Source organism: Sinohyriopsis cumingii, chromosome 4, assembly GCF_028554795.1.
Source record: "Sinohyriopsis cumingii isolate HCF-2022 chromosome 4, ASM2855479v2, whole genome shotgun sequence".
NCBI classification, from domain to species: domain Eukaryota; kingdom Metazoa; phylum Mollusca; class Bivalvia; order Unionida; family Unionidae; genus Sinohyriopsis; species Sinohyriopsis cumingii.
Window position 1 is genome coordinate 43916872 of NC_142964.1, and position 205000 is coordinate 44121871.

At 37.7% G+C, this 205000-nt stretch overlaps 2 protein-coding genes across 2 annotated transcripts; one reads left to right on the top strand and one right to left on the bottom strand.

Annotated features, from left to right (window-relative positions):
- Nucleotides 1-3472: 3472 nt before the first annotated feature.
- On the top strand, nt 3473-19622 carry LOC149801064 (uncharacterized). The gene is made up of 4 exons (XM_089954243.1): nt 3473-3590; nt 11852-12382; nt 14178-14358; nt 19265-19622. Exons 2-4 carry the CDS (start codon nt 11892-11894, stop codon nt 19352-19354), a joined length of 762 nt encoding a protein of 253 aa, XP_089810369.1. The 5' UTR covers nt 3473-3590; nt 11852-11891; the 3' UTR covers nt 19355-19622.
- Nucleotides 19623-35880: 16258 nt separating this feature from the next.
- Nucleotides 35881-184731, bottom strand: LOC149801065 (DNA mismatch repair protein Msh2-like). The gene is made up of 27 exons (XM_089955099.1): nt 184672-184731; nt 184533-184582; nt 164022-164057; nt 160820-160907; nt 153043-153188; nt 147975-148085; nt 141166-141252; nt 139575-139698; nt 131893-131979; nt 127294-127352; nt 126132-126252; nt 120134-120247; nt 119165-119301; nt 110370-110486; nt 106669-106783; nt 101655-101710; nt 93509-93598; nt 90919-91090; nt 84382-84507; nt 83167-83262; nt 76192-76256; nt 72735-72902; nt 53222-53313; nt 49865-50019; nt 46160-46227; nt 43656-43769; nt 35881-40392 (listed from the first exon to the last, which is right to left on the bottom strand). The coding sequence occupies exons 1-27, from the start codon at nt 184706-184708 to the stop codon at nt 40231-40233; spliced, it is 2793 nt and encodes a 930-aa protein (XP_089811225.1). The 5' UTR covers nt 184709-184731; the 3' UTR covers nt 35881-40230.
- Nucleotides 184732-205000: the final 20269 nt, after the last annotated feature.

Consider the following 205000-nt stretch of genomic DNA (forward strand, 5'->3'; position numbering starts at 1 on the left):
ATAGATACATAGGTATTTATTCACGATCGTCACAGAAGTTGATATTGTAAGTAGTTACTAATTTTATCCATTTTAGTCTAAACCATTGTAACTTAATTTTCGGGGATATGTTTATTTTCCTTTAAATTCTGGGACAATTTCGTCATTTTAGCGTTACTTTTAGTCACATCCATTTTGTCGTTGAGCATTTCCTTGATTATAGCTATTTATAGCATCATTACAATTATGCAAATTTTTGAACACCCCAGCAAGATTTCAGGTCTTGGTAATGCTTTATATATAAATCTCACGCTTGTACTAGTGTATGTATGTTTCTGTCTCTGTTGTGTTTGACCCTCTACCATCATTGTCCCTAGACAATCCCGCCATGTTCAATTCCCCTTGACGCTATACAGACCCACCATGTTCAATTTCCATATGTTAAATTCCCCTAGTCCCTAGATAGACCCACACTCTATTCCCATGTTCAATTCCCCTTGACGCTCAACAGTCCCACGATTTTTCTCCATGTTAATTTCCCTTGTCGCTAAACAGTCCCACGATTTTTCTCCATGTTAATTTCCCTTGTCGCTATATGTTCCCACGATTTTTCTCCATGTTAAATTTCCATTGTCGCTATATGTTCCCAGGGGGGTCTGTAATGCTAATTCCCATTGTCGCTATAGTATCCCCCTTCACTACTTGTATTGATGTCACATAATTTATTAATGTTTATATAAGAAGTAATTGAGACCGTGCTGTATTATGACGTTTGTTTTACCATACAAAAAGTATGGGTATCTCCAAGTCAATGAATGCGTGACCGAAGCAATTTAATAGCCGTTATCTGATGATAGGCTGTTTGTAGTGTGGATGAGAGGGCTAAAGAAAATAGTGTACCGTCCTTGTGGTTTCACGGGAAGCTTTTTAGAGGACACAAAACATCGTGTTCGATCGAGTCCAGAGTTTTCAAGAGTTGGAGACCGAAGTGAGACTAGCTGAAATAGTCCAAGTCGACGGCAGTCTAGTCGGTGGAGAGCAGGTGGTGGAGGAGGAAAAGGAGTCTGGAGGAGAAAGTGGAGGAGGAGAAAGAGAATAGAAAAGTCGTGGAGGAGAAGGAATTTGGAGAATGTCGGGGAGGAAGAGGAGAAGGAATTGGGAGAAATAGGAGAGAAGAATACCACAGATGAGTAGAATACAAGGATAGGTGGAAATCGATCTCACACTTCTAACCAAGTAATGCAATAGGCTATTAAAGGGTCGAGAGGAAGGAGTGTAATTGGGAATTTGAATCATATGATTTGTGAATTATTATTAAATTGTTATTCATTGAACTTCAGCCTTTTTGTATATTTAACCATCTAACCGTCGGCACTGCTGACCGGGGGGCTCGGAGCTTTACATCTATCTTTCACTAATTTAACTTTTAACCAAAATCGAGACTGAGTGGGACTTCTGTAATGGTTTAAATTAAATATTGGGAGCTCCCCACCCCAACCATAACAACCATCACATGCTCTAAATTTTGATAACAAAGGCTAGGCAGTACGGAACCAGTAAATGTATCACAAAGAAGGGATTGGATGGTGGTGGTGGTGGTGGAGCGATGGGATAGAACTTTGGAAATTTAAAAATTTAAAAATCTAGCAAGTAAAGGAAGAAAATAAAACTGTTTGTATTTATCGTGCCACCCTGAACACTGAAATGAAACATTTTTTTTTAAAGAAAATAAAATGAATCAGCGCGAGAAGAATTTCATATTACAATGATAGAGCGGGAAGATTTTGAAATCAATTTAGAGAAACAATGAAATAACGTAAATCGAAAATTGATTGTATTTAATGTGTCATAAGGTAAATGAACAATGAAAATATATTTGCGAAAAGAAACAAGAAAAAACGAATCGAAGCAAGGACAATTACCACACAAACCTTCTTAACCACTGCGCCACTAAGATTCCGGAATAATGGGCATACGTATATTTAAGCTGATAAATCCACCCTTCACCCGTGATGATATTTATTTTCGGGTAACATATCGTCCATCAATCAGTACGTGTATCAACCCAGATTTGGGTGGTGGTGGGGTGGCTGATTTATCGGACTACCGTATATTCAGTGTGACAGATTTTGGCAATATTTTCGAGGTAGAATGTCCGCAAAATTCATTGAAGCACAATATGAATATGTCCCAGGAAATACAGCCATGTAATATATCCAGGTAAATTTAGATTGAACTTTAGAACGTTTTGCGCTTTTCAGTAAATTTTCCTTCACTAGATGAAATAATGGTACTTTTTGTTTTAGCAACGGCATGCTGTCAAGAAGCAGCTAAATTTCCAGTTAAAATTGTTTAAAATACTGTTCTAAATCCGACGTGAATTCCCATTTAATAAGATTCATAACTATGGAAAATGTATTCAACATGGCTGAAAATATGTAGCAGCATGATGATGATTAGTGTTGTCCTGAAAGCACCGCAACACTATATTTATGTTGTTGTTGTTGTAGGGTTTTAGACCACTCGGCCACTCGGGGCCCCCTACTGTATATTTAAACACGACGTGTTATACGAGATTTGGTTCAGATAGGAGTGTGATCCTTTGAGCGGTTGAAAACGTTGCATACAGTTATCCGTATGGTACAACATTTTGATGAAGAAGAAGAAACGGGAATGGTGGGTAAAGAGGCACACAAGCGAAATACATGCTACCCAATTTGAAGAAGAAAAAAGTTTATTATATAAAAATCTGAAAAGAAATGGCAGTCATGCAAAAATCAGATTGACATCACTATCATATGTGAAACCAGTGACAACATAGTGTGGTGAACTCAAAGTCTGTTGACATAGAAATATCGGGTGCTAAACGCCCACGATTTGTTTTCTAATACCCTTTTCGTCCCCCAGTCCTACAATATCTCAGGTTATTAAACTTGCGCATATCGCATAACTAACACATAGCCATGATAATTCATTTGTGAACCCGTAGCAGAAATTCTGACACAATTTTTACGCCGCCCGGTAATTGAAAGCGACTTTCCATGTGTGAAATCTAATGAAAATTGTATTTAACAACCTTTATTTTGAGAAAACTCCAAACACTCTGTTTGACAGAATGTTCACTGCTTAAAAGCAATAGAGCCTTTTAGTTTTCCTTCTCTATTTTCAATAGTGTTGATATCTCTGAATTATATTAAATATGAGAAAATACGGACCTATGTCAATTTCTATTTTGTGGTATTTGATGTCATGTTATTTATCGTTCCTTTAATAAAGCTTCAAAAACATTCAATATTTCCTTTCCCACAGTACTTGTCATTTTCTACAAAGTAAGAACTAATCCATGAGATTTTTCTTCCAGTTTTATTAAAGTAAATATCAAGAATATACCGTTTACAAGTGAAAAAGCAATGATAAAGCAATGAATTTGACAGTCTCATATAGTTCGAATTACATCATCAATAACGTCACTAGTTAGGGTTTTATGATGACGTCACTATAGCTGACCGTCGTCAAGACATTTGGCTTAAGCCGTATCCGCATCATGTTCGAGCCGCACGCAAATTACTGACACAGGAGAATACAAGGATAGCTTCAGATTTTGCATACAGGTTGTATACAAGTTATCATCTAATAAGTGGGGGGGGGGGTAACTGCCATGAGTGTATAGGTATGAACCCGTTAAAAAATTAGCTTTTTTCAACATTATCTGTCTCAGAAAAACCATCCCAAAAGGAACCTCAAGTGTGCAGCTTGAACCTTTCTTCAGACCACGCCAGAGCTTTCCGGCATACACCAATTTACTTTAGACTCTGGCACCGAGCATAACAGAGCCCAGTTGTTAGTATTTGATTTACAGTCCCACACGAATCTAAAATTCTGGGGCTTAGTCGATTCAAACGAATGTGTCCTTTTATGACCGGTGAGTTTCAGATTTGCTGCGGTTTTAAGTTGCGAAAAAAACAAATCTTTGATGTCTTCCAAGCAATAAGTGTAGTAGGTCTCATCAAAGTTGACTCTCGCAGACATTAAGGAGGGCCAAAAGAGGCCTTAATGTCTATAGACATAAAATAGTTTTGTTCTCAAAAGACGTCTGATAACGGTAGAATATCCAAAAGCGGTTCGTAATTTAAGCCTTTTCTCCTTTATTTTAACATCATTTAAGTTACTGTATTAATAAATAGTGTATCCTACAAATAAGCAATATATAAATATATGAATTGTCTGCTGATATATATCTCGTCGTCTTTATGTTTTATTTTACATTTACTAGTACAACAATTTATCGGGTCCCTTTCGTACCATTTCCATTTAAATGGAAGTGTTTCGTAAAGTTAGCACGAAAACATTCATGGTGTGCCAGTACGGGTGTTAACTGATATGAAAGCCTAAATATCAACGAAAACATTCATGGTGAGCCAGTACGGGTGTTAACTGATATGAAAGCCTAAATATCAACGAAAACATTCATGGTGAGCCAGTACGGGTGTTAACTGATATGAAAGCCTAAATATCAACGAAAACATTCATGGTGTGCCAGTACGGGTGTTAACTGATATGAAAGCCTAAATATCCACGAAAAACACTCATGGTGTGACAGTACGGATGTTAACTGATATGAAAGCCTAAATATCAACGAAAATTAATAGAAATAAAAAAGAATGTTCATCGCAAAAATGTACAGGAATTAACTACTCATTTGCAAAATATACATTTGTATTCATTTTCTTTTATAGTTAATATTCCAGTGTTTATGAACTGCGGTTTAATCTTTGCGTTTGTTAACTTTAGTGCCAAATATCTTGGCATTAGTTAACTTTAGTGCCAAATATCTTGGCATTTCTTAACTTTAGTGCCAAATATCTTGGCATTAGTTAACCTTGGTGCCAAATAGTCAAATACTTATCGGCGCGAAACTTAGGTCTCGGTTTTTAATACGCTTTGTCAACAAATAGGGAGATAAAACAAATTATGCAGACCGGCGCCTCTTTTTATATTTTTTTAACGCAATTTCCTTGGTGTCCGCGGACTTTAAGGAAAAGTAGAAAAGACCCGTCAAGTCCATTTAAATGTTCTTAGTCTGGTTCCCTGCTTGGTATGCATCATAATTTCAGTCGTTAAAAGTATGTTAAAAATGAATTGCCAAATGTATTTTAATTAAGGATGTTAAAGATTCATCATAACTTCACTCATTATTTTCTTGTTATATTTTTAATGATTTAATTATATTTTTAAACAATTAAATTATAGTTAAAGTGATTAAGCAATGGAATCCTACTCTTGACCATTGTTGGACACACGGGAGCACACAACTATATTCAACCATATCTGTTTGGTAGCAGGGCCTGCACCATTTTTTTTAGTGCATAAGGCAAGCTTTGGCTTTGGTGAACCCTCCCCGGAAAAAAAAAACCAATTCCGTCGAACTGGGCGCCCAAAGCCTGGCGCCTATATGGTTGGGTTGGCCCTGTCCTAGAGACGTAGCTTTTATAAATAATTTTATTTCCGACTTCACCACGCATCCTTTTCTTAGAAGATAAATTCATAATAAACTAAACGAAGTTGATAGTTTCAATTGTATAATTAATTGACAATTTCATTTGCATACATTTTCATTCATTTTCGGTGAATAAGCATTTCCTTCTGTGGTAAGGTGCCCATGAGGAACCCCACTATGGCCTATTTTTGGGGAGTAAATCAGCAGTAAGGTTAAGCACACAAAGTCCATTAGGAGCATTGATCTCACCATTTTTCAGATAAATTTAATTTGTCGTAAGTGTTTTAATGTATTTTGAAAATTGAACAAAATTTCAATAAACACCGCATTTAAGTTGTAATGTCATATATGCCAACACTTTTTTTAAATGTAAATCATAGACGAGTTTTCCTTTTCAAAAGGAAGTGGTCTTATCGTCAGAATATAAAGTTTAAGATACGTTTCCAAAAACGACGGGTACATGATACGAACACTTAAATTTTACAGTAAATTGTTAGTGTTTGTTTTAAATTTTTTACAAAATATATTATTTTTTGCCACCTTAGTAACATACATTTAAATGAATGAAATGAACTACTTATACGCAATATTTTCATTTTATTTTGAAATCCATCATTTAGGTGTGAATTTTTTGTGATATGTGCATTTGTTAACATTATTGCAAACTGGTACATTTATACATTATTTGCATTACATTTTGCGAATCCACATAACTTAATCGCGTTTATTTGCAATATTATTGCATATACACAACAAGTATTGTTAATATTCGGAAACATATTGTAAAGATTCGCCTTAGATGTACGGATAAATGTATTATCATAATGACGAGCGCTTGCTTTTCTCTTCTTGAACTAGCATATATATATATAACAAATTTTAACGCTGACACCATCTTCTATATTGTTGCTTGATGTCTTTAGAGAAACACGTGATATATTCACGACTGTCAAGCTAATTGTCAAACAATCTGATAAACCGTGCTTGTTAGGTAAGAAAAAGGTTCATTGATTTAGAAGCTAACAAACTGACTGACAAATAAACCAAGAAGCAAACGAAAAAAAGAAGAAATGGTGACAAACGGGAGTACGATTTATATATGCGCAACTGAGTTGTTTCCCAAACCATTGGTGCAGCGGTTAGCGTGACGGTTTCGCGATTAAAAGGGTGCGGGTTGAATTCTACCATCGAATCAACCCAGGTCGGCTACCGTAGTTTGCCCATGGGAAAGGATCTGTACTCACAATGACTTGGCACTAAATAACTTTGATGTGTTGCTGTGTGGTAGAACAAAAGACACATGCGGAATACATATATTATGTTCAATTTTGTAAAAATTATATTTTAGACATTGTTACGTGTTTAGGCTCTCATAAACAGTAACAAGAAAAACGTGAAGACAAGCTTTGTAAAATTTAACAACCCCCCCCCCCCCCGAAAAACAAGGTAAGAATGATGAAAAGAACTTACAGTTTTAAGAATCAAATCCAAAATTAATCCAAGAATAATCCAAGAAATAAAAATTAGAAGTCCTAGTAGCAAAATAATATATTGAATATCAGTTCGAATCCCGACGAAAATCCAAAATGGAGGGCGATACTGCCGTAGTCAGTATAGTACTGAAGACATGTACTCCCAGTACAGCCTCGATTTCACTCTATAAATCCCAAACTAAGAATGAATTATTTTTTTTTAAAGTTGTTTACTTCCAATCCCGAGATAATGACAGGAACTAGATCAGCTGCTATATAAAAAGTTCTAAGATTACGTTTTCGAAAAACTTAACTGAATTTCTTGAAAATATAAAATCCAGTAAATAAACTTACATTACAATAGCGTGTAACGGAATAATTTTTTTTTAAAACCAACATAGAAACAATTAAATTAAATCAAATATAAATTACATAACCTTCCCTCATAAAGAAAAAGAAAGAGTTATATAATAAGCTTCTTTTTACCATAGCTATATACATGAGGTTTTAAAAAAAAAAACTTAAGAAGAACTCTTATGAATTGTACACAGTGTACATGAAACAATACATCTCTATACACGGGAAAGTGCGTCTGCTTTTAAATTATTTTTTCCCTTGATGTGTCTGATGTCAGTATTATATTCCTGTAACAACAAACTTTATTAGTCTTTGATTTTTATTTTTCGTCTTGCCGATGAAAGTAAGTAGGTTGTGATCACTAAACACAATACTCGAAGAAGGAGCTGAACTAATGTAAACTTTCAAATGTTGTAATGCCACTATCAACGCCACACATTCCTTCACGATTGTTGAGTAATTTCTTAAGTGCTAATTTCATTTATTAGAAACATAGCACACTGGGTGATCAACACCATTTTCGTCTTCTTGAATCAATACTGCTCCAACCCCAGCATCACTTGCATCAACAGACAGTTTACATTATTGGCTGAAATTTGGAGCTCTAAGAACTGGTGCGCTTTTAAGTATGGCTTTTAACTAATCAAAAGCCTCCTGACATTTCTCAGTCCAAATAAACTTGTTTTTCTTGCTCAATATATTTGTCAGGGGTTCAGCATTTATGGAAAAATCGGAACAAAATTTCCGATAGTATCCAGCCATACATAAAAATCGCATCAGTTGCCTTTTACTAACAGGTACAGGGAATTCAGAGATAGCCTTGACCTTAGCATATATAGGTTTAATTTGTCCGTGTCCCATAATATGTCCCAGAAAAGTTAAACTAGCACGACAGAACTCACTTTTGGATAAATTAATTGTCAAACTTGCATCTGTGAGTCTGACAAGGAATTTCCGAATTGTTGTAGATGATCGATGTAAACATCACTATTATCTAGACCACAGGTGATCATTTTCATTAGACGTTGAAAAGTACTTGGCAAACTCATCATTCCAAACGGCATCACTTTATATTGGTAAAGTCCATCTGGAGTCACGAATGCCGAAATTCCTCTTACTCTTTCCGTTAGTGGAATTTGCCAAAATACTCTCAGAAGGTCAAATTTGGTAACATACTTGGCATACTGACCACTCGTCACCAGCAGATACCTTGGGAGGTCTCCATTTTCTCACAATAATTCCATTTTTAATTAAATAGCAGGAACTTCAGTGGTTTCATGTTCACTAAAGGCCTGTTGAAACAAGCAGGAGATCTCGGGCTCTTTTTCCCGTTCGACGACAAGTGATTGTCATTTGTCACCCTGATTAGAATAAAGAGAATGAGTCGTTAAAAGAGGATCACTGTGATCAATACCTTTTGATTGATCCAAACAGTGAGTGAAAGCGACATTATCAAAAGCCTAACCAATACATGTGCCAGTTAAAGGAATTCTTTACTTATCAACGTCATTTTCAAGAGCTTTCTTTGCCATAGCTCTGGTAACTGCACAAGCGGGGTATAAATCAGGGAATTCTTTTTCAATTAGATCGACTTTCTGATCCAAACAAGGCTTCTCAGTTACAAGTGGATTAACCACAATCTTGTCTCCGGCTTGGTCGTTGCCTAGTAATAAATGAATGCCCTCAACGGGTAAAACAGATAATCTTCCGACTATCATGGGTCCTGAGACTAAGTCTGATGACAAAGTTTCACAATGAAGAGGACCATTAACAAAGCGGCACTCTATTCACTGAATAAGAACACTTCCATTAGAAGAAGACTTCTCAGAAAAAGGCCAAGGACCTGACAACAAAATATTCTAAAAGGCTCATGTGTCTCTTAAAATTTTATTAAGAAAGGGATTCGCCAAATCACACAAGAGTGATTTAGAACCCTTCGATATGAATGGTTCATAATGCTCCATAATCAGGTCCGATTGGGGTTTATTAGATCCAACAAATGTACTGCTTTCAAAACATGATTATGACCTTGATCTGTTAGAAAAAAGAGTATTTAGAATAGGTCTGTCTTGATTCTGAGCCTTATTTTTTAATTTGTAGCAATCAGAAATAACGTGTCCTTTCTTCTTGTAATAGGTATACGTAGGACGAGACAATAATCTTTGATCAAGCTTACCTGAAGCTAGAGTTTTAAAAGTTGTGCCATATTGAGATTTAGAAGGGCTTGTATTAGATTGAAATACTTTTCTGCCAGAAGACCGCTGAGTGGAAGACTTGCCTACACAAGGAAATTTATGAGCTAAAGAATACTCGTCAGCAGCACGAGCAGCATTTTTCAAGGGTTCGACTTTATGCTCATGAAGATAAGTCTTATTGTCACTATGGACACAGTTCTTGAACTCTTCAAGTAATACAAGTTGTTTGAGACTTTCATAATCTCGTTCAACGTTCTTGCCTAAGCATCATCTGTCAAATAGCTGCTCTTTTTCTCTTGCAAATTTGACACGAGTTTGTCCAGCTTCTTTTTATTGTTTCTGAATGTTTGCTTATACGCCTCAGGGACTAGATCATAACCCTTTAAGATGCATTCATTAACCATATCATAGTCAGCACTTTGCTGTAGTGACAGTGAATGGTAAATATCACTAGCTTTACCAGTAAGTACACATTGTAATAATGCTCCCTTGGTCATTTAAAATGTTCCGCTATTTTTTCAAAACGAGGAAAATATTTGTCTACTTTTTCTCTGAAAGGGGCACTATCCTAATATTCTTAGTGACATCAGAATTTGAATTTGTATGCAAAGTAGAAATGTGCTTTTCACTTGCTATCTCCATTTCTCTTATTCTACATTGATATTCCCTCTCTTCCTTCTCCGATTGTAAATACATTTGCTCTTTCTGTAACTGTATTTGTTCTTTTTATAACTGCATTTGTCTTTCTCTTTCCTTTTTCTCCGATTGTAAATGCATCTGCCCTTTCTCTTCTTCTAATTGCATTTGTTTTTTCTCTTTCTTCAACTTCATTTCTTATTTCTCTTTCTCCAATTACAACTGCATTTGTTTTTTTCTTTATCTTTCTGAAGTTCCAGCTTCTGTAACTATAATTCCATCTTGTATTCTAAGTTTATTTTCTTTGCTTTTAAGTCAAAGTCTGATACAGACTTATTAATCGAAACCAACGCACTTTTATCAAAAACATTCTTTTATATCAAATACTGGACCAAAATATTTTTATTTCTTGCTTTGTTAAGGAAGCCTTTGACTCAGAAAGATCATTTTTTCTGGCAAGTTGAATCAGTTCATCTTTTTTTCAAAAGGTCTGATTGCTCCTGGGTAGGATATGAAAGAAAGATGCCCACTTTTGATGACATTGTAGAAAAAGCTTGCTGATTTCACTAAAGATTTCAAGATTGTAAAATAATACTTAAGATTTAAAAACTTTCAAAAACTAGGGGAGTTCAATTTTTTTTAAAAACCCAAAGTTTTCTGAAATATTTTAGCCAAAAATTAATATATCCCAGGACGAGCAACCCAATTTCACTGTTACGTGTTTAGGCTCTCATAAATAGTAACAAGAAAAAAGTGACGACAACAAGCTTTGTAAAATTTGACTAAAAATTATTTCCCTAGAAAAGCAAACTAACAATGAGGAAAATAATTTACGGTTCTAAGAATCAAATCCAAAAATAATCCCATAATTAAAAATTAGAAGTCCTAGTTATAAAATGTTCTAATGAATTTGAGTTCGAATCCCGACGAAAATCCAAAATGGAAGGCGATGATGTATGCCGTAATCAGTATAGTACTGAAGTGTCAACAGTTCTTTGAAGAACCACAGAAAATAATATGCCGGTGTTTGAATTCCGAATAAAATTTTAATAAATGTCTTTGTCCAAGAATTCTGTATGAGCACCTAAATATTCACAGGGAAAAGAATTAATAATTCAATAAAATAGAATTTCAACTCAAACTGGTTACAACAAAACAAACACCTTGACGTCTAAATGTTTTAAAGGCCCAACTGAAATTATTTCTCAAAACATCACTATTAAATCTGGCTACTCAGCAATTCCAGTATAATCAGAATGTCAAAATAACAACGTAGAGGCCATTTATATGTCTAAAGTCGCGTACTTCCAGTACAGCCTTGATTTCACTCTATAAATCCAACACTAAGAATGAATAATTGGGAAAAAAAGTTGTTTACTTCCAATCCTAAACTAAGGACAGGAACTAGGTCAGCTTTTCGATACAAAGTTCTAATATTAGGTTTTTGAAAAACTGAACTGAATTTCTGGAAAATATCAAATCCAGTAAATAACATTGCATTACAGCAGCATGTAATGGAATATAAAAAATTAAAATCAACAAACAAATAATTAAATTAAATCAAATATAAATTAAATCTAATATACATAACAACATGTACTGCTTAAATTACATAATTAACTAGCTGACAAACTAAAGAAGATTTAAAAAAAAAATTTTCGAAAAGCTTACAGAATTTCAGAATATAATTATATAATTTGTATGATTACTTTCAGGCCTGGCAGAAATGCCGTAGAGCCCCTTGCATTGGTCACCATGTCTAGCGAAGGTAAACCGTCGAAGAACGAGAATGTCTTCTCCAAATTCTTCCAGAGGATTTGTTTCCCATTCAGAACGAAGAAAACTCGTCATTCCACGGGACAATACAAACCACATCGTTCTCATTCCTCAAAGAATCCCAAATGCTTTGAAACCAACACCTATGAGACTGTACTTGAACAGGAGGGCCTGCTTGCACCATTATTTACTGAGAGTCCTGTATTAAATATATGCCTTGGATTCGAAAATAGTGAATTTGAAAGTGGAAACGAATCATTGGACGAAATTTACGAAAAGTCGTCATTCTGGAAGCCTCTCATGGAGAGCAACGCAATAAGAAGTGCGTTAGCACAACGCGCGAGTGGAATTGAGCCAATGATTGACGATATCCCAGCCTCATTCTGGTTAGAATGCATGGAACCCACCTTAAGTACACTCGTTTCCCTTCAGAACATGAAACGGCGGCGTCTGAACATTAGCAAAGCAAGGTAAGAATTACGTTTGGTCTATTTTTACTACAATTATTACAGATGTCATCTTCAAACAATGACAAAAAATATCTTGAAGAACATACCTGTTTCCACAACACTTCATAGACCATGACACTTAGACGGAAAATCGACTTCTTACAAAACCAATTATTGGTCTCGCAGGCTTTCCTAATTTAAAACTTTGAGTTATGACAGAAGAGACAACGAGAATTTATATGTTTCGATATTATGGAAATTTCGATCGAAGGTGTTTCGGTAAATGTGCATTAACTTTCTTTCAGCCAAATATCGCGGTCAATGAAATGTTGTTTATCATAAGCACTCATGTCCAGGTGTTGTTTTAATGTCTGCGCAAGTAGAGGGAAAAAAGTAGACAGGTGTCCACATGCTTCGAACTTTCAGAGTGAAGGATTATTCTGTTCTCTTCAATAAATCACAAAGTTTCTGTAATCGAGGAAATAATATGCTTTTATTAGAATTAAAACGGGCCTTTCTATTTATTCCCTATATAAGCTTTTAATTTCATTTGAACTATGTTTTAAAATATCTGAAGATCGATAAAAACAACAACAGCATGCAAACAAACAAACAACAACAATTTTGAAAAATCTCCAGTTATGATGGGAAAGTTTAGATGTGTTGTGGATCCCTTGGTTTAATTCAAGCTAACGAGTCTGCGAGGTTCTAGAGTGTCAGCAAACATGGGCCAGACGGAGAGCTTTGCTCATTTAATCGACAGCTGACCAACTTCGATATAAGCGGTGTACTATCAATACGAGACAATGAAAAGAGACACGAGGAAAAATTGAGATTGCTTTATAAAAATAATAAAACAATTCAGATTGCTGTGGCAACTAGAAATGTATCCTTGTGTTTTTTTTATATAGTTTTTTTTAATAAGTCAGTCTTTACAATATAAACTGATGCATGTTCAGGATTATTGTATCAGTATATATTAACTACTTAAGCTATTAATAAACACTCTATGTTATTCATGAACATTGATAATTAGACGACTGATCAGGTTGACCAAATGAAGTGCCATGCTTCCGTCGTACGTTTAAATTCAGTTATACATTGATGGTAGAAAGATATGGAGTTCGTATGACCTAAGTGCTACAGGACACACGGTACTAATGATATAGAGAAATGGAAACCAGCCTGGGAATGGGTGAACATAAAATAGAGTATATATGGGTTTGGCTTGAACAGGATTGGTTAATAATGTAAGTTATGTTTTAGGAAAAAGCAATCTTTTGAGAGCTTATCCTAGTTGTAAGTGAAAAAAGTAGAGACATTGTTTTATTGATGAAAATTCAGTCCTTTAACAGTCTTGAGTTTGGAACACTCATTACTAAAATTAGCACCTGACTGTTTGGTGCGGAACTGAAAGCACATGTTTCAAACAAATGCTGGTCCAGAAAATGCCGCGGCTCATATTCTTTCCTCTGCACAGAAGATGACATCCAGGTTTTATCTATAATGACAAATATAGGTTTGATCATGAGCACTCAAAAAGTTTAAGTTATTGAATTTTTAAAATCATAGTGTTTGCATAGGTTTACTATGGGAACTGAATTAGTACTACGAGCCCTACAAGTACCGCATACTGACATTGCCCCTTTTTTTTGGGGGGGGGGGGGGGGGCAATGTATTATACAAGTGATTTTATCCTGTGTGATAGGCGTAACTATTTTATGCTAAAACGGCGAATAAGAAACAAATATACACATGTGCGCATATTTTTATTTTACGCCGGACGTGACATATTGTCTATTAAATCATTTCACAGGCAATCTCCACCAAGTGCCAACATTGATAGCCGAATCCGGCACGGGGACCAGGAGGAAGTGTGGCAGGTGGGGCCACCGAGACTCCACACCACCCGACGCTTGGGGATCTACGGTTTCCTCTTCCCAAGGAACCAACCCAGTGTTGACAGATACTTTTACGATAATGCACGAGATCTAGGGGTGAGTATCTTTGTGGACCTTCAATGAAAAACAGCTTATTCTGTTACTACTTTTAGTGGGCCGTTATGTCTGCCTCAATAAATAACCTAAAATTGCTCGAAAGGTGAAATTTAGTACTATTATGCCTTTTGATACCAAACTGGACTGTCTCCGTTAACCTGGCAGGTAAGGAATTAACCTGCAAGAGATTCGTGTCCATTGTAAGGAGTTAACCTGCAAGAGACAGGTGTCCATTGTAAGGAGTAGTTATGTACTATCAGTCGCTTCATGCCTTGCAAACCGGACAAGTCAGGGCGATGACATGTGAAACCAAATATTAGTAATGACATGGGCGGGTTGTTCATCCAGCTTATCCCAAATCAAAGCAACCTGAAAACCGATGCAGCTTGATTTGACTTAATTCAAATGTCCTCACAACTAATTCATACTTCAGTTCATAAGAAGTGTCCACTTAAGGCTATTCTTCGTTACATTTAGCTGTAAATGGTAAATTTAGCTGAAAGACGGAGGCGATCCATCCAACATGTGATCTGTTACAAAAGTGTATGACTTAGTGAAGTTCCTGTTGCATAAGAAGACAGTGCCGAGCATTGTTATAAATTCCAAGTGACAACACAATCACTTTACTTCTCCTCAAGACATCAGAATCAACTATTTCCGTCCTTGCTTAACTTGAAAAATGAGTCGAGGTGAAATGTCAGCTGTATGTTCACTGCTACAATAAGACGAATATAAATTTGTGGTTTGTAGCTATTTCGTGCTAAAGTGTTTAAATAAGTTTGCATTAGCTTTATTTAGAGTCATCATGATTAAAACAATATATAAACACAAGCTATAATGAGCTTTGTACTGACATTACAATTACATGCATCTTCCGCATTACACGAGGCACCCTTACTCATACTGGACGTAACAAAATCGCCACTCCCATCACGTGGACCTGATAAAAAAATGTAATAATCTTTCCAAAATGAAACATTGCATACTGGATGGCTTTACCGCACCAGAGAATCAAGGAAATTGATTCATATTCAACCCTGAGCATACATCAATAAAAACAAAATGAACACATATATTCATTCAACAGGGGGTCGGTGGTGTTTATGTTTCCCGCTTTCTCTCTTCATTTCCAAAAACTCTCCTCGAACATTATTTTTGGCATCTCATTGCATCACCACTTTTGGGATCTTTTGTAATTCGGACCACCTCGGTTATTTACGAAACACTGATTGTCCGGCCAGACGGCAATGTATCGAATTAGTTCGCAATCAGTTCTGCGTAAATGCAATCGTAGAAACAGCTAAGGTGGTCTGAAGAGATTTTTGTCTTTCTTTTTGTTATTTTTTTTTTTTAGCGTAGACAATCCGGACGAACGAAATGTTCGATTTTTTGGAAATTACTGCGCCGACATAAATCCGAGGCATATATTGGCATCTCATAAATAGCAGAGATGTTTTGACCGTTGAAGGAGCTCGTTACATATGTTATTTATTAAATATACACCATTCCGGTGGCCTAGTGGTTAGAGCGTTCGCCTCGGATGCGGGAGGTCGTGGGTTCGATCCCTAGCCGAGTCATACCAGAGACTTACAAAAATGATATTAACAGCTGCCTCGCTTGACGTTCAGCATTAAGAGGCTAGTGTTAGGACTGGTCGGCCTGGTGTCAGGATAATGTGACTGGGTGGGACATCATACTACATGTCTGCAGCATGATGCCCCAGTACTAGACATCACTATAAACTGCCACACTGCAGACATCGTAGCGACATGACGGAATTTTTTTTTTAAAGCTACGTTAAAAATCAAAATCACATCACATTTATTAAATACCACGACTTTTATGAAGCCCACATGCACTGCATCGAAAGAAGAAAAAAAAACGTGTGAATGCTATAAAACTAAATTTGGTGTTTCACGGTAAAGCGACAAAAGTAGGTTATTTGTGCCGAGGTTCAAATTCGAAAAACTGACACGCGAAATATGTAGTGGTCTAAAGAGACCGTAAAAATGGTTATGTCCATCATTTAGCTAGGTAAATGTAACGGTCAATCTGATTGGCTTTGTTTCTATCAGCTGCATCGAAACAGATATTGTAGCGGTAAAAATTATGCTATTTCAGATAGTTACATATGCCAAAGGTCGACGACCCATGGTAAGCAAAGATTCGGTAAATACAGCTGGATAATGTATATTACCAACAACGTTAAACAAATGTGACTGTTTATAAAGCGGATCATAACTTCTGATCAGCACATATTCCCGTGCATAAAGAACACTCTAGTTCGAAAGAGTCGACACAGATACGCCGTCACATAATGCACAGGCAGACTACAGTTTACTTTTCGAGTAACTCAAATCGACCGATGCAGCTTTCTGATTGGTCAGAATATTTTCAAATAAGGCTTGGAGTCAAACAAAATTTGACCATGGTCTACGCTGTTTTTGCATGAAATTAATGGTAGAATTAGCAGCGCAAACCCTGATCTTTCAGCGCATACTTCATCTGCAAGTTCTGAGTCGTTGTTCTAAAATAGGACCTAAGCTACAAACTGATATGGGGGCCCCGAGTGGCCGAGTGGTCTAAAGCGCTCACCGTTACAGATCACTGCCATCTAACCTCTGTCTGCGTGGGTTCGAGTCTCGGGCTTGGATTCAGCCAATGTGGGTATTTGAGAAAGCTTGCCGGTAGCTTCTCGTGGGCCATTGGTTCTTTCCGGGGTTTTCCTGGGTTCTTCCTCCACCATTAATACTGGCCGCCATGTATAGCCTATCTTGTGCTGAAAAATGGAGTGAAACCCTATAACAACAACAATAACAACAAACTGATATACGGTATGCATCACATGAGGTTCCTAAAATGTTCGGCATTTTGGTGATAAGTAATTTTCTCGTGGTTTTCATTGGTAGCTTTTGGCAGGCATATGCCATGATTTGTCACGCTAAGCAGAATAATACTTCAACTGGAGTAAAGATTCCGCAAATTAATCAACTTTAAATCAGAATGCGGGATTCGATGTAATGCTTTTTTGTACATATTTTTTTATAAGCTTGCGCTTAGAGAGAGAGAGAGAGAGAGAGGTGTACAGAAATACAGCAGCAAATTTGTTCAACAACGAAATAATTTGAATATTAAATCTTAAGGTAAGCGAGGAAACAAGAAAATCAATATTTATTGTACAGTGTTGTTATTTGTAGGTCGGACAATATAGCCAACATTGAACTTGTTACACCCGACTGTTATCTCAAAATTAACTGTATTTCATAACTTCTTCTTTGCCTACAGCCTTGCGGGTACTGAAAACAAAAAAGGGTTGTTGTTGATGTGGGTATATGAACTTCATATTTTTTAAAAGGGGTAAAAACGAAAAACAAAACACAACTGTGTAATCTCAAACAACGGCAGCTGGATGAATAGAAACTAATCTTAGAACAGTCTTTTAACCATTCTACCTTAAACCAATCTTAGAACAGTCTTTTAACCATTCTACCTTAAACTAATCTTAGAAAAGTCTTTTAACCATTCTACCTTAAACCAATCTTAGAACAGTCTTTTAACCATTCTACCTTAAACTAATCTTAGAACAGTCTTTTAACCATTCTACCTTAAACTAATCTAAGTACAGTTTTTTAACCATTCTACCTTAAACTAATCTTAGAACAGTCTTTTAACCATTCTACCTTAAACTAATCTAAGAACAGTCTTTTAACCATTCTACCTTAAACTAATCTAAGAACAGTCTTTTAACCATTCTACCTTAAACCAATCTTAGAACAGTCTTTTAACCATTCTACCTTAAACTAATCTAAGAACAGTCTTTTAACCATTCTACCTTAAACTAATCTAAGAACAGTCTTTTAACCATTCTATCTTAAACCAATCTTAGAACAGTCTTTTAACCATTCTACCTTAAACTAATCTAAGAACAGTCTTTTGACCATTCTACCTTAAACCAATCTTAGAAGTCTTTTAACCATTCTACCTTAAACTAATCTAAGAACAGTCTTTTAACCATTCTACCTTAAACCAATCTTAGAACAGTCTTTTAACCATTCTACCTTAAACCAATCTTAGAACAGTCTTTTAACCATTCTACCTTAAACTAATCTAAGAACAGTCTTTTAACCATTCTACCTTAAACCAATCTTAGAACAGTCTTTTAACCATTCTACCTTAAACTAATCTAAGAACAGTCTTTTAACCATTCTACCTTAAACCAATCTTAGAACAGTCTTTTAGCCATTCTACCTTAAACCAATCTAAGAACAGTCTTTTAACCATTCTGCCTTAAACTAATCTAAGAACAGTCTTTTAACCATTCTACCTTAAACCAATCTAAGAACAGTCTTTTAACCATTCTACCTTAAACCAATCTAAGAACAGTCTTTTAACCATTCTACCTTAAACCAATCTTAGAACAGTCTTTTAACCATTATACCTTAAACTAATCTTAGAACAGTCTTTTAACCATTCTACCTTAAACTAATCTTAGAACAGTCTTTTAACCATTCTACCTTAAACTAATCTAAGAACAGTCTTTTAACCATTATACATTAAACTAATCTTAGAACAGTCTTTTAACCATTCTACCTTAAACTAATCTTAGAACAGTCTTTTAACCATTCTACCTTAAACTAATCTAAGAACAGTCTTTTAACCATTCTACCTTAAACCAATCTTAGAACAGTCTTTTAACCATTCTACCTGAAACCAATCTTAGAACAGTCTTTTAACCATTCTACCTTATGCACTCGCACTACACTAGACTAAAATATTTTGTTACGGAGTAAACGTTAACATTACATTTCCTTCCAACATGTCCGCTTTATAAATTCTCACTTAAATTACACGGTAATTTGCCCATTAGGTTATTATTATTTATGTTGTTTTTGTGACTTCATTACAGGTACCTTACCACAATCCAAATCGGCTGAGAAACAGACGCCGGCATGGATCGGAGGAACTGAATTCCAAAAGGAGCATATTCTGTCTTTAAATTGGCACTTCTTTTTTTTTTTCTGTGATAAATCACCGAATACTGTAAATCTTGTAAAATGTCTAACCCTGTAAAATTCAAACACGACGAAAATATTTAGGACTAATGATGTTATTTCCCTGTACTTACAGAACGTTGAATGATTAATAAATACAATCATTTTTGGTGTGATTGAAATTACAAAATATTTATAACGTCTTATTAACTGTTTACGCGTTCAATTACCTTCTTTGTTCAGATTAGGAAAAAAGCAGGCTTGATAATGTTTTGTCTCCTTTTATTTCTCCATTTAGTGTTAGAATTTTGACATTCCTGGCAAAAACACACCACACAAAGATAAAAATGGACGAGATCATCCAGTTGGATTTTTTTTCTTCTCGCAAGTAACGTGTTTTTTTTTTCTTTTATAAAAAAAAAAATTCTTTCAAAACACAAACACTTTTCACTTCCACATTTTGAACTATCAAATACCGTACAAAATGTTTCAATAAAGGAAGCAAATATAAATACAATCTGAGCAATGCTGGACAGTTACTTTATGTAGACTAGATGGAAAAGGCTGAGGATGTTCATATTACTTGAGTTCCGTTATTTTTCAAAATCGACCACTTCTGTTTAGTCATTGTGTGATTGCGGACCACTGGAAATTTTTTGAAATTGAATAGATTGACATAGTGCAAAACCACGCACCTCTGAAATTAAAGGCTTGACAACGAAGTGCTCCAATAAATACTGGCAATTTTACTTTGAGCTAAAACACATCTTAACTGTTTTTTCAGGAAAGAATTTTACTTCGTTTAAATTACAATTACAATCAAGATTGGCCTTAGTAAGTGATAAAAATAACAAAACTGGGGCAAAGTGTTTGAAGCATTTTTGTTACTCTAAACATAAAGACATACCCTTAAAGCTGGTGGACGTAGAGATACTAGCCAGAAGGAGATAGTAAATCGCATGATAGCAGGGCCGCTTACAAAGCGGTGATGATGCAGAGTAATTTCCTTTGGTTATTTACTGTTCAAAACGTGCCGACTCGTGTCTGGAATTTCGAGTTGTTTAAAAATCGTCTGTTGCCAACAGTTATAAACATTACTATAACACAGCTCATTTGAGGCTCATTAAAAATTTCGGAGAGAAAGGTTTGGTTTATTTTTGTAAATAACATTGTTTTATGGCACAGCAGCACAGATAGGCTGGGGGGGGGGCGAGTGGACCATTTCTCTGATAAGCATGAATCATTTAGACACAAAAGGTTCCCAAACTGCGCTCAAGAAAACCCCCATGAAGGTCACATATACTCTCTAGCGACCAAACAGACCCTAGATCAGATTTACCCGCTTGCGCGGAAAACCTTGTCGGGGGAGGGGGTCTATCATCACTATCATGTATGTGATAATATGAATTCTGACCTTTTATTTTCAATAATAAAGCAATTAATGCAAACCTTTCATACAAAATAGTATTTTCCTCTAAAATTCACCTAAGTCCTTAAAAGTCCCATTTTCTAGATCGAGATTTTAGATTTTATATGTTGAATTATACAGTGGTGGTTTAATGTTCCATTTCTTATGTCGACGTTTTACAGTGTATATTTTGAATTACACAGCGGTGGTTGAAATTTCAATATCATATGTCGAGAATCCTTAATTCACACGTAGAATGTAACTGTTTGTGATCAAAGTTCCATTTCGTATGGCGAGAATTTAGATTTCATCTGTTGAATTTCACAGCAAGGAGAAGTAGCCTCCTTGTTTAAAAATAACGCGCTAAGATCACGAGAGCGACCCTCAAGCGAAGTAATTCATAGTAATTCTCGATCTGTGAATGGTAACTTTCAAAACTGTAAATGCATGAAATGTGATGACGCCTAATAATTTATTACACGAATGATGTATCTTAATACTCGATATTATTTTGAATTGTTAAAGTGGACATTGTACAATGTTACTTTTAACACCAACACATCATTTCACCATACAAAAATAACAATGTTAAATTGAAACTCTCGACATATGACATAAAAATTTCAACACCGCCTTGTAATTCAGAAGATACAATCTAAAAACTCGACATTGAACATCGAATTTTCAACCAGCGCTGTGTAATTTAAAAGATGAAATCTAAATACTCAACATATGATATGGAACTTTCAACATAAACTCTCTGAACCAATACGTAAATTAGGAATCCTCGACATATGACATTCAAATTTCAACCACCGCCGTGTAATTCAAACGACACAATCTCTAAAACCTCGACATAGAAAATATAGCTTTCAACCACTACTGATTAATTCCACAGATACATGGGGAAGGGTTATCATCGCTGTAAAGGACTCACGGTACTAATTCAGTTCCCATAGTAAACATGTACAAACATTATATTAAAAATTCAATTACATAATTATTTCTGAGTGCTTATAATCAAACCTATATTTATCAATATAGATGAAACATGGATGTCAGCTTCTGTGTAGAGGAAAGGATATGAGCCGCGGCATTTTCTAGATCGTGTTTAAAATACGTGCTTTCAATTCTGCACCAAAGTGGCAGGTCCTAATTTGAGTAATGAGTGTTCCAAATTCAAGACTGGTAGTAAAGGAATTGAAATTCCATCAATAAAACCATGTCTCTATGTTGTTTTTTTTTTAAATCCACTTACAACTAGGATAAGCTCTCAGGAGATTTTAAAACATTATTAACCTATCCTGGTCAGCCAAACCCATATATACTCTATACCCATTTCCAGACTGGTTCCCATTTTTCCATATGATTAGTACCGTGTGTCCTAAAACAGCAGCGTGTTCCTTTCGCGGAAACCTCTAATTTGTTTTGATCGGTGTTTGGCCATCTGTAATACAAGCTCAACGACACAAGTGCATTTTATTTAGGGAACGTCCTCCTCCCCATCCCATCAAGCTGGTGCTTCTATTCCAGATAGAAATACCACGGTAAGTTCTTGCTGGGTTGAACTTTCCGTTACCGGGTTATGCTCTGCATTGTCAGGGGTAATACACATTGGCATCTGTGTTTGAAAAGCGAATATTCCTTTTTAAGTCATACTTCGGATGCTAATCTTTTGCTTTCACCAACAAGAAAATTTTGATACTCCCTGTCATTTATATCTGTTGTATATCCTTCCCATTTAACTATCAGAAAAATCCATTTGAACCAAAGATTATGCCGAAATTTTGTTTAATTATTTCTAGTAATAAATACAATCTCCTATTGTTATATCGAGTTGCAAATTCAACAAGGTCTTTACATGTAGTTTTACACGCTTCTGGACTATAAACTTACTCGGCAACGAATTTCACCACAGGTTGGTGTCAACAGCCGCGTCAAGGCTTTGCTGGCACCTGTCCTATTATTTCTATGGCGACCACTGCTCGACTAGATTTTTCCGCTGTGCCCATCATCAGTTGTTTTAGCGACTTTCATCACTTGTTCCGATGTTTACTTCGCTGGGGTGATCAACGGAGCAAATTTCACAATGAAACCCTTGGTAATCTCTTCAGGGATGTATTGCTGCGTTGACAACATGTCCTTGACGAGGTTGCTAGCGACTATGTAATCATCTATGATTTCTTTTTGTTGCTGTGCCATTTATATTTTTATTTACGCGGAAGCATCAAATAGTTAGCGTGATCCTTGATCTGACTAGAGCAAATAACATAAACGGTCCAGCGCAGTGACAACCAAGCATAATTGTTACATCAAAGATGACAAATCCCTGCGCAGATCCAATAGATCGTGACTGCTTGTTGGAAAATAAATTTGAAACGAATTCCACGTCGTGTCGTAAGCACACAATATCGGGAAGATATTTCTTAACTCTTGCACGCCAACCTCGCTGAATACTATCGACTGTCACTTTAGGAACGTATGTCATAAAAATTACGCCGGTGTTTTTGTGTCTGACATGTGAAAATATCCGTTCGGGGTTTTGTTTGTTTGTTCAATATAACATTGGCGCACACAACTCTTATGTTGTGCTGGACATCTAGGTCGTCACCGACAGGTGCTTGTTCGACTGAAGGAACAATTTTTACTGGATCGTCTGCAAAGTTTGTTTTGTTTACGTAGTTAAAATCGCTAAGTACATCGTAACACGCTTGATCATACGCTGACGGTGCTACGTGTTCCAATTTAATTGGTATGAGTCAATCGGGGATCGAACCCATGACCTCTCGCATCCGAGGCGGACGCTCAAACCACTAGGCCACCGGAGCGGTCGAAGCACTTTCGTGAATGCCATGTTTGTTTATAATATAAGTGAACGATGAATGAATCTGGCACCATACTCTTACGCATGAAGTCCAACCATGGCTTTAACAGAATGATGCGCACCGAGTTAAAAACTGATACAAGGATATGATTTTCCTTTCTAACTGGAACTAATCAGATCAAGCAACATCTGAACGAGTAATGATTTGGATGGATTTTGTTTTAAAACTTAGCTTTAACAAGCGAGGGAGCTGTTATTATCATTTTTGTAAGTCTTTGGTATGACTCGGCCGGGGATCAAACCTATGACCTCTCGCATCCAAGGCGGACGCTCTAATCACTAGGCCACCGGAGCGGTCGAACGAGTAATGAAGAATCAACGTATGGAGCTTGCAAAAGAGCGTGATTGTTGTATGGATCTAGGTCTATGGATGACCAATGCTTACAATTGAACACAAAAATGAACTATGTTTCATTTATCACCAAGGGTATCAAGGTATAGGATTTATACAACTATGTATAAAGTATGAGTCTGTCTCCTAGGGTGATCAAAGTATAGAATTTTACAAAAATGTGACTAATGTTTCATCCACAAATAGGGCATCTACGTGTATATTTTCACTCATATTGTGATACTGAATATTGATTTAACAAAGAACATATCTAACTCGTGGCGTCCATTTGATGCTCACTATTCCGGTTCCACTGCTCTCGTCCAATGCTCCAGGAGCCACCACTCATAGCCCACCTCTCCCAGTCTACCGAAGGATCCTTCAGAAGCTTCCTTATTCCCTGCCGAGTTGTTGGTCCGGAAGCTTTGGTCCCTTGCTGCGAGAAAGCCAATACCGTCCTCTGAGCCATTGTTCCCAACTACAGCAACGTACGGGTTACACGAAACCTCACCAAGTTCTAAGACTCCACATCCAAATACTGCTAAAATATATTGACTAGAGCCGTGTCATACTCGTGACACAATCAAGAACGAATGTAATTATATAAGTTACACAAGCGCTCACATGAATTTGCTTCATTTAATATACAATCGTTTTAATAGAACTATAGTACGAGATTATAATTGTCACAAACTGACTTAAAATTATTCCTTTTTTATTTATGCATTAAATAAGTCTAGATTCTTAGTATAATAAAGACCTGAAAATACATTATCTGAAGTCGACTGTGCTAAAACACATTATCCGAAGTTCACTGTAGAACACAAACCAATGTGAGTAATATGACCGTGATAGTGGCGTAATAGTTCTTACCAGGCGAGAAGCTCGTGCACTTCATGATGCCTGCAATGGGTCTTTGTAAAACTTGGGCAGTCACATATACAATTTCTACGGACATGAGCTAAAACCGGGACATTTAGAGCGGCCAGATTAAGCCGCTTCCAACCCTAGAGATAAGCACGGGTTAAGACTGCTAACAGAAGACTGTGATAGCAAGGGAATCCTGCCACAAGGACGGACAACCCGGGATGTCCTAAGAAAGTCGGGACACGGGAGACCAAAACACAAGTACCCTATAATTTATTACACAGTGGTTAAGTCATAGGAAGGGGCACCTACACAATGAAGGAGCCATTGGAGGGCGTGCATATGCAGTGAATACGCCATTGAAGAGCGTATATTCAGTGAATAATGGTTCAGTGCAGAAGCATGAGTGAACATAAAAGTGTTCGTAAGAACTTTAAGAAAAGACAATTCATCTAATTAAATCAATTAATATTGTGTCCGTGTTGTCTCTGTGTTCTCCGTAAGTAGGATTCCAGTCATCCATTCTATGACTCTCTGTGTTCTCCATAATTAGGATTCCAGTCATCCATTCTATGACTCTCTGTGTTCTCCATAAGTAGGATTCCAGTCATCCATTCTATGACTCTCTGTGTTCTCCATAAGTAGGATTCCAGTCATCCATTCTATGACTCTGTGTTCTCCATAAGTAGGATTCAAAGTCATCCATTCTATGACTCTCTGTGTTCTCCATAAGTAGGATTCAAAATCATCCATTCTATGACTCTCTTTGTTCTCCATAAGTAGGATTCAAAGTCATCTATTCTATGACTCTCTGTGTTCTCCATAAGTAGGATTCCAGTCATTCATTCTATGACAATTACTATAATAAAGTTCGTCCTTGATGATGTTGTTTCTACCTTGAAACCTACGCTCAACTCCGTCAACTCGATTAAATATGTACTGTAGGTTAACAACACACATTCGTAGAAAAGAACAATTTTTCAGCCTAAACATACGAGATCTTCCCAAACCAACCAATTCTGCATGTAGGACCTGTAGGGTCTGAATACCATATCTTGTGAAACTTTGTCAAGATTACCTCAACGATTTAGATTAAACCGACTTATGACGGCATCATTGGAAGTTACGAAACCGGGGCTTTCTCAAGCGTAGCCTTTCAGGGCTTGAAGTAGTCGAATACCCCACCCCAATCTGCGTTGATGATGGAAGATGATATGTGGGTATGATGGTACATGTTCATTAAAATGTGCAACTTTGCTGCATGCAAATTTTTCCAGGATAAACCTGCGTACACTTTAGACACATACCGCTAATTGGTAGCATCCATATCTGGCGCGAAATTTAAAATGACCACAGGACAGAGGGTTGTGCTATTCCACGAGGATTTACAAGTCACCAAACAAAGGATTTGCTCCGGAAATATAATGTACATGTCACCAAAAGAACTCTTCTACCAACGGTAGCTCCACAGACGCAAAAATACCGTTAAGTGTAAAAATGTACAGTGATGTGTTCAGCCAAAATTTTTCTGCATTCTTTTGCAGGTTTTAATGAATAGGTGATATCCGCCACCAAAATGCAATCCATATCATCACAGGCGAGTGACTGATTTATCGGCCTAGGTTTGATGTTGCTAGGGTTCTTCCCGAATATGGAAACGGGTGATTTGCTTTGTTACTCTGACTACGCCTGTGTGTCTTCCACGCCACAATCCCACCTTTGTTTTCCCCTTGTAGACCAGGATGGGCATATGCTAGATGAAGGCAAGGTCACGATGACAATACAACTGTACATCAGAGATCAGTCGACAAATCTGGGATTTTGAGAGGTTCAGTCGATTCTAGATCGACTTCAGCTATTAGTGAATGGAGTACAATAAAGGATGGATATACTATCCACAAGAAGTTAGACTTCCATGAAAAAAACAAAACAATGCCAGGCTCGGACAGTAAATTCATCAGTAAAATCAACGGGTCAATTCAGTACTTGCAAATGTGGTAATGGGAAGTGGATTAAGGATGTTGACTGGGTCTGGACGCAAGTAGCAAAGCCACCACAAAGGTATTAAACGAAAAGAATAATGCAAAAGTAAAAACAATGTCAACTTTCAAAGAAATATCAGATACCGCATTTGACATGAATGTACATGTGACGACAGATCGAAGCAAGAGATTTTCAGCATTATTCGTACTGGCTAAGGATTCTAATAGAATACCGAATAGAATTACAAGTTCATGATTCGTCTCAGTATTTTTTCTGGGTGAGACCCCCTTTTTTACAGAAATGGACGGAAATCTTGTATAAAACGTTCAGGCCAATAATGACTGCGACCATGATGAGGCTAGATTCGTCAACAACGGTACCATGTCACTGTTCAGCAGCGCACATTTCTTTGATCGAAGGAACGGAATCAAAGCATGTTTGAAGACATTAACATTTCCACAATGATTTACGTAATAACGAAATACCGTGACGTTTATGCAAAATTACCTGGTCCCTCTATGATGCTTCATAAAGACTCAAATGAAAATACAGCGCATCTACAATTTATGAACTGTCAGCATGTGGACCGCACAAATCCCACTACCCTTGTAAATGTTGATTACTTAGCATTTAACAATACTAACTACAACAATGGATTTTCAGCAAGCGAGGACAAATTAACAAAACCTTGTCATTTTCGTGTGCGATTCCTCTGTCATATATTCTAATTTGCGGTGTTGTTAGCATGATGTCTATTTTCAGAGCCAAACACAATCACTTTATATTTTTGCTGTTTCTAGCTGAGGACGAATCTATAAACCAAAGGGTGGAATTTAATTTGGTTTCTGGGCATACAATGTTTCCATCAAGGTTTAGTGAACTTAAGGTCCATTTCCACTTTAGAAACATTGGATTACCTGCCTCTAGAAAAGTTATGAAGGCACCTAAAATCTAAGTCAAGGAATTGTGTATCGATCAATCATCTGCAAGTACGTATGTGTGTATGTGATTTGTAACTTCAATGTAGCTCTAATAAAATTTCAGTCATATCGCTACGAGGTCTGCAGTGTGGCCGTTTAATGTGAAGTCTAGCACTGGGACATCTAGACATGTAACATGATGTCCCATCCAGTCACATTTTCCTGACATCAGTCCTAACTCTAACCTATTAATGCTGAGCGCCTAGCGAGGCAGCTATTAGCACCATTTTTATAAGTCTTTGGTATGACTTGGCCGGGGTTCGAACCCGCCACCTTCCGCATCCGAGGTGGACGATGTAACCACTAAGCCACTAGTGCGGTCCATCTGCAAGTAAAGTTTATAAGATGATCAGTATGCTCAAAGCCACGACAAGTATTAGATCTATAGACATTTGTCACCCTGGTATTAAGATATGTGACAGGCTCAGCTAACGTGGGTACGTGAGAAAGCTTGCCAGTAGCTTCTCGTGGGCTAGTGGTTTATCCGGGGGTTTTCTCCACCAATTATACTGGCCGCCACGTATCGCCTATGTTGTGCTGAGAAATGGCTATAAACCATACAACAAAATATATGTGGAAGGAAAGATAGTTTACGTTACACCCCCCCCCCACAACAGGAATGGACGCTTTATGAAAAGATTTCGTGACATCATTGCTTTACATCCACATATCTCCCAAAGGTACAAGTCAACAGTCAAGAAAGAGTTTATCTTAAGCCTATTTCATAACTGACCTTTAGCAGATTAAGGGTCAATTACATATATATATCCCGAGGAAAACTTTCCAATATGGGTTGGACCCACCTCGACTCGGAAATTTCAATCTTTAAAACAATTGGCAGCCCTTAGACCTTGGTTTAATAGGTAATTCTTTATGCCGTAGTTCCATGTTGGGTCTCGAGCTTTCTTAAAGTCAAAAAAGTGGACAACTACATGTTCTTTGATGATCTATTCTGCTTCTGATGTTTTTTAAATATAATTATTTCAGCACATGGCAGGCTGTACATGGTGACCAATATATTTGGTGGAGGAACTCTAAAAGAACCACTGGAAAGCTTACACTGGCCGCACCGAGAATCACCCCCGTCCCGGCTCCGGTGGCCGAGTGATTAGAGCGTCCGCCTCGGGTGCGGGAGGTCGTGGTTTCGATCCCCGGCAAAATCATACCAAAGACTTACAAAAATGGTACTAACAGTTGCCTCGCTTGGCGCTCAGCATTAAGAGGTTAGTGTTAGGACTGGTCGGCCTGGTGTCAGGATAATGTGACTGGGTGGGACACCATACTACATGATGCCCCAGTGCTAGACATCACTATAAAACTGCCACATTGCAGACATCGCAGTGACATGACTGAAAAATTGTTAAAGCTACGTTACAAAACCAAATCACACACACACACACACATACACCCTAAGCGATCTGTAAAAGCAAGCACCAATCAGGCATATGGGGCCCCTTCTGGCGTCTAAATCCACAATTAACATCTAACAGTAGTTTTCTGGGTTTGAAATACGTAAAGAGTCCATTTTTCATCCATTCCAATGTTTTGCAGTTACAGCTTATTTGTGATATGGGCGGACTATTGGATGTGTCTGAATAATCCTTGCCAGGTTTAGGAACTGTTGCTACTCTCTAAAATAGATTCAATTCACGAGCTACCCGAATTTTTATTGAAAATGCTTAGTAGTGTATTTAGAAACTCTTCGGGTGTTTCAAAAGAGGACAGTGGATATCGTCTGGTCCTGCTGAAGACTCATGGGGTTGGTCACAAGTCTTTTCATTTTTAAGAGTGAAAGATCTATTGTGATTGATTGATTGATTGTATTTTAACTGTTAGTCTATTTAGCGCCATACGACATGTTATATGTATAATCTTTTAAAAATTATAAAAAGTCTCAAATCGACCAACGATATCAAAACCAAATAGTTGAAATTAAAACGATAAGATGAAAAATAAAGCTTCCGATCAACGGGGGATGCAAATGGAGTATGTTAATGCAGACAGATGAAAAGCTATTGAAAAACAATGGGACAGTATATACATTACATAAAATTGCTCTAGGTGATGGCAAAAAGTTATAGCTTAGAATAAATGTTTACTTCTTTCAGGAATTTCACAATACAAGTGATGTTTATTGTATCAAAGAGTCCCTTCATGTCATGTACATTGTAATATTGATCTGGCGTAGATTGCAGGTCGAAACACTCCATCATAAAGTGTTTAAAAGTGAATGGTTCATTGCAAGAAATGCACTCTGGTGGGTCTTCACCTTTTAGTACTTGGGAGTGGGTTATGTAAGTATGACCAACTCGGATTTTTGCAATGACTACCTCCTCCCTACGCTTGATTATTTAGGAAGGAGTCCATTCTCCTAGGGTTGGCTTGATGGCGTTAAGTTTATTATTCACTGCATCATTCCATGATGACTGCCACTTCTGACGTAATGTCTCGTTGGTGCTAGGTTTAAAATCAGTGTATGGTATTTTAAAATCAGATGTTTCTAGAGTTAGGGACATTTTAGCAGCGCGATCTGCCTTTTCATTACCAAACACGGTCTCCCTAAACACAGTAATGTACGGTAATGTACAGTAATGGTGGCTAATGGGCTGTAATGGACAGTAATGGACAGTAATGGAGACGAAAATACTATAATGTAAGAGAAATTACAGGAATGGAGTAAATTACTGGAACTAGTTTTATAAGATTTATATGCAGAAATTGATTGCTATTTTTATCATGTATGGCTTAACATAATTATCGTTTAACGACACACTGTGAGATGTAATGGTCAATGAACATTAATAGAATTGAATAGAGGTATCAACAATATTATTTGTTACAGACTTTAATTATTATATGAACAATAGTGCTTGTTACCAACTTTCGCTAATGTTTAAACAGTGATTTTTAATGTAAATAATTGGCATCAAGATGAATAAGAATGAGAAGGCTCCAGTAGACATATGTTCCTTATATAAGAAGGTTGCAGTCAATCAAAAAAAGTTTTCTATTCACCGTGTTAAAATTTTCAATTTTGTGGACGTTTGCGATATCTTGGATATTATCAGAATGGTAAAAGGAAAGAGCAAGAAACAGTTTCCTTGTGGTGACTGTAAGAAAACTTGTGAGTCGGGCTGTCTTGTATGTGAGGTATGTCATCTTTTGAATTGCTTATATATTGTTTAGTTTCCATTTAATGATCTTTAATATATATCATTATCATTATATCATCCCTGCAAATTATTTGAGCTGTCTGTACAATCATTCATTTGAATATGCAAACCTCCTGTTATCTGTGTTTAACATTAAACAGTATCTACATAAAATACATAATTTATCTGTGATTAACATTAAACAGTATCTACATAAAATACATAATTTATCTGTGTTTAACATTAAACAGTATCTATATTAATTACATAATTGCCAATAAAATGTATCAGTTGTTGCCATTTATAATAAAACCAGTGATTTAATAATATGCTTTCAAATGTGAAAAGGAAAGATGAAAAAAGCGATTAGAATTATAAATATGTTCCCAAGCGTACGAACGTCCTGTTTATGTAATGTTAACAACAACACATGTAAAAACTAATTAATAACAGTACATTTCTTAAATTCAGTTAAACTTGGTAAAGTAGATGTTTTTCAATATTAATTGCATTTTATCATTAGCTTTATTATCGGATTGATTATTGCATGTCACTGATCGCAAAATGATTATTTTAGTCTTTAAATTAGCATTCTATCTTTCCGTCTTATAATCGAGTCTTTGATAAGAAAATTTGACCAATTTCGATGTTATTTGTTGCCGACTGCATACCGGTATGTATCTTGAAAATGGTCAATGTAATGCAGTAAAATCAATTTAAAAGAAGAAAATGTACTGAATGTCTGACATGATGTCTGTGCATCGGGCATATAGCAAGAACAAGAACTTACTAAGATACAAGCGACATGTAACTTGGATAGGAAATGGGCCAGACTCTATGACACTATCTAAATGTGTCTCGATTATGGAGTATGTTTGTGTATTTCCCGGGAGGACAATTCATGGAAATACATTAAAACCAGAAGTACACGAAGAACACATAAGAACTGCACAACGCGTAAAAGTTGTGGCTGCTATTATGGTACAACAGGACTCCACAAAAAATGTGTACGACAAAATAAATCAACCAGAAGATGCTTGTGACATTCCCAGAAATATCAAGGTTGTCCAAAACATTAAACACAGACAAAAAAAGACAAGAACTACAACCGGCCAAAGACGTTTGCAACAGAAATCGGGCCGACCACATTCTTAATATAGAAAGTAAAGTGTATTCTGAGCACCCTTTCATTCGAGTTGTCCGACATGTTGATTCCGGTCCGTCCATCATAATGTACACTGACGCAAAAATACAGGATATTAAACGATTCTGTTGTACGCTGGAGGGAGCGGTATTAGGTGTGGACAAAACATTTAACCTTGGAGAAATGTACTTAACATCAACAGTTTTCAAAAACAGAGCACTTTTACGAACCGATACCGGAGAGTCTCCTATTATTTTCGGCCCCTCTTTTCTACATGTAAATCTGACTTTGAAACTTACAATGCTTTCTTCTCACAAACTGCCAGTCATTTCACAGATGAGAAATAGAAAACATGATTGTCGGCTCAGATGACGAAACTGCGATTTGTAAACGTTTAAAGCAGTCATTCCCTGGAGTGACACAGATTGTTTGTACACTTCACTTGAAGAAAAATGTCACTGATTATTTAAAAAATAGGGTCGGCGTCAACGTGCAAGATAGAACATCAATTGTAAACACCCTTTTTGGTGACGAAGGAATTGCACAGGCCGATAATTCTGTAGTATTAGAAGCAAGAATAAAACATGCAACATGTCATTTCGGAAAAAGCGTCGGGTTTCCAGCCATACTTCGAAAAACGAATGCTACCAATGCTGAAAGATCATGTTAACTATCCTGTGAGGGTAAAAAATGTTGATGCCCACTGGACAAATAATAATGCAGAGTCTGCGAATAATATCATGAAGATTGGAACCAACTGGAAGCAAAAAATATATCCGATCTGATATACGTACAACAATCGATTGTCAATTCCCAGAATAAAGACGCCGAAAGATCATTGACTGGAAGAGGCAATTTCAAGCTGGCATCCAATTGTATGCATCACAGAGTTTCTATTGACGTGTGGTGTCAAGAAACAGAAACTGAACGAGAAGCAATATTTAGAAAGTTTCTGAAAGACAAGGGTACAAATAAGTTAACAGTAAGGTCGACAAATGGTAAAATCACTATACCAAAGACACTATCAGGAGGGAAAAAACCTCACCAGAGAAAATGGATGAGAGCTGAGCGGAGTCGGACTAGAACAAAATAATAAAGGTGGACAGTCTTAGTAAAGTATATATATATATATATATATATATATATATATATATATATAGAGAGAGAGAGAGAGAGAGAGAGAGAGAGAGAGTGAGAGAGAGAGAGAGAGTTGTTCAAGTTTTGGCATTTTAATTAAAGCGTATTATGTGCACTAATAAAACAATATCACAACCACATTTGTTATTTATGATTTATGTATTTAAGTCCGTACAATAAAAATTATAATATTTAACGTACATTACTATAATTTCTTTCGCAACATTGTATTTTTGTCCCCATTACTGTGTTTAGGGAGACCCTACCAACATGGCTAGGTAGCCAACAGTATACGATTATGTGGGAGATACTCAGCTTAGTATTTTTGACGAGAACATTAATCAACAATGGATTCTCCAGTTTTCTATTGTGTAGTGACTGAAGTACTGATAGGGAATCGGAGATGATGATGATGTTTAAAATACGCTTGTTTTCGATATATTGTAGAGCAAGATCTATTGCACTGATTTCGGCTGAAAAAAAGAAATGTGCCATTTGGTAAGCGAACGTGTGTTTTCCACAAACAAAGGTTGCAGCAGCCTTTTCCTCATCCTTTGATCCGTCAATATAAATTCTTTTGTAATTTTTAAATTTGGTGAGGAGTTCATGATATAAGTTGTGGAAGATGGAAGGGTTCGTCTCAAATTTGTTTCCATCGTAAAGCGCAAAAAGTACTTTTGGTTGCTTAAGTAGCCAGGGAGTTGTTTCAGAGATGGAGGTTTTCTGAATTTTAGAAAGATCAATTTTTGTACTGTCAAGGCTGGATGATGTTCTAATGCCAAAGGAAGGTATGACGTTTGGTTTATTTTCGTACAACGTTTTGTATCTGGGTTGAAAAACAGCCAAAAAAGCAGGGTTCAGAGTTTTTTTTATCTTAATTTGAGAGTATACTGTGCGAAAAACATTTCTCTATGATGTAATAAAGATGGTTCCTTTGCTTCAGCAAGGAGACTTTCATACGGGAATGTCTTAAATGTTCCCAGAGCAAGTCTTATTCCTTGATGATCCATAAACAACACAACCATAGTCCAGTTTGGAGCGAATAAACGTTCTATATAAATTGAGGATGACTTTTCTATCAGCACCCCAGTCAGTGTGCGCTACTACTTTGAGTAGATCTAGAGATTTCAAGCATTTAGCTTTCAAGTTCTTTAGGGGTGGAATAAAAGTCAGTTTTCTGTCGAAGATAATAACTAAAAACTTTGTTCCTCAACAACCAGAATGTGTGTTGCATCCAGCTTAAGCTTATCATGACATCTTCGTAACTGAAGATCTGTTGTGATCTTCACCATTAGCAAATTTTATATTTAGAGGAACCATTTTTTAAAATTGTTTTTGACATGGTCAACATTTCAGAATATTTTCTTTAAAGTTTTTCTAAAACGTTTCTGACAAAGCATCTCAGTTTCTGGTTAGGTCTTGAAGATTTCATCAGATTCCTTTACGTGTGATACTGTAAGTGTTTGCAGATGATTTCTTTGTACATAAAATAAAAACCATTTGATAAGAACGAGATTTCAACATGCACTGGAGCTCCATACTTTCCTGTTACTGTCCCCTAATGGTAAGATGAGCTATAGTTAGGTATATATAGAATTTATTCAGGTTTCAGATGCTGTCCCCTAATGGTAAGATGAGCTTTAGTTAGGTATATATAGAATTTATTCAGGTTTCAGATGCTGGATCAAAACTAAAATTATAACAGACCGTTTGCTGCTTCCTGATGGCATCTTCGCATGGGTGATCAAATCACAATTTCCTTACACATTTAAAAATTGCATTTTGTTTTCTACTGCACTGCATCAGCAACAAGGTAAACAGAGGTATTGGATCCACAATATTTTTGAAACAATCCACTGTCTAAATTTGATTCACTGGAGGGCCTGAATCATTTCCAATTTCTCTGGTTCAATTCTTTTTTCTGCTATAGCACTCGAGGTTTTGAGTTTTTCATCTGAGGTATACAGGAAACTGGTCATTACTACAGGAGTTATCACCAGCTACCCAAGTGAAGCCACGTATAAGCAACTGACTAGAATAACTGGGCAGAAATACATTGATCAAGGTACAAGTTTTGTATATACATAAATGAACAGCCATACTGTAGCAACAATATTATTTTTTGCTGTGAGACATTTTATTATTAACGACTATGGACAATCCTACTGCCTCACAAGAATTTTTCTCGATAACTCGTAGGTTATTTTTAGACAATTGGTGGTGTTGTTTAAAAAGGTCTCCAGATGGCAGACTGACATTCCATAATAATCTGATGAGACACCCCATGGCAAACAGGCTGCTTCCACTCGACTATCAGAATCATCTCCAATGATGACACATCCCGTGACAACAGGATGCCTCAACTCAACTATCAGAATCATCTCCAATGATGAGACACACCTCATGACAACAGGAAGCCTCCGCTCAGCTGCAGGATGACCATTCAGACCTAGTTTTCTTTCCCAAGTCAGCAGGCGAATTTCAAGTGTCAAGCCAAAACTTACCCTGAATGAGACTATGAGCCAAGTTTATATCAGCTGACTTTCTCAATGCTAGTGAATTGGTGATGAATATGTTTCTAATCAGCTTGTGACTGCTGAAATTTCTGAAAAATTTTCAAGGAAAAATATCACTGAAAAGAACAATTTAAGTCTTTAAAACAACATTTTATTGGACACCTAAAAAAACATTCAACCATGTTATAGGTCTATATAATATACATGAAACTCTCATCCTGATAACGCTAGTATTTGAGGTGTTTCTAAACATCAAACAGACATCATTGCCAAAATCCTAAATTTCATTAGGTTTGCAGCCACCTGATCTGCTTCTATCAACTATGCCCTTTTCTGCCTCCGAATCTGAACTTCTAGTTGTATAAACATGGTGTGGCAGTGGAGGAATATAGTGCTCCTGCAAAAGTAACTAAAAAGACCATGTATGTAATTTACTGAGAAAAAAAAGGAACACATACTGGATTTCCTACTATGACTATAACAAGGGGATGGGTATATCTGAAATATCGAAAATGCCCATGCTTAACTAAACTTAAACAATAAAATCATCAACTACACCGCTTACAATAAAATCATCAACTACACAGTTTACCTCTATGACACTTGTAGTAGATTCTGGCAGCAATTGTAAACAATAATTATCATGAAGAAAATGAATTCAGACTAAAATGATCTTGCCCAAAGAAATGTAGACCCTTGTGACAAGGAATTATACACACACTTGTAAAACAATACAAAGGAATATTCTTTTCTAAGATATTCTACTAAAGGTACTATAATGAAATGTTATAAACCAAATCTACACTCCCCATCATTTATAAATCTGCTTCAGAAGACATTAGGCTAAAAAAAAACAAATGTGTTTCTGGTTGGGCCGGTTTTGCCCAGTACTTGAAGCATGTAGTAAATTATAGATACAGTGGAACCCTGCTATAATGCGATAATTGGGGTCCACAAAATTGGATCGTGTTAATGCGGGGTTTTACAGTATTTTACTTTTTTGAGAGAACAACTCATTGGCACATATACGTGTATTCATATCTACGGTATGTGATGAATAGGGTATCAACACCGTTTACTATCGTGCCATTCAGTTCATCTATAATGCATATAATTCCATTGAAAAATTGCACACAGATTTACAACATTCAATATTTTTTCCCCTGATCATTGTATCTGAATTCAACGTCTAATATATAGTATGAACAGAGTATCAACACCGTTTACTTGCCGTCTTATATCATACTGCCGGGGCTTGAAATTAATCCATAAAATATGTAATTCCATTGCAAAAATTGCATACATATTTAAACTATTCAATAATTTTGTCACACATCATTATATGTCTGAATTCAATAGAAAAAATTAACAGCAAAATTAGGTTAAGACAAAGCACGTGTACGGTTCATTACGTTCCAGTGTCTATGAACGTTGTCTTTACAAATTTCATACTGCTAAAATTTTCTCATATGCGTTTCCGTGTACATTCATTCATTGTAAATTTCCAATAATTAGCGCTTTTACGCCTTTTCTTTTGAACAACTACAACAAGAATAATTACAACTCAACACATGCTTTCAGCGTGCATATAACTCTTACTTCAGATTTTGTGACTATCGAAAGAAACGTGTGAAAACTACTATACTGATCATGGCGCAAAGTGCAGAGAACGATTTGTGTTTGTTAACTTGCTTTTCCATAACGATAAAATATTTTAATAAAAAATAGGAAATTAATAACGAGTTCATAAACAAACACCATACGCATGTAAAACCTGAGAAGTGCAGTAGGCCTGCAATGGTCACAACTCACTTAAAAAAAAGTAAAGCTGAACGCATGTACAATTTCATACCCTTTTAATTTCCAGCTAATATTTACTGGTCAACTGATTGCGTCTAATAACACCGCCAAGCCCAGCGAACATGTTGGCGGCTTTTGTTTTTTGATGTTTATTAAATTGTGAGAATCTTTTATCAACCAAAGCATTGTCTGCTGCTTGTTTGTGCATGCACTTAAAGAAACACATGTTGGCTATTGTTTGAGCAACGATGGTATACAGAATTAATCGAAGACAATCACAAAGACGACTTACTGGCTTTACTCATGGATCAGTAACAAGTAACATTTCCGATGTTTATTTCTGCATAACACTTCAAGAACCTGGTGAAATTGTTAAATTTCAGAAGCCAAGCCATGATCGTATTATATTCAAATTCATACTTGAACTCTTCCCCAAAATGATAACGTTTTACACACTATTTCTCTTACTTTTAACAAGTAATTTTCCAGGTACGAGAAAAATATACGTACATGTATTTAAAATGTCAGGAACCCTGCCACGATCACATTATATAACGTATTATACTCTAATTCATACACGATCTCTTCCTCAAAATGATAATTTTTGTGTGTGTGCAAAGTGCAGAGAACAAATTGCATTTGTGAACTTACCATAACAGTAAATATTTTTAAAACAAAAAGAAAATTAATAACGAGTTCATAAGTAAACCCCATACACATGTAAAACCCGAGAAGTGCAGTAGGCCTGCATGGGTCACAAGTCACTTTTATAAAAAATTTTTTTTTTAAAGCTGGACACATGTACAATTTCATACTATTTCAATTTCCAGGTAATAAAGCGGACATTATTTACTGGTAACATGTCCAATAATGTTTATTTTGGTATAACACTTCAAGAACCGGGTGATATTGTTGAATTTCAGAAGCTACGCCACGATCGTATTATATTAAAATTCATACGCGAACTCTTCCCCAAAATGATAATAAACGTTTTGCACACTATTTCTCAAACTTAAAAAAAATAAAATTTCCCAGTACGAGAAATAAACACATACATGTATTTAAAATTTCAAAACCCACACCATGATCATATTAAATTAGAATTCATACGCGATCTCTTCCCCCATAATGATAATAAATTTGTTATTCACTATTTCATATACTTTTAACAAAAAATATATTTTCATGTGCAGATGAATATACAAAATTTCGGGAGCCATGCCACAACCACGTTATATCTGAATTCGTGTTATAGCGGGGTTGCACTGTACTAATCATTAAAATACATATGTTTAAAAAAATACCTACTCTAATTTAAAAACCACTGCAGCAGGAAACATTTTTGTGTGCTTTATCATTATCCAACCACAGAAAACTGATTTTACTGGGTGGAAGTAACATGTTTTGAATGACCTTAGGCTGACAGCCAGTGTGACCACTATTGCATAGTTCCTGCTTCAGCTGCAATGATTAGCCACTACAGGTGAGGCCCCACATATGCTACATGCAGTTCACTCTTCCAATACTAACTCAACTGTATAATACCCAGTTAACTCCTGCGGAGTAACCCATCAACAATTCTATAATTTAAACACAATGGATACACTTGACATTATTTCTGAAAGGTGAAAACATTTTAATCAGATTTTGCGCCTCATTTTACCTTAAAGTTTCTCACTTCTGCTAGCAATGAATTTCTTAAAATTAATTTTGGAGAATCTTTAGAATATATGACCATGTTATGCGTATTAACTATTAAGTTTCAAAGCAAAATATGGGCTACAAAGATTTTGTTCACTTTTATTGTCAAGGCCTAAAACGGATAAAAACTAAGTCAAACATTTGTTCAAATGTGTCAAGTAATGCCCTTAATACCATTTATGACATAGTAAAATTATGAATACAATATCTACTGGGTGGCTGAGTGGTCTAAGGCACTTGCTATAACAGATTGCTGTCATCTCACCTATGTCTCCATGGGTTCAAGTCTCGGGCTTGGCCAGCTTGGGTATGTAAGAAATCTTGCCTCTAGCTTCAGATGGGTTGGTGGCTCTTCCTGGTATTTTTATGGGTTCTTCCTCTACAAGATATACTGGTCACCATGTAAAGCCTATCCTGTGCTGAAAAAATGGCATTAAACCCCAAACAAGGACTGTACTAATTAATATGTAAAGATTACCACTGAATAAACATGATATTTATTCTGACTGGTCAACAGAGACCTTCTGTGCAGGCTAACAAGCATAGGGCCTGCAATAAATATATGGTCAAGAACCAAACAAAAATACTTTAAAAAGTGATTAAAGCACCAAATGTAGGTGCGAAAACATGATTGCAAGTTAAACGCACAAACTTGATCAAGAATGTACATGTAAAATGGTAGTCCCCATGACTCCCTCCCCAAGGAGCAGGTCCTCTAAAATCACTCAGAATGTTTATTATGTCCCAGGATGAAAGAATGGTTGAGATGCAGTGAGGCTGTACTTATGTTTATGTTTTTATACATGCAGACACCAATACCCAAGGTATTACTACAGTTCTCCTCCGCTTTGCTGTGGCAAGCTAAAGATAAAGCCCAAACTAGTGGTTGCATAATTGCCAATCTTATACAGATGCACACATGACAATTCACCATCAAATCTTGCAGCACTAATTTGATCCCAATAATTATTTACATTTTCATTTGGTTTTTGCTAAAATATCTTTTATGTAAGCATTGTCTTTTGCAAGCAGGTGTGCCTTCAATGTTTCCAGTTCTGCTGAAATTTCTTCACTGCTCAATTTGGATACAGGGATTTGCTTCACTTTGCTGAGAAAATCTTCAATCAACTGCTCTCCCTCCTGAAAAATGAAAATGTGAATGTAAAATCATTAATTTTCAAATATGTATGATTACAAAATTATCAGGAACATGTCAAGAAAACTGAAATCTCTTTGCAAATATTTATCATTAGTGCAGTATACACACTTGGCACATGGCTTGCAAGTCTGCTATGATGCTGCCATGGTTTTATTAAAAGGATGGATATCTGCTCATATCAACAAAATATTGTGAAAGAAAACAACAAAAAAAATGGGGGGGGGGGAACAACGAGTTCAATATTTACCTAACACTTAATATCCGTTTCTTCCTTCTTCCTGCTACACTTGGTTTGGGATCTACTTAAAACAAAATCCTTGTAAGATGTCTCCTCCCCCATCTAGTTGTATAAACAATAATCTGTTCATTGTTTCTGTTCTTAATATGTGACTTATCTGTGTGTGAATACTATTCTGTGCTGAGAATCCCCTTTTACGGTCTCAGTGGGCATAACTAGCTTAGCCTGTTTAAATTGCTATGTAGTTTTGCAGCATAGGATCCCTCAGTGCTGAATAGTAATTTCAAAAAGAAGTAAAAACTGCATCCTACTTTTAAATTGTCTGTATTTCAGTTAGGCTTGGTATTCTCTGATTATGGAGTTGACTGGCATGCTGTCTGTTTTCGTCCAATCAGCATTTACACCAGACTCTTATCCAACATCATCTTCCGGCTCAATATTAATCACTGCCATTTCCAAGAACACTTTCCTAGCTCCAATAACTTGATACTCTTTCAATGATATTATCAGCCAGTATTTGCTTAGTGAAATCACCATCTAAAGTTGAACTATGTTGGTAGTCAGCCATTTTGGGTCTTCTAGGTAGTCTATGCTTTAAACAAGTGTCTGTAAGACTTCCTCGATAAAATGCAAGGTTAAAACTATGACAGAATGGTTGTTCTAGGGAAAACTGTATCAATCAAATTTAGTTTAACAACCAATCATGTCAACCTTAAGTACACATACGTGTAAACAGTTGCCTACCAGAAAAACGAAATGTCGTGAAAAGTGCTACATGAGCCTCTATCAGCAACAAAACTTGTGTCGCAACAAGAATTTTAAGTGTTAAAAGCTAAAAAAAAAATGTAATCTGTGCAGAGTACATTTTTATATGACTGACTAGGAACCAATCTGAAATAGTTCCTGTGCACCACTGTTTTTCACATACATCTACATGTTACTATCTAAAATGATTATTGCATAAATGCTTAAAATCCCCTGAGAGGTATAAGCAAAATTATTGCTATTATAAGTGGCAAAAAAGTGTGATTTGGGTGTAAAAAGTGTAATCTATATATTATATGATGTAATTACAGCACATATGAAAAAGATACATTTTTACTACTAACCTGGTTTTGCTGCTGGTCAAAATTCTTGTCACAAAGGGCAAAATCCATATGGATTAGAACCAAAATACAAACACAAATTATACTGACAAATTATTTATATTCAGCATTCCCTTCAACTAGTCTATGTGTAACTTTCGCTGAATAATCATGGTCAGGTGATCCAAGTGCTGTATTACATTACTCTCTGCGTGGGTTCAAGTCCAAGGCTCGGCTAGCGTGGGTACGTGGGAAAGCCTGCCAGTAGCTTCTCGTGGGTCGGTGGTTCTTTCCTGGGTATTCCAGTGTTCTTCCTCCACCAGTTATACTGGCCGCCATGTATAGCCTATCTTGTGCTGAAAAATGGCGTTAAACCCTAGAACAACAACAACAACAACATTACTCTCTTATTTTTCTTTTAATGTTTGTAAAGCAATGTTGAACTGTCACTTTTTCTGATACGACATGTTTTGAAATTTGAAACTATCCACTTGCTCCAACATTTTCTGTTACATAACATCCACACCTCACACTGTAATGTGTTTCACTTAACATCTGGTGCCATTTTCTTTAACAAATATAGACTGGTTCAACAGCTAACTAGCTTATCACTAAAATGAATCTGTTAGGCAAAGTTCACTTCTGAAGAAACCAGTCTATTTTCTTAGAAATGGGCCCAATGCAGTTGCTATAAATAGCAGATAAGGAAAATTATCTTGTGTTATTCTTATGCCTCAGTCACCTTTTGAAGAATATCGTCAAATTTATACGAGTGGAATGAAAGTGATGATAATAAAAACAAAAACTTACTTTTACTGCTTTATTTTTTTTTACAAATGTAGCAAAAACACGAAATCCATATGCAGTATAGTGGGAAACATAATTTGATGAAAAAAAGCCATAGAATCATGCCAAAAGCACAATGGTTGGCATGTATGTTATTTCAGTAAATTGTTTAGTGACACATGTTGATTGACTGATGGGAAATTGATCAAACAAGGACTACCTTTTTATATATGGGTTGACATGTTTTTGTAGTGGGATGTGACTGATAAATGAATTTTCTAATATGTGATCTATTTATGAATTTATGGATTTTTCATGTGTGGTACAGTTCTTAAATCATTATGAATTGTATCACATATGGGTAACAAAAATGTAAGCTATCAATATACAAGTATCAAACTGATTTATTTTTAGATTTCCATCGTTTATTTTCTAAATTTGTAAATCCTACTCACTGACAACAGGCCTCACAAACAAATTTCAATTGTATGCAAAATTTGATCCCCCACTTATGTTGACAATATTACCTTGTGACGGAGTATGTCGAGATCAGCGGGTAGTACTGTACATCGGAAGTAATTATTACTTCCATGCTATTACAATAATTTCAAAAAAGGTTGTTGAAGAGTATGGATTAGGACGAGTCTAATGGATTAAATCTGAAGTTATATCGGTTTATCTAACACCTGACTCATTCAGATATCACTACGATATCAAATTGTAGCTGAAGTAAAATTTTCAAAGCATATCCAATGGGCCATCTGGAAATCGGCACATTGCTCAAACTACACTATCTACATTGGCATCTTTGAAAAAATGCAAGTGATTATTAAGGACTTCAGCTATACAATATAAAATAATGTTCCTCAAGACAGTGTATCCTCACAGTACTTTACATTACACCTCATCAGGATTCTAATTAATATTTTTTCTTTAAAGACCATCAATTCCTAGATAACTCAGGCACGTGTGGATTCACCCACCATTACCTGCCCCTATCTGTACCCCACACCCAATTCCATATGACCAGCTCCCTTTTGCTCAACCAGCTGTAAATGGAATTACAAATCTGAAACTTTCCAGGTCTAAAGGCAAAACTCTTTTACAGGACTCAAGAAATGGGTTCAATCCTGACCTGTTTTACAAGTTTCCTTTTCTTTACAGCTGGCTCGTCATCACCTTCCAAGTCTGTTCCAGCAAGACTCACTGTCTGATAGTCTTCAAGCTCCCGGGCCTTCTCCTTTGCAAACTGAAAGACAAGTTGGATCAACATAACGGTTATAATGATTAATTGCTATACATGTTGTACTTGTATTCTTCAACTTGGTGGCCATGATACAATATATTGCCGTACTGATGGGCTATACTGGAATTTTTTTGTTGTGATACTGTGAATCGTAGAGAGGGGCTACATTTGTATTTGGTAATATCGTGAAAGATACTGAGGGGCTATAATGGTATTGGGTTATATTGTGAAACGTAGAGGGGCTATACTGGTATTAGGTAATATCATGAATCATACAGAGGGGCTATATTGTATTAGGTAATATCATGAATCGTACAGGAGCTATATTGTATTAGGTAATATCATGAATCGTACAGAGGGGTTATATTGTATTAGGTAATATCATGAATCGTACAGAGGGGCTATATTGCATTAGGTAATATCATGAATCGTACATGAGCTATATTGTATTAGGTAATATCATGAATCGTGCAGAGGGGCTATATTGTATTAGGTAATATCATGAATCGTACAGAAGCTATATTGTATTAGGTAATATCATGAATCGTACAGACAGGTTATATTGCATTAGGTAATATCATGAATTGTACAGAGGGGCTATATTGTATTAGGTAATATCATGAATTGTACAGAGGGGCTATATTGCATTAGGTAATATCATGAATCATACAGAGGGGCTCTATTATTAGGTAATATCATGAATTGTACATTTGAACAAGGGCTCATACAGAATTCTGAATGATAAATTCAAAGACTAATCACAAACTTTCAGAAACCACAAATATAGATTTCCAAGACTTATTTTTGCTCTCATTTTGTATAAAAGTTATGTTATATGAGAATGAATGCAAAATTTTACAATATTGTTTAATGACGAAATGAAACTGAATGGGTCATCAAAAGAAAGAAACCAGGAAAATTCGACTAAATCTGAATCTAAAAACCTTGGACAATTTTATTTGTGATTATGGAAAAAAATTAAAATGTTTGGGTTTATTTCAATTTTCAAAGACTTTTAAAGACCTCAGGGTAATCTGCTTGATTTCCCCAAACTTTCAGGGCCCTGAAAAAGCTACCTCATTTTTCCCAAACTGTCAAAGATCTTCAAAGACCCATGAACCCTGTATATTGGTCTTTTGTGAATCAATTTGGTGTACTCCTATTTGTCAGAATACTCATTTTTCACAAATAATCTATGAAGTAATTCCGGCATGTCATTATTTCTTCTTCTTTATCACAAAGTCATATGGACAACGTTCTTTTGCATACCAGGGCCCGGTAACATGGAACGAATTGCCCACTGAACTTAGACACAAAGATACAGTGATCCCATTCAAGAGTGCTCTTAAAACTCACATATTTCGACTGCAAGAAGAAACTTAAAGACCTAATAATTTCCTACCTTAAATATTTTCAGCATAGTTTATGTTTTCTAATTTCACAGTGTTTGTTTTTTTTAAAGATCATATCATGTTTTAGGTGATGTCTAATGTTTGTAAAGTGTTTAGAGCTTCTAAAAGTTAGGGCCAATACAAAGTCATTATTATTATTATGATCACTTTAAAACAGTTGTATATTTTTCAAAACCAATCTAAAGTTATTTAACCTCTGTCCAGATGGATTCAAGTCTCAGGCTCGGCCAACGTGGGTGTGTGAGAAAGCTGCCAGTAGCTTCCTATGGGTCTGTGGTTCAGAGCAGGGTTTTCCCCCCATTCTTCCTCCACCAGTTATACTGCTTGCCATGTTACCCAATCCCACACTGAGAAATGGCAGTAAACAATGACAATATTAACAAATATCTGAAATACTCCACTATAGCACACTGTTATAACATGAATTCAGATAATACAACTATGGTGTGGCTCCTAAATTTTCATATAAATGTATTTTACCCACTGACTTTTTTTTCTTTCCTTAAAAGTACAAAAAATAAGGTGTAAAAGATTATTTTCAAACTGCAGAAGGGGTGGCGTGTAAAATGGAGACTTCATTCACCAAAGTTTGTTTGGACTTATAACTTTTACTGATCAATGACCATCACATCTGTGTACAGTTCCAAATAAAATGAAGATAAATGTAAATAGTAATTAAGCTGATTTATGAACAGGATATTGAACCCTCCACATATCTGGCTTCCAACCAAAGTTCTTCACTCTACGCTGATAATGTAATTTTTAAAGAAATAAATCAAAATCATCATCTAATTTTATTTTTAAACTGACAAGACATAATGACATTACATCCATATTGTATTACTGACATAACTTAGGAAAGTAAAATGAATACTTAGTAAAATTATTGAAAGCCTCTGTAGATGTTAATGTTTACTTAATCATGAAATCGCTTAATTACAGTTTGATTCTGGGACAGAAAGGAAGGAGATGAACACTTACCTCTACAACATGTTTAGGAAAATGAGCAAGTTCTGCCACATGAATTCCAAAACTCTGGTCACAGACACCTGCAGAATTAATGTTTGTGTTACAGGGTATTGCATATGTACAGAATTCAATGTCATAAAAAAAAGTATTGCATCTCAGACTAGGTTTTCCGAAAATGTTACACCTATTTAAGTTGCCCATGTTATACCTATTTAAGTTGCCCATGTTACTTAATGTTATACCTATTTAAGTTGTCCATCTTACTTAATGTTATACCTATTTAAGTTGTCCATGTTAATGTTATATCTATTTAAGTTGCCCATGTTACTTAATGTTATACCTATTTAAGTTATCCATGTTACTTAATGTTATACCTATTTAAGTTGCCCATGTTAATGTTATACCTATTTAAGTTGTCCATGTTACTTAATGTTATACCTATTTAAGTTATCCATGTTACTTAATGTTATACCTATTTAAGTTGCCCATGTTATACCTATTTAAGCTGCCCATGTTACTTAATGTTATACCTATTTACGTTGCCCACTTTACTTAATATGATACATCAGATTACTGGTAATATATTTCAATATGAAAGGAGATAAAGTTCCTCACTGAGACTGGAAAACATTTGGGATTCAGAAATGAAAGACACCAATGGGATCTCTGTATGCAAAGGCATAGACCACAACGGGAACATGTGATTTCATTGAACTTACACTGAATGAGCGGATCTGTTGACTTTTTGAATTTGCTCAAATATTTTAAGGGTGGGGTGGGAAAGTGTTTGATGTCTACGGTGGTGATTTTGGAATCTATTTGGGAGCATACAATTTTTCAGTATTTGCAACAGTGCTTTTGTTTCTGAGGATGACCTGTATGCCAGAAGGTGGAATGAAATTTGGTTTCTTACCATGCAAAGATTTGCAGTTGGGCCAGGAGACCATATCACATGTGGTATTAAATGGATTAGAAGATAGTTTGGTAGTATAACAAACAGCCAGTTTTGTTTATCTGAAATAAGGTGTTGGTTCATTTGACTAAACAAGGGCTTTCTGAAGGGGTAGTTCTAATTGCACCAAGACAAAAGTCCCAATATTTAACAGAGTTACTGAGTATTCATCATCCCCCTCATTGTAACACTGCCTCATTAGGAAGCTAAGATTGTACCCCGCATTTGTCATGCTCTTGATGCATACATGTACACCACTTCCTCGCTAATTCATGACTGGATAACTAAGTAAATTACTTGCAACATGATATAATCTTTGGATCCAACTTAAAAAAAAAAAAAAGATTGACAAGCAAAAAACAGAACTGACAGTGGAAGACAATTTTTGTGTGCAAAAGTCCAATCATAATGAGCATTCGATATTTGTGAATCTTCAATGTTAAAAAGTCCAATTATCTTTTGATATAAAATCAGATTAAGACAAAAATATTATATATAATATTAAAACATTTGTACTTACACAAGACGGCTAAGTCTCGAGTATACTGACTAGTTATCAAGAACGTTTCAAGTACAAAAGTACCCCCCCCACCCCCAAGACAAAACTAGCAGCTGTAAAATTTGCTTGGTAGGCTAAGCTGGTTTTATTTTGAGAATTGCTAATGACTTAATGGCCCTCTCACACCAAGATGGAAGCTAGTGGACAGATAAATGGTCTCCCGCCATTTATAACAAATTATAAAAGCCAACATCACATTAACAATTAGTCCACCTAATTTCCTGTTAAATTATACACTGTTAAACAAATTGTAAGTTTGTTATTTGTGGACTGGTCTTCAACATTTGCAGTGACATATTTGTAGTGACTTGTAAGTTTTGATTAAATGCATTTGTCTTTTGTCTTCTTTTAATTCTTCATGATCTAACTGAAGTTTTCCTTGACCTATGGACTATTGTGCTCATTAGTAATATCATCATAGATCTGCCATGCGATATCAATGCAATTTATGATAATACTTTATACCTTGAGGATTAGCAATTACAAATTTATTATTTAGTGAGGTTCCATTCCCGTAGTTTAAGAGTAATTTATGATTACATTTTTTTACCTTGAGGATTAGCAATTATAAATGTACTGATGTGCAAGTGTTCTATTTCAGTAGTTTAAGAGCAATTTATGATTACATTTTTTTACCTTGCGGATTAGCAATTATAAATGTATTGATGTGCATTGTTCTATTTCAGTACTTCAACGCTAATTCAAGCTAGTTTCTTTGTGCTTATGCATGTGTGTTGACAATGAAAGGGAGGCAACTCCAACTTTATGCATGATTGATGTCATCTTGATTTATATTAAAAGTCTGTCATGGATTTAATGACTTCAACTAACTTCTTTAGAACTCACATCTATTAACATCAATACCAATTTCACTGATATTTGTGTAGGATGATGTCAACTGTAATTCTCATTTATCATTTACAGTTGCAATCACTCAACTCCAACAGTTAAAGGTCACTGGCCACCTATATTGTACAAACGTGTGATATTATTATAGTCATAAAAAATACGCTTGTATGCACACCATAAAAATGTTTATATCGCTCTGATGTCTGCAATGTGGCAGTGATGTCTATTTTCTGTGATTCAACTAAGAACTGATAACACATACGTCATCGTTTTCCATTCTGGATTTCATCGGAATTCAAACTCAGTTTCATTAGGACTTTTTATTACCAGGATTTTTATTTTTTAATTCTTGGATTATTTTTGGATTTGATTCGTAAGTTCTTTTCTCATTTTTATCTTGTTTTTCTAGGAAAATAAATTATTTGTTAAATTTTACAAAGTTTGTTGTCTTCAGTCTTGTCTTGTTACTGTTCAAAAGAGCATAAATATGTAACAAAAAGTGTAAAATATCTCAATAAAGGATTACAGTACAGTAATGTTACTGCAGATGAAATATATTAATGTTTAAAATAATCATAATACGTTTTGAACATGCAAAGTGTAGACTTTGATCATACTCTTTATTTAGCATTAATATAACCAATATGAACTCGAAAGGATTTAAAAAAAGAAATACGAGGTATTACTCTAGGACGTTTAATATTTATAGGTGTATACACTTGAAAGGATTTAAAAAAAGAAATACGAGGTATTACTCTGGGACGTTTAATATTTATAGGTGTATACACTCGAAAGGATTTAAAAAGAGAAATACTAGGTATTACTTTGGGACGTTTAACATTTATAGGGGTATACATCTGGACATGATAAAATAATATTTTCCCCCCGTCCCAAAACTTATTTTCATCAAGGTATATGTTCCAAAACTTACGGTGAAACTTATTTTCAACAAGGTATATATCCCAAAACTTACGGTGAAACTTATTTTCATCAAGGTATATGTCCCAAAACTTATGGTGAAACTTATTTTCATCAAGGTATATGTCCCATGACTTAAGAAACGAAATAATGTTGTGGTGAATTTGTGCGCTGTGCCCCCCACCCCCACACGGTACAATAAAATAGACAAAACACTTTTTTTTTTAAATATGTAAAAAGAAAAATGTTAGAGTATGGCCGGTGACCTTTAACCAAAGTTTGAATCTCTCTAGCTATCTAACACACTTGCTTATGCTGCAGTCATGAACCCAGCTGAGCACAAATTACTGTGGAGAACTGCTGATAAATTGCTGTATAAGCCTTGTCCTGTAACTAAATCTGTCTGAATACAATTTTAACATTATTGGCATGAACTGACCTGGTTTAACTCTATACAAAAGAGTCAGGGTGTCGTTTGTGGTCAAAGCTGTGACATGTAGGTTATTGACAGTAGAAACAACATCAGCCAGTGCTGTCAATTCATGGAAGTGGGTGGCAAACATACACAAGGCCTTGATCTTAGTTGCTATATGTCTGCAGTGAAAAAAAAACAACACATGTACCACATTTTAAAGATGATGAAGCTGGAATCTTATAAAATGTTGCCATAGTGATGTATCGGTCTCTGTATTTCAATCTATCCATCCATCTATCTACTTACCCTATACAGCCCATATGTCAGCCTGTTTGTCTTTCTGTATCACCATTAATTCATCCAAGTCGAGTCAATACAATGTCATGATAGTTGTATGAAGTACAGAATTTGCAAGAAATCCACAAAGCCTTGGTAAAGATATGTTGCAAAAACCAGTCTGGAGGATTGGCAATGCAATGTCAGGTGGCTGAACAATCAGAACTCCTGTAAATGCTGTTATGAAAGCCTTTCCTGTAAATGCTGTTATGAAAGCCTTTCCAAGTCTCTTCAATGTGGAGCTGCACACAAAATTTGATTGAAGCAAACAATCTTTGGTAAAGGTTAATCTGTGGAAACCAAAGTTAGGGGGATAGACTGTGGTATTCAATATCCGATGTAGTCATGGTGTATGCATGTAAAGTTAATCTGTGGAAACCAAAGTTAGGGGGATAGACTGTAGTATTCAATACCTGATGTAGTCATGGTGTATGCATGTAAAGTTAATCTGTGGAAACCAAAGTTAGGGGGATAGACTGTAGTATTCAATACCTGATGTAGTCATGGTGTATGCATGTAAAGTTAATCTGTGGAAACCAAAGTTAGGGGGATCGACTGTAGTATTCAATATCCGATGTAGTCATGGTGTATGCATGTAAAGTTAGGGGGATAGACTGTAGTATTCAATATAAGATGTAGTCATGGTGTACGCACGTAAAGTTAGGGGGATAGACTGTAGTATTCAATATCTGATGTAGTCATGGTGTATGCATGTAAAGTTAGGGGGATAGACTGTGGTATTCAATACCTGATGTAGTCATGGTGTATGCATGTAAAGTTAATCTTTGGAAACCAAAGTTAGGGGGATAGACTGTAGTATTCAATACCTGATGTAGTCACGGTGTATGCATGTAAAGTTAATCTGTGGAAACCAAAGTTAGGGGGATCGACTGTAGTATTCAATATCCGATGTAGTCATGGTGTATGCATGTAAAGTTAGGGGGATCGACTGTAGTATTCAATATCCGTTGTAGTCATGGTGTATGCATGTAAAGTTAGGGGGATAGACTGTAGTATTCAATATCCGATGTAGTCATGGTGTATGCATGTAAAGTTAGGGGGATAGACTGTAGTATTCAATATCCGATGTAGTCATGGTGTATGCACGTAAAGTTAGGGGGATAGACTGTAGTATTCAATATCCGATGTAGTCATGGTGTATGCATGTAAAGTTAGGGGGATAGACTGTGGTATTCAATACCTGATGTAGTCATGGTGTATGCATGTAAAGTTAGGGGGACAGACTGTAGTATTCAATACCTGATGTAGTCATGGTGTATGCATGTAAAGTTAGGGGGATAGACTGTAGTATTCAGTACCTGATGTAGTCATGGTGAATGCATGTAAAGTTAGGTGGATAGACTAGTATTCAATACCTGATGTAGTCATGGTGTATGCATGTAAAGTTAGGGGGATAAACTGTAGTATTCAATACCAGATGTAGTCATGGTGTATGCATGTAAAGTTAGGGGGACAGACTGTAGTATTCAATACCTGATGTAGCCATGGTGTATGCATGTAAAGTTAGGGGGACAGACTGTGGTATTCAATACCTGATGTAGTCATGGTGAATGCATGTAAAGTTAGGGGGATAGACTGTGGTGTTCAATACCTAATGTAGTCATGGTGAATGCATGTAAAGTTAGGGGGATAGACTGTAGTATTCAATACCCGATGTAGTCATGGTGTATGCATGTAAAGTTAGGGGGATAGACTGTAGTATTCAATACCCAATGTAGTCATGGTGTATGCATGTAAAGTTAGGAGGATAGACTGTAGTATTCAATACCCAATGTAGTCATGGTGTATGCATGTAAAGTTTCATCCATACGTCTCCCAGGATTGCAAAGTTATTGGCTGCCACAAGCAAATGTTACCTGAAGGCTATATGGATGAATGGACAATGTTGTAACATGCTAAGTCTAACTCAAGATGGAAATATAAAAATTAATTGAAGCTCTAACAATAAACAGTAAAATTTGCTTCAGCTTCATTCAATATCATTTATATCCTCATTTTGATTATAAAATATATAACAATCCTAATAATATTTTTTGCATATTACACCTTTAATAAATGACTGATAACAATCCTAATATTTTGCATATTACACCTTTAATAAATGACTGATAACAATCCTAATAATATTTAGCATATTACACCTTTAATAAATGACTGATAACAATCCTAATATTTTGCATATTACACCTTTAATAATGACTGATACCAATCCTAATAATATTTTGCATATTACACCTTTAATAATGACTGATAACAATCCTAATAATATTTTGCATATTACACCTTTAATAATGACTGATAACAATCCTAATAATATTTTGTACACATTTAATAATGACTGATAACAATCCTAATATTTTGCATATCACACCTTTAGTAATGACTGATAACAATCCTAGTAATATTTAGCATATTACACCTTTAATAATGACTGATAACAATCCTAATAATATTTTGCATATTACACCTTTAATAATGACTGATAACAATCCTAATAATATTTTGCATATCATACCTTTAATAATGACTGATTACAATCCTAATAATATTTTGTACACATTTAATAATGACTGATAACAATCCTAATATTTTGCATATCACACCTTTAATAATGACTGATAACAATCCTATTAATATTTTGCATATCATACCTTTAACAATGACTGATAACAATCTTAATATTTTGCATATTACACATTTTAATAAATGACTGATAACAATCCTAATATTTTGCATATCACACCTTTAGTAATGACTGATAACAATCCTAATAATATTTTGCATATTACACCTTTAATAATGACTGATAACAATCCTAATATTTTGCATATCATACCTTTAACAATGACTGATAACAATCCTAATAATATTTTGCATATTACACCTTTAATAATGACTGATAACAATCCTAATATTTTGCATATCATACCTTTAATAATGACTGATAACAATCCTAATAATATTTTGCATATTACACATTTTAATAAATGATAACAATCCTAATAAATATTAGCACTTGCTTACTCTGATATGGCCCATGCCAGGCCAAATCCATCGTAGGTGGAAGTCCCTCTGCCCAGCTCATCAATTATGATCAATGAATCTTCAGTTGCAGACTGAAGTTAAAGTATAAATTAAATTATAATCAACTGGATTAAAAAAGACGGCTTGCTGGACAAATCTGAAATGTTGGCATTTAAGGTGGGAAAAAGGGTCCTGTGGAACGTCATTTTTCACATTCCTATGTTTCACAGTGTTTTCCAGTGTTGAACACTGACGGAGAAGAACATTATCTTTCATCACATGACATCACAATAGTGTTTTGATTGGTGGATCATCACTGTGAATAGTTTGCATGATGTCATGATATACAAGTGTCTGCATTCTTCTATCGTTTTAATTTCACTATTATCTAATCCAAGCATTTACAACATGAGCCAAACAACTATCTGCATTCTTCTATCGTTTTAATTTCGCTATTATCTAATCCAAGCATTTACAACATGAGCCAAACAACTGTCTGCATTCTTCTATCGTTTTAATTTCACTATTATCTAATCCAAGCATTTACAACATGAGCCAGATAGTGATTTTTAAATGTACCAGTATGATGCAAATGTAACAAAATAAAATCAAATCAAAGGCACAAAAACCACAACCTGCAAACTTCTCATCATGAGTCTGGCACACAAACCATAACCTGCAAACTTCTCATCATGAATCTGGCACACAAACCACAACCTGCAAACTACTCATCATGAGTCTGGCACACAAGCCACAACATGCAAACGTCTCATCATGAGTCTGGCACACAAGCCACAACCTGCAAACTCCTCATCACGAGTCTGGCACACAAGAAACAACATGCAAACTTCTCATCATGAGTCTGGCACACAAACCACAACCTGCAAACTTCTCATCATGAGTTTGGCACACAAGCCACAACCTGCAAACTTCTCATCATGAGACTGGCACACAAACCACAACCTGCAAATTTTTCATCATGAGACTGGCACACAAGCCACAATGATCTCCAAACTTCTCATCATGAGTCTGGCACACAAACCACAACCTGCAAACTTCTCATCACAAGTCTGGTACACAAACCACAACCTGCAAACTTCTCATCATCAGTCTGGCACACAAGCCACAATGATCTGCAAACTTCTCATCATGAGGCTGGCACACAAGCCACAACATGCAAACTTCTCATCATGGGTCTGGCGCACAAGCCACAATGATCTGCACGTTTCTCATCATGAGTCTGGCACACAAGCCACAACCTGCAAACTTCTCATCACGAGTCTGGCACACAAGCCACAACATGCAAACTTCTCACCATGGGTCTGGCACATAAACAACAACCTGCAAATGTCTCAGCACGAGTCTGGCATACAAACCACAACCAGCAAACTTCTCATCATGAGTCTGGCACACAAGCCACAACATGCAAACTTCTCATTATGGGTCTGGCACATAAACCACAACCTGCAAATGTCTCATCATGAGTCTGACATACAAGCCACAACATGCAAACTTCTCATCATGAGTCTGGCACACAAGCCACAATGATCTCCAAACTTCTCATCATGAGTCAGGCACACATGCCACAACCTGCAAACTTCTCATCATGAGTCTGGCACACAAGCCACAACCTGCAAACTTCTCATCATGGGTCTGGCACATAAACCACAACCTGCAAATGTCTCATCATGAGTCTGGCATACAAGCCACAACCTGCAAACTTCTCATCATGAGACTGGTACACAAACCACAACCTGCAAATTTCTCATCATGAGTCTGGCATACAAGCCACAGTGATCTCCAAACTTCTCATGAGTCTGGCACACAAGCCACAACCTGTAAAAAACTTCTCATGAGTCTGGCACACAAGCCACAACCTGCAAACTTCTGATCATGAGTCTGGCACACAAGAAACAACATGCAAACTTTTCATCATGGGTCTGGCACATAAACCACAACCTGCAAATTTCTCATCATGAGTCTGGTACACAAACCACAACCTGCAAACTTCTCATCATGAGACTGGCACACAAAGCACAACCTGCAAATTTTTCATCATGAGACTGGCACACGAGCCACAATGATCTCCAAACATCTCATCATGAGTCTGGCACACAAGCCACAATGATCTCCAAACTTCTCATCACGAGTCTGGCACACAAGCCACAATGATCTCCAAACTTCTCATCATGAGTCTGGCATACAAACCACAACCTGCAAACTTCTCATCACAAGTCTGGTACACAAACCTCAACCTGCAAACTTCTCATCATGAGTCTGGCAAACAAGCCACAGTGATCTCCAAACTTCTCATCATGAGTCTGGCACACAAGCCACAATCATCTGGAAACTTCTCATGATGAGTCTGGCATACACCCCACAACCTGCAAACTTCTCATGATGAGTCTGGCACACAAACCACGACCTGCAAACTTCTCATCAGAGTCTGGCATACAACCCACAACCTGAAAAGTTCTCATCATGAGTCTGGCACACAAACCACAACCTGCAAACTTCTCATCATGAGTCTGGCACACAAGCCACAACCTGCAAACTTCTCATCATGAGTCTGGCACACAAGAAACAACATGCAAACTTCTCATCATGAGTCTGGCACACAAACCACAACCTGCAAACTTCTCATCATGAGTTTGGCACACAAGCCACAACCTGCAAACTTCTCATCATGAGACTGGCATACAAACCACAACCTGCAAATTTTTCATCATGAGACTGGCACACAAGCCACAATGATCTCTAAACTTCTCATCATGAGTCTGGCACACAAGCCACAACCTGCAAACTGCTCATCATGAGACTGGCACACAAACCACAAGCTGCAAATTTTTCATCACGAGTCTGACACACAAGCCACAATGATCTCCAAACTTCTCATCATGAGTCTAGCACACAAACCACAACCTTCAAACTTCTCATCACAAGTCTGGTACACAAACCACAACCTGCAAACTTCTCATCATGAGTCTGGCAGACAAGCCACAATGATCTCCAAACTTCTCATCATGAGTCTGGTAAACAAGCCACAACATGCAAACTTCTCATCATGGGTCTGGCACACAAGCCACAATGATCTGCACATTTCTCATCATGAGTCTGGCACACAAGCCACAGCATGCAAACTTCTCATCATGAGTCTGGCACACAAGCCACAATGATCTGCACATTTCTCATCATGAGTCTGGCACACAAGCCACAGCATGCAAACTTCTCATCATGAGTCTGGCACACATGCCACAACCTGCAAACTTCTCATCATGAGTCTGGCACGCAAGCCACAACATGCAAACTTCTCATGATGGGTCTGGCACATAAACCACAACCTGCAAATGTCTCATCATGAGTCTGGCATACAAGCCACAACATGCAAACTTCTCATCATGAGTCTGGCACACAAGCCACAATGATCTGCAAACTTTTCATCATGAGTCTGGCACACATGCCACAACCTGCAAACTTCTCATCATGAGTCTGGCACACAAGCTGCAACATGCAAATGTCTCATCATGAGTCTGGCACACAAACCATAACCTGCAAACATCTCATCATGAGTCTGGCACACAAGCCACAATCATATGCAAGCTTCTCATGATGAGTCTGGCATACAAGCCACAGTGATCTCCAAACTTCTCAGGAGTCTGGCACACAAGCCACAACCTGTAGAAAAACTTCTCATGAGTCTGGCACACAAGCCACAACCTGCAAACTTCTCATCATGAGTCTGGCACACAAGAAACAACATGCAAACTTCTCATCATGAGTCTGGCACACAAACCACAACCTGCAAACTTCTCATCATGAGTTTGGCACACAAGCCGCAACCTGCAAACTTCTCATCATGAGACTGGCATACAAACCACAACCTGCAAATTTTTCATCATGAGACTGGCACACAAGCCACAATGATCTCTAAACTTCTCATCATGAGTCTGGCACACAAGCCACAACCTGCAAATTGCTCATCATGAGACTGGCACACAAACCACAAGCTGCAAATTTTTCATCACGAGTCTGACACACAAGCCACAATGATCTCCAAACTTCTCATCATGAGTCTAGCACACAAACCACAACCTGCAAACTTCTCATCACAAGTCTGGTACACAAACCACAACCTGCAAACTTCTCATCATGAGTCTGGCAGACAAGCCACAATGATCTCCAAACTTCTCATCATGAGTCTGGTAAACAAGCCACAACATGCAAACTTCTCATCATGGGTCTGGCACACAAGCCACAATGATCTGCACATTTCTCATCATGAGTCTGGCACACAAGCCACAGCATGCAAACTTCTCATCATGGGTCTGGCACATAAACAACCTGCAAATGTCTCATCATGAGTCTGGCATACAAGCCACAACCTGCAAACTTCTCATCATGGGTCTGGCACATAAACCACAACCTGCAAATGTCTCATCATGAGTCTGGCATACAAGCCACAACATGCAAACTTCTCATCATGAGTTTGGCACACGAGCCACAATGATCTGCAAACTTCTCATCATGAGTCTGGCACACATGCCACAACCTGCAAACTTCTCATCATGAGTCTGGCACGCAAGCCACAACATGCAAACTTCTCATGATGGGTCTGGCACATAAACCACAACCTGCAAATGTCTCATCATGAGTCTGGCATACAAGCCACAACATGCAAACTTCTCATCATGAGTCTGGCACACAAGCCACAATGATCTGCAAACTTTTCATCATGAGTCTGGCACACATGCCACAACCTGCAAACTTCTCATCATGAGTCTGGCACACAAGCTGCAACATGCAAATGTCTCATCATGAGTCTGGCACACAAACCATAACCTGCAAACATCTCATCATGAGTCTGGCACACAAGCCACAATCATATGCAAGCTTCTCATGATGAGTCTGGCATACAAGCCACAGTGATCTCCAAACTTCTCAGGAGTCTGGCACACAAGCCACAACCTGTAGAAAAACTTCTCATGAGTCTGGCACACAAGCCACAACCTGCAAACTTCTGATCATGAGTCTGGCACACAAGAAACAACATGCAAACTTTTCATCATGGGTCTGGCACATAAACCACAACCTGCAAACTTCTCATCATGAGTCTGGTACACAAACCACAACCTGCAAACTTCTCATCATGAGACTGGCACACAAACCACAACCTGCAAATTTTTCATCATGAGACTGGCACACAAGCCACAATGATCTCCAAACTTCTCATCATGAGTCTGGCACACAAGCCACAATGATCTCCAAACTTCTCATCACGAGTCTGGCACACAAGCCACAATCTGCAAACTTCTCATCATGAGACTGGCACACAAACCACAACCTGCAAATTTTTCATCACGAGTCTGACACACAAGCCACAATGATCTCCAAACTTCTCATCATTAGTCTGGCACACAAACCACAACCTGCAAACTTCTCATCACAAGTCTGGTACACAAACCACAACCTGCAAACGTCTCATCATCAGTCTGGCACACAAGCCACAATGATCTGCAAACTTCTCATCATGAGTCTGGCACACAAGCCACAACATGCAAACTTCTCATCATGGGTCTGGCGCACAAGCCACAATGATCTGCACATTTCTCATCACGAGTCTGGCACACAAGCCACAACATGCAAACTTCTCATCACGAGTCTGGCACACAAGCCACAACATGTAAACTTCTCATCATGGGTCTGGCACATAAACAACAACCTGCAAATGTCTCATCACGAGTCTGGCATACAAGCCACAACATGCAAACTTCTCATCATGAGTCTGACACACAAGCCACAATGATCTCCAAACTTCTCATCATGAGTCTGGCACACAAACCACCACCTGCAAACTTCTCATCACAAGTCTGGTACACAAACCACAACCTGCAAACTTCTCATCATCAGTCTGGCACACAAGCCACAATGATCTGCAAACTTCTCATCATCAGTCTGGCACACAAGCCACAACATGCAAACTTCTCATCATGGGTCTGGCGCACAAGCCACAATGATCTGCACATTTCTCATCATGAGTCTGGCACACAAGCCACAACCTGCAAACTTCTCATCACGAGTCTGGCACACAAGCCACAACATGCAAACTTCTCATCATGGGTCTGGCACATAAACAACAACCTGCAAATGTCTCATCACGAGTCTGGCATACAAGCCACAACCTGCAAACTTCTCATCATGAGTCTGGCACACAAGCCACAACATGCAAACTTCTCATCATGGGTCTGGCACATAAACCACAACCTGCAAATGTCTCATCATGAGTCTGACATACAAGCCACAACATGCAAACTTCTCATCATGAGTCTGGCACACAAGCCACAATGATCTGCAAACTTTTCATCATGGGTCAGGCACACATGCCACAACCTGCAAACTTCTCATCATGAGTCTGGCACACAAGCCACAACATGGAAACTTCTCATCATGCGTCTGGCACATAAACCACAACCTGCAAATGTCTCATCATGAGTCTGTCATACAAGCGACAACCTGCAAACTTCTCATCATGAGTCTGGCACACAAGCCACAACATGCAAACTTCTCATAATGGGTCTGGCACATAAACCACAACCTGCAAATGTCTCATCATGAGTCTGGCACACAAGCCACAACATGCAAACTTCTCATAATGGGTCTGGCACATAAACCACAACCTGCAAATGTCTCATCATGAGTCTGGCATACAAGCCACAACATGCAAACTTCTCATCATGAGTCTGGCACACAAGCCACAATGATCTGCAAACTTTTCATCATGAGTCTGGCACACAAGCCACAACATGCAAACTTCTCATTATGGGTCTGGCACATAAACCACAACCTGCAAATGTCTCATCATGAGTCTGGCACACAAACCATAACCTGCAAACATCTCATCATGAGTCTGGCACACAAGCCACAATCATATGCAAGCTTCTCATGATGAGTCTGGCACACAAGCCACAACCTGCAAACTTCTCATGAGCCTGGCACACAAACCATAACCTGCAAACGTCTCATCATGAGTCTGGCACATAAACTACAACCTGCAAACTTCTCATCATGAGACTGGTACACAAACCACAACCTGCAAATTTCTCATCATGAGTCTGGCATACAAGCCACAGTGATCTCCAAACTTCTCATGAGTCTGGCACACAAGCCACAACCTGTAAAAAACTTCTCATGAGTCTGGCACACAAGCCACAACCTGCAAACTTCTGATCATGAGTCTGGCACACAAGAAACAACATGCAAACTTTTCATCATGGGTCTGGCACATAAACCACAACCTGCAAATTTCTCATCATGAGTCTGGTACACAAACCACAACCTGCAAACTTCTCATCATGAGACTGGCACACAAAGCACAACCTGCAAATTTTTCATCATGAGACTGGCACACAAGCCACAATGATCTCCAAACTTCTCATCATGAGTCTGGCACACAAGCCACAATGATCTCCAAACTTCTCATCACGAGTCTGGCACACAAGCCACAATGATCTCCAAACTTCTCATCATGAGTCTGGCATACAAACCACAACCTGCAAACTTCTCATCACAAGTCTGGTACACAAACCTCAACCTGCAAACTTCTCATCATGAGTCTGGCAAACAAGCCACAGTGATCTCCAAACTTCTCATCATGAGTCTGGCACACAAGCCACAATCATCTGGAAACTTCTCATGATGAGTCTGGTATACACCCCACAACCTGCAAACTTCTCATGATGAGTCTGGCACACAAACCACGACCTGCAAACTTCTCATCAGAGTCTGGCATACAACCCACAACCTGAAAAGTTCTCATCATGAGTCTGACACACAAACCACAACCTGCAAACTTCTCATCATGAGTCTGGCACACAAGCCACAACCTGCAAACTTCTCATCATGAGTCTGGCACACAAGAAACAACATGCAAACTTCTCATCATGAGTCTGGCACACAAACCACAACCTGCAAACTTCTCATCATGAGTTTGGCACACAAGCCACAACCTGCAAACTTCTCATCATGAGACTGGCATACAAACCACAACCTGCAAATTTTACATCATGAGACTGGCACACAAGCCACAATGATCTCCAAACTTCTCATCATGAGTCTGGCACACAAGCCACAACCTGCAAACTGCTCATCATGAGACTGGCACACAAACCACAAGCTGCAAATTTTTCATCACGAGTCTGACACACAAGCCACAATGATCTCCAAACTTCTCATCATGAGTCTAGCACACAAACCACAACCTGCAAACTTCTCATCACAAGTCTGGTACACAAACCACAACCTGCAAACTTCTCATCATGAGTCTGGCAGACAAGCCACAATGATCTCCAAACTTCTCATCATGAGTCTGGTAAACAAGCCACAACATGCAAACTTCTCATCATGGGTCTGGCACACAAGCCACAATGATCTGCACATTTCTCATCATGAGTCTGGCACACAAGCCACAGCATGCAAACTTCTCATCATGGGTCTGGCACATAAACAACCTGCAAATGTCTCATCATGAGTCTGGCATACAAGCCACAACCTGCAAACTTCTCATCATGGGTCTGGCACATAAACCACAACCTGCAAATGTCTCATCATGAGTCTGGCATACAAGCCACAACATGCAAACTTCTCATCATGAGCTTGGCACACGAGCCACAATGATCTGCAAACTTCTCATCATGAGTCTGGCACACATGCCACAACCTGCAAACTTCTCATCATGAGTCTCGCACGCAAGCCACAACATGCAAACTTCTCATCATGGGTCTGGCACATAAACCACAACCTGCAAATGTCTCATCATGAGTCTGGCATACAAGCCACAACATGCAAACTTCTCATCATTAGCATGGCACACAAGCCACAATGATCTGCAAACTTTTCATCATGAGTCTGGCACACAAGCCACAACCTGCAAACTTCTTATGATGAGTCTGGCACACAAGCCACAACATGCAAACTTCTCATCATGGGTCTGGCACATAAACCACAACCTGCAAATGTCTCATCATGAGTCTAGCACACAAACCATAACCTACAAACATCTCATCATGAGTCTGGCACACAAGCCACAATCATATGCAAGCTTCTCATGATGAGTCTGGCACACAAGCCACAACCTGCAAACTTCTCATGAGTCTGGCACACAAACCATGACCTGCAAACGTCTCATCATGAGTCTGCCACATAAACCACAACCTGCAAACTTCTCATCATGAGACTGGCACACAAACCACAACCTGCAAACTTCTCATCATGAGTTTGGCACACAAGCCACAACCTGCAAACTTCTCATCATGAGACTGGCATACAAACCACAACCTGCAAATTTTTCATCATGAGACTGGCACACAAGCCACAATGATCTCTAAACTTCTCATCATGAGTCTGGCACACAAGCCACAACCTGCAAACTGCTCATCATGAGACTGGCACACAAACCACAAGCTGCAAATTTTTCATCACGAGTCTGACACACAAGCCACAATGATCTCCAAACTTCTCATCATGAGTCTAGCACACAAACCACAACCTGCAAACTTCTCATCACAAGTCTGGTACACAAACCACAACCTGCAAACTTCTCATCATGAGTCTGGCAGACAAGCCACAATGATCTCCAAACTTCTCATCATGAGTCTGGTAAACAAGCCACAACATGCAAACTTCTCATCATGGGTCTGGCACACAAGCCACAATGATCTGCACATTTCTCATCATGAGTCTGGCACACAAGCCACAGCATGCAAACTTCTCATCATGAGTCTGGCACACAAGCCACAATGATCTGCACATTTCTCATCATGAGTCTGGCACACAAGCCACAGCATGCAAACTTCTCATCATGAGTCTGGCACACATGCCACAACCTGCAAACTTCTCATCATGAGTCTGGCACGCAAGCCACAACATGCAAACTTCTCATGATGGGTCTGGCACATAAACCACAACCTGCAAATGTCTCATCATGAGTCTGGCATACAAGCCACAACATGCAAACTTCTCATCATGAGTCTGGCACACAAGCCACAATGATCTGCAAACTTTTCATCATGAGTCTGGCACACATGCCACAACCTGCAAACTTCTCATCATGAGTCTGGCACACAAGCTGCAACATGCAAATGTCTCATCATGAGTCTGGCACACAAACCATAACCTGCAAACATCTCATCATGAGTCTGGCACACAAGCCACAATCATATGCAAGCTTCTCATGATGAGTCTGGCATACAAGCCACAGTGATCTCCAAACTTCTCAGGAGTCTGGCACACAAGCCACAACCTGTAGAAAAACTTCTCATGAGTCTGGCACACAAGCCACAACCTGCAAACTTCTCATCATGAGTCTGGCACACAAGAAACAACATGCAAACTTCTCATCATGAGTCTGGCACACAAACCACAACCTGCAAACTTCTCATCATGAGTTTGGCACACAAGCCGCAACCTGCAAACTTCTCATCATGAGACTGGCATACAAACCACAACCTGCAAATTTTTCATCATGAGACTGGCACACAAGCCACAATGATCTCTAAACTTCTCATCATGAGTCTGGCACACAAGCCACAACCTGCAAATTGCTCATCATGAGACTGGCACACAAACCACAACCTGCAAATTTTTCATCACGAGTCTGACACACAAGCCACAATGATCTCCAAACTTCTCATCATGAGTCTAGCACACAAACCACAACCTGCAAACTTCTCATCACAAGTCTGGTACACAAACCACAACCTGCAAACTTCTCATCATGAGTCTGGCAGACAAGCCACAATGATCTCCAAACTTCTCATCATGAGTCTGGTAAACAAGCCACAACATGCAAACTTCTCATCATGGGTCTGGCACACAAGCCACAATGATCTGCACATTTCTCATCATGAGTCTGGCACACAAGCCACAGCATGCAAACTTCTCATCATGGGTCTGGCACATAAACAACCTGCAAATGTCTCATCATGAGTCTGGCATACAAGCCACAACCTGCAAACTTCTCATCATGGGTCTGGCACATAAACCACAACCTGCAAATGTCTCATCATGAGTCTGGCATACAAGCCACAACATGCAAACTTCTCATCATGAGTTTGGCACACGAGCCACAATGATCTGCAAACTTCTCATCATGAGTCTGGCACACATGCCACAACCTGCAAACTTCTCATCATGAGTCTGGCACGCAAGCCACAACATGCAAACTTCTCATGATGGGTCTGGCACATAAACCACAACCTGCAAATGTCTCATCATGAGTCTGGCATACAAGCCACAACATGCAAACTTCTCATCATGAGTCTGGCACACAAGCCACAATGATCTGCAAACTTTTCATCATGAGTCTGGCACACATGCCACAACCTGCAAACTTCTCATCATGAGTCTGGCACACAAGCTGCAACATGCAAATGTCTCATCATGAGTCTGGCACACAAACCATAACCTGCAAACATCTCATCATGAGTCTGGCACACAAGCCACAATCATATGCAAGCTTCTCATGATGAGTCTGGCATACAAGCCACAGTGATCTCCAAACTTCTCAGGAGTCTGGCACACAAGCCACAACCTGTAGAAAAACTTCTCATGAGTCTGGCACACAAGCCACAACCTGCAAACTTCTGATCATGAGTCTGGCACACAAGAAACAACATGCAAACTTTTCATCATGGGTCTGGCACATAAACCACAACCTGCAAACTTCTCATCATGAGTCTGGTACACAAACCACAACCTGCAAACTTCTCATCATGAGACTGGCACACAAACCACAACCTGCAAATTTTTCATCATGAGACTGGCACACAAGCCACAATGATCTCCAAACTTCTCATCATGAGTCTGGCACACAAGCCACAATGATCTCCAAACTTCTCATCACGAGTCTGGCACACAAGCCACAATCTGCAAACTTCTCATCATGAGACTGGCACACAAACCACAACCTGCAAATTTTTCATCACGAGTCTGACACACAAGCCACAATGATCTCCAAACTTCTCATCATTAGTCTGGCACACAAACCACAACCTGCAAACTTCTCATCACAAGTCTGGTACACAAACCACAACCTGCAAACGTCTCATCATCAGTCTGGCACACAAGCCACAATGATCTGCAAACTTCTCATCATGAGTCTGGCACACAAGCCACAACATGCAAACTTCTCATCATGGGTCTGGCGCACAAGCCACAATGATCTGCACATTTCTCATCACGAGTCTGGCACACAAGCCACAACATGCAAACTTCTCATCACGAGTCTGGCACACAAGCCACAACATGTAAACTTCTCATCATGGGTCTGGCACATAAACAACAACCTGCAAATGTCTCATCACGAGTCTGGCATACAAGCCACAACATGCAAACTTCTCATCATGAGTCTGACACACAAGCCACAATGATCTCCAAACTTCTCATCATGAGTCTGGCACACAAACCACCACCTGCAAACTTCTCATCACAAGTCTGGTACACAAACCACAACCTGCAAACTTCTCATCATCAGTCTGGCACACAAGCCACAATGATCTGCAAACTTCTCATCATCAGTCTGGCACACAAGCCACAACATGCAAACTTCTCATCATGGGTCTGGCGCACAAGCCACAATGATCTGCACATTTCTCATCATGAGTCTGGCACACAAGCCACAACCTGCAAACTTCTCATCACGAGTCTGGCACACAAGCCACAACATGCAAACTTCTCATCATGGGTCTGGCACATAAACAACAACCTGCAAATGTCTCATCACGAGTCTGGCATACAAGCCACAACCTGCAAACTTCTCATCATGAGTCTGGCACACAAGCCACAACATGCAAACTTCTCATCATGGGTCTGGCACATAAACCACAACCTGCAAATGTCTCATCATGAGTCTGACATACAAGCCACAACATGCAAACTTCTCATCATGAGTCTGGCACACAAGCCACAATGATCTGCAAACTTTTCATCATGGGTCAGGCACACATGCCACAACCTGCAAACTTCTCATCATGAGTCTGGCACACAAGCCACAACATGGAAACTTCTCATCATGCGTCTGGCACATAAACCACAACCTGCAAATGTCTCATCATGAGTCTGTCATACAAGCGACAACCTGCAAACTTCTCATCATGAGTCTGGCACACAAGCCACAACATGCAAACTTCTCATAATGGGTCTGGCACATAAACCACAACCTGCAAATGTCTCATCATGAGTCTGGCACACAAGCCACAACATGCAAACTTCTCATAATGGGTCTGGCACATAAACCACAACCTGCAAATGTCTCATCATGAGTCTGGCATACAAGCCACAACATGCAAACTTCTCATCATGAGTCTGGCACACAAGCCACAATGATCTGCAAACTTTTCATCATGAGTCTGGCACACAAGCCACAACATGCAAACTTCTCATTATGGGTCTGGCACATAAACCACAACCTGCAAATGTCTCATCATGAGTCTGGCACACAAACCATAACCTGCAAACATCTCATCATGAGTCTGGCACACAAGCCACAATCATATGCAAGCTTCTCATGATGAGTCTGGCACACAAGCCACAACCTGCAAACTTCTCATGAGCCTGGCACACAAACCATAACCTGCAAACGTCTCATCATGAGTCTGGCACATAAACTACAACCTGCAAACTTCTCATCATGAGACTGGTACACAAACCACAACCTGCAAATTTCTCATCATGAGTCTGGCATACAAGCCACAGTGATCTCCAAACTTCTCATGAGTCTGGCACACAAGCCACAACCTGTAAAAAACTTCTCATGAGTCTGGCACACAAGCCACAACCTGCAAACTTCTGATCATGAGTCTGGCACACAAGAAACAACATGCAAACTTTTCATCATGGGTCTGGCACATAAACCACAACCTGCAAATTTCTCATCATGAGTCTGGTACACAAACCACAACCTGCAAACTTCTCATCATGAGACTGGCACACAAAGCACAACCTGCAAATTTTTCATCATGAGACTGGCACACAAGCCACAATGATCTCCAAACTTCTCATCATGAGTCTGGCACACAAGCCACAATGATCTCCAAACTTCTCATCACGAGTCTGGCACACAAGCCACAATGATCTCCAAACTTCTCATCATGAGTCTGGCATACAAACCACAACCTGCAAACTTCTCATCACAAGTCTGGTACACAAACCTCAACCTGCAAACTTCTCATCATGAGTCTGGCAAACAAGCCACAGTGATCTCCAAACTTCTCATCATGAGTCTGGCACACAAGCCACAATCATCTGGAAACTTCTCATGATGAGTCTGGTATACACCCCACAACCTGCAAACTTCTCATGATGAGTCTGGCACACAAACCACGACCTGCAAACTTCTCATCAGAGTCTGGCATACAACCCACAACCTGAAAAGTTCTCATCATGAGTCTGGCACACAAACCACAACCTGCAAACTTCTCATCATGAGTCTGGCACACAAGCCACAACCTGCAAACTTCTCATCATGAGTCTGGCACACAAGAAACAACATGCAAACTTCTCATCATGAGTCTGGCACACAAACCACAACCTGCAAACTTCTCATCATGAGTTTGGCACACAAGCCACAACCTGCAAACTTCTCATCATGAGACTGGCATACAAACCACAACCTGCAAATTTTTCATCATGAGACTGGCACACAAGCCACAATGATCTCCAAACTTCTCATCATGAGTCTGGCACACAAGCCACAACCTGCAAACTGCTCATCATGAGACTGGCACACAAACCACAAGCTGCAAATTTTTCATCACGAGTCTGACACACAAGCCACAATGATCTCCAAACTTCTCATCATGAGTCTAGCACACAAACCACAACCTGCAAACTTCTCATCACAAGTCTGGTACACAAACCACAACCTGCAAACTTCTCATCATGAGTCTGGCAGACAAGCCACAATGATCTCCAAACTTCTCATCATGAGTCTGGTAAACAAGCCACAACATGCAAACTTCTCATCATGGGTCTGGCACACAAGCCACAATGATCTGCACATTTCTCATCATGAGTCTGGCACACAAGCCACAGCATGCAAACTTCTCATCATGGGTCTGGCACATAAACAACCTGCAAATGTCTCATCATGAGTCTGGCATACAAGCCACAACCTGCAAACTTCTCATCATGGGTCTGGCACATAAACCACAACCTGCAAATGTCTCATCATGAGTCTGGCATACAAGCCACAACATGCAAACTTCTCATCATGAGCTTGGCACACGAGCCACAATGATCTGCAAACTTCTCATCATGAGTCTGGCACACATGCCACAACCTGCAAACTTCTCATCATGAGTCTCGCACGCAAGCCACAACATGCAAACTTCTCATCATGGGTCTGGCACATAAACCACAACCTGCAAATGTCTCATCATGAGTCTGGCATACAAGCCACAACATGCAAACTTCTCATCATTAGCATGGCACACAAGCCACAATGATCTGCAAACTTTTCATCATGAGTCTGGCACACAAGCCACAACCTGCAAACTTCTTATGATGAGTCTGGCACACAAGCCACAACATGCAAACTTCTCATCATGGGTCTGGCACATAAACCACAACCTGCAAATGTCTCATCATGAGTCTAGCACACAAACCATAACCTACAAACATCTCATCATGAGTCTGGCACACAAGCCACAATCATATGCAAGCTTCTCATGATGAGTCTGGCACACAAGCCACAACCTGCAAACTTCTCATGAGTCTGGCACACAAACCATGACCTGCAAACGTCTCATCATGAGTCTGGCACATAAACCACAACCTGCAAACTTCTCATCATGAGACTGGCACACAAACCACAACCTGCAAACTTCTCATCATGAGTCTGGCACACAAGCCACAGTGATCTCCAAACTTCTCATCATGAGTCTGGCACACAAACCACAACCTGCAAACGTCTCGTCATGAGGCTGGCACACAAGCCACAACCTGTAAAAAACTTCTCATGAGTCTGACACACAAACCAAATCTGCAAACTTCTCATCATGAGTTTGGTACACAAACCACAACCTGCAAACTTCTCATCAGAGTCTGGCATACAACCCACAACCTGCAAACTTCTCATCATGAGTCTGATTTTTAAATGTACCAGTATGATGCAAATGTAACAAAATAAAATCAAATCACAGGCACACAAGCCACAACCTGCAAACTTCTCATCATGAGTCTGGCACACAAGCCACAATGATCTGGAGGACAATACTCTTTCAGGCAACAGAAATAGTTCCTTGGCACAATATTGCCAACAACCATGTAAAAGTTACTTTTATATCATGTAGTATAAACACTGTACATGAACTGGCTAATATTATGTCTTTACCTCAGAGTGTACGTTTATTTTTTTTACCCGAGTTACCAAAGTTACAGAGTACAGTGTGCTATAAATAGAACACGTTACCTATTTGACTCCATACACATAGGTCTGCCTGTTAACTGTTAAGCAGTGAAGTGTATGTTACGTTTAACCATTTTACACTTTCGGTACACATCTATTATGTTTTGAAAGATTTTAAAGTAAACTCCAATTATTATACCTGTATAATTATTTTTCATGGAAGAATTTTTATGAGAACTCGTTCACCATCAGGCCAGTGAAGCCATGTGACCAATCGTAGCTTCAATTTTTCATACTCAAAAATATTACAAGTTCATTATCTGTGTCTGTATCACTAAATCATCTGAATTTGAAAATTTATAAAATTTTAATTGTTGCCTACATCAATATCAGAACCTTTACCTAAGTTATTGAAGCTTTCAAAGTAGTGCAGACCTGCCAACACTGAAAAAGTCAAAATCAGGAAAATCACCATTAAAAATCAGAAGGCAGGGTACAAAATCAGGAGGTACAAGAGTAAGGTGTATATATCATGATAAAGATGTTTACTTTTGTTATTTCAGTCCATTGTATGTTGCAGATTTGCATTGTGGCAAAAGTTCATTTATTTGTCCTTGGGTGCCAAATTTGCTAACAAGAATGGCTTCCAGGGTTGATGCTGACATGCTGGCTCTTTGGCTAGTTGTGTTTTTTTTTTTTTTCTTCTGACCATTGAGAATGCTCTCTCAGCACTGTTGTTTCTGTGCGGTATTGAAAGCATTGATATCATTACTCTCCCAAGGGTTGGAAACAACGGTTGGCCAGATCCATCCCTTTTTTTCCTGAGAACAACCCACTGATGATCTGCTCTTTCCACATTCAGTTCTGCATCTAAATTGTACTTGTAGATTCAGTAAAGCTGAAGCTTTATGCAGATCATCAGTGTTGAATCTTTTCATTCGGCGGGAGAAAAAGGCCAGGTCCTTCAACGATACAACATTGTTTCGACACATCTGCAATGCTTGCACTGTGTTTATTAATGTCATCTAGACCATCACATCATATTGAGAGATGATGGAAACAACAGTGGCAGAATGCATGATAGGCCCCGTGAGTTGATGGATGAAAGAAAGCAAACTGCTTCTCCCAATCACTCCTGTATTTTTGATCCGATCCCATTTCTTTTTCTTGGCTGGTGAAAATTCATCAGTTACTTCCTTTTTTTTTTTGCTTCCTGCTGAGAAACTTATCCATTATGTTGCTGTGATTTGCTGATGGGGTCAGATAAAGAGAACCACACTGTGAGACAATCTCTTTGTATTAGCGGATGAAAACTGGAAATCAAGCCAGATATGGTAAAGTACTAAGAAACACACCAGACACAGAAACAGGGAAATGAAAAATGTTTTTGTAATAAAAAAATTACGGATTTCTTTCCCTCAAGTTGAAGATTGGGATTTTTTCTAAAAAAATTGGGGAATCGGGATATATGTCACAAAATCGGTATTCTCCCAATTTTGTTAAAGTAGGGTTGGCAGGTCTAGTAGTGATTCTAATTGTGCAAACTCAAGAAAGTACTGAACAAAATCTGCAACCTCCACTTTGGAGAGTGGAGAATACAACCCAGTTACTTTAAATAGCAGATTACAACTAAATCTTAAACAGCGACCACGTGATCTGATGTAATGGTCATTCATATCAATGAATGTGATCTGACGTAATGGTCATTCATATCAATGAATGTGATCTGACGTAATGGTCATTCATATCAATGAATGTGATCTGATGTAATGGTCATTCATATCAATGAATGTGATCTGACGTAATGGTCATTCATATCAATGAATGTGATCTGACGTAATGGTCATTCATATCAATGAATGTGATCTGACATAATGGTCATTCATATCAATGAATGTAGTATCTGAGTTTTCCCTGAAGGTGGTGCAAAGAAAACCCTCTCAAAATGGCTGATATTTATAGCAGACATTGAAAGGTGCTTCCATGAGAATGGTGTAAAGGTGTTAAAAAGTGCTTCCTTGCAAATTGGGGAGAGACATCCAAGGGCACTTATATGAGAATGGAGTAGAGGCATTCAAAGGCACTTCCATGAGAATGGTGTAGAGGTGTCAAAAAGTGCTTACATGAGGTAAAGGGTAAAAAGAGGTATACCAATGCTGTAAAAACCAAGGCCATGCCAGATACTAATACTTATGTCTAGCAGAAGAGACAAAAACAAGCAGTTTGTATAATCCAATTACATAATACTAACTTATGCAATGAAAGAATTCAAAATAGATAACTTACCTGAAGATCCCAAAATTGCTGTGTTTTGCTGGTAAAGTAAGCCTGCAATGCAGGCTGTATCACTCTCCAAACTTCACCACAAAATTTGAAGAAAAAATATACTGGTCCTTCCCAATAAAGACCTCATTATACTGCTGTCTGTTATAATGCATGTATTGTCACAGAATAAATTGGTCTAATTTTTTTATCTTTGCTACTTAATTTATCATAATTCTCTACTCTCAAGAAAACCAATTATAATGCGATTTCAAATCAATAAAAACTGTGTTTTAATGCGTTATCAAGCCATAGCCTTTTTATTACATCCCTCAATATAAGGTTCCTCCCCTTACGACACGTCATTTTTATAGCTTCAATGAACTGAATTATAAAGGGAGAGCACTGTAACAACACTACCTATAATGCTACAGGCAAAATGTGATCACAGCAGCCTGATATTAGTATCTGCATTTTATTTCTGCTGGATTGTGTTACCAAGACAACAGCCACCATCTTTATTTCCAAACAATAGTCATAACGGGAAGTAGCCCTGCCCTCCCATCAGAAATTGGTGCTTTCACATTGTTCAGGGATAATATCCAATAAGGATACATCACTTTAATAAATCATTTCATGCATTAAACACTTTCAATAAATTTTATTGAAAATGCTGCTGAAAATAATGCATTGCTTTAATCAAGTACCTCATTAAAATGAATGGATTCTTTTGCTCACATTGGCCAAAGTGATGCAAAATAATTTTCTTCCAGTATGATTCTACGATAATAAGGCCAAGATAACGCTGTCCATCTTTGTCTTCATATCAAACTTCTTATGTACAGTACATACCCTCAAAATTGATGCTGTTTCAAGCATTTCAGCCATGAAAGTAGATATGCCTTTGAGCTGACTATCGCCTGCACCGACTCTAGCTAGAATGCTGTCCACCAGCGTAATCTCAGCTTCTGTACAAGGCACAAAACATCCAAGCTGTGCCATCAGTACAATGACACCAACCTAGATAGGAAAATAATAAGTGTCAGTACAATGACACCAACCTAGATAGGAAAATAATGAGTCTAGATCAGGAAAATCTGATTTTTAACAACACTATTAAAAATTTTTTTTATATAAAAGTTATTTGTTTACTCTGGTCCTATTCTATATATCCACAAAATAAACAGATCAGAAATAAATCTAAATGTGTTGAAAACAAAATATCTCAAAAGGCAGTTTTGTTGTAAATACTGAAATTCATGTACTCTGTAAATTTATTCTGTTAATGCATTTCATACACATGTTGTGGTTTTATCCTTAATGTGTTTAAGCATGCTTTACTATATTTGTTTTTTAATCTTTCTTTTTTTCTTGTGTTTACAATAGTTTGTTCATCCAGATGGCCTTGATGGAGAATATTATATTATAACCGAGTTACCATCATTAAATAAAGCATTTATTATTATTATTATATTTCATTACTCTGACTATTGGATGAGACTACACAATTTTAAATATTTATTTGGTGTCTAACAGCACACCAACTTAAGAAGTCCATTTAGTACCAAGGTAATAGGAGTATAAAGCCAGAAACGTATTACTGCAGGCAGATGTACCAGGTAGGATATGAACATGCATCCTGTGACTTGACTGTGGCATATCTAGCATGTCCAATACATTATCTCCGTATCACTGGCTACACTGATTTTAAATGACTTGACTGTGGCATATCTAGCATGTCCAATACATTATCTCCGTATCACTGGCTACACTGATTTTAAATGACTTGACTGTGGCATATCTAGCATGTCCAATACATTATCTCCGTATCACTGGCTACACTGATTTTAAATGACTTGCATTGAATTTTTACAACCTATGCCTCATATAACAGCTATAGCACATCTACATGTCAGTGACATATCCAAAATGAGAACAGCATATCTACATGTGTGACATACCCAACTGACAACATTATATATATACATATATATATATATATATGTATTAGATACCCAACTGAGAACAGCATATCTACATGTGTGACATACCCAACTGAGAACAGCGTATCTACATGCGTGACATACCCAACTGAGAACAGCGTATCTAAATGTGTGACATACCCAACTGAGAACAGCGTATCTAAATGTATGACATACCCAACTGAGAACAGTGTATCTAAATGTATGACATACCCAACTGAGAACAGCGTATCTAAATGTATGACATACCCAACTGAGAACAGCGTATCTAAATGTATGACATACCCAACTGAGAACAGCGTATCTAAATGTGTGACATACCCAACTGAGAACAGCGTATCTAAATGTGTGACATACCCAACTGAGAACAGCGTATCTACATGTGACATACCTAACTGAGAACAGTATATCTACATGTGTGACATACCCAACTGAGAACAGTAAATCTACATGTGACATACCCAACTGAGAACAGCGTATCTGTGTGACATACCCAACTGAGAACAGCGTATCTAATGTGTGACATACCCAACTGAGAACAGCATATCTACATGTATGACATACCCAACTTAGAACAGCATATCTACATGTTTGACGTACCCAACTGAGAACAGCATATCTAAATGTGTGACATACCCAACTGAGAACAGCATAGAAACAATGTTGCTAAATGAGCTGCAGATTCATATTTATATTGTTAGATTTCACTGAATGAACAGCACTGACACTCATGTAGGTGCTATATGTGACGTCAGTTTTGGGCCATAATTTTCATAGAAGCAGGACCCAGTTTCTCTAAACAGCTCAAATTGCTTGCTGTGAGATTTCTGAATATTTTTCTTTATGAGTGGTTGGTAACAATGAATTCTTCAAAGAATATTCAGCAGGTGCCTGGGATAAAAATTATGCCACGTCTTAAATTCTCTTGATAACAGACCCACTTAACTTGTCAAGAACTTTTGAGGATTTCCTTAGGAACGCAACTCTTGTTTTCCTTTAATAATACAAAGATTTTTATTCAATTTTAAAACTAGAAAGTGATTTAGCGTCCCTTCACCTATCTCTGCCACTGACAAATATATTGATACATCACAAGTATCACGAGCATGTTAATGCAAAATCCGAGAGAATTTTTAAAAGAATCTTGGTGAATTCAGGCCCATGTCCCACATCAGTAAATATGGAGAGGGATACAAGGAAGTCACAGAAATGAGTCCTGGATAGTGTTATAGTATAGAATTTGGAGCAAAGGCAAAGAAACGAGTCCTGGATAGTGTTATAGTATAGAATTTGGAGCAAAGGCAAAGAAACGAGTCCTGGGTAGTGTTACGGTATAGAATTTGGAGCAAAGGCAAAGAAATGAGTCCTGGGTAGTGTTACGGTATAGAATTTGGAGCAAAGGCAAAGAAATGAGTCCTGGGTAGTGTTACGATATAGAATTTGGAGCAAAGGCAAAGAAATGAGTCCTGGGTAGTGTTACGGTATAGAATTTGGAGCAAAGGCAAAGAAATGAGTCCTGGGTAGTGTTACGGTATAGAATTTGGAGCAAAGGCAAAGAAATGAGTCCTGGGTAGTGTTACGGTATAGAATTTGGAGCAAAGGCAAAGAAATGAGTCCTGGGTAGTGTTACAGTATAGAATTTGGAGCAAAGGCAAAGAAATGAGTCCTGGGTAGTGTTACGGTATAGAATTTGGAGCAAAGGCAAAGAAATGAGTCCTGGGTAGTGTTATAGTATAGAATTTTGAGCAAAGGCACTACCTATTTTAAAATTTTAATTTCTCAGAAGATAATAGATATGTCTGAAATCAGAAAGTTAGATCATTTAGAGCCAATTTCTAAAAAAATCTCTGTTGTTTGAAATAACTTTAATATCTGATATATCAAGCTGTATTCAGTGTAACATCTTAGACTTTCATTATTATCAATGTTTCTGATGGAAATTTATAATATTAAATGATTATACACTGAATGACATGGGAGAGAAAAAGCCAGTAAAAGTTCAAGAAGTATAAAATCTGAGTGACTGAATGTGTTATTCAAGGACAGTATAATGTGACAATGATATTTTAATTCGTGGGTAACACTTCTCGTGTTTGATTCTATGCCAGGATCGGTTTATGTCTGCTGTGGGTTTCTTTTGTTATAGCTCTTTCCTCTATCGATTGATTGGTTGATTAATTCTGTCAAGGATACCATATTTTGATGCAAACTGAAGTAATAAACAATGCTGCAAACTTGTCTCAGTGAGGCATCCCTCCTCAAAACACACACAATTCTTAACATAAGTAGACAAAGTTAAAATGAGAGTTAAATTAGATAATCCTTACTGATCTGATATAGGTTGATTTTCCACCCATGTTTGGTCCTGTGATAATGTGAAACATCTGTTTATCTGAAAGAAAAAGAAAAAAAGCGCTAGTATAAATACTGTAGCGTGCTCACCCCGGTGTTTGATTTTCCAGCGCAAGCTCACTTACATTAGAGAATTACTTCCTTTTCATGACTTTGGTAATCCTTAAATTGAGACCTTGAATTGGTTTCAATATTATAATATATGGTAGTATATAGAATGTCATCTGATAACAGAGAAAATCCCTGTAGAAATAATGTCTCCTTATACTAGCTACTTATCTGTGTGGAAATTATTTTTCTAAGTATAAAAACAACATAAAATCTGAATGAGAAAATTTGAGGATTTAATCGAGTCTTTCAATGTCAATAAATAAATAAATAAATATAATCGAATTCACATATTCTGTTCGTAGTCAATAAATAAATTAATACAACAGAATGTACAAATAACCAACAGTCTCAACAACTTGTATTAAATAATAATATTCATCAAATAGAATTTACTATTTAGATTTAATATTCACTGGGGTAACATTAAAATCCCAATAACAAATGGATTCAAATAAATAGAATTAACAGGCTAAACGGGTGACCATTTCTTTTACGAAAAAAATATAAAGTCACACTGAAATCGCATGATGGAGGCATACAACCCTACGTGAAATGATTCCACACTACTACTTTGGCTTTTTCTTTAGTAATGAATTTTACTAAATATTTATACGGCAGAAATGAATGCATATTTTCTAATTTGATTACTTTCAATCAATTTCTTGACAGAGAATGATAACATTCCCTATCACTGTTGGAAGCCGATTATGGACACTGCATTTGCATACAAACCCGATGCCAGTTGAAGTTAAACTGTCTCGTGTGCACAAACCCCATATTTAAAATCTTCTTTTGCACTACACAGAGTAACACTCAGCCAGAATAGTACATACTGCTAACAGGTATTTAAGACACAATATATATTAGATATATTGTTAAAATAAACAGATTCAAGACAAATATTGAATGCTTATTATATTTTTACACTCTTAATTACAAATGTATGACCAAACACTAAAATCATTGTGTCAGATGTTTAAATAGTAAACATCAGCCTCCAAATGAGTTGGTGGTGCAGGGAAATTATAACATGCATTATCTGAATACATTACCCTTGCAGGAGATGGTAGGTATATTATTTTATTCATGATCATAACTTATTCTACTTAAAAACCAGTTATATCAACGGTTTACTGGCGTTCAATAATACTTGTATACATTGCATAGCGAAAATCAGAGGGCCTCCAATACATAAACTGCCTCCAAAACAAAGATGGCAGACTGTAAAATACTTTGATCATTGTACATAATATAAATCAAAAAGAACATTCTTTGGCAAAACATCTTACTTAACATAGTTTCAAAATACCCATCTGGATGTGAAACTAATATATTTGTATTCATATAAAATTCAAAACAATACATATATCCAGGATTTGTAATGAGGTATGCCAGACAATGATGAAGATGATGATGAAAATTTAATATCAGTACTTCTGCTTTTCATTAATTCTGATGCAATCTGACCATTTTTATGCAATATACATAATGATGTTTTAAAAAAAAATGTTTGGTAACATCCTTATGTGTTCTTTGAAAAGCAATGAACACAATGTAAATTTAAACATACAGTCTTGACATACAATGAAACAGAAAGTGAAACTAGAGTAATGTCAATGTACTCATGAAAATTACACCACATCCTACCCCTATACCATGACAAGGTCAATCTATAGTGAAAACATGAGTTCCTCCAAGGGACTGAGGCTCTAGTGCCTGAAAAGAATTTCCAGAATTCATGATAAAACAATGTCTTCTTTTTAAGCATGAAGTATTTTTATATCAGCTACTGTGGGAGTCATAATGTTTATGTAAGATCAGCACCATATTTATCTAGTACACATCATCGGAGAGGTCTGAGGCGCTTGCCTTTGAAGATCACTGGCAGCTCACCTCTGTCCATGTGAGATTTTTGGGCTCGTCACCATCATCCTAAAATGTCTTTAAAACCCTATGTTCATTTAAGCATCTGTTCAGGAGTAGTGATTACAAGATTTTCATATGTCTGAGCAGCACCATCTTCATTTAGGACCGACTAGACCATGGGACAGATATACGTATAAAGATTCATGGCAATCTTCCAAGTATTTTATAAGTAGTGATAACAACCTTGTGTGACAGACAAGCAACAGACCATCCAATAAACTCTTCCAGTCTTATGACTTGCACACTGTTGAGCTAAAAATTTGGGAAGCAAAGTAATTTATCAACATTTGCATCTTCAGGTGATGAATATAACATTTACAATTTCATTTCAATCAATCAAAAACTGGGACACTAATTGTGCTAACCAGACTGTGTGAGCATTTAGGCAGAGATAAAATAAAAGAATGACGACTTCAGAGAGATCAGGAATCATTCATCCAACTTTTCATTCTTGAAATTTAAATGGAACTAAATATGCATACCTGTGAGACAAATCAAAATGCCCCTACATATAAATATGTACACTCTATACCAGTACCAAGAAAGATCCCGAAGTGTATTTGTAAAGAGAAATACTACTTAATTCATAACAAAATCCTAGGATTGCTCTGGTGGTCATACCAAAGACTTATAAAATTGGTATTAACACATACATGCCAACCTCTGGTGACAAAAAAGTGTAATCCAAGTGGACAAAAAGAGTAATCCATATGTAACATGATACAAATTCAATCAGCACATGTACAAAATGATTTTTTAAAAAACCCTACTGTCTTTTAACATCAATTACTGTTTCAAATTTTCATATGTAGCACTTTTAGATTTAAAAAGCAACAGACTTGTGTTGCATTTCAAAACACTTTGTACCACCTGAGACTATGAATGTTTTGCACACCAGTAGAGCACCAAGTACTGGGTTAATGAGCCTGGATCTGAATTCAGTTTTATTTTTGTTAACAATACTGAACAATCTCTCAGTCAGTCTTAAAATGGTAAAGAACCAATATTCCTTTCATAACCTGACAAAGAAGAGGAAATTTATATCTTCCAGTTATTGGGTCGTTTAGCTGGGAAATACGATGAAAAAAAATCAACTTGATACTTCAGGCTTTCTCCTTCTAATTTATTGGCAACCTTTCGTGCAGCAAGGTGCATCAACTGACAGAGACAACCTGTGATGTACACTGATTTCAAAATACAACTCCTTTTTGAATTCAGCTATCACTGATGCATTATCAGCTGAAAACCCAATACAGTTCTACCAACTTGTACCATGTTTATTCAAAACATTATCAAGCAAATCAAAAATGTTTTCTACAATGGTATTTCCTGTTAATTCTGGTAATGAAATAACATCACTCTGACATTGCCCTTTTCATTGTCCAAGTCTCTTACTCAGACTATAACTTTTTGTCATCATAATTACTACACCTGTCTGTGGCAATACTACACAACCCAATTTTCATGGCATCTACGATTTTAAGTGAAGTATCTTCAGATAAACACAACAATATTCAGTCTTTCCCTTTATGCACGTATATGCGTCAGGGACGCATGCTGGAGAAAATTGACGCACACATTTTGTTGCTGTGCGTTTTTTTGACGCAAAGCATTTTCATAATGTGATCAGGATTTATTGAATACCCAATGCATTGGACGCTGGATGGCATTGTATATACTTCGAGCATATGCAGTGACTGGTTCCCCGCTTTGTTTCTTCCTTGCCTTGCACTCCTCTATTCGTATAGCAGAGTGCAATGCAGGGAACATTCAAAACAATGAACCAGACTAGCACAGGCAATGTTATGACAGAGTTGCTTCCCCATATCTCGTGAGCTCTCACGTGATTTCCATCGAGCTCAGCAAGCCGTCATCTAGATGGTTAATCTCAATGCATGTTGCACTAGAAAGTGATCTCCAGATTAAAATGCCGTGCACTAAAAATCATTAGCGAAGAAAGTGAAAGAAGCAGAACACAAAAGAGTAACTGTGGATCTAACTTTAATGAAAAATGGAGAAAATAAAGCCCTTGACTGGAATATGGTATTCATACATTAGGATAACCGGTGACTTATGATCGCGTGATTGCGAAGACTGCAAAAGTGAATAATCCTTTCTTGACAGGGTTTTAGAATTTTAAACAATCTGCCCTCGTTCGCCACAAGATGTCTGGAGAACACATTATAATCCAAGCCATTCTTTCACAACAAAGAAATCAGTAAACTTGCAGAGACAAATGCATTATTTAGATTACAAAGAAAGCTGGTCATTGCAGATTTTGTTGGTTTTTAACTTTGCTGCAATAAAAGATAGATCTTAAAGTTCAAGTGTAACTTATTAGAAAGAAGATGAATCAGTATAATCCTTGATATTTGGATAAATGTGTTCTACAACAAAGTACAATGAAACCTATGATAGTACACATTTTATGAAAGGCAGTAATTAGACTGCCATTTTGTTAAAAAGATTTATTTGGCTTTTTGTATTGGTTTGTATGCAATGTGTTGGGCTATAATACTGCTTCATATTGATTATAAGGAGAGTGTTAAAAGTACAACTTTAAAAGAAAAATGAACTAATACAATTATTCTTTGAATGGATAATGCATTTGTTTGTTAATTGTGCATGTTGATTTATTTGCATGTTTAGAGAGAGAGAGAGAGAGAGAGAGAGAGTATGTTGTGCAAGTTGCAATATCCTATTTCAAGCTGAAAAAGTACAAGTCATATGAAAATTTGTCAGTACATTTTTGACCCCCACATTTTTTATTTGACCTCCAGTTCTGACACCAAGATTTTTTTTTACCCTCAGTTTTACACCCCTGGGGGATACACTGAATATTAGATGATTTTGCTCTTGCACATGCAATTCTGCAATCAGGAAACATCCGTTTGAACAAAGGACCAATGTAGTCTTCTACCACTAGGGGTAGTCCATGTTCTATTAAGAACTCGGTAAATAACACCTCTGCATTTATAACATTCATGTCCACAATTGAGTTTTGCTGTAAAAAAAAGAAGTTAACTTAGTACTGGAGTTAGTATAATTCAAGATTTCTTTAGTTTTCAAGTGTTGCTCCACATGAAATTTACCACCATGAATAATATTAAAACCATTTCCACACAGCCTGCAATGGGCATGAATCTGCCCTGGAATGGAATGCCGAGTTATATAATTCATGTTTTCATCTCTGAATCAGTTTTTTCGACTTTATTTATTCCATCTGTAAAATTATTTGAAAAACATTTTTGCTCTAGCACACGCATTGACTTGAATAAATCTGACCGACTTTTAGCACCAAATATCCAACAGACTGGTTTTCTGAAACAAATATGAATTAGAACAAAGAATCTGCGAGTAAAGATTAAAAATTAGAAAACCAGTCTGTTCTCTCCTAAATTAAGCCATTCAGCTGCTATAAATAGAATCCAAGGTCAAAAGTTTGAAAGGAGAAACCAGCATGTTTCTTGGAAATAGGACAACCACTATAAATAGAACGTTATAAGGTACTGTTATTTCGTAGTTACAAAGAAGCCATCTTTTCTAGAATATGGTCTTTGGGATTAATGGAATATTAATAAAAACGAGAAAACAAATTATTGATTTTTTTAAAAGTGGGATATACAGAAATTGCATAATACATATACGTTTATACATAAGGCATAATTTAGTGAAAAAAAAGCATAATGATTATGCCAAAAGCATAATGGTTGGCATGTATGCTAACAGCTGCCTCGCCAGGTGCTCAGCATTAAGAGGTTAATGTTAGCATTGGTCAGCCTGGTCTCAAGATGGTGTGACTGGGAGGTACATCATGCTACATGTCTGAAGGCATGATGCCCCAGTGCTAGACATCACTATAAACTGACACACTGCAGACATCATAATGATATGACTGGACAATGGTTAAAGCTACTCTTTCTTTTTTTCAAAAGGCCTAGGAATTGTATCTCTCACATGCTTTAGTATTTGATATAGAGATGCTTTTACTTTCAAATGACCATGATCAAGCTATGGGACCAAGCGGAGAGTGCATGGTGCATGAACATGAAAGGGTAGTATTTACTGAATCAACATGCCAAATATGAAAACCGTCACTCCCATGGTTTGGGACCATAACCATACAGAAAAAAAGTATACAGCCATCCCTCCTAGAGTTTGGGACTCTAGCCATACAGAGAAACTTGAATGAGCTCCCTTATTCTATAGATGGATTATATAGCCATACCTCCCAGTGTTTGTGACTAACTGTACAGAAAAACTTGAATGAGCTCTCCGACTCTAAAGCTATCCTTGACCATACAGATAAAAAGTTTAACTAAAAACTAAACCTAGAATGTCAAAATGAACTTGTATGAGGGCAGAGGAAGGGATGGAGTGTATGGATATCAATGGGCTGATTTTCTACAGTCCAAATATGATGGTTATCCGTGTTTGGGTTTGAGATTATTGGCCATACCAAAAAAACTTGCACCTAAGCAATAACATGTTGATGCTGCTGAAACCGCCACAAGTGGAGTGAATGATACATGGATTTTTTCTATGCTAAAGCTGTCGAGATGAAATTGGAAGAACAAGTTCGAGTTGTTAAAAAAAGAAAGAAGCCAGAAACATTTGCTAAAATGAAATTTCAGCCAAGTATTTTCATCAAATACCAATTATTCTAACGATTTTGACTATTCAGATTTCTAAAACAATGCAAACAAAACCCTGTGGATTTAAGTGAACTAAATGCATGCTACAAATTTTAATTTTTCATTAAAGTATGCATTTATACTTTGTTTAAAATAAAAAATCTATGCATCAGTTGGCATCTCTGACTAATTTTTGCATGCACAGGGCCTAAAAAAGGTGTATTGTATGCATCTGTGTGTACATGTATTTGTAACTCTAAGGTGACAATTTTAACTTACCTTTCTCAAATGTCACATCATTAGGGATAAATGCCACATCATCTTGCATCTCAAGACAAGGATGTCTGGCCTCTTGTAGCTTTAAAATGCCATGTCCTGGTAAATGAAAATGATACACATCATTCTATAGGATCAAGATTCCCTCTCGATTACAACTACTTTTTTTTTTATCTACTTTCCCGTTTTTTGCTTACATTTGACTTGTAATATTAGCAAGAATAATTACACATGTTCTTCTGCATCAAGCGAACCTGATGTTCATTCAGACAAGGTCATCACCTGCAAAAATGTCTTAGTATAGAGCCTGTAAATATGGCCAGTAGTTTCTTTTGGTGTTACATTATTAATACATTAAAAAAAATTATTCCTGTCAGACCCCAAATAAAAACTTCTTACATTTTACAAATGGTGATGTTTTCTCATGCAAATTATGTCCTGGACATGCTTTCAGTTTTCAGATATTACTTGACAGAATGGAATATAACAAAGATATAATAAAGATAAAATTGTAAAAATTCTCAAACTGCTAAACACACTTTTCGAAATACAGACCAGACAAATGAATGATAGATCCTGATCTAATATAAATTCAGCATCCTTTCACATTTGCATACAACAATTATTTAGCCAAGGCCATTATGTCAAGCCACTGATAAAAGCATTGCTGTAAAACATTTGACCGTGAATCCAAGGTCAAAAGGTTGAGCAAGCATTTTGGAGAATGAATTGTCTCAGCTTCATAATGATTCATGCACAGTGTGAAGAAAATCCATTATGGTATTAGGTATTATAAGCCGGGAAAAAAGATCAACTGAAACCATAACACAGATTTACTATAACTGTGACCTTGACCCCAAGGTAAAAGGAGTGAGCAAGTGTCATAGAATGTATTATCTTAGCATCAAAATGATTCCTTCAAACTATGAAGAAAATCCATCATGGAGACTTGTAACAGCAGAACTGTATTTTTAACAACAAACACACTTTAAACCTCCTGGAATAAATAATGAACTTTGTCATCGATGAGTTCAATGTATACATTAATTCTCTGTGATTTCATGCACATCTAATTGCTCCTCTGCCTTCATGAGTAACAAAACAATCATGAATAGTCTTTTGTCTTTTATACACTTTTTAGTTTTGTAAAAAAAAAAAAAAAAAAAAAAAAAAAAAAAAAAAAAAAAAAATTTAAAATTGGTGAACCAACAGACATACCTTTTGGGTAAAGCTTTGGCCGGATATATGGGATAGGAGCACTTGCAGAAACATGTGCGAAACTGACCAAAGCATCCAGCTGCGCTACAATGTCATTGATCATCAGCATGGGTTCCACATAACCAGCTGGAAGGAAAAACATAATATAATCAAATTATAAAAAACACTACTTTCTAAAGACATGGCAGATTTTTGAAACTGTTAATAATGAGTAAAAAAACAAACTGTCACAGAATTAGGCAAAGAAATAACTTGGTTTTGTCTTAAAACAATTCGACTATTTCTCATTGTACATGCGTACAACGTTATCTAGGGTGAATGTGTTTTTCCAGGTAAGTGACTGTATTAACATGTACCTAGCCACAGAGATTACTTGTGACAGGTATCATGACTAACATGATATGCACGGGTATTCTACCCTGACTTGTACTCACTCTCCTATGGATTTAAGTAAGACCAATTTCTAAAAACCGCACTGGTCGTTTTTGGATCATGTCAAGGAGTATACACTCTCCCTTGTTCTCCAGCCATAGAGGTAAGTGTTAAATTTACATTTTTATTTTGAGATGCGAAGCTTATTCAGTTTGTAATGTCTTATCGCGTAATAATGTGTTTATTACAACGCAGATTTAAAGTATTATCATATATCTAGAGATTATACATAAACTATTATTATGTCCAATTTGGTTTTAATGTAGCTGACTGTGTTTGTGGCTGACTGTGTTTGAAGCTGATTCTGACTGTTTGTAGCTGACCATGTTTGTAGCTGTGTTCGAAGCTGATTCTGACTGTTATGGTAGCTGACCGTGTTTGTAGCTGTGATTGTGTCTATGAAATGTGATTGTCAATGTGACTGTGACTACAGCGGTCTGAAGCTGTCCGAAGCCACCTAAAGTTGCGTAGAGCTATCTGGAGTTTCCAGAACATTTAACGCTACATGCTGTCGATACGTATGTATATACGCATGTCTGTGCCACGGATGTAGACGTAACAAGGGGTCTAGCAGCATACGTTTGAATCAATTGTTGTTCCATTGCATTTTTTGTTTATATTCATAAGATTATTTTGAATCTTAGTTGTGTTAAGATAATTCTGAATCTTAGTTGTGTTAAGATTATTTTGAATCTTAATAGAATTTATGTTCGAGATTATGTGAATCTCTTATTGTGTAAAATACTGTTTGAGGTGTATGTGCAGTAAATGAGGGTTCTTGGATCTGTACTTCATTTTGATTTAATATCTTTTTTTGTTTATCTTCGATGTGTGAATGTTGTGTAGAGTGATTTGAGTAAATCATGTTGAGAACGTGAGAGAATCATTGTATTTTTACATCATATATTTATCTTTATTAATTCATTCATAAATTTCCATCTTTCTCACACTGTTTTTGTGTTGTTCATTTAGTCCAAAAACCCACTCGGTTGCAATTCTGCGACACAAACAAACATCAGCAGAAAAGCTGTCCACTACCCCACTCCAATATTACAAATGTAAAGTTAACATAATTTTGCAATTTCAGATCTTGTGACCCTGACAGTCATGCTTTTTAATTGCCTGAGGTGTAACAATTTATTACGTACAGTTATTTCTTTCTGAGGATGCATGTACTGATTAAATCAGTAATTCTGAATTCATCATAGTGCAATACATGGAAGTGAGATGATGATCGTAAGTGAAATGATATTCACTGCACCGCAATACATGGAAGTGAGATGATATTCATGGCACTACAATACATGGAATAGAGATGAAATTCATCAGACTACAATACATGGAAGTGAGATGAAATTTAAGGCACTGCCAGGTATAAATTGAGATAATATTCATCACAATGCAATACAAGTGAGATTATATTGATCACACAGCAATACATGGAGATGATATAAATGGCACTGCAGTACAAGGAAGTGAGATGATATTCATGTCACTGCATTACATAGAAGTGAGATGATATTCATGGCACTGCATTACATGGAAGTGAGATGATATTCATGGCACTGCAGTACATGGAAGTGAGATGATATTCATGGCACTGCAGTACATGGAAGTGAAATAATATTCATACACTGCAATACAAGGAAGCAAGATTATATTGATCACACTGTAAGACATGAAGTGAGATGATATTAATGGCATTGCAATACATGGAAATGAGATGATATTCATGGCACTGCAGTACATGGAAGTGAGATGATATTCATGGCACTGCAGTACATAGAAGTGAGATGATATTCATGGCACTGCATTACATGGAAGTGATGATATTCATGGCACTGCAGTACATGGAAGTGAGATTATATTCATGGCACTGCAGTACATATTCATGGCACAGCAGTACATGGAAGTGAGATGATATTCATGGCACTGCATTACATGGAAGTGAGATGATATTCATGGCACTGCATTACATGGAAGTGAGATGATATTCATGGCACTGCAGTACATGGAAGTGAGATGATACTTATGGCACTGCAATACAGGAAAGTGAGATTATATTCATGGCAATGCAGTACATGGAAGTGAGATGATATTCATGGCACTGCAGTACATGGAAGTGAGATGATATTCATGGCACTGCATTACATGGAAGTGAGATGATATTCATGGCACTGCAGTACATGGAAGTGAGATGATATTCATGGCACTGCAATACAAGGAAGTGAGATTATATTCATGGCAATGCAGTACATGGAAGTGAGATGATATTCATGGCACTGCAGTACATGGAAGTGAGATAATATTCATGGCACTGCAATACAAGGAAGTGAGATTATATTCATGGCAATGCAGTACATGGAAGTGAGATTATATTCATGGCACTGCAGTACATGGAAATGAGATAGTATTCATGGCAGTGCAGTACATGGAAGTGAGATGATATATCATTGCGGCTCAAAAAATACTGATCATCACAATATATATCCACATCAATTAAGAAAAAGACATTGCCTCAACAGTTACATAGCTCACCACTCTTGTCACTAGTTTTCAGTAGACAATGTTTATGCAGATAATAACTTCACAGTGGTGTGATCTTTGCCTCTCTTCTAATGAAACATTTTTTAAAAGTCAGATTTTTATCTTTACATTTGAACTTTTAATTATTTGAAAATGAAAGATGCTTACCTTACAATTGGAATTATATAGCCACTACTGGGCTTAAGAACCATAGAACTACTTACCTACCTGCCCACCAACCTACTGAGGCAGGGCATAAGTCATAAAATAAAACATTCTTTTCTATGATTATGTGTCCACTTCGTGAAGCCAGGAATTTAATTGGAGAAATTCACAGCCTTTGTGAAACATTGGCGCGACAACAAGTACAAAGTCCATAGATCAATTATAACCTAGGAGTGACAGCAAGTCCATATTCCATATATCAATCATAACCTAGGAGTGACAGCAAGAAGTACAAAGTCCATATATCAATTATAGCCTAGGAGTGACAGCAAGTCCATAGTCCATATATCAATCATAACCTAGGAGTGACAGCAAGAAGTACAAAGTCCATATATCAATTATAGCCTAGGAGTGACAGCAAGTACACAGTCCATTTACTAATTATACTCTAGGAGTGACAGCAAGAAGTACATAGTCCATATATCAATTGTAACCTGGGAGTGACAGCAAGGACATAGTCCATATACCAATTATAGCCTAGGAGTGACAGCAAGTACATAGCCCATATATCAATTATAACCTAGGAGTGACAGCAAGAAGTACAAAGTCCATATATCAATTATAACCTAGGAGTGACAGCAAGTAGCACATAGTCCATATATCAATTATAACCTAGGAGTGACAGCAAGAAGTAGATAGTCCATATATAAAAAATAACTTTGATTAGCAACTACTGGTGAGGTCTCAAATGAAAACAATGCAGTCCAGTCATCTAGTTTCTACACTTATTTACAAGTACAATGCAATTAACCTGTTAAGGGTGATGCATTACATTATCCAATGCACAGATATTAATATGGCTGGTTTATCTTTGAATAAAAATATTTACTCCTACTTCCAATTATATTAGGTTAGGCATGGATGTATACAGGTTTAGCAATGTTGAATACATGATTTTAAAGACAATTTTTTAAAAACCCCTATTAATAACCATAACCTTGACCTTCTTTGATTTAAACCCTTAATCATGCAATCAGCAGTGGACCAAAAGAACTTGCTGCAGCATAAGCAGTTTAGACATCTGGGTACTTCAACTTGATTTGAATGGTTCTTAAAAGTGCAGTGGGTCCTGGACCATGTGTTCTGTCACAGTTGTACCATGCTAATGCAATGAAGTTTTTCAAATACTGGCTAAAAAATGTATAATCTGGAAAATTCAAAATGGCGGACTCTTAACACTGTTCATCTTCAGGTGATTTCATTTGGCAATACCGGCTGATGATAGTGACGATGCCAATGATTTGAAAGTATTGAGGTATATCAGGTTACCAGAGCTTGACAAGAATTAATGAAAATAGTGGGCGCTCACCAGTTATTATGTACTTTTGTTGGAGTGACATATGTAACGTGAAGTTGTTTGCATTTAAAACACGCACAATGGAGAGAATGTTGGCATACCTCTATGCTACATTAATGAAATGTGGATGATATTTCCTTGGATATTGTACTTTTGGAATTTGTACATGATCTAAGCACACTGCTAACTAAAATGACTGCTCCTGTGTGCTAAAAAATCAGCCTGAATTAGTCCAAAGTACACTATGCATATCAGCTATTAAAATAGGGAAAATGAATTTTGCCAGACAAGACAATACCAGCTTCTGAAAGTGCAATGAATGATTTACCAAATAAATAAAATGTAAAAACAAGTTATTGGCTCCTTTTTATACAATTTACCTCTTAAGTTCAGGAAGTGAAAATGACCAAATGGAGCTAGCACTTTTTTGAAAGGTGTACATCTGGAGTAAGGCCAAGCTGTATACTCTATAACCCATATTACACCCATCAATCATACACCAAAACAAAGGGAATTAAAGGTTCTTTGAATTATACCTAAGATATGCAAGGTCTTTTTAAAATAGCCAGTATAACCAGTGAGGGAAGCCGGAGAAATTCTTTTTCCTTAAAATTCTAACCCTATGCAAAATGCGAAACTGTAGAGTGCTACCTTACCAATGACTCTGAAGATGAATATCATGTACATGATGATGGCTGGACAAAAATGACATGCCAGTCAACCTTCTATTCAACAGCATTTCAAAATAATAAAATTGTAGAACTGGAGAAGACAAAGTCTATAGAATACTTACAATGACAAGATTTCTTGCATTTGGTCATAGCTCAAATGAATTGTTATGCAGATCAGAGAGTAAATGAAGGAGACTTAATTAACAGCTGCAGGAGTAAATGGAAGCCTGTCACAATAGGAGTTGAAGTCATTGGGTTTGGCGCATAAATCTGATATCAATATTTCCTGGGCAGCTGAATATATATCAACTCCCTACTTCAGATTAAAAACCATTCGTTGTGGATATAGTTCTTAATATTCTAAGTAAATAACACCTGAACAGGTAATGAACTTGAGAGGAGACTATCTGCTTAAGTTTATAAGTAGACATGAGATGGCAGAGGTATACTAGAATTTAAAAAACAAACAACTTTTGTGAACATTACAGACTTTAGTAGGGTGTAAACTTACCTCTGGAATTTGTGCACACTGCATGTTTATTAACTTTTACCTATTCTACACCTGTGATTTTTACAACTTGGATATACATGCATATGGTTTAGCCACTGAAGAACAGTTTTTTTAAAAAGACAAATTTAACTTTTTCATTAAAAAAGAAACAAAGTACATAAGACACACAAAGGTAATTTGCCAGTGCAGATACAATAAGGGTGCATACGTGACTTTAAGCATATAGGAAAGTTTTGACTGCAATGGTATGTTATCATATAGTCTATCTTATAGAGGCAATTTAAAAGTAGAGTGCAATTTTCATTTCTTAAATAGTTGGGCACTGAGGGATTTTGAACTACAAAACTATATAACACTTTAAGGGATAAAGGTATAGTAGTAACAGAGAAGAATCCAATTATCAGGTTTCATAATTGGAACATAAACTGCACCCAATAAAGGAACATGTAACATATTTCAACAAAATCACTGAATCATGAAATAGGTCATAGTGACCTCTTTTAGCAACAAGGATGTATTACTTATCAAGATGCATCCATCCATGAACTTTCATAATTGTAGGGAGCATAGTATCCACTGTGCATGCCCAAAACTCAAGGTCACGAATTAAGTGCAAAAAACCAAGAGCATAGTAAAGATGAAATATTTCAAATTAAAAAAATTGTTGCAAGGGTCCGGTAACAACAGCGATGCTAACCATTATCAACTTCATGCTTCATAGACTGGGTGTTGTTAATACTTTTTAAAAAAATTTGGGAAAAATAGGGAGTGTGACAAAAATATAGGAAGAGTAGGGAAAACATTAAGGACACAGGAAAATTGACAACATATAAACCTGACTTTGTGATGAAATTAAACAAAACCTGCATCCCTACCTGCTACTGATACAATCTCCTCCACAACACTTTTCTGTTGCTCATTGTAGTCCTCTTTGCACTTCAGGTACTCCTCATTGAATTGCCCTAAAGCCTTGTTGTGAAATCGCACTCCATTCTTGTTGGTGTCTATTGTTGTGTAGTTCTTGTTGTTTCTAAGCACTTTTTCTTCCTGTATGAAATAAATAAATACACATATTACCAAATAGATCTTACACATCTCATAAAGATTTAAACAATCAATGAAATCGGAGACCTAAAAAACATTAATGTGTTGATTTTAATAACTAAGGAGAGGCCCAAGTGGGTCGGATAATGCTCACCAGACTTGCATAACTTAAAAGTGAATCATCCAAACAAGCAGGTACATGCAGTTGCAAGAACAGGTTCTTATCTTAACTATTGCCCAAAATTAATATGGTGTCGATTTTACTTAATATACCATAATCTGAAAAAATTCCAAATGTATGTCAAACCTGTCCCAACAGCCACTCTTACACAACAGTCATTCTAATTTCCTCTCCTTGCAAAATTCCAAATTACAAGTCCTGTAAAGGTCACCTGCCTTCCATGGTCAGCTGCTTCCTAACCTAACAGTGATTTCTCCTTGCCTTAAGCAGTCACAGCTCGTATCTATACCGACCACTAAGTCTGCAAACTAAATTTGTTTGATGTGCAATGCATTGCCGAGATGAAGGAATATGTGAATCGATGTACATTTCTTATCTCATTTGTAATCGTACTCCACTCACAATGATGATGTAACTCAAATATATTAATGTCAAATTCAAAGGAAGCCAGTTTTCCTTTTTCTTTTGCCATAAAGCCTGAGATAATTCCAACAATAAAATTTAATGGCCCCCATCATTACAATTGTGAATATTTTATTGTGCAACAAGTAATTTGGCAATTTTTTTATCACAAACGATTATGGTTTCTTACTTTCAATCCATAATTTTTGTTGCTATTTATTTTCTGATGTCGCATTGTAGAAGAATAAAAGTTAATGTTATAAATCAAAATGAGAATTTCAATTTAGTTTTGAAGGAAAATTGCCATTTTAAAGAACAGCAGTAGTAGAAGTTGCAGAGTTCTTGGTATAACCCCACCCTCCCCCAAAAATCCAAGACCTCTTGATATGAAACAAATTAATCTGATTATCCATTCAACATAGCTGCATCATAATAATTCTAATTAAAGGTGTTACTGAGATAAAAAGCACAATGATCACAGGCACAATTACCTTCGCATCAAATTCAAGTTTTGTGTTTACAAGCACAGCAATTTTGCTCGATCTTTTACAAAGCAGACAAATGTTGACAGGCATTGAACCTCACAGCAACACAATTAGGGTATTTAGGGGTGAGGCAACTAACACCCTTTTGGTCACAAATCCAGTACACTAACCACTGAGCCACCACAGCTACTCATCTAACTAGATCACTGGTCACTATTTATAACTATTCTAGTTGCAATTAAAAAGCATAAAAAGAATGTCACAAAAATAATCAGGATTTGGTTCATTAAAAGTAAAGCAATAAAAAAGCCATTTAGCAAATTTGCATTTCATGCTAGACCATGTGACTTCCCAAGCAACTACCCTTGCAGACAAATCTCAGACCATGTGTTGAATTAAAGGAATTCAAATTAAAAAATATTTGCACTGACCATTACAAATATATAAACTATTCCAGATAACTGTTCTAATTAAGGAAGGAATATGTAGTCACCACTATGAAAATTGGGAGCTGTCTCCCAACATGTTTCAGTTTTTAGACAATGCACATATCTGAATACTTAAAGGGTCCACACTAGGTGGCAATTTGGATGAAATAATCACATGTCATTTCACCTCAAATGACTGAAAAAGTGAAGTTCACTTTGCCTTTTGTTCATTTCACCTTAACTCACTCCATTTTGTTCTAGTACAATGCATTATTTTCCCTTCAAACAAAAAGATATCTTATGTTCTGAAGTCTATATTGGTACTAATTTTAAGATGACTGTTAATTTTAAGATGACTGCTAATTTTAAGATGACAAATACCAAAAATATTACATAACAATTTACTAATTCCCACTTAAAATTCATCCTTGAAAAACAAGTGAAAAATTGAATTCCGATGCCCAATCTGAAGCAAAGTACATAATCTAATTCAAAGTACAACTCAACGTGTGTATCCAGCTCCATTACTAATAAAATTATTAATTGTATACAATATTTCATAATACAAACATGAAAAGTGGACTTGTGCTATGATGATGCAAACCTATTTACCAAAATTTGCACACAAAAACAAATCAGAAATTGATTTGCTTACATTTAATAAGCTTGGCCAATCGAATATGGGGTCATCTCAATAACAAATACCCTCTAATAAAAAACAATCAGCTGTTGCTAAACTGTAACTCCTGGCTCCGTATGTCTAAAATCATCTTATTATGAAAGTGAAGAGGGGGGTAAAACACAAAAATCATGTGCTGATGGAAATGTGTAGAGTACACAACACAAATATTGTCTGACTATGAACCTGTGTAGAGAGTGCAACATAAAATCTCTGATGTTCAATTATGTATCTATTACTACTCACCTTTCTTGTCACTCTAAAGTAGTAGCCAAGCTGTGAATTGCTTTCCAATTTCAACGCTTTGTTTGGCTCTAGACCCAACTCTCTAGATACCTGAAATGTACAACTATACTATGACATCAAAGGGTATACTGAACGTAAATGCTAATTAGGCCTTCTTGCTCAAGTGTACAAGTATACTATGACATGGAAGGGTATTTTGAGTGTAAATGCTATTTTAATTAGGCCTTCTTGCTAAAGCAATAACTTTCATTTAAGACGTTTTTCATAGACAAGATACATGTCAATACAAAGTGGATATCCCACCAACAGGATGCATCTGAAAGCCAAAGCTTCTATGTCAAACAGGTGCCATAACTCTGCTCAGTGTTGGGATATTGGGACAATAGAACTTGACCTAAATCGTTTTCATATAAATATTTATAGTGAATTTAGTTTCAATGCATTTAAATTTTTAAAAAATATTTCTGCCATGTCTAGAGAATATAGGGTTACCAGTGTCTGACCATCACCGTATGTCATATCTATCACAAACTTTTTTCCTGCTCACTGTTATTTTAAGCTATGGTCAGACATAGGTAACCCGATATGTTCTAGACATGGCAGAAATATTTTTTAAAAATTATAACAAATATCAAGATCTCCTTGTGTATTGTCATGTTTCTGTACTTGCTAAACAGTGGTAAAAATTCTGTAGTGCAAAATTCTTACATACTAAAAATAAAAGCCATTAGGGTAACCTTCAAAAAGTTAATGGTGCAACAGTGAATTGGTCTCTCACAAAAGCTGTTATTTATCTGTAAGTTTATACTAATGACAGCATTATGCTGGTTTACATACATAATATATAACATATGAGCATGAAAATAAGTCGCCAACAAAAATGTAAAAAGAAACCTGCTATGGGCATATTTCATTTTACACTTCGTGTTTATTTTCTTCATATTTTCAAACATTATTTGACAAATGAATAAAGTTCCTGAATTCCTGTACATTAAAACCCAGAATCCTAAACACCATGAAATGGGTTAATAAAAGTATCTCAAATGTTAGAGAGACAAGAAAATAGGACTAAATGCATAACATGCAAATTTGTGCTTCTGTCCCAAACTCCAAAAAATTGTCTGCATTAGATTGGGAATAATCTCTTCCCTGAATTTCCTAAACTTTCCTGTCTGATGACCAGTTTTCTTGCAAAGCCTAGAGAAAGACATATTTCAAACTTTACGTTGCTTCTTTTGAATTAAAAGACTATAAGGTTATTATTTACTTATGGATGCAGATGTCTAAAAGAATAATGGAACAAACATTGCAATATAAAAGTGTGTGCATGTGTGTGTGGAGGTAACTATTTTTAATTATATAATACTTACCTACAACTTACTGCATTGCTTTCCTTTTTCAGGATTGATAATCCCTGGTTCAAACTAATTATTACGTCATCAATTTCTATTAGAAGGTCAGAATTGAAAGAGAAAAAAAACCATGATACATCTCCGACTCCTAAGCTTACACACAAAATACTACTCTCTTCTGACTCGACCTAGCATGCAGGACATTAGAGCAGGGTGAGATGAATCATTTAATAACAGCAGTTAGCTATTACATATTTAAAATAGCCCTCCATCATAAAAAACATTGTAATATTAGTAATATATTGCTGGCATGTACTGCATTGCCAAATTTATTAGTTAAGACAAAGCGCAATGGTTGATGATCTCCACAAAAATGATACGAAAAACAACTGCATTTACCCTTACAGTTGGAAAGTTCACTACTATAGGCTGGTAGAAGGTTGCACCATAACTATAAAACCCAATGAAAAAATGCCTTCACTCTGGTGCATGAAAGATCAACTATTATTGGAAAGGAACAGAAAGTAGTGTGAAACCGCCTGAAGTTGGCTCTCATAAAATCAATGAAAGAGGAATGATTAAAATAGTCCCAAGATTTGGCAACAGACCTTACTTTATGGGCTTAAATTCTTAAGAAAGAAAAATTCCCTATCTGAGATTGGCTGACAAGCTCTTTGGTAGCAAGGACAATCCACCTGGAAATGGTGCTTGCCAAAATATCAGAGGCATCCTTTAGAGGCAGAAAGGGAAAATTCCAACCCTTCCTTCTCCCTTTAGTAGAATTAAAAAAAACCCCTTAAAGCCTTAAATAGGCAAAGAAGTCAAATATGATCTTCTCCAGTGCAGATATGAAGCAGACTGGGGATCTCATTAGGAAGTTTAGCTACTAAACATATCCGATTCTCAGGCAGAAACCAAGGGTGGCAAAGACAACCTGAATCAAAGTTGCCATTGAACCGTAACGAACCTCTCTCCACTAACAAGCAATGATTTAACCCCCTTCTCCACTCAAAATGTATCAACCAACCCTTCTCCACTAACAAGTCATCAAGCAATCCTTCTCCACTAACAAGGCATCAACCAACCCCTCTACAATAACAAGGCATCAACCATCAACCAACCCCTCTCCACTAACAAGGCATCAACCTACCCCTCTCCTATGATGGTGAAGAATCTGTGGGTTGTTGTGGATGAGAGCCTTTCTGTGTTGTGAAAGCAGGTCCCTGTTCTGGTAATTTCCTGTGCTTATCTACCAACAGGTTGAGTAGATGGTTGAACCATGACCATTGTGGCCACATGGGGCTCCCAGGAGGAGCTGAAAACGGGAGATGCTGACTTAATGAAGCACTGGCAAAAATTATTTTGAAATATGGGAAGGCATATCCATATCAACAATCCTGATTTAGACTGAAAGCATCCACTACCAGGCCCTCTGATTTGACACGGAGATGGTACTGGAGAGATATAAAAGGGGAGGTTGTTGTTCTGTCTAATAGCAAGCAAGTCCACAAAGGTTCTCTCCAACAGTTGGAAAAGTAACTCTGCTACCAAACAGTGATGAGATCATCCTCTTGCTTGGAATCAGAGGGTAATTTTCTATGAGTCTGCCCATCAGATGACATTCCAGACTTCCAAACAAAGAAAAGGAGCATGTGTACTTCTCTTATGCCTGGGGTTCACAAATACCGACATGTTGTCTGAGGCAACCATAACTTACAATGCTGACAAACCCCTTTAAGACTTGGAATACTGATCACATTTTCCATGATGTTTATATGAAGGGTAGCTTCTTCCCAAGACTAAAGTCTCTTAAGAACTACCCAATCTGAAACCATGTCTTCTGAATCTCTTGTGTTAATGTACAGAAAGTGATGGTTTTGAGGTGTGAACTGGGGATGCAGTCAGAAACCAGTCCTTATTTAACCACCTACGAAGGTGATGGCGAAAGTCAGATCCAAACAGAAGTGGGGAAGGTGTAAGTGTCCCTAAGGCAACAAAGTCTGCAGCTGATTGCAACATTTCAAGCAAAGATGGGAAAAGGTAAGCAAATGTGGTAATGCTGAAGTAAGCCAATGTGGTAATGGTGAAGTAAGCCAATGTGGTAACAGTGAAGTAAGCCAATGTGGTAATGCTTAAGTAAGCTAATGTGGTAATGCTGAAGTAAGCCAATGTGGTAATGTTGAAGTAAGCCAATGTGGTAATGCCAAAGTAAGCCAATGTGGTAATAGTGAAGTAAGCCAATGTGGTAATGCTGAAGTAAGCCAATGTGGTAAAGCTGAAGTGGTAATGCTGAAGTAAGAAGTGGTAATGTTGAAGTAAGCCAATGTGGTAATGGTGAAGTAAGCCAATGTGGTAATGTTGAAGTAAGCCAATGTGGTAATGAAGTAAGCCAATGTGGTTATGGTGAAGTAAGCCAATGTGGTAATGTTGAAGTAAGCCAATGTGGTAATGTTGAAGGAAGCCAATGTGGTAATGGTGAAACACAAACCCCATCTAGACTCGTGAGGAAATTCTGTCCCATGCATAGCTGGGGGTAAAACTGAAATGGGTCAATGTCAACCAATCGAGGGACAGATCCTTCAGAAGAGAATATCCAAGGTTGTTGTGTATCCACAAGTCCTTCTAAGCAAAACAGCATATTCCCCCCCCCCTTCACGTTTTCAGTAACAGAATATCTTGTATTGCTATTGTCAAGTTAGAAAGCATACGTTTCAACAGTTCAGAAGTGTACTTAGTAGCCACATCCTGGTCATTAGTAGCCACATCCTGGTCATTAGTAGCCACACCCTGGTCATTAGTAGCCAAATCCTGGTCATTGTTTTTTCTTCTTCTGAACATAAGTTGTCAGAAATTTATATGTTCCCCTTGATCACAAGCAAACCACAAGTATAGGACATTACAGTTATTTCCCTCCATATCTTTACTTATGTTCCCCTTGATCACAAGCAAACCACAAGTATAGGACATTACAGTTATTTCCCTCCATATCTTTACTTATGTTCCCCTTGATCACAAGCAAACCACAAGTATAGGACATTACAGTTATTTCCCTCCATATCTTTGCTTATGTTCCCCTTCATCACAAGCAAATCACAAGTATAGGACATTACAGTTATTTCCCTCCATATCTTTGCTTATGTTCCCCTTCATCACAAGCAAATCACAAGTATAGGACATTACAGTTATTTCCCTCCATATCTTTGCTTATGTTCCCCTTCATCACAAGCAAATTACAAGTATAGGACATTACAGTTATTTCCCTCCATATCTTTGCTTATGTTCCCCTTCATCACAAGCAAATCACAAGTATAGGACATTACAGTTATTTCCCTCCATATCTTTGCTTATGTTCCCCTTCATCACAAGCAAATCACAAGTATAGGACATTACAGTTATTTCCCTCCATATCTTTGCTTATGTTCCCCTTCATCACAAGCAAATCACAAGTATAGGACATTACAGTTATTTCCCTCCATATCTTTGCTTATGTTCCCCTTCATCACAAGCAAATCACAAGTATAGGACATTACAGTTATTTCCCTCCATATCTTTGCTTATGTTCCCCTTCATCACAAGCAAATCACAAGTATAGGACATTACAGTTATTTCCCTCCATATCTTTGCTTATGTTCCCCTTCATCACAAGCAAATCACAAGTATAGGACATTACAGTTATTTCCCTCCATATCTTTGCTTATGTTCCCCTTCATCACAAGCAAATCACAAGTATAGGACATTACAGTTATTTCCCTCCATATCTTTGCTTATGTTCCCCTTCGTCACAAGCAAATCACAAGTATAGGACATTACAGTTATTTCCCTCCATATCTTTACTTATGTTCCCCTTCTAAACAAGCAAATTACAAGTATAGGACATTACAGTTATTTCCCTCCATATCTTTACTTATGTTTCTTTATTTAGACACAACACATGCACACATTCACATACTCTCACAAATACTGTACAAAAAGAACCACTCATTTACAAAAACAGGAGCCATGAGTGGCAGAGTGGTCTAAAGTGCTCACCGTTACAGATCACTGCCATCTCACCTGTCTGTGTCGGTTCAAGTCTCGGATTCGGCTAATGTGGTTATATGAGAAAGCTTGCCAGTAGCTTCTCGTGGGTCGGTGGTTCTTTCTGTCTTCTTCCTCCACCATTAATACTGGCCGCCATGTATAGCTATCTTGTGCTGAAAAATGGTGTTAAACTCTACAGCAACAACAACAAAACCCAATGTGTTTTACATTGCCTGTTTGTTGGTGTGATGTTAAAGTAAAGAAAAACTAAGAAATCAAACCAAAATTTGACAAGAGTCCAATTTTCTTAAACTCACTGCTTCTGTTATTCATTTTAGCTACATATTTTTCCAGCCTTATGTACGATAAAACACAATGTTTATAATTGGTGAGATTTGTGAATTTTGATGCACAACAAGAGTTGTATATAACATATTTTGCAAGCCAGACTAGAAAGTTGATACTCTCAATACAACTTTTTTGTGTAATTTTAAAATATGGGTCATAAGTTTAGATCCATTCCACAAATAATTTCCAAAAATGTTCAGGAACTGATCAGTCACAGGACAATTGCTCAATATATTCTGTTCCCTCATTACGGAAGGTGAATTTATCATCCTCACTTAATCTTTCTGAAAAACTGGTTTTGGCAATATTTTGATGTAGAAATCAGAATTAAAGCTAAATAGTCTTTTGTACAAATGAGTTGGTCCATTAGTTTACACCAGTCGTACACCCTAGCTGCCTGGACCAAATTTCATATTTACCATTTAGCCACTGTATCATGGTTCTTATTAGATCTTTATAAATAAATGTACTCTCTTACCCTAAGGAGCAAACTTTTGATTTCTTTTTCCATTTCAATGATATCTTTGAGATAACATCAGTGTAAAATTATTAGTTTGTGTTGTTTCTTTCCTTACAACTTTATAGAGATCCTTGTGCATCACAGAGGTGTTTAACAACACCACCATTTTTTTCTCCATGTTGTCTATGATTTCAAATTGTCTATAGTTACTAAGAATATCTTGAGACAAGTTTTCTTGAACAGTCAATGGTCAATTGTTCCATTGAGATAAAGCGTAAATAACATCATGCGAAAAGATATTTTTAATTGTTTTAAAAATTTCTTTCAATTTATTTTTTACTAATTTTAATAACAGTATACCTCCAAATTTTCAATATATTTGTTAAGAACCAGTGTTTGCCATCCTCATTCCATGTAAGGTTTATAATTCAGGAAAGTTTTATATAACAAATAAATGAGTGCAAGTGAATCATATTTAATCCACCTTCCTTAAAGGGAGCTATAAGAGTATCTCTTTTTACACTCTTGGTTTTATCGCCCCATCTAAACTTGAAAAATGTATTCACTTCATTTTCTATATGGGGTGGAAGACTTGGTAAAGCAGCAAAAAGATGAATAACTATTGGCAAAATCAATTACTTTATCAAAGTAAATGTTCAACCACCAACAGAGCAATTTCTTTACTTCCTTCAACTTTGTTAAATAATTAAGTTCAAATGCATCCTTGAAATTAAAAAAAGAAATCTACTAGAGTAATCAAACATTGGTGATTGATAACTCAATATCAATATTGAGTCTTATTTAAGGTTGTGGTAAACAGAATTATTTATTCCTATTTAATATCAGTCTGTAGAATCACTTTTAGTCGTGTTCAGTTATAATTTGAGAGGAATTATTTATTTAAATTATTCATTGGAATTACAAAAGTGCTTACTGATATTTTGGATTAACACTATTTTGGGATTATTGAGAATTTATTCAAAGACATTCTGGATTATATCGCTGAAATATGCCAAAGCTGTTGGTACATCAACACATTAAATATTGGAATTCACTTGGAACACTTCTAGACTTGTGATTGACCATTTATGATTATTCCGAATTTAATAAACAATACTTTAGTTCCTTTTAAATTTTCACTTCGTATTCTAGGGAAGTAAATTATTTGTTGAAATTTAAGGAATTTGTTTATTTTGTTTCTTTTTGTTGTTGTTAAAGGGTTTAATGCCATTTTCAGCATAAGATAGTATATACATGGCAATCAGAATAAATGGTGGAGTAATAACCAAGAAAACTCAGGGAACAACAACCAACCCACAAGCTCTGTCAAGCGTTCTCATTTACCCATATTAGCTGAGCCCAAGCCTTGAACCAATGCAGACAGAGGTGAGATATTAGTGATCTGGAACAATTAACATTTTACACCACCTGGCCACTCAGGACCTCAGTTTCTTTCTGTTATATTGTAATAATAAGAAGCTCTGCAAGATAAAAATTGACAGAACACAAAAAAATCTGGAATTTAAAAATGGTAGACAACACTTACCATAGCAAGGCAAATATAAAGTTGGATACAACTACATGAAACAATGCAAGCAAAGCAAGATGCATAACCCCATCAAAATTAAATGAACTGAACTAACACTCAAGTAAGTAAGGACTGGGGAGATAAATACTTGGTTGATATGGCAAAAAGACATTTAAAGATGAAATTGAAAGTGAATTTTGAGGAGTGATTTAGTGCTCATGTACTATGTACATTATCCGAGGAAACAAAAGATAAAGTATTCCATCAAAAGAGTTCAGCTGGGATCAGGGACTCCATTTCTAATTGGAGAAATAATTAGTTTGGACTGGGGACTGAGTTATGTAAAAGGAAAACAATGGAATATTAGCAATAAAGTACCACTACTATTAAAATCAGAAGACCTCTTTTACCTTAAAAGAAATATCATGTAATACTTACTCTGTTAAGCTGTGACTTAATTTCCTCTTCCAATTCATTCATTCTGTTTCTGAGTGCTGGAAAAGTTCACAGAAAAGAACATTATAACAACATTGCTAATTCTACGGGAACAATTAATTATTCTTAAGTATAGTAAAACCTAAACCATGAGACAACTGTATGGGAAGACAACCTGTCAATAATGACAAGGTTCTTAAACACTGGTTACATGTTGTATAGTTAATGCTGCTTTTAGGTTTTAACAAGTAACATTACCCGTTATCAGCTGCATTTGCCACAAAACAGTAGACCTAATAAAGTGAGCTCTAATGACATCTTGCTCAAGGGAATTTCAATTATCTCAATAGTACTAAGTCTGAACTTGGGACCCACTAAGTACAAATCAAATGTGCTGCCAAGCGAGTTATCCCATTCTTCTTGTGTAAAGTAATGATCTGTATTCCAAGTCCACCCATGGTTTCAAGCTATTTCATTATATAATATCCAGGCATGTATTAACCACTCTAAAGGGTTTATACTTAGTGGAAATTGACAAAGATATATCATGCAATCACTCAATTAAAAAACAACCCCAAAGCTTTTTACACAAAAAAAGAGACTAAATCGACCAAAATATACCAATTTAAATGTGAGATCTTTCTTTTTCTGTCTCTGATTGTGTTGATATATTCATCCAACTACACCCCTTTCTGGCCCAAATTTTCCACACTAGATTTTCGATTACTTCAGTGTCTTTATATTACTCTGAAGAAAATTAAGAATTCATCAATATACTGATGTGCAACTAATTACATCAGCACAAACACAGATCTGTGTTTGGGTTTTGAGTCTGAAACCATTAGAAGAATGAAACCCTCAGCCTGGAAAGGAAATTGTTGTTATTATTGTTGTAGGGTTTAACGCCATTTTTCAGAACACGATAGGCTATACATGGCGGCCAGTATTAATGGTGAAGGAAGAACCCGGGAAAACCCCGGAAAAAACCACCGACCCACGAGAAGCTACTGGAAAGCCTTCTCACATACCCACATTAGCCAAATCCGAGAATTGAACCCACGCAATGCAGCAAGGACTATCATGAAACATGTCTTGCAAGATATGCAGCCAAAGACAGGCTCAAACAGGAAAGCTGAATATATTGATGCAGATGGAGTGCATTTAGGGAATAAGTGAGTTAAGTGGTGCCTTGAAGATGGAATCGACAAATCAGACATGTTCTTGTGGTCAACATCTCCCATGGTGTCTGAACATGTCAGAATTCATAGCGTGAGAACTTCTGAGCTGATGAGTGCTAATTTCTTCTTGAAGAGCCAAAGGAATAAGTCAGTCAACTGAGGAACAGCTGCTAGAGGAAGAGTGACATCACTTTACATATACCTGTATACTTAGAAGTGCCACCTTCCTTCGTATGCCTTTAAAGTGGAAGGCCTTCTAGCTCTCAAACTTCTTGTCCAATGAACTCTTTCTTGTGCAAGGCTCCCCAGGGATGAAAAAGGACCTTCTCCAAACTGGGATGGACAACTGGTGACCTTTGCTGCTAAAGCAATGTGGAATTGCCATTATCTTTCTTGGAATGTCTACCACTAAGTTTGAGTGTTGTGAAGTGAGGCAGTTACGAGGGTCTACAAACCTCTGTGTCTGTGAAGACTGTAATCTTTGGTTGTGGAACTTCCCATGGGTTTCTGCTGCTAGCCACATCCTCTTCGGCCACTGGTGCAGAAAGTGGCAGACTTTAGTCAAAATCCTGATCTGACAATCTAAGTGACAAGAGCAAGGGTGCAACTGGGTCAGGAGGTTTTTCTGCAAGTGACACATGAAGAAACATCCAAGATGAAGCAAATTTGCTGCTGCACTGAGAAGACTGTTGAGTTGTGGAAAGTTAAGCAGAGATAAAACTACAACATCAGTCATTATGAGCTTCAAAGTTGTATTAAAAACAGGCCAATTTGTCTTGCAGTGCAGAAGTGCAGACTTATTTGTTTCTGTTGTATCTTTGTTCAAGCTTGGGACAATGATGTAATACGCATCCAAGTAGGACTGGTACATGCAAGGTGAGAATATCAGTAGTTGGCTCACCGGAAAGAATGCTTCGACATTAATGGGGTCCTGAATACTGTCTGAAAGACAACAGGTGATTTTGGGGATTGAGGAAAAATCCTGAATAGTTTATCTTGCTCATCAGTGCAGATCTAGTATGTGGACTTCATGGCAGGTGGGATACAGCGCACAGTCAGTGAAAAATATATGCTTATTACTTCAATTGCAGCCATCAAGTTCCTTTCTATTCCATTGTTAGTGTGCATCAGTACATAAAAATTGGCCCTACCTTTGATTAAGAGGGTTATCCTCATCCTTTATGCCTGCCATATTCCGATAAAACATCCCCAATGAAATCTGCCATATCCTCCACATGCATGGCGAGGAACCTCCCGTGCACGTGAGGCATTAAACTTGGGCCTGCTGTATCGACTAAAGTATGGGACACAGGACCAAAAGCATTCTGCCAGAGTGATGGGCAGGCTGTCAGCAACATGTATAAACCTAGGACGGTTGGCAAGATCTTAAGAGATGGAGTGGCTGCCTGGGTGACTAGCAAGGCATATAGAGCTGAAACAACTGACTGGGTGGCCAGTCCCAATAGTGGTGGAATACTGTAATTGGCCATATTAGATTGAGCTGTAGACATATTTTCAGTAAAACACTTTGAGATCATCAATCTCTGGTCTTATATCTCTGAGAAGAAATGGTAGGATGAGTTGGTTGGCAGCTGAGAAGGCTGGTGTGGGTCTAGTACTGGGTGGATGCCACTGATATTGGCAAATAACCCCCATACACCTCATCTGTGATTAAGGCCAAGCACAAGCATGTGGTGGGATTTATGCCCAGTAGGCTGCCATAAAAAAGGAGAGTCTTCTCTTGTATTCTCAAAATATGAAGAAGAAAAAAAAAATCCTCAATAACAGAACTTGTTTCCTAGACAACCACTGCAAATAGCAACTTGAGCAGCAAGTGTACAGGATTATGCACTGCTGTACCTGTGTTGCCTGAAGTGATGATTGTACATGGTACTGTGTAACAATCTTAACCAGGAGTTAAATTGCCAATTTACGGAATCCCTCATGACACAGCCATGGAATCTGAACATGGATGTACATTCATGTCCTTATTTACACTGCAATTTTATTCTTTGCTTTTCAACTGTTTTTGAAGAATGCTGGACCAAGTCTCATGGTACAGACACTGCAAGGCTTTGAACAATTCCACTTGATATACGGAAGGCACATTTTGTGCGTGGTCTCAGTGACCTTCAGGCATTTACATTTATTACATTTTGGAGTCATTGCTCATTTGAAATGACTGAGAACAAGTTACTGAATGCAAGTAAAAATCACAAATGAGTTACAACTCACTTAGAGAAGACATCTGCAATGAAAATTAAATATACAGCATTGTGTTCTTGTCAAACCACATCATGGTGTACACACCTGACATGTCATATACTGACTGGAGACAAAGTCCACTTAGATTAAAAAAACAACAAGAGGAAATTTTACCAAAATAAACTTAATTATGTTATGAAACACTGTACCCCTCTATATACACCAATGTCACAGACACATGGCTGAAACCAGTTGGAAAATCAAACTGATAAAAGGAAGCATAATGATCTACACAGAAGACCTGATACACACAGAAGGCATATTGATAAACACATGAGACATGATGATTCACACAGAAGGCATAATGACAAACACATGAGACATGATGATTCACACAGAAGGCATATTGATACACACGAGTCATGATGATTCACACAGAAGGCATAATGACAAACACGAGACATAATGATTCACACAGAAGGCATATTGACAAACACATGAGACATGATGATTCACACAGAAGGCATAATGACAAACACATGAGACATGATGATTCACACAGAGGGCATATTGACGAACATGAGACATGATGATTCACACAGAAGGCATATTGACAAACACATGAGACATGATGATTCACACAGAAGGCATAATGACAAACACATGAGACATGATGATTCACACAGAAGGCATATTGATACACACAGAAGGCATAATGATAAACACACGAGATATGACAATACACACTGTAGGCAAATTGATACACAAAAGCTTAAACCATAAAACGTCCAGTTGGGACATCATTATAATAGTATCCAAGAAGAGCTACTTCCCAACAACACTATATTTAGCATCTATATGGTATATAGATAGGAAAGATTATTGTTTTTCTGGGAGGGAGGGAGGGATTCAGGATGTAGTGTTTATTATTGAGATATCTGTATAGCTATTGATTCAGGGGACTTGTCAAATTTTATTACATTTCATACTGCTTGGTTATTTGATGCATTTTTCTATCTGCACCTTTGAGGAAATATTGTGACAGGTCATGACCATCCATCCATCAGGGAAAACACGTCAAAAAGGTCTCATTTTTATCATTTATATGTACTTCCTTGTAACCTGAGTTCTGTCTACAACGAATGAGGAATAGTGATCATATCTACAATGACTACATTGAAATCCTGAATGCTGCTAGGAAAGTTTGGAGTTGGGGGTGGGTGGGGTTCCATCTCTTCTTTATCTCTGTTTTGCATGTCTATGCTTTTGTCACATTCAGATTGAGCTGCCATTAAATAAAAATTTTTGATGTAAATATTTAATTCTTCTGACTTCATTGATAGGTATGCAAAATAACAAATATGAACAAAATTTTACAACACATCTAACCTATCTGCCAGTCTCCCTGTAGGCTTGGTGTGCTCAATACACCCTCCTGAATGTCATAAGACAAAACGTTTGCCCTGGAATGCACCCCAATATGATGTTCCAAGGCCATAAATTATTTAAAGAGTACAGTTTATATTTTAACTTTTTTTATGCTTTGTACCTTAAGGATTTTACCCTCTTACATAGCATTAAAATAGCCAACACTGTGCTGACGTGCCATTAAACCCTATACATACATAACATACCTGCTAGATTTTCATCAAAATCGGCTTTAATTACAAATTCATGGTTTTCTACTTGATCTAAATCCATAGTGGTCTCCACCATCTCTTGGAACTTGGCAAAATCCATCAACAGCTCCTTGAAAAAAAAAAGTAGACTGTCCTCAAAATTCACAGTGGTGAGATATATATGTTTTAGTCATTATTTAGTGGATGCATTTAAATAGTACGTGATTTCTCTCAACCAAGTGTCGATTTCACATCTGATAATAGATGCTAAACAAGAGTAATCATGAGATTAAATCCACCCTCACCAATGTTATAATTCAAACTAAAAGTACCTTAGGATCCAATAAAATGTATTTTTCCTTTTTTAAAAAAAAAAACTAATATTAATTATGTAATACTTAACAGCTACTACTGAATTCATTAGCTTTTCCAGGATGCCATGCTTCTAGTTCAAGCAAAATAGTCCCTACTCCAACTAGTAATTTGATGCCCAAAATTGAAAAGAACATGATCCCAGTCTGATTCCTTAGTCATAGCCAACCTACAGAATACCATCCTCTTTTGACTTGGAATGTGACTACAGGACATCAAAGTGGGGTGGGAGGAGGGAATCTCTGCATTAGTATCAGGTAATATCAAGTAGTTAAAATTAGTTTACCCCTCCCCTTCTATATTTTAATAACAATAATACATTACAAGCTAATAATGCATTGCAAAATTCAGCAGTTAAGGAGGAGGTCGACAGCCCCAAACAAATACTTGTACCTAACCTTACAGAAAGGAGTGTGTTTTCACAAATGATTCCAAGGACTAAAGTTCTTCTCTCTGGTGTGCCAAGATCAAAGTAAAAGGATGAAAAAGTAGTGTGAGACTGCTATCATAATGTCATCCAAAGAGAAGCGATTCAAGTAGGTCCAATATGTATCAATAGCACTAACCTTATGGGCTTGAATTCTAATGAAAGCAAGATCCCTCACAGCATGGGACAGATAAGCATTTTTTATGTAGAGGACAATCGACTTGGAAATGGTGGCTGCTGAAATATCTCAGAAAACCTTGAGATTCCAACCATACCTACTCTCTTTTGATAAAACCACAAAAAACCCTCAAGGTCCTAATTGGCCAAAGAAGCCAATCTTTATCATCTCCAGCACAGATATGATGGAGTATGTGACTTTCAATAGGAACTGGAGCTTCTATGGTAGCTGATTCTTAGCCAGAAACCTTAGTTGGCAAAAAAGAGAAAGGTTCAATCAAGGCATTAATGAGCGAGATACTGGTCTCTGGAGCTCAAATATGTGAGAAGATCAGAAAGATGAGGGACTGTCTCAGTGCAACAGGTCACTCCTCTGTGGTAATGGTCATGCAAGATACACTAAAGTGGGTGGTATTATAGAAAGGTAGACAGATGTAGCTCTACAATATACCAAATAATCTGGAATTTCTAGTTGCACTACAAAATACTGAGGGAAAACCTCTTTTTTTGAACCCGTTTTCTACCCAAAATTCTCCAGGGGTTATTGTGTTAAAAATGATGATGGATTTTGAATAGCAATCTATGTGTATGTGTTATCTGCACAAAGTAAAAAAAGAGGATGGTATTCCATATGATAGCTAACTAAGGAATCAGACTGATCTTTTCCCTTTCAATTTTGGGCCATCAATTACTATCTGAAAGAGGGAATATTTATCTTGGACTGGTGAAATGGCATCCCTGAAAAGGTGAGGGGCCATCCATTTAGTACTAACCCGTAAATCTGGCAAAGTTTGACCTGTCCACCCTTCCTGTACACATGCATACTTTTTACACCCCCCCACCTGTGTACATACGCCTGACCCACTACCCAATTCTACAGAACAGCCTATATTTAATCCATGCAGAAACCGTAAAGGATTAATAATATTAACGGGTTTAATAAAACAGTCCATCGACACTGAATGTCTGGCTGCATAAAAGAAATAAGCTGCGTAACTTTAAAAAGTTTGTCTAGTATCTGCTAAAATTAAAACGCTGACTGAACCGTCAAACAGGTTATGTATTAGACAAATTATTATAGAGGATTCACCCCCCCCCCCATTTCCTGTGCGTATGTACATTATCAGTAGACCCCCCCCCATACGCAAGCGTATGCATTTGGGTTAAACCCATCTCCCCCTCCATGCCCCTAAGCAATGCAACAGTTGCAGGTAATGTATAAATGCTATTAAATTTAATTTATTTACTACTCATTCCAATCTGATCTGATGTAAACAAAAAAAACAATGAATGCAGAAAATTCAATGTATGAAAAGCATGTCTATACAACTTGCTTGATAGACTTATCTAGTCTAGTTTCAATATCTTGAAAGGTCAGAGATTTATGATCAGCAAACACAATATCTTTACAGACAGACATAGCAGCTTTATACCCCTTATTACATAATTTGGCGTGGGGTGGGATAAATGACCTGATAGGTGAATATGGATAGTTTAACATTTCGTAGATTAGTTAGTAATAGTTAAAGAGATTTTAGCACCAGTAAAAGTAACAATCACTTAATGTATCTTCTTTTTAATTTATTAATTATGTCCTATTGTTTTTATGTCTGAATAAAAAATAAACTAAATGTTCTTTTACAAATAAAATGTTTGTAATCATGAATACTGCCCTATGAAATTACTTCATATTTTTGCAACAAAAAAAAGATGTTTACTGTATGTGCAAGCAGATGTGGGTCTATGCAGTTTGTTAGGAGTAATCAGCAGAACAAACAACACAGATTCTGATCTGCAGCACAATGTATGCTGCCAGATCAAGGTCTACGTTGTTTGCAGGAGGACAGGATTCAACATGTCAGCATTCACCATTCAGGAAATTCATCCATGACTTAACTTGAAGACTGATCATAGGTAAATGAGATTTTTCTATGACATCATACAGTCACGTCTGAGAAATGTAGCTTTATCATAGTTTCTATGACAACTTTTCTACATTAAAATGTCACATCTGAGAAATGTAGCTTTATCATAGTTTCTATGACAACTTTTCTATATCAAATAGTCACATCTGAGAAATGTAGCTTTATCATAGTTTCTATGACAACTTTTCTATATCATACAGTCACATCTGAGAAATGTAGCTTTATCATAGTTTCTATGACAACTTTTCTATATCAAAGTCACGTCTGAGAAATGTAGCTTTATCATAGTTTCTATGACAACTTTTCTATATCAAATAGTCACATCTGAGAAATGTAGCTTTGTCAGTTTCTATGACAACTTTTCTATATCAAATAGTCACATCTGAGAAATGTAGCTTTACAAAAGTTGTATGACATTTCTATATCAAATGGTTACATCTGAGAAATGTGGCTTTATAAAAGTTTCTATGACAACTTTTCTATATCAAATAGTCACATCTGAGAAATTTAACTTTATCAAAGTTTCTATGACAACTTTTCTATATCAGTCACATCTGAGAAATGTGGCTTTATAAAAGTTTCTATGACAAGTTTTTCTATATCATACAGTCACATATGAGAAATGTAGCTTGATCAAAGTTTCTATGACAACTTTTCTATATCATACAATCACATCTGAGAAATGTAGCATCATCAAAGCTTGGTGGGCCTTTTGGGATTCATTACAATATTTAGAGACCAAACATCAATTTCTAAAGAAAAACTGCAGGCCAGTACTTTGACTTACTTTGGTGCAGGCCAGTACTTTGACTTACTTTGGCAGGGTTGGTAAACAGCTCCATCAGAAGGCCTCTGTGCTTGCCCTGATGTTTTTCCAGAGTCTCCAGAAGGTATGGCATTTTGTCGATAGCCTGGTAAACTCTATAGCAGTCCTGAAAATTCAATGGTGTTAGGGAATAATGTATTTTCCCCCATGTAATTTGTTCACTGACAATAAGCTCTGTCACTCCACAATTGAGAGTTTATACTATGATAAATGTAAAAAAAAAAAACCACAAACTTTAACTCTTAAATACACCACTCTTCTTGAGTTATGATGGTTACAAGCAACATCCCACCCTGGTAAAGACTTGAAACTGTGAAGGGACATAACTCTGTCAATAATGGGCAGACAGAATCCACAGAAATCACAAGGTTAATCAGACAATGTGCACACCATTACAATATGATATAAGGGATATCAAAAATGGCATGGACAAGACACTCAAATGGGTTTTTGCTAGGTGTGTTGTAGATGGAAAGTTATTTTAAAAAATCTTCATTGGAAAATGTTTCATCATATATTTACTTAAGAATTGCAAATACTGTCCTCTTACTTTATGATTTGCGGAACTTGAGTGGACTATGCATCATGAAAGAAAATAATATGTAACTGGAACCCCAAATGGTTTTCCCCATCCAAATTAAAGAAATCTTACAGAAAGGAATAAAGCCTGGTGATAGCAATTTATTGTATGTAAATTACGTTTCTTCAACAATACTTATCCAATGACATTAAGAATCCAGCCCTCCTGGAATGATGAAAACTTTGTCAATCCATTCTATATACCATGTATCCATTACCTCCTCTTGTCACCACTACGTGGCTACCCATCAACCTGAAGTTTACCAGTTTATGTTGAGCAATACATCAACATGGATTATTGCATCTGCAGGTTGGTGTGGGAGGGTTTAATATTAATGTGATCAGGCAAGTATTCTTGAAGAAACATAAAATTTACTGAAAAAAGTTATTCTTTGTCGAATACATTGCCCAATCACATCAACATTAGGAGAAAGATAACAAGAGGAGAAAAAAAAACATGAGTATCCTACCATTATTGCAGGCACCATTTAAAGAAAGAAGGGCTGGATTGTGTATGTGAAAGATAAACCACTCGCCTAAACTGAAGGCATTATGACCAATGGATATGAGCAAAAGGACCTATCCTCACTCAGCCAAATTCCATGTGAATCCAGCAAAAGGACCTTTCCTCACTCAGCCACATTCCATGTGAATCCAGCAAAAGGACCTTTCCTCACTCAGCCAAATTCCATGTGAATCCAGCAAAAGGACCTTTCCTCACTCAGCCAAATTCCATGTGAATCCAGCAAAAGGACCTTTCCTCACTCAGCCACATTCCATGTGAATCCAGCAAAAGGACCTTTCCTCACTCAGCCAAATTCCATGTGAATCCAGCAAAAGGACCTTTCCTCACTCAGCCAAATTCCATGTGAATCCAGCAAAAGGACCTTTCCTCACTCAGCCAAATTCCATGTGAATCCAGCAAAAGGACCTTTCCTCACTCAGCCAAATTCCATGTGAATCCAGCAAAAGGACCTTTCCTCACTCAGCCACATTCCATGTGAATCCAGCAAAAGGACCTTTCCTCACTCAGCCAAATTCCATGTGAATCCAGCAAAAGGACCTTTTCTCACTCAGCCAAATTCCATGTGAATCCAGCAAAAGGACCTTTCCTCACTCAGCCAAATTCCATGTGAATCCAGCAAAAGGACCTTTCCTCGCTCAGCCAAATTCCATGTGAATCCAGCAAAAGGACCTTTCCTCACTCAGCCAAATTCCATGTGAATCCAGCAAAAGGACCTTTCCTCACTCAGCCAAATTCCATGTGAATCCAGCAAAAGCACTAAACTCAAATTTATAAAGTTGTGCTGATCAACCTGTTCGGATGGTGAACTGGGCTGTAGCTACTTGACTCACCAGGTTCAATTCTTGTCTGTGGATGCTAGGTATCCCAGACAGAACTAAATAAATCAACAGTTTCTATAATGTCTCTGACAGAAATATTGCATTCAAATGACAGGCCCAGGGAGATCACTCTAATCTCATGATGTCTCTGACAGAAATATTGCATTCAAATGCCAGGCCCAGGGAGATACCTCCAATTTCATGATGTCTCTGCTAGAAATATTGCATTCAAATGCCTGGCCCTGTGAGATCACTCTAATCTCATGAGGTCTCTTACAGAAATATTGCATTCAAATGCCAGGCCAAGAGAGATCACTCCAATCTCATGAGGAAAAAGGCATATGTGGTCAAGTCTGATCTTAAAGTACGTTGAGGAAGTTACCCATTTCATCCAAAATGCAGTCTTTATGAAAGAAAGAGACATTGGAGCCCATGACCCTTCTCCATGTATTTCAAGTAGTCCTGAAAGTATGGAATGGACCTTGCATTGCGGCCTCTCTTGACATATCAAGGAATCAGATGAACATTTTCTAGCTACCTGCAGACAGCAACCAATTCATAGCAATGAAACCCAGCGACATCATTATTACCATGGACCATCTAAACTAACAGTTTGGGTCCATAAAAAAAGGCAGGCAACTCACCCAGCATGCCAAAGCAAAGTTTATTAGAAAACATGTTTTACCTAATAGTAGCTTCATCAAGTTTCTGGCAAAAGGACTGAATTTGCATGTACTGAGCCAAGTCAAATTCCACTGAAGATTCCTCTTGGGAAATGAGGAGAGTGATCTGGCCTTATTCACATCAAAATTGTCCAGTTAAGTCTAATGGTATCTTGCTGAAGCCTATATTGTTTCTACCATCGTGATGCCTGAATGTATTGGAAATCATGGAGTTACTGACATATGTTTAAAAAAGCCAACCTTTTTATCTTCAAAAGATGAAAAATATTAACTGAGAGACTGAGCAACTCAAAAGCAGCAATTATGTTGCCTGTGCACAAGTCCTTTGAAACCTGCCACTTTCATTCTGATTCCTAAAATGTGGAGGGTCCTAATGTTTGTCAGAATCTCCATTTCTGATTCCTACAAAGTGGAGGGACTTAATGTTTGTCAGAATCTCCATTACTGATGGTTCAAAACCTCTGTATGCCAGGCTGCCCAAACTGAAGTCAGGTGTGAAGTACACCTTTCCCTTGATAACTCGCGCACAATGGGGTCCACACACATAGACCACAATATAAGGGAGGCGCAAGTTACCGAGGGACCTCCAAAAATTATTTCTCCCAACTTTTTCCTGATAGCGTGGGAACCCTGTTCAAAAGACATAATTAACGTGATAATACAAAGGAGGCCAGCTTTTAATTCTGTGCAACAGTACAAAAAATACTTACAGAAGTTATCAAAACACGGTTGGCACTTAAGTAGGTTCTTAGAGAAACACTCACGGACATAGATGTTACGGTAGATTGACGCATTTTATGTTTAATTACAAGAAGACACATTGCACTTATGCCAATTACACTTAAAAGGAAGTAAAAGATAGAACAAAACACAAAATTCAATTGACAAAAAAAATGATTTAATTTGTATATTTATTAAAGTACTGCTTCCACTCAGAGTGAGTGACATTTTCAGTGATCAAAATTTCCTTACATATTAATTGCAGTGTACTAGGAATGTCGTTTGGAAAGAAAATGAAAAAAAATTGTATGACTTATTTTTAAGTTTGATATTTCATAGCGATGATTAAAATTTAAAAGTCCTATCTACCGTTTTCGACGATAAAATGATTAATACATCAAAGTTTCTGTTACCAATTTTGATCACATTTTTCTTCAAATTCAACAAATAGGGATCAATTTTTGGGGTATTTTCTGGTTTAAAAATATGGAATCCACACCGGACCCTGCATTATAAGTGGGTTCACAAGTTATTATGGCGTGAGTTATCGAGGGAGTGGTGTAGAAGACTGTCCTGGAAAAGATGACATACCTCATGTGAGCAGACTGGGCTTTGCTTGGGTCATCTATCATTAGACTGAGCCGACTGTTCACTCAGAATATCCCACCTGAGAGGGGACAATTTAATCGCTTTGCAGTTGAGAAAAAGGCAGTTTTTGTATTATCATTCTGTAACAACCAGTAGCCTTAAACTCCATTCCAACAGACTGAAAGAGTGTCCATGGTCTGAGACACGAGAGACAAAGACAGGCATTTTATGGTTTCAACTCCTCAGAAAATGTTTATCATTGGATGAATCCAAGTGCACAAATCTGCTGAAAGACTGACAGATGATTGGGTCATTCTGTGTGGAGAGTGTGGCCCCTTCCCAAAATCAAATTAGTTGGGACACTGAATCTGCTGTGAATATGTCTGATCTGAACCACGATCTTTAGCAGTAAAATGAGTTCCAAACCAGAACACATGCATCAGGTTATTTCCCTCCCCAAACACTCCAGGTTTGAGGAGGTATGACACAAACACCAAGTTGTCTAAAATGGTGAGAATTACTTTTCAAAAAAGTTGACTCATCCATAAATGAAATGCCACCAAGGTTTGTCTAAAGTGATATCTTTTCTAGATTATAGATAATGCTGACCAAAGTGAGCACTCCAACTGGTACCTGTACAAACAATAATCTCCAGTTGAGTTACAGCTATAAAACATAGAATGTCTTGTCACTCATCAGGATTTGTTTTACTTAGTTTGAGACTGTGTCACATGATGATCTAGATGGCCAGGATAGAGGTGCCACTGGGCCAGTAGGACCACAGTGAAGGCCTATGAATATGGCAGCAGAAAAGAATAAAATATTAGGCAAGACGAATAGTTACAAAATCTCTCGCTCGACTTTGCTCCATCCCAAGATGGACAAAAAGATGGGATAGGGCAAGACCTGACCTCTCCAGAACTCCTAGGAAAACCCAGCCGAGACAGAAGGGAAAGAAGGTTGTCCCTGCCCTTCATCAAGGAAGAACATACCATGTGTTCTTGACAGAAGACATTCAAATATGCTGCCATCACTGCTGACAGGATTTGACCTGACTATAGTGATAAGAATGCTTATGGTCTCTGAATGCAAAAGGGCCGATACCAAAACTGAATTAGAGTGCATAAAATTGGTATATTGTGCATCATAAGCCAAACCAAAGAACTCAAGTGAAGCAAACCTGATAGTAACATGAAGAAATGCATCACTTAGATGTAAGCTGGTTGCAGATTCATGCTTCTTTATGGGAAACCAGAATGACCGTGCCATTTCCATCTGAACCTCAGAAAAGCTACACACTAGTTGAACTAGCTGATGTCCATGAACTGTACAAGATTTTTCTATTTGTAGGCACAAGAGGAGACTTGGAGTAAAATCCCAGAAGCTCAGCTTCCAACTCTATCCAGCATCCTCTGCAAGATTTTTACTTTCTCTAGACTGTACAGCATGTCCATCATGGGAGAGGAAGACTGTACAGCATGTCCATCATGAAAGAGGAAGACAAAAATGAGAGGTGGCTGGATAAATGAAATCCCATGTCCCTCCAAGACAACCTGAATTGACCATATGTCTGTGTGAGAAAATGTTGATCCAAGAAAAAGAAACCCAGCACCTACAAGAAAGATGTTGGCATGTGACAAGTCTGTCATGACTGATGGGGAAGCTGTGGAAGGAGATACCTTGCTCCATTTTCCATTACTGGTCTGCCTCTGGAATTGAGGGGCCTTTTACCAGATGCAAGGAGCAGGCAGCCAATGCATGATGTAACTTCAGTGAAGATGAATGCTTAGACAGGAGTCTTGTCTCACCAGATCCAATGCCAGATTTTTCAGCAAAACAAAAGATCAAGATCAAGTATCACAGAAACTGCTATATTTTGCACTAATTTGGGGGTGGCATGGACAAGATTCTAATCCACCACATAAAACAGTGTCTAAGGTCAATAACTTGTTGCTATACTAGCCTGAATGTGTGATACCAGTATGGCGTAGAACTATGATGGTAGCTGGCTTTTTGAAAGAGAGCCATAGAGTTCCTCAGAACTCTGGATCTTGCCATACAAACGATTTAAGATCTCTTGGATTTTCACTGACTGCAAAAGTAGATGGAAGAAGGGATGTATGTCCTCATCATCCAACTCTACCAAAGCCTTACCCATACAGGCTTGGCTTGCTCCATGGTGGGGCTGGAATATTCTAACTTATCAAAGTTGCTACCCCGCCCCCATGCCTCCCAATCAAGTCATCATCATAAGGCAGTGTTTCCCAACCTTTTCTTGCTGCAACCCTAACTTGGTGACCAAGAGGACCTCCTGACCCTCAGGCTTATATGTGTGCTGGACAGCTTGCTAAGCAACCACCAGGACACAATATGTAGAGAAATGAACAGACGAACTCACTGGACCCCCATACTACTCCATTCCATGGAGCAACCAGTCTGTTTGCAGACCAGTTTGCTAATGTGACAGTATCTATTAAAAAGATGAATTGCCACCTGTTGAATGGCAGTTGTGAGAGTCGTCTTATTGGTATGGATTTACAGAAAATGTCCTGGACTGTCAGTTTAGTGGCCAGCTGGATGGTTGACTCAGAAAGTGTCTGGAAGGAATGAACAACAAAATGGACAGACTGGCACAATGGGTCTCCATATGACTACTTACCACAGAAGGAGCTCTGGATGGCCAAGAAGCCCAAGACACTCCCCTTTACAGACCATGTATAGCCTATCATGTACTGAAAAATGGCATTAAACCCATCAAACCAAATACATTAAGGAAAGGCCAGTGGAATGGTTTAAGTAGTGATGGCCCTGTGGGCACTAGTTAAAGGTGTAGCCAGTCAGACTTGCTGGTTGGCAGCCATAGAGAGGCAGTACATGGCATGAAATTCAGATAACACTGATAAAAAAATGTCCAAAAATTACTACAGATGCCTGGACTTCAAAGCCATTAGTCACCTTCTGGGCATGTGTAGGGGGAACATACACCCAGGGGCTGCCAAATGTAACGGAGGACATTTCAATCAATTCCAAGCCACTACTTGAGATTTGCTACAAATGCAGGGACAAAAGTTTTCCTGGCCAGGAAATGTGCTCAGCTTATTTTCTCTGTGCTGATGAGGTTCATACTTTTCTGCAAACCCATGAACCAAATCTCTGCCAACTACATCGCACATACTGTGCAGGCAGAAGAAGAACACTTCATGCAAACAAAAAGGGGAAAAGAAGAGAGTGTGCAAGTATAAACCAACAATAATCACAAACAATATCAAAATGTGTGGTTAAAATAACAATCCCACTGTTTTGGCAGATTGGAATCTCTTCCATGCCACCTACAAGATCGTAATTACAAAATTCACAACTGCAAACAAATTCACACACATATTAATAAAAAATAAAAATAATGATAGTAGCTTATAGCAAATACACTAATACACAATAATACAGCTACTTTCTTGCTGGATTGGTTTAAATATAGAAATGTATCCTTGGATGCTGAGGCCAAGTGGTCCAGTGTTGATCTTCCTGAGTAAAAGCATAAACTGGTGAACATCCATTCGATGGGTGGCCACCTGGCAGTTGTAAGGGGAGGTAATGGTTAAGAGTTTCTTCCCTCTGTCAATATAGTATTTAGCCAGGAGTGAAAACGTTTTGTCATGAAGTGCTGGATTTGAGAGGAGGCAGAGTCAAAAGGTAGTGGAGTATGTATCTTAATATACTGATGTAATGGCGGAATGGATCCGACAAAAATGACAAAATCAAACACTGTACATCATTTTTACACATGTAAATTTTAGAATGCTTTCGGACTGGGCACACAAAAAACCTACAAATTTAAAATGCTTTCTGACTGATCCATCATAAAGCCCTTCAATATCAAAATGATTTCTTATGGGTTAAGCATAAAGCCCTGCAGATTCAAAATGATGTGGTTGTTATAGGGTTTAATGCCAGTAACAATGGTGGAGGCAGAACCCAGGAAAACCCCGGAAAGAACCACTGACACATGAGAAGTTACTAGCAAGCTTTCTCCCATACCCACATTGGCCAAATCCGAGACTCGAACCCATGCAGACAGAGGTGAAGTGGCAATGGTCCGTAATGGTGAGCACATTAGACAACTCGGCCACTCAGGGCCCCAAATTTAAAATGATTTCTGATTGGTCAAACATAAAGCCCTGCAAATTTAAAATGATTTACAACTGGTCAAACATAAAGCCCTGCAAATTTAAAAATGATTTACAATTGGTCAAACATAAAGCCCTGCAAATTTAAAATGATTTACAATTGGTCAAACATAAAGCCCTGCAAATTTAAAAATGATTTACAATTGGTCAAACATAAAGCCCTGCAAATTTAAAATGATTTACAATTGGTCAAACATAAAGCCCTGCAAATTTAAAATGATTTACAATTGGTCAAACATAAAGCCCTGCAAATTTAAAAATGATTTCTTCTGATTGGTCAAAGTCCTGCAGAAGTAAAACCACAGAAACAGGCAATTGTGATTTTATGATCTTCAGATGCAGTACCTTGGAGAATAACATAATGGCTTATTATTTGATAAAACTTTCTGAAGTGTGTTACAACTGCACTCATTTCGGTTAATAAATAAAAGAAATATAGTAACAAAAACCACTTTCTTTTTATGCCTCCCAATTATTACAAATAAGGCATACAATTATAAAATAAAATTCATTTTCTTGGGCTCTAACAGAGTTTCTAATTTAATGTTAATCAGCTGACTTAACTGATGAAACACTGCACATCCTAAAAAACCTAACAAGGCTGACAGTGACTAAAATAGAGATGGTATATTTATTGTACTATAAACTGTCCTTCCAAACTTCTTTGTCCATAAAAAATTATATACCTGTAATGTGGCTCTTTTCCTCTGGAACTTTTTGGCCAGTCTCTGAAAGTCTGGAATTTTCCGCAGTTGTTCCTCCTGAAGTGTCTGACGAAGTTCTGTATCCTCTACCAATGCCTCAACCACATTCAACCTTTCCTCTAGAATATTACATATGGACCTTTCTATAATTAGGCAATAAATACGTCAACAATATTAGCCAAAATGTTGCTGAGGAAAGATTGTATAAAGCTCTTCCTTTGCTTAATGTTTCCTAGATTAACAACATATTTAAAACACCAATAAAAAAATGAGGGTTCTTAAATTTTCACTTTTAATTATTTTTATTTTTTGTGGTTTAACAGCAATTTTCACACATGATAGGCCAAACATGGCAACCAGCATATTTCGTAGGGGACAAGACCGGGAAAACCCAGGAAAAAAATGTGACCCAGATGGAAGCAACTGTTAAGCTTTCTCACATATGTACAATTGGGCGAGCCGAGACATGAACCCATGTGGACAGAGATAATATGCTAGTGAACACTTACCACTTGGCTACCCAGTCTTCCAAAATTAAAGGTTGATTTGCTGCTTGGTTTTAATAACAAATGTAACCCACTATAGGCTGTATCGTGCCAATGAAATTGTAGTCAAGTGTTTTTCCCATTGACACATCAACCATGGACACATCAAGACAGCCAATCATGGCCAATCTAAGCAGGTATTGAACCCATGACCTCTGGATTACAAGTTCTATGCTATACCAACTGAATTACCTCAAATTCTTTTAACGGTTGAAAAGACACTATGCATTTATCAGCTAAAAATCTCTGCATCCTGTATTTTAACAGGAACTACAAAAACAAATTCTGATTCACAGAGTATTTTGCAAGCAAATGCAGTTTTGAAAAAATATGAGAAACCCTTCAGAATGACGGATTTTGGGGTGTTAGGGTTATTTTTCTTTTCCTTTTTTATTTTGTACATTACCTATTTTATTGATATCCACCAGTGGCTGTTTGACCCACTGACCTAGTAACCTCTGACCTTGTGGTGTCCGACATTTGTTCAGAAGGCCAAGTACACTCTGGTTTTTGTTTCCTCCTAAAACAAAAGAGCAAATATAAACAACAGCCCAAGTAGATCTGAGATGACTCATCTGGCTTACATCCGCCTAATACTCGACTAATAAATCTGGGTCAACAGGAAGACATTTCTTCCAAAACTGTTGATTATGAATGCTATGAAAATATATGTCTCAAGTTTTTTGTATCTTCATATATATGGCATATTGAAAGGCCCCTAAACCAAGACACTTGTCACATTTGATGGCATATTGAAAGGCCTCTAAACCAAGATCTGATGGCATATTGAAAGGCCTCTAAACCAAGATCTGATGGCATACTGAAAGGCCCCTAAACCAAGACACTTTGTGTCAAAAAATTAGTTAAATTATGTACAGCATCTGCTCGAGTCATTTGAATGTTTGTCTGTTTTTAGCAACTGTCGTTTTGATGAAAGCCCTCCATGCTAGTGCACATTCTGTCCAATCAGCAACATGCAATTTTTGAAAGCAAGTCTTTTAAAAAAGTACTTTATTATTTTAGTAACAAAGGCCATGGTGGATGTTGGATTAGCATCATTTTATAAATTTGAAAGTTTTCATGCAAAGATGTAAAGATGTTTTCTGTCAAGATTGGACAAATTCTATTTAATGGTTCTTAACAATTTAAAAGTTTCCCTACTAGTAATAATAATAGTCATATCTGATAATAGATTGGAATCATTTGAACAAATTTCAAGTCTTCCCTTCAGAATAGTAAATAGTCATATCTGATAATAGATTGGAATCATTTGAACAAATTTCAAGTCTGCCCTTCAGGATTCTTTATGTCAAATATGGTTAACTTCTGTCCACTGTCTTGGAGTTGTTTAAAGATTTTTCTGTTAGTAAAGGTGGACATATTTCAGGGTGGATCAGCAACAGCTGCAAGAAATTGAAAACCCTCTGTGCCAGTATGCTTGCCAAATTTGTGAGAAGTCATAAAGTATGTTTTCTTATTTAGTACCAGTAGCCATATTTGAAATCAGATTGACATCATCATGGCAGGATGCATTCCATGTAATTGGTCAAATTCTTTTCAGTGGTTTTCAAAAATAAGTTGTTTAAAGAATTTTCTTTTTTTTGTAAAGGTGGCCATGCCAGATTGGTGTCATTTTTACTAATCTGAAAGGTCTTAAAATACGATATTTTCTCAAATTTTTTATCCCCAGCAGTTTTGATTAAATATTTTAAAAGTCTTCTGTTTTCAATAATGATCATTAGAAAAGGAATAAAAAACAAAACTTGAAAAATACAATACTTTCAAACGTACAAAGCCGGCAATCAAAGCCAGCCTTCATGGAATTTGTTCTTGAAAGCAAAAACATGATTCCCCTAATTTGCATAAGTAATAAAAGAATGCCATTCCTAGATACTGGTACTTGAAAGACAGAAGGGAAAAATCTAGCAAGGTGAACAAAACTAAATTTTGTTAGGAATGTGATATATAGATAGTCCATAAATCACGCAGATTTCAGTCACACTATTATAAAACTAAACAGTGTGAACAAGAAGTAGCATACAGAAAACTCTGCAAAAATTCAAGTTCGACATTTGTCCAAAAGATTGGCCAGGATGCTAAAATCCTGGAGAAAAAAAAGATGTTTCCAGTTCATGGCAAACCAAACAGTAAAAAGATACCAAAACAAAATGTAGAAATTTTTTAAAATCGCTAAGATCACATGAAATTCCAACTGCATAAGCCTAAAAACATGTGTGTCAATCTACCTCAATGCTGTATTGAGATTTTTGTCAAACATAATTCCAATACTTCAAAAGCCTACACAACTTTACAAGTGTTCATTGAGCAAACTGCCCCTCCAATAGTGGCTGAAAAGAATTTCCAGGAATCCAAGATGACAATTTCTTCTTTTTAAATGCAGAGTATTGAAATGATTTTTCATAGTAGGTTTAACCAAAATTAGGTTTACCCCCCATTTCTTACTCGTCTAAGCTAACATGTGCAAAAGGTACCTGCAGGTGCATGGCAGACGCTTTGGCATGGCCGCTGCCCTTGAACCGGATATCACAAAATAGAAAAACCATTCAATTTTTCTCCATGTCAAGATCAATGTGACCACACAGGATGTAAGACTGGCATCATTCCATTTAGGACAAACTAGACATCAAAAAACGTCTTTTGTTGAAAACTACATGTTGATATTACCATCTACCCAGAAGAAGCACTTACAAGATTTACAAGATGGCTGCCATGGTGGCCATAGTGGAGGTCAGATCAGAATTATTTTCATTAAGAACAAACTAGACACCATATTAAGTCCTCTGGTGAAAGTTCCATAACAAACTAGACACCATATTAAGTCCTCTGGTGAAAGTTCCATAACAAACTAGACACCATATTAAGACCTCTGGTGAAAGTTCCATAACAAACTAGACACTATATTAAGTCCTCTGGTGAATGTTCCATAACAAACTAGACACCATATTAAGTCCTCTGGTGAAAGTTCCATAACAAACTAGACACCATATTAAGACCTCTGGTGAAAGTTCCATAACAAACTAGACACCATATTAAGTCCTCTGGTGAAAGTTCCATAACAAACTAGACACCATATTAGGTCCTCTGGTGAAAGTTCCATAACAAACTAGACACCATATTAAGTCCTCTGGTGAAAGTTCCATAACAAACTAGACACCATATTAAGTCCTCTGGTGAAAGTTCCATATCGACAAGATACCATATTAAGTCCTCTAGTGAAAGTTCCATATTGACAAGACACCACATTAAGTCCTCTGGTGAAGAACAAACTAGACACCATATTAAGTCCTCTGGTTAAAGTTCCATATTGACGTGATCTGTCCTGGATTTACAAGATGACCATTATAGTAGATATAATGAATGTCTAAATCTGCACCGTTTCTCATTTAGGACTGACTAACTTGTGACAATGGATGGATGGATGACAGGCGATACCATTAAGTTCTTCTGGCCTATGGCCAGTTAAACAATATGATGCAATATGGCCTGGAAATCTAACAATACGATGCAATGGCCTGGAAATCTAACAATATGATGCAATGGCCTGGAAATCAAACAATATGATGCAATGGCCTGGAAATCTAACAATATGATGCAATGGCCTGGAAATCAAACAATATGATGCAATGACCTGGAAATCAAACAATATGATGCAATGGCCTGGAAATCTAACAATATGATGCAATGGCCTGGAAATCTAACAATATGATGCAATGGCCTGGAAATCAAACAATATGATGCAATGGCCTGGAAATCTAACAATATGATGCAATGGCCTGGAAATCAAACAATATAATGCAATGGCCTGGAAATCTAACAATATGATGCAATGGCCTGGAAATCTAACAATATGATGCAATATGGCCTGGAAATCTAACAATATGATGCAATGGCCTGGAAATCTAACAATATGATGCAATGGCCTGGAAATCTAACAATATGATGCAATATGGCCTGGAAATCTAACAATATGATGCAATGGCCTGGAAATCTAACAATATGATGCAATGGCCTGGAAATCAAACAATATGATGCAATGGCCTGGAAATCTAACAATATCATGCAATGGCCTGGAAATCTAACAATATCATGCAATGGCCTGGAAATCTAACAATATCATGCAATGGCCTGGAAATCAAACCAGGACATACACATATGAATGCATATATGTTTACAAATTTTGCTTGCATCAGCTTGTTTTATTCTTTATCATGCTAACAAGGTTTTCTGCAGAAAATGTCTATGCATAGTTTTAAAATCAATGTAAAAAGAAACAATGAAGAAATTGCTGAAATGTCCCTAAAATCGAGTCGGACCTATATACTAATATCAAACTTTGTGAAAGTAATCACATAGTCTTGCTTACATCTGTGGCCAAGTTTGGACTCCATAGTTTTCAAGTCATCTAGCTTACTGCTTATAAGGTGCAATAAATGGGCAGGCAAAGGATAAATAAATGGGGCGAAACCATCAGGTCTCCCTCCCTTCTAGTGAAGGGGGCACAATCACCAGTGGGTCACTACTTAGCACTCCATTCTAAAGGTCACGATTCTGACCAAAAGAATGGGGACAAGAATGTCTTAAAATGGAGTAGAGCACAAAAATAAAATGTAAGAAAATTTAGAAAAAATATAAAACTATGAGGAACAGAGGGTATGTGAAAATTTTCAGATAAGCTCCTTTACAATGTAGCCAAATTAATGAAGCTGTACAATGTCAAACAAATAAATCAATAAAGAAATAATCTCTAGTATTGGACCAACGATTGAACATTTAAAAAAAAAACTGTCCAAATTATTCCATGTTTTGAGTTCCTTAACATGTTAAATTGAGAAATTACTAAATCCAACTAGATCTATAAGTACTGGGTGCTTCACAAAGGGCCTTGCCTACTGCAATTCATCCTTCAGAGCCTTGCACAGGACTGCTACAATTTACCCATTAAGGCCTTACACAAGAGCTGTGCAATTTACCCATTATGGCTTTATACAGGAGCTCTGTAATTTACCCATTAAAGCCTTATACAGGAGCTCTGTAATTTACCCATTAAGGCCTTGCACAGGACTGCTGTAATTTACCCATCAAGGCCTTACAGAGGAGCTGTGCAATTTACCCATTAAGGCCTTACAGAGGAGCTGTGCAATTTACCCATTATGGCCTTGCACAGGACTGCTGCAATTTACCGATTAAGGCCTTACAGAGGAGCTGTGCAATTACCCATTATGGCTTTAAACAGGAGCTCTGTAATTTACCCAGAGGCCTTACACAGGAGCTCTGTAATTTACCCATTAAGGCCTTTCACAGGAGCTCCACAATTTACCCATCAGGGCCTTACACAAGACCTCTACAATAACAGAAGAGAGTGCATGTAAAAATAGTTGGCACGATAAAATGATTATTTAAAATTCTGGCAATCAAACTTGTACAAGAGTCCAACAATATTGAGATGCACACATAAATTGCTGAATTTCAATGATTCCTACTATTTAAATATTTCAGCTCGAAAGAAAATTACAGCCCCCCCCCCACAACTGTATGGTCAATATCTTATAGAAGATGATTGTGCCATGTCTTAATTGTTGTGCAAGTTGTAATCTAAAAACTAAAGTAGGACGACTATGTTTACACTATAGCTGCTGCTGTGAAAGACATCAGAGAGTCTACTGATAAAATAGGAAGTGTTGCTACTGAAGCCTAATATTAACTAGATACATTTTTGATATAATAGGAAGGAAAGTTAAGAGTGGGATGCCAATGTCGGGGTAAGATATTTATCAGACTGGGCCAGTAAACATAAAACACACCTGATGAGAAAATATCAAGTGGACTTGACAAATTATGTTCAGACAGAACACTCCTGAAAATCACAGACTGATTTGTAATCTTACAAAGGCATATATATTGATAAGACATTCACATGCACAATAAATTAAGAAATGAACATGTTTATTTTTAGGGATTTTTTGTTTTAATCTGAAATTTTCCAAAAGTTGGATTGGGCTTGAATATCTTTCACAAAATTCCATTTGGCCACCATGTTGGCATATATGATACGTGTCAAACATGTGAGTAAAGGATTATAAATATAATTATATTGGTAATATTCACCATTAAAACAAGTTCTTTAACTAAGGTCACATAAATATAACACTGTATACCAAATTTGGTTGAAACCCAATCTTCCAAGTAAGGTTATCCTGTTGGGAAAAAAACTGTTGGACATGCTGTGATATGACTGCAATAAACATTTACCTTTCTGACAGATGTATTTACGTTCATGTAATACAATTTTGTGAAGTGCAACCTGAATAAATTTCATCTGGACAAATCTGATTAATGATGAGAAAAACCTGCATTTCATACTATCATACAGTATGCAATATTACCTTCTGCTGTACTTGGCAGCAAATTGAGGGCACGCACAGCAGCAGCATCTAGTCTCATAAACTGGCCAAGATCAAATGACCCTAAAGTGTACTGTCCAAAGTTGGCCTCATCAGAGAGAAGCTGAACAAGAGAAATGACCTCATAATGATACCGATCGACTGAATATATCACTAATTCAATAATCTGCAAGAGTGTAAATTATATAGCAACATGTATTTACCATCTTGTTGTGATATGAATGCACTAAACATTTACCATCCTCTTGTGATATGCACGTAATAAGCATTTAACATATTCTTGTGATATGAATGCAATAAACATTTACCACCCTGATGTAATATGAATGCAATAAACATTTATCATCTTGCTGTGAAATGAATGCAGTAAACATTTACCACCCTGTTGTGACATGAATGCAGTCACCATTTACTGCCATATTGTCATATGAATGCAATTAAGATTTACCATCCTGTTGTGATATGAATGCAGTCAACATTTATTATCTTGCTGTGATATGAATGCAGTAAACATTTACCACCCTGTTGTGATATGAATGTGATAAACATTTACCGCCTTGTTGTGATATGAATTCAATAAACATTTACTGTCTTGTTGTGGTATGAATTCAAAAAATATTTACCATACTGCTGTGATATGCATGCAATGAACATCCAATGTTAAAACTATATTTGTGTTTATAAAATATGTATGCCCCCATTTTCTCAGAAAATATTGTTTGCCGAGTCACATATATACCTCTCTGAATTAAAGGTTATGGTGACCTAGTTTTTACTGAAGAATATAAAACACATTAACACATCTTATGTGGCTATGAGTGACAGTGCCCAAGAAAATGATCAAGATGTAAAGCTTAGAACCATGGAAATCATAAATCAATGAAAGAAATACAAGTTCAAGTGGCCTAATTTTCACCCAAGGCTGTATGACTATAACTTTAACTTGATTATATACATAAGCTGACAAGGCAGATAAATGCTTTGCAGTCTAACCATAAAAAGGCTGAGAAACAAGTATATTGGAAATAATTAAATATGTAATGAAAACACCTTTTTAGGATTGTGACATCCTATTTATTCTGGCAAATGTATAATTTGAATAATCTGGGTCTATTCATAGGGTTTTTACTTGTATACTACTTACTTCCAAATATCTAACCAATGCTGATAAAGCAGACATGCTGTGTGCCTTATCAACTTCACCTGAAAAATAAAGAAATAATCATGTTATTTTGCACTTGAGAAAATGTCCATATCAGCAAATTTCCTGGTTCTGTTGTATCTGGTTGTTTGTTCATTCCAAAGTTCACAAAATGCAATCTGCAATAACTATGCTCTCACAGCTTTTTAATGGCTACGTGTCCACAATTTTATTCATGTCATTATATTAAAAAGAACCTTAAACTACCAATAAAAGAAGAAAAAACAAGAAATGGCTGAAGAAGTCTACAATGGAAGAAATGAAACTAAATGAACAAAAACAACAACAGTTTTGACAATTATAAATGATGAAAAAGACTGAAATATCTTCCTAAATAAGAAAAATGTAAAGAGAGCCATTTAAGGTCGATTTTTTTGTTCTGAACTAGTGATACTCTCATGAACTCTGCGTAGTATCATTACATCCCCTATTATTTTTTTTTTACAATATCACTGTGACATTATTAATGGTATTCAGTTATTCTCTACCATGTGACCAGGAGGCCATGCTTACAACTTGGAAAAAATTCCATTATTTTGTTCTCCAAAGATTATTATCTACTGACTGCACATATTTATATCATATATCAATTGAAATGTAATAATTCCATGGACGCCATTGATTATGCTAAATATGCTACTAGGAACTGTTGATCTGTATCAGGAAACTTATTGGGGCCAGGGTACCTAAGACCTGTTCAATATCACAGACCGATATTGTTTGCCAATAATGTCACGCTGAATGTGACAAGATATGGCAATGGTGTCATTATAATAATATCATGTATCAAAATAATATCTGACCCAAGAAGGAAAAGTGGTTCCCTAAATTTGTATCAACATGGCAAGAACGAAAAGTGGTTTCCCTAAATTTGTATCAACATGGCAAGAACAAAAAGTGGTTTTCTTAAATTTGTATCAACATGGCAAGAACGAAAAGTGGTTTCCCTAAATTTATATCAACATGGCAAGAACGAAAAGTGGTTTCCCTAAATTTGTATCAACATGGCAAGAACGAAAAGTGGTTTCCCTAAATTTGTATCAACATGGCAAGAACGAAAAGTGGTTTCCTTAAATTTGTATCAACATGGCCAATCAGATCCACCCATTCTCTAAAGATGTCATTTGCAAAACTGGTGTATTTTTTTTTGCAGTCAGCAATCTGCTCCTGCAATTCAAGTTTTATTTTTGAAGTGTCACACTGCTCCAATTGACATTCTCAGCATATCCCCCAGGGGTGTAAAACTGAGGGTAAAAAAAAAACCTTGGTGTCAAAACTGGGGGTCAAATAAAAAACGTGGGGGTCAAAAATGTACTGACAAATTTTCATATGACTTGTACTTTTTCAGCATGAAATAGGATACTGCAACTTGCACAACATACTCTTTCTCTCTAAACATACAAATAAATCAACAAGCACAATTAACAAACAAATGCACTGTCCATTCAAAGAATAATTTTATTAGTTCATTTTTCTTTTAAAGTCGTACTTTTAACAGTCTCCTTATAATCAATATGAAACAATATTATAGCCCAACACAGTACATACAAGCCAATACAAAAAGCCAAATAAATCTTTTTAACCAAATGGCAGTTAATTTACTGCCTTTCATAAAATGTGTACTATCATTGGTTTCAATGTACTTCGTTCTAGAACATATTTTCCAAATATCAAGGAGGATAATGATTCATCTTCTTTCTAATAAGTTACACTTGAACTTTAAGATCTTTTATTGCATCAAAGTTAAAATCCAACAAAATCTGCAATGACCCGCTGACTTTGTACTCCAAATAATGCATTTGTCTCTGCAAGTTTACTGATTTCTTTGTTATGAAAGAATGTCTTGGGTTAATATGTGTTCTCCAGATATATTGTGGCGAACGAGGGCAGATTTTTTAAAATTCTAAAACCCTGTCAAGATAGGATTATTCAATTTTGCAGTCTTCGCAATCACACGATCATAAGTCACACCGGTAATCCTAATGTATGAATACCGTATTCCAGTTAAGGGCATTATTTTCTCCATTTTTCATGAAAGTTAGATCCACAGTTACTCTTCTGAGTTCTGCTTCTTTCACATTTTTCGCTAATGATTTTTAGTGCACGGCATTTTAATCTGGAGATCACTTTCTAGTGCAACAAGCATTGAGATTAAACATCTAGATGATAGCTTGCTGAGCTCGATGGAAATTGAGTGAGAGCTCGCGAGATTAGGGGACACTACTCCGTCATAACATTGCCTATGTTAGTCTGGTTCATTGTTTCGAATTTTCCATGCGTTGCACTCTGCTACACGAATAGAGGAGCGCAAGGCAAGGAACAAACAAAGCGGCGGAACCAGTGAATGCCTATGCTCGAAGTATATACGATGCCATCCATCGTCCAATGCATTCGGTATTAAATAAACCCTAATCACATTATGAAAATCCTTTGCATCAAAAAAACGCACGGCAACAAAATGTGTGCGTCAAGGGAAACATTGCATTCTATGTTAAACCTGCCTTAGCAGACCACATTCTGATGAAGGACACCTGCTCATAAAGATTTTTTTTTTAAAGTTTAGTTCATGGGTCCATTATGTTAATGTTCGTGCCATCTTAACCTTTATATAAAGAACACCATTCAATGAGGACCTTTAAAGCATCTTAACCTCTAAATAAAGAACAGCAGCCTATAAGGACACATCCATTCCTTAAGTGTGCTATATAGACAGGTTTCAGCATAAATGAATTCAAACTTGACAGTTCTCCATGGAATATGGATCCCCCTGCCCCCAAATCACCTATACACATAACTGAAGCAAGATAATTTCCCGATGGATTGATGGATGGGACATAATAATAGTCCTATGAATGGCACATTACATGCCTGCCATGTTTAACTGTCATCTATTTAGACACCAGTAAGGCATGGTTAACTCTGGAGTTTATTCACCAATGAGTCTCAATCAAAATATGCCAATGATGAAGTCCTGAACTGAATTTTCTGTGCAAAAACATTATTTTCTTATTTGTCCTACCATGGCTTAGACCTCTGCCCTTTTGATAAGAGAACCTTTATCTTCGTATTTCCCTCAATGCAGGCCATACACAAAGTCTAGTCAATGAACCTGTCCTTTGTTATTTTGCAAGACAAGTTTTTCTTGGAGCCACAATTGGCTTAACCCTTGAACCTCCCAACAGTTCTATTCCAAACCTTAAACACATACCCTCCATATACTTTAGTCAAAGTAAGCGGCTGATAAGCAAAGTTATTGTACAAAAATAGTTTTTATTTTTTACTTTCTGTCACAGTAACCATAATCTTTGACCTGTTAACCCCAAAAGTGCTTAGGTTCATCCTTGCCCCAAGTACAACCAGTTCACATGTATGGTCCAGTTCTCTGTTATTATGCAGAAACTAGTCATAGCAACATGACCTTTGACCTGTTGACCCCAAAAGTGCTTAGGTTCATCCTTGCCCCAAGTACAACCAGTTCACATGTATGGTCCAGTTCTCTGATGTTATAATGCAGAACCTAGTCATAGTGACAGTGACCTTTGACCTGTTAACCCCAAAAGTGCTTAGGTTCATCCTTGCCCCAAGTACAACCAATTCACATGTATGGTCCAGTTCTCTGATGTAAAACTAATGTTATTATGCAGAAACTAATTTGTTTTCTTTCAGTCATAGTGACAGTGACCTTTGACCTGTTGACCCCAATAGTGCTTAGGTTCATCCTTACCCAAAGTGCAAGTAGTCCACAAAGCTTGGTAACTGTAGATGATGGATAACTCTAGTTAATGTGTGCAAACAAAATTGGCAACAGATGAAGGCCACCTAAATGAAAACCGAATCCGGGATAGGGTTTGTGCACGTGTGTTTTTGGATTTTTAACATAGCACCCAGCCACATTATCCTGACACTATGCTGACCAGTGCTAACACTAACCTCTTAATGCCGAGTGCCCTGCGAGGCAGTTGTTCGTACCATTTTTGTAAGTCTTTGGTATGACTCGGCTGGGGTTTGAACCCACAACCTCCCGCATCCAAGGCAGACGCTCTAACCATTAGGCCACCGAAATGGTGAGATAGGGTTTTACATGGCAGTTTTGAGGTGAAGAATGACATCATATGTATTGTCTTTATGAATGGAAATTCCTCAGTGTATTCCTTTCTGTAGTGGACTTTCAACTTTTACTAAGGCAAATGTTCGTTGTCCAAGTAAGGGTTTTTATAAAAAAATGTATCCATTAGAATAACCTGAACACAAAGCTAACCAAACATATTTGAAATCAACTTTAAAATGGCAACTGTAGATACCAGAGATAAAGATTATCTAACTACAGGCATTGTCGAATGTATAAAAATACAAGATTTTGAAACAAAATTAATTTTTTTGTGTGCAATTTAATCCAGTATGTTCCTGGATAAATCAGGACAGTTGGGAGTTCCTTCTTGCAGGAATGTTCAAAGATATCAAAAGATAATTGCATATTTGAATGCTGTTATATGAATTCAAACAGTTTATACTGTGATTAAAAAAATCTATAAATGTACATACATAGAGCTGAGGCATTTCCCTGTTCTCCCTTCTTGAACTTTAAAAGACGGTTCAGATCTTGCACTATATCCTTATTAGAAAATTCAGCTGAAAATAAATAAAACATACGAGTGTTAGTGCACAAGTTGGAATGTGACAAAGTAGAAAGTGGTATCAAGTTATATTTTTTATACCATCTGAGTACAGCTGAAAGCTTTCAGAAATCTAATTTGCTGCTGTGGCAAACAAGCTCTTTGCTCAAAAAGTACACAAACTATGTCCAAGTCTGTATGAAACAAATATTCATGCCAATATAGTAAAACTGAAGAAACCCAAGTTCAATGCATGAGAGCAAAGCTAAAAGTTAGTGGTTTATAATTTCCACTTTCATTGAGGTCTTCCGGATATTAATGATAAAAATAACTTTGGCTTCAATCCAACAACTTCTTCAATGATGAATGAAAATTAAATTTGTGACCCCCAGAAGCAAGGAAATGTAAAGCTGTACATGTATGATAAACAAAATGTGCACCAATTTAAACAATACAGAGAAGGGCACAGAAAAACTAGATATGCAAGAAATGGATGTTAAGTTTAAACACAGGCAAATGGATGAATGGACAAGGATAACATTACATGCCACAACTAAATCTGTGGTGGTCATAAAAATACTTATCAATACCTGGGTGGCATGATGACCTGGTGGGTGGAAATAAAAATACCTATCAATACCTGGGTGGCATGATGACCTAGTTGGTGGAAATAAAAATACCTATCAATACCTGGGTGGCATGATGACCTAGTTGGTGGAAATAAAAATACCTATCAATACCTGGGTGGCATGATGACCTAGTTGGTGGAAATAAAAATACCTATCAATACCTGGGTGGCATGATGACCTAGTTGGTGGAAATAAAAATACCTATCAATACCTGGGTGGCATGATGACCTGGTTGGTGGAAATAAAAATACCTATCAATACCTGGGTGGCATGATGACCTAGTTGGTGGAAATAAAAATACCTATCAATACCTGGGTGGCATGATGACCTAGTTGGTGGAAATAAAAATACCTATCAATACCTGGGTGGCATGATGACCTGGTTGGTGGAAATAAAAATACCTATCAATACCTGGGTGGCATGATGACCTGGTTGGTGGAAATAAAAATACCTATCAATACCTGGGTGGCATGATGACCTGGTTGGTGGAAATAAAAATACCTATCAATACCTGGGTGGCATGATGACCTAGTTGGTGGAAATAAAAATACCTATCAATACCTGGGTGGCATGATGACCTGGTTGGTGGAAAAAAAAATACCTATCAATACCTGGGTGGCATGATGACCTGGTTGGTGGAAATAATTAAAAAAACAGCATTAACTCATTCGGCCCCAGAGGTTTTTGTCGTTTTTGCCCGAAATGTGCGTAGGAACGAGATTTAGGGGGCTATTTCTGAATACATCGTAATACAGCGGTTTAGTTGGAGTTCTTTTTTTTTTTTTTTGCTTAATAGACCCATCATTTTCGTATGGAGACCGCAATTTATTCCAAATGCCCACCTTATCCTAGTTTTTGCAAAGGTTCACCTGTCTGTGTGCAGTTGAGACCGGTATGCCTTAGATCTGAGGCCAAAAGGTCTAAAATCCGGACACAAAATCGCATTCCAATCTCGAGCGAATTTTGGGTGGAAAAAAAACGGGTCCAAAAAGTGAGCTTTTTCTAACTGTATTTTGTAGTGCAACTAGAACTTCCAGAGTTTTGGATATCATTTTAGAGCTATATCTGTCTGCTTTTTTTTAATACCACCCACGTTGGTCTATCTTAAATGGCCTTGATGCTGCAGGGCTTTGAAGTAGGGTACAGCCTCATCACGCCTACAGATGGGATTGGGGCCGAATCGGTTAATCAAGTTGATGGAAATTTCTTAGAAATTGTCAAAGAATGGCTCTTTTTGTAACTTATATGCAATACTGATTCACAAATGATGAAATAAATAAGTAATATTCCGATTTAATGATGTCATGAAAATTCACTCATTAACTCATTCGGCCCCAGAGGTTTTTGTCGCTTTTGCCTGAAATGTGCGTAGGAACGAGATTTGGGGGGCTATTTCTGAATACATCGTAATACAGCGGTTTTCTACGGATTATCCATGAGAATAATGCCTAGTTGTATTAGAAACATCAATTTCCATTGGTTATTTTGCTTGCGCATGAGCAGAAGGGTAAAAATTGGAGTTCTTTTTTTTTTTGCTTAATAGACCCATCATTTTTGTATGGAGACCGCAATTTATTCCAAATGCCCACCTTATCCTAGTTTTTGCAAAGGTTCACCTGTCTGTGTGCAGTTGAGACCGGTATGCCTTAGATCTGAGGCCAAAAGGTCTAAAATCCGGACACAAAATCGCATTCCGATCTCAAGCGAATCTTGGGTGGAAAAAAAAACGGGTCCAAAAAGTGAGCTTTTTCTAACTGTATTTTGTAGTGCAACTAGAACTTCCAGATTTGTGGATATCATTTTAGAGCTATATCTGTCTGCTTTTTTTTAATACCACTCACGTTGGTCTATCTTAAATGGCCTTGATGCTGCAGGGCTCTGAAGTAGGGTACAGCCTCATCACGCCTACAGATGGGATCGGGGCCGAATCGGTTAAGATACTGATCTTACTGTTAACCATGGTCAGTGCTGTTGTGCCTATCAACAATGTTGTAAACAACAAGCTGTTTCCACCACTCATCTTTTACAACACTAGTGAGGAAGAGTATCTTTAGGATAAGATTCTCAAAGGAAGCTTCACTCAAAGGTTTAGACATTGATCAAAGACCACACATGAGGTGGACATTAATGAGTAAGAGAATGGTCACTGAAACTCAAAGTATCTAATTACTTCTGAAAGATGTGGGTCTTCACTGAAACTCAAAGTACTTAATGCTGATTGTGAAACTGAAACTGTCACAAGCTAAAGCGAAATTGTCCATAATCTGTTGCATATCAGATTCAGCATTCAGGGTACAGTCATCAGTGAACTGGCTAACATAATCAGTAACTTGCTATAACTTCATCTTCACCCACAGCGTCCTCTGACTGAACGGCTATAACTTCATCCTCACCCACAGCATCCTCTGATTGAACAGCTCTAACTTCATCCTCACTTACAGTATCCTCTAACTGAATGGCTATAACTTCATCCTCACCCACATCCTCCTCTGACTGAATGGCTATAACTTCATCCTCACCCACAGCATCCTCTGACTGAACGGCTATAACTTCATCCTCACCTACAGCATCCTCTGACTGAATGGCTTGCATGTCCAGTATCTAATGTCAATCCAGTGTTATATTCATGGAAGGCATTTGTAAGCATGGCAAAAACATCATACTGAAGAGTGCTGCAACCAAACAGACAATGCTCCCTGACCATAATGATGTCTGGGATTGGTTCAGATGACTAATGCCATCCAGGACATCAGCAGGCATGCCATCATAGAATTGTCATCCAGGACACCAGCAGGCATGCCATCATAGAATTGCCATCCAGGACACCAGCAGGCATGCCATCATAGAATTGCCATCCAGGACATCCAGGACACCAGCAAGCATGCCATCATAGAATTGCCATCCAGGACATCAGCAGGCATGCCATCATAGAACTGCCATCCAGGACATCAGCAGGCATGCCATCATAGAATTGCCATCCAGGACTCCAGCAAGCATGCCATCATAGAATTGCCATCCATGACATCAGCAAGCATGCCATCATAGAATTGCCATCCAGGACATCAGCAAGCATGCCATCATAGAATTGCCATCCAGGACATCAGCAGCCATGCCATCATAGAATTGCCATCCAGGACATCAGCAAGCATGCCATCATAAAATTGCCATCCAGGACATCAGCAGGCATGCCATCATAGAATTGCCATCCAGGACATCAGCAGGCATGCCATCATAGAATTGCCATCCAGGACATCAGCAGCCATGCCATCATAGAATTGCCATCCAGGACATCAGCAAGTATGCCATCATAGAATTGCCATCCAGGACATCAGCAGGCATGCTATCATAGAATTGCCATCCAGGACATCAGCAGGCATGCCATCATTGAATTGCCATCCAGGACACAGCAGCCATGCCATCATAGAATTGCCATCCAGGACATCAGCAAGCATGCCATCATAGAATTGCCATCCAGGACACCAGCAAGAATGCCATCATAGAACTGCCATCCAGGACATCAGCAGGCATGCCATCATAGAATTGCCATCCAGGACATCAAACAGGCATGCGATCATAGAATTGCCAAACCATTACAATGAATTTCTCTGGGTAACCAAACTTTGCCATTATATTCCAGAGGTCTAATAACTGTGTCAAAAGCTCTTGTCACGCAGACAAATGTTGTGTAGATTGTTGTTCTGTTCCTGGCATTTCTCCTGGACTTTACAATGGGGTAGAGACGTACAGAGGCACTTACATGAGGTACTGTACATATAAAATCTTTGGCATAACGGGGGCAAGTCCTGTCACAGCACACTGCACCAGCCTAGCTCTGAATTTGTTCCAAAGGAATACCTCAGGAAGAGAGACTTGTGGGAGTTATTAGGGTTGTGAAGTGTGTCCGACACCTGTATGTGGAGCCGCAAGGGGCTGATACGAGGTAGATAGGGACACTGATAACTGAAACTCAACAAGTCTGATCCTGAGGATGCCATGATAACATCAGCCGATACTCCATACACGCAACGTAGGAAGTGGGTATGAAGTATATATGGGCATTAATAGTTGAGTACAATTAAGTACTGACACAAATTGGGGGTCAAAAGCAAAGTTGTGAATCCAAGACACTTGGCAATGGCCCTTTGTTCCATAGGAATACCTCAGGAAGAGAGACTCTGGGTAGTTTGTAGGGTTCTGAAGAGTGTCTGACACCTGTATGTGGAACCGCAAGGGGCTGATACGAGGTATTTGGGGACAATGATAACCAAAACTTGTTAAGTCTGATCCCGAGGATTGCCATTGATAACAAACATCAGCCAATATGCCATACATGCAACATGGGAAGGCAGGTGGTTTTTCCCTGCAGATAACTTTAAGTTAAATGCAGAGTCGACACTGAAAAGCATGCATCTTTACAGGCACCCGAATTGCTGAATTAATGTCTCAAACAACTGACATAATGTTTGATCACGTGCTCCAACTCGGTCATCTGACTGGTTCAACATGACAACATATCTAAATTTAGTTACTAGCTTATTAACAGATACTGGCTGCAACGACTTCATGTCTGGCAGAGCAACCATAGTAGACAAAGATTGGACCAAGAAGGGGCCAGAGAAGGATGCACTGTGTTACTCGAACTATATTTAATCAATTAAATTACAATTGAAATAACACATAATGCACAGGTTCCAAAGGCACTTTATTGTATTTGTTCTATAGGAATGCCTCAGGAAGAGAGACCTGTGGGAGTATGTAGGGTTGTGAAGTGTCCGACACCTGTATGTGGAGCCGCAAAGGGATGATATGAGGTATACAGGGACACTGATAACTGGAACTCGACCAGTCTGATTCTGAGGATGCCATGATAACATCAGCCGATACTCCATACATGCAACGTAGGAAGTGGGTACGAAGTATATATGGGCATAATAGTTGAGTACATTTAAGTACTGACACAAATTGGGGGTCAAAAGCAAATTTGTGAATGCATGAAACTTGGCAATGGCCCAAACGAAGTGAAGGGAGTGCTGTGACTATGAAACAGTGTGACTGTAACAAAGGCCCCCAATTTAAAGTAAATGTAAGGATACATATGGATGATAATGATTTAAAATGAATGAAATAAGTTTGGAAATGCATGATAAGCCCGATGTGCATAAATGTAGAAATGTTAGATATACGTATTGGAAGAGCAATATATGTGCATGTTATACAAAGTAAACATTTCCTATCACAGTGTGAAAAAAAACCCCCAATGAATGCAAAGTATTAGAATCTTATCTTGTAACAAAAAATGTTTAAACCTGAATTTATGTGTGCCAATAAAATCTAAATCAAGATTTTCAACCAATTTAAACTCCTTAAGACGATTTGGTTATAAATTCCACCATTTAAAGACACTTACAAAAGGGTTGATTTAAATTTCGACAAAAGACCTTCTAAATTATATACTGTTGCATAAACAAGGACTCAATTTTCTGTAAAATCAACTTGTCTTCTTGTAGTTCAACAAAAAGTCCTCAAACCTGTATTGATACATGGGCTCTTATCGTTTCTTAATATAAAAGGGACGACAATTTCCCTTTCTCCTGCATTCTACTTAAGATATGAAACTAATGCTTCAAGCTACATGTCACTGTGTAATAGTTTCGCACAATGTTCAGCTCAAAGATTCGGAAGTTTTCTAATCCTGTTTTCCTCCAATTATTAAAACCCCATTTGGACCTTTAGGATGGAGTGTATGTTCGGAGCAATTACAAATAAAAAATCTGGAATCTGCCACCACCATAAGATAGCTTACCAGAGGGCCTAGCGAATTTGATCTATGTTATATTGATTTATACCTGCCTGAAATCGATAGGAAAATTATTTATTTTCTCAAAATATTGCAAGTATTATAATTGTTATGTCTTTAATCTGCTGACAGACTAGACGAAACTCAGCATAGATGAAACCTGACCTGGTACTCACCATTTGCGTTAACAGTCACATGACTTCACAACTCTCAAATGACACCGTAAGTCCAATAGTCATGTGATATCAACAACAAACTCCTTTTTAATGTTGTTGTACAAAATTTCAATTATATTAAATGAAAGTCTGATACCTTTTGTAAAAACCATAAAGAACTACAATTCTCAACATATTTATTTTGAGAACTACATGAAACTTGGCCAGTCTGATTCATCACGCAGTGTAGTATGGTTCCCTGCTTCGTATGCTCCCTGTGTGAGAGAGCACATGTCAATGTGGTAGTCACATGATACAACAAAACTCCAAAGTATACAACTTTCATTTAATATGTTTTTCTACAATATTTGAACATAATGGTTGTGATATTCTGTGTGCTCGTGAGACTAGCAATCAAAATCGCTAGTACCAGCTCATTTCATCAACGTCTTTGTTTTATCGTCTTTCAGCAGATTAAAGACAACATTTTTAATTTCTGAGAAAATAAATAATTTTCATATCGATTTCATGCAGGTATAACTCAATGTAACAACATTTAAGTTTGCTAGCCCATTCGTTAAGTGACTATGCTCTAATGCCACCATGTTGGCCTCTTGTGACGCTAGAGTGGTTTTCATACCTTCAATGTAAAAAAGATACAGATATTGAGCTGTCTGTGAAACAAAAAGTCTACTAGACAAATCTAATCCACTGAGCATCTGGATTGTCTCAACAAATATATTTAAGGCAAGCACCTAAATGATCCATACTGCAAGTGCCTAATATTCTGGCTAGAACCTGATAAATTTAACTCGCGATCAGTTCAGTTACAACTCAATTACGTAATTGTTTCGGGAGTCAAGTTGTGGGAAAAATTCCTGGTTTTTTCCCCACTTTCGTCAATAGTTACAAAATTCAAAGAGTTTTCATGGCTGGGAAAAAAATGATCGATATAAATGGTAAAACTTTAAGGAAACCATCAACAAACCAAAGCAGACACAATTGCAAGTAATGTAAAGTTAAAACCTACATTTTTTTCTTTCTGTGATTAGAAGACCACTTCTCTCCAGAACCTGCTTCAGCTTCCCAGCATCATTTCCTGTCTCCCCATTAGCAATAACACATTCCTTGGGGCCTAGCTGCACTATCAGTGCCTAAAAATAAAATGGATACATCCACAAATTCTAAACAATTAAACTGTTGTTGTTGTTGTTGTTGTAGGGTTTAACGCCATTTTTCAGCACACAATAGGCTATACATGGCGGCCAGTATTAATGGTGGAGGAAGAACCCGGGAAAATCCCGGAAAGAACCACCGACCCACGAGAAGCTACTGGCAAGCTTTCTCACATACCCACATTGGCTGAATCCAAGACTCAAACCTACGCAGACAGAGGTGAGATGGCAGTGATCCGTAACGGAGAGCGCTTTAGACCACTCGGGGCCCCAAACAAACAATTAAATAATACAGTATCTATGCAAAATATTTTCAGGTCCATGAATGTAACTCTATTTTTAAAATTACTTTGCACTTGTATACCAACAATTTTCATGATTGACAACTGTTACTTGTTTAGGCTCTTTTAAACAGTAACAAGAAAATAGTGAAGACAACAAGCTTTGCAAAATTCAACAAATAATTTATTTCCCTAGAAAAACAAGGTAAAAATGAGAGAAAGCACTTAGGGCTGTTCCAGTAAAATATATACCCCTCGGGGGGAAGGCACTTTCAAATTCAACCGACCCACAACAGAAGCAATTAAAAAAAAAATTATGATCCACTGTCAGATGTGTTTTAATAAAAAAACGCTGCACCCCTACGGAAGCTTATTTTTTTTAAACATAATTTCTGGCTATGGGTTAGTGGGCGGTAGAAGCGATTTTAATATTGGATTGGGGACAAGCGAGTTAAATGACAGCTGGCTGGAGCTAATCTAGTGAATTCGTACAGATCATATGATCTACTGCATATTTTTATTTGTATTCATTCTTTATAATCAATCTTTTGTCCTTTTGTTTGCTTGTATGTCAGCCAAGTATGTCTCTGATACTGTGAAATCACAAATTTTCATGGTGGCTTGTATGGAATGGCTCCAGTCCATTAAAACTGTCTGACTTAACCCATGTTTAACTCAAAGCATATTCTTTAGGAATAACCCAATTTTCAAGATTAACAAGATCCAAGTTTTCATTCAGGACCAACCAGACTATTTCAAGACAATTCTCTATGTAGCGTATTAATGAACCCCTGCTAATTGATTCATGGACAACATAAGAGACAACAGGCCATAGACTTAGCTCTCCTGCTCTATGACCAATAGGTCTAAAAATAGAAAATACTTTCTTTATTCATCAGGCACAAAGATACAAAAGCTCACCAAGCTTCATACAGATATCTCAGGAAATGTAAGTAAACAAACGTGTAATGAACAAACTGACTAAAGTATACCCCCCCCCTTCACCCCAACTCAATTTTGTTTTAAAAAGGCATAATTAACTTGAACTATGCATGCAAAACCGTGTTTGCAAAATGAGGTGAAAGAAGTTTGGGAATGTATTCATTTAACACTGGGCAATGTGAGTTAAAAAAATTACATTCCTGGATTCCATTTATCTCCATACCTCTAGATTGGAGTACTGATCATTATCAGAAAATTCACTGACAAGAAACTTTCTCAATGTTGCATCGGCATAGGCAGCTCCAACAACCTGGAAAACAAAAATGGGATTGCAAACAATTCAATATGAATACTGCAAAGTTTCCATCATATCTGCAATCTACCCTACAGTGGTCCCTTAAAACAGTGTTCCTCAATATATCATCAACTTTTCTTATATCTCTTCTATGGTTCATTTAAGTTGGAAAATTTTTTGTTTTGTTATTGCTGCTTCTTTCACATAAGTTTGGTTCTTTGCTACATGAAACCATTTATAATAAGGCTTCACATAAATAATAATAATGATAATAATAATAATAATAATAATAATAATAACAATAATAATAATAATAATAACAATAATAGTAATGTCGACTTAGGACTTCTTTTAACAGTGGGAACAATGAGAATACAAGTGTTGGAAGAGGACCATAAAATATTAAATTAAAAAAACATGGCTTTTAAAGTGTCGGTATAATGCAAACTGATTTACCAATAATACTGGTATATCAAATTGTGATATCCCCACAGCACAATAATACAAATATATAAACATTCTTTCAATGGCAGGCCTATAGATCAATGATGAATTTCTATTCAGTAATAATTAATGATGTATGAAAATAATGATAAACGGTGGTAATAGTCCATCTTTTAAAATAAATTTAACACAATTTCATCGCAATCCTTTCTTTTTTCCGTTACCTTGTCCCAAAAGGGGCAACACATTCTCAAATAGAGTGAAAGAGAAAAAAATTTGGGTTGGATGAAAACCTTAAAACTGAATTTGCACCAAGTAATCTACAAGAATATGGTTCATCATAATGGTTATGTTTACACTTTCCTTGGGATCCATCTACAGTGTTCATAAAAAACAACGATACAAAGTTGCAATAACCTGTCGACACTGTGACTTAAATTTAACGGTTACAAGGCACACATACTGTAATGTATTAAATGCTTTGTTGTTGTTTCTTAAACCTATTAAACCCCATGCTCTCTCTCGTTCTGGATCATCATTGGAAGATGTGGAAAAAAATCCCAGAAAATAAAAGCATTGGAGATTTTTGCTTGTATCATATGACGATGTCTCTGGACCTATGAATGATGGTTAAGTCATGTCAAACTCTCCAAAGGAGAGAGATAGAGAGAATTTTATGGTCAGTAGTAATGTAAATTAAAGCAGAATAATGTCTTAGATCAACTGTAAATATTACAATATTTTAATTACCTCTTGTTGGTCCATCATTTTGCTTTCATAAAATTAATCTTCCATGTCTAAATCGTAAGTGTGTCTTACATTGATTTAATCAATGTGAATTAAAATTGACACTCAGAAAGAAACCAATCAACTTTTCAATTTGAAAACTGATTGTGAACAACAAGAAAAGGCATAGAACTACATTTTGTAGGTAATACACTTGCAGGGATGTGGAGTTCATTTACTCCGTCAGTACACGGTTGCTTGGAGCACATATTAACTTTGTTCAAAGGGCAAATGTGTAATATATATATATATATATATATATATATTGTACGTATGCTGTATCAATGATGTACCACAAGATGTATACATTTTTCATTAAAAGAAAACGAGGCTCGCTAAGTTTACTTTTAATGAATTTTTTTTACAAAATGTATAAACTTATACTAAGCGTAAGTTTCTGTATGGGGTGTAAACATGGTTTAAGTCAGAGAGTTCTAATGGACTGGAGCAATTCCATACATGCCAACCCCTAGACAGGAAAAAGCGTAATCCAAGTGGATAAAAAGAGTAATCTGACCAGAAAAAGAGTAATCCACATATAACATCATAAAATTCAAAAAGCATATGTACCAAATTATTTATTCACTCCTTCTAGTCTTTTAACATCAATTACTGCTTCAAATTTTCATATAAAGCACTCTGAGCTTAAAAAGCAACAGACTCTCAAATTGCATTTCAAAACATTCTGTACCAGCAGAGATTATGAATGTTTTGTACACCAGTAGAGAACCAAGTGCTGGGTTACAGATCTGAATTCAGTTTTATTTTTGTTAACAATACTAAACAATCTCTCAGTCAGCATTAGAATGGTAAAGAACCAATAATCCTTTCATAACCTGACAAATAAGAGGAAATATATATCTTCCTGTTATTTGATCTCTAAGCTGGGAAATAGGGTGCCACTGCACATCAACTGTCTGCATGAAGTACATCGTCAGGCAGAATGTCAACTTGATACTTCAGGGGTTCTCCTAATTTATCAGCAGCCTTTCCTGCAGCAAGGTGCATCATATGACAGGGACAACCTGATATGTACACAGATGGAGACATTTTTCAAAATATAGAATGCAACTCCTTTATGAATTCCAGTCAGTGGAATCTACTATTATTTCTGATAATCAAAGAAGAGCACTCTAACTTTGCCCTTTTTCATTGTCAAAGTCTCTTACACAGTCTGGATACAACATTGTCATCATAATCACTGTCCCTGTCAGTTGCAATACTAAACAGCCCAATCTTCATGGCTTCTGCAATGTTAAGTAAAGTATCTTCTGCTAAACACCTAACAATATTAGATGATTTTGTTCTTGCAGATGCATATTTTCTGCGATTTTGGAATCAGGAAACATCCATTTGAACAAAGGACCAGCATTGTCTTCTACTGCTCTAGTCAGTGTTCTATTAAGAACTCGGTCAATAATGCCTCTAGTCAGTGTTCTATTAAGAACTCAGTCAATAATGCCTCTAGTCAGTGTTCTATTAAGAACTCCGTCAATAATGCCTCTAGTCAGTGTTCTATTAAGAACTCGGTCAATAATGCCTCTAGTCATTGTTCGATTAAGAACTCAGTCAATAATGCCCCTAGTAAGTGTTCTATTAAGAACTCGGTCAATAATGCCTCTGCCTTCATTAGTTCTGCTTTAAAATAGAAGCTACAAGTTACCTTAGCATTGGAGTTTGTAAAATGAGCTTATTCAAAGTTTTGTTTTACCATCATGACCAATATTAAAATCCTTTCCACACAGCCTGCAGTAGGCGAGAAGCTGCCCTAGAATGGAACACTGTATTGTGTTAATTCATGTACAGTAAAACCTGTCATGAGCGACCTCTGCTATGAGCGACCACCTGTCATTTCCGACCATAATCGTAATGCACGGATTGATTTTACTATATAAACGCTCTGTTATGAACGACCACCTGCTGAACGCGACCAGCGACCGCAATTTCTTGGCAAAATATGCATTTTGACACTGCTATGAACGACCGCATCGCCAAAAAAACAAAACAGATTGACACCACTGACCTTAACTTAATCCTTTGTAAACACTAGAGCTCGGGATAAATGTAGTATGCAAACAAAGTGCACATTAAATAACACTATAGTTGAACAACCATATATCGAGATAAACACCTCTAACCATCATTTAATTCTTTGTAACAAAGACTGCATAAATAGTAAAGATTGCTCTAATAAAGTATTTAAAAAGAATTTGTCTTGCTACAGTACAAGTTTTGTGAAATTTACAACTCCAGCATACGGTGTCATTTGTAAACTGCAGTAAACCAGACTAAAGTACATGTCGCTAACCGCCATTGGAGTGACGAAGTCATGTGAATAGCCAGTAAGAGTGACATCAAAGGGAGTAATGATGGATATACGCAGTCAATTTAGAGGCTTGTATTTTTTCTTTATCTTTATGAAAACTCACAAAACGCTGGTAGTCCTTATGTCCCAGTGAGAAATCGTTTGAAAGGGCTTCAGTGTAGGTTTGAGTACATCGTTTGTCTTTCCAGTTAATCCATAATGCCTGGAGGGGGAATGAGTTCATTGTCTTTAATACTAATAAGTGAGAATCAGTTACTAATTCTTTTACAATTATTTTTTATTTCTTTTGTTAGTGTTTCACCAAGCCACCATCTGTTTACCTGGGTGCAGATGGTCGCACTCTTTGTTTATCGAGCTATAACACTGTTGATTTAAACTTCGTCTCAGAATAAATGTACTGTTTCTTGATGAGTTAATTATGTCTTTTGGTTTCATTCATTGGTACATAATATATATTTATTCCACATTTCCCCAAAACCTGATCAAAACTGATAGTCTTTATAACGTCAACACTAATAACAATGGCAGAACCTCTGCTGAAAAAAAGAAAAATTATAACACTGGAAGAAAGGATTAATGTCATTGAAAGAAATGAAAAAGGGGAGACCGCTTGCAAAATAGCAGTCAGCTTAAGCGTCGGTAAAACGCAAGTTCAAAATGTAATCAAAGACAAGAAGTCCATTAGAAACAAATGGCAGAAAGGTGCACAAGCACAGAGGAAATATGCCATGGCATGACGGACAGTTTACGGAGACCAAACAGCTGAGTAAAACATGTCAACAAAGAAGTATAATGGATTTCTTAAAAAACAAGTGAATAAGTGTATAGAATAAGATATCTAACTGTTCATTTTTTGTACATATTAATGTGATGTTAAAATATAAATTTTATTCTCGTTGTTTGATAGATGTACATCTTTATTATATAAAGATATTTTGAGAGGAATGCATGCAATATTTAACAAGATTCATGAATAAAGGATACAATACATGTACAGTGAGTATGGGTATTATTTATTTTTCAACAATGCTAACTATTGACCCTGAAAACCAGTCCATTTTCACACACCTCTTATGAGAGACCACCTGTCTTGAGAGACCGCTTTTGGTTGGCAGAAGGGGCGGTCTCTCATAACAGGTTTTACTGTATTCATCTTTGAATCAGTTTTTCATCTTTTTCTAATCCATCTGTGAAACTATTTGAAAAACATTTTTGCTCTAACACACGCATCTACTAGAATAAATCTGATGACTTTTAGTGCCAAATACCTAGACTTGTTCTGTATCAGATATGAATTAGAACAAAGAATCTGCAAGCAAAGATTAAAAATGAGAAAACCAGTCTGTTCTCTCTTAACTAAGCCATGCTGCTGCTATAATAAGAAACTGAAGTCAAAAGTTTAAAAATAAAACCAGCACATTTCTTGGAAATAGGGCAGATGCTATAAATAGAACATAACCCTGTTCGGAAAGTGCATGCAAGGTTACGGACAAGCATACTCTTATGTTGCAGTTACATAGCAGCCGTCTTTTCTAGAATATGGTCTGAAAGATTAATGGGATATTAATAAATATAAGAAAACAAATTATTAACTTTTTTTGGCAGGGGGACATATCGAAAATGCGTAATGTGAATACGATTATGCATAATTTAGTGAAAAAAGCGTAATGATTACGCCAAAAGTGTAATGGTTGGCATGTATGCCATTCAACAAAATGTAGCATAGTGAACAGATTTTGAGTGTGATTTTGGATTGATGGTTACAGAGCAGGAAGGTGTATGTCTTCCTGCTCTAAGTATGGTCCAAGCAGTCTTGAACTGTTACAAGTTTCTGTAGCAGATACTGAGACAAACCAGATAGTGATTGTGATTTGGATTTTTATTGTAGCTTTAAAAAATTTTCAGTCATATTGCTACGATGTCTGCAGTGTGGCAGTTTATAGTGATGTCTAGCACTGAGGCATCATGCCGCAGACATGTAGCATAATGTCCTACCCAGTCACATTATGCTGACACCAGCCTGGTCAGTCCTAACACTATCCTCTTAATGCCGAGTGCCAAGCGAGGCAGCTGTTAGTACCATTTTTTGTAAGTCTTTGGTATGAATTGGCCATGGATCAAACCCATGACCTCCCACATCCGAGGTTGACTTTCTAACCACTAGGCCACCAGACCGGTCGACAGATCAGATAGAAGTGAATTACAATAGTCCAGTCCTGAAAGTACTAAGGAACACATGTATTTAAGTGGCATCAACTGAAAAGAAAATTGTGTATGGAGCAGATACTTATCAGCTCCTGATACGTTGCAGCCTGGCATAAGTTTATTACATGTTGGTATAATGAGAGAGTACTGTCAAGAGTGACACATAGGTGTCATACTGTGTGAATTCAATGTTGGTGTAACGAGAGTACTGTCAAGAGTAACAGGTTTCATACTGTGTGAATTCAATGTTGGTGTAACGAGAGTACTGTCAAGAGTAACAGGTTTCATACTGTCAAGAGTGACACATAGGTCTAAATTCAATGATGGTGTTGACACTTATTGCTTAAGGTAAACAATGTAAATGAAAGTCTTAAATTATATATGCTACTTTTTTATACTACTAGTGTTGCATCATGCATAATTACACCATTGATAAATATTATACTGTAGCATTATTATGTATAATTAATTATGCTACTGTTGTGTTATTATGTATATTAATTATGCTATTGTTGTGTTATTATGCTATTTTATGATAGTCTTGTTAAAATATGGCTCAGTAAAAGATACTCTCACTTAAAGCGACGGCAATTGTTTCGCAAAACATAACATAGCTTCTGCCATAGATCCAAGTTCCTACAGCCATGTGCAAGTTATGTACACTCGGTGAAATAATCACCAGGTTGCTTTGACGACTCCCTAATGGCATTATACACCTTCCGAGTCTTAACACTTAAAAACCCATGAATACTGGTATTGTCCCACTCCATTAGAGCTACCATTATTTGACATTCTGTGCCTTGATGCAATTACCATGAATACTGGTATTGTCCCACTTCATTAGAGCTACCATTATTTGACATTCTGTGCCTTGATGCAATTACCATGAGCAACACCTACAGATGTTTAGGTTTTAAAGTGGTATCTGCTGACAAAGACAGGACAACTAATGAAAACAGTGCTAAAACTGCCTTACCCTCTGTCCATTATCGGTAGACAGTTTAACTCCAATCACTCCAACAGAACTTGACATATCCGTGTTCCCAAATAGAATGTCCTCAAATTGGGTCAGGTTGCCAGGGGATGCCTGCAAGTAGCATGCATATACAGCCATTAACAGCATTAAAAAATTCACAGTCTATTTACTTTTGAAAAGTAAAGAAATTGTGTTAAATAAGATTAATTGTGAACACAAATCCCATCAACAGCAAGGGGAGTAATCCATGCTGATATACATATGCTATCTTGCTCCTTTCCAATTAGCTGCTTGCATATTAGACATGTGATATAAGTATCAAATATATTTATGACATCTGCAGACATGTGATATAAGTATCAAATATATTTATGACATCTGCAGACACGTGTTACAAGTATCAAATATATTTATGACATCTGCAGACATGTAATACAAGTATCAAATATATTTATGACATCTGCAGTCCAAGTGGGGAATTAGCTTAATTGTTCTGTTTGTCAAACCACAAGTGACCTTATATTACAACTTTGAGTATCACAGAAGGCAGACAATTTACATACGAGTATCACAGAAGGCGGACAATTTACATACGAGTATCACAGAAGGCAGACAATTTACATAGGAGTATCACAGAAGGCAGACAATTTACATAGGAGTATCACAGAAGGCAGACAATTTACATAGGAGTATCACAGAAGGCAGACAATTTACATGAGTATCACAGAAGGCAGACAATTTACATTTGAGGATCACAGACGGCAGACAATTTACATAGGAGTATCACAGAAGGCAGACAATTTACATATGAGTATCACAGAAGGCAGACAATTTACATAGGAGTATCACAGAAGGCAGACAATTTACATAGGAGTATCACAGAAGGCAGACAATTTACATTGGAGTATCACAGAAGGCAGACAATTTACATGTCAAAATAAATGAATGAGATATAAAAATTTCAATGGATTTTCATCTTCATGAGAAGATGGAGGATATGGAAAAAGGAAAACATGAAGTGACACATACAGAATATAAAAAGGCCAAGCACAAAACAGAACTTCTAACAAGATTAAATACAAGTAGCTATAGTTTGATTAGGAATATCGAGTTTTCTTCACCGATTTTTTATTTTAAAAGATTATAAGAAGTTTATGACTCATTCCTATATTTTTGTTGTCATCCAATACTTCAATTTTTGTTTACAATATTTTCTGATCATCTGCAATTTTATTTCTGTATTGACATTGATGTTGATTCAGATACAATTGTTCCCGATAGGTCGGTTGACTAGATTTGTAAACTTTTGTATTTAAAAAGGTGACTATAATCATGTGTAAATGAAGTTCTGCTGCCAATTCTCTCCCTTGATTTCAACCCAAACCAGGTCAAAACATGTAATCTCATGTCAAGCCCTGATCTCCTTGAGATACGCCCAACAACAATCAAGTTTCTATGAGTGTGGATTAAGTAGAATCCACAATATTAAGGCTGTAACAAATGAACAACTGAATATGCAGGTAACTCAGTCTTGAAAATCTGGTCAAACTGGCCTAGTTTTTATATGGCAGAGTTACTCTTCATGAACAGATAAAATGTATAAGTCAATAAATCAATAAAACTCAACCACAGCAACCTACTTTTGGTTTGGTACTCCTGACATGCATCCACACAACAAATTTCAAGAGTGTAGGTTAAGTTCAAGATACTAAACATGTAATAAAGTCAGAGCTGAAAATACACTGTGGCTAAAGCATGAAAATTGGGTCACATTTGATCTAATGTTTGGTATTGTTGCACTACTCTTCTCTACATACATCAACCTGTCAGCTTTCAGGTGCAGGTGAAATAGGGTCCAAGATATTGATGCAATGAATGAATAGTTGAAATAAAGTCACTCAAGCATTAAACCTAGTTTGACACTAACCTAGTTTTTGTATGCTTGTGTTACCTTTGTTTCTGCTGTAGCCATATATCAATTTCCAGGGCTGTTATGTGAAATAATGCCCAGGACAATACAGGTGGAATAAACAAATAGCTAAACCTACAAAAGGTCACTCAAACCTGAAAACTGGGTTACAATGACATAAATATCTATGATCAAGTTAACTTTCATTAAGCTGTATGGTCCAAGATGTTTTAAATACAAAAGTACACCAAGCTTAATTTAGGTCAGTCTGATCTAATTTTGGTGTTTACCAGTTACTACCCCAGATATGCACCCACACACCACTTTTCCTAAGTAGGATTCAGGAAATTCTGCGCTAAAGAATAAAACATACATGAATAATTTAACACATTAACCCCTGGAATAAAAACATACATGAATAATTTAACACATTAGCCCCTGGAATAAAACATACATAAATAATTTAACACATTAACCCCTGGAGGCTTTTGTCGTTTTTGTCTGAAATTCGAGTAGGAAACACATTTTTTTTGAAAGCTTTTTCTGAATACATCCTAAAACACCAACTTCCAGGTGATCTTCCAATAACATACTGCCTAGTTGTGTTAGAAATATCGTTTTTCATTGGCTATTTGGCTCGCTCATGAGCAGAAGGGTAAAGTTGGAGTTCTTTTTTTTCCTTTTATCCTTAAAGGACCATTATTTTCGTATCAAGACCACTCTTTATTCCAAATACCCATCTTATCCTACTTTTTGTGAAGGTTCATATGTCTGTTTGCAGTTCATACCGGTCTGCCTTAGATCTGAGACCAAAAAGGCTAAAGACTGAACACAAAATCGGATTCTGACCACGGGTGAATTTTGGGTAGAAAAAATATTGGGTAAAAAAAATGAGGTTTTTCCCTCTGTCTTTTGTAGTGCAACTAGAAATTCCAAATTATTTGGTATCATTGTAGAGCTACATCTGTCTACCTTTCTATAATACCACCCACTTTAGTGATTATACATGACCTTGATGCTACAGAGCTTGGCAGTAGGCTACTATCTCCTGCCACGTAAACTCGTCACCAGGGGTTAATGTGTTAACAAAAGTCAATATGCTACATCCCTTTACAGTTTTGCTGGTGAAAGGAGTGTAAACAAGATGAATTTGTTTTATCATGACACAGAAGATATCTTCAACCGAATACAAAAACCTACACGCTGCCTTACCACTGATACGAAACTTTTCTGCTTATAAAGATAAATTTGAGAAAACAGAATAAGAACCAGATTACAAGAACTAAATAGTTACGCAGACCTGTAAATAAGAATTACATAAACTAGGTATTTACTCCCTGATTTGAAACTAATTGCATAATTATAAACTGAATGGAGTGTTATGTGAACAAATACAACACAAAAACTTACAATATACAAGAGTCATAATATGGATTTGGATTTTTTTTAAAAATGTAGCTTTAACAATGTTTCACTTATATCGCTACGATGTCTGCAGTGTGGCAGTTTATAGTGATGTCTAGCAATGGGGCATCATGCCGTAGACATGTAGTATGACGTCCCACCCTTTCACATTATCCTGACACTAGGCTGACCAGTCGTAACACTGACCACTTACTGCTGAGCGCCAAGCGAGGCAGCTGTTAGTACCATTTTTGTAAGTCTTTGGTATGACTCGGCCGGGGATCAAACCCACAATTTCCAGCATCCGAGGCAGATGCTCTAACCACTAGAGCAGTCCAGTCATAGTATGGGAAATGAAGATTACAATCATTCATTTAGAATGTCTGAAATGGCTTAGTGACATTGTTCAGTATGTGTTTTTCACATTAATTAAGTAGTATCACTACAAGCATGCATAAACATATCTAGAACTTGTCCGAACTGCAAAGTTTAGAAGCAATACGCTAGCAGCTTTGGAAAATACTTAAAAATGAATTTCTTTCAGATAGTTTTTGTGTAGTCCAAATTGTTTTTCAGTCAATTTCTTTGTGTAAAATATAAACAGAGCAAAAATGGGTCTATCTACACATTATGGCATAAACTTTAGAGTCATATCATCATTCACTTGAATGCAGTAAGTAATGTAAGATTAAACGTTAGAGTGATATCATCATTCACTTGAATGCAGTAAGTAATGTAAGATTAAACTTTAGTGATATCATTATTCACTTGAATGCAGTAAGTAATGTAAGATTAAACTTTAGAGTGATATCATCATTCACTTGAATGCAGCAAGTAATGTAAGATTAAACTCAAGAGTGATATCATCATTCACTTGAATGCAGCAAGTAATGTAAGATTAAACTTTAGTGATATCATTATTCACTCGAATGCAGTAAGTAATGTAAGATTAAACTTTAGTGATATTATCATTCACTTGAATGCAGTAAGTAATGTAAGATTAAACTCAAGAGTGATATCATCATTCACTTGAATGCAGCAAGTAATGTAAGATTAAACTTTAGAGTGATATCATCATTCACTTGAATGCAGTAAGTAATGTAAGATTAAACTTTAGTGATATCATTATTCACTCGAATGCAGTAAGTAATGTAAGATTAAACTTTAGTGATATCATTATTCACTCGAATGCAGTAAGTAATGTAAGATTAAACTTTAGTGATATCATTATTCACTCGAATGCAGTAAGTAATGTAAGATTAAACTTTAGAGTGATATCATCATTCACTTGAATGCAGCAAGTAATGTAAGATTAAACTCAAGAGTGATATCATCATTCACTTGAATGCAGCAAGTAATGTAAGATTAAACTTTAGAGTGATATCATCATTCACTTGAATGCAGTAAGTAATGTAAGATTAAACTTTAGTGATATTATCATTCACTTGAATGCAGTAAGTAATGTAAGATTAAACTCAAGAGTGATATCATCATTCACTTGAATGCAGCATGCAATGTAAGATTAAACTTTAGAGTGATATCATCATTCACTTGAATGCAGCAAGTAATGTAAGATGCGAGACAAAAAACTTCAATGCCACTGTTTAACACTGCCAATGCCACCTCTGCCAAAATAATAAGTACTATATACCACCATGCTTATGGAGAGGAGACATTAAAAATCAAACACCATATAACAGTGACCTCTATATTATGGCCCGTTATAGCCAACTGTAAAGAAAGTTTATCAATCACCTTATAGGCTTGACTCCAGTCATTGTTCTTGGATCCTCCTTTGTTTTTGTACACCTCAACCCTATATTGCCGAACTAGGAGAAGATCTCGTACCAGTGAGTCAAAATTCATCTTGCTGAGAACCACGGACTCCAGTTTTTTCTCTCCTAAAATGAACAAAGAAATTGAAACCTGTGACAAAACTGCAGATCAACATGCTTTTCTGGTCTATTCTCCTGGTATCCCTTATCTGCCCTAACCCTGCCAAATATGGCATACGCTCCTACTTCTCAATAAGATTGATTGGATACTTATTTTTCCAATGATTTGATTCACATGTATCAACAAAAGAAATTCCTTTTTTAATAGATGCAAGTTCATTTCAGAATATCATAGGTTGACAAGGCTATGGTACTGACAAAGGATAGTAGTGACATGTAACAAGGACTGAGTACTTGTTATTCTTTATTGTTGTTGTTGTTGTAGAGTTTAACGCCATTTTTCAGCACACGATAGGTTATACATGGCGGCCAGTATTAATGGTGGAGGAAGAACCTGAGAAAACCCCGGAAAGAACCACTGACCCATGAGAAGCTAATGGCAAGCTTTCTCACATACCCACATTAGCCGAATCCGAGACTCGAACCCATGCAGACAAAGGTGAGATGGCAGTGATCCGTAACTGAGAGCGCTTTAGACCACTCGGGGCCCCTGTTATTCTTTAAGCATAATGAAAGATAACTAAATGGAAATCTGAAATCTTGTAAATTTAGAAACCTCTTTGATACTATCCTCAGAGATGACCTACTACTTCAGTGGAAATTGGATGAGTTGTTATGCTCTGCACAAGAGCTAATCAAAACTAATCATTTTCTGTCACAAAAATGACTCAGAAATGTTTGTTAAAAAAACACATCCCCACAGTTACATGTTTTCATACCCATAGTGACACCCCAATCAAGGATTGGCTATGAGTTTAGTTTCTTTTACGACCAGCAACTGTGTAAGGGAAGATACAGTAACAGGGTTCGCAGCAGATTTAAAAAATGAAGTCAGTTGACCCTTTACCCCCAAATCTCAAGAGTCAAAACATAAATATCTCTAGTCAGTTCATTTGGACAGTCATGAGCCCATAGCTGTGATTTTTTGTTATCGGTGATAACAAATGATGTTTAAGATTTCTTGTCTCATGCAAAATAGTGAGAAATAGTTGTACAGTATTTTGTAAGAAATCTGATTTTTGTTAAAGTGTTTCTCTTTCTAACAATGTTATTGTGTATATAATTTGTATATGAAACAAACAGAGCATTATTTTATACATTACATTTCCGACTTCTCAACATATTCTATTATCAACTGATCAAATCATTTTATACGTAACTATGAAGGTCATATATTGGTCAAATAACAAGGATGTATATCACAGAATCAGCAGTTCACTGTTCCACACGTTCTTAAATTTTCTGACAAATTTCGGAGATTGACTCTCCTTCTCCTGCTCCTCAGAGCTGACACTATCTTTCTGTTTCTTTGGAGTCTGAGGGTAAGAAAATTCATTTTGTCTAACCGATTATAATTTAAAGAGCAATCAAACAAAAAATCTATATTTTATCAGAAATGATTCCGGTGTTGTTATAAAAGATAACGAATTTTTAAACATTCCACCAAATGAAGCAAATTAGTTACCAATAAAACAATTAGTTGGTCTACTTGACAACCGACTTTGCAAGCTGCAATTAGCTCCAGTTCTGACCAGTTCATTATCAAAAACTTCATATGTAATATCATAATAATCAATCTTAATTCCGTTGCACCTAAGCCATTAAATATATCAGTGAACTGTTAGCTCCACCCAGTTCATATACATATCTTCCATTGGTGCAGTATTATTGGCCATCAAAGGGTAAACTGTTGTCATTCAGATGTCAGTCAGTGCATCCTACAGTAAATTTGTTACAGACAGCATACTCTTAGTGAGAAACAAAGCTGGAGGTGAATCAAGGGTAATTATGATTCTCCAGCCCAAATCTATGGGTGTTAAAATGAAGCACAATTCGGAATTTCTGCATGTCAAAAATGGGTCATATTCAAATTCCATGCATCAAAATCCAAGGGTACGCATTTATTAAAAATCCTGAGTAACTCTCTTGGTACACTGTTGAACTTGCAATCCAAAGGTCACAGACTTGATACTCATAAAGGTCAGACTGAGACAGTGGCCTGTCTCTCTTTGGAAATGGCAGTTAGCTCTCATTTCTTTTGCATCACACGGCCAATTAGAATACGGTCAACCAGAAACGTGTGTGTGTGTGTATGCCAAGTGACTGAAAATAAGTTAATGTCAGGTTGCAACACAGGAACTCAGTCCCTGGAGGTAAGGACATGTATATGTATGGGCTATTACTAATTGCACATCAAAACTTGTCTTTATGCACAGTAGATGTAGATAATGTTATTGGGTGGGGATCTGTAGTTTTTGTCAGACAAATAGCTAGATTTGTCTTGGTCTGAAAAATCTGGTCTATGGTTGTCAATTCATTACACAAAATTTCAACAAAATAAACTGCAAAATCAATAGCCCTTTTTCACAGACCCTGGTCCCACTGCATTGGAGCGTGACACAAAATTAATTTCTCAGAGAGTTCACTGTCAGAGAGAATCTCTTCAGTCATGTCATTGTGAAAAAGTCCGGTTGATTGGTAAACTTTAAGGACAACCAAGTTTCTTGAGTACTACACACTGTGCATCTATGTTGACTGTATCGAAAGCCTTTGTCAGGTCCACAAAGACAGCATACAGATTCATACTCTGCTCAAGGCACTTCTCTTGGACTTGTCTCACTGCGAAGATCATGTCAACAGTGCTGCAGTTTGGGCGAAAACCACACAAGACTCGGGGAGGTTATCTTCTGACACTGCCACAATAAGCCTGTTGAGAATGATGTGAGCAAGTATTTTACCAACTATGGAGAGCAAGGAGATGACTCTGTAGTTACTGCAGTCTGCATGCATGCCTTTATTCTTATAGAGAGTCAACTGATGCGTCACGGAGGTCATCTGGCATCTCCTCTTCTGTCGAGATGCTGATATGCACATCGTGGAATGCCTCCAGAGTCTATTCACTGACAGCCTTGTACACCTCTGCAGGGATACCATCCTTTCCAGGTGCCCTGCCACAATTCATTTGTTTAATGGCCATCCTCAACTGCTCTATCACTGGTAGAACATCCAGTTGGTCATGCGTTGGCTGTTGGGGGTATTTGGTCAAGAACAGATTGACTGACCGATGAGGGCAAGAATAGGAGCTGGCTAAAGTGTTCCTTCCGTCTGTCCTTAATGCCAGCCTTGTCCTTTATTAGTGTGCTGCCATCTGCAGCAAGCAAGGGGGCAGTGCCAGACTTTGAAGGGCTGAAGACTGACTTGATGGCATTGTAGAACTCTTTGGAGTTGTTAGTGTGAGTATATCACTGCACTTCATCAGCTTTCCTTTCCCACAACTGGTCATGCATCTTGGGGAATTCTCCCTGAGCCTCAGCTTAATAAGATTTGAAGCAGTCTTTTATGGGGATGGAGTTTGTGTCATTCTGCCAGTCCATGGATGCTTTGTTTTTTTTCTGGCAAGCAGATCTTCAATGGCACCATTGTTCTTGTTGAACCAGTCTTGATGGGTTCGTTTCTTGGGGCCCAGAGTTACCATAGCTGTTTCTCTTATCATATCCCCAAGCTTGTTCCATTTCTAGGAGGCATTTCCATGTATAGGTCTGTTGGTGGGCAGCTTGTCATCTAGGCTCTTCTGGAAATTGAGTTGGGTGGAAGGCTGCTGGAGTTTGACAATGTTGAAGGCTGTACACAAAAGCTTCGAATGCCTTGGGTGTTGTTGGGCAATGCGCATCGTTAGGGTAGTTCGGACAAGTCTGTCCAGCATTCCACTCCTCTCACAGCCTTGGTGATAAGGACACCATGCTTGCCAAGCACACCTTTCCATCGACCATAATCACAGCCTTGGTGATAAGGACATTATGCTTGCCAAGCACACCTTTCCATTGACCATAATCACGGCCTTGGTGATAAGGACATTATGCTTGCCAAGCACACCTTTCCATCGACCATAATCACAGCCTTGGTGATAAGGACATTATGCTTGCCAAGCACACCTTTCCATTGACCATAATCACGGCCTTGCTGATAAGGACATTATGCTTGCCAAGCACACCTTTCCATCAACCATAATCACAGCCTTGGTGATAAGGACATTATGCTTGCCAAGCACACCTTTCCATTGACCATAATCACGGCCTTGGTGATAAGGACATTATGCTTGCCAAGCACACCTTTCCATTGACCATAATCACGGCCTTGGTGATAAGGACATTATGCTTGCCAAGCACACCTTTCCATCGACCATAATCACAGCCACCACAGGCGTTGAAGTCCCCCAGTAGTATGATTTTGTCGTCAGCTGTAACTGAGCTAAGTACAGAGCTGAGGTTCACATAGAACTGCTCGATGGTTTCCACTGGGCTCAACAGGGTAGGGGCGTAAGCTCTGATTGTTGCATGGCGTTTATGGCTGATAGGGAGTCACAATTTCATTAGCCTATCATTGATAGCAATAGGCAGGTCTGGAAGCAGCTTCAGAAGACTTGATTTGATAGCCAGGCCAACTGCATGGATCCTGTCTTCGTTTTGGTCTTTTTCTTTCCAGAAGAAGGTGTAACTGCTTGCTAGCTCAGTCAGAGAACCCTCCTCTGCAAACCTGATTTCACTCAAGGCTGCAATGTCAATAGTGTAGCTTGAAAGCTCCTTAGCAACTAGGGCTGTTCCCCTGTGAGGTCTTGCAACATTCTTTTTGTCCATGAGAGTACGGATGTTCCATGCTCCAATAAGAAGTTTTTTCTTTGATAGTTTCGACTGCAGATATGGATGATGTTGCCAGCCATGGCAAGCTGGCCAGATTTTGAAGGGCAGGCTATTTTTTTAGGCCACTATCCCTGATATTAAAATGAAAATGCTTGGAAAAACAAATATGTAAATTAAGTTAATAACTGATAAACAAGGAGGGTTGAAAGTGTTTTCATAAAATAAAAAATTTGCAAGTGACCACTAAATAGTATAAAGTTCAATTACTTTTCTGAAATTTGTTTCACTTGTAATTAATATGTGAACTATTGACCTTTCATTTTACATTTATGATCATGTAGATAAAGAAAAAATAATTTCAACAGAACCATATGGTCACTATAGTGTTGATATGCCAGGGGTAAGCAACCTGTTTTACATAGCATGCCACTTTTTTCCGGATTAATTTCAAATGAATGAGCAAGTGCCACCAGTAAGACAGGAAAACAGTTAAAATCAAGATGTTTGGTTTGCTCTTCGCATGCCACACAAAACCCCTTGATGACCACCTTGTGGCATGCGTGCTGTAGGTTGCAACCCCTGCTCTAAAGCATACTGACACAGACATATCTCTATTATCTCCTACTGCATCTGGTGATAAAAAATATGGCCATCCTTGTCTTATCAGTGTATAGTTCAAGCTACAAGGGATACATCTGTTTTGTGATGCTTATTTTATTAGTATGTTTAACACAATATTGGCTATACATACATGCAAACCCCTGACGAGGAAAAAGTGTAATCAGGTGGATAAAAAGAGTAATCCGAGCAGAAAAAGAGTGATCCACATATAACAAGATTCAATGAGCATATGTACAAAATGATTTATTTATCCCTCTGGACTTTTAACATCAAATACTGCTTCAAGTTTTCAGCTTTGAGCTTTAAAAAGCAACAGACTCTCATATTGCATTTGAAAACACTTTGTACCAGCTGAGACTATGAATCTTTCACACATCTGCAGAGCACTAAATGCTTTGTAACAGAGCCTGGATCTGAATTCAGTTTTAATTTTGTTAACAATACTAAACAATCTCTCGCAGTCAGCATTAGAATAGTAAGTAAACAATATTCCTTTCATAACCTGACAAAGAAGAGGAAATTTATAACTTTCAGTTATTGGTTCTTTTGCTGGGAAATAAGATGAAAAAAATCAACTCTGTCCACATGAAGTACATTGTCAGGTAGAGTGCCAACTTGATAGTTCAGGAGTTCTCCTTCTAATTTATCAGCAGCCTTTCCTGCAGCATGGTGCATCATATGACAGAGACAACCTGATATGTACAATGATGGATACATTTTTCAAAATATAGAAAGCAACTCCTTTATGAATTACAGTAATCACTGATGCAGTATCAGATGAAAACCCCCATACAGTTCTGCCAACTTATGTTTATTCAAAGCATTATCAAGCAAGTAAAAGTAAAAATGTTTTCTCCAGTGGAATCTACTGTTAATTCTGGTAATGAAAGAAAAGCACTTGGACTTCACCCTTTTCATTGTCAAAGTCTCTTACACAGATTGGGTACAACTTTTTGTCATAATGCTACTCTTGTCTGTTGCAATACTAAACGGCCCGATTTTCATGGCTTCTGCAATTTTAATTGAAGTATCTTCTGCTAAACACCTAGCAATATTAGATGATTTTGTTCTTGCACATGCATATTTTCTGCAATTATGGAATCAGGAAAAATCCGTTTGAACAAAGGGCCAAGGAATGTAGTTTTCTACCGCTAGGAGTAGTCCATGTTCTATTAAGTACTCGGTTGATAATGCCTCTGCATTTATAAAATACGTGTCCACAATTTAGTTCTGCTGTAAATAAGAAGTTACCTTAGTCTTGGAGTTAGTAAAACAAGCTAATTCAAGGTTTCTTTGTTTTACCACCACGATCAATATTAAAATCCTTGCCACGCAACTGCAAGGGGCGTGAAGCTGCCTGGAATGGAACGCTATATTGTTTAATTCCTGTATTCATCTCTGAATCGGTTTTTCATCTTTTCCTAATCCATCTGTGAAATTATTTTTAAAATATATTTGCTCCAACACAAGCATCAACTAGAATAAATCTGACTTAACTTTCAGCACCAAATACCTAGACTGGTTCTGTACCAAATATAAATTAGATCAAAGAATCTGCGAGTAAAGACTAAAAGTTAGAAAACCAGTCTGTTCTCTCTTAACTAAGCCATACAGCTGCTATAAATAGAAACAGAGATCAAAAATTTAAAGTAGAAATCAGCATGTTTTTTGGAAATAGGGCAACTGCTATAAATTGAACATAATACTGTTAGAAAAGTGCATGCAAGTCTTCGGACAAGTGTACTCTTATGTCGTAGTTACATAGAAGCCGTCTGTTCTAGAATATGGTCTGATGGATAAATGGGATGTTAATAAAAATGAAAAAACAAATTAATTTTTTTTCGGAGGAGATATACCAAAAATGCATAATATGAATAGTTACACGTAAGGGGTAATTTAGTGACAAAGCATAATGATTACGCCAAAAGGGTAATGGTTGGCATGTATGGGCTATATCATACCAAGGAGATGGGAGCAAAGTGCCTTTCCCCATAGACAAACCAAGAGGGCCAACCTAGGAAGGCCTTGACTGGTGTCCATGTACTGGAGTCAAATGTTCTACTATCTGAGGTACCGTAGTTCCCTGATACAAGTTCAAGTAAAAAATTAACATTGAAAATTTGATCTTGGGCTCTCACCCCATCCTCTCCCCAGGTCTAAATCCACTGATCGACCCACGATACACTACACCAGATGTTGACACACTCTCCCCTCCATTGCAGATGGATTTCAAATTACTGGGAGAACAGAACAACAGACAGATGGCCATCATCAATCATGATACATTAGTAAAGAGTGGATACAAGTGTACATTTTTACCTGAGCCCAAATACTTGATGACACCTGTCGTCTTGAAGACTTCTTTTGCCACAAAAAATGCATCACTGCCATGGACTGTGTAATAGTCCTATTGAAAATTACAAAAGAGTCAATTAAAAAGATCTGTGATTTCCATCATACAAAATAATTTAACTTGCATTTAACATCTAATAAGCACCATATTGCCAGTATTATGCTGAAATTGAGGCTGTCATTTCAAATAGTTTTTACACTAAATGACCATCAGAACATAAAATGAGTCAGTCAACGCAAGATTAATGACTCTGGCAATCTGTTCAAATGTGAATTGTTTTCATTAAGGATATAGACAGGAAACGTCATCCTCCTCATAAAGTCAGAAAGTTAGCTCTCTCCATACACGAGGACTATTGATGTTTACCCAAACTTCTGCTCAATATGAGTTCAACATTAGCTGTACATATAGACCAAACGTTACACAACGTGTACTTAATGACTATGCTGTTTAAAAAATGGTACTCCCTCAAGAAACTTACCTCAGAGAAATGATGCAGAAATGTACAAGCAAACAATTACACATATTTTCTTCATTTTCACTTCAATTATTCATAAACAGTTAGCATATAAGGAAGTCAGCATTATTGTCTATGCAAAAATAATATGTTTAGATTTTTTAAAATTTTCACCAGTTTATTAAGTTGCTTTTGTGCCTAGTGGTGGTGTACATAAGTACATCCTAGGATAATAATTTGTGAGGACAGACAAAAATATGAAGCCAATATTGACATTATTTTCTTCTTTGGGGAAAAAACAAAGAAAACTGGCAAGCTAAATGGCTTGTTTTTCATTAAAATTATGGTAGGCTTGATGATCATTTACAGGGCAAACATGAAATGGTGATTAAAGCTGTACCGATGTCACTTTTTTCCGATTATGCAGATACGGTGTATAGCCGATTATTAAAATTGTCGATACCAATTATTTAAAAAACCTGCCTGTTCTACAGTTAGTGAAAGCACTAACATTTGATTGACTAGTAAACTATGCCCTATTTTTGTCATAACTAACAATGCCTAAGATGGGTGTGGATTTATGTTAACAGTTCAAATGTGGTCTCAAGCTACCATACACGTGATAACTATTTGCCACATTTTATATCCCACCATATTTCTTATTGTCAACTCATATATGCAAATAAAACTCTTTACTAAATAACACATTTATTCCGAATTAGTTTTTTGGAGGCACAGGTCAAGATGACTAGTGTAAGTTTCATTGGTGGGAATGGTGACCATAATTTGATTGTCGAGAAAAAATCTACAGCATTCAGTGATCATTCCTGGGATTTAGGAAGCAGTTCACTAACAAGCAAAGTGTGTAAAGCGCAGCAAAAATAAATTTCTGAACTCCTAGTTGATGGAGATATAATTTGTGAAGCTAGCCATAAAAAAAAAAGGGGGGGGGGCATCTAATTCCTGAATGCTCGAAAAATCGACGGTCGCATTATACGTCCCGTATCTTACATTGCAAAGTACGATCATTGGGTTTTAGTATTAAAATGTCATTATTTAAACAAAGTTTCTTACAAAACTATTATTTGGAAAACAATATATATGTAATATAGATTTGCTTAATACCTGATGTTTCTATTAAAAAAAGAGAGACTGTAGGAAAGTAGATATTTTACATTTGATAATGCATTTATTTCAGGTGACAACAGTTAGACCTATGCACTAATGGTGATGCGCAATGCAAAGACCATGGAAGTAGTGCAAAACAGTCATGTAATGATTTATTTTGTAATATTATGGCTGTATTGCTTGTTGTCAATAAAGTAATAGCTATCCCATCATTTTTCAATTTTCATTGCCTTTTACATTAATAGCCTTGGAAAAATATTCACTACTTATTCTGGCGACATTATTTGAAAACTGGCAAACAAATATTGAGATTGGCGATTTTTTCCCCTCAAAATCTTTTTAAAAGCCAGAACCATCCCTTTAATGTGTATGCTGGAAGTTCAACGGCCATACGAGGCCTCATTTGGCTGGTTGGCTGCTGTGATTGGGATGAGTGCATGCATGGTAATGATAATTTGTTGTGAACAGACAATCAGCAGTAGTTTATAGCAAGCATGTTAAAAAGTATTTACATTTAAGAATATGCTTTCTTTCAATTAACCCGCAAATCAGATGTTTATTCCTTAATTTCCACTATTTAATTCTGATTTAAAATTCAAGCCATGTCAAGATGAATATTATGATTAAGTTTATATTTTGGAAATTTGTTTACATCGGCACCGATTATTTCTGCCAATACCGATTATACCAATTGTTCCAATAATCAGCCTGATGAGTATGGCCAATTAATCGGTACAGCTTTAATGGTGATAATTTACAGGGCAAACACAAATGATGATCATTTACAGGGCAAACATGAAATGATGTCGTTTACAGGGCAAACATGAAACGAGGATCATTTACATGGCAAACACAAATGATGATCATTTACAGGGCAAACATGAAATGATGTCGTTTACAGGGCAAACACAAATGATGATCATTTACAGGGCAAACACAAATGATGATCATTTACAAGGCAAACATGAAATGATGATCATTTACAGGGCAAACATGAAATGATGTCATTTTAGATGTAAATATGCAGCCTTGGCAGCCATGCCATAAAAACACATACAGTTATACATACATATATTGAAGATCAGCTGGGCATCAAAAAGCTAGTAATGATTAGGTATTTCTTCCATGATAAGCTGGGGGCGGGGACAGATGAAATGTATCAGCTGGGTTTATAACTGGACAAGTCCTTCCTTGATGAAAATTTGACATAATTTTGTGAAAAGTGGAGACAGATCAAGATGAAGAAAAAACAATGGCAAATTCCTGAATAAGTTGTCTTGAATGTGTAATAAAATAAACTACCATCGATACTTGCAAGTCAAGTGCCCACAGATCTGGGTCTGTACAGTTTGTTAGGAGTAATCATTGGAACAAATAACATATCCTGGTCTGCAAGCACATCATGCTAAGGCAGATCAGGAGCTTTATTGTTTGCATTTGACTTGTAATGAAGTACAGATGCTACACTGTCATTCTTCTTTTGAAAAATGGCTCTACCATTACATGTTTCAAATGACTATTATATAATGTCTTTCTCAACAAATTCATGATACTATTATTAATGTACTAATTTTAAAACTCACAGTTCGGTCAAAAACCCTCAATGTAGTGCTTGATTTCTGGAACAGAAGAAAAGATTCACAATTAATTTACTTTTCCTAAACAGGGATTGACATCAGGCAAAGCGGATAAAAGATTTTCTTAGACCTACCTGACACAGACTTCAAAACCAAGAAGTTTCCTTGTTTTCATCAAAGGATTAACATATACTTCAAAACCAAGAAGTTCCCTTGATTTCATCAAAGGATATTAGACCTACCTGACACAGACTTCAAAACCAAGAAGTTCCCTTGTTTTCATTAAAGGATATTAGACCTACCTGACACAGACTTCAAAACCAAGAAGTTCCCTTGTTTTCATCAAAGGATTAACACAGGCTTCAAAACCAAGAAGTTCCCTTGATTTCATCAAAGGATTAACACAGACTTCAAAACCAAGAAGTTCCCTTGTTTTCATCAAAGGTTTAACACAGACTTCAAAACCAAGAAGTTCCCTTGATTTCATCAAAGGATATTAGACCTACTTGACACAGACTTCAAAACTCGGGAATTTCCCTTGTTTTCATCAAAGGATTAACACAGGCTTCAAAACCAAGAAGTTCCCTTGATTTCATCAAAGGATTAACACAGACTTCAAAACCAAGAAGTTCCCTTGTTTTCATCAAAGGTTTAACACAGACTTCAAAACCAAGAAGTTCCCTTGATTTCATCAAAGGATTAACACAGACTTCAAAACTAAGAAGTTCCCTTGATTTCATCAAAGGATATTAGACCTACCTCACACAGGCTTCAAAACCAAGGAGTTCCATTGATTTCATCAAAAGATTAACACAGACTTCAAAACCAAGAAGCTCCCTTGTTTTCATCAAAGGATTAACACAGACTTCAAAACCAAGAAGTTCCCTTGATTTCATCAAAGGATTAACACATTCTTCTACTTGATGAATCTGGAAAATTTCATACTTGAATTCTAATGAATAGACCATACCAGAGATTTTTTTAAATTATATAAACAAGATGAATATTATAGGCTTACCCACTGTTTAATGGCCATCTATGCAGGAACTCATATTGAATTGTTGGCCTCAAATTCAACTTATTGTGCAGAATCGGGGAGGGGGATAATTTTAATTATGTACAACTGTCCCACATTATAGCAGGCTTCTTTATAATGCCCAGTCTAGATATATCCCAGTAGTGCTATGGAACCAAAAACAAAATTATAAAAATTATAATTTAAAACAATTTCAAATAACTGTTTAAATCTATCATCTGAAACCTTTAGATCAAAAGTTGTTGTTGCTGTCATAGGTTTTTTCAGCACTAGATAGGCTATACATGGAGGCCTGTATTAATGGTTGAGGAAGAACCCAGGAAAACACTGGAAAGAACCACCAACCCCCCGAGAAGCTACCGGCAAGTTTTCTCACACATCCACATTGGCCGAGTCCGAGATTCAAACCCACCCAGACAGAGGTGAGATGGCAGTGATCCATGACAGAGAGCACTTTAGACCACTCGGCCAATGGGTGCCCCTTAGATCAAAAGTACTGTACCTACTTTGGGCATTACCAGAACATGTTTTTTACAATCAAAGTTTTACTCTAACTTAACACTGTTGTATTCAGGTAAGGTAAGATATTGTATTCCTAATTACAGGTCTGTAATAAGGCCAGAACTGTTGAATTTGCCTTTAGCACCAAAGCCACCCACCCCAGATCAGTGAGTTGATCTTGGTGAACAAAGCTAACTGATTATAGAGAAGACCAGCTTACTGTTGACAATTGTCTACTGATGGCTGAACAACAAGCAATCACAGAAAGGTTTAGCGGTATCATGTCGTTTTAACTTGCAGGCTCTTTCTATAATCTGTTGCAGTACAACCCAGAATAAATGTTCATTTACATAATGTAGCTACAATACAAATAAGGTTGAGAAAGGACTAATGTGGCTAGAAAGCCTGGGCATTGAGCCCTTGAAAATTATGCAGCTGAGAAATATCACAGACACTGCTTTAAAACCCCCCACAAACAAACAAAAAAAAAAAACAACAAAGGTCTGGTCTCAAAACAACCTAAAATCACAAAATACATCCAGTAGGAATAGCCCATTAGTGTGAGTAGTGTTCTGGACATCAATGGATTTTAAATGGATCACTGACATGTATACAAGTTAATCATTTTTTTCTTCTTTTATTCCATGTTCTGGAATAGTTCAAAGCATGCTGCACATAATGTGATGTCACTTAGTCACTAATCATCATCAGATGTAACTGACATTTTGAACTGAAAACAAGACATTTTATTGATAATAAAAGAGACGTGACATCACTCACTGCACTTGTTAAGATACCGGTAGATGTTCATTTATTTAACTGCAATATGAGTGTGGCAGTGGTAAATATGTGATTGTGATCTCGTAATAAAAACAGAATGAAGCTTTTAATGTCAGACTGCTTTGGCTTCAAGAGCAAGTGATTCAAACATTTGTAGTCACTTTAAGCTCGATGCAGATGTAGATAGAAATTATAACTGGCAAGTATACTTATTAAAATTATGTGTTTATACCATTGTGTTTAACGTTACTCACGATCTGATATGTATGACAGTATGGGTTGAAAAAAGCATTCTAAAGCCTGTAATATTTTTATTATTACAGAACATAATTAAATGTATAAATACTATGTAGTGAAAATACACAGGCTACATAAACTAAAAGTATTACCATAGATTTGACTGGAGTTTCTTTTACCCCCCCCCACCTAATCCCCAACACAATGACACTTGACATTTTGATAATTTTCACTATACCGCAGTTCAGTACATAATGTGGTCAGCAATTATAGACCCAAACTATCGTGTTATAATGTGGGAGAGTTGCAATACAACACCTGCCACTATTGTTTAACTTACTCCTGACACAATGCAGGGATAGTGCGAGGCAAAATGATGCCCTGTGCAAAACAGACATTAGACACCCGCCACCACCCAATCAGTAAAACACTTACTGATACAAAACCTCGATGTAAGTTATGACCAAGTAAAAAAAATGATCTGATGAAGCAAAAATTTTGTTTCTGTTTTATTTTAGCCCCCCTTGTCCGAGTTTTGCACTTTTGTTCTCCGATTTTTGATGCCCATCTAAAAACAGCTTCATGTGCAAGCATGCTGCTTGCATATAGCTTGTACTGTTCCAGTACCTTTGCTATGCCAGATCCACCTGTTATTGAAATTCTTAAAACACAAGCACCAAACCCAGTCTGACTTTCTGTCACAATAGTTCCTCCTCGTTATTTTCCTTGCCTTTACTAATGATGGGCATCAGGTTGGAAGAAGGGTATGTAATAAAGACAGGTTATGTAATAAAGACAGGTATTAATAACTAAATTTAGTTTTCTAACCCCTCCTCCCCAAAAAATGCATTTTGCATTTCAATATTGTCTAGCTGTCAGTAAGGAGGGTGTTTTTTTTTAAAGCTATGTCAAAAATTCCAACTCACACACATCAGAGTTTGGACTCCAGAGCCACATGAGTGTCCTATTCTTCCTTCTCTCTTTAATGACTGCTAAACAGAACCAATCTGCACAAATAAGTCAATCATGAGAGTTCATAGCTGAGACGGGATTTCCACCTGGTTTTAGAAGTAGTGAGGGAAGCTGTTTTTTTGCAAGAAAACCAGGCTCACATAACAAGAAAACAGAATCATAATTCTCACTGAAGCATCAACAACCCTCTTCAATTGATATAGTGTGAAGTTCACTTCTTCTCTACGATGATGCAACGGATACAAGAAAGATGACTTTAAGACTTTAAATGGTAGCCACACTCAAAGATTCCCATTTTTTCCCCAAGCCTCACTAAACATGAGAAGATCAATCATGGCACCAGGGACATACTCACCTGAGAGGTGAAGAATAATTATAAGTGGAAAGTAGCATAACTTGGGCATAAAAAGTGTAATCTATATTTTACATGCCACAATTACAGCATATATGAAGAAAGATATATTTATTTTTGCTACTAGCCTGGTTCTGTCTAAATTCTCGTCACAAAGGGTAAAATCATATGGATTAGAACTAGAATACAAACAAAAAATACACTGAAAAGTTACTTATATTCAGCACTTGATTTAACTAGTCTACACATGTAACTTTCATTGAATGAGCATGAACTGGAATTCTGCAATAAGTATGATCATGTGTTCTAAGTGCTTATTACATTACTCTCATATTCTTCTTTAAAAGTTTGTAAAGCAGTGCTGACTTGTCCATTTTTCTGATCTGACATAATTTGAAGTTTTGAAGGATCCTTTTGCTTTAACTCACACCATAAATAATTTCACTTATCATCTGGTGCCATATTGTTCAAAAGTACAGACCGGACCACTACCTAACATGCTTATCAATATAATGAATCAATGAGGCAAAGTTTATATGTGAAGAAATCAATGTTTTCTAGGAAATGAGTCATATATAGTTGCTATTAATAGCAAATAAGGAAAGTACTCTTACAATGTTTTTATGCAGGAGCCATCTTTTTATGAATATTCTCAAAGTTATATGAGTGGAATTAAAGAGATGTTAAGAAAAATGGCAAAAACAAACTTTCTATGGATTTTATTTTATGTACCAAAAGAAAGCGTAATCCATTTTACAAGCAAGCATAAAGCTGTTGTGTGGAGCATCAAATTCAATACAAAAGCAGTTATATGCATGAGCTTTAAGAAATGAATAAAGTAGTTATATTTAAATAATGCAGTTTCCTTCTTTATTGATCTGAATAAAAGGTTGCGTAGTCTTAAAGTTTGACTGTCACACGACTCTAAATAAATCCAAGTCAAATCAAACATTATGTTGTTTTAAGGTACACAGTGCTGGACCTGCTGGCTAAATCAAGAAATTTTACACTGGCTGAATGCAACATTTTTCCTGTATCTCAATCATATTTGACCCATGGCCAACTTCCTTTCCAATGTTTTTTAAATGCAAACATGGTGTTCATCAGACTTTGCATTTGATTTGGCTTATTCTTTGCTGGGGGTCCATCTTAATCATTTTTGGGTTTCTGCAACTTTTCAGATTTTCTGATGGATGAAAGTTACATACCATATTTGCCGGCCTATAAGTTGATGCAGAGTATAAGTCGAATCAGCAAATTGGTAAATTTTCTATCCTTCATCCTTAAATAAGTCAATGCTGAGTATAAGATGAGGCAAGATCAATCCCTGGATTGTGTTTTTCACTTAATTCCACACAACATCGTGAATTTTATCCTACATTTAACTCAGTAACCTTTCCAGTCATGATCATTAAATGTAACTAAAAGTACATAATTTATTTCACAAGAAGTATTTTAAATGTATTATGTATTTTTAGCTACATATAATGATGATGACCCAAAAATTTATTGAGTTACAGATAAGATAAAACTTGCGATGCTGGGTGGAATTAAATGATAACTTCCAGTTTCATAAATATTAGAAGTATCACTGTATGCAATTTCTGATTACCATCAATAGGGAAATTGCATCATTAATACTAAAATGCTTTATCGGGGGGGGGGAGGGGAGGGGGGGGGGAGAGAGAAACAGATAGAAGGATGCATATGTATTCCATCACATTTTTTTTTGCACCTTGTGATCAAAATCAAATATGGTCCAATATATGAGAGAGAGAGAGAGAGAGAGAGAGATAGTGTGCGTTTAGCTCCTTGTGGAATTTTTGTTCTTCTTTTTTTACTTATTGCCTCCATGTTGCTGAAGCTTTTGTCAAAAAGAGAAAATATTAATAAATGAATCACGAAAATATGTAACATACTCCTAGGGTTTAAATATTCACATTAATTATATCCATATAGTGTCCATTAGACTAAATCCCAAGAATGACCATTTTGCATGCTGTCTAATTTTCTTTGCAATTATAACGACCTCTCTCCATTTCTAACAATTAAGATTTAAAGTGCATATACTCTTCCTGTACTTAGGCAGCAACTGTTTTTGATCTTTGCTCATGTTCGATACACTATAAATTGTTGTTGGTTCTGTCAGCAAATTCAAAAATGTGATTGGCTAAGAAATTTACAATAGTGACCACCAGGCATTTCCTTTAACTATATGGTACGACATTCATAATACCCTAAGGTGGCCTCATTTCCCTATTAGTAGTCTTGCTAATCTGATCTGGTCTGCATAATCTTGACCTCAAACATGTGTTATCTTGGAATGACTTAATACAGCCATAGCATATTTAATTTGCATGTAAATACCACTACAAAGCCATGTAATTCTTTTAATAATGAAGTGGAAACAAAAATTAGAAGGAATTGCTTAACTAGTGGTATTAATTGATAATGGAATATGGTACTGCACTTGTACACAAGTAAAATCAGTCATCAGGTAAGTGAACAATACAGATTTACAATCGTGAAGACATCTCTCTGCCCATCTCTCTCTCTCTCTCTCTCTCTCTCTCTCTTTACATGGGGCATACAGATTATTTGATCATTAGGTGCAAGAAGAAAATTGTGATGGAATATGTTTTTGTCATGGTAGTTCATCTTCTAACTTGTAAATTCTAACCCACATATATGTAATTAAATTTAAACAACATACATTACTGGTGCATGCTGGTTTAGCGCAATTACATTTGATCTATATTAATTTTTAATACTGACAATCATGTAATCGTTTAAAATACTACTCACTGTGGGAATCGTAAATTTGTTCATACACGATCTCTTCCCCAAAATGAAATATTTTTTGCACATTATATTTCATACTCTTGGAGAATTATTTTCCATACGAAAAATATGATACAGCATTTTGGATGACATAATCCATATATATCGATTTGCAGTATAAGACGAAGCCAAAAGTTTCTGGCAAAAAAGTATCGTCTTATATGCCGGCAAATACTGTAAGCTCTTGACTTGTATTATCATCTGTTATGTTCAATGGAGCAGAACGTGTTGCAGGTCAGTATATGTTTTAGTGTTGTAGTTAGTGGACAATTCAATGTTATGGTATAGCACCAGTCATGCAATATGCATGAACACGTTTCTTTTATCCAGCCTTACATCAGACATCTTATGTCTCGTTGAATGAAGCTTCAAGCTGACGACTTAAAAATTGTCTCTTTCCAAGTAATAAGCTACAGCCCTTTGAACAATATTAGACTTAGGTTTTGGGACTTTAATACTAAGGTGGAAGGGTATTAAAATTTACAGGTAAAATAGCACTGGCTCACATACTTTTCAATATACGTTGTTCCATTCTGTCATGTACAAAAGCAGAAGTGTTACTAGGCTTCAGGTAACATTGCTTGTATGTAATTTTGTACATTTGTTCATAGTTTACACTTTGTGTAAGAAACAATTCTGAGACTGCTGTGGAATACTTTCAATTTTCATGTTTTGGAAAAAGGAGAGGACCAATGGACTTTTTTATTCTCTTGGGTTAGACTGTGAAAACTTCTGGTCCAAGACCTTGATCCACTGCTATTTTCAGGACTTGGAGAAGTCTCGACTTTACATTAAAGACCAGAGATGCAGAATGTCACAGGGCACGAATGATGCAGCTGGCAACCTTGCTTGAGAACTCTGCTTATGGGCAGATCAGCTGAGATGAGTCAAATGTAAATCCGAGGATTGGTATGAAGCAGAACACCTGTGTTGTAAAAGCAGTTTCTTCCACCGAGGTACCACCCTGGTTTGGTTGATCAAAAGTTTCAGGAGGTCCCTGAACCAAGACCTTTTAGGTGACAGAGATGCAGTCAGGTTAATCTGAAATGTAGAAGTCCTGATCTTGTGAAGTATCCATTGAATCAAGGGTGTCAATGTGTAAGTGAACTGAAGACATCCACTGCCCAAGCTCGTAGATCTGGAAGTGGGACAGCATAAAATGCATGCAGATTGCCAAGTTTCACTGCAAACAAGTCCAATTAAGTTTCTGCGAATGAATGAACTGAAAATGTATTTAATGTATATGTTGGGACACAATAGATTATTTTTGAAAGTATTTTTTTTGTGCAGTATATGTTTTGGGACACTGTTTTTTCAAGTTGTAAGTTGTGGGATACCTTTAAAATCATTTGAAAATTACGTGTTGGAAAATGCACTCCAACTGAAATTTTATTTTAAAAATATAAAACTGGAGATAAAACTCTTCAATCCTCTGCAGCATATCATCAACACAACCCTTCTCCTGCACACGTACGATCCATTCTTTTGGTACGTGAATATATTTTTTTAGCTTTCTCATACCGTGAAAAATTGTTAGAGGCAACACATCACCTGAAGCAGAAACTGCAAGGACTAAAATCAGATTTTTCAAATCTACACCAGTCGTGCTAATTATCAAACTACTGACCCCCATCAGTCCATCCAGGAATGGGATCATAGTACACTAGAATTCCATCCATGTTAATGAGCGTATTGTCAGCAAAATCATCTGCTTCTCTTCTGACCTTTACGATTTCATCAAATGATCCAATTTCTCCAAATCTTCTGGGTGATGCTGGGTCATCAAGGTCCGTGCACAAAGTACTATATTGTCACTTAAAAAAAATGTCCACTGTTTAAATTTATTTTCAAAATTCTCATGAATACCAGTGAAAAGGAACCAAAGTCAGCATCCATATCTCAGCCATCTTTCAATATTCCAAAAAAAAAAATTAAAAAAAAAATCGGAACACTTAAAAGAATCCAAAGTTGACTTCCGAGGTCGGCTTAATTAACTGGCATCAAAATATTGAAAGTCAGCTTCTTAGGTCAGTTTGCTTTGTAATAAAAATAACCTTTTTCTTTGATGTCATGTTGGTAAGTTCAAAGAATGAGTTTACTGCTCACTGCCACTTGTGTTTATTCACCACCCAAACTTCTATGTATTTGACATCTGTAGTTATAATTAACACAAACGGGCATTGATGTTTGCATGTAAACAGTATACACATAAATAACTAGATTCAATGATACTCTTGTAACCCCTGCTAGTGAAAAGAATGTCACTTGTGTTACGTGTTTAGGCTCTTCCAACCAGTAACAAGAAAAGAGAGAAGACAACAAGCTTTGTAAAATTATCAAATAATTTATTTCCCTAAAAAAACTAGGTAAAAATGAGAAAAAGAATCTACGGTTCTATGAATAAACTCACTGCTTGAACTTACTGGTAGGATATCAAATACAAAGGTTAATTTAGTACAAAGCAAGCTGATCCCGGAAGAAAAGACCTTGGAATCCTTTTAGCATGTAGATGTTAGAAAAAACTATACGTATGCATACAAAGTCAGCCAACATAGGGAAGCCAACTTTGATTTCTTTCTACTGGTTTTCACTGGGATTTTGAAAATAAATAGAAACAATGGAACACTTTCAAAGCATAACTTCCCACACATTTACACAAAAAGTGATTCCTCACAGTCATTGTTATCGCATACATAGCATATATAAAGGGGAATAAAATTAAAACAAATAATCCACATTATAGATCTCCGCTATTATGGAGAAGTTTGCAGTGTGATACTCAAGGAGTAAAGAGGCCTTGCCTCGTGCATGGAAAGAAAATGCGTTGCCTAAAGCTTCACCTAAGACGCCCACAGGTCAACCAAAAAAGCATGCTAGAGAGGAGTGTGATGTGAAAGAAAATGAATCAGCTGCAAAAAAGCATTAAAATTGGAGACCCGTCAAGAGAGATATGATGCCTACGAAAATGATGATGTCAGATGAGGGCATTACAAGAGGAAGTTGTAAATTACTCAAAATTGCACGGAATTCAAGTAACAGCAAGACATTTCAAAATCCCCAAATCAATCATTGCAAATTGGTCAAAAATGGATTTTTCTCAGCAGCTGAATGGTGACATTTAGCAAGGAGTGGGAGACCAGTATCATATAGCAACGAGTTAGATGGAAAAATTGCAAAGTGGGTTCTTGTCCAGCACAATCTGCAGATCCCCATTAATCTAGACACCATACGCACTTATACCAAGGAATTGGCGTCAAGTGAACATCCAGAAATTGAGTTTCAAGCCAGTAGGAATTGGACAATAGTTTTTATTTAAAGCGACACAACCTCGTGCTTCGTTCACAGACAATGTTGGCCCAGCATCTCCCAGAAGATTTGGAGTAGAAAATAAAATTATTCCACAAATTCATAAAGGCAAGAAGACAATATGATAATTAACATCAATGAAACTCCTATGTACTTTGATCTCATTCCCAGACGAATTGTCTTAAAGAAAGGTGTTAACTCTTTACCTTTGGCAAGTACTTGCTGCCCTGCCTACTAAGCCTGATAAGCAGTCTGCCTTCTAGTAGCTGTTTGTAGGCTGAACCCCAGAGCATCATAATGGCTGCCTGAGTGAGAGCTTCTTGAGCTAGTGCACATGCTGTCTACATTTTCTATATCAATCTTGTCCCATGCAAACCACGTAATTTAATGAAAAATAAAATTTTAAACACTTGTTTTGTGCCACTCATCTCCACCAACAAGTACATATAATCCACAGGAATAATAATAATAATAATAATGACCTTATTTAAAGAGGGTAACACAATTAGCTAAAAACTAATCTACCTTGAGGCCCTCAAATGTTTATATTCACATATTCATATTAAAAAATATACCTCAAGATATCTGTTTGTATTTATAATGTATATTAGCTACTTTTCTCAACACTGTTTTTCACAACAATGTGTCCACTATTTTACTGCAGATTTGGTAATTTCCTGTGATACTGCCTGAAGCAGTCTCTGTCTACACACAATTTAACTTTGCATATTTCACATCCAACAAAGACTTAATGTCTGCTGCCATTCTGCAAACAAAGTTTCCATTTACCCCCCTTGTCAAATTTGACTGGCCAGTGGCAGTTACCTTCACTTTCTATAGTTGATAGTGCTGACAGTTTCCTTGATCCCCTGCAACCTGCAATAAGCTGCTGTCCAAGATTTTTTCGAAAGTCAAGATGACACCGTTTTTTGGTCCTTCCTTTCCGGGTGATAATTAGATGGTTTGGGGATTCTTTCATGGTCAGGAAGGCATTACAAAGGGGATTCTTTCATGATCAGGAAGGCATTACAAAGGGGATTCTTTCATGGTCAGGAAGGCATTACAAAGGGGATTCTTTCATGGTCAGGAAGGCATTACAAAGGGGATTCTTTCATGATCAGGAAGGCATTACAAAGGGGATTCTTTCATGGTCAGGAAGGCATTACAAAGGGGATTCTTTCATGGTCAGGAAGGCATTACAAAGGGGATTCTTTCATGATCAGGAAGGCATTACAAATGGGATTCTTTCATGGTCAGGAAGGCATTACAAAGGGGATTCTTTCATGGTCAGGAAGGCATTACAAAGGGGATTCTTTCATGATCAGGAAGGCATTACAAAGGGGATTCTTTTATGGTCAGGAAGGCATTACAAAGGGCTATATCAAATAAAAACCAGAACAGATACTTCCACCATTTCTTTGCTTTTTGCATGTACCATATTGATCTGGTCAGCCAAGTCAACGCCCATTTTCTTCCTGGAGTACAATGTCACCACACCAGGTTCATTTATCTGCTGGCTAACACCATGTCTCTGCCATTACTGAACTACAGTTTCTTCTCCAAAGCTGATGTTGTTATAAAGAAAATGGACAAATTTTCTATCTTTCCATGCAGTTATTGTCAGTGTTCCCTTCTGCATTGTTCTGAACTGGCCTCTAGAAAGGTTTCTGGGATTTTTTATGGCTTCAGAAATATCTCTTCTATTTGCACGTATGGTTCCACAGCAGTATATTTTGTCAGTTTTCAAAGATTCGAATAGGGCTGGACTTGAAAAATAATTATCCATTTAAACATGGTGGTTCTTGCCAACAAGTATTCTTGTCAAGTCTTTTACAACTCGGGGATCCTAGGCCATGTTCAGTACCTCGACCTTCTTCACGTCCACAGTATATCTGAAATTCATGAACATAGCCATTTGCTAGATAGGCCCTCTCCCATATTTTTATACCAAATTTGGTAGGCTTTGCTGGCAAGTACTGTCTAAAAGATAATCTGCCTTTAAACGCTATCATACTCTCATCAACAGCTTGATCCTTGGGTGGGTTATAATTTTCAAGACACCTTGCAAGGGAAGTGTTTAGAACTGGTCTAATATGACACAACTTGTCATGCCCAGGTTGTCTCCGTGGAAGGTTGTTAGTCACATCGTTAACATGAAAATCTTCTGACAGCTTTTTTCGAATCGTTCTCTTGTCATTACATCTGGAATACCCGGTACTCCATAAAGTTACCTGTGTTCCAAGCGATCTTGTATTCGGGAATTTGCATTATACTAAATACGACATGTATTCCAAGAAATGCCTTCATTTCTGCTACAAAAGTAGATGACCACTTGGGATCAGGCTTCTCTTCAATTTGTTTTCCAGCATATCTGTTTGTTTCATCTACCAATAACTGGAATATTTCTTCCGGAAAAAAATATAAAATGAAATCTGTCTTCCTTGCATTTTCTTCTAAAATAAATGCTGGCCCTGAAACTGCTGTAAAGTCATCCACGTTTACCGGTCTCACATGTTCTGACCAGATTTGATAGTCGCATGTTTCATCCTTGGATTCAGATAAATCTGAAATGTCAGGTGTCGAAACAGAACTTATAGTAAAGTCCAATCCTTCATCTTGAATCTGATTAAAATCAATATCATTTGCAATGTCATCACTTTCAAATCCTTCAAAACTTGCTCAGAATTGTTGTCGGAATAAATGGATGTCGCTATTCTGTTTTACTGTCATAATTGACCTTGTTTTCAATAGAATTTCCTGCTTATATGCTGTAAAACTACTTATAGAATATATTCATCATTTTATGTAGACTATTTTCATTGGCTAATATTTTAAAAAAGAATGGATGTTTGTAATTTCATCCAATACAAAGCTTTAATATAAAACATGTATATGCGTATCTGGGGTTTCCCAACCCTTGGCTGGAAACACATGTATGAGCCAGCCGGGACAGAGAGAGTATTATAAGCAGCTTGTATATGCATCTCTGGGGTTACAAGGTTATTTTTATGGTGGCATATATGCGTCAGCAGAAGGTAAAGAGTTAAAAGTGTAAGAATTCGCACAACTGGTGCCGATATAAAGCATCTAACTGGAATACTTGCAATTTCCACAGCAGGAGATGTGTTGCCGCCAATGATAATTTTTCATGGTGCAAGGAAGCTAAAAGATATCCAGGCACCAAAAGGATGGATCGAACATGTGCAGGAGAAGTGTTAGGTTGGTGAGGGAGTAATGCTGCAGTGGATTAAAGAGATTTATCTCAAGTATACAGGAAAGGAACGATCTCTGTTAGTGATGAATTCATTCTGGGTGCATATTACAGATGCTGTAAAACAGGCTTTGAGAAGGGGTAACAGGGTGCCTGCAGTTATTTCGGGTGGATGCACCTCCAAGCTACAACCATTATATGTCGGTGCAAATAAACCAGTTAAGCCCAACATGAGGAAAAGCTGCACAAATTTTATTTGTAAAACAGCAGAGGGCCTTTCCAAGGAAAATGACAACACATCTTGTATTAAGAGTGCAGATAAACAAACAGTTGTGGACTGGATTGGGAAAGCAGTCGAATCGCTTCGGGACAAGCCAGATCTGATCTGAAAATCAGTTAAAGTTTGTGGTATTAACAATAACTTGAATGGATGTGAGAACAATAACATCAGAGCTCGTGAATTTCATGGCAGCAACAGTGTAGAGGATGAAAAAAGATGGATTTGAGCCGGAGAAGATTGAGTGGGCAATTAAGAATGAAGGATTTAAATTAAATATATTAGTGGCATTCAAGTTTGTTCAGCAGTACATATGTCAGACATCACTGCTATGTAAATAAAAGATGTTCGGTTTTGGAATTAGTACGTTTGTTTATCAATCACTCTGTACCATCACTATCTATCTACTGGTATCTCTTTGTCTCTCTCTCTGTGAATATATTTTTACATTATTACAGCGTATTGTTTCTACTGTGCTCATCCGTAGTTATTTTGCCAAAATAAGTTGTATAATAAGCACGTATGGCAAATAAACCTTGGCATTTAATATAAAAAAACTTGACTGAAGCATAAATTAGAACTGAAAAAGTTGAACTTGTTCTCATATACACAAATGATGCATTCTTTTACATGAGATCTTGTTCTTAGCAAGTTTGCATCTAGGAAGAGAAGTGTAAACAAACAACACTCAAATCATTTTCTTTTTTAAAGTTTTCTTTAATAAAATTTATATTTGAGTATTTTCTGAGATGTAATTTTCAAATGATTTAAAAGGTGTCCCAGAGCATACAGTGCACAAAAATTACGTTTAAAATTTATGTTGTCCCAACATATAAGATAAATATGGGTAATTCCCAAGTGATATTTCCCAAGTGATATTTCCCAAGTTTTCTACCAGTGCACATTGCCCGATAAACCCTTGGCTTGTAAAGGCAGCACTCACTTTGTTTTCCAGCTAACAATCCTTTCTATTCAGCGAACAATACATGTTCCATGCAAAGTAGAGTTCAACCTCTTCCTGTCAAGGTTTAACCATAATCCACTAAGTTGTAAAGGCAACAACCTTTTTGTTTTCTGATGTGTCAACCCTTTGGTTGAGCTACAAATTTGAAACTTGCCATGCATTATATGGTTCCCACACTTTTTACAGATAAATTTCCAGGTCATTTCCAGGAAGAAAACTAATTTTTTTAAAGATAGACCTGAGACCCCTGTATCAAGTAACTCTAAATTATTAAGTATCATGATTTATGCAGTATCTGAAAATTTCTACCCTATGTGAGCAACGGATGGCGAGATATTTAGTTTAAATGTACATGTCATGAATATTCTCCATAAGCCAAGTATAACTTCAGCAGTTTCCGTCATCTCAGACAGTGTGACGTCACAAGAGGAACCCAGCATTGCTAAGAACCACTGTTTTATCATCATCAAGCGTGAAACGTCTCTGGATTGTATTCCAACGTCGTATATAACTCTGTATGGGAAAGAGGTGCATCATTGGTGGATGTAGCAATACAACAAAAGATGGTGTTTTATTGCACTTGTTTCCCTTGGACATTAAATATAAAGGACTTTGGTCCTGGTTTGTGCGACTAACAACAGCAGACTGTAGAGAGCCTTCAAAACATGCAACAATCTATAGTGAGCTATTTCAACCCAAAACTTTTGGGCCCAGTCAGAGTTTGATGGCCATGTTCAGAGTAAAGAAAGCTACTCTTCTCCCTGATGCAGTACCATCCATTATGCCACGAGCAAAGCGTGCTCACAGCCCTGATGTGGATGAAAGCCACCCACCCACCACAAGCAATAGTTCAGACCAGACATCTAAGTGCCCAAGATCGGCATGCAAGAAGAGGGAGAGAACGGGTAATATAGTATTTCTAACATTTGCAAATTGTCTTCTTTTTATTTCACTGCTTTATGAATGATTCTTTTTCATATGAGTTTATATGTGCACGTGTGAGAGAAAGAATCGGCTGTCACACATTAATATGGTCAGGTTTCATTGGTGTAATATTGAGTTGGAAAATATTTTACATAAATATATGTAATAAAGTTTCTTCATGTAAAGCTTCACAAGACCATTTCATTAGTACAATGCATGGCAGTATAAACATCAGCTAAATTTATCTTTCAGACATTACAGGATGTTATGGCTACATGTACACATAGCTGCCAACCTTCCAGGCTCACAATTAGAGAAAATAGGGATAAAATGTCTTGAATTGGGACATGAATTAGTGAAAAATACCATGACAATTACTCCATCCACTCAGACCGTCAATACTACACTACATCAAGTTCACAATATAAAACTAAAACACTACATATATACACAAATATTTATTTATCAAGACATGATACTGTGGCAGACTTGAACTTCTCAACTGCTTGATAGTAAATTTGTTTTCTAAACAGTTCAGACTTCTTGCCTGCTGGTTGATCTTGGTGATTAAAATTGCTAACAAACTTTCTGCAGCTAAGGAGGCCCTAAAGTCTGTCTTATTTTTCCTCACTAGAGAAAATACTCTTTCGCTGTCACTGTTGCTGTGAGGAGCTGCAGCACTTTTGGTTCTTCCAAAGGAAAATTTGCAAGCGATTTTCGAGTCCGGGAACATTTGTCAGAACAAATGTTTAGCATGGTCTCCAGCTGATAAAGGTAGATTGTGTTCAACAAGAAAACTCACAAATAATGCTTCAGCATTGGTAGCCTGCAGGTCTTCCACTGATGGCTTAAAATATTCCAGAGCTGAAATCTGAGAATTCTTAATTTTCCCAACTTCTACGTGTTTTTTGCAACCGACGTGCTTCCTCACATCGGCTCTGCAATGGCACACCGAGTGCAAAAAGCATGATGAATATCAATGTTTAATGGCAGAATGCACGGCCAATTTTTTATATATTCCAAATTAAACTTCACTTTTTGAGTAATACATTTCCTTGGTGGTGAAGACATTTTCAAGATCTTACATGCGATGCTGAACAGTTAACTCAAATCAGTGGGTGACGCATGCGTGGAGCAAAATTCCACTGTACTAATCGACTGTAGATCTACTAATATCGCGACCAGCAGTACCGGACTGTTTCGGCAACTGCGAATATCACGACTAACGCTTAACGGGAAATCGGTTATTTTATTAAAGATTTAAAATAAATGAGGATCGGAGAATTCACGAATTTTTGGCTTGTGGCGTGAATCGCTGAAAAAGTCGTGAAATTCACACCAAATTCGTCAGGGTTGGCAGCTATGTGTACAAGTTCAGTTTACAATGTAGCAGAAGATGAGGCAGAAAGTTGAACGTTTTTTTCTGACCCAGATATGGTAGGTTTCACTAAGCAAGACTGTAAGCACTGCAGAGCATTCAACAGTCAGGATTAAATAGATGTTTGTTAAAATAATTTGGTATTAAATTTTTGAACAATAAATAATATTGAATTTGATTAATACAAATATATGACCAAATTGTCACATACTTCAGTAATGTGTGCTTTTCTATTAAATCAGTATCCCACCCCTGTTATTTGGTACCTTTTTTTTCTACAATGATCTTAAAGCTGACAATCTGTCATGTGAATATTATGTTATTACGGTATTCTCTCCTTAAATACAGTTTTGGGTAAAATGTTGTAAATATATAGAAATATAAAACTTGAAAATATAGTAACTTATTTTGCATTATAAACCCAGTGTCACAGTCTAGCAGTGGTGGAAAGGAGGTTGGGTGGGTGTGCAGGATATCTGCTGGGTTTAAATTAGGTTGTAGTCATCCATGGCAGTTGCTATACTTGATTCTTTTAAAAATTTACCAGAAGTACGATGCCTGTGACTCAAATGTTAACCAGACCAAAGAGAAAATCTGCTAGGACCCAGTACAGTGGACCAAGGAAAGTTGACAAAGGTAATGGAGATGACTGGTCCCAGCAAAGCTGAATCAAACCTTTAGTTGTATGAAAGCCTTACTTTATAGCAACGAGTTGTCACTTCAAGCTCATTGCTCACCGTAATCCAACTTAATGGGTATTCTTTTATAGCTAATTAATTTCCACACATATGCATAACAATTTTATTACTCAATACCAACAGTGTAATATATATATACACACACACAATTCTAGTATAAGTAAATATTTTTATATTTTTCTCAGGTTTACAGGTCCTGTTTAAGCCCAGAGTAAGGAGCTGTGGTACCCAAACTGATAACTGATAACCCTAATAGCACAGATAAATCACGGCACACCAGTTACTGTGGATGACTTGAATACTTCTTCAACGTCCGAGTCCAGTGAAACAGCAGTCAACCTCAGCAATTCAATGGACTTTACCTATGCTGCTACCAGTTCTAGAAATTCATCTTGGCAGAGCAGCTTTAATGAGGATCAGGGGCAAGTACAATGATGTTTAGGTAATACAGTCAGGGGCAAGTACAATGATGCCTATGTAATACAGTCAGGGGCAAGTACATTGATGCCTATGTAATACAGTCACCAAGTACAATGATGCCTATGTAATACAGTCACCAAGTACAATGATGCCTATGTAACACAGCCACCAACCCACCTTCAGTATTGGCTATATCTAGCTATATTATAAAAGTGACCTCTATATTGAGGTTCATTTATATGAAATGTGTCAAGATCAGTCTTGAATAATTTCATTTTACAACAAATGTGGTTTTCTTCTAGAAGGGACTGTTAGACAAAGAGTTTTGTTAAAAATGCTTTGAAGTAACGATACTAATTAATGAATGAAACATTCCAAAAAACAGTATCTTCTAGTGTGAAACATTTTCCTTTTCTTTTAAACCTAACACATCCCAAGTAAGTAAATATCATACTTTATGGTGATGACATCTGTAGTTACAATCAGCTCAAAGATGCAGTTTCTAGTTATTTTTTGCTGGTTTTATCAATTTCAAAATCCTAGAGAGAAAAGGACGCATAGTTCAGCATTTACGTCACACGACTAATTATGAATTGTTAGTATTTATTTAATTTTATTTTCATATTTCCGTTCTGTACATGAAGTCTGTATCATACAATATTTATTTTTCTTACAGACAAATGTCAACTCATCAAGAAAAGAAGTTCTTAGTAGCAGAGAGTGCTCTCCTAAGCCTTCAGTGTTAACTGTGGAAATGAAGCTCAAGGAAATATTAACCACAGAATGGAAGGTTTTATTAATATTGTCCAGAAGTGACTTTTGTAATCACAAGAGATCCTGGAATAGCCAGCCCTTTGTTGAATCCATTCCAGCTGGAAACCTACAGCTTTCAGCTGCTATTTTGTTTGCTGGAGCCATTTCCTCACAAGCCATGAGGATTTCTGAATGCCTGAAAATGGCCCATACCAACACTTTCTATATGCACCATAGGTACTACCTCCAGCCAACAATTACACATTTTTGAAAGCGAAATCAAGAAAGCTACTTTGAGGAAGTGAGTTGTGGTGGTGGTAGTATTGTTGTAGCTGGAGATGGTTGTGCTGACTCACCTGGTCATACTGCCAAGTTTGGGATTTATTCTACTGTGGATGCAAATACTGGAAAAGTAGTCAGTATGGAAATTGTGCAGGTAATCAGCAATACCAATATATTATCATATATGGAGTCTATTTCAACAAGGTAGAAGGTGAATGTTATAATAAAGTAGCCATGCAAGAGTGTAATTGTTCAGTCTTCAAAAGAACTTATTGTTCCTAAACATGTTTTATTTTGGAAGCTGTGGTCGAGTGTCGGACTTGTAATGCCATGGTTGCAGGTTCATTACCAAACAGTGTCAACTGCCTCAGTGTGTCAGTGGTGAAGATAATTACCCCTAGTTTCCAAAAGTTTTACAGTGGCTTTTAAATTAACAAAAAGAATGTCAGGTTTTACTTACAGAGCAATTATGTCCACATCAGTTATCATATGGAGTTAGAGGGCCTTAAGCGCACAAGTCATGTTACAGGAGAACTCAATTCACATCGAGTCCATCATTACAGATAGGCACACAGAAGTCACAAAGTGGGTGAAGGAGAATTTATCAGACTGCACCCACTACTATGAAATTTGACCGAAAGATAAGATCCGAACAACCTCGAGTCCACAGTAAATATCGTTAATGTACAATGTGATGCGTTTTAATTTTGGCGGCAAAAACAAATACTGATTTTGGTAAATATGGTGCTGATTGCTGGTTACATTGTTGCGCAGTGCAATGTTAACTCCTGAAACATGCTTATGGTTAACTACAGACTCAAGGTTGTTGGGATCTTACCTTTCAGTCAATGGTGAAATCCAAGACTATCTGAATGCAAAACAGCACTTCTAGATGGCATTTGTCCAAACCTCCAACTCGACAAACAATTATTGCATTTTCTCCATTACGTCACAAACTGAACGAAGTGTGTCAAGCTATTTTGAAAACTGAACTATTCTTGATTACGACTGGCTCGAGTTGGAAATTAGCAGATGCAATTAAAATAAACTAGCAGCGCTGGAACTACTGAGGGGTGCGGACTGGTGTCTTCCCTTGTGCTATATTGTTATAGGTTAGAACCATCATCCCTTGATTCAAGGACGGATACTCCAAATTTTCTTTGTAATGAACCCGTGTGTACAGGGGGAATCAAGGTGTGACTTTTAATAGTTACCGAGTTAGTAACAAAAACTCCTGTCAAAAATAACAGTCGAAATAGGATTTTGCAATCTTGCTTTCTTTCTTCAATCGTAAAAAAAATGCAAGGGAAAAAAGTTGAATTCGAGCCCTGAAGATCTGTACTGGGTAGACAGCTCTAAAGAAATTTAAAACAAACTTTAGCCTTATGTGTTTCGAGTGTTCCATCTTGGAGACATATTATAAATTAATTTCTTCAACTCGCATAATTAGACGAGTTTTTCTGTTTTGTGGAAGATCAAGATTATGTACATACTTGTATTTAACTCCGTACATTTATTTATTTTTAATACAAGTTGCCCGTGAGCTCTCCAATTTAAAGGCTCTACTTACAACGAAATACTTTACCTCGGGTAATGTCTTGTAATATGCCAAAAATCCTTGTTCCTGGGTATTATCTGCAAATAGATTACAATAATTACTAGTTCTGAATGGAGCTGTTTAGTTGTCATGAAGAAAAGACACATTTTTTAAAAATATACTTTACCTAACTGAAGCTCTTGTTTAGGTTGCACGACAGCCATTTCTACACATGCTAGATCGCGGGAAAATTTGTAGACTTTAATATGCAAATCAAATAAGAAAATGATATTGAAAAAAAATAGTTTGCAAACCAGTCTGTCATTGTGTACGGTGTCGACTCAGAATATGTTCTATTTTTCCAATATCCCAGTATGTTACTAATTTATCCAGTCTAGAGAATTATAGGACGTAAGCGTGGCTCTTAGTATCGCGGACAGAATTTATGACATTCGTGTTTAAAACTAATCACTTGATTTGATAAAGAATACGAAAAACAATATGTATCCTCCCACATCCTTCATTGCTGAACTTAATTTTCTGATCTTTTACAAGCTCAACGCTGCAGTTCAGTACATTGATTATAAACGGTACACATAGTGGCTGTTAACTTGCATGATTTTCACCATTCATGCCCCAACAGACAATTTCCAGTAAGGTTATCAGTCACACTTACCTGTATGGTGGTCAAACATAAAACGTATGTTTTATAAGACTAAGGGGAAAAAAGTCAGCATACAAATTACAGACTAATTTGAAGTCTGATGACTGCACTTTTTCTTGGCGTAATTTAAAAAAAAAAAAAATTGCTTTATATGCTTCTCTTTATCATCATCCCTTGCTGGGATGTAAATAAGGTAAGACGCGCTTTCCTAATTGAGGCAGGAGCAGCAGAGGTTCAATGGTTAGCTTGCCGGACTTGCGATTGAAAGAGTGAGGTTTAAAATCCTACCATCGCATCTGCCAGACCAGAGGCGTAGCTGGAGGGGGGGGGGCAGGGGGGTACATATGTCCCAAGGTACAGGGGCGCCAAAATGAGGCTTACAACGTTACATTATAATAAGTAAACAAGGGTAATATTCAAAAATGTGATTAAACGGGGAGGGGGCTGGGGCACCAATTTTATAGTTCGTCCCCGGGCGCAAAATATCATAGCTACGCCTCTGTGCCAGACTACCAAATAACTACTTACGCTAAAACACCAAACCAAAACATCTTCTGTATGATACAAGTAAAAAGTGTCTGCAGTCTAAAATACAACTGTCGATAATGTCAAATGAAAATGATTTATTAGGTACCAAATTATTTACAGAGTAGAACTTTTTGTTAATTTTAATTATAGAGTTACATGCACGTTTGCGTACATAATTACTCACTAACTTGCCTTCTCACTTCGCTTCCTTCTTCCATTCCTTTATTAAGGACTGACTATTTAATATGTAGCGAGGCAAAAGTCTCTGTTGTATACTACAAACGATGTTAGGAGACCATTCTAGTGGCCTAAGAGGATAGATCGTTGTCAATAGTGACGCTCTTGACAGTGTGCTGCCAAGGCAGGTGAAGCGGTTCACTACGTTGAGTTTTTGGCCGTTGACGGTGATGTTGGGATCAACATAGGGCTTTCCAGGGGCCGGCTGATGTAGGACTTCAGCCTTCTTGGTACCGATGGTGAGACCAAAGCTTGTGCAGGAGCTGGAGAACTTGTCAACGCTGCGTTGCAGGTCGGCTTCGGGATGTATGGGGTGTCCGGGGAGGGGTAGCACCTCTGGTTGGGGGAAGCAGTCGTACTCATTCGGGGCTATCTCGCCCACCTTTGGTCCCCACTTGGCACTCAGCATACATACATACATACATACATAAATACATACATACATACATAAATACATACACATAAGTAGTGAATAGGGATAGTATAGCGTCAATGGGACTTATCATTAAAAAGACCCTTGGGAACATATAGCGTCAAGGGAAATTTAACATGGAGAAAAATCGTGGGAACATATAGCGTCAAGGGAAATTAACATGGAGAAAAATCGTGGGACTGTTGAGCGTCAAGGGGAATTTAAACAGGGTGGGACTGTATAGCGTCATGGGATTTTTTTTTTATAAAAAAAATTTAAAAAAAGGGGTAGGCAATGGAAAGGCTATCTCTTTTCGAGAAATATGGCTGGCCCTGAAAAGGGCCTTTGGTTTATGTTAATATGCCCTTAACATAAAGGGCATTTGCGACATCTTCTTGTCCTCAAACTTCGTCTTACAGCAGGGCCATACATCAGAGTCCGCTTGAGGCAACCTTGTCTCTCTATATAGACTCTTCTTATCCACAGGCTGCTGTTGGTCCTGTGGACAACGGTCCACTTGGATCGGACATACATGAGCATGTCCGTCCTGAACATCATTGTTGACACAAGGGTTGAAGATTCAACGTCTGTCCACATGTTGAGGCTCCGACAATAGGTGAATCAATGCAGTGAACTGCGCTTATTTATAGGGACAGAAAGGATTGAAACGGATTGAGTTCATTCACCAATCCGAACACGCGTTACAGAATTCAGTCAGCCCGCATCCAATCCGAAGAGAGCAGTCTGTGACGTCACGTAGTCTATATAGATTCGCTAGCGCTTGTGTGCAGTCAATCTATGCGACAGTGATTCAACATGACGGAAACTCAGAAAACGATCCATTGGGCTGCACCAACAGGGGAGACTGCCCAAGGGAACCCGGACTTACTTTCAGAAGAGGTGAATTGGGATTTTGTGGATTTTCTCTCTTCGCAAGAATTTGTTCCGGAACCTTCGTTACCTTCTTCATTACCGCAAGTGGAGAATTTTAGACAGAGACAGAAAGAAGAATTGGAGAAATTTATACAACGACAAAAGGAAGCGGAACAGGCTTTTCTCCTACAGCAACAGCAACAAGAAGAAGAGGTAAGAAAAAAACAACAGCAGCAACAGCAAGAAGAAGTAGCAGCAAAGAAACAAGAGGGTGAAAATCAAACGGTCACGGTACTGTTGGACATTTTAGCGGAGTTAAGAAGTCTGAAACAAATGTATCAGACTTCTTTATCACGACCGAAGAGAATACGACCTTCCCGAGCTAAACACGTCAACCCTGTGACTAAGCCTACCGTACCACCCTTAGTGATTTCAACCCAATCATTATCATCAACATTACGCAGTCCAGAAGTAGGCCTTGGCCGTGGCAAAGGCATAAGGCAGTTAAAGTTGATTGCTTAAACTCACCCCTTCACCATGAAGAAAAAAGGCCCTTTTCAGGGCCACCCACATTTCTCGAAAAGAAATACAATTTCAATTTGCCAATAACTCAAAAACAAAAACAACACCCATTTTACCCTTATAGTACGTGTCTGTGTATGAGTGCGTGAGTGTACGTTCTTATTTTAAAATCAAAACTCAAAGACACTTACCTTATATCATTCATTTATTCTTTTATCCATTTTTACAATCCAATTCACAACACAACACTTTAATAAAAAGTTCATTGACTTCTTCTTTCTCCTTGTTTACTCTCTCTGTTTTTTAAATTTCTTCACCGTCTTTTCCTCATTTTCTTCCCTTCTTCTTTTCTTCTTCTCCTGTTTCTTTGCCTCTTGTAAATAGAATTGTCTTTTTTCTTCCTCTTCTTCCTCTGAAGAATCCCTCTCTTCTTCCGAAGAATCCCTCTCTTCTTCTGAAGAATCCTTCTTTTCTTCTGACTCCTCTTGTTTCTTTTTTGGGCAATCTGGAGACCAATGTCCTTTTTCTTTACAATAATAACAGGTATCTTGACTTTTGTCTTTTTTAGTCCCTGTTTTTGTTCTTTTTTGACGGTCTGGACACTCTGAAGACCAATGCCCTTTCTTCTGACAGATATAGCAAGTATCTTGACTTTTATCTCGAAAGGAAGGAGAGTAGTCCGTAGGCTGGTCTGAAGAGAATTTTCTAATGACCCCTCGCAAAGCTCTGACGAAACGTTCCATCTGGTTAGTCTCTTCCATCGTTGTGCTCGGCTTGAGAGTGAAATGAATAGTGAAAGGATAAGACACACACCCTTTTATATACGCTGGTCTGCTATGACTATAAAGTAGCTCATGGTGTTTGAACTTGAGTCATTTGACTTTTTGCTTTCAAGATGAAACGATCCCATTCATTTGAGAAGAAAGAAGAAGAAGAAAGTAAGAGGCAGAAACGTGATCTATCGCCTCGTACCAGGGGTGAAATCTTGGCACAAATTCATGCCAGTGATTTTGAAGAGGACATGAGTGAACCAGAATTTGAAACCTTTAAACCAAGTTCACCACCCTTAGTCAACCCTGAAAAGTACTATTCCATTCGAGAGACGGAAAAGCGCTCCTCTAGAAAATTTAGAACCACGGCTTACAAATACACGGTGAAGTTTAAAGATTTCAAGGCTGAAGTGCCGTTAGAGAAAGCAGAAGTGTTCATCACTGAGGTGTGGGATTCTTTGCTCACTGCACTCAAGCAACAATGTCAACCCAAAGAAGACGATCGCTTGAGACTTTCCATACAACACGACGGTTTGAAATCCCCTGTTTGGATCGAGTTTAGCACCCCTGCAGAATTGACCGCTTCCAAAGTCATGGACAAGATTCAACACGTGCAACAATCTAATGACCAGTTTGACATCACCGATGGAAAAGCCACATTGGACATGACCCACGTCTCTCCTCCTCAAGGGACCGGACGCAAAAAGATGTTATTGGTGAACGACCTTCGCAGCATTAAGCGTAGCCTTGTCCAAATTCACAATCCTCATGACCAGATGTGTTTAGCCCGTGCCATCGTGGTGGGACGAACCTATGCCAACAAGAACGACACGGTAGAATGGAAAAGAACCTGGAAAACTATTCAACAATCGGACCGAGCCAAACAACGAAATGAAGCAGAACTCCTGTTGCAACAAGCTGGCCTGTCCAAAGACACACCCTGTGGCATTCCTGAGATGCAAAAATTGCAAGATGCCCTAGCTCCACGATACACCTTGAAAGTGCACCCTCAAGAAGTGCGCGGGCCTCTGTTGTTTCGAGGGCAAGATTTTAAGGACGGAAAATACATTCATGTTTATCATCACGATAACCATTTCGATACGATTACCAGTATCACCGGATTCCTGGGATACGGTTATTACTGTGAGAAATGTGACCATGGTTATAATAATCGAGAGCAACACAAGCATTGTGGATTGAAATGCTCAGGATGTTTGGCCTCTTCACCCTGTCTGAGCGAAGAACCAGTGCCTTGTTCCACTTGTCTGCGCACGTTTGTCAGCCCTACCTGTTACCAACAACATCTGAAAACGCAAGGTTCACAGAAGAAATGTGCTTGTCAACTCCTGAGATTGTGCCCTACGTGTGAACAAGTCATATGTACCAATGCTGCCAAGGCACACGTATGTCGAGGAAAGAAAAAATGTCACATTTGTCACCACATCGTGGACTTGGAACACCAATGTTACGTGCAAAAATACCAACCCCCACCAGAGAAAGAGGATGGTCACAAGAAGAAAGGCAATTTCATCTTTTTCGATTTCGAATGCATGCAAGAAACCGGCATTCACATTCCTAATTTTTGCGTGGCTCATCGAGCGTGCGAGAAGTGCATTCAAGAACCTATCTTCAGTCATTGCCCTCACTGCAGCAAGATTCCCGGAGGGCGCGAAAAAATCTTTCGGGGACCGAACACGTTAGCCGATTTTGCCCAATGGGTCTTAGACCCCATCGACAAGACGTGGAGCCAAGAGGACATCGAACGTTACGGAGATTGTCATCGTCATGCCACGGTGATGGCTCACAATTTCTCCGGATACGATGGACAGTTTCTTTTGAGGTACTATACGGAACAAGGCACCGAGCGTCCTAAAGTGATTTTGAACGGAGCCAAAATCATTTTCATGCAAGTGGGACAAGTGCAGTTTAAAGATTCGATGAGCTATTTGGCCATGCCTTTGAGTCGAATGCCTAAAACGTTTGGAATGACAGAAATGGCTAAAGGGTACTTTCCACACTTTTTCAATACGGAAGCCAATCAACACGCCGTTCTACCCCATTTGCCTGAGGCTCACTATTACGACCCCGACAACATGCGTACCGAACAACGAGAAGCTTTCTACGCTTGGTACCAGGCTCACGCCTCGGACCCTTTCGACTTTCAGGAAGAAATGCTAAAGTATTGTCGTTCCGACGTGGACATTTTACGGCGTTGCTGTGGAAAATTTCGAGAACTGTTCATGGAACACGGAGGGGTCGATCCTTTGAAAGAAGCTTGCACCATTGCCAAAGCGTGTTCCTTAGTGTATCGACAACGATTCATGCCTGAAAACACCGTGGCTGTCATCAGCCCTCAAACGACCCACTTTGTCAAACGTCAATACTCGGTCAAAGCCTTACGCTGGTTACATTACTTGTGCGACAAGGAAGACAAGTGGATTCAGCATGCCCGCAACGGAGGGGGCGAAAAGACCATCGGAACGTATTCGGTCGATGGCTGGGACTTAGAAAACCCCAAGATCGTGTACGAGTTTAACGGTTGCTTATTTCACGGATGTCCTGTTTGTTACCCTGACCGTGGCACTAAAAATCAGTTTTTGCAACGAACCATGGAAGACTTGTACCAGGACACTTGTCAGCGGCGCCTAAAGTTAGAACAGGAAGGATACCAAGTGGTGGAAATGTGGGAACACGAGTACGATCACCGTATGAAAACCGATCCCGAGTTTAAACGCCTCGTGGAAAGTTACCAGTTCATGGACCCGCTGAACCCGAGGGATAGTTTGTACGGAGGAAGGACCAATGCCACCTGTTTGCTGTACCAAGCCGACGAAGAGAAAGGAGAAGAAATCAAATACTTGGACGTGTGCTCGCTGTATCCCTACGTGTGCAAATATTGTCGCTTTCCTGTAGGGCACCCGCAATTGTTAACGGAACACATCGACCTGAAAAACATTCGACAATACGAAGGCTTGATCAAGTGTAAAGTTTTGCCTCCCACGAACCTATACCATCCCGTCTTACCTCACCATTGTCAAGGCAAACTGATGTTTCCCTTGTGCCGTACTTGTGCCGAAACGTGCAACCAAGACCAGCCTTGTCATCACAGCCAGGAAGAACGGGCCTTGACGGGAACCTGGGTCAGCGTAGAATTGTTCAAAGCTCTGGACATGGGATACGAACTGTTAGAAGTATACGAGATTTGCCACTTTCCCAAGACACAACAGTACCGCAAGGGTGATCCCAGTCAGAAAGGCATTTTCGCAGACTACGTGGATGCCTTTTTGAAACTGAAGCAAGAAGCCAGCGGCTATCCTTCCTGGTGTCACACTCCCGAAGACCAAATAAAATTCAAAGAGAAATATTACGAACAAGAAGGCATCACTTTAGACCACATCGAGAAAAACGAAGGCAGGCGATCGTTTGCCAAAGTGATGTTAAATTGCTTGTGGGGTAAAATGGCACAACGACCGTGTTTACCCAAGACGGAATATTTGACAGAACCTTCCCGCTACTTCCAGATGATTCACGACAAAACCAAATACATGAAACACGTGGACGTCGTTCGAGAGAATTTGATCTTGGTCAATTACGAAGAAGATCTGGACTTTGTACAAGACGATCCTTTTGGAAATGTCATCATTGCGGCTTACGTGACAGCCCATGCTCGCTTAAAATTGTACGAAGCTTTAGAACTGTTAGAAGAACGCGTCCTGTACTTTGACACGGACAGTTGCATTTACATCCATCACCCGATTCAACATCACCCTAACATCGAAGGAGACCGTTTAGGAGCCTGGACAGACGAGCATCCCGACGACAAGATTCTAAGTTTCGTCAGTGGCGGTCCCAAAAATTACGGCTACGAATACCGGGACAAACAAGGAGAAGTGCACACGACGTGCAAAGTGAAAGGACTGACTCTGAATTATCGTACCAGTCGTGTGGTCAACTTTGGGGTATTGAAAGAAGCCTTGCAATCGGGAGAGGATGGAAACTTTAAAGTGACCACTTACCAACCGAACAAGATTGTACGTTTACCCACTCACCACATCGTCAGTCGGCCCTTGGAAAAAGTCTATCAAATCGTGTACCAGAAGCGAGTTCGACTTCCCAATCATTTCACCTTACCGTACGGTCACGCCGGTATTGGTCTGTATATAAAAAAGGAACCCTAGGCAAGACCGATAGTTCATTGTGACTACCAAGACCGAGCGAACAAGATGAATACTTTGAAAAAGACATCGTTCCAGTTTGGGGATTGTAAAAAAGTTGTATCTTCCTCTAGTGTGACTAATACTGGATGGATAAGACCCAGACATTGCGACGGAAAATGTCCGGAAGGAAACTGCGATTGTCCATGTGGTTACCATTGTAATTGCGTAACGGAGTTTGCAGACGAGTGCGATTGTGAGCCTTGCGATGGGACCGATGCTGTACGTTGTGACCTGAGCGATGCCGTAAAGCATCATGGGAACTTTGTTCTCACTGCCCCTGTCATGGAAAGTGATGCTGTGCGTGTCAAACCTGAGGGATGCGAAAGCGATGCCGCTCGTCCTCTTAGACATTTTACCGGGTTTAAAGGGGAATGTCAACCTTCACGTTTACCTCCCTACGGATGTCATCCAGCTCTGAGCAAACTCCTGTTCCTGTCACCCAACCCTCATCTAAACGAACCTGTGAAAGACGAATATTCGTTCCCTGTGCGTTTGTCGGAATACTGCGACTTTGAAAATCGTCTTCAATCGTTCAAAGGAAAATGGCCAAAGTATCTGGGAGGACCGACCCCCGAAGAATTAGCCAGAGCCGGATTTTTCTACTTGGGCGAAGGAGATAAAGTCAAGTGCTTCAGTTGCGGTGTGTCACTTCACCACTGGGAACCGCAAGATTCGGCCTACGTAGAACATGCTCGATGGTCACCGAATTGTCATTACTTACCCTTAGTGGGACCGAGACATTGAAGTAACTTCTTACCATAATAATCTGTTCATGGATACTTTACAAGAGAACATTCGTGCTTTGCCTGTGGAGTTGAGAGAACGCATTTACCGAGAGCTGGTCAAAATGCAAGTGAAACGTAAAGAACAATTGCATCCGTTACGTCACCGGTGTTTGAACCACTGGTACCTGAAGGCTATACAAGGATTGATTCAATTGAAAGTGTTCCATCGGACAGACATTGATGAACGATCCTCTAGTTTTAAAAAGGATTGGTTTGGTATGGACGATTCTACCTACATCATTGTAAACGTACTGCATCGAATTCCAGAGGAAGAGTTAACGAATTACCAGCATCTTGAACACAATGTCAACTTGGTGAAAGAGGAAACTTCTGAACGAATTGTAATGTGTAGATTAGTGACTCAACGATTTAAATTCGACACTGAAGTGAAACCATGTTTGTGCAAAGAGTACATTTCTTGTGTCAGACCAAAGAGGATTTAGTATGACCTATTCATGGATACTTTGCTAGAGAACATTCGTGCTTTGCCTGTGGAGTTGAGAGAACGCATTTACCGAGAGCTGGTGAAAATACAAGTCAAACGTAAAGAACAATTGCATCCGTTACGTCACCAGATCTTTAACCACTGGTACCTAAATGGTATAAGAGAACTGATTCGTCAGAAATTGTTTCAGTGGTCAGACCTTGTTCAACACTTTGAGTTAGTGAATGATCGAAATGTTCATTATTTTGGTTACTTCGAGATTCACCTACAGCAATACATTGAGGAAGACAAGTTAAAGGATTATCAACATATTTTACGTGGAATCTACTTAGAGGAAGAGGAAACTTCTAAACGAACTCTGAAGTTTCGGTTACAGTATGCAAGATTTAGATTCCCTACTGGAGAACGAAGATCTCTGGCTAGAAAGTACGTGTATTGTTTCCGAAACAAAGAGACTATAAAAACAGGCTGCCATGCCACGACTTATGTCACATGTCATCCAACAGATTCCGTGGAAGGAACTCAATGACCATATTCAAACCGTGGATCATTACCATCGATTATTACAAGAACTGTATCCATTCAATTTGGGACGACAAGTGGTGTGTGTCTTAGTGACTTGTTTTTTGGGATTTCGTTTACCAGCCGATTCTTTGTGGACTCTTTACGATCAGTACTTACCACCTCCATGGCCTTAAATGGTCACGAAAAACTCCTTTTGCTCAAAGCCTTGCGTTTTCATCTGGATACTTCTCGACCTCAACAGGAAAAAAAGGTTCGTCAACTTTTAGCTACCCAAGACGTGTATGACGATGTGTGTGTAGCTTGTGACTTACACCCCCATTGGACAGATGTTCGTGATTGGAAAAAGGGGGGTTTTGAGGCTTGGACCCAAGAAGTGGCCCAGTATGCACAAGAGTTGTTCAAGGAAAAAAGTTACTTTTCAACCTGTGTTAGTGACGGTGCCAGAAGAACCCGTCACCGAGAACAACCACTCGCTTCAGGACAGGACTGTCATGGACATGCCTGAAAGGTCATTCCGGGAGGACACTTGTGTGACAATACCTCATGTAGAGACTGTAAGAACATTACACACTGTCTCTAGGACATCTTGGTTACCCAAAACATGTTGTACAGAGACTTGTTTATATTCCACTTTGATCGTTTTGATGTGTTTTTTATTCCTGTACATCACTATTTGGGTTGTATGTATTTTTGTCTTTCGTGTTCACATTTGAAACATTCAATAAACGTGTTCTGAAAAAGTATATAAACTCTTGTCTTGTTTGTTTTTCGTGTCACAAGTGACATTTCTCACACCATGGCTACCTCTGTTGTCTCTGCTCCCTCTTCCTCTACTGTCAAAGTCATCGACGAACACTTAGATCGTGCCAGTTGGGAGGCTTTGTATCTTCGCCATCCCTTTAACATGCTCATTGCTGGACCTAGCGGTTCAGGCAAAACCGAATTCGTCAAACGTTTGATCGAACATAAACATCATTTGATCGATCGGCCACCTCAACGGATCGTGTGGTGTTACAAAGAGTGGCAATCGGCGTACAGCCTCTTGCAAGAAAGTCAAGGCGACTCCATCGTGTTTGTGGAAGGCATTCCTAAAGAAGACGACGGCATCGTTTCTGACTCCCGTCAAACCCATTTGGTCATTTTCGACGACATGTTAGGAGAAGACGAAGAAGAAATTAAATTGTGGTTCACGCGCAAAGGGCATCACCGTAATGCCAGTGTCATTTACATCACCCAAAATTTGTTTCAACAAAGTAAAGCCCATCGCACCATCAGTCTCAATGCGCATTACGTGGTCTTGTTTAAAAGCCCTCGAGATAAATCGCAAGTGCAAGTCTTAGCCAAACAGTTAGGAACGCCTTGGCTGACTCAGGCGTACGACGATGCCACTCAAACTCCACACGCCTATTTACTCGTCGATTTGAAACCTACGACTCCCGAGGATTTGCGATTTCGTACCCACTTGTTTCACCACTGGTGCCAAGACGGAGGGCCTGTCCTGTACACGTCTCCGTCCTCGACTTCATTTCACTCCCCATCAAAAAAATCTATAAAAACCTCAGACCCTTTTTCGTCTGTCTCACACAGTGTGAACATGACTCCCTTCAGTCGCATCTTCCCGTCAAATTGATTCGTGCCTTGTATGGCATCAGTCGAGAAAAAGATCCACAAACACGAGCTCGTGTCTTAGAAGCTAGTCTCAAAGAAGTCTTACGATGGTTCACGGTGACGGCACGTCAATTACTCCAAGGAATCATTCAGATTCCTCATCAAACCCAACGCTTTTTCGATCGAAACAAAGTCGCTTTGGTCCAACTGGCCGATCCCCGCATCGACACTCAAACCAAAAAACAAATCATTTTGAAACCTGGAGGGAGCGGTACTCTAGGAGGGGTCATCATTCGCTCACTCTTAAGATGGGATCCTAATGCCCCCAAAGTTCTCCCCAAGACAAAAGTCCAACGAAGCCCCAAGAAGAAAAAGAAAAAGACCAAGTCCCCAAGAAGAATAACTTCTCCGGTGGCAGGACCCTCCTCTTACCAGACACCACCACCCCGGAAAAAGAAAAGAAGCCCCCAGAAAAAGAAACAGAGAAAAAGTCCTCAGAAAAAGAAAGGTCCACAGAAGAAAACTAGTCGCAAGAGAGGAACTTCGGCCAGGACGCAACCTTACACTCGCAAACCACGACCTGCCACGGCAGTGACTGCGTCTCCGGCATCCTCACGTTCATCCACTTCTCCGTTGATGACACCCAGAACTGAAGAGTACTTGGAGACGTTGATCACACCAAGAACATCTCCGTTGATGACCCCCAAAAGAACTTCCCCAGTGGCAGGACCCTCCAATTTAGTGGCAGTGGCTGCTGCTCACAAAGTACCTTCTCCCAAAATCAAAGTCCAAGAAAGATCGGGCATGTTACAAAGTTTACTGGATTTGTCCAAGCAAGAACTGGCTCGATTTAGTCCGTTGCGTACCCCTGCACGACGTGTCATGCCTGTCATGAAGTTGATACGACGTAAAGACAATCAGTGGCGACGCGTTCCAGTATAAAAAAGGCCTGTGACCAAGTAGGGTATCAGTGTTTTTTCTGGTGCTCCTGAAGACTCAAAGATGTCACCCTCCAGAAAACCCCAAGGAAAGAAAAGGAAAGGACTGCCACCACGTTTAGCCAAACATGGGGACCTGTTATCTGTCCTGTCCAAAGCTTCTCCACCCCTACGAAAAAAACTCATTCAAACAGCCTCCAAAGAGGTCATCGATACCGTGTGCGAATGTTGTTTGAACGTTTTGAAAGGCACGATCCCTTTGTCCAAACACCAGAAACAATGCTTAAGCAAACATCGTCACGTTCTTCGCCAAATGGTTCGAAAGAAAATTCCCATTCGTCAAAAAAAGAAGATAATAGTGCAACGTGGAGGCATTTTGCCCCTCTTGTTAGGCCCCATACTGAAAGGAGTCTTGGGAACCATGTTGGGAGGACTGATGGGAGCAAGATAAAAAGGCCCTCGGAAGTCCCAAAATCTCAGAATCGACCCCTGACAACCCCATGGAAGGACGAAAACTAGCTTTAGTGCCTTACAAACGATGGATGGAATACCATCGTTGGCAAGAACAACGCACCCCGCATTTACCTCCCAATCCCAATTTGAGCGAGATGTCCCAGTTACAACACGAACTGCAGTCCTTGATGGATCGCCAAGATTTGTCCGAAACAGAAAAATCGCAAAAGTACGGTCAACTCTTGCAACGACTGCAACTCTTTCACCAGAAAGCTTTAGACGAAACAGCTCTACCCACTTTGAAAGATTTTAAGACCTTGATGAAAAGTCCAGCACCATCACCAGTACCAGTACCGGTACCAGTGGTCAAGACAGAAAAAGGAAAAGAAGAAGAAGAAGAAGGGTTTCAAACTGCACCAGAAAAAGTACGCAAGTTAACAACACCACCTACCTCCAGAATTGGATGGATTAAAAAGATTATGGCCACCCCTTCTTCCTCACAAGAGAAAAAGAAAGTGAAGACAGAAGTGAAGACAGAAGTGAAACAAGAACCGATATCCCCCGCTCAGACATCCTTCTCCTCTTCGACACCTATTGCTGGTCGCACACGCAAAGCCTTGCAATCCAAGAAAATACCCCAAGAGAAAAAGAGTAGCCTCTTCCAAGAGTGGGTGCCTTATTAACACACAAACACAAAAAATGGAAAAAGTCTTAGCTAGCATTTACTACGATCCCTCCCATCCTGCAGGTTACGCAGGAGTTCAAAAATTGTATCGTGCTGCCAAAACGCGAGTGAAAAGTCTCCGTTTACCTCAAGTGCAACGATGGTTACAAGAACAAGCTACCTACACTTTACACAAACCCATTCGACGTAAGTTTGCCAGAAGTCGCACCCAAGTGGAAGGCATCGATCATCAATGGCAAGCCGATTTAGCCGATGTCTCTCATTTGGCCAGCTACAATCGCGGCTACAAATATTTGTTTTGTGTCATCGACGTCTTTTCCAAATTTGCCTGGGTTGTGCCCTTGACTTCCAAATCGAGCAGCGAGTTAGTGCGAGCCCTGCAACGGGTGCTGAAACAAAGCGGTCGTCACCCTCTTCGATGGCAAACGGACAAAGGCACCGAATTTCTGAACCAAGCTTTCCAAAAAGAATTAAAGAAACGTGACATTCATTTTTTTACCACCGAGAATCCCGAAACCAAAGCCAGCATCGTGGAACGTTTTCAACGCACTTTGAAAGAACGCATGTGGAAATATTTTACGCATCACCACACTCTGAAGTACATCGACATCTTACCGCACCTGGTGCAAGCGTACAACCAATCTTACCATCGAAGCATCGGACGTGCCCCGCAAGACGTGACTCCCGACAACGAAGTGCTGGTGTTTGAGCGTCTGTTTGGTACGTCCCCGACGAGGGCTGTCCCCAAGAAAAGTGGAGTGTTGGCCGTAGGAGATTGGGTGCGCATTGGCAAAACCAAACGCACTTTCGACAAAGGTTACTTACCTAACTGGACGACCGAATTGTTTCGCGTCACTGGACGAGTGCATGGCCGTCATCCTGCCGTCTATAAATTGGAAGACATGAACGGAGAAGTGCTCAAAGGAACGTTTTATTTGCCCGAGTTACAACGTGTCACCAAAAAAGAAGACGACGTGTACGACATCGAAAGCATTCTCGAACGCAGAACCCGTAAAGTGGGCAAACGACGTGTCAAAGAAGTCAAAGTACGTTGGAAAGGATATCCACCCAGTTTCGATTCTTGGATCGACGCTTCGCAAGTCATCGACTATAAAAAGAAGAAGTGACCATCATGCCCTTTCAAACAGCAGACGCAGCTACGTCGACCAGTCCTTCTTCACCCAGTTCTTCTGTGCAAGATTTACAAAAACAACCCTTGTGGGTGTGGTGTGGAGAACGTGTGCCTAAAACGCAAATCGTCTTTTTCTGCCAAATCTTCGTGGTGTATTGTGTCATCGGGGCAGCCATCGCCAATTTGAGTTTGCAACAAGGAGACAAACAATTGTGGACCATTTTATTGAGCAGTTGCATCGGTTACCTACTTCCCAATCCCTCCCTGAAATTCTCCTCGAACGGGAACGTTGTGTCCAGTGCCAGTGCCAGTCACCAGTCCAACCACAATCAGAACCCCATTTTGGGCGGAGACACACCTCTGACATCCACTAATATTCCCTCGGACAGCCACAGAACTCTGGAATTATGAGTCACCAAAACCAATTTTACTTAACCTTACCCAGTGACAGTTCCATGGAGGTGTTTCCCAACAACACGTTGTGCTGTTACACGGCCAAATTACCTCAAGCCATCCCCTTAGATCACGAAGCCCATTGGGAAGTGGCTTTAGTAGAAATGATTCACCCGACCCAAGTCCTCAATGTCCTTCCCAATCAAAATTTTTTTGATGTGGAAGTTCATGACGAGCAAATGCAACAGTGGATGGATAGCAATGTCAAATATGACAAGAAAACCCGTACACAAAAGTACACCACCTATCACTTGTTCATTCCCCCAGGCTATTATTTTAGTGGTCAACATTTGGTCAGCACCATAACCTCCAGGTTTAATGTCGTGTTTCTGAAAGCTTTGGAGCATGTCAACAAAAATGTCACCATGGAGTACCACAAAACAGCTCGTCGCTTCTTGATGAAATTTGAACGGAGTAAAATCCTGTCCATTTTATTTTGTCCTGAATTGTATGACATGTTGGGCGGAGACATGGACATGAGAAAGACCATGATGAAGAAAAACGAATTACCCATCGTTTACGACAACGAGTCTTTTAGCAAGTTATTTCGTGCCCCGGTAGAACTGAACCAAGGACTGAATTTGATGTTCGTGTACTCCGATGTGGTGGAATACAACGTGGTGGGACACACCTCCGTACCGTTACTGCGTGTCATTCCTTTCAAAGTGGATTCTGCCGCAAACGCTGACGAGGAAGGTGGAAACACTTACCACGTCCACCGCGAATTTGTCCATCCTCACTATTTGCCGGTCAGCAAGTCGTATTTGGACACGGTCAACATTACTATAAAAGGAGATTTGGGACAAAATATTCCATTCACCAAAGGAAAAGTCACGGTGAAACTCCATTTTCGAAAACGGTTCTCTCACGATTCGTAAGTAAGTCATGTATCCAGTGTACCGAGGGGTGGCTCGACAGCGAGGACACGGTTTAGGAGACATGTTAAAATCGGCCTTTCGTTCGGTGGCCCCGGTGTTGAAACCGATGGTGACACGCGGATTGCACGCCTTGAAAGATGCGGCACTGACGCAAGGCAAAGAATTTCTCCAAAATGTCATCATCGACAAACAAAACCCTAAAGAAGCCTTCATGAGGGCAGGCAAAAATGTCTTGCTGCAAACGGGTAAAGACATTTTGGGCCGACGAGACACACCTATAAATGCCCTGCACGATACCGAGTCAAGCATTCAGCAAGGACAAGGCAGCAAGAGACGAAGAAGAAAACACCCCTTCACCAGACTTCAAGCGAGAAAGGCCAAGAAAAGAAGAACCGTACGAGACTTAGACGTTTTCGATTATTGAGAAAAGAGACAAAAAATGATGCACCGAGAATCTTGCGCCTGTTCCAAGACGGAACTGGATCTGTTTGCCATGCCCCCCACCATGATGACCATGCAAGAATCCCAATGGGTGGAATTTCACCCCGTCTCCTCATTGACAGCCTCAGCTCCCATCGAGTTTGAAATCAAAGGACAGCCCGAAGATTACATCGATCTGAATAGCAGTTACTTGTACTTGAAAGTCAAACTTGTCGATGAGGACAATTCGACCCTAGATGGCGATGAGGTAATAGCTCCCGTCAACAATTTCATGCATTCCTTGTTTAGCGGAGTGGACTTGTACTTGAACAACAAACTGGTCAGCAGCAGCATGGATACTTACCCTTATCGAGCGTACCTGGAAAATCTCTTGACGTACGGAATAGACGCCAAGAACACTCATCTCAATGCCTGTGTGGTATGGGAAGCTGACGAAGCTGAAAAGTTTGAAAATTTAGAAACTGATGAAAAGAAAGAAAACAATGACGGATTTATAGAACGAAGAAAGAGAATCAAAGATGGACAGAGTTTAGAACTGATGGATCGTTTACATCTGGACATGTGGTTGCAAGAGAAATATTTACTAAACGGGGTCAATGTCCGCCTGAGACTGAATCGGAGCAGTGCCGCTTTCCATTTGATAGGTAATACTGTTTGCAAAACTGTCATCGAGGAAGCCAGGCACTACGTACGTCGTGTGGAAGTGTTACCTAAAGTGGGTAACGACATCAGTCAAACGTTGAGCAGAACGACAGCCAAGTATCCCATACGACGCGTGGAAGTGAAAACCTTCACCATTCCCAAGGGACAACGATCCATGATCGAAGATCATCTGTTCCAAGGACAGCTACCCAAGCGTTTGATCGTTGGTATCGTCGAAAATGAAGCCTTCAACGGAGCTTTGGCTAAAAATCCTTTCTACTTTCAACACTTTGGCGTGTCCAAGATCGAAGTCAGTCGCGATGGCAAGACCTTGTGTACCCGACCCTTTGAGCCTGACTTTGAGAAGAAGAATTACTTGAGATCGTACTTGTCCCTGTACGAAGCCACCGGTCAGTTAGGAACCAACACCAGTCACGGTATTACGTACGAGGATTATGTAGGAGGCTATGCTTTGTGGGCTTTCGATTTCACTCCAGACCAAGGCAGCGACGAGGGACATTTCCACCCTATAAAATCAGGCCAGATTCGTGTGGAAATTCAGTTTGCAAACCGAGACCCTGATGTAACGGTGAACGTCATCCTGTATGCAGAATTCGATAATACCATAGAAATCAACAGTTTGAGAGAAGTCATCCTAGATTACTAGAAAGCCATGGAAGACTGTTGTCCCTCTTTACCTAGTGAAGAAACTTTGGAGATGGAATGTAAGGAGACCGTGGAAGGAGAAGAAGATATCATGATGAAGTCGAGATGGCCAGAACAAGAAGCCCATTTAGTCTCCTGTTTTGCCAAACACTTGGTCGACAAAATAACAGAATTGATTAAGAAAAATTGCTATGGATGTCAAAACGATCATCCCAGTCAAATTCAACACGATAAATGCCTGATGTTGAGTCAAGAAGAAAAATTGGACGAGTATCTGGACGAAGCTTGGAGTCTCATCTCGAACAAAGACGTGTTGCACCAGTGGTATAAAGACTTGCGTGAACATTCTTGTCCACCATTAACCACTCAAGAGATCCATCGTATCGAAACTCTCCTGAATCAGAGTGAGGAAACAGAACGAATAACCGTTTATTCGTCAGACATTTTCAAGCAAAAAGTCAGGATCGAATTGACGACGTATTATTAGCTGTGAAGAAGAAAAAAACACAAATTAATGGATACCTGGGAACTTTATTACCTTTTGAACCACAGTTCGTATACGGCTTCTTGGAATCCTGTCGTCTGTGCTAAAGATGAACTCCCTCATCGCAAACCTAAAGACCATCAAGCTTACGTGATCAACACGGACGACAGTCATCTCCCAGGAACCCACTGGGTAGCCGTCTACTTTCCTCAAGAAGGATGTGTGGAATATTTCGATTCGTACGGATTGCCCCCTTTGGAAGACGATATCATCGACTTTATGAGAAGAAATGCTCAAACCACCCGATTCAATAACGTGAAATTACAAGGCACAGATTCCTTGGTGTGTGGACAGTACTGTGTGTATTTTCTGCATCATCGCAGCCTGGGCTATTCCTTAGAACATTTAGTGACTCATTTCGATCCTCGTTCTTCTGCTAGAAACGATGTGAAAGTAGATCGATGGTTTTGTGACCATTATGCTTATCTTTTGTCTCAAGCTAGGAAACGTAGTGTCCATCAATGGCCTAATGATTTCCAACAGTGGAAATCACAATTTCATTCACAACGTTGTCAGCCTTGTTTAAAGTAGATTGTATTTGAAAAAAATGTTTGTGATTTGAAAAAATTGTTTGATGTTATAGTGTTGGATTATTGTTAAAAATGTTGTTGTTTAGTGTTAAGTGATTTTTGAATAAAAAATGTTGTGTTTTGAAAAAAATGCCTTTGTGGTTTGTTTAGCTATAAGAATGTTGAATTGATGCTCTTTCATTTCTTACTATCCCTCTCATGACACTCACTGAAACGTTGAGACTAAAAAACCGTGTGGGGATGTTTTCCTTCACGTCCGCGCTTTCACTTTAAGAACCGGGTTGTTCCCAGTCTAGCCATCCATTGTCGACTCATCCTCCTAAGAAGATGTGCTCCAAACTAGCTAAGCTCAACGAAGCCTACGTGAATCTGCATAGGGTCAGACACAGTCTGATACCGAAACCAGAAGAAATAGAGAATGTGAGAATGTTAAAAATCACTGAAGACCTGATAGAAGAGCTCTTCCGAGAAGAAATGAACAGGGAGAAAGAAGAATGGACAGAGAAGTACAGACTTCAGAGACAGCAGCAACAGCAGCAACAACAGCAACAGCAGCAGCAGCAACCTGAAGCTGACAGAGGCTTTGTCGATTGTCGTATCGACACCAAAGAATTCTTCTTCTCTTTCCGAAGAAGCAGACCTATCGCCAGAAAGTCTATCCTCAGAGGACATCGCATTCTTAGAAACTAAAAAAAGAATGCCATAGCAAACAAAAAAACAAAAAAAACAGCCCTTTTCAGGGCTACCCAATACTCTAGAAAAGAAATAACGATCCATTTGCCAATGTGTGTAGGTAGAGTAGTGTGAAAATAAACACTAACTCTTGCTTTTAAAAATGTGAGGGTATGTGTTGGTGTGTTTGTGTTAGTAAGAGCTAAAGTAAGTTGGTGTGGATAATAGATTAAAATGATGTTTGTTTTTTTTTGGTGTTTGAGGTGTATATTTGGAGTTAGATTGAATTGCTTTGCGTATGTGGATAGTCTATTGAAGTGATTTATAAAAAAAATTTAAAATAGTGATGGGGAGCATAAAAAGTGAGTGAGTGTTTCTTTTAGGTCCGCGCGTTGTTGTTGTTTTTGGTCATGATCTAGGTAAGATCAATTTTATGTTATTAGGGGATGTTTTCCTTCACGTCCGCGCTTTCACTATAAATTGAAACTCGTTCGGCAGTCCAGCTACCCTTGTTGATTGATCAACACCAAAAAATGAACACGAGACTTGAGAAACTGTTGGAGCTTCATGTGCATCTGGAATATGCCAGGCGCATATTAAATGAACTGGCCGCGGAAGCCATTGTCGAGGAGGGAAGGATAAGAGAGGAGGAAAGAAGAAACAAAGAAGAGGAGGAGAGAAGATATAAAGAAGAAGAAAGAAGATATAAAGAGGAAAGAAGAAACAAAGAAGAGGAGGAGGAAAAGGAGAGAAGAAATTTCAAAATCCCAGAGAGCGAAAATTGGGATTCTGAAGCGACATATCCTGCCTCTGCTCTCTCCCCCCAAAAGGTAAAAAGTAACTGGGGGATAAGATGTGTATGTGGCGCCAGGCCTGGAAGGTGCCACCATTAACCA

Coding starts and splice junctions, on each gene's coding strand:
- LOC149801065 (XM_089955099.1), bottom strand. CDS start 184,708: ATGGCTGTCGTGCAACCTAAACAAGAGCTTCAGTTAG. Junction 76,257..83,166: donor TGATGTGACATTTGAGAAAG/GTAAGTTAAAAT, acceptor TTTTTCTTTCAG/ATAAACAGATGTTTCACATT. Junction 53,314..72,734: donor AAACAGCATCAATTTTGAGG/GTATGTACTGTA, acceptor CTTTAACTTCAG/TCTGCAACTGAAGATTCATT.
- LOC149801064 (XM_089954243.1), top strand. CDS start 11,892: ATGTCTAGCGAAGGTAAACCGTCGAAGAACGAGAATGTCTTCTCCAAA. Junction 12,383..14,177: donor CTGAACATTAGCAAAGCAAG/GTAAGAATTACG, acceptor ATCATTTCACAG/GCAATCTCCACCAAGTGCCA. Junction 14,359..19,264: donor ATAATGCACGAGATCTAGGG/GTGAGTATCTTT, acceptor ACTTCATTACAG/GTACCTTACCACAATCCAAA.